Source organism: Budorcas taxicolor, chromosome 15 (assembly GCF_023091745.1).
Source record: "Budorcas taxicolor isolate Tak-1 chromosome 15, Takin1.1, whole genome shotgun sequence".
Taxonomy (NCBI): Eukaryota; Metazoa; Chordata; class Mammalia; order Artiodactyla; family Bovidae; genus Budorcas; species Budorcas taxicolor.
Window position 1 is genome coordinate 30,339,576 of NC_068924.1, and position 288,358 is coordinate 30,627,933.

The following is a 288,358-nucleotide window of genomic DNA, read 5'->3' on the forward strand; positions in this document are numbered from 1 at the left end:
TCTTTGTATATTTTGGATAACAGTCCTTTATCAGATGTGTCTTTTGCAAATATTTTCTCCCAGTCTGTGATTTCTCTTCTCATTCTCTTGCTCTTGTCTTTTGCAGAACAGAAGTCTTTCATTTTAGTGAAGTCCAGCTTGTTAATTATTTCTTTCATGGTCTGTCTCTGGTGTTATATCTAAAAAGGCAACACCATACCCAGCATTGTTTAGGGTTCCTCCTACATTATCTTCTAAAAGCAGTTCCCAACCTTCTCGGCACCAGGAACCAGTTTCATGGAAGACAATTTTCCACGGACCAGGGGGGAGCAAATGGTATGATTACCATCATGGTATATCAGGACGATTCAAGCACATTATATTTATCACACAGTTTAGTTCTATTATTATTATTACATCAGCTCCACCTCAGATCATCAGGCATTAGATCCTGGAGGTCGGGGACCTCTGTTCCAGGAGTTTTATAGCTTTGTGTTTTACATTTAGGCCTGTGATCATTTTGAGTTAACTTTTGTGATGGTGTAAGGTCTGAGTCTAGGTTCATTTTTTCACATGTGGATGTACAGTTGTCCCAGCTCCATCTGTTGAAGACACTATCATTATCCTCTTGTATTGCCTTTGCTCCTCTGTCAAAAATCAGTTGACTATATTTATGGGGGTCTATTTCTGGGCTATTTGACCATGCTTTTTATAAAAGAAATAAACAGAATTGTAGCCTACCTGCTCAGCCTCCAGTAGCTTCCATTAACTGTTGCCTTGGAATGTTGCTGAACAGACTCAAACCTAAAAGGGGGTACCAATTCACTTTTCATGTCTGCAAGATCCTGTAAAACTCATCATTCCAGTCAAGTTTAACTGAAGCCTGGTTAGCTTCTTCAGCATCTAATTAGGCACAAGAGAATCAAAGGGCAACAACCAGTCCTTGTCTAGGAGTAAAGTAAGGGAAAAAGAATTGTTGCTGCTGCTTTGTGAATTTTCAAACTTTGATCTTTAGTAGACTCAAGACTGATGGGTTCAGCTGTGGACTCCTAATACTAAGAGCTTTTGGTCCAACTGAGAGGTGAGAGGATGAGTTTAGTTGCAGACTCAAATTAAGAATCCTGTCCTGGAGCTCAACCTAATGTTCTGTGATAACCTAGAGTGGTGGGAAGGGGCAGGAGATGGGAGGGAGTTCAGGAGGGAGGGGATATATGTCACTGAGTCGTGTTGATGTGTGGCAGAGGCTAACACAATATTGAAGAGCAACTGTCCTCCAATAATTGTATTTTGCTCTATACCTCTCAATATCATACAATGATAATCTTTGATAATTAAAAAAAAATAGTAATAGATAAGCTAAAAAAACCAAAGAATCCTGTCCTGGGCCCCCAGACTGCTGGCTCGGTGCCCCTTCCCACTGTGTACTTTGCTTCCCCTGGCTACATTCATGGACTGTGTTTGCTGACTCTTCCGTTTTCCTGATGGACTGTGGGGAGCTCCTTGTAGCTGTCTGTCTTTTTCTCTGTATCCTCATGACTAGTACTGTGACAAGGACGCAATAGGCAATTCAGGTTTTCAAAACTTGAATTCTTTCTTTTAACCTCTAAACAACTTCTAATAGGAGCTGTGAATGAAGAACACATAGTACCATCTTGGAGGAGACTCTAGGGGAGTGGAGGCAGCCTACCTTTGTGGTTAAGAGTATGACATCCAATGCCATATTGCCTGGGTTCATTACCCAGATCTGCCTCCTACCAATCATGTCACTTTGGGCAATTTCCTTCAGTGCTCTGTGACTTAGTTTCTCACCTGCAAAAATGGGGATAACAACAATATCCATCTCCAAGAGTTGTTGTGAGAATTAATGACTTAATATGTATATATATGTAAAGTGCCTGGAACAATGCTTGATTAATAAGTGTTATCTGTTATTATTGTGATTATTATGGTTATGATTGTTATTGTTAGTAAAATAAATTGATGGAGAGCTTCCTGTTCCCTGAACAGGCCAGAACTTTCCTGGGGAACCCCACGGTTGACAACCCTGTGATTTGGTGGAACAAGGATTGTGGCCAAAGATACAAGAATTAATAAAACTTAATCCCAGGTAATGGAGTTTGAGCCTGGAATCCCAGCCACTCCAGGATAAAGGTCCAATATAGGCTCAACTGGAAGAACTAGCACTTTCCCTCACGCCCTCAGCCATTAGACTCCTGAAGCCTTTAATTCATATTCTGTTCTTTCCTGAGAAATGGTGGCAGCAAGAAGATAATTCCAGATTCAGATACTAGAAGAACTGTAACAAAAACAAATGGGAAAAAGTTGAGATATGCATACCATCTATTCATTTGGTGAAATGGATCTCTCCTCGTTTTCTTTCTTCAAGCTATTATTGTTACTTATCTGGTCCATTCCAATCCACTTGTGACAGGTTGTCTTCTCCAATTCATTTTATATTGATTCTCATTGCGTATCTATATAGCAGTGATTCTGAACTTTGCTTATACAGATAATGGAATTATCTGGGAAACTTAAAAAAAAATTGACACACAGATTCTGATTTACTTTGCCTGGGATGTGGCCCAGGGAAATGGGACTTTCAAAAACTCCTCAAGTGAGTCTGTTGTACTGTCATGGTTGAGATCCGCTGCCTGAATGTGCACACAGATCGCTGGGGACTTTGTTAAAAATGCAGATTTGATTCAGTAGATCCAGGGTTAGGGTCTGAGAATCTGTGTTTTTAACAAACTCTCAGGTAATGCAGATTGGAGTAGCAAGGACTTGAGAACATGAGAAAGTTATTCCCTTGCCAAAAATCATCATAGGTTTCCTGTTATCTGCATAATATAATGCCTCAGCCTGGCATCCTAGGCTAGCATCAGTAATGAAAGGTTCTCTAACATCAGTGCCTCCCAAATATGACTAATCATCTGAGTGATCTATGAGCAGGTTTTAATAGACATAGATTCCTGAACCTCATGCTAAGCCTATTAAAGCACAACCTTTAAGGTGCAGCCTGAACAAAGGGTGTTTTGAAAACACTTCCCAAGTGACCTAGAGGGGCATTCAGATTTAGGAGTGCCAGTATGCTTCCAATATACATTTGCAGGCTCACTTCTCATTCATTCAAGCAGCAAAAATTTATTGCACCTGCCTTTGTACCAGGTAGAGGTACCAGGGAAACGAAGATGAGAAGAGTGTGATCCTGATTCTTAAGGGGCCGGCAAAACAAATGACCCAAACTATTTACTATTCCCCAAACATGGCCTAAAGTCTCACCCTTCTGCTCAAGGTCTTGTCTTCTTAAGAATATCTGGGCCCCTCAGCATCCTATCATTGCCTGTCTTGATCAAGCATCCCAGATGCCCTCTTTCTAAAAATTAACTAATGAATTTAGCTGTACTGGGTCTTAGTTGTAACATTCATGATCTTTAGTTGTGGCATGTGGGATCTAGTTCCCTGACCAAGGATTGAACCAAGGCCCCTGCATTGAGAGCATGGAGTCTTCACCACTGGGCCAATAGGGAAGCCCCTTAGATGCCCTCTTTACCCCATTTGCATCTCCACACTTTCATTTAGCTATCTCTTCAAACTCACTTTTATTGGTATCAAAGCAGATTCAGAGAAGAGAGAGGATTAACCCAAAGTGAGGTAACAACAACAATAATTAACATTTATATGACAACTTCCATGCGCCAGCCATTCTATAAGCACTTTACACATGTCAAGTGTGTAAAATTCTTGCAATAACCCAATAAGACAACTATTATTATTACTATCCCCATTCTGTGGATGAGAAAACAGAGGCATGGAAAAGTTAAGCAACTTGTTCAAAGATACACAGTCAGTAACCAAGCGGGATTTACTCTTAAAGCCTTATTCTCCACTGCCAAGGTAGTGAGAGGGCTGACCTGAGAAGGAATAGGTAACTTCTGATTTTCAGGCCTGAGCACTTTCCTGGAAATTAGTTATTTCTGTGCCTGTTTAACTTAAACGCAAAAGTGAAATCCCCCACAGAGCCTAGTAGGGGGGTAAGCACTTAGTAGGTGCTCTCCAACTGGTTATGGGATGGGCCGTCACATCGTGGGGGCAGGGGATGGATAAGTGTTCTAACAAAGACAACAAACAAGTAAGCAAGGACAACAGTCCGCAGGTCTCACGTCACTATTAGGTCACCATCACCCCTCACACCCCCGCCCCTCGCCTCCCCAGGCCTGCGTGACGAAGAGGGGATCCTCCCGCCCACTGTCTGAACAGTCCCGGGTCCAGCTCTGGCTGTGCGCTCCGTCCTCCCAGCCAGCAGGTGCCCCCAGACCCCCGGCTCCTCCTCTGCCGCCGACAGAGCCTGGTCCTCCCTCCCTCTTTCCGCTGCTTCCTGCTCCCGGGGATCCCGGTCCTGAGCTCTGGGGCCGAGGCGCCCGAGGCTTTCCCGGGCGCTGGACCAGGTAACTGCGCGGGGCGAACCGCCCGGCTCCGGCGGCCAGCTTGGGCTCCGGACGTGGGTGGCCTGGCATGCCTGGCCCGCTGAGGGGGGCGAGGGTGGGAGAAGGAAGCCGGCAGATGGCCTGGCCTGGCCTCTGAGGGGAGAGGGCCTCCCTCTGCCTTTGGGCGCCGACGGGATACCGGCATAACGGTCCGGCTCAGGTGCGCCGCAGCCGGGTGTGGCCGCAGCGCAGGGGAGGCACGTCCAGGGGAGATGCGCTCGCCGTGCCTGCCAGGCGCCGAGGTTGCCGCTGGCTCCAGCCACGCCTGCTCCGAGGCCCGGAGCCAGGTGGGCCCGCCCAGCGCTCCTCCTCCCGAATCTGGCCCTGGACAGGGAGGAGCGAGGACTGGAGCCTTAGAATTCTGAGTTGAAACGGCCATCGGCCATCTAAATACCCTGCCATCCTTTCCCCCAAGAGTGAAAAGCCCAAACGCGGAGATGGAGTGACATTCTCAAGGTCACAGCGTTGTATCTGCCATTTACGAATGTCTATTCTTTTATTTGTTTGTAAATGGGCTACTGTTCCCTCTGTTCTGCCAGGGAATTAGGATTCAGGGAAGAAGACTCTAAAAATACTAATCGGCATAACCAAAAGAGCTGATCCGTATTACTCTGGCTGGTGACCCTGGCCTTTAAAAGGAAGTGAGAGAGGACGGTTCTTTTCACCCGGGGTCCTTTGTACTTCTGGCTCTTGCTCGGAAAACTGGCCTGGAAGTTTTACAAAATTCTCTCAGCACTCCTTGTCAGAACTGGGCTGGATTATAGAGTTTTATCGGTCATTTTTCCCTCTGCTTTCTCTCTCTTTTTAACTGAAGCTCCAGAGGTGAAAGTGATTGGTCCACACACTCACAGCTATTTAGGGGCAGAAATAGAATTGGAACTCAGGTCAGTGATTGACACCTGCTGTTTTCTTGAGTAGAAATCTGGTTTCAGATGAAAGCTGTACTGCATTTGACCTTCATAAAGCCCTCTTGGGATAGCATTCTTGGGAGTGGCTTGTGTACTGATGGGTATTGGTCCATAGATACTATTTCACTTGTCAGAATAGGGTTAAGCAGTGAGTGTAGCCATGCAGAAAATTCCTGCTGAGATGAGACAGATATCTGAAATTTTTTTTTAACTTTTTTATTTGTACTTTCAGTAGAGGGGCTAATGAATATTAATAAGGACATCTTGGTTATTTTCAGATTTTTGTCCTGTCTGACTCTATTGACTCCATTATTTTCATTCTTGTCCTGGTATATTTATCACTAGTAAGACTGTCAAAATGTAGCTTTCTGACTTTGTTTCATTTTTAACTAATTTCCTTAAAGATATTTTTATATATTAACAGAAACTCCCCACTTGTCCCTCAAAATCCTGCTTCCCACTTGGCCAGTTTTTGAGTTGAATTACAAAACTGAATAGAACTAGCTTCTTTTTCTTTCCTTTCAAAATATCTAAATCTTTGTTTAGTTCTGTCTTCAGGTTTACCTCATTTTGGTTTTGACTGGTAAACCCATAATTCAAACCCAAACTTCAGTTTAGTATCAGTTTAAAACCACATTAAACTCTCATGTGTCATATGACTTCTAGCAGAGAACACAAGTGGTGGCGGTATTTTTCCATGAGAGCTTCTTATTGGGATTTTTGAAGTATGAACACATCTAATACGTGCATTGTATTACTTGTGTCTCGTAGTCCAAGGTCAGTCATCGCTGGGAGGTTATTGACATTTACTCATCATTACGGCATGTTATGTTAGACTGTCTGCTAACTCAGAATGCAGTGCCTGCTTTTCGGTTTACTGTTTTGACCAGTTATCTCTAAGGAACACGCAATCAGAATTACAGCCACACTTCAGTGGAAGATTCTTGGCAATGTAGATAAGGAAAAAGTATTTCTGTGAAGGTAATATTTTTGTACTGTCTTACAGTAGAAATGAAGACATATACTCAATGTGACCCGATGCTGTTTTCTTAGGGTGCATTCTTTGTTTTTCTGGTTTTGGTCTTTTTGTCATAGGATGGCCTTAGCTCTGTGTCTGCAGGCACTGTGCAGCCTGGGGGGCTGGCTTTCGCTCTACGTTTCTTTCTGTCGCCTGAATAAGCACCGAAGCTATGAGTGGAACTGCCGGCTGGTTACGTTCGCCCACGGAATCCTCTCAATAGGGCTCTCAGCTTATATTGGCTTCATTGACGGCCCTTGGCCTTTTACCCACCCAGGTATGTGGGAGACATTAGAGAATTTTCCCTTAGGAATTTATGATTTGGAGGCAGTCCTAGAAGGATGGGAGTTTTCCACAGAATTTGTATAATGCTGAAGAATATTGAAGAATAATTACTATTATAATGTGCTTTGGGAGTCTTCATTCATCTTGTTAATTCTGATAGTATGCATCACCTTTTGTTCTACTTTTCATAACTCTATTTTTTAAAACACTTTTAATTGCTTTTTACAATTTAATTGATCAAAATGTATAAATTATAAAAGCAATATCAACATTTTCTACCACCACCCCCAGACAGACAGACAATAATGGACTGTATAATACAAACTTTTTGGTAACCTGCAACTTTTACTTGATTGTATATTCAAAGGACATCATCTTTCCACGTCTATGTATATAGATCTTCCTTATCCTTGTCAGTTATTATATAATATTGTGTTGTATGCATTTGCTATCCTTTATTTAACCAATGCCTCATTATTTGGGGTAGCTGCATTAATTTTTAAGCTGCCAGATGTGTTCCTAAATGTTCCTTATAATACAAAACCTGTCTCCCCTTGAATTAGTTTGCTGGGTCGCTTAAATGACAAAGATTGATTTTCTTGCAATTCTGGAGGCTAGAAGTCCAGGATCAAGTTGGCACGTTTGATTTCTTCTAAGGCTTCCCCTCCTTTGTGTGCAGACAGCTGCCTTCTTGCTGTCTCACATGGTCTTTTGTGACTAGTGTCCTCATTTCACAAGAACACCACCCTAATGACTCTATTTTAATTACCTCTTCAAAGGTCCTATCTCCAAATATAGTCATATTTTGAGGTACTGGGGTTCAGCCCTTCAACATATGAATTTTGTGGGGATGTAGTTCAATCTGTACATTCCCTAGAATATGATTTTTTAAAAAATTCCTTAGATTCTTTTTCTCATTTCTTTATATTCCCATATTGAGTTTCTGAATTTCCTCCTCAAACTATCAAACTGATAGGAAGCAATGCTTAAGCTTTATGTTTTACATGAAGGTTGTTAATGGATTCAAACATGTCAGGTCCTTGCACCCTATGTTCTTGCATATGGGAACATACTAACTTTGGGGGTTCTCTCCAGAGTCCACTTTCAAAACAAGTTAGGGCCACCAATGTCCAATAATCTAACCCATTAAGCTAAGAAATTAATGTGACATTTAGGACAGAGTAACATTTCCATTATGGTTTATTATAGGAAATTGAATATTGTCCCTTTGCTATATAGTAGGATCTTGTTCTTTGTCCATTCCCATATATGATAGTTTGCATTTGTTAGTGGGATAGAATAACTGAATCTGGAAGCAGACTTTTAGCTAGTTAAAAAAAAAAGGAAGAAAGAGACTGTGTAGTATTTTAATGGAAAGAACAAAATAACTCAATTTTATGCTGCTACACAGAGGACGCTGGATCATTGCTGGTGTTCGAATCACTCACTGAGATCTGATGCATCAGAACAGTATGTCCTGGGGCCTGTAACATTGGTTTGATAGAGACCAGAGTTTTAGATTTTAGTCTTTTTTTTTTTGGTTGCCTCTAAAAAGCATGTGCCTGCCATTGCTTTTGTTTTCAGTGATTCCAAAAGGTTTGAGAAAGAGCAACACAGGATCCCTGTGTAAGCCAGCACAATTCCTAGCCACTCAATTTGCTTCTGTCTTGGTTTATTTCAGGCTCACCCAATACACCTCTCCAAGTGCACGTTCTGTGTCTCACCCTGGGCTACTTCATCTTCGACTTGGGCTGGTGCATCTACTTCCGGTCTGAGGGGCCTCTGATGCTGGCTCACCACACACTGAGTATTTTGGGCATCATCGTGGCCCTGGTGCTTGGAGAGTCGGGCACAGAGGTCAATGCGGTCCTCTTCGGAAGCGAGATTACCAACCCCCTGCTACAGATGCGCTGGTTTCTTCGTGAAACAGGCCGTTACCATAGTTTCACTGGAGACGTGGTGGACTTCCTCTTTGTGGCCCTGTTTACTGGAGTGAGGATTGGTGTAGGAGCTTGCCTCCTCTTCTGTGAAATGGTCTCACCCGTGCCCAAGTGGTTTGTGAAGGTCGGGGGAGTGGCAATGTATGTGGTGTCTTGGTGTTTCATGTTTAGCATCTGGCGCTTTGCATGGAGGAAAAGCATCAAGAAGTACCACACCTGGAGAAGCAGGTGGAGTGAGGAGCGGCAGCTCAGACTTAATGGACATCTCAAGACACACTAGCCAAGGCTTGCTCTGGACAATGGATTAGGTTCAGTCAGCCACGGGAACCAGGTTGGATATATGGCTGCTACGGAATCATGCTTCTTACGAACTTAGATCACAACAAAGGGCTAAATTTACTGATTGGTTTGAAAGCCAGTCTTGGAGCAGAACGCATTCCAGTATTAAAACGCTGACTTCTGCAGCGGCCCAGCTGTGGAAAGTGCAACTACCAGCAGTAGTTGCGAGCAAGTCAGAGCTGTGAGATGAGTGTGCTGCATTCCTTGTAGGTTGTGGTGACCCTGGCTCTTCTGTCCCTGGGAGGCTTGATGACCAGACAGCTTAGAAAGGAACTCAAAAAACATTAGTGCAGTTTCTTCTGTATTCCTTTGAATAAACAAGTGTTTCTTCCTGGTTTCTGTGTAGCAGCTTAAAGAAATGCACCCCATTTACTATAAAGTGAGGGACTTTCAGGAAGTAACTGGGATCAGGAAATTGAGAGCAGGATGGGGGGTGAAAACATGGCAGTGGTGGGGGGCTACTTCCTGAGCCTCCCTATACCATATACTTGGTATATACCATATAGGGCTCCCTGTACTTGGGGGTCCCCAAGTACATACCTTTAGGCATGATGCTTCACTAGGAAGACTCACGGGACACAGCACTTTGTTTTACTTAGAGCTTTGATTTATTACAGCAAAAGGATACAATGAAAACTCAGCAAAAGGAAAAGGCACCCGGAGCAGAGTACAGGAGAAACCAGCCCAAGCTTCGAGAGCCCTCTCCCAGTGGGATCATGCAGGATGTGCTAATTCCTCTAGCAATGATCTGTTCAAAGTATGTATGAAATGTCTAGAAGAAAGCTGGTTAGAGACTCGGTATCCAAGGTTTCAGATGGGGGCTGGTGCCATAGGCAGTCTTTCCATGGTGCGAGAAAGTCCGCCTTTTCCTGACTCCCAGAGGGAAAGGAGGTTTTCGTCATGAACCACATTGTTTGTGCAGTTTAGAGTCAGTGAGCCAGTCTCATCAGTTCATGTGGGAACCTTCCTGACGAAATCTTAAGTCCCCGGATGCTGGCCAAGGGCCAACCTTGCAGACAGCCCTTTCCAGGCCTGCTCTATTAACTCCTTTCTGCACAAAAACCATAGAGCTAGAGCTTTGGATGAGAGATGAATGAGGTGTGGGCAGATTTACCGAGTCCTGTTGTACGGGTTCTGCCCTACCAGGAAAACTATGCCAGTTCTCAGGGCTTTTGTGCATTAATCTCCTAGGCATGAGAGGTTGTGACTGAATTCCATAGGGATTTACCATGTAGATTCCACTGGGCTTGAGATGCCAGTTCAGGTTTCAGCTCTGCTATACATACTACAAACCAGAACCAAAGACCAAATGTCCTGGCCTCAGGGTGATGAGACTGGTTTTTTTTTTTTCCATTTCAGATACATTCCCTGTTCATCTTGTTACTACTTTTTCTCTGGAAAAGGTGCCACTCTCTCTGGACAGTATATTATGCAAAAGCCAATGTTAGGAGGAAAAAAATATTTCTTAGTCAATAGTCTCTCATCTTACCTAGGAAAAGCAAGAACACAAGTGTAGTAAAAGGGCTTAGTAAAGTAAAGTCGCTCAGTCGTGTCCGACTCTTTGCGACCCCATGGACTGTAGCCTACCAGGCTCCTCCCTCCATGGGATTCTCCAGGCAAGAGTACTGGAGTGGGTTGCCATTTCCTTCTCCAAGTAAAAGGGCTTAGGAAGTGAGAATTCTTAGGTTCTTTGAACTAATTTGACTACTCACCTGCCAGATCCTTTGGGCAGGTCAGTTGTTTACTCTTTGCCTCTGTTTGAACCCTACTGTCAATAAACAAAATACTCCACTGCATATTTCATAGAGACATTAGGTGGCTTTTCATTAATGAAGGTCTTTAATGTAGGGTTTTTACGGGAAAAAAGGGAAGTTTTATTTATTTGTTTGTTTATTTATTTAGTCAATTGTGTTGTTGAGACCGCATAGTGGCGACCACGTAGCTCAGCTGATGAGCAAGAGTCTGGGGCTGTTGAAGTCAGGGCTGGAGGTCGGGAGGAAGTGTCAGCCCATTCGATGGGCACTCGTAATCCTAGCCTAATGAGTGGTTCTTGAAAATGGACATCATTGTCCAGGCATGAGTGGTTGGAACAGCATGAAGTCATCATTGCTCTGGGAAAAGACAGCTTTAAAGGCATGTTAACTATGGGTCTTTTAAAATGACTGTCATTTGGTTAAGGAGATTTGCTGGACATGAGAATAATCTGACAGTAGCATCCCCAACTCCTTTTTTTCTATGACCCACATCCCTGAAATGCTGGTTAGCTTCTTTCCAATAAGATTGTGGTCAAAGTAGGATGCTAGGGAATGCTGATTTTAGCAAAAGCCTAGTTAAAAAAGCATGGCTTGGCACCAAAAAAAAAAAAGGAAGAAAAAAGCCGTCTCTTGAATTTTGGCACAGTGCAACCTGTCCCATACCAGAAGAATGAATAGACTTAATCTGGTACCAATTCTTTTCTCCTTACGCCTCAGAAATGAAGGGATTGTAGACCTTGCTCTTTTAGGGGAATGTACTTAGATTTCTTGAATTTCAAGAAACCTAACTAATGATAAGAGGAGGAGAATCCCTCATATCAGCTTTTTCTTGATATTGTAGCTGATAACTCTGAAGGCAACTTGCTGAGACAAAACTGTGAAATGAAGGTGACTCAGCAGTTAAGATGCTGAGTTTGTCCATGACAGGTACTGAAGGGCTAATTAACATGTGGTATGGTCAGACACATGAAGTACTCATTTGCATTCAGATTACTATGTAATAATTATTAACACTGCTCAAGAAGAATTTATATTTCAATAAGATTTATACTAAATTTTATAAAAATAAACAACTTTTTATCAACCCAGGGTCTGCTTTATGTCTTTCTTGTGGTTCTGCCAAAGCTTTTTTTTAAAAAAGGCTTTGGCCGGCAGAAAGGTTGAACCATATTTATACTTACCGGTAAAATACTTCTTGGCCGCTCTTATCCACCATTCTTAATAGTGTTTATTTTTTGAGGCAACAATCTACATACAGAAAGCAGTTTGCCAAAAGGAGGAGGAAGAACTTAATTTCTTATTTTGCCACCTGTTTTAGTTGTTGTTCAGTCACTCAGTCGTGTCTGACTCTTTGCAACCCCATGAACTGCAGCATGCTAGGCTTCCTTGTCCTTTACCATCTCCTGGAGCTTGTTCAAACTCATGTCCATTGAGTCAGTGATGCCATCCAACCATCTCGTCCTCTATTGTCTCCTTCTCCTCCTACCTTCAATCTTCAAAAGCATCAGAATCTTTTCCAATGAGTCAGTTCTTCGAAGCAGGGGCCCAAAGTATCAGAGCTTCAGTTTCAGCATCAGTCCTTCCAGTGAATATTCAGAATTGATTTCCTTTATGATTGACTGGTTTGACCTCCTTGCAGTCCAAGGGACTCTCAAGAATCTTCTTGGACACCACAGTTCAAAAGCATCAAATCTTTGGTGCTCAGCCTTCTTTATGTTTGGCCTATTTGAGTAGTTGCCTTGAAAATGATGATGTCCAGTTGGGTCCATGAAGACAGGGCCTTCTGCTTTCTTCAGACTCTGCTTCCAAAGACTGGAACAGTGTTAGACACACAGTAGGTGCTCATTGTGTGCTTGGTCATGTCCAACTCTTTGCAGCCCCAGGGACTGTAGGCCACCAGGCTCCTCTGTCCACTGGATTACCTAGCTAAGAATACTGGAGTGCCATTTCCTCCTCTAGGGGGATCTTCCCAACCCAGGGATCAAACCCAAGTTTCTTACATCCCCTGCATTGGCAGGCGGTACTTTACCACTAGAGCCACTTGGGAAGCCAGGTGCTTAATAAGCAGCTTGAAAGAATGGATGAGGGCCTGGATAACCCCCCATTGGAAAACCTCAAAGAGCATGCACAGTGGATAGGTGTCATCGATGTCATTTTTCTAGGTAAAGGACTAATGTCCCTGTGGAGTGTGTTCTGCCTAAATTGGTGTAACTATTGTGAAGGTATTCTATATACAGACTCCAGAACAGCCTAGAGCTACCAACAGCTGTAAAGAGGCTTTCTGGCCTTTTTTTTTTTTTTTTTACCATGAGAGCTTTGTGCGTGAATATAGAGATTTTCATTATGGAAAAAAAAAAAAAAAGAGCCCTGGAGTGAATAATCACTGGCTTAATTAAATCCTTTGCTTACCATCTTCCGAAGCTTTCCCACAGCAAATGGCCTCTTTGCTCACAGCTAGAACTTTGGGTCTGTTTAAGTTTGGAAAGATCTTGAAAGCAGCCTGCCAAGAGGTTTTGTATGCAAGGAAGAGAAGGTGAATTAGGAAACTTTCCCAGTTTGTGTTATTCCTGAAGCTCGTGGAGTGAGGCTTTCTTGAAGGGAAGAAGGAAACTCATTTTCAAAATGCATGATTTGATGAGTCATTGGGTCCAATTAATTTGATACCTACGCTGTGAAATTGTTGGAATAGGGCAAAAAAAGATATTTAGCACGTCTAAAAGTTTGCAGATAAGGTTTGAATTTTGGTCATTGTATACAGACTGATGAAGCTCTTTCCAGTTATCTATGGAAAATGCGCAGTTTAATGAAGAGTTTTCAGGACAGAATTATCATGCTAGGGTACACCAGCAGGTGGCAATGTGTCCTGGTCTGATCATTAGGAAAGTGGCTTGGAACCCTATTCTGCTTCTATTCTTTCCCAAAATAAACATTACAAAATTAGTTGGCTGTGCCCTGGACTTTAAAAAAAAAAAAAAGTCGAGCAATAAAGAGTCATCTTTGGCCTCTGTTTATCTTTGTCTTTTTTTTTTTTAAACCCAGTTCTAACGTCAGCCTTAGCTCATGCATCTATTCAGGGATAATGATCCTTTCACGCACCGTTGCGGACTGACTTAGAAACAGCATTGTTAAGAGGTAATTGTTTCCTTTCTCCACATCCACTGTTTATTAGATTTGCTTTGCCACTTGATTTCCACAAAAAAAGGTTAAAGACCCTTACCCACCAATACAGGTTTGAACCCGAAAGTCTGATAATGGTTGTATGAAGAGACAGCCACTTCAGATGTTTGCAGGCGGAATGGAAGAAATATATTGTACATGGAACTTGAATAGCTTGAATCCTGAGTTACGCAACCATAAAACTGGATGGGTGTCTAAACCTACTACCTAGTAGGAAAAAAACATATATATTTGGGAACTCTTCAAAGAGAACTGTAATGTAACAGGATAAATAAACTGCCCCCCCTCCCCCCGCTCCCATTTCTTTCCACAGCAAGCTTGTTAAGCCGCTGTGGAAAGCACCATGCTTGCTCAATTTGGCAAATAACACATTTTATTTTGCCAAGGCAGAAGCAGCCTAAAAGCAACCTTATACGAAGAAATCCTGGCTCCAGTTCCCAAACTGTCTCCCCATTCCTATACACTTCCATCCTCCAACCCTCCGCCGGCAGCCAAGACTTTTTTGCGCGGCAGCCCCTGCCCTGGGCCGAGGCCAGCAGGTGCCCCAGGTGAGCGGCCAAGGCCGAAACCTCTCTCTGCTGGGGTCTGATTCACCAGAGAGCAGCGCGGTCCGGGCAGCCGGACCTGAGTTTGCTTCCATTCGCCAAAAACAGTCTGTGCGTGTTATCAGAAAAGAACAAGTATGCTCCCTTAAGGAATACAAGTTTCTAGGACAAGGGGGTGAGTAATTTCCAAAGAGCCTCCTCTCTCATCCGCATCCTCGGGACTGGGGGCGTTCTCTCTGGGGGAAAGCCGAGTTAGGGCAAGCTAGACCCCAAAGTAGCAACCTCCGGCATTCGTGGGCTCCCTGGGACAACCTTAGGTTGGCGCGTGGGACTCTCAGGGTCGCACGGTGCCCACCTCCTTCTGCCCCCGCAGAACTACTTTTTCGCTCTCCCCCCACAAGATTCCGGCGGAGGCGTCCGCGCGGGGGCGGCGCGCACCCGCGGCCGGTGAGCGGAGGCGGCGCGCGGGGTGGCGAGAGCTGGGGGCTGGGGCCTCCCCGCGCGCCGCGGAGGGATCCCGGGTGAGGCGGCTTCCCGAAGTCAGAGGGGAGGAGGCCAAAAAAAGTCGGCGGGGGAGGGGAAGGGCGAGCGCTCGCGCTGGATGCGGCAGGGGCCGGGAAGGCAGAACCGGAACCGGAACCCGCGCGCGCGCCTGCGGTTGTCGCGCTGCCCCCTCCACCGCCGGCGGCCTCCTCCGCCCGCCGCGCGCGCTCCCGCGAGAGCCCCAGGACCCGGCGAGCCGGTCCTGCGTTCCGAGTCGCCGCGGTCGCCGCCGGCCTCCCGGCCCAGTGCTTCCAGGCCGGGTCAGACGGGAACCTCCCGCCCCTCGCGGGAACCGCCGCCTACCGGCGCGTCGGGGAGGAGCCACCGCCGCCGCCGCCGCCTTCGCCGACCGCGGAAGAGCCCGGGCCTCCGAGGGATGGGGAGCAGCCCGCGGGGCTGAGAGACCAGGTTCCTGTCACCTCCGGCTGCGGGACCTCCTCCCCCGGCGCTCGTGCTCGTCCCGGCATCTGGAGCCTGGTGGGGGGCGGCGAGGACGACGAGAGGGGTCCCCCGGCCCGGGGCCATGGAGCCGCGCGCGGCTGACGCGGGGCGGCCCGAGACGCGGCCGAGACCGCGGCCACGAGCGGCCGGCAGCCCCAGATAGAAAGCAGAAGCCAGCGGGCCCCGGCTCGGCGGCGGGGATTTGCAGGCCCCCGAGACCCCGACGAGGAGCCCATCCTGCCCCGGACGGACTCCTGAGGTCCGTTCCCCGCGCGGCTCGCCGACTTCCCTCCGTGACGAAGTTTTCTCCGGCGCTTTCCCAAGGATCGCTCCCTAGTTTTAGACCTCGCCTTCTGGCGGACTTGCTCGGTTTGTTTGGGGAGATAACTTGCTTCGCTCCAACCCGCATCCCCTCTCCTTGACCCCTGCCAGTCGGAAGTTCTAGATGACTGAATGGAGTTTTGAGTTGGACTCTGGTGTCCCCTACGGAGTCGGGCCTGATCCCGGAGCGCTGGGGGTGGGGTGGAGGTGTTACTGTAAAATGCAAGTTGGATAAAAGGAGGACCTCTCGCCAAGGGCCCCAATGAGTGGCACACAGTCTACTATCACCGACAGGTTGGTATGAAGCTCCCCCCTGCGCTTAGCCTCCCTGGATGGGGCCCGACCTAACAGGAGAGTCAGGATTGCCGATTGCCTTTGCCCAGTGAAGTTGACAGGCATCCGACGGAGGGTTGTTTCCGAGCTCTGCAGTTAGTCTGGGGTTGCTGCCAAGTTACCCGGTTGATTGAATTTGGAAATGTATTTTTTTTTTTCTGGAGAGAAACTTTTCCAGAGTGTCAGAGGAAGGGTAGGTAAAGCCACGATTGTGTTTTTCTGTCCGTAGTGGGCATTAGGATTCATTACTGATCTTGGAAGCAGAGGAAGGTCATTTTGGGTGAAGGTCAGCGCCGGAGGTCGGCTGGGGTATTGGTCCCTCATAAGTTTAACTCCTGTCCTGTAGTTCCCTAGACCCTGTTCTGTTTGTGAACTTCATTCTGAGACTACTGCCTGATGATTTATGAAATTGATATCCTTGAAACATTGACTTGCACAGTGTTTATTGTCTAATAGTTTTCCAGAATGTTGGAATTACCAGTAAGTCCCAGTCTCCTGGTGGGGACAATATCAAGGAACTTAAAAAAAAAAAAAAGGGCAGGGGAACATCATGGGGCTTGATTTTAATTATTGCACTTTTAGGATTTCATTTTCCAGAAACGTTTGCATTTAAGGGGTGTAGGCCTAAGCGAATTATGTAGTAGAAGCTGGCAGGTGGATTTGTTGAGTTGGGTCAGTCTTTTACAGTACTTACCTATGTTGCTTGGTGAATTGAGGTAGACCATTTGTGGTTTGAGTGAGTTTCCTTACTCTTTAGAGTTATTCTTTGAAATATTTAAGTGATAAAAGCATATTCTTTACTACATAGTTTTCAGTGTTATTATAACGTATTCAGGTTTCCCTGATGGCTCAGAGGTTAAAGCGTCTGCCTCCAATGCGGGAGATCCGGGTTCGATCCCTGGGTTGGGAAGATCCCCTGGAGAAGGAAATGGCAACCCACTCCAGTATTCTTGCCTGGAGACTCCCATAGACTGAGGAGCCTGGTGGGCTGCAGTCCACGGGGTCACAAAGAGTCGGACACGACTGGTGACTTTACTTACTTATTCAAGTCCCAAGTTTCAGTTGTTGTTATTATTTTTTTTGGTCAGCCTTCAAACCATTACATCATTAAAAAGAAAAAAAAAAAGATCAAATAGCTGAAGTTAGGGAGCAAAGAAAGCATTTTGAGAAGTGCTTCTGCAAAAAGTAGTTGAATTCCCTAATAAGAGAATTTCACCCAATTGTAAGACTCATTTGTTGATTTTAAAAGGGCCAAATTCCATTATCTTACCCTAACAGCTACTCCAGAAACAGAATTTCCTGTTCCTGTTGATGCTTCCCAGTATCATGTGAATGTTCACCTAAAAGATTTTATTAAATATTTAAACTATTTATTCTTTGTTTGTGTATTTTTTTAATGCATTTAATTTTCAACTTCTCCTAGAGTACACTTAACATTATTAACAATGCTTATTTTGATTTTTTCTGGTTATTCCCATTCCTTTTCTTTCAGGGTGTTTTGTCTCTGAGAAGCCGCTTTCAAGGGTAATTGTTTTCCTGGTTCTCTCAATTCTTGCCTTCTCTGTTGACCCTGGAGACAAGTCTTATTAGAAACTAATATGTTGGTAGTTTTCATTGCAATAGTAAGGGTGTTTAATTCTGTAGAAACAGAACCTTGGATCACCAGCTCATTCCACATTAAAATCACCTAAAGGCCCCCAAGTAATGATCTTTCCTTCTTCTTTGTTTCTCAGAGATTTTCTTCCTATTTCCATTATGTTGGAAAGAAAACCTTGGTATTTGTGTTGCTTTTTATAACTTAGGTGAGATACAAATGTACAATAAACATGCAGTTAATGCTGCCTGTTTTTTTGCCAGGCACTGTGCTGGGCACAAAGGATTAAAAGATGAATATTCTAAGATGAATCTGCAAATTGGTTTGGGTTTAATATCTACTTGAATTAGTTCAGGTACTGCCTAATTTCACATACTTTTTAAAAGACAAAAGACTTTAAAAGCCACTTAATGTGCCTTGGTGAGACAATTATGGATTCGTATTTCTTAGGAATTTACTACTAGTTTCTTTTTTTCCACCACAAGATTTATTCTTATGTGACCATTACTTTTTCTTTGAACATATCTTGCCCCATAGATCTCAAGCATCCATTGACTCTTAGAGTTGTCCCTGATTTGAATATATGTTGGGGTGAAATCTGGAAGTACTGGTTTAGTGTTATTTCTGTGCCAGGCTGCCTTAATAAAGTTACTAGTATAGAACAGTTCCCATCTTCTTCTCAGCCTAACTACCTCAGCCTCTTCTCATGGTCTAACTCCAGTGCACTCTAGGTACATTTTGCTGATTCTAGAGCTATTGGCAAATTAACAGTGCCTTTTTAAAGATCCTTTCAAGTCTGAAGTGCTGTATGTGGTATGGCTTTGTTTTGTAGAGTGTGCAGACCCACCAGGCCAGCTGTGTGAGTTAGACTTCTTTCATTGTGATGCTTCTGACTACAGAGTCTGTCTGTCCTCAGTTGAAATCAGACTAGCTGGTTTTGGGCGTTGTTCTGTTTTGCAGTTTGTGGCAGGCGACACATGGCTGAACAAGATAAGGGTTTTATTCTTGTGTTAGGGACGTGCTGGGGCTGGGATGGAATTCAGCTATGTTTGGGCTCTGAATGGTCACTTTGGAGACTCAGAATTCTGTTATATCCTGTTGTTATTTTGCAGTTAAATTAACACATTCATTTATTCCCCTTTTCCCCTTTTCATTCTCTACTCCTCAGGCACTCCAGCCCCCTTTTTAAAAGTGTAGTTATCAACTTAAAACTCAAACTATATGTTCATGGTAGCTATTGTTTTTATGTAACATATTTGAATTGTTAAAAAAAAAAAACTATAAACAGCTTGTGAATACCATCCAGTGTCTTACTTTGTAACTTCTGTGAGACCTGAAGATTTTATTTTTCAGCTTTTAGAACCAGCACTTGAAAAGTGGTAGAAATATCTGATTGCTGTTCTCCAGTTTGCATTGATTGTTGCCCTTAGTCCCCAAATAATCCTAATTGTTTCTAATCCTCCTGGATGCTTGTCCTCTCCCTAAGAGTTTAGGGGTCCTGTGGAAGTTGGAATTTCTTTTGAGAGATAAGAGAATGCTTTTTCAGTGGACTGAGTAAATTGTTTCAGGCTGTATTCTAGAACAGTGAATTTTCAGGGACAGTACAGGTAGGATTTTGCTATAAAGGTCTTTGTTGAAAAGAACCTATGTCCTGTCTAGGACTCGTAGATTTCCTTGGTTTTGATTTATAGATAAAAGGTTTTTAATATATTGGCTTTTTTTTTAAGCGCTGTAAGTTCAACTTTAAGCTTGTTTAACTGAAGCAAGTCTTTTTGTTCTTTTTTTTTTAAAAGAAGCAGCTTTTTAAAGTGAGTCTGGAAGCCAGAGGCTTTATATGCATTTGCCCAGTAATTAACGTTTTCATTCATGATACTTTTTCTGCCAACAGTGCTGTATAATAATGCTTTTGATTAAAATACAAAACAAAAATTCTGTATGTGCACTGTTTTCAAGGCTGCCTAAGTCATCTGCAAGGTGAAATTATTTGTAGCATTCATTTGTAAAATGTCATTAGATAAATACTGAATTGAAAGTGGGGCCAGGATTACAGAGCTAGCTTTGTATTCACTTTAATGTTGTGTTTTCTTCTAGTTTTTCAGTTTTAAATCCTGATTCAGACAGGTATGCAGTAGTACATCCACTCGTACAGTTTTACATGAGTCAACATGTACAGTCCGAAGTAAGTTTTTTCAAAAGTACAGAGCTATAGTCTTCTAGATTAACGGCACATTTATATGATGTTCACGTGTATTTAGTGAGATGATGAGAGAAGCTTTATTTGAATCATAATAAAAATATGTTAACCTGGTAATACCGCTTAACACACTGGTGGTTTCATGAATTGAGTATGAATTGCCTGCCTAACTGATACGGGTTGTAAAAGCAGCAGGATTTTTTTTTTTAAAAATTTTAGTTTATTTTACTTTACAATACTGTATTGATTTTGCCATACATTGACATGAATGCTCCACGGGTGTACATGCGTTCCCAAACATGAACCCCCCTCCCACCTCCCTCCCTATAACATCTCTCTGGGTTATCCCCGTGTACCAGCCCCAAGCATCCTGTATCCTGCATCGGACATAGACTGGCGATTGATTTCTTACATGATAGTATACATGTTTCAATGCCATTCTCCCAAATCATCCCACCCTCTCCCTCTCCCTCTGAGTCCAAAAGTCCGCTCTATACATGTGTGTCTCTTTTGCTGTCTGGCATACAGGGTCATCATTGCCATCTTTCTAAATTCCATATATATGTGTTAGTATACTGTATTGGTGTTTTTCTTTCTGGCTTACTTCACTCTGTATAATCAGCTCCAGTTTCATCCATCTCATTAGAACTGATTCAAATGTATTCTTTTTAATGGCTGAGTAATACTCCATTGTGTATATGTACTACAGCTTTCTTATCCATTCATCTGCTGATGGACATCTAGGTTGTTTCCATGTCCTGGCTATTATAAACAGTGCTGCCATGAACATTGGGGTACACGTGTCTCTTTCAATTCCGGTTTCCTCGGTGTGTATGCCCAGCAGTGGGATTGCTGGGTCATAAGGCAGTTCTATTTGCAATTTTTTAAGGAATCTCCACACTGTTCTCCATAGTGGCTGTACTAGTTTGCATTCCCACCAACAGTGTAGAAGGGTTCCCTTTTCTCCACACTCTCTCCAGCATTTATTGCTTGCAGACTTTTGGATCGCAGACATTCTGACTGGTGTGAAGTGGTGCCTCACTGTGGTTTTGATTTGCATTTCTCTGATAATGAGTGATGTTGAGCATCTTTTCATGTGTTTGTTAGCCATCCATATGTCTTCTCTGGAGAAATGTCTGTTTAGTTCTTTGGCCCATTTTTTGATTGGGTTGTTTATTTTTCTGGAATTGAGCTGCAGGAGTTGCTTGTATATTTTTGAGATTAGTTGTTTGTCAGTTGCTTCATTTGCTATTATTTTCTCCCATTCAGAAGCAGCAGGATATTTTAACGGTTTTCCAGCAGTAATTGGAGAAGTGCTTTTACATCATGGTTGTCTAACAAAGTTACTAGAAATGCTACTTATCATTTAACTGCTTATCTCCTAGGGATTGACCATGCCACATTTTCAGAAACAGGGAGCATAATTAACTTCATTAAGTTTCATCCATTAAAACGTGGTGTTGATGTTTTAAAACTTCATTGGAAGGCATGGTCCTTTTCCTTTTAGTAGTTAAGAATCTTCAAAATAATGGCATTTGAACTGAAAATTTAAAATCAGCAAAATTATAAATGTTGTTGTTTCCTTTTGAAGAAAATACCCTGATATATGTAGTGATGTCCTATGGCAGTGTGGCTCTTTAACATTTACCGTGTCTTCAGTTCAATGTGAGGCAGATCATCATTTACACTTAGAGCAACTCATAGCATTTAAGTTAAGATTATAAAACTGGAAAGGATAGATTCAAGATATGACCTAGATTTTCTGGCTTTCAAGTCCTCCAGATGTCACTCTAAATTATTGTCTTTCCGTGTATATTTTTTCTGTCCTGCTTCCCTTGTAACTTTCCAAGCTAAGTCAGGGTTGGATTTTTCTCTTACCGGATGCTTTCTAGTACCTTATCCATTCTAATTTTAAGTATCTCTAGAGGATAAAGCTATCGTCACTTCCTCAGGAGACTGAACAACAATCTGATAGATCTTGTAGTCAGGAAGTTTTTCCTGATCTTTAGCACAGACTTTTCTTTTAAGTTGTCCTGTTACTTGTATACACTTGCTGTACTAGGCTAAATAATGATCTCCTCCCATTTTATGTTTATGTGACTGTAAAGGGTTCAGACAGTTGTCCACCACCCTTTCCTTCCCCCCACCCTTATTCTTCGCTAAGCCAAGTTGTATATTCTGTTGATTTGTGTCTAAAAGTCAGTCTGTTCCTCTTAATATTTTATTAGCTTTTCCTCAGTTGCTCATCTAGTGCAAAATGGTTTTTTTCTTTCAATGCTGTCCTACTACAAAATGATAGTCTATATTTTAACTTTATTCATATTCTAGAACAAGTTCCAGTTTGGTTTTGCCATAATACAGGGGTCTTCTGTTTTCTCCAGGCCTAACCCAAAATTATAAGTAAAGAAATTCTCAAGACCATTTTGACTCAGTTTTATTTTAGATAGTTTTTAGAATGGATATGGGAGATGTCACCATCAAACAAACAAACAAACAGATATATACAAATAGCATAATTAGCAAATCAGCTAATTAAGCAATTGCTCATGTTGTAAAAGCGTTGTTTACAAAGTGATTCTTTCTAATATCGCGCTCTAATGTAAGTTACAAGGATTATCAATTATGTGAAAAAAATGTAGCAAACAAATGATTAGCCATCCCAGTTGAAACTAAATCAGAAATGATGATGAACTATCTCTGAATTTAATAAAGAGATGTGGTTGTAGCTTTAAAGTAAGATATCACTGTATGGTGAGATATATCTGTAAGTTGTTATTCTTTTTTCTTTTCTTTGTTTTTTACAGTAGTTTTTCAGTCTAACCTTAAAATTGTATGTCATTTTTCCGTTTTGGTTTTTTTTGTGTGTGTGTGCTTGTGTTGTTTAACTTTGTTTTTTCCAGTTATTTCCACTTATTAGTGAAAAGAAATAGATTTGCAATGATAAGCAGGTTTTTCCAATAAGACATAGTTATTAATATTGAAATAATGTTTTATTTTCTTACCAGTGTATTAACAAGAATTGTTACTAATGATAAGTAACAGAAAGAAAACATGGATATTTAAATTATTATATATATATAAGATAGAGCTCTTGAATGTTGTATTAGTAGACCTTTATTGTTGATACTTAAAGTTATTTTAAATAGATGTCTTTATTCTTCCCTGTTTTGCTAGTGATTTTGTTACCTCAAATGTCAGAATTTTGGAAAGAGATGAGATTTAGGGTATTTTACTTTCTCTACTTAGAATATCTAGAGTACCAAGATAGCCGCAAAAGAAAGAAATTTGTAAGAGTTTCTAACACCAAGACAAACCTGTGAAGCTAGTACCTAGAATAATTCTCAGCTTTTTTATTTTGCAGAGATAATATGTGATGGTGTCACAGGTCAGAGACTTTGCCTACATTTTATAAACATATGTTACTGACTTTCAGTAAAAGGAGAAATATACTGTTTTCCTTACTAAATTAACATGCACCAGTGCAGCTGACCGTTTAGATTCATAGCAAAACAGGATCTCTTACTAATTCAAATGCTGAATCCTGGTTTTTTTAGGTCATAGACACATGATAGACCTGGGTGGCTTCCCAGTGTTGACAGATAAGCAAATCTAAAGGCCAGTAAAAAATTAGGTTTCCTGTCATGGGACTGTAAGGGACAGTTCATGAAGAAATTGGGAATATATAAGAAAACCTGGTTCAGTTAATGTTCACTCTTATCCACTTGTCACACTGTTTTTTCTTTTGATGCCTATTTTAGGCATTTAAAGATAACTGTTCTGAGAATACTGTTTTGGTTAAATATTACATTTAAATGCTGATGTTAGGTTCATACACTCGACCTTAAGGAGGATTTCATGTGGATTCAGAAAAATCTAGATATTTGTGGTGGTGAAAAAATCAGCATCTGAATAAATTATATATGAAATTCATTATGTAATGTAGAAGGTGACTGTATCTCGTCCAGAAGAGTAACAAGTCCCCCAAATACACTTATACACTGAAATACATATACGATACCTTGTGAAGGTGCTTGGACATAGCCTTCCATAGATTAGAGGTGTTATCTGCCTGTGTTCCGACACAAGCTGCTGTGTTGTGGTTGCCCTGTACAGTCTTTGTGGTTTACTCAGAGGAAGTGGTTCTTGTGGGTGAAGGTCTGATCTTTTTAGAGATTGTTGGTGGCATATGCACTGTCAGCTTATTTCCTGTCTTATTGGCTGTTTTGGCAATACCTCCTCAGGGCAAGTACTGCTGAAGGGATATTTAAACGTTTTGTAGGCAGAATAGATAGTTATAATGTTGTATAATACCTACCTCCAAAGGCGATATGAGGGCTAAATTAATGTTTGTAAAGTGCTTTGAGATCCTAAGATGAGAAGAGCAGACATGTCCTTAATCATATTTGCAGGTATTGCTCAAGTTTAAGTAAAAATTTATTCACGTAGTGAAGTGTTACTTTATTGGCCTTGAGACTTCTGTAACCATTCAAGTTTTGTTTAATCACTTCAAGAGCTGTGGTTGGAATGTTTTGCTTCTAATGCTTGAAAATATATTTACCCTGTATGGGTTAACTTAGAGGAGTAGATACCTTGTCTGTAGTTAAGGCTTGTCTATGGTTAAGGCTTATTCACCAAGTTTAACACCTAGAGTGCACTTCTTCACCAGTTTAATTGGCATACTAAAATAAAATTGAGAGAATTTCCTTTGAGATCGGTAGGTGTACTACCCAAGTACAAAACCCTATGTTTGCTTTACTGAAATCTTTAGATGAGCAAACTGAGAGTTGCATGTACTTACACTCCTAATTTTATTAAATTTTGTTTTCACATATCACCTTTACCACTTTAAAGAATTAACAATGTATGTCTTATTGGAAGAAGCTTTCTTTAAAGCTAAATTGCAACCAATTTTTAGATTCCTTAAGGATAGGAGGGTAGTTCTTACTCATTTTTAATTAGTTACTATCTGCTTCAATATATTTTTATTCTATTTTAGTACTAAAAAGCATAAGAAATAAAAAATAGCCCAAATTATCCAGATATCCAAATGATGTTGTTAAGCATACTCACAAAAATTCAAATAATATAGTAATATATAAAGTCTTCTGATCTTAACTGTACCCTGCACACCCTCTGGTTCTCAGACTCTCCTCAGAGGTAACTATAGTTAAGTTTTTGTGTGTGTGTCTACCTTACTTTACAGTCTCATAAATATACCACTCATAATTTTAATATTCTTGGTACCTAACTAACTGATAGTAAATGTATCTATCAGCTTTTGCTGGGTTGTATTGCCATAGCAACACCAACAAATATCTGTGGCTTACAACACTAGTTAATTTCTTGCTTACACTGCATCTTGTCAGCTGTGGATTGATTGCAGCGTTTTTGGAACCCTGTCTGAAGGAGCATCCCCCCAGCAGCCCCTGGAATATGCCATTTCTGTGGCAGAGGGAAAGAACAAGAAAACTGATGGAAACATACAGTGACTTCAAAAACTTCTGCTCTGTCGAGGTGTACATCACATCACTCACATGTCATTGGTCAAAGCAGTAATATGGTCACGCTCATTGTCACTGGGCCAGAGATGTGTACTCCTCCCACAGGTGGCATCACAGGTTGGGTGATAATAGGTCTGTATAATACTCTTAAGGAAAGAAAGGGCAGAGCAGTAAGACAGTCTGTCATCGGAGGCGATCGATAAATTCTTGTTAAATGGGTTTTGAATCTGTGCAAGTTTTTATTTTTATGGACTGTTTCAAACATACACAGAAGTACAGAGAATAATATGATAAACATCCATATTCCCATTGTTAGCGTCAAAAACTTTCTGTGCATAGACAGTCTTGGTTCATCTATTTCCTTTCCCTGCTTCTCCACTGGATTATTTTGAAGTAGTTGCTGGATATCATAATTTCAGCCATAAATATTTCACTGAGTATCTCTGAAAGATAAAATCTGAAGGTGTAACTTCTTTTAGTAAATTCTTACTGTCTGTTAGTAGTTGGAGATAATGATGCTATGGACTGAGCGGTGTTAAGTAGGAGAGGATGTTCATGGAGTTGTATTTAGAATTTGACAGCCAGAAAGTTGTTTTCATTTCGTTTTGAGTATTTCTGGAGGAGGCTTACAGCAGAATGTGATCTTTTTTTCCAGTACGTCCTTTCCTCCTGAGTGTGTAAGTAAGTGTGTGTGTGTGTAAGTGTGAAGCAGGTAATTAACCTCTGGAAAAAAATAACATTGCAACAGATTTGATTTGCAGGAGGTTTCATTTCACACTGAGCCTCTGTTGGAATGATGCCAACTGAAAGGAATCCCAGCCCTTAATGGCTCTAAGTCTTCTGGGAGTTCCCAGTTGCTGATGTTATATACTCTGGAGAAGAATATCAGAATCATTTCTAAAAATTCTGTATTCACTTATGCTGTGTGCTGTGCAGAGAAAGGTTCTGTCAGATCTCTAAGGAAATAGTCCTAAAACAATATAAAAATAAGAAAGTGAATCTAATTTTAGTTTAGAAATAATTTAACTCACTCTCAGCTGCTCAGGTTAGTTCATCTGAGGACCTTTTTAAAGCCTACATTTTGACTCACAAGTTCATAGATTTTACTAGCATATAGTGTGGGACAGTAAGTTTACGTATCATTTCTATGGTTATGGGAGTAATAGACATTATATTATGGATCTAGAATAGTCAGTTTCACAGGACATACTTGGGAGAGGGGTATTATGTAACAGTGGAAAGCAAGCTAAACAGATAACAATCCCTTCAGTTTGTAGGTTGGCAGGTGACAGTGAGTTGATCAGAGAGGATTTATACAGGCTAGTGAATAAATTATTGTATATAACATGAAAATAGTTTATTTTAGGATAGTACTATCTATGTTTTCTTATCTGATGTTTTTCACTGTTCATTGAAACTTAGTTAAAATGGTATTTCTAGGTGTCCAAGTAGTTTTAGTTTTCTTTAATTAAGTTATATTGTTAATCTCATTTCAGAATCCATGTAGTGACTGAAGCAGAAACTTGGTAATCATTGACTTGTACATAAAATTTTATTTAATTTTGAATTTTCCTCGGCATTGAATTGATTCTGGCTTTGGTTGCTTGGGGCAGTACATTCTGTTTTTAATAAATAAACAGTTTTTTCCCCCATGGAGAATTAACTCTTTGACCTGCCTTTTGTTCATGTTATATTTCTATTGTATCATGTTAGAAAAACATTCATTTTTAAAGATAATAATTTGTTGGTCCCTTTGTCAGAATAATGTACTTCCTAACACTTGGTTGCATTTTAGTTGCATTTGTCATTTGTGCAGTTTGGGGAAAGGTTTGTGGTTTCTTATTACTTAAGTATTTGTGTTTCTTGTGTATTTATCCAGAAGCCCTACATGGTCAGAATTCTTGAGACAGTGTTTGAAGGTAAATTGGGTGTATTAGTAAATAGATGTGAATAGTTTAAAAAAAAAAAGAGAGAGAAGGTTCTTACCATGCAGTTATTGCATAACAGGATACAAGATATAATTTGTTTCCAAAAAGGGAATTAAGTAAAATATGGATAAATATTAGTAATTATATTAATTTTGACTGCCCTGGCAGAATTTCTTTGAGATTACTCTCTTTTTAGAGATTAAAAGTAGCTTTTAAAGGAAAGATATTTTAGCTCTTAATTCTTTATATGTATTCTAATTTTAATTTTTTGCAGCCTTTGTAAGAAAGGAGTAATAAAGGGAACTAAATGAAGATAATGTAGAGAAAAGAGCCTGGGTTTTGGTGTCAAGACTTGTTCTGCTTACATGCTAGAAAACTTCAGGCAAATTTATGTCTCTGAGGAACAGTTTAGTTTTCTCATGTATAAAAATTGGAGTAATATCACTTACCTTTAATGTTGGCATGAAGATTAAATGAAAATGTATTTAAGTACATAAAGGAGGTCAGAAACTTAGAATAGAAATTTATTATTGTTTAAACTTAAGAAATTGGGTTTTCCTACAACGTTGATCTACACATTTTAAATAATTTCGAATTCATATGTATTTGCTGCTTCTACTGCTGTGACAGTGTTTTCCTTGCTGTGATAATATTCCCTTTCCATTAATTTCAAATTATAGGATGTTTTTAGAATTAAGGTGCATTTAGAGGTGAGGAATAGACCAAAGAGACAGTTATTTCAACTCAGACTGTGAAACAGTAACATCTCTAGGTATAGCGTCAATAAGATTTTTTTAGGATTGGGAGTCAACTTTTAAATCTGCCTTTGATCACTTAGATTTGTCCAGTTCTGTCTTGACAACATCAGTTCATTTGTTTCTTCGTTTGTTCAATAAGTATTGAATGCCAGCTCTGTGTAGGTCATTACGTTGTCAAAGTTATTTTGCATTCTTGCTGTCTGCTAATTTGTATTTAAAGAATTAAGAAATTTACCTGTGATATTCATTGACTAGTGTTGAGGATTAAGATGAGAAGTCACGTGTACTTTAGGGGTGGTGCTAGTGGTAAAGAACCCCCTGCCAGAGCAGGGGATGTAAGAGATGCATGTTTGATCCCAGGATCTGGAAGATCCCCTGGAGGAGGGCATAGCAACCTACTCCAGTATTCTTCCCTGAGAATCCCATGGACAGAGGAGCCTGGCAGTTTACAGTCCATCTAATACAAGTTTTATGGGATTTGGTTTCTTGTGTGTGTGTGTTATAGGCACACACAACAGTAAGAAATTACTCAAAAAATTGTTATACTGAGTATGTAAGAGGAGGAAAAGGTAGCAAATGAATGAATAGTGATTGGGCCTTTGTGAAACATAAACGATGTAAGCAAATTGAGTTTAAGTTTATTCTTAGCAAGAATCCATGTTTGGTTAAGTGGTAATGGAGATTATATTTTCTTTTTAAAGGTTTCTTCTTATAGTAGTAATCTCTTCTATATCATTTAGTTTGTAGTTTCTACCACTTAAAGAAATATCATCCCTTTTATCCTAGCTGTAGATTCATATTCTGTGCCATAAAACATTGTTAGTTTTTAGTCTTCATTTCCTCTCTGTAAATGATTTTTTTTGTTACTGAAAATTCTGTGGCATGAATCCTTTTACTTAGCCTCCCTTTGTGCTATAACATTGGAAAAGAAAACTTGCCTAAGAGATAGTTCAGTGTTATTTTTTAACCTCTTTTAAGCTATGAATTGTTTTCCTGCATTTTCTTAGTAACCCTGGAGAATCAAGAACAGATAGGCAGACAGCTGGTTTAAAAAAGAAGCCCACAAACCAAATCCTTTATTGAATACTGTTTCTGTGTAGAGAAAGGATGGAGAATTCTAATTTGAGAGTTTTACTAGGTTTAAAGCTTACAGAGAGGCTGCCTGCAAAAAAGCAATGCCCTTTGAAGCATTCGTATGGACATGGAGACCACATAGCCCTTAGGGAGATCTGCAGACATCCGCTCTGCCGAGTGCTGGGAAGCGGCTTTTTCCCATGCTTGCAGCATCCCTGTGGGGTAAAGTTCTGTTAATTTTGCATAAATATTTACCATATCTCATTTTAGCTAGCATTGCTTCCTTACACTGGTAGTAAGAAGGAAATCTTTGCTTACCCAGCTTGAAAAGTTTGTTACAGATATGACTTGTCTGGAGAATGTTGTTATCTTTGAGGGCTGATGTAATTAAAAGTCAGGTTGGAAAAAATAATGGGGTGAATTACAGATTCACAATCCATAAATAATCTATTTATTATAGAAATATTTGCCCATGTTTATTGTCCTATATTTAAAAATAAGAAGGTTATCATACAATCAGCTGATTGTATGAAGTGAATCAGCTGCTTCACTTCAGCTTTGTCCCATCTAACAAGTCAGATCATTGTCGCTTTCATATATTTTGTCAGTGTGATACTTGAGTAATTTAGTCTCATTTACTATACTTTTACAGTTATCTCCTCATTTAGTTATAAAAACTTCAATTTATTAAGTAGGTTTTTTGTAGGCATTGTGTTTAATACATATAACAGCACTATAAGGCAGATGTTATTCCTGTTTTACAGATGAGAAAAATCTTAGATTCAGAGACATTTGTTGATTAGCCTGTTATTTCCCAGCTTATACATACTTGGGACCAGGTTTAAAATCCAGGCCTTCTGACTCCTGGTGCATTGTGTTTGCTACTGCACACAGTTATGGGTAACTGTTTTTTCTGTGAAGGTAGAGTCCAAACACAGCTACAGAGCATGGAATTCAAATGAGAAGGTTCAGTCAAAGAAGGTTATTTATTTAGTCTCTTTATCTTTTAACGTGGACTTCCCTGGTGCAGGGGTAGAGAATCTGCCTGCCGATGCAGGAGACACAGGAGACTTGGATTTGATTCCTGGGTTGGGAAGATCCGCTGGAGAAGGAAATGGGAACCCACCTCAGTATTCTTGCCTAGGAAATCCCGTGGACAGAGGAGCCTGGTGGGCTACAGTCCACGGGGTCACAAAGAGTTGGCCACGACTTGAGCGACTAAACACTGCCGTCTTTTAATGTAAATTACAGTAGCAATTTTAAAATTGTGTTCCAGGGAACATCCGGAACACTTTAACAATGTAATTTTTTGTTTTGCATGATTTTCTTAGGAGCCCCACATTGTCTCAGGTACTCAAGGCAAAAGGTAGAATGTAGAATGAAATTAATTGAATTAATGTGTAATCCCCCCCAAATTTTATTATTTAAAAGAGGTCCAACGTATTATTTTAAAAATGGTCTAATCTGTTTTATTTTTTAAGTCAAAAATAGTGCAGTATTTGCAGTTTCGTGTGATTTATCCTAGGAAATATCTATATGACTACATTGTCGCTCTTGTCATTGCTCGGAAAGATCCTGCTTCCAAATTTTTGTGTTTTTCTACTTCTTACCTTCTATTTCTCAGTCTCCCCCATTCCTTTCTATATGCATTCTTTGCCTTCATTGTCACTACTGGGCTTTTGATCTCTCCTATCTGATCCCGTCTAGAACTTCTGCTCTTCTTCAACCTTTTAGTTTCCTCAGCCTTTTATTTATTTCTGGTTGAGTACTTTTGCCATTCTCTGTCATTTTCTCACCACATAGTAGATACCTAAGGGGGTTCCTGGATTACTTAATGTATTTTCTTTATAGAGTAGCCTAGCAGAAGTGACTTCAAAGATGGTAGCTTTTATTTTGATCTATCCCACCTTTCCTTTACCCACCCAGGAGGTGGTAACTCATTAGTCTCTCCATCCAAAATACGCTTATTGATTAAAAATCATATAGTAGGAGCTGTAACATTTTATACATAATAGTTTACTTATTCTTTACTGTGAAGTATAATGGGTTTTATTATATAATCTTCGTTTTGTAGGTGAAGAAACAGGAGCTCAGAAAGTTTTAAGTAGCATACCTGCTGCTGCTAAGTCACTTCAGTCGTGTCCAACTCTGTGCAACCCCATAGATGGCAGCCCACCAGGCTCCCCCATCCCTGGGATTCTCCAGGCAAGAACACTGGAGTGGGTTGCCATTTCCTTTTCCAATGCATGAAAGTGAAAAGTGAAAGTGAAGTCGCTCAGTTGTATCTGACTCTTTGCGACCCCATGGACCACAGCCTACCAGGCTCCTCTGTCCATGGGATTTTCCAGGCAAGAGTACTGGAGTGGGGTGCCATCACCTTCTCCGAGTAGCATACCTACTAAGTGGAAAAACTGGAATTGTAGTCTTCAGTTTGTCTAACTTCCCAGCCTACACTGTTAACACTATGCTGTCCTGTCAGAATCAGCATTGAATCGGGTACTCGTTCTGCCCTTTAGAAGCTTCTAGTCTAATAGAAGGAGATAGACATGTCGGCAGTGAGACTCAAGAAAAATCAGTACTTTCTGGATAGATCAGAAACAGGAGATAAATGCTTCCATTGAATCTTTAAAGATGGGTTGTAGTTATCAGACAGGTGAGGAATAAAAGATCATTTCAGCTAGAAGCAGTGATTATGAACAAGGGGTAAAATAGCTCATCTTTTCTAAGAACTCCATGCGTGTAGTTCATTGTGACAAGAACATGGAGGTTGACTATGGGTACAACATTTGGTAAAGTTACAGTGATAGGAGGTGTCAGATTATTTTTATACCATTCTGAGTTTGGCTTTTTTCCACTGGATTGTGGGAAGCCACTGAAGATCTTTAATTGCACGAGTAATATGGTCAGTAGTTATGGTATAGAAAGATCATTTGGGTGGCATTGTAAAGATTGGATTAGTCTTGAGAAGTTTTAGGGGCAGAGATGACCAATAAGGAGACATTTTTCAATAATGAAGAATGAAGTACTAAATTTGTAACTACATTTAAAAGTGAAGAGACAAATAGATCTATTAAGAAGATGTTAAGTATAAGAAAGGTAGGTGGTGAAAGTGAGGGCCTTTCTGGCTTGGGTTTTAGTGGATGTTAGGTATTCCATTCACCAAGATAATGCAATATAAAAGGGAGAAGGCATGGGGTTTTTTTGTGAGTGTGCGTGTGTTTGGTTGACTGATAAGATGAAAGATGGAGAGAGAACTGAGGTAGTAAGGGACAGATTCAATTTAAGGTTGGATTCATCTAATAGATTATCCCAAAACAGTAAATAAACTTGCACTCTAACATGGTAGTCACAAGGCACTTGTGGCCATTTACATTAGTTAAAATTAGATAAAATTTATAATTTAGGTCTTCAGTCACACTAACCACTTTCAAGTATACAATAGCCATGTGTAGCCAGTAGCTGCTGTTGTGGACATTGGACATAGACCATTTTAATCACTGCAACAAGTTCCCTTGGATAGTGCTCCTAAATGTTTGTTAGCTCACAGTTTCCCATGATAAGGAACCTGGAAGCAACCTAGCTGGGTGGTTCTGGTTCAGGCTCTCTAACGAGGTTGTAGTTGAGATGTCTGTTATGGAAGCAAAGCCGTGCTTGACTCCTCTGAGGGCTTGATTGGAGCTGGTGGATGGACTTCCAAGGTGATTCACTCACATGCTGGTTAAGTGAGTGCTGGTTGTTGGTAGGAGGCCTCAGTTGCTCACCAGGAAGACCTCTCATGGGAATGTTTGAGGCAGCTGACTTTATCTAAATCAAGTGATCATAGAGAACAAGATGGAAGCCATGAGTTTTATGAGCTAAGCTCAGAAGACAATGTCTTTCTTGAAATGTCTCAGATCAGCTGAGACATCAGCTCTATTCAGTGTGGGAGGGAACTATACAGGGCATGAATTCCAGGAGACAAAATTCACTGGGGTTTATTTTAGATGCTGCCCAGCATAGGTACCTGTGAAGCCTACAGGTGCAGACATCTAATTGGCGACTAGTTGCGAAGGCATGAGGGCATAGCTACCGCTATTGTGTTTGTGATGGTAGTTGAAGCACTTTGAGTAGATGAGTTCAATAAGAATGAGATTGTGCCAAAAGGATGGCCCAAATAGCATCTTGGGTCACATGTCTGGGGTAGTCCAGAAGGGCTCTCAAAGGCTGTTGAGAATCAGTACTGCAGAGAATCAAAGGAATGGTTGCAGAGGAGTAGGAGTACCAGGAGGGTGTTTTATAAAGGAGCTTTCATGAAGGGGTGAAAGTTGAAAGTAAAGTGTAAGTAACATTGCTAAATGATACAAACTGGTCAAGTAATAGTCATTCTTTCAAAAATTATTTATTGAATATTTTGGGAACCAGAGAAAGATATATAGATGAATAAGATAAAATCTCTAATGATGCAGTCTGAGGAGACAGGGTTATGGAGAATTTTTTGGAGGAAGATAAAACCTTAGTGTAGAACCTCTTTAAAAGGTGAGTTGAGTTGGGTGTTAGGTGTAGTGTGTGTGTGTGTGTGTGTGTGTGCGTGCGCGTGCGTGCATGTGCATACATGTCGTATGGTCTGTGAAGGTGGCAGTGGTGATAATATGGATAATAGAATAGACATTTTAGGCAGAAAGGATGGCTTGTTATGTGCAGGGTATTCCTAGAGCATGAAGTTTGTAATGAGGAAAAGAGGTGAGAAAAGAGACTACAAGGATAATTAGAATGGTCTTGAATGCGTGGAAAGGAACTTGCCTTTTTCTTGTAGGCTGTTGCTTCCCATACTTAAAATTATGACTTAGATAGTATCCAAATAATTTAATCCCTCATGTATCAGTTACTTAATCTTCTGTAACATTGCCTTTTAAATTGAAAATCCATTTCCAAAGGAAACTTTACTTCATTATTGTAAATAGAAAATCAGTATTTTTGCCACATAGAGTAGACACAACAGTAGAAAAATTGCAAGCTATTATTAGATTTAAAAAAATAAAAAATGAAATACAGCAGTGTATCCTTTATTTACAGAAATGTCTGCCTGAAAAATCAGTTCTTCAGTGAGAGACTGTTTTTAGTCAGCAAGAAAGGGAGACTTCTTTGGAAATGACCTGGTATAATTCAGATGAGATTTAAGGTTATTGGGATGTTTTCATTTTTAAGTTTTGATGTTGACAAGCACCAAGAATCCTAACTCTCAAATGTCTATGGTTTAAAAGATCAGAAAATAGTTAATGGTCAACTTTGTTTTACATTTAAATACTAATAAAAATTAGGCCCTTTATTCAAAGAAACTATCTAATCTTCAGAATCTGTTCTTCCAAATGTGTCAAGCTATTATTGATGTTGATGAAGTGGAAAAGGAGTTCTTCATCTACTCTTTGCTGCCATCCAGTTTGGGGAAATTATTGTGAAAAATTGTCAGATCTTCCATGCATCTTTGATGATATTCAGAATACTTTCAGTGGTTTTTCAGAGGAAACCTTAAGTGGTCTTTTCAGAGAGGAGCAAAAATCCAACTCACTTATGTATCTCATAGTTCTAGTTTTGCACTTTATCTTGTTCACTTTGTTTTGCACATGGGATGCTTACATTGTCAGGATAAATGTAAGTTGTTCACATGAACAGATATGTTTATCAAGATGTGCCTATTTGTAAAACTTGTCTGATTCATGCATGTTATCTCAAAAACTGAAGATTTCTTCCAGAAATATTTGAAATTCTTCCTACAACTCAAATGGATGTGCAAAGACTTTTTCATTATTTCTGCCAAACTCTGTAGTGTAGTTCCAGTTTTGAGGTTAAGATAGGGGATACTTTTATAAGATTTTTAATGAATATTTTTGAGCTGTACTGGCCGACAAAAAACATGAAAATAATAGTGTTAGAGATGCTGCAAAAGTGCCAAGAAAGAGTAACATTGTTGATGTTACGATAACAGTTGGAATGTCTCAAGGTGACCGATTACATTTAAGGAACTGTTGGAGGGAACATGTGGTAAAGATGAGTGGTCATTTAGGAATTCACAAAGTCCTATAATCAAGGGAAGCTAACATTATCCAGTTTTGAATGATGCGACCAATATATTTAAGAAGAGAGGGTAGAAGCAGTAGTTGAAATCTCTTAGTTAACCTCAATTTAATGGACGTACTCCATTTCCCCCATGGAGCATGACTTCTACTCACAGTTGGATTAAATTATTACATCTACAAGCTACTCTAGTATGTCTGAATACTTCCAGGTGAACTTTGTAATCCCAATCTGTTGTACTAGTATTGGAATTAGATAGCTAAATATTATGAAAACTGATGAAATACGAGCATAAAAGGAAAGTTATTTCTATGAAAGCTGAGTTGTATGTACTTTGGAAATACAAGTAGAGACTTGTCACTAAGGAAATTTCTGTCAAATTAAAGATGAAAAACCACTATTAGCTATTTGGGGAGAAAAAGAGTCCAGGGATCATCCTTAGTTTCTTTGTCCACTGTAAAGAAACTGAAACAGGATGTGAACATAGCAGATCTATTATAGCGTAATTTATAAAAGGATAATAAGGCAGCTCAACACATCCTTACTCAAAGAAAAAGCCTTGAGCCTACATTTAAAAATTGGCAAATAAATATGCACCTAAATATTTTAAATTGAAGTTTAAGGTGTATATGATTGGTTTGTTTAAACAGTTCTTTACTCTAACTGCTCTTTCCCGTTAAATGACCTATCACTGGTACCACTTAACTGAGTAGGACAGTTTTTTCTGGCTAAAGGCATGTCATAACTTGAGATTTGAGGAGAAGGAGACATGAAATGCTTTTTTTTTCAAGGCTTCTATAACGATCGTGTTGGTGGTGGTGGTTTAGTTGCTAAGTTGTGTCTGATTCTTAAGACCCCATGGAGCCCACCAGGCTCCTCTGTCGTGAGACTTCCCAGGCAGGAATGTGAGTTGCCATTGCTTCTCCAGTAATGATCATGTTACTGGTATACTGATTGTTAGTGTTTCTATTTCCAAGAGTGCTTTACTTGCATTTAAAAGTTATAAAAATTCAGTAGCAGTTTGTATATTTTATCTAGTCTTGCTTTCTATTTTTGTCAAATGATTGCTGTTGTTGTTTAGTCATTAAGTCCTGTGCAACTCCTCGCAACCCCATGTACCATAGCCTAGCAGGCTCCTTGTCCATGAGATTTCCCAGACAAGAAATCTCATTTCCTCCTCCAGGGGGTCCTCTCCATCCAGGGATTGAACCTGCGTCTCCTGCATTGGCAGGTAGATTCTTTACCACCGAGCCACCTGTGAAGCCCTGTCAAGTGATACTGGTTTTTAAATTTATAGCAGTGAAATAAAGTTTTATTTTTAAATGAAAATCATACTACTTAAAGAAAAACATTAATAATACTGAATTCAGGAGTTCTGTGACTATGGCAGGTCCTTAAGGCAGAGTTTAAGTATGGGAAACAGTAGCCCCCAGGTTAAAGGCAAGTTCCTCAGCGTTCATTTAAGACCACTCACTGCTTGGCCTTTGTCTGGCTTCTCCAGTCTCATGTCTTAGCACTCTCTGTTATCGCAGATGTCATGTTGATCAGCATAGGGACTGCCTCTTTTCAAGGACTGAGCCCAAACCCGGCCAGAAGGTAGTTAGAAGAGAGGGAATTTGACAGCTCTGAGGGCCATGCTTTGGAAGAAGAAACCATGGAATTAATTTTTTCAGCTTTAGTGAGCTTGTCTAACTCACTTTTGTGTTCCCAGTACCTGCAAGATAGTGAAATAAATATTTGAATTGATAAATAAATGAACAGATAAACCCAAATAAGAGTTACAGTGTTAATAGCATAAGGCATAATCTTGGATATTGAGCAAAAACCTTCTGAGACTATGCCTTGCTGTGTTGGGAACTTCATCTTTATTTAAAAAATTTTTCCTTTCCCTTTTTAAATTGTAATTTAAAAGAATACTGAATGGAGGATTGTGATAAGGCAGTGTTTTTTGTACTCTTCAGTTGAGGCTATAAATTGGTTTAAACTTTACAGAAAATAACTTTACAGTGTAACTCAAAAGCCTAAGAAATATTTAAACCTTTTGATCTGGTAGTGCCAGTTTTGGCATATATCTCAAGACATAAAGAAAGTAAAAATTTAGTTATCAGTTTTTATACAAAGATGTCAACCACACCATTATTTGTAGTAGGGGCAGAGAGGAAACCAGTCTAAAATTGGTGCCTCTGAAGAGTGATGGCAAGGAGCTCCTAGGAGACTGGTGTTAATAAATCACTTAGGAAATTTGTAGAGGTTTGCGCCAAAGAATTGATGCTTTTGAACTGTGGTGCTGGAGAAGACTCTTGCGAGTCTTTTGGACTGCTAGGAGATCCAACCAGTCCATTCTGAAGGAGATCAGCCCTGGGATTTCTTTGGAGGGAATGATGCTGAAGCTGAAACTCCAGTACTTCGGCCACCTCATGTGAAGAGTTGACTCATTGGAAAAGACTCTGATGCTAGGAGGGATTGGGGGCAGGAGGAGAAGGGGACGACAGAGGATGAGATGGCTGGATGGCATCACTGACTTGATGGACATGAGTCTGAGTGAATTCCGGGAGTTGGTGATGGACAGGGAGGCCTGGCGTGCTGCGATTCATGGGGTCGCAGAGTTGGACACGACTGAGCGACTGAACTGAACTGAATATAAGCACTAAAGACATTTTCAAGTAAAACTTAATAGAAGAGTGTCCATGGCGTGTGAAAAATAGAAGATAAAACTGTAAATATAATGCCAGTTATTTTTTTAAAACATGCTTTAAAAAAAAAACTTCAAAGGCATGTGCTAATTTTTTAAACACATCTGAGTTGTGAGATTGTGCATGGTTGTTTTACTTTTTACCTGTATTTTCCTGGCTTTCAGCCGTGAATATATATTGCTTTTGTAATGAGAGATACTTTGTTTTTAAGTGAAAGCTCTACTTAGTTTCATTTATTTGATTGATTTTTATTTTGGTGAAAAACTGATAGTAATTTGATAGAAGATCAGAGGTAATTCTTGAGATCAGGAGTGCAGGTGGGAGACTATAATGGAAGATGAGAGAAGTTCCTGCCCCAGGGGTGGGGTGATGGAGCTAGGGAGGACAACAGTGACAGTGAGTGAGACAGAGGAACAGAGGAAAATGAGTCTAGAACGACTCTCAAATTGCTGGGTGTTTAATTGAAAGATTTTGAGTGGCAAGTTTGGCTCTTAAAAAAAAAAGGTATTCTTATTTAGGGAATATTTAAATTTAATGAGGTTATTAACAGCTTCAGGTTCCTTTCTCCATATGCTTCAGTTCTTTAAATTTTATATGTTGTTGAAGATCTTATTTCTGATTTGTTGTTAAGAAGAACAAATAGGTGACATGATTATGAAGATAATGTGTTTCTGACATAGATCACCCTGTGGATTGCTAGTTAGTGAACCTGGTTATCTTGAGAAGTATTAGCTGACTTGCTCACTGGCTTATGTGCACCACTCCTGAAGTTATAATCTTAGTGGAAAATGGCATCTTCTAAGTAGAGAAGGATAATTTTTAGGTAAAATTGTAGATGGAAATTACATGTACCCTGGATAGCACCCCCAACAGCAAAACAGAAACAAAAAAAAAAATGCAGGAAAGAAAATCCTGCCGACTATTTCTCCATTGCAAGACTCTACAGAAAGGTCAGTTAAAAACATGGAAGCATAAACACTACCATATGTCCATATGTAAAATAGATAAGCAACGGGACTTTGCTGTATGACTCAGGAATCTCAAACCAGGGCTCTGTAACAATCTTCAGGGGTAGGAGGTGGAGGGAGATTAAAGAGGGAGGGAACGCAGGTCTGCCTATGGCTGACTCACGTTGATGTATGGCAGCGCCAACCCAATATTGTGAAGCAGTTTTCCTTCAATTAAAAATAAATAAGTTTGGAGGGAAAAACCCCAAAATGATACCAAAGGTAGCTTTTTTTGGTGAACTGAAGTTAAATTTAAATGTATCCACTTGGGGGTCTTACATTAAAATTTTTGAAAAATTTTTTGTGATGGCCTGGGTGATAAAACAATACAGTGAGTGCTCTGTTCTTGCATTTCAAATATAAGGTTCCTTATTTTTCCACAAAAGTGTTGGCTGATCTTTTTCTTTTTTCTGGTTGTGAGCAGCAGGTAAATTAATGTGACCACAGTGTGACCCCAACTTCTGACTCCAGTTTCCTAATTCTGAACTTACCCGTCTTTCATTCTTCAAGGTCACATGATATTGTGTATGCTATAGATGAATAGAAATCAGAAAGAAAAAATTTTTGTCTAGACAACCCTGTGGCAAAGGAGAGTTGGAACACTTAATTGCTGTCCAGCAGTCTTACTGGATCTGATTCTTTTGGTGATTACACAAGTAGAGATCACACAGTATGGGAAGGAAAAAGTAGATGACTGATTTGTAATTCTGCTACTCACATCTCAGAACTGTTGTTCACCAAAAAAAGCTAGATACTTCATGATTTTCACTGCTGTTTTGAATATTGATCTCGCCTTCCCTCCTCTCTCTTTCCCTTTCCTCCCTCCCTTTTTTTCTTCTTTCATGCACTGGAGAAGGAAATGGCAACCCACTCCAGTGTTCTTGCCTGGAGAATCCCAGGGACAGGGGAGCCTGGTGGGCTGCCGTCTATGGGGTCTCACAGAGTCGGACACGACTGAAGCAACTTAGCAGCAGCAGCGGCAGCTCCTAATCTACATAGGGAGAATAATGCTTTCATATTTTGTATATCACAGGATCAAATTAGCTTTGATTTTTTCTAACTAAAAAAATTCAAAAAATTGTTACTTTGAGGTAGAGGGAGATATATATTAAAATAAAAAATATTAAAGAAGAACGTATGAATACATATGCTTGTGCTTAGTTGCTCAGTCGTGTTCGACCCTTTGCGACCCCTGAACTGTAGCCCATCAGGCTCCTCTGTCCATGGGGGTTCTAGGGAAGAATACGGAATGGATTGCCATGCCCTCCTCATACATATACTTACATTGACTTAAAAATTGTTTGTAATGTTTATACCCCACTTGCCCAAAAGGACATGATTTGTAATAAAGAAAACACACACATATACATACATCCCAACTGAATACATTAAAAAAATTTTTTAAATCAAGTTATCACAATGAAGTAAATGCAAATATGATAATTATGATTGATATTACCATTGTGATTAATGCTGTATGCTTTTGGGATACTCTGGGGAAAAGATAAATATAATTTGATTATTAGTGGGTGTGTTTCCTCTTTTGTAACAAAGAAGGCAGATTTTTATTATTTGCCATTAAATTCATAAAAAATATTAGTCACATGGGTTTTGTGACAGTACTGCTTCTCCTATAAGTTAAAAGCAATTTTTAAAATGTCTTCTTTAGTCACCTTAAATAAAAAATATTAGGAGAGAACATAAAGCTTAATTCGCTGAAACTGATTCTTTGAGTGGACTAAGCTACTGTCACTTAGATATCTTGTAACCTAATTTATAAGGCACTGACTTGGATTATAATCTAGAAAAGTGATTCTCTGTATAAACATTTTTAAGCGTTTCCTTCATACTTTTGAATATTGGGATTTTTGGTAACACCCTTAAAGCCTTTAAAATTTTCAAGAGAACACTAGATAATTAATAGTAACTACAAGGTAACCCCTACTACAGTAAAAAATACCTTGTAAATTTCAAAAGAATCCACAGCTGTCTCATTATTTAGTCACCATTAGCACTGCAATCTAGGTTTCAGTAGAACTATTTATTGTTCTAATAATGTTTTCTTCTATGTTCATGAAGCAAAGTTCTTATATGTTCTAACTGATATACTGTCTTTAACGTTGACTTGATATTATTTAATGCCCCTGAATTATAGTTATTTGTACTTTACTACACTCTGTGTCGTGTGTTGGGCTAGTCCAGAGTTCTTTCTAGCAAACCTTTCTCCCAGTGAGTTATTAATCAGTTTGCTTTGCAGGATTGAAGCTGCTCTGAAACATATCTTGATTTTCTCTAGGCAAGTGCCATGGAGTTAATTCCTAGTATTTGAAAGACTTACTTATAGAAAATTGAAGTTTGTTGTTTAGGGATAACACAGGTGCTCATTTTTCTGGGATTTTTCCTACAGTGTTTTCCAACTTTTTGTATTAATAGAAGCAAGCAGGATTTGCAATCAGGTATGATTTCAGATTCGGTCTACCACTTGGTAGCTGAGTGACCTTGAGAAAATTACTTTTGTAATTTTGTAGCTTTTGTTTCTTTATCCGTGATATCTACCATAATATCTAATACTTTAAGGGATTTTTGAACAATAAGTTTTTTCAAAAATTTTAACTATAGTTTGATAATTTGTTGTTTAAGGCCAATTTAGCTGATATACCTACCTCTAGAATTAAAAACAAATGCAGACACACACAAAAAAACTATTCAGGATGAGTCTACTCTCAAACATAATTTTAGAAGTAGATTTTTAAAAAAGTATATGTAAAATACATGCTTGTGTAATTTTACTATGTAAAATTTAAGGCATACATTAAAATTAGAATAGCACAGTGAACCTTCCTATACATGCTACCAGCTTCAATTAAAAAAAGTATAATAAAGTAACAAGTTCCCTCCCTTCTCTCTTGCTTGATCTGATTTACCAAGGTAGCCACCAAGAAGTTTCCTCACACAATGAAATTACCTTATATGGACATTTTATTACTTGAAATTTTTACTTAGAAGTATACTTAAAATATATTTTATTACCATGTGATTGCCTATGTCTGTAGCTGTACTATATTCTGTTGTATAGCTGTCTAATAATTTACTTAACTAGTAGAATAATGGTGTGTGGTATGATGTTAGATAACTTTTTTCCTTTGTTTTTTTTTTCCCCATCCTTTTCTGTGAACAACTAGTTTTTGATAATGATGGAAAAAAACTTACTTTGAAAGCAAAATTAAAATATGAGAAGTATCTTTTGATGGCTACCCATAGTTAAATGTCTTTCCTTTGTTGTGCTTCCTTTAAATATAATCTAGTGACTCTCATTAATCAGCTCATCTCTGCACAGTGCCTCCTGTGTCCTCTTATGGTCATTTCAGAGTGTACCCATTCTTCAATGCTTCTGGATAGGCTTTCTCTCATAAAAATGAATTGCATAGTTAAAGCTTTTTTTTGCTTTTATGGCTCTGTAAGGGTTCAGCAAGTTAGGCATTGCTTGGATGTTTTATTTTCTGGAGGAAGAGAAACATTGACTCCTTTTGATTTAATTACCTTTTAAGAGTAGGGAGGTACTTCTGAAGATTAAGTTGGATTATTGTTATAGCTGAGTGTGTATATGAAAATTATGGTAGCTGATAAAAACAGCTTCACTGAGCTACTGAACATCTCTAGCTGATTTTTCTGCTCAGCTCCATCCAGAAGTTTACAAAGCTAAAAATCAATTTCTTGAATTGTTTCTTTTTTTATTAGAATTGAAGTTGACTTATAGTTGATTTACAGTGTTATATTAGTTTCTGGTGTACAGAAAAGTGATTCAGTTATACACACACACACACACACACACACACACACACACACACGTGTGTATATATTCTTTTTTGTGTTCTTTTCCATTATGGCTTATAGGATATTGAATATACTTTGTTGTGCTTAGACCTTGTTGTTTATTACATATTTAAGTTTGTATCTGCTAATCCTAAACTCCTCTGATTTATCCTTCTCCCATCCTCTTTCCCCATTGGTAACTATAAGTTTGTTTTCTATGTCGATGAGTCTGTTTTTATAAATAAGTTTATTTGTATCACATTTTAAACTCCACATATAAGTGATACCATATAGTTTATATCTTTCTCCTTCTGGCTTCACTTGGTGTGATAATTTCTGCAACTGTCCATGTTGTTGCAAATGGCATTATTTCGTTCTTTTTTATGGCTAAGTATTCTGTTGTGTGTATGTATATACCACGTATTCTTTATCCATTCATCTGTTGACAGACTTTTATTTTAGGTTGTTCCCATGTCTTGGCTATTGTGAATAGTGCTGCTATGAACATAAGGGTGCGTGTAGCTTCTGGATTATAGTTTTCTTCAAATATATGCCCAGGAGTGGGATTGCTGGAGCATATGGAAACTCTACTTTTATTTATTTATTTTTTTTGAAGAACCTCCATACTGTTTACCATAGTGACTGCACCAATTTATATTCTTACCAACAGTGTAGGAGGGTTTCCTTTTCTCTACACCCTCTCCAGCATTTATTATTTGTAGGCGTTTCAACAATGGTCATTCTGACTGGTGGGCTTCCCTGTTGGCTCAGCGGTAAAGAATCCACCTGCCAGTGCAGGAGCTGTGAGTTCAATCGCTGGATCAGGAAGATCCCCTTGAGAAGGAAATGGCACCCCACTCCAGTATTCTTGTCTGGGAAATCCCATGGCCAGAGGAGCCTGGCAGGCTGTAATCCATGGGGTGCAAAAGAATCAGATATGACTTAGTAACTAAACAACACAACAGTGATTCTGCCTCATGTGAGGTGGCACCTCATTGTGGTTTTGGTTTACATTTCTCTAATAACTAGCAGTGTTGAGTATCTCTTCATGTGCCTGTTGACCATCTGGGTGTCTTCTTTGGAGAAATGTCTTTTTAAGTCTTCTGCCCATTTTTTGATTGTTTTGTTGTTGTTGTTATTGAGCTGTATGAGCTGTTTATATATTTTGGAAACTAATTCATTTGCAGATATTTTCTTCCAGGCCCTAGGTTGTCTTTTCACTTTGTTATGGGTTCCTTTGCTGTGCAAAAACTTGTTAAGTTTGATTAGCTCCCATTTGTTTGTTTTTGCTTATATTTCTGTTGCCTTGTGAAACTGACCTAAATCTGTTTTATTTATTTAAATCTCTATTTTATTTATTTCCTCTCTGATCTTTAGTATTCCTTCCTTCTGCTGACTTTAGGTTTTGTTTTGTTCTTCTTTCTCTAATTCTTTTAGGGGATAGGTTAGATTGATTTTTTTCTAATTTTTTGAGGAAAGCCTGTATTACTATGAACTTCCCTCTATGAATTGCTTTTGGTGCACCCCATAGATTTTGTATAGTTGTATTTTCGTTGTCATTTGCCTCAGTATTTTTAAGTTTCCTCCTTGATTTCATTGTTGATCTTTTGATTTTTTAGTAGCATGTTGCTTAGTCTTCATGTAATCTTTTTCTTTTCCCCTTGTTTCTCTTTCTGTTGTTGATTTCTAGTTTCATGCTGTTGTCATCAGAAAAAAAATGTTTGAAATAATTTCTGTCCTCTTAAATTTGTTGAGGCTTATTTTGTGTCCTATTATGTGGGCAATCCTAGAGAATGTTCCATGTGTACTTGAAAGGAATGTGTATTCTGCTTTTTTTTCCTTGATGTAATGCCCTGAGAATAGCAAGTAAGTCTAACTACTCTATTGTATTGCTTAGGATCTCTGTTGCTTTACTGACTTCCTGTCTAGAAGGAAGATCTATCTATTGATGTGAATGAGGTGGTAAAATTTCTTAGTATAGTATTCGCATCAGTTTCTCCCTTTATGTCTATTAGTACTTGCTTTATGTATTTAGGTCCTCCTATATTGGGTGCATATGTTAAGTGTGGTATTGTCTTCTAGTATTGATTCTTTTATCAGTATATAATGTCTTTTATCTGGAGAAGGCAATGGCAACCCACTCCAGCATTCTTGCCTAGAGAATCCCGTGGACAGAGGAGCCTGGTGGGCTGCTGTCCATAGGGTCGCACAGAGTCGGACATGACTGAGGTGACTTAGCATGCATGCGTGCATTGGAGAAAGAAATGGCAACCCACTCCAGTATTCTTGCCTGGAGAATCCCAGGGACAGAGGAGCCTGGTGGGCTGCTGTCTGTGGGGTCACACAGAGTCAGACACAACTGAAGCGACTTAGCAGCAGCAGCAGTGTCCTTTATCTTTATGGCTTTTGTTTAAAGTCTATTTTGTTTGTTATAAGTATCGCTTCCCCCATTTTCTTGTCATTTCCACATGAAATACCTTTAGCCATCTCCTCACTTTCAGTCTGTGTGTCCTTCACTCTAAAATGGTCTCTTACAGATAGCATTTGTAAGTAAGGTTCTTGTTTTCTTTTTAGTCCAGTCTGCCAGTCTATGTCTTCTGATTGGAACATTTAGTCCATTGACATTTAACGTAATTATTGATGGAAGTAGTGAAAGTTGCTCAGTTGTGTCCGACTCTTTGTGACCGCATGGACTGTAGCCTGCCAGGCTCCTCTGTCCATGAAATTCTCTGGGCAAGAATACTGGAGTGGGTAGCCTTTCCCTTCTCCAGGGGATCTTCCCAACCCACAGAGCCAACCCAGGTCTCCCACATTGCAGGTGGATTATTTACCAGCTGAGCCACCAGGGAAGCCCAAGAATACTGGAACGGGTAGCCTATCCCTTCTCCAGGGGAACTTCCGGACTCAGGAATTGAACTGGGGTCTTCTGCATTGCAGGCAGATTCTTTACCAGCTGAGCTACCAGGGAAGCCCAATTATTGGTAGATATGTGTTTATTGCCATTTTAAACCTTGTTTTCCAGTTGATTTTGTATTTATTCTTTGTTCCTTTATCTTTTGTTTTTTCTTTTGTACTATGCTTTTGTTCTTTTTGATTTTTTTGAATGTATTGTGTGTTATTGATTTGTAGTTACTCTGTTTTTGAATTAAGTTTCTTAATTCAGTTGTGTAACATTACAGCATTGCAGAAATTATCTTTAGATATGCAGAATTAACCTTGTGAATTTTGTTATAACAATCTCAGTCCTCATAGTTACAGACTTAGAAAAAAATTTTTTTAAACAAATTTATCTTTGGATAGTGAAGAATTTCTGTGATGGCTTTAGCAAAGAATATGTTTTGATGAATAACTGATTACATAGAATTACGTAGATTAGCAATTGAAATCATCAACGTAGCTCTAATAAGTTAAATCTATGATACTGAATACAGATATGTCAGACTTTGAAGCTTCAAAAATGTTGGAATCCACCCTCAATTTTGAGGCGCGCACTAAACCCAACCGTATCTTTTTCTGACTTGTAAAAGAAATGAAAGACATTGGTATTTCACTCTAGTTTGCACATGAGGATTAAAAACGAGAAGTTAAATGACTAAGAGAGAAGACTTAATTTAAACTCAAATAAGCGTGCTCAGAATGACTCTCCATTTCTGCCCTTCTTCCTTCCATAGTTAGGCACTATATTTCTCAGATTTTAAGCAAAATTAGTCTTATCATCATGGAAACTGTTACCATTCATTAACAAGTAGTTTTACTTTGAAATCTGATCAGCAAACACTAAAGAGTGAATTGTTGCTATACACCATGGGAGTCTTGAGATTGACGTCAAAACAGCAGTACAGCTGTATAAGCAGTGGGAAGAGTATTTTTAACATCCTTATTAGATCATCTTTTGACCTTTCTTTTTGTTCTTTCTCTTCTTCCATTAAATAGTTTTTAAAAAGAGGCTTTATAATGTTATTTTCTACCAAAGCTGTAGCAGTGTTCTTTAAATTATTAGCACCTGTACCATCCTCCTCTAGATTCCCTTCGGCTTTTATCTTTCCCCTCTTTTCATGTAGTGTTCTAAGTTCTTCTGATGAGATGGACATTTTTATTTAATAAGAGGGAAGTGGTGAAGGGAGAGTTTTTTTAAAGAGTATTTTTTTAGAACAGGGTTAGATTTATAGAAAAATTGAAATCTAGTACAGAGAAGACTATGTACCCCATACTTGACCTCAGATTCCCGTTTTATTAACACATTGCATTAGACACATTACAATGTTAGCATTGTACAGTTGTTAAAGTTAATCAGTTTAAATACATTGCTTGTGCTCAGTCACATCTGACTTCTTTCCCCCATCTGAACCATAGCCCCCAGGCTCCTCTGTCCGTTGGATTTTTCAGGCAAAAATACTGGAGTGGGTTGCCCTCTCCTCTTCCAGGGGATCTTCCTGACCCAGGGATTGAACCCACATCTCCAGTCCTGCATTGCAGGCAGTTTCTTTACCTATTGAGCCATTTAATATATTGTAGTGTTAGTCACTCAGTCATGTTGGACTCTTTGCAACTACATGGACTGTAGCCCGTCACGCTCCTCTGTCCATGGGATTTCCCAAGCTAGAATACTGGAGTGGGTTGCCATTTCCTTCTCCAGGGGATCATCCCAACCCAGAGACTGAACCCAGGTCTCCTGCAGGCAGATTTTTTACTGCCGGATCCTCCTGGGAAGCTGCATTTAATACATCATTATTATTACCTAAAGTTGAAAGTTTATTTTCATTGCCCTAGTTTTTAAACTGCTCCCCCTTTTTAGATCCAGGGTCACACCCAAGATGCCATATTATGCTTAGTTTTCCTGTCTCCTTGGGCTCCTCTTGGCTGTGACGGTTCTCAGACTGTGACAGTGTCTTAGGCTTATCTTGTTTTTGATGACCTTGATAGTTTTGAGGAACACTGGTCGAGTATTTTGTAATATGCCCCTACTTTGGGATTTGGCTGTTGTTTTTGACACAGACTGTAGTTAGGGGTTATTGGAAGGAGGGATCACAGAGATACAGTGTCATTTTCAACACATCATATCAAGGATATATACCATCAACATAATTGATGACTGTTGACAGTGACCTTGATCACCAGGCTGAAGTAGTGTGTCAGGTTTCTTCATTATAGAGTGTTGGAGTGTTCTAGTAAGAATATCCTAGTTAGGGGAATTGCTCTGGTAATTACTTGGGCTTTAAGTATTAGAATAAGTCATTATATTGATACGATGCTCATTGAAATGTTAAATATTTTTACAAATATGTTCTGAGTTAAAAAGTTAAATGCTTTGAATGTTCAATCTTTCAAGGTTTACTTTTAAAATAAAAGATTTTTCTATGACATTCTTAAGATTTATGTTTATCTAAAGTAACAAGGTTTCAATATTTCATGTAGGAAGTTAGAGAAGTAATCATCTATTTAAATTCTGGACATTTTTTTTTCCTTATAAAAAATGAAATTACTTTGAAATGCAACGTAAGCATAATAAAGTTCACTCATATTAAGCGTGTATTTAGATGAGCTTTGACAGGTGTTTATAATTTTTAACTAACACTGTTACTAAGATACTGAACATTTCTGTCGCCCTCAAAAGTTCTCTCTTGCATCTTTTCATTTATTCCTCTGAAACTGTTGATCTGCTTTCTCTCAAGAGTTTTGTCTTTTCTGGAATTTCATGTAAGTGAAGTCAAACAACGTGTACCCTTTTTGTGTCTTGTCTTCTGTACTATTTTTTTTTTTGATTCATTCAAGGTGTTATATATTGTAGTAGTTTGCTTCTTTTCCATGCTTACAGTGTTCCATGTGTGAATAGTTTCTTTATCCAGGTACTTGCTGATAGACATTTGGATCATTCCCAGTTCTGGCTATTTCAGATAATTCTGAACACTTGCATATGAGTTTTTATTTGGTACACATTTTCATTTCTTTGTGGTGAAATCCCTGAATTAGGCTTACTAAATTGTTTGATAAGTGTATGTTTAACTTTTCAAGAAACTGCCAAACTCTTCCAGACTGACCAGCATTTCACATTCTTATGACAAGGTAGGAGAGTTTCACATCTTCCATATTCTTATCAATATTTGGTATTGTCATTGTTTTTGGTCATTTTTGTAGGTGTGAATGGCCATTTCGTTGTATTTTTAGTTTACATTTCTCTTAAGATTAATGATGTTGAGGACTATACATGTGTTTTTTGCCATAATGTTTTCTTTTGTGATATATCTGTTCAAAATCTTAAGAAAGTGGCTTATCTTGTTATTGAGATATAAGATACAAGCCTGTTATCAGATATGTTTTAGGTAAAATTTTTTCCTGGTTTGTGTCTTGTCCTTTTATTTCCTTAACAGTGTCTTTCAAATAACAAAAGTTTTAAATTTTGATGAAGTTCAGTTTATCAGCTCTTTTAACAAGTAAACATTTGTATATGGTGTGAAGTAAGGATTGAAGGGTGTGTGTGTGTTGGCATATATTCCAGTGCTGTTTGTAGAAAGGACTGTTCTCTCCTTATAGAACTGCCTTGGCATCTTTGTTAAAAACTTAAGCACCATCTTCACCAGGTCTGTTTATGCTCTCTGTTATATTCTTTTTGTCAATGTGCCTATCCTTATGTCTTGATTGTTTTAACTTGATCTTAAATCTTGAAATAAGATAATGTAAGTCTTCCATTGTTGTCTTCCTAAAAATTCGTTTGGCTTTTCTAGGTCCTTTGTATTTTCATATGAATTTTAGAATCAGTAAAGCCAGTTTCTATTTTAGAAAAGGTGCTGTGATTTGGGGTAAGAGTGCTGAACCTAGTTAAGATTGGGGAGAAACAGTATTTTAACAGTATGAGTTTTCTGGTTCATGAACATATTCTCACTCTCCATTTATTGAAGTCTTTAATTTCTCTCAAAAGAGTCTGCAGTTTTCAGTGTACAGATTTTACACATAGTTTAGCTTCATCTCTATATATTTCATGTATTTTGAGCTTAAGTGGTATTTAAAAGTTAATTTTTGATTTGTCGCTAGTAATTATAAATATAGTTGCTTTTAGTATCTGTTCAGTTCGGTTGCTCAGTCATGTCTGACTCTTTGCGACCCCATGGAGTGCAGCATGCCAGGCTTCCCTGTCCATCACCAACTCCCTGAGCTTACTCAAACTCACATGCTTCAAGTCAGTGATGCCATCCAGCCATCTCATCCTCTGTCGTCTCCTTCTCCTCCTGCCTTCAATCTTTCCCAGTATCAGGGTCTTTTCCAAGAGTCAGTTCTTTGCATCAGGTGGCTAGAGTATTGGAATTTCAGCTTCAGCATCAATCCTACCAATGAATATTCAAGACTGATTTCCTTTAGAATAGACTGGTTGGATCTCCTTGCAGTCCAAGAGTCTTCTCCAACACCACTCAAAAGCATCAACTCTTCAGCGCTCAGCTTTCTTTATATTCAACTCTCACATTCATACATGACTACTGGAAAAACCATAGCTTTGACTAGATGGACCTTTATTGGCAAAATAATGTCTCTGTTTTTTAATGTGCTGTCTAGGTTGGTCATAACTTTTCTTCCAAGGTGTAAGCATCTTTTAATTTCATGGCTGCACTTAACCATCTGCAGTGATTTTGGAGCCCCCAAAAATAAAGTCTCTCACTGTTTCCATTGTTTCCCCATCTATTTGCCGTGAAGTGATGGGACCAGATGTCATGATCTTAGTTTTGTGAATGTTGAGTTTTAAGCCAACTTTCTCACGTTCCTCTTTCACTTCATCAAGCTTTTTAGTGTATTGATCTGTATACTATTTTCTTGCTAGACTTAGTTGTACTAGTTTTTAAAAATAAACTACGTCGAGTTTTTATGTCAGTGGTCATCTTTCTATAAAGAAAATTGTACTTATTTCTTTTCAGTCTGTGAACCTTTTAGATATTTATTTTTATTGTGTTACTGCTTTGACTAAGCAGAGTAGAAATTGTGAGAGTAGACGTGTAGACATCCTTGCCACGTTTTTTTGTCTTAGGGAGAAGGCATTCAGTCTATCAAGTATGAAATTGTGTGTTTGTTTTTTATAGATGCCCATTATCAGCTTAGGTATCTTAGTTTGCAAAAAAAATTTTTTATCATTGATGAGTATTGGATTTTGTAAGGTGTAGTTTCTGTGTTTATTGAGATGATCAGATGGTTATTTATTTATTTATTTTTTACTCTGGTGATACGGTGAATTACACTGAATTTTGGATGTTGGGTGGACCTTGCATTCCTGGGATAAACCCCATGTCATCATTCTGTATTATTTGTATATATGTATGGTTTGCTAATATTTTTTAAATTTATTTTTTAATTGAAGAATAATTGCTTTATAGAATTTTGTTGTTTTCTGTCAACCTCAACATGAATCAGCCATAGGTATACATATCTCCCCTCCCTTTTGAACCTCCCTCCCGTCTCCCTCCCCATCCCACCCCTCTAGGTTGATACAGAGCCCCTGTTTGAGTTTTCTGAGACATACAGCAAATCCTCATTGGCTACCTATTTTACATATGGTAATGTAAGGTTCCGTGTTACACTCTCCATCCATCTCACCCTCTCCTCCCCTCTCCCCAGGTCCATAAGTCTGTTCTCTATGTCTGTTTCTCCATTGCTGTCCTGCAAGTAAATTCTTAAGTACCATTTTTCTAGATTCTGTATATATGCATTAGTATATGACCTTTCTCATTCTGACTTACTTCAATCTGTGTAATAGGCTCTAGGTTCATCCACCTCATTAGAACTGACTCAGATGCGTTCCTTTTTATGGCTGAGTAATATTCCATTATGTATATGTACCATATACATATCGTTTGTCCGTTCATCTGTGGATGAACACCTAGACTGCTTCCATGTTTTGGCTATTGTTAATAGTGCTGCAGTGAACAATGGGATACATGTATCTGTTTCAGTTTTTATTTCCTCAGGATATAGGATTGGAGTGGGATTGCTGGGTCATATGGTGGTTTTATTCCTAGCTTTTTAAGAAATCTCCATACCGTCTTCGATAGTGGCTGTTTCAGTTTACATTCCTACCAACAGTGCAAGAGTTCCCTTTTCTCCACACCCTGTCCAGCATTTATTGTTTGTAGACTTTTAGTGATGACCATTTTGACTGGTATGCGGTGATATCTCATTGTAGTTTTGATTTGCATTTCTCTAACAATGAGTGCTGTCAAGCATCTTTTCATGTGTTAGCCATTTGCTAGTATTTTGATGAAGATTTTTACATCCGTGTTCATAAAGGATATTGATTTTTCATTTTCTTGTAATGTCATTGCCTTGTTTTGATGTCAGGGTAATGTTGGGCTTAGAAAATGAATTGGGAATTATCATCTGTTTTCAGAAAGAGTCGGTGTAGGATTTTTCTCTTTCTTTACGTGGGTGTGATAATTCACCAGTGAGGTCATCTAAGCCTAAAATATTCTTTGTGGGAATATTTTAAACCAACAGTTGAAGTCACTACCTTAGAGTGCTTACTGTTACGACTTCTAGCATCATAGACTATTCAATAGCCTCCTTATTTTGGAATAAATATAGATTTAAGGAAAAGTTTTGGATAGTAGAAAGAGTTCCCATATACCTCATACCTAGTTTTCCTCATTGTTGACATCTGTGATACATTTGTCAGAACAAAGAAACTGACACTGGTATTAACTAAACTAACTACAGACTTTATTTCGGTCTCACCAGATTTTCCAGTAATGGTCTCAGACAGTTCCAGGACACCGCATTGCATTTAGTTTTCTTGTTTCCCCAGGCTCTTCTGGTTTGTGACAGTTCCTCAGGTTTGCCTTGTTTTTCAACCTTAACAGCCTTGAGGAGTGCTGGCTGGGTATGTTTTAGAATACTCTTCAGCCTGGGTGTGCTGCTGCTGTGTCCCATTAGGGTTATGCATTTGTGGAAAGAATACCCAGAGGCCAAGTCCGCTTTTCACTTCATCTTACACAAGGGTATGTGATGTCTACATGACATTCATAGAGCATCACCGATGGGATTGATCTGGACCACTTGGCTAAGGTAGTGTTTGCCAGGTTTGTCCAGTCTGTAAAGTGACTCTCTTCTCTTTCCGTTTACTGTTTTGAAGCAAGTCACTTGTCTCAGTCCACACTTGAGAGAGAAGTATCTGTAGCTTCGATTTGGAATTCTTCTGTAAGGAAAATTGACTTCAATCCAGTACCACAGGGTTCACTCTATTTTCCCTTCCTGTCTGACAATGAGAGACCTGGCTCTGACCATCCATTATCCATTTACTTATTTGTTCAACTCCAGTTTACATGAAAAGCTATTTCAGAACTGTTAATCCATATGCCCACGAGAAACGAATGTTCCATTTAGAGTACAGTGTTTCCAGTCGAAACATTGTTTTCCACAGTTAGTTAGGTCAGCTCTCCCCGCCCCCCCCCCCCATCCTTTTGGTGCAGGTATGTCATAATTTGTAATGCAGTTAGATTCATTTGTCACAGCCCACATTTCATCTTGGAATCTTCCAGCGGTGTGATTGATGGTTTTTGCTGTTGCATGGTCAGCGTTAAGTGAAGTTCATTCTTCCTAAGGTGCAATTCTGTGGGTTTTGACAGAGGAGTTGAGTCATGTGTCCGCCACCCTAGCATTATGCAGAACAGAGCCTGTGCTCTTGAAGTGTGCCCTTATGTGTCCCTTTTAGTCAGCCACTCCCCCCCCAACCCCAATCCGTAGTAACCATTAATCTGTTTCTTGACTTATTTATTTTTAATTTTTGCATTTTCCAGAGTTTCTTGTGAATGGAATGGTATTAAAATCTTTAGATTTTTCGTCTAACTTCTTGAACAGTTCTTGGTTCCTCTCTGTAGCTCAGATGGTAACGAATCTACCTGCAATGTGGGAGACCTGGGTTCGATCCCTGGGTTGGGAAAATCCCCTGGAGAAGGGAATGGCAACTCACTCCAGTATTCTTGCCTGGAAAATTCCATGGATAGAGGAGCCTGGTGGGCTACAGCCCATGGGATCGCGGAGAGTTGGAAACAACTGAACGACTAACACTTACACTTCTTGAACATAGAACATTAAGATTTATCCGTAGTTTTGTGAATTTATAGTTCATTCTTTTAAAATTATTAAACAGTATTCCATTGTATGGATGAATCATAAGTTTATTTAATCTTTCCCCCATGAAGATTATCCTGATTACTTCTACTTTTCAGCGATTATGAGTAAAGCTGCTATAAACATCCATGGACAGGTTTTTTTATGAACATAAATTTTCACATCGTCTAGGTAAACACCTGAGAGTGTGATCTCCGGGTTATATGGTTGTATGGTATATCATATCACTACTTCACTATTAAGTACTTAGAAACAATAAGTTTAGTAAATCCGTTGTTTAAGATTGTCCACAGAGAGTATTAATATCAGTCTCTAGAAAGTCTGTAAAATCTACTCGTTTATCCAGCCTTTAGTTCTTCTTTATTTTTTAGAAGTTACATTTGCCAAAGTGTGCTTTCTTAGAAGATGATTCTTCATAGATCACTGATTGTGGTTCTGAGGTTCTGTAAATTTGTCCATAAATTCACAGAACTCTGGTCTATAATTTATGTGAATGAACTGATTACTGGGTATTAGGAGGCCTGGCGTGCTGTGGTTCATGGGGTCGCAAAGAGTCGGACACGACTGAGCAGCTGAACTTGTAATTAGATATATCCAAATGTTTTACAGAAAGTGTTTTATAAAGCAAAGAGTGTGTTTTTTATTCTTTGCTAATGTTTTGATCCCAGAAATTATGTTTTCCAAATTGTCAAATTAGGTTGATATTTCAGAAAATGAAGTGAAAGTCGCTTAGTCGTGCCTGACTCTTTGCGACCCCATGGACTATACAGTCCATGGAATTCTCCAGTCCAGAATACTGGAGTGGGTAGCCTTTCCCTTCTCCAGGGAATCTTCCCAACCCATGGATCAAACTCAGGTCTCCTGCATTGCAGGAGGATTCTTTACCAGCTGAGCCACAAGAGAAGCTCACAGAAAAGGAAATTAGAGGGTAATGAGTCATCTTAGTGTGGCAATGTATTTGTTAGGGAGCAGTGTTTGGGAAAAATTAGTTACAGCAAAATTATGCAGGTTCTAGGGATTAGACTGAATGAGTGTGTCTCTTGTCTCTCCCTGCTTCTAGTGTAAATGGCAGGGGTGCTAGTTAACAGAGTGCCAGACATCACAGTGCCTGGGGCATGTTTAGAGACCAGGGCAGGTTTACAGTAATCAAACACAAATAGACAGAGTAGCATGAAGAAATTTCAGTCCTTTCAGCCTTGTTCACAAACTTAATTAGGCTTATTGGGTCAGAAAATGTTCTTCCTCCCATTTTATCTGCTCCTCGATCACCCTCCCACCCCCACCCTCAACCTCCTGTTCCGGATTACCTTTGAAGGGGATCATGCTTTCAACAAAAAGAGAGATTTTTTTGTTTAATCCTAACTTAGTTGGTTTAGTTAGCTTTCAGGAAAGGAGCAGTGGCAAAAGAAAATTTTAAGATATACAAGGACTTCCATTTTTGATAGAGACACTAGATGTTCTTCTAAAAATCATGTTATTCAGGAAATTCTGAAGAAAATTAATTTTTTTTTGTGGCGCTAGAATTGGATCTTTTGCAGGTATTTTTAATTTATGGGAGCTGCTTGGCCTACCCCCTTCACATACTGCCAACTGCATCTTTGCTTTTTAAATTTTGATTATTTATATAATTTCACAGTGTAATGTTTCGGAGCCGTATGTGTATGTGGATGCTGCTCTTTGCATTTCCATGGCAGCACAGTGCTGGGCTTCAGTTGATGATGGTGGATGATTGGGGGTGGAGAAGAGGTGGAGTTTCTTCATATCATCCCTCTTGTGGTCAATAAAATCATCCGACAAATGCCTTCCCAAGGATGTCAAGTGTGTATAAAGGAGAAGCCTAGGAATGCCAAGGGAGTGGTGTTTTACTGAGGATTTCATTCTCCTCTGCTCCATGGAAACGAGCCTTTTGAGCTTTTACTTGTCTGCTGATTTGTCCGGTGATCCAGGTAATCTAGTGCAGTCTTTTGTTTTCTCGGTGGTGTGTGAAATGTAGCAAAATGGTAGAAAACTAGCTTTAGTGAAAGGGATGTACTTATAACAGGAATGAAATTAGAAAGGAAAAGGACATATTACATTGTTCATTACTCTTTAAATAGCTTTGAAGGTTTTTTCATGTTTTAAAAAGACTAATTCGATCTAAAGGAAGAAAATTCCTAGTTTTAAAAACCTGTACTTTAATTGCTTAGCTTGAGAACAAAGGTTTTAGCATCCAGCATTGCAGGGATATTTTTATTCAGAAGGAGAGGAAGCAACATCCTTCTGTTACCTTTTTAGAACTGAATTGACTAAACTCTTCTTGAATCTTAGCTAGGGACTCTGATTTATTATTCTGTAAACTGTGATTTAATTATCTGAAGCTTCAGGTTGGTTGATTCCCTTTGATACCTAAGAGATCTTGAAAGGACGGTGAGAGGGGGCAGGGATTAAATCTATAGTGGGGGAGGGGAATGTTTTTACAGAATAATCTTCATGATTGTTTTTCCATGTGAAGCTAAATTGAAATATACAGTCATTTGGAAATGGTGATATCCATGACACCAAACACTCTTATCTGTTTGAATGATCTTATCCTTTGTTCAGTTTGTGGTATTTTTTGCTTTTGTCAGCTAAAATGTTGGTTATAAATATGAAGAAGCAGCCAGATTACTATGTGATGACATTGGAATTGCAATTCTGATTTTTTTTTTTTTTTTGCATTCGTTTCTGTAAATACATGAGCATGGGCATGAAGCAAAAGTGCTATAAAATGCTGCAGGCATTTTTGTTTTCTCCTGAAGGTGTTTTTCATGGTGGAAGTTGTTTTGTTGTAAATAGAAAGACCCAATTTATGATACTAAGACATGTTTAGTACTACAGACATCTCTGTTTAGAAAAGAAAGACCAAAAACATTTTTAAGCATAGTCTGAAGCTTTCAGTTAATTTGATTATCTTCCTCATAGTGGTATGAGTTATCATACTATTTGCCACATTTTGAAAGTTGCTTGATTCCTCAAAATACTGAAAAATTAATAAATGCTTATTGAGTGTTTACATAATTTTCAGTAGTTTAAATGTAAACATGATTTATAGCATAGTAGAGAGTATAAAAAACCTATGCATATGATGTACTATTTGTGTGTGTGTGTGTGTGTGTGTGTGCTAGAACACACCTATTGGTTATATACATATATGGGCTTTCTGGGTGGCGCTAGTGGTAAAGAATCCATCTGCCCATGAAGGAGACACAGAGATGTAGGTTCCATCCCCTGGAGGAGGGCATGCCAATCCGCTCCAGTATTCTTGCCTGGAAAATCCTATGGACAGAGGAGCCTGGCAGGCTAGAGTTCATAGGGTCGCAAAGAGTTGGACACAACTGAAGCAACTTAGCACATGTATACTTATATACTGACACGTGGGTATTTTACATAAGCTATTATATTTAAGGGATTCCCAGGTGGCTCAGTGGTAAAGAACCCGCCTGCCAATGCAGGAGACGCAGGAGACTTGTTTTCCATCCCTAGGTGAGGAAGGTCCTCTGGAGGAGGAAATGGCAACCCACTCCAGTATTCTTGCCTGGAAAATCTTACGGTCAGAGGAGCCTGACAGGCTACAGTCCATGGAGTCACAAAAGAGTCTTAACATCATTGAGCAGCCGAGCACGCATGAGCACTCACTGCATTTAATCCCAAAACAACCTTGTCACAAAATTAGCACTATCCCTCTTTCATGGATGAGGGAATTTACATTTTGAGAGGTTAAGTGATTCATCATAAGTAACAAACCATAAAGTGATGAAGCCCAGGTCAAGCTCAAAAACTCTTTCCATGGTTTTGATGTGAATGTATTAAAACATTATATCACAAATATTTGACATCATGAAGAGTGATGCTGGTAGAGTGAACAGGAGATAGGGATCCTAATCTCTCTCAGGAATTGAGTAATTGGATAAAAAGTTTAGCATCATATTTAATACAGAGTGAAGGTTGCACTAGGTCACTTAAAGTTCAGTTCTAACATTATATGATTGTATTCCATGTAAGAGATTTTCATATGTGGCTTATGGAAACAAATAGCATTACTTTCAAGTTTTTATTGTAACTGTGTTTCCATTCCTGATCCTTTATAACCTCCTTTACTTTTTCTCCAGGGGATATCCTTAATACATATCACCTTCTAATATATTACAGGGTACTTTTTTTCATTAAGTCATTGTTATTGTCTCCCTCCTTTGTTTCTGCCAAATACAATGCAAGGACCTAGACCAGTGCCTGACTATGGTAAATTCACTTATTGAATGAATGAATGATATACTTTTATAGTACGTAGATAAGATATAGAAGTAACTAAAAGTTTTTAATATCAACAGATTCCCTTGGGGTTAATATTATTCATTTTACTATTATAATGACCCTGTAAGGAGAATTTTGAAAAAAAAAAGAAAACCTGTAGCAGTTGTTTAGGGAAGTAAACTTATAGATGCTGGAATTTTCCCATGCAGAATTATTGATAGTGTAGAACTTCACAATCATAGTTTTACCCAGTGTTCTACTTTAAAATGCTAAAGTATTATTAGAAATTTTCATATACACAAAGAAAAACACAGTACCAAAGTTCCTTTTTGGTTTATTTGTTGACTTATGTATACTTTCAAATGTTACTAATTCATAATGGGTAGAAAATATTCAGACCACTGAGTCTTTTACTTCAAAAATTTTTCATGAAGTATGACATTATGTTTACTGGTAGTTTTGGTTCATTTGAATGTTAGGCTTTCTGAGAGTTCAGTAGCTTTATTGAGGTAAAATTGATGTATAATAGACTGTATATGATTAAAGTATAAAATTTGATAGGTTTTGATATATATATACACAACTGGAAACTGTCTACCACAGTGACGGTAATATACATATCCATCATCTCAGGTTTCTTTGTAGCTTTTGTAATTTTTCCCTCCTAGCCCTCCCCACACATCAGGTACCCACTGATAGTATCATTATAGATTAGTTTGTATTTTCTTACTTTTTGTCATTTAGATTAGCTTGCATTTTCCTGAATTTTATATAACTGAAATTTTACAGTGTGTGATTTTTTTCTTGTTTTTCTTGCATTCTGCATAATTACTTTAAAATTTGACCATGTGTATCAATAGTTCATACCATTTTATTCCTGAATAATATTCCAGTATATGGATATACCACAGTTTGTTTATCCATTTATCTGTTGATGACATTTGGGTTATTTTCAAGTTTGGGACTAGTAAGAATAGATTTGCTTTGGACATGTAAGTCTCTGTATGGACATATATTTTCATTTCACGTAGGAGTGGAATGGCTGAGTTATGAGGTAAGAGTGTAGTATTTAACTCTCTCAGAAACTGCTGAAATGTTTCCTAAAGTGATTTCATCGTGTTACATTCCTACCAGTAAAGTTCTAGTTGCTCCAAAGCCTCACCAGTGCCTGGTACTGTTAGTCTTTTTAATTTCAGCCATTTTAGTGGTATGTAATGGTGTCATTGTGGTTTTTATTTGCATTCCATCTCATGACCAGTGATGTTGAGCATCTTTTTATGTTATTTACCATCCATGTGTCTTCTTTCATGGATTATCCAGTCAAATCTTGTTTTTAATTATGTTCTCTTTTATTTTTTTTTACATTTTATTTTATTATTATTTTTTAAATTTAAATTTATTTATTTTAATTGGAGGCTAATTACTTTACAATATTGTATTGGTTTTGCCATACATCAACATGAATCCTCCATGGGTATACATGTATTCCCCATCCTGAACCCCCCTCCCACCTCCCTCCCTGTACCATCCCTCTGGGTCATCCCAGTGCACCAGCCCCAAGCATCCTGTATCCTGCTTCAAACCTGGACTGGCAATTCGTTTCTTATACGATATTATACATGTTTCAATGCCATTCTCCCAAATCATCCCACCCGCTCCCTCTCCCGCAGAGTCCAAAAGACTGTTCTATACATCTGTGTCTCTTTTGCTGTCTCACATACAGGGTTATTGTAACCATCTTTCTAAATTCCATATATATGTATTAGTATACTGTATTGGTGTTTTTCTTTCTGGCTTACTTCACTCTGTATAATGGGCTCCAGTTTCATCCATCTCATTAGAACTGATTCAAATGTATTCTTTTTAATGGCTGAGTAATACTCCATGGTGTATATGTACCACAGCTTTCTTATCTGTTCATCTGCTGATGGGCATCTAGGTTGCTTCCACGTCCTAGCTATTGTAAACAGTGCTGCCATGAACATTGGGTACACGTGTCTCTTTCAATTCTGGTTTCCTCGGTGTGTATGCCCAGCAGTGGGATTGCTGGGTCATAAGGCGGTTCTATTTCCAGTTTTTTAAGGAATCTCCACACTGTTCTCCATAGTGGCTGTACTAGTCTGCATTCCCACCAAGAGTGTAAGAGGGTTCCCTTTTCTCCACACCCTCTCCAGCATTTATTGCTTGTAGATTTTTGGATCGCAGCCATTCTAGCTGGCGTGAAATGGTACCTCATTGTGGTTTTGATTTGCATTTCTCTGCTAATGAGTGATGTTGAGCATCTTTTCATGTGTTTGTTAGCCATCCATATGTCTTCTCTGGAGAAATGTCTGTTTAGTTCTTTGGCCCATTTTTTGATTGGGTTGTTTATTTTTCTGGAATTGAGCTGCAGGAGTTGCTTGTATATTTTTGAGATTAGTTGTTTGTCAGTTGCTTCATTTGCTATTATTTTCTCCCATTCTGAAGGCTGTCTTTTCACCTTGCTTATAGTTTCCTTTGTTGTGCAGAAGCTTTTAATTTTAATTAGGTCCCATTTGTTTATTTTTGCTTTTATTTCCAGTATTCTGGGAGGTGGGTCATAGAGGATCCTGCTGTGATATATGTTGGAGAGTGTTTTGCCTATGTTCTCCTCTAGGAGTTTTATAGTTTCTGGTCTTACGTTTAGATTTTTTAATCCATTTTGAGTTTATTTTTATGTATGGTGTTAGAAAATGTTCTAGTTTCATTCTTTTACAAGTGTCTTTTAATACTGAGTTATAAGTGTCCCTTATTATATATGGTTTGGAAACATTTTGTCCCAGTCTGTGACTTGTCTTCATTTGCTCAGTTTTCTCTTTCTAAAAAGCTTAATTGAGATGTAGTTCACATTTCAAAGATCAGAAGTTTTTTAACCTTGAATCTCAGTCGGTCAGTATTTTCTTTTATGGGTTTTGCTTTTGGTATAGCTAAGAAATATTTGTGGCTCAGCTGGTAAAGAATCTGCCTGCAGTGTGGGAGACTTGGGTTCTATCGCTGGGTTGGGAAGATCCCCTGGAGAAAGAAGTACCCACTCCAGTATTCTGGCCTGGAGAATGCCATGGACTGTATAGTCCATGGGGTCGCAAAGAGTCCCACATGACTAAGCGACCTTCACTTCACTTCAAAGGAGGTAAATCCCTCTGCCAAGAAATATTTCCCTAACCGGTATTTTTCTGGAGTTTGATTTTAGAAGTTTTATAGTTTTAAGTTTAGTTTTAGGTCTGTGGTACATTTTTTTTTTTTCTTTTAATTTTTTATTTTTTTTAATTTTAAAATCTTTAATTCTTACATGTGTTCCCAAACATGAACCCCCCTCCCATGTGGTACATTTTGAATAATTTATAAATATGGCTTGAGGTATAAATTGAAGTATATATTTTGACATATGAATATCCAAATATTCCAGCACCATTTCTTTTTAAAAAGTGCTTTTCCTCCACTGAATTCCCTTTGAACCTTTGTTGGAAATCAGTTGTCCATAAATATGTGGGCTAAGTCACTTCAGTCATGTCCGACTCCTTGTGATCCCAGCCTGCCTGGCTCCTCTGTCCATGGAATTCTCCAAGCAAGGATATTGGAGTGGCTTACTATGCCCTTCTCCAGGGGATCTTCCCGACCCAGAGATCAAACCTGAGTCTCTTACATCTCCTGCACTGGCTGGCGGGTTCTTTACTACTAGTGCCACCTGGGAGTCTCTTCTGTTCTGTCAATTTCTTTGTCTATCTTGACCCCAGTATCACACTATCTTCACTACTGTAGCTTTATAATAAGTCTTGAAATCAAGTAGAGTTAATCCTTTAACTATGTTCTTCATCAGAGTTGTTGGCCTGTTTAGGTTCTTTGCATTTCTGTATGAACATTAGAGTCAGTTTGTCGATTACTGAAAAAAAAAAGTGTGTTGGGAATTTAATTGGTATTATGTTGAATCTGTAGATTTTGTTGAATCAGTGTTGCTACAATGACATCTTAACAACATTGAGTTTTCCAGTCCATGAATACAATATATCACTCTATTTCGGTCTTACTTTTTCTCAGCCATATTTTTCTAGTTTTCCATTTGCAGGTCTTATATATCTTTTGTGAGAGAGACAAAGGTGGTGCTCGTGGTAAAGAAAATGCCTGCCAGTGAGGGAGGTGCAAGAGATGGGGGTTCAGTCCCTGGGTCAGGAAGATCCCCTAGAGGAGGAAGTGGCAACCCACTCCAGTATTCTTGCCTGGAAAATCTCATGGACAGGGGAGCCTGCTGGGTTATAGTCCATGGGGTCACAAAGAGTTGGACATGACTTAGCCCACAGCACACACACTCTTTGATGCTATCGTAAATGGTATTGTCTTTTCAATATTAATTTCCATTGTTAGTACAATTTACAGTTATACAATTAATTATTGATTTTGAATTCTACAGCCTTGCTAAGCTTATTAATTAGTTCTGGTAGCTTTTTTGTTGATTTCATAGAGTTTTTTATACTGACCATCATGTAGTGTGAGTAGACAGTTTTGCTTCTTGCTTTCCAACCTGGATACTTTCATTCTTGCCGCACTGCACTGGCTAGACTAGTACAGTGCTGAGTAAAAGTGATCAGAGGAAGCATCCCTGTCCTGTTCCTAATCTTAGAGGGAAAGCGTTCCTTTTTTCACCTTAATCATGATGTTAGCTGTAGGATATTTTATAGATGCCATTTATCGGGTTAGACTTTCAATGAATGTGAGAAATGAAATTGATAACACTTGCACAAATAGAACTTTTTTTTTAAGTAGCAGAGGTCACATTTTTTAAGAAGAAAGGGTTTAGAGTATTTTTCAATACAACAGTCTTTTAAACAGGTGAATTCTATCACTGCCAATAATCTGGCATTGCAAGGGACATCATAACTAGACAGTTTTAGTATTTTTTCTGCTATGTAATTGTGACATAGATTTGAATTTAAAAATATAAGAATGTGTCTTTTAAAATTATTTCTTCACAAGTTTATGGATTTTTTGATTCCATAAAAATCAATAGTGACTAAAATCATATTAATGTAGCAGTTGTATTTTGACTTAGATTTCTCTAACCACTTTTACATTTTATAGATGATAAGTTAATTTCTTGGGGAGTCTCATCTACTTCCATGATATCTGCTCTCATGCTGATGTCATCCTGATCTGGAATGACCCCTGTACTTTTTAGACACGTATTCCCTGTGATATCCTGCAGGTACCTTGGCTAACATAAAACTGCTTACTTCCCAAACCTGCTCTTGCATTTCTTTCCATTGTGAGTGGCACAATTAAATGTTTTATCTAAGCCAGACTCCTTGGAGTTCCTTTCCCTCCTTTTTCCCTAAATTTGCTGGAACTTCCATGTTTATTTACATAGTATTATTTTTGGTGTTTAGCCCCTGTTCTTCATTGGCTTTGTTATTGCACTCTTCATCATTTTTTAATCTAGAAATGCTGTTATTTTCTAATTAGTTTTCCAGCCCCCAGTTTCATATCTTTGCTGCCCATTCATCGTGTTATTTGCAAGGGAGTATTTCTAAAGTGCATAGTGGATCATACTACTGCCTGGCTTATAGTCTGTTAGTGTTCCTGCATTGTCTTCAGTGGTTCTTTGGATGAAGAAGGTTGCAGACCTCTTTCGAAACCCTCTCCAGAGAGTCTCATAGTCTAAAATATTCAATACCTATAGAAGCTGAAATCGAAGTTTAAATTCCTTTGTATGATAAATAGATGCCCTTTGATCTGGCTACTGTTTATCTCCCCAGACATCTTTACTCTCTTCCTACCCAACCTCCATGCTCCAGCCATTCTGAGCTACTTAAATTTTCTCCAGACACATCAGCATATGCTTTTCCCTTGCTTAGAATTTCTCTTCTTGATTCTTTGGTTGAGTTATTAATTCATTCAGCAAATATTTACCGAACATTTTGAGGACCTAACCAGGTACTGGATTTACTTTGTACTTAGGGAGATGTCTAATTATATAGAATAACATTGAACACAAAATAAATAATTATAAAATGTGGTAAACTATTAAAAAAGAGAGAACAAGGTTAATTATGGGAGACAATATAACAGGAGGAGCTTAATTTAAATTGGAAAGTGAGGTCAGGAAAGGCCTTTCTGAGGTAGCAACCTTTAAGCAGAGACCTGAAGAATACTCAGGAGTTGGGTGGGTACGGAGAGTGGCTCAGAGCAGAATGCAAGATAATCCTTTTGGCAGGAAGCATGCATATGAAGCAATAAAGGTAGGCCACTGTGACTGGAGCATAGGGAATGAGCAGGAGAGGGTGGTAAAGTTGAGATTAGAAAGGTAACAAGAGCTATGTTTTATATTTAGGCCTTGTATGTCATGTTTGGTGTTTTTATTTCCCCCCTAGATGCAATGGGAAAGAATTTAAGCAAGGGAGGAGCATGCTAAGACTTGTGTTTTGAAATTATATGGCTGCTGTTTGGGAAAATGAAGGATGTGTGCGGGAGTAGAAGTGGCAAGGCCACTAGTGCAATAGTCTAGGTCTGAGATGAGATGGCTAGCCGTAAGCTAGCAATGGTGAAGGTCAGAAATAGACAAATTGGAAATATGTATCGAAGGTCAGATCGCTGGAATGTGATGGTGAATGTTAACTCCTTGAAGATAGTGACATTTGTTTTGTGTCTTCAGTCTCCAGAGCAGTGCCTGATACACAGGTAGTACTCAATGAGTATCACTGGATGGATGGAGAGTTGGTGTATTGGATGTTGGGCCCCGGGGAAGAAGGTTGTCATTAATGACTTCTAGATCTGACTGAATTAGCTAGGTGGATGGTGGTCTGTTTATTGAGATGGAGAAGCAGGTTTTGAGAGGCAGAGTAAGAATTCAGTTTTAGAGTTATTGAATTTGAGGTGCCAGAGAGATATCTAAATGGACATGTCCAGATGGCAGTTGGTTAGGGCCCAGAAGGTAGAGGAAGTCCATCTGACAATGTCTGCTGTCTTTCATTCAGTTCAGTTCACCTCAGTCGCTCAGCCGTGTCCGACTCTTTGCGACCCCATGAGTCGCAGCACGCCAGGCCTCCCTGTCCATCACCAACTCCCGGAGTTCACCCACACTCATGTCCATTGAGTCAGTGATGCCATCCAGCCATCTCATCCTCTGTCGTCCCCTTCTCCTCCTGCCCCCAATCCCTCCCAGCATCAGAGTCTTTTCCAGTGAGTCAACTCTTCGCATGAGGTGGCCAAAGTATTGGAGTTTCAGCTTTAGCATCATTCCTTCCAAAGAAATCCCAGGGCTGATCTCCTTCAGAATGGACTGGTTGGATCTCCTTGCAGTCCAAGGGACTCTCAAGAGTCTTCTCCAACACCGCAGTACAAAAGCATCAATTCTTTGGCGCTCAGCTTTCTTCACAGTCCAACTCTCACATCCATACATGACCACTGGAGAAACCATAGCCTTGACTAGATGGACCTTTGTTGGCAGAGTAATGTCTCTGCTTTTTAATATGCTGTCTAGGTTGGTCATAACTTTCCTTCGAAGGAGTAAGCGTCTTTTGATTTCATGGCTGCAGTCACCGTCTGCAGTGATTTTGGAGCCCAGAAAAATAAAGTCTGACACTGTTTCAGTTATTTATTGAGCACCTACTCTGTGCCTAGTACTGTCCCGAGATACAGAGGTGAACTGGAGATCCTTACGTCATAGAATTTATATTCTTGCAAGTTAGGGGTGGGGTGGGTGATAGATCAACAAATAAATGCTTTAAAAAAATGAGCCTGTGTTCCAAAGTACCTGAGAGCACGAGATTAAGACATTCTCCATTGAGGAGACTCGGTCTTCTGTTGGATAGCTGTGGGGTGGCTTTTGTTACAGGTATGTGTTAACTTCTGCATTTTAACTGATTTAGTGCTTACCCTCAATTCTTTTACCTTACCGTCTGCATTCCTGAGTTCTTTCTTCTTTCCTTCCTTCCTTTCTTTTTTTATTGGGTGGATTTTTTGTTTTAATTACTGTTTCTCCCCCTCTCCCAAGAAGAGCCGATAGGTGCTTTATTTCCTTATTTCTCTAGATATTTATTTCTATTTCCAGTATGTATAATACCTTTTAAAGGAAGGTTAGACATTGTATGCTTTCTCTTCTCACAGTGGAGTCGTAGCTTCTAGCACTGGGAGTCTTACTGTGGAGAAATCTTGAGGCTAGTAACTTAATCTTATACATTTACACAGAACGTAATTTTTTTTGTCTAGGTGCTCATGTAGCTCTTTGTTTAAAAATCTTAAATTTTCGTAACTGCCACCAGAACACAGCGCAGAGAACTCTGTGACTTGAAGAACTTGGCTGTGAGCCACACAGACCTTCTGAACACGAACAGAAAAAGAAGAATAGGTAACAGGAAGATGGAATAGTTAATAGCAGCTAACATTTACTGTGCATGTAATATATGCCAGTAATTGCTGCAACAAAAGAAGCTAAGTCACAGAAAGATTAAGGAACTTGCTTAAGATAAGATAGTACGCAGAGAAGCTGAGTTGCAAACCCAGTTGCAGTATATGTGTTAGGGTTGTTTATTTTAATTTGTCTGTTTTTATAGTGTGCATTGTATCCTTCCATCTTCAGATTAAAATTATTCTTTATTTTTCAGAATTTTAAAAAAATGTATTTTTGAATATTCTTTTTATACCTGTAAAGCATAGTAGTTAAGAACAAGGCTCTAGAACAGTAAGGTCTGGGTTTGCAACTGTGATCCCTAGGTTTAGGGAGATCTGTTTCCTGTTCAGGTCTACTAAAGACGTTCTTGGTGTGGATCAAGAATTTAATAGATACGGCAAGTATGTTTTGTAGTTAGTGGTTTAAGGTTATGCTCTTACACTCTTTCGTGGAGAAGATGGATTTTTGTCCCCTCTTATTTTGCTTTTAGTGTTGAGGAAGCCTAGTACAGTAAAACTGCTTTTCTTTTCCACCTTTACGCGGAGTTTAATGCATGTTTATTGAAGGAATGAGAGGTTTCTGAGAATATTCCAGTTTTAGGTGGAAACAGATTTTTCTTCAGATGTAACTCTGGCAAGTTGCCCTCTTGGCAAATAGATATTAACAAAATTCTCAACCAGACTTTGAGATTTGGGGACACAGATTCTGTATGAATGGGAATTCTTTTGTAACCACTTTATATTGGCTTATCTTTGCCTAAAAGGAATAAATGGTATAAATACCTTTCTAGCTAAATATTTTGTAGTTATACCAGATCTAGTTTTCTGCTCCTCCTTCATGTGAACACTTTTAGTTAACTGTAAAAAGAAAAACTGTACAAAAGAAAAATAATGTTTTGTTGGAAGATAGTAATCTAGAGGTTGAGAGCAGGGGCTCTAGTGAGACTACGAGGGTTTTCAGTCAAAAGTCCTCCATCTACTAGTTATATAACTTGTATAAATTATTTAGCTTCTTTGAATCTCACATTTTTCTACTATAAAATGAAGCTAAAAATAATATTTATCTCTTTGAATCTTTGTTAGAATACAGTTAACTAATATATATGTATAAAATACTTAATGCAGAGATTGGCATATGGTAAAAAGTACTCAAGTAAAACTACTACTCAAGTAAGTTTTAGCTAATATTATCATGGTTTCCATTGTTAGTGATTATTCTTATCATGGATAATGGAGGGCATATATTTGGAGCAGTCTGCCTAGCATAGTTTTTAACTACCAAGTGAACCTGAAGGTATTGAGTGTTCCTCAACTAATAAATATTCTTCCCAAATAAATACTTTTCAGGGAATCTGGCCTCAGGAAGTACAGACCAGCTTACTTTGTTGTTCTTTACCTCTTTAATTTATGCTTATTTCCAGCCAGTTTATCTCCTCTTTAACATACAACTTCAGCAAAACAATTTTTCTCATTCAGAAGTATTTGTTCTGATGTTGAGCATGTTTAAATTTGGGTTTGAGCACTGATGTAAAACTAAACTGGATTCCCTCCGTTCACTCTCCTTCACCCTCCCAGGGTAGAATTTTTTTCAGGAACTAAAATAGCTTTATCTAGCAGGGTCTTCCTGCCATTAGCAGTGGAACAGTACAAAGGCCACATTGAGCATAACTGCTGGGGAAACCCTTTTTCCTTCTCTGGCCTGTAAATGCTGTTCTGTCTCTGTGAAAAGCCCTGACATCAGCTCTTGGAAAAATCCAAATACTTGTGTTAGAACAGGGCTGAAACACTTGCCTGAGCAAAGACTAAATGACTGAACTATGGTTATAAGTTTACCAGATGCTTCTCAGTCATGTTATGCTTTAAAAAAAAAAATTAAATCTGTGAGTTTCAGATGTTATCTAGAGAATTTAGGATAGAAATGACAATGTAATAGGTATCTCTGTTTCTTTACTAGTTCCCTCATTTTATTCTTTTTCCTAAAGAAAATCTAATTTCAAGATAATGTGGAATTCATGCTTGGTGGGAGAGACTATATCAACATTATAAGCTTTGTGTAGTATTCTCCATATATTAAATGCTTCCTAAGTATTGATGTTTGGGGCGAAATACACTGTTACGTAAAATAGACTGAAGTTAACTTTCTTGTGTGTGTTAATTGCTCAGTCATGACTGACTCTTTGTGATCCCATGGTCTGTGACCCAGGGATTGAACCTGGGTCTCTCCTGCATTGCAGGCAAATTCTTTACCGTCTCTGCTACTAGGCAAGTAACTGTTTAGTATTCAAATATATGGAATGTGAAAGTTCATTCATCAGAAGGCTCCTTTAAAAGAAATCAGGTGATGACTCAAAACACCTATAGTGGTTTTCCATTGTACTTTGAGTAAAATCTAAATTTGTCGATACAGCTCTCATTCTTACATTATCTGGTTCCTGTCTACACCTGTTGATCTCTCCTGGCCATTCTGTGCGCTCAAGCAACAGTGAACCTCATATTTCTCAAAACACTAAACAACGTCTCCCTTGTGACCTTTGTACTGGCTGTTCCCTTTTCCCATGGCCCTCTAGCTCCAGATTTTCTCACAAGTGGCTTTTTACCTCATTTACATCTCAACTCAGATGCCTTAGATGTCTTCTTTGAGTAAACTAACTTAACCCATTTAGTCCCAGGTACATCTCTTTTATTTTTCTCTTAGGACTTAACACTGTCTGAAATTATATGGTACAGTTATCTGTTTGGACTGTTGTGTTCCTGTAGAATGTGAGCTTCTTGAGAGCAGAGGCCTTATCTGTTCACTGAGGTAGCCTCCAGTGTCTAGAACAGTGTGTGGCACAGTTTGCTGTTCATGTAACTTGGTATGCGTTTGGCTGCCTGTAGCAGGAAACGAAGTCAAACCGACTTAAGGTGTAAGGACGGTACAGACGTTTCCTGGCTCACACACAGAGTCTGTTGGTAGGTTGAGGGACTTTTGGCTTAGTGGCGAAACTCTGTGAGTGGCCCGGGTTCTTTCTGTTTTTCCTCTTTTGCTGTCATTGTCACCTGCATCTTAAAGTAGTCGGTAAGATTGGATGCTGACTAGCTGTCAGGCCTGCTTGCTTCCTCATTCACCTCTAGTGGAAGAGGGGAAATTTCATGTGTTTCTCTCAAGAGGAAGAGATGCATCCAGCAAACTTTGTTTCTATTCTTCAGTCTCTTTCTGAATTAATCACATAACCAAGAATGGAATTACCAATAGGCCGAGAAGGCTCATCTTTTTTGCTGTAGATGGAGTCATTTTTCTCTGAGCCAGCTGGGCTCTGAGGAAAGTAATAGATAAAATAGTAGTAAAATAAAATGGTAGTTTCTGGATTGGGAATCACTTATATCCTCTATAATCCTAAATAAAAAAATTTTAATGAGTAAATGCATTTAGTAAACATGTATTGTCAAGTATATGCTCAGCACTCTACTAGTTAATTGAAATACAAAGTCAGATAGAACATGTTCTTTACCTTTAGATAATTTAAGGTTTAGTGAGTTAGTCAGACAAGTTAACAGAATATTAAAATTGTTTTAAAAATCAGTCAGCTGTAACATTATGACTATAGCTAACACTGCTATATAACAAAGGAAAGTTGTTAAGAGTGTAAATTCTAAGAGTTCTCATCACAAGGAGAATTTTTTTTTCCTTTTTTCTTCTTTCCTTTTCATTATCTTTATGAGAAGATGTATGTTAGCTGAACCTATTGTGATAATCGTTTCACACTATGTGTAAATTAAGGCATCATACTGTGCACCTTAAACTTACACAGTGATGTGTGTCTATTATTTTTCAATGAAACTGGAAAAAAATCAGTCGATTAACTGATTAAAATAATTTAATCCAAAAGAAAGTGGAAAAAGCGAAAAGGGGAAACAAAGAACAAATGAGACAAGTGAAAAGCAAATAGCAATGATGGTAGACTATCCATATCAGTAATCACATTAAAGGAAAATGGCCTAAACACCTCACTTAAAAGGCCAAGATTATCAGGTTGGATAAAACAGCAAAGCCCAACTATATACTGCCTACAAAATACTTTAATAAATACACAAAATTTAAAAGTAAAAGGATGGGGTGAGGGGTTCAGGATGGGGAACACATGTACACCCATGGCTGATTCATGTCAGTGTATGGCAAACCATTACAATATTGTAATTAGCCTCCAGTTGAAATAAATAATTTTTTTTAAGTAAAAGGATAGGGAAAGATATACTGTGCTAACACCAATCAAAGTAGAGTTAGTGTGAATATGTTAATAGCAGATAAAGTAGACTTCAAGCAAAAATACTGTTAGGAATAAAGAAAGTCACTTCATAATGATAAAGTAGTCAATAAAAAAGAAAACAGCAGCTGTAAACTTCTGTGCCTCTAATAACAGAGCTTTAAAATTTATGAAACAAAACTGACATGTGAAAACGACAAGTGAACAAATCCACAGTCAACAACAGTGACTTCACATCTCCCAATAATTGAGAGCAGCAGACAGAACGTCAGCAGGGCTGTGAAACACTTAACACCGCTGACCAACTTGATCTGATTGCATTTATAGAGCATTCTAGCCAACAGCATAATAGGCTGCTATTGTCTGCAAGTGCACCCTGGAACATTCACCAAGATAGACCATATTCTGGACCACAAAGTAAGTTTGTGTAAATTAAAAAGATTTAAGTTATATTAAAGTATGTATTCAAAAGCAGAGATACTACTTTGCCAACTAAGGTCCGTCTAGTCAAGGCTATGGTTTTTCCAGTAGTCATGTATGGATGTGAGAGTTCGACTGTGAAGAAGGCTGAGCGCCAAAGAATTGATGCTTTTGTACTGTGGTGTTGGAGAAGACTCTTTGAGAGTCCCTTGGACTGCAAGGAGATCCTCTTCTGAAGGAGATCCTGGGATTTCTTTGGAAGGACTGATGCTAAAGCTGAAACTCCAGTACTTTGGCCACCTCATGTAAAGAGTTGAGTCATTGGAAAAGACTCTGATGCTGGGAGGGATTGGGGGCAGGAGGAGAAGGGGACGACCGAGGATGAGATGGCTGGATGGCATCACTGACTCGATGGACGTGAGTGTGGGTGAACTCCGGGAGTTGGTGATGGACAGGGAGGCCCGGAGTGCTGCGATTCATGGGGTCGCAAAGAGTCGGACACGACTGAGTGACTGAACTGAACTGAACTGAAAGTATGTTCTCTGACCACAGTGAAATTATTGGACATCAATACAAGATTTATGGAATATCTTCAAATACTGGAAATTAAACAGAAGAATTCTGAATAACCCATGAGTCAAAGAAGAAATCAGAAGGGAAATGGGAAATTATTTTGTGCTGAATGAAAATGAAAGCACAACATATCAGAATTTGTGGAATGCCACTAAAGCATTACTTTAAAAATTACATTATTAGAATTTAAGAACTATCAGAATGACTTCCTTGGTGGTACAGTGGTTAAGAATCCACCTTCCACGCAGGGGATGCAGGTTGAATCTCTGGTCGAGGAATAAAGATCCCACGTGCTGCAGAGCAACTAAGCCCACGTGCCGCAACTAGAGAGCTTGTGTGCTGCAACTACTGAAACCCTCTGAGGACCACAGCAAAAGATCCCACATGACCCAACGAAGACCCCGGTGTCACAACTAAGACTAATTGCAGCCAAATAAATTAATTTTTTAAAAAAGCCACCTATTAGGAAAGAGGAAAGGTCTAAGGTCAGTGACCTTTTAAGTTCCATTTTAAGAAACTAGGAAAAATAAGAGGAAATTTCAATCAAATTAAGCAGAAGAGAAGAAATGATAAAGATCAGAGTGGGAGTCAATTAAGTGGAAAAAAGTAGAGAAAATCAGTGAAAGCAAAACCTGGTTGTTTTGAGAATATCAGTAAAGTTGTTAAATCTCTAATTGGGCTAATCAGGAATGAAGATGAGACGACATTACCGATTTTGGGAATGAGAGAGGTGATATCAGTACAGATCTATAAGTACTAAATAGATAATAAAGGAATATTATGAATACCATGCCAGTAAGTTTAGCAGTTTAGGTAAATAGTGGTTTGGAATGTTATGAATCTCAGCAATATAATTATATATATAAATATATAAGTATATATACCGATGTATAATATACAAACAAGAACATATAAAATGTGTAAACATATAAGAGACATGTATATGTGTGTATATACATACATACATGAACTCACACATATACATAGATGGGAGCTGGATTTCTCACTGTCAGGGAAGTTAAGCCAAGGGGTGAGGTGAGCCCTTTGGTACTGGATTAGAATCAGAGACATTAGTGTGAACTCATCTTTAGCTTAATAAATATACGGTGGATAAATACAAAATCAATTATAGATGTGTGTATATGTACACATTAGTTTCTTAGCTTTGTCTGCTAATAGGGCCAAGAACTATTGACACCCCAGTAGCAGCAAGCACATTTAGCTCCCAGATCTTGGTTTCTAAGTACCAGTCCCATAAAAGACTCCTTAGAGAAATGATTGATTCCAAGGCTGGAGTAGGCAAAGATACAAGATGAGCCTAGAGCACCTTATAGTGCCAGAAACAAGGAAGTGCTAAAAAAAAGTAAAACAGTGGGAACACAGATGCCAACCTGAAAAAACTCTCAATGGCTTAAGCAGGAATCCCTTTTTTGAGCAATAAAATAATGTAGTATTGATTAGAACTCAAAAGTATAAAATAAATACACATGAATTCATGCTGATAGAAATGATTATGTAAATTAAGTATAGAAGATACAAATTTTCCTTATGGGAAGAGTTCCAAATGGTATTACGTGAATTCTGCCTCCTTCAGGAGATGGAGCATAAGCTTCCCAACCCCTAGTATGGGATTGGATTTAGTGACTTGATTCTAAAGAATAGAATATTGAAAGGGGAAAAAACCCCAGAAACTACAGGGCAAAATCTGGCAAATGCTGTCTTATCCAAATGACCAAGGGTAATATTACTAGTGATGTCAAGTTGATATAATATATCCTCCAATATGGGCTTCCCTGGTGGCTTAGACAGTAAAGAACCTGTCTGCAATGCAGGAGACCCAGGTTCGATCCCTGGATCAGAAGATCACCTGGAAAAGGGAACAGCTACCTATTCCAATATTCTTGCTTGGAGAAGCCCGTGGACGGAGGAACCTGGCAGGCCTGCAGTCCATGGGGTTGCAAAGAGTCTGACACGACTGAGCAGCTAACACTTTGACTTTTCATCCTCTGATATATGACAAGAAAGGCATTTCACCTCTGTGGTATTTCAGAAATAGGCCCACATATGTATGTACAACTGATTTTCAACAAAAGTGTAAAGGCAATTCAATAGAAAAAGGATAGTCTTTCCAACAAATGATGCTGTAACAACAGGATATCACTATGCAAAGAAATAAATTCCTCCCCATACTCATGCCCTGTTCAAATATTATTGTAAAATATGTCATAGACCTAAAAGTAAAGTTGAACATCATTAAACTTTTGGAAGAAAATGTAGGAGAAAAATGTAGGACTTTGTTGTGTTAGGGAAAGCTTTCTTAGATATGACACCAAAAATGTGTGATCACATTCACAAGCGCTAGGAGTTAGAACATCAACACATCTTTGTGGAGGACACAATTTAACCCGCAACAACTGTGGTGGTTCCCAGTTTAAAGATTGTTTTCATGTTTGATGCAGGGGAACCGAGAATTTCTGTGTGTACCAAGTACAATTCCCGTACTGTGTATATGAGTAAAGCATCTTCCATGTCTTTTGCTCTTCTTTCAAATGTAATGATGGTATTATAATTAATAAATACAGAATTATTTGAAAATATGAGTTTGGTGTAGCTTTTTGGCATTTATTCACTTTGTGGATAATATACCTCTAACTTTTGTTATGTATATCTCTGCTTTATCCATTTTTACTTTTAACAGTTTTTTTAACGGTAGGCTGCAGTCCATGGGGTTGCTAAGAGTCGGACACAACTGAGCAACTTCACTTTCACTTTTTACTTTCATACATTGGAGAAGGAAATGACAACTCACTCCATTATTCTTGCCTAGAGAATCCCAGGGATGGGGGAGCCTAGTGGGCTGCCGTCTATGGGGTCACAGAGTCGGACACGACTGAAGTGACTTAGCAGCAGCAGCAGCACCTGTTTTACACCACACTTTGGCACTTGGGCTGCAAAGTAATGCTACCTTGGACCTTTGTCTTACAAAGTCTGTTCCTAAAACAGCTCCTTCAGCTTCTTGCTTCTGTGTGTTTCCATAAGGGTTAGAAATGATTTCACAGGACTGGGCTAGGAGACTGCTGTGTCTTCTATGTTCTGTTTACCTTGTACACACAGAAACTCCTCTTGACTTCTAGCCAAACTCCCATGTGGATTCCTTACTATAGATAAGTTCATCTTAAGGAAGAAATCAACAGGGAGTGCATACCTTGAGTTACAAGGATATTTTGTTACAACATTGTTTATTATACTGTAAAACTGGAGCTAGCCTAAATATTTACAAAAGGGAATTGGTTAAGTTAATTAAATAGCAGTATCACAAAGCACATTGCAGTTATCAAGAATGATCTGGAGCCCTGTTTTTCAAATCTTTATCTCACTTGTAAGTTCAATATATAAAATAAGTAAAAGTTAAATAGCTCTGATGTATGGGAAACCCAGAGTCTCCATCTACCCATTTTTGTCCCCTGATGGTCCTAGAATTTTATGCAGCACAGTTTAAAACCATTGCTTTGGCTAAAAAAAAAAAAAAAAGTAATGATGTAAATTATGTTGATGTTTTATTAAGTTAAAAAAATTGCCAAATAATATGTCTGTTATGCTTTAAGTTTTATAAAAAGAATTTTTATACACTGTGTTTATGCTATATACAAATACAGTAGTCTACACCTTGAAAAAAGATAGGGGATGTACTCATAAAAATTCTAGATATTGAGATTATGGAAGAATTTTTGGTTTCTATTTTGTCTTTTTAAATTGTGTACATGTATTTCTTTGAGAGTAAAAGATATTTTTTCATATTAAGAAATAGAGAATCATTGCTTAATAGGAACCTTTACATTTTGGGAAAATAATTCCTCAGTTCTTTGTGAGAGAGGAGTTATCTTGAGAATATTATAAAATACTCTTAGTAGCATAGATTTATTTAGAAATTATTAACATCAGTAGTCTTTGGTGTTAAGTTTGTTAAAATAAGTCACATTTTTACCATCGAAGGGAGAAAGCAGAACTGAATGTCAGTGGATTCAAAATGAACTGAACTTTATAAAGCACTGATTCTCAGTTCTGAGATAATGTAAGAAGGTCAAAACAATTGAAATACTCTTTCCCTCCACCTTTTCAGATTAAGTATTGTTGTGAGCCATTGTTAATGAGTATACCTCTGCTCTAGTTCCTTGGTTTTAGGTCAAGAAGAACGTTTGTAGAAGAAAGGGTAAAAGGGCTTGCATATATCTGATTTTCTCAACTTTGCTCCACAAAATTGGAGTTGTTTTTTTTTGCAGTAGTTTGAAAGTTTGGAGTTTTCAGGTTTGACAGCAGAAAGTGTGGTTTTACAATAAACTTAAGTGGATAGCTAAGAGAAATTGAGTTGTTATTATTTGACTGCAAAACCAAAGCATTTATGAAGAGAACTCTCCCTAGTTTTAAAACCAAAATTTTCATCAGAGCATTCATTATATACATATCAAGTAAAGGTATTTTCAATGAAAATTAATTTCCTCAGAAGAAAATAAAACATTTTTATGGATGTGGAAGGTGTGTTATATAGGAAATTTAATTGTAATGAAACTGGCTGTCCATCAGTTTGTTTTGTAGTCTTATCTTTACCTATATTTTATATTCATATAGCCTCTAAATTTTCATTATTTATAGAAATATCTCACCGGCTAAGGAATATGACTTAAATATAAGGATAGGTAATCAAAATCCTTACCCATAATGCATTATTTACATAAATTTTTTAAATTGTAAGTGGAAAACATAGAATATGCTCAATGCTTATTCCCTTAAAGTTCTTCCCAGAAAGTGTATAAGATTTTAACTTCCTCAAAAGAAATAGACCTGTGTTGGTTTAGATCAAGGAAATTGTGAACATTTTTATCGTATGTGGGAACTAAATATATACTTTTCTTATTTGGTATATTTTCTTGTCCTGTGATTTGGGGGCATTACTTGGTTAATTATAACTATGGCAGTGATTAGGCTTCTTGTAGTCAAAGAATGAGTACACACGGTGTGCCAACAACACCTGAAGGTAAGCAGAGATCAAGAATAATATTCTGTGATTTGGGAGTTAATGTAGTTTTTCCTTCTCCCAAGATTTTAGAAGTGAAATCCTATTACTGTTGTGTTGACACTTGATAAGTATTTAAGAGCACTTAAGAGAAATCCATTATAATTTGTTTTCTTGTTTAATTGGTAGTCCTTGCTATATACAATGCTATTTTTAAGTGATATATAATAATTTAAATTTTTTATATAATAGAAAATAATTTTTTATATAATAGAAAAAATGTTGACATGCTATTTTATATTTTATTAAATTGTCAAAGTATCTCAATGGCAACTCAATGCAAAAGGTAAAAAGCTAACAACTAAGGATTTCTATTTTTTCAGAAGCACAGTTGTATCTTTTGCCAAATTTGAAGAAAGAAGCTTATTCCTACAAATTTTGCATAATTGTCACTGCAGCTTACAAAATTTGAGCATTTAATATTAGTATATGTTAATGTAAATTCTTGTTGGGAAACATCCACATCCCAGGTTAGGAGGCCTTTATCTCTCTCTCTCATTTTTATTGTCACAAGCAAATCCTGAAAGAGGGAATTGTGAAACAAGGTTAAGATTTAAATTTCTACCTATAATATAAGGGGAAAAATTGGAAGCAGTGACAGATTTTATTTTCTTGGGCTTCAAAATCACTGCGGATGGTGACTGCAGCCATGAAATTAAAAGACGCTTGCTCCTTGGGAGGAAAGCTATGACAAACCTAGACAGCATATTAAAAAGCAGAGACATCACTTTGCTGACAAAGGTCCATATAGTCAAAGCTATGGCTTTTCCAGTAGTCATGTGTGGATATGAGAGTTGGGCAGAAAGAAGGCAAAGAATTGATGCTTTTGAGTTGTGGTGCTGGAGAAGACTCTTGAGAGTCCCTTGGACAGCAAGGAGATCAAACCAGTCAATCCTAAAGGAAATCAACCCTGAATATTCATTGGAAGAACTGATGCTGAAGCTGAAGCTCCAATACTTTGGCCACTTGGTGCAAAGAGCCAATTCATTGGAAAAGACCCTGATGCTGGGAAAAATTGAAGGCAGAAGAAGGGGACGACAGAGGATGAGATGATTAGATAGCATCACCAACTCAATGGACATGAGTTTGGGCAAACTTCAGGAGACAGTGGACAGAGTAGCCTGGCATGCTGCAGTCCATGGGGTTGCAAAGAGTCAGGCACGACAACTTTGCAGTTGACCAACAACAACCCTGTCTAAAGAAAATCATGCATTGACCCTATAAGTCCTGAGATTATTCTGTAGAGTCCAGTTTCTTGCTGATTTTTGTTTAATGTGTTTGATGTTTTGATTGGTGTTGAATGGTATGAGAATACTTAAGTAGTTTGAAGGTCTCAGACTTTTTTCAGGTTTTTTTTAACCCCCCCCCCCTTTTTTTGAGTAATTTGAAGTCTTAAAAAGACACTGTAAGTTAATAGTGATACTCATGATCTCAAAGGAAATTTAGTTAGAAACCTTACAGGAAATACTCAGAAAAGTGATAAAGTTCCAGATGATCAATAAAGAGATGAAAGTTTAATAAGCTGTTATTTTCTGTTATGACTTACTTTTCCCAGTTCAGAAGCAACCAATATGAAATGTATAATATCTCTAACAGAGAATTAAAATAATTTAGAATTAACTATTTGATTTGTCAAAGTATGTCCACAAAAACAAGAGACATTTACCTAGCATCTGTCTTATATTTGAAATTCTTCAGTAAAAGTGGCAGTATACTAAGCTATGTTTAAAAAGTTAATTTGAGATCTTACATTACATTCTAGTGAATCATTTTTGGATCTACACCGAGCTGAGCTCCTTGTTCCTTGTCATGCTGTGGTTTGTATTGCAGGGTCCAGAAGTTTAAAACTAATAACACCATGAAAAATTCTCCATGACTCATCCTGTCAGCTGTAGCTTCTGCTTTAGAGTCTTTCTGATAGAACTAATTATTGTTTTATTGCCAGCTCTGCTAAACTTTTCATGCTTTGGATCTGTATGCTAACAAAAAAGCACAGTGGTAGATAATGTTCAGACTCTTTTTTTTGTCTAGAACCAAAATTTTTAGTTCTTTTAGCAACTCTGAGCTTGACCAGTTATAAATTATAGGTGGCAAAAGTATTTATGACTGGTATTTTGGTTTTTCCTTTTTTTTGGTGGGAGGGAAGTGGTGGTGGTTGTTTACTGCTCTTGGTTCTGTGTGTCTTGCTGTCCAGAGACGTAAAGATTCAGTTGACAGTCGGCTGACATCGGTACTGTGCTCGGAATCGCATGCTTTTCGGTACTGCGTATTGTAGGCAAACGTCCTTATAGCTTTGTTTATTATTTTGTGAAAAATGAGATAATAACTTGAGCTAACTTGTTCATATTCATGTTAGAGTACTTTCAAAATTAAGTGCTCTGCTTCAGGTTATTTAAATTAGTTTTTAGAAATAGATAAATGAAAAACTCAGTTTACGTCCAGGACACAGACTACCTTAATCATTCTTAATATTTTAAAGGAGATGAGGAAATGCTGGACTCTTTACTAAATGGCAAGTAAAGTCAATGTAATTTCACTTTGTTTAAAAAAAATCACTGATCTTACTTGCCAGAATTAAAAGTTTTGGTTATAATCTGATTTTTTATCTTACCCTGTAGCAACTAGGAAATTTGGTAACTTGAGTATTGACACTAATTTTATATAATATGTCTTGGCAAGTTAAGTTTATAGTTTCATCATAGGCTTTGAACTATGCATTTCTATGGATTTTACTGAGCTAAAAAGCTATTTGAATAATGTTAGTCTTTATTTTTCTTTTCTATTGAATTTGAAGTCATGCCACTAAAATTCAGAATTTATATTTGTTCTTCCTGATTATTGTTGTTCAGTCACTCAGTCGTGTCCAACTCTTTGCAACCCCATGGACTGCAGCACACAAGGCTTCCCTGTCCTTCACCATCTCATGTTCAAGCTCATGTCCATTGAGTCTGTGATGCCAGCCAGCCATCTCATCCTCTGTCATCCCGTTCTCCTCCTGCCTTCAATCATTCTCAGAATCCAATGGGTCCAATCCAAAGAGTCTTTTCCAATGAGTTGGTTCTTTGCATCAGTGGCTAAAGTATTGGAGGTTCAGCTTCAACATCAGTCCTTCCAGTGCATATTCAGGATTGATTTCCTTTAGAATTGACTGGTTTGATCTCCTTGCTGTCCAAAGGACTCTCAGAAGTCTTCTTCAGCACCACAGTTTGAAGGCATCAGTTTTGCAGTGCTCAGCCTTTTTTATTGTCCAGCTCTCATATCTGTACATGACTATTGGAAAAATAATAGCTTTGTCTATATGGATGTTTGTAGGCAAAGTAATGTCTGTTTTAAATATGCGGTCTAGGTTTGTCATTGCTTTTCTTCCAAGGAGCAAGTGTCTTTTAATTTCATGGCTGCAGTCACCATCCACAGTGATTTTGGAGCCCAAGAAAATAAAGTCTGTCACTGTTTCCAGTATTTCCCCATCTATTTGCCATGAAATGATGGGACCAGATGCCATGATCTTAGTTTTGTGTATGTTGAATTTTAAGCCAACTTTTTCATTCTCATCTGTCACCTTCATCAAGAGGCTTTTTAGTTCCTCTTCGCTTTCTGTCATTAGGATGGTATCATCTGCGTATCTGAGGTCATTGATATTTCTCCCCACAGTCTCGATTCCAGGTTGTGATTCATCTACCCCAGCATTTCAGGTGGTGTACTCTATATTCCCCAGTGGCTCAGACAGTAAAGGATTTGCCTGCAATTCAGGAGACCTAAGTTCGATCTCTGGGTCAGGAAGATCCCCTGGAGAAAGAAATGGTAACCCACTCCAGTATTCTTGCCTGGAACAATCGCATGGATGGAGGAGCCTAGCAGGCTACAGTCCATGGGGTTACAAAGAGTTGGACATGACTGAGCGACTAATATACTTCTGCATATAAGTTAAATATAAGTTAAATGAGGTTGACAATATACAACCTTGACATACTCCTTGCCCAATTTTGAACTAGTCCATTGTTCCATGTCCAGATCTAACTGTTGCTTCTTGACCTGAATACAGATTTTGCAGAAGGCAGATAAGATGGTCTGGTATTCTCATCTCTTTAAGAATTTTCTGTAGTTTGCTGTGATGTACATAGTCAAAGGCTTTAACATAGTCAATGAAGCAGAAGTAGATGTTTTTCTAGAATACTCTAGCTTTTTCTATGATCCAGTGGATGTTGGCAATTTGATCTCTGGTTCCTCTGCTTTTTCTAAATTCAGCTTTTACTTTTGCAAATACTTGATTCGCAGACTGTTGAAGTCTAGCTAGAAGGGTTTTAAGCATTACTTTGCTAGCATTTGAAATGAGTGCAATTGTATGGTAGTTTGAACATTCTTTGGCATTGCCCTTCTTGGGATTGGAATGAAAACTGACCTTTTTTGCAGTACTGTGGCCACTGCTGAAGTTTTCCTAATTTTCTGGCATATTGAGGGCCACACTTTCACAGCATCATCTTTTAGGATTTGAAATAGCTCAGCTGGAATTCCATCACCTCCACTAGCTTTGTTCATAGTGATGCTTCCTAAAGCCCACTTGATTTCACATTCCAGGGTGTCTGGTTCTAGGTGAGTGATCACACCATCATGGTTATCCGAGTCATTAAGATCTTTTTTGTATAATTCTTCTGTGTATTATTGCCACCTCTTCTTAATATCTTCTGCTTCTGTCAGGTCCTTTTTTGTGCCCATCTCTGCATGAAATGTTCCCTAGGTATCTCTAATTTTCTATGAGAGATCCCTAGTCTTTGCTATTCTATTGTTTTCCTCTGTTCCATTGCATTGTTCACTCAAAAAGGCTTTCTCATCTCTCCTTGCTCTTCTCTGGAACTCTGCATTCAGATGGTATATCTTTCCTTTTCTCCTTTGCCTTTGTCTTCTCTTTTCTTCTCAGCTATTTGTAAGGCCTCCTCAGACCACCATGTTGCCTTTTTGCATTTCCTTTTCTTGGGGGTGTTTTTGATCACTGCCTCCTGTATAGTGTGACAAACATCTGTCCATATTTCTGTTCATATTTCTTCACTCTATCAGATCTAATCCCTTGAATCTATTTGTCACCACCACTGTATAAGTGTAAGGGATTTGATATTGGTCATGCCTGAATGACACTTAGTAATGTCACTGCTGCTGCTGCTAAGTCGCTTCAGTCATGTCCGACTCTGTGCGACCCCACAGACGGCAGCCCACCAGGCTCCGCTGTCCCTGGGCAAGAACACTGGAGTGGGTTGCTATTTCCTTCTCCAGTGCATGAAAGTGAAAAGTGAAAGTGAGGTCACTGAGTCGTGTCCAACTCTCAGCGACCCCATGGACTGCAGCCCACCAGGCTCCTCCATCCATGGGATTTTCCAGGCAAGAGTACTGGAGTGGGGTGCCATCGCCTTCTGCGTCCTAATAGCTACTAGTAATTAAATGCTTAATATGCACAAGGCAGTGCTTCTTATTTAATGCTTTTCATTTTATGATTTACTCCTCAAAACGAAGTGGTGAGTTCGGTATTAGTATTATCACTGTTCTACAAATGATTCTTAGTGAGGTTAAGCAACTTGCCCAAGTTCAAATACCTTTTCATTGTAAAACCAAAATATGAACCTTGTGTTTTTTCTGAGGAGTCCTTGAACCTAAGATGTTGAGATCACATGTAATTCTCATTGACTGTACTATAAACAGTACTTTGGCCACCTGATGCGAAGAGCTGACTCATTGGAAAAGACCCTGATGCTGGGAAAGATTGAGGGCAGGAGGAGAAGGGGGCAGCCGAGGATGAGATGGTTAGGTAGCATCACCGACTCAATGGACATGAGTTTGAGCAGCTCCGGGAGGTAGTGAAGGACTGGGAACCTGGTGTGCTGCAGTCCATGGGGTTGCTAAGAGTTGGAGATGACATAGAGACTGAACAGTGACAGGACTGTAACAATACTGGAATAGTCTGTTTTTTGCACTGATGTTTATTATCATTTTATGAGGAGCTGAGCCTAAAAATTATCTTAATTGTTAACCTGTTTTGCAGAATTCTTTGTCTAGTAACTTTACTCACTGAAGTGATTTTTCTCTTGCATTTTAATATTACTGAAATCAGGATGTATGTTACAATGGAATTTTTGAGAATTCTAAATTTAGTAGCTAACATTGTTTGAATGTTAATAAAAGCTTGACCACTCTCCAGTGTAGGAGAAATTTTCTTAACTTCCTCCCCTTCATTTCGATCATCCATTATTAAGAATCAACCAGATCTCAAATTCCTCATCGTAACTAAACCCAGGGGAGAAAAATCTAATATCTTAGAGGAAACAGAATAGGAATTAAGCTTTGCCTGTGATATCCCCATTTCTTCTTTCAGAATGCTTCTCATTGGAGTGGTATCCAAAGGCTAGCTTTTGTCTCACCAAAATCAATAAAAGGAAAATATGATTTCTAGTAGGCTATTTATTACAAGCAAATATGTCGTAACACATCACTTCGGCACTTCCTTGCAGTTTTTTTTAATCCAGAAGAAATTCTCTGTAATGGTCTTAAAGCTTTTAGGTTTTACCATTTCTCTTTTTAAAAAAATTTATTTATTTTTGTCTGCACTGGGTCTTCGTTGATGCGTGCACATTTCTCTAGTTGCGGAGAGCAGGGACTACTCTTTGTTGAGGTGCACGGACTTCTCATCACTGTGGCTTCTCTTGTTGCAGAGGACGGGCTCAATACTTGTGGGACATGGGCTTAGTTGCTCCACAGCATGTGGGATCTTCTCAGACCAGGAATTGAACCCGTGTCCTCTGCACTGGCAGGCAGATTCTTTGCCACTGAGCCATCAGGGAAGCCCTGAGTTTTTAAATCTTAATAACAGTTATGACATCATGTATATGTATATATGTATCATAGAATCATTAAACCTGGCTAAGAAATGAAAGTCTTATTCCAATATATATATTAATTGCAGGTTAGGGTTGTTTAATTACCGAATAACATTTCCCTCTACACTATTTAACATATCGGGAGAAGTGTGAAAATAAAAAATTGAGGGAGGCCTCTGTACCTTGTAACCTAATGATTTAATACTAGAGCTCAGAACTAACAAAGAAAAGGCATCCTGAGTCAAGTGAGTCAATGTATTGTGACATTAAAGCCCTTGGTTAGGATTTTTGGCATGCAAATATGCTTAGATGACAGGGGATGAGATAGTTAGATGGCATCACCAACTCAATGGACACGAGTTTGAGCAAGCTCCGGGAGATGATGAAGGACAGGGAATCCTGGTGTGCTGCAGCCCATGCGTGCATGCATGCAAAATCACTTCAGTTGTATCCAACTCTGCAGCTCCATGGACTGTAACCCTCCAGATTCTCTGTCCATGGGATTCTTCAGGCAAGAATACTGGAGCGAATTGCCACGCCCTTCTCCAGGGGATCTTCCCAACCTGGAAATCAAACTCGTGTCTGCCTGTGTCTCCTGCATCGCAGGCGAATTCTTTTCCCACTAAGTCACCTGGGAATCTGCAGTCCATGGGGTCGGAAAAAGTCAGATACAACTTAGGGACTGAACAACAACCAAGGCACCTTATCCCAGTGGCTCAAACTCCTGGGAACCCTTTGGTTTATCTGTTACGATTCTTCATATTGGCACTTTGACTTTGTCATATATCTAGCAAAATACATCTAGACATATATAAATAAACATAAACATATTCATTGTTGGCTAAATGTCCAAGTCATCAACAGGATATTTTCAAAATCCAGACACATTTGATTAACTAGCCACATCTAATGTTATGTCAGCATTCACACATAGCTGTTTCTACTTAAATATCTAACCAGATGAGATTTTAACAGTTTTATGATTGGACTACACAATGGACAGGGACTTGGAAATACGGGATTTTTGTACACCAGAACTGTTTTATCAGCCTAGTGTTGGGACACTATGTTGCTTAGAATATGGCCATTTCTCAGCCTTTAGCCTCCCTTTCTGTAGCATTTAGTACTAGTATCTCTTCTTTGTTGGGCTCTAGGACAGCCCTTTCTCTATCGTGATTTATCTTCTTCATCAGCTCTCACATCCTTTCCCAGTTGTTCAGAAACTAGGTTTCTTTTCCCCAGGATTTGATCCTTGGTGTTTTCTCTTTATGTGCTGTTTTAAATTCAGTGACCATCAGTAGGTTGGTGACACAAATCTACAACTCTGGCCTCAAGTTTTTCTTTGGGGTTCTAGCTTTCTGCTTATAGCTGTCTCATTACATCTCCATGTCAAGATCCAGGAGGCAGTAGTGATTTTACAAAACTGTGGGTATTCTGTTGGTGATGTTCTTAGCTAGAGCTGGTGGAAGAAGGCCCTTGAGTTTGTTACTTACATGCATATATAACGTCACATGCGTATGTACATGTATATTTGTTTGTTTTACCACATATTTTAAAGTGGAATTTGGTGATTAGAGAAAAAGTATTGTGATGTAAATATTTTCTTGAAAATTTTCTTTGTATTTGGGGACTGTGGTAAGTCAATTGCAATAAGGAAGTTGTACTATGAGGTAGCCCTTCTTATTTCATTTTTGTCCTCTTTCCTTTCCTTTCCATTCCCTTGGAAGAGAAAATAGCTCAGGAAACTGGCTTACAATCAGTAGTCTGGGAACTTCCGGTTTCTTTACCAGAATCTCCCTGGATGATGCAGTTTCTGACGCAAGCGGCATTGTTCTGGGATAGGAGTTTTTAATATAATGGTTGTCAGGCCAAGTGGCTAAGGTTGCTAACTGCAGGTATTATCCTTTGCAGAAATTCAGTTGGGAATTCTTTACTGCCAACTTTTATGTTCATCTTTTTAAAAAAAATTATTTTAATTGGAGGATAATTACTTTACAATATTGTGATAGCTTTTGTGATTCTTTCAGTCTAAATCCCATTCCCTCCCACCTCCTCCAGCAAGTAAGGATGGACTACTTAGGAACTCTTACTTCTGAAGATTTTATAATCTTTTGTAATCAATATATTCTTTAGAGAAGTGTCCTCTCTCTTAGTCCAGAACCTCTATTTCTTGTCATGCCTACCTGGGTTGTAAGTTAATATTCTGTAACTTATTAGGGACGTTTTTAGAGTCTCTTTTTTTCTTTAGATCAATTTTAATTTATATGGGAATTAAAGGGAATTACAATTAAAGTTATATTTAGACTAAGTTTTCTTTTTAAGCTAAACTACCTCCATGCCAAATAAAATAGTCAAGTATCATTGTTTTATGTTTATTTCTTCCTGCCCTTAATAATGTGCTTCCCTGGTGGCTCAGTGGTACAGAATCTGCCTGCAATGCAGGAGACACGGGTTCTATCCCTGGGTGAGGAAGATCCCCTGGAGAAGGAAATGGCAATCCATTCCAGTGTTCTTGCCTGGGAAATCCCATGAACCGAGGAGCCTGGTGGGCTACAGTGCATGGAGTCACAAAAAGAGTCGGACACAACTTAGCGACTAAACAACAACCCTTACTAATAGTCTTAAAAAAAATTTACTGATATTCTTAATAAACCCTGTTCTTATTACCTAGACTAAATAATCTTTACATGAAATAGTATAGGTTGAGATAATTATAGAAATGACAAAGATGAGAAGAAGAATGGAAGTGTGAGAACATTCCTTTAGACTTAGGTTAGTGTTTATGTACAGCGTCAAATTCTTATCAGGAAGCCTCCAGAAATATTCTTTTAAAAAGACAACCAGGAGGAAAAGTTGTAGTTCTTCTTGCTTACAGAACTGAAAAAAATGTTAAAGTACCTTTTGTTTTCTACTTTTGGACCTTGTTTGTACTAACTGATAGTACTTCAGTTGTAGTTTTTTCGAGATATCTGTTATTACAGAAATAATTGAATGGGGAATATTTATGTTAAACATAAATAAATAAAGATCTTGATTTGATCATGATCAAAGGTTAGACACAGACCAGTAGAGCAGTAATCAGGACCCAGATATTTTGGATGGGGAAAGGTGAAGAAGGAACTTTCTTTCTAGGAAAAGTAAATATAGTATTTATATTATAATATTTATAATAGTGACATTTTTCTAGCTTCCATTTTTTAAGTCTGTAAAATAGAAATAATATCCTCATAGATATTTTTAGAATTAAAGAATAATATAAGTGAACAGTTTAGAATAGTGCTTAGCATCTGCTAAGCCCTCAATAAATGTAGCTATTGCTATTATTATTTGGATTTTTAAAAAGAGAACCCATACTCAGGGACAGCTGATGGTAAATGCACCTGCAATTTAAGATTTAACAAAGTAGTTGACATTAGAAAATGTATCCAGTTCCACTTGTTTGCTGAATTTTGCCTTGGAAAAGTTAGTACAAGATTTAAATCCCTTATTCTGGTTTTATAGAATTAATAAACTTAATAACAATCTTACAAGTGAAATAACTACATCTAATCTTTTTATTTTTTCTTTGTTTCAGGTTTCCCCTCAAAAAACCTATAAGGTAAGTTGTTCAGTTGCACTTCATATGTTTAGGTTCAATGTTACTTAGAAGTGTTCCTTTGAAATTATGGTGTATTTTCGTGGTTTTAGAAAATGTGGATTTAAGTAGTTTAAAATTTCAAAATGTTTTACAAGTTTGAAATATAACAGGTGTTGCATATTTTTTCTGGAAGATGGCATTATTTTTATAACATTTCTAATGTTTGTAATATAAGCATTTTAAAAGTTTGTTCAAATTGATACTTAAGATCACTCCCTATGAAGAGATTTAATTTCAAAATCTTTTGTGACTGTTTTAAGTTGTGAGTAGCTTGGGGAGTGTAAATGGATTGCCAGTTTTGATGTGTTTTATAACTTGGGTGACTGTAACTGCCTTTAGTTAATGAACTTTGGCAAACTGAATTAGTTAGTTACCCTAAGAAAGTAAAGGAAAAAAAAATCCAAAATGTCCAGATATTTCTGTGTCTATATCTGTATCTTCATATTTATTCATTTCCTGGGATTAAGTGCCTCTTCCTGAGTACTTGTTCTTCAGCATCTCTTTTCTCTCTGATCTTAATTGTCATAAATATTATTTAAAATGTAGATAGTGTATCATTCCTAATTATTATGATACTTTTATCATGTTTTAGTGATGGCATAGTCCAAGGTACCAATGCTCATCTTGGCCTTTCAGTTAATTAGTAATGTATGTGTTACAGTAGTGGTCTTATTTGCTGCCCAGTCATTATCTGATCAAGTGTAATATGGTAGGGCATAGAAAAAACAATCATTCTAATGTCATCTGGGGCTTGCAAAAAATATGTCTGTGGCACGAACTGTAGGCAGGCTTTAAAAGAGCCTTGCCTAAGATTTTTTTTTTAAACTGTTCTCATCTATGCTGTATTTACACAGTGTTTTTGAACCTGACCATAGTAAACACAGGTTTGGGGACTATGTTTAATTACTTTTCAGTACTGTTTTTTTATCTGTTAAATTTGAATAATAGTGATGAACCTGTGAAAACCACTAAGAGATTTTAAGCAGTTATTTCTCAGAATAAAATACACCTTATTACTAAATGCTGTGCTGTGCTTAGTCACACAGTCTTGTCCACCTCTTTGTGACCCCATGAACTGTTGCCTGCCAGGCTCCTCTGTCCATGGGATTCTCCAGGCAAAACTACTCTAGTAGTCTTCCTCCAGGGGATCTTCCCAACCCAGGGTCGAACCTAGGTCTCCCACATTGCAGGCGGATTCTTTACTGATTGAGCCACCAGGGAAGCTCAAGAATAATGGAATGGGTAGCCTATCCCTTCTCCAGGGAGTCTTCCCTACCCAGGAGTCGAACTGGGGTCTCCTGCATTGCAGGCGGATTATTTACCAGCTGAGCTACCAGGGAAGCCCTTATTGGTAAATACTGCTCATTATTTTAAAACACTTTTTGTAACCAGTTAAATAGACTGTGTATTAAACATAGCACAGACTGAATTTTAAAACATTTTGAAAAGTATGAATTAGGTTTATGAGACCTAAGGTAAACTCATTTATTGGTTTCTCTTTGTAAGACGCACTTGGGATTTTTAAATTGTTTTTGTTACAGTGATTTTTTTTTTGTAGTAAATATGTAATTGCTTTTATTTAACTTAGGCATGGAAGTATTTTGAACCGAGAGTCACCAACAGATAAGAAGCAGAAAGTTGAGCGCAGTACATCACATGATTTTGACCCCACAGGTAACACACTTTGTTCTGCCAAAGAATACTGAGGCTGGTGAAGTTTCGAATAATACACCTTCAGCTACATGACTGCCTGCGACACCCAGGAGTAGCTGTTCGATCTATTTAAGACTTTCCTTCCTCTTCAGCTACATAGTATGAAACCTTTGTACTCAGAAGGAATACAGGCATTTTTAACTTTCAACACTATGGATTCTACTATGGAAGCATCATTGCAGACTGTGTTATATTTTTAAATAATAATGATAATAGAAATAGTTATATCATAATTGGTCAGACCAAGGACTTAGTAGCAAGGTAAATCCTAGGAATGAACAGTAGTATGTTTATGAAACCAACATTATAATCAAGGCTATAACAACTACATATTCTGTAGTCAATTAAAAATTCAGATATGATCACAGTAAATTGGAGAATTAGATAAAATAATTCAAAGTTAATGATTGTCTCACTTTAGAGTAAGTAGATGAATAGAAATCCCTTTTTCTTCAAAAAGTATTCTAAACTCAAGCTGTCTTTCAACTTCAGTAGCGTTGGTATTTCCTAGAATTTTCATGCTAGCATACTTTTGACTATTTATATTCTTAATTTTGTATATAGGTTGAACCCTTCTTGTAATATATAGGCTTTGGTTTTCCCTTGTAAACTCACTCAGTATTTAATTTATAAAAATTACTTGATAAATTTGCTTTTGTCATTTGAAATTTATTCTCTGTGCATATACTGTTTTGTTCACTTAGACATTCCCATGACAAAAGATAAAGTAAGCAAATACTAAGATCTCAGATACATAAATATAATGTATCTATTTTTAGATATTTTCACTTAGAAATAACTTTTAATAGAGTGTTTTTTGTATCCAAGATGTTTCATAGTTTAGTATAAACCACTAGGGCACTTTGAAAAACATAAATATTACCTGGTAAGGGAAGAATGGGAAGTGAACAGCTACTGAACCTTGGGTGGTAGGTTAAAAATGAAATCCTGGTCATCAATTTAGGAGGCTTTGGTGGTGGGAGTATGTAATATGTAACTTCTGGATCTCTATTAAGAAATAATTCTTTGTTTTTGACACCTCATTTTGATGTCATAGGACTCCAAGGCTTTCATTTATTGATTAGTTTTGTCTTGATAACTAGGGTCACAAAGTTTCTGTCCTGTACTCATCGAAGCCATTAAAGTCTTATTAGATTGACTTACTCTGTATGTTCATCTGTGATGTGCCCATCTCCAAAGACAGATTAGCAAAGTGGAACCCAGTGTTTCACAATGAGATTATTACAGCTTTTAGTGCTTTTGTCATCTCTACAATTGTCAGATAATATATTTTGTAGAATTGTCATGTGTTGTTTTGTTTGAACATATTTTTATTGCACTGTCTTTTCTTCGACAAATCTAAAATGTCATTACCTGTGCTGTTCGTGACTATTCTAAGGGCTGTCACCTGTGATGTTCATACTTTGTGTTTGCACGATTTAACTTGATCATGACTCATTCTTTTTTTTTTTTTTCCCCCATGAATTTTCCCCCTTACATTTGGTCTCCATATTTTCTATATCTCTCTCCTTTTCTCCCACTCTTGTGCAGATAGCTCCTCCAAGAAGACAAAGTCTAGTTCAGAGGAGAGTAGATCCGAGATATATGGTAAGCTAATGTAGCCAATTCAGCCTTGCACCTTTGGAGCTTGCTTCATGCTGTTTCATTTTTCTTTTTTTAACTGCAGTCTTCCTGTGTCTGCTCTGCATGGCATGACCTCCTGCAGGGAAAGGGAGCCTGGGGTTTTAATGTGGCTGTGATGTGGAAGCTTAAGATTGCTAGAAACTAACATTATAGAGGAAGAACAGGTACACTGCCCATCTTCTCTCGCATCTTGTTTATGTCAGGAAGGTGATCTCTAAGGTGTTTGGGTCGAGTTTCTCCAAATAACATGAATGAGCTTTGAATTCTTGGCGTTTTCTTCTCGTGTCCCATTGGCAGAGTTTGGGTCATGTGGAATTACATCATTCCTACCCGTCTTCTCCTCTCAGTCTAGTACCAGTGTAGTCTAGATGTGTTAGCAGCTCTTCAGAATTTTTATTTTATTTTTTATTGTTTCTTTCTTTTTAATTGCCTCATCATCTGGAAGTGCTGTTCTTGTATAATTTATCTACAACAGCAAAAATAACTTAAATGTTTTATTTTTGTAGATGAAGAATGTCTCTGCCTTTCATAAGTCTCCCCAAAGCTTATTCTGAATGGGAAAATTTCAAAATGGCACCTCTAAAAAATAATCTCCACAAAGAGCAGGTTTAACCTGAATGGTCAAGTCTTGAAGCAGCTGCTTGAAACACTAATATTTCCAGGCTGTATTCTGTCTTCCAAAGATAACGTAAACCCTGTTTGTGTAGTTCAGACATATTTTTCTTTTTCCTTTGCATAATTTTACCTGCCCTCTTTTCTTGTTTTGGCATCTAATTAGTGTTTTGAGAAAAGTGAATAAGAGAAGCACTGCCTGGAACCTAGACTTTTAAAATAATCTTTGAAAGACTAATAAGTTTTTCTTTTTTAAGAAGATTCGAAATTTGGCCTCAAAGAAAAACCAGGTCTTCTTCAATAGAGCCAAAATCTATCAAGTATAAGGTTCTCCAGGTGCAGCTGTTTCCTAGCTTGATTAATACATGAAAGGAAAAAATATGTAAAAATGCCCCCTTTCTCTTTTAAGACACTTGAACACATACTGTCAGATACTGTTTAGTATTATGAGGCCTGTGTTTGGTTATAAATCAGTTAATGCTTCTGTGTTAGGTACATACCCATAGTTCTTTGCTTGGGTTTATGTGACTAGTACATTTTCTGTGCAGTTTAAACCTTTTACATTAGTTCAGCAGGAAATGTGTACCATGCCATATGGCATGTCAGATTCATGTTTTTTTCTTCCTTCCAAAGTATTTGGCTCCTCATAATTTCTTGAGACTCTGTCTTTCTGTTCTATATAAAGAGCTTCCTATGGTTTATTCTCTCTTTAGGAATGTGAACACTCTCTTTATAGCACCATTCTTTTCCAGTAACCTTTGCAATGTTGTAATTTCATCTCCCCCTCATTTTCCTAGATCTGTGGTATGTATGCTGTTTGCTTTGGATGAGACTAACAATTTAGGAATCCATGGCTGGAAATAGTATACTAATATTTTTCTTACCAGCGATAGGAATACTAACACTAGTTCAGACATGCCATTGGCTTGGTAGTAATAGAAACATTTTAAGTGGTAATGGGGAAGTAAGGTGTGGCTTCTCTGTGTTTGTTTCTTGAGAACCCTTGAAATACCTTTTTTGGAAGGAACTAAGCCATGAGTTCTCAAAAAGCACTTTCGAGAGGGATGACTTGATCAGAACAGAGTTAGCATGCTAACTTAAATCTCGTTGACATTACAAATATTTTATCACCAGTGTGAATAGACTTCTTCAGACTCTGTGCAATTAGCATGGGTGAAAAGGAGTATCTGGAGAGTTTTGGAAAGTTTAGAAATACTGGAGTATGACTTGAGTAGAATCATAGCAACCGATGACATTGCTTTAGTGTAGGGTCTCTTAAGCAAGGAGATCCAACTAGTCCATCCTAAAGGAAGTCAGTCCTGAATATTCATTGGAAGGACTGATGCTGAAGCTGAAACTTAATACTTTGGCCACCTGATGCAAAGAACTGACTCATTTGAAAAGATCCTGATGCTGGGAAAGATTGAAGGCAGGAGGAGAAGGGGACAACAGAGGATGGGATGGTTGGATGGCATCACTGACACAATGGACATGAGTTTGAGTAAACCCTGGGAGTTGGTAATGGAGAGGGAGCCCTGGCGTGCTGCACTCCTTGAGGTCAGAAAGAGTCGGACATGACTGAGCGACTGAACTGAACTGAGGATCTCTTAACAAGCCTACTTTTAACTTTTGAGATTATCTTCTCTTGGGGTAAAATTTGTTAGCTGGATACTTCACACAGATACTCGTCATTCACTTACAAATTATTTATTTTAAATTTTCCTAGCCATTTTTAGAGCCATTTTGTGAGATGGATTTACTTTGCTCATTTTAAGAGGAAATCAAATGTTTGTTTTGTATTCACTTCTTTGTTAAGCTTCTGCCCAGTGCAGTAGGTCAATATTTGTTCCTTTTCCCCTTATTTTCCTCTCAGAACATTTTGGAGTCTTTTGACCATATACAGATATATTTTCTGATCTGCAATTTTAATGATATTTAATTTTATGTTTTCCTTACTGTAATGGAGAAATTTTGTGCTGTTTGAGGAATGTGAGAAATTTAGCAAGGGAATTTTGAGTTAAACTACAGCTTCTCCCTGATTTCTGTCTTGGTATCCTAAAAGGATCTCAGCTGATGATATTATGTATAAGAAAATAAGCTATGTCTTTTTGAATCTGTGTTAGTTCACTGGGACTTCTATAGCAAAATACTAGAGACTTGACTTAAACAAGAGTTTTATTTTCTCAGTTTGGAGACTAAAAATGTGAGATCAGGCTGCCAGCAGCTGCCAGCATTAGTCAGGTTCTGATGAGAGCTCTTCTCCTGGTTTAAAGATGGTCACCATCTTGCTTCGTGCTTGTGTGGTGTTTACCTTGGTGCAAGCGTGTGTAGAGGGGGAAAGAGAGAACAAGCTCTTTGGTATCTCGTAAGGATACTAATCCCAGCATGAGAGCCTCACTCTTAATGATCTTGAAAGTGAAAGTGAAGTCGCTCAGTCGTGTCCGACTCTTTGGGACCCCGTGGACTGTAGCCAACCAGGCTCCTCCGTCCATGGGAGTGTCCAGGCAAGAATACTGGAGTGGATTGCCATTTCCTTCTCCAGTGGATCTTATTGACCCAGGGATCGAACTTAGATCTCCTGCATTGCAGGCAGACGCTTTAACCTCTGAGTCACTGGGGAACTTAACCCTAATTCCTCCTCAAAGGACTCATTCATCTCCAAATCCTGTCATGTTGAGGGTTAGGACTCAGCATATGAATTTTGTGGGGTTGACACAGACATTTAGTCCATAACAGAAGCAAATTGTTACTACTTGAAATATCCTGATTTAGATATTTAGAGTGTAATTTTTTAACTTCATATTTTTTTTCCTGACTTCTCATATCTATAAAATGAGAAGTTCTTGGTTTGATTTTTACTCCCACCAAGTTATCATTCTCTCTGTTTTTTCTTCAACTTTGTAAAGAGCATTCTACACCATGAGGACCGTCTGTGTCCTCATAAGTCACTCACTGATTAACTTCTTAAATTCTGACTGCTGAACACATACTCTCTGGGAGGTAAATCAAAACAATCTAACTTGAGAATTTGTAAACTTTTTCTCAGTTCTCACCTTCCCCTTGAGATATTAGGCAGTGATGATACCCTATCTTTGGTGTATATAATATTAGCCTACCCTTTCCTTTTCTCTTTATGTTGGTTTTGTCTTTTCTGTATTTATTTTTCCTTCTTCTAAATTTAGGCATAACCCAAGTTTGTCCCTGGTCTTTTTCTGTTTCCAGTCTCATATTTATAACAATTCACTGCATACTTCCACTCTATCCTCCGAATCCAAATGACCAGTCTGGGATTTATCCGTGGTAACTATGGCTGGAGATTGATTTCCCTGTTTCTTCTAGTAGCACAGTCACTTTTCTGTTCGCTTAGTTTCTTAAATCTCCCTTGACTTCTCCCTTTCTCTTTTCCTCTGCTGTCAGCTGCTTGCCACATTTCATTGGTTCTCCCATCACATTATTTTTCACCCCTTACTGCATGGTTCCATCTTGGCAGCTTTGTTCAGTTTTTCATTATGTCATTAGACTTATTTAATAGGCTAGACTCATAAGTTTCTTTCATGTTGATTTCACATTGATTCACTTCCTCTTCATTTTTCTGTATTCAATCAGATTGGTATCACTGAAGTAAGGATTTAGTCATTCACTTTTTAGGAAAGTGCAAATAGTTATTACGATATGCCGTGATTTGTTTCCAACTCATCATTCTCCATTAATCTACTACTTTTCACCTAAAGGAACCAGACTGTCCCCCAAATTTTCATTTCTTCATATATGACTTGGTACTTTTTCTTTGCTCATGCCATCTCCATTGTTTTGAATGGTTTATCTCCTATAACTCCTTGTTAGAATCCTCCCTACCCTTCAAGGCCTGTGTTCAAATACTGCCTCTTCCATATGACTTTCCTAAGTTTGCTGAGTTTTTAAACAATTGCTTTTGTTGTCTGACATCCTGTTAACATCCTGCTTTATGTTAAGTTGTTCATATTTATATTCATCTTTACATCTTCCATAATGCCTGACACACTGGAATCACTCATTGAGTGAATGGTTGTTGAGATTGGTATGCATTGTTTTAGTAAAGAGGATTAATGGAATAAAATTGTTGATTCATTTAAATTGGATTCTTCCTTTCTCTGAAAAATTTTAAGGTAGAAGAAAATGTAACTTTGAAGAGAGACTAACTGTTGGTTATAAAAGAAAGAAATTGATATATTTGGAACTTAAGGCCCTTCTTGCTGGCAGCATTGTGCATTTAGAATCAAGAAACTTCTTAATCAAAGGATTATCTAAGGTCTAACTCATAAAACATGTATGTCTGGCAGCAGTTTAAAAATGAGCTGTTTTTATGGGGTTGCACATGGTCTTTCTCCACACCCTTCCCTGAAGCTAATTCTTAAGAGGTGAGACTTAGAGAAGTTTGGTCATGTAAAAAAATCAAAGATGAAGAAAGACTAATGTGCTTTCCCTGAAGTAAATGCAGTTTGAAAGGTTTAGCATGTTGCTTTGCATATTTACACTACGTTTTCATTAATTTTCTATTTGGCAATATAGTTGCCAAGTTTTTCAAGGAATATATTGTAGTGAAACCTCAGAGTACTTTTTCACCTTTTTTAGAATACCTGAAAGACTTCTTCCCCTCCCTATGGTAAACCATTATAAAGACTTAATTTTTTTTCACTTTCAATCCTTGGTATTTAACTTTTGAGTAAGAAACAGTTTTTTATGTTGGTTTCAAATGTTGCATTGGAAAGGGGGATTAAGCAGGTGGAGTAAAAGGATGTGAAGTTCACCTACCCCTAAAAGCACATGAAAAATACACCTACATGTAGAAAAATTCTCACTGAAAACAAACTGGAAACTGGCAGAACAACTGTACAACCAGGGCTGCAAGAAAGATTCTCACGTAATTGGGTAGGATGGGAAGAAACACTGAGCTGAGACCTCTGCCCCTAGGAAGGACCTAAGAGGAAGAGGGAAGGAGTGTGGGTGGACACTCACCCTGGGAAGTAAGCAGTTGGAGCCACGGGTTGGGAATCATAGTTCTGGGGTCCTCTGTAGAGGAGGCAAGGCCCCTTGGCTGCTTGGTGAACCAGTGGGACAAAGAGAAAGGCTGGAAAAGCCTGGACTCCCCTGTGAGGAGTACGTGGGTACTGGCTTGCTAACAAGAAACACACTTAAAAAGGAACAGAGCCATTTCAAGCCTGACTACCAGGGATTCTGCTCTAGCAACCTGGGAGTGGACCCCACCCCGACAAGGCAACACTGTCTACCACTGAGAAGAGAGGAAATCCCACCTTAAGTCCTGTGCAGGCCAGGACTAATACCAACCACTAACACCAGCGTGTGCATCCGCTATCAAGGTGATCATGGCTAGCACATCCTGAGGAAAAATGTGTCTGGCATCTACATCAAGTTCAGCCCTCACACCAGAGACAATAGGCATAAACAGTCTACATGGGGATGCTGCTATGTAAAAACATCCTTCAAGACCACAGTGGATAACTTAACACCTAAATTCAGAGACAGAGTTAAGTAAAATGGGAAGGCAGAGGAACTACCCTCAAAAGAGCAAGGAACTACCCTGAAATAATAAATAATGAAACAGAAGTAATCAGTCTACTGGTAAATGAATTCAAAAATTTTATAATAAAAATGTTAACTGAACTAAGAAAGAGAATTGATCTAAGCACAGATAATTTCTAGAACCAATAAAGATCCAATAAAAAATAGATAATTCAGATTTCCACTTGGAACTCTGGTCTGAAGTGTCTAGTGCAAGGCCTCCACATGTGATTCCCTATGAGCACGTGAAACTAGACAAAGCACGAAGGAAAAAAGAACACAGGCACGAGTCATCCCTAAAAAGAAATCAACACGAACCACTCAATCAGCCTTTCCCTCCAAGGACAAAATCCAAAAGGAAGAAGGAATAAAGCCTGACCTCAAGTGGAGCAAGTTAGAAAAAATGATGAAAAGACAGAAATACAGTACAAATGAGAGAGCAAGGTAGAAACTCAAAGACCAAATAAACAGAGAGGAAATAAGCAATCTACCTGAAAGAGAATTCAGAATAATGATAGTAAAGATGCTCTGAAGACTTGAAAATAGGGAAAATGCAAGAAACATTTGACACCGTTAATATAATCACCAAGGACATAGAAAAAATAAGAAGCAAACAGAGATGGGGAACACATTTACTGAAATGAAAAATACTCTAGAAGGAACCAGTAGCAGAGTAACTGAGGCAGAGGAATGGATAAGTGAGCTGGAAGATGGAATGGTAGAAATAAGTGCTGAGGAGCAGAATAGAGGGAAAAGAATGAAAAGAATTGAGGATAGCCTCAGAGACCTTTGGGACAATATTAAACTCACTGGCATTCAAGTTATAGGGGTCACAACTTAGCAGCAGCAGCAGAGGAAGAGGAAAAACAGAAAGGCACTGAAAACAGTTTTTAAGAAATTAGATCAAGACCAAGAAGCACAGAGAGTCCCTTACAGGAGAAACATGTTGAGACACACATTAATCAAGCTGACAGAGATTAAGCACAAAGAAAGAATATTAAAAGCAGCAAAGGAAAAGCAACAAGTAACATACAAGGAAAAACTCGTATGTTTAACAGCAGATCTTTTAGCAGAAACCCTGCAGGCCAGAAGGGAATGGCAAGATATATTTAAAGTACTGAAAGAGAAAAATCTACAACCAAGATTACTATGCTTGGCAAAGATCTCATCCAAAATTGATGGAGAAATCAAAAGTTTTACAGACAAGCAGAGGCTAAGAGAATTGAGCACCACCAAACTAATCCTGCAACAAATACTGAAGGGACTTATATAGCCAGTAAACACACAAGAAAGACCTACAAAAACAAACCCAAAACAATCAAGAAAATGCCAGTAGGAACATACATATCACTAATCACCTTGAATATAAATGGATTAATGCACCAACCAAAAGATACAGACTGAGTGGATACAAAAATAAGACCCTACAAGAGACCCACTGCTGCCTAGAGAGACCCACTTCAGACCTAGAGACACATACAGACTGAAAGCAAAAGGATGGAAAAAGATATTCCATGTGAATGGAAACCAAAAGAAATTCGAAGTGGCAGTCCTTATTTCAGACAAAAATAGACTTTAAAGAATATTATAAGAGACAAAGGAGGATACTACATAATGATCAAGGGATTACTCCAAGAAGACATAACAATTGTAAATATTTATGCACCCAACATAGGAGCACCTTGGTACATAAGGCAAACACTAACAGGCATAAGAGGGGAAATCGACAGTAATACTATAATAGTAGGGGACTTTGACATTGCATTTACACCAATGGACAGATCATCAAGATAGAGAATCTGTAAGGAAGCACAAACCTTAAATGAAACATTAGACCAAATGGACATAATTGATATCTTCAGGACTTTCCATCCAAATGCAGAAGAATACACTTTCTTCTCAAGTGCACATGGGACATTCTCTAGGATAGACCACATCTTGGGTCACAAATCAAGCCTCAGTAAATTTATGAAAATTGAAATCATATCAGGTATCTTCTCTGACCACAACACTAGGAGACTAGATATTAACTAGGAAAAAAAAAAAACAGCAGAAAACAGAAATTCATGGAGATTTAATGATACATTACTAAATAACAAAGAGGTTACTGAAGAAATAAGGGAAATCAAAAGATTCCTAGAAACAAATGACAGTGAAAACACGATGAATGACCTAAAACCTATGGGCTCAGCAAAAGCAGTTCTAAGAGGGAAGTTCATAGCAACACAACCGTACCTTAGGAAACAAGAAAAGCATCGAAGAGACAACTTAATTCTGCACCTAAAGAAGCTAGAAAAAGAAAACGGAGAAAAGCCCCAAAGTCAGCAGAAGGAAAGAAATCCTAAATATCAGAGCAGAAATAAATGAAAAAGAAATGAAATGTTACCAAAGATTAATAAAACTAAAACCTGGTTCTTTGAGAAGATAAACAAAATTGACAAAACATTAGCCAGACACATCAAGAAAAAAAGGGAGAAAAGTCAGATCAACAGAATTAGAAATGAAAAAGAAGTTACAACAGATAATACAGAAACACAAAGGATCATAAGAGAATATTGTAAGCAACTATATGCTAATAAAATTGACAACCTAGAGGAAATGGACAGATTCTTAGAAAAGTTCAATCTCCCAAGACTGAACCAGGAAGAAATAGAAATTATGAACAACCCAGTTACAAACATTGAAATTGAAACTGTGATTTTAAAAAACTCCCCCCAAAACAAAACCCCAGGGCCAGATGGCTTCACAGGCGAATTCTATCAAACATTTAGAGAAGACCTAATGCCTATTTTTCTGAAACTTTTTCAAAAATTGCAGATGAAAGAACACTTCCAAACTCATTCTGCGAGGCCAAAATCACCCTGATACCAAAACCAGGCAAAGTAAAAGATGCTCAGTCGCGGCTGACTCTTTGTGACCCCATGGACAGTCCATGGAATTCTCCAGGCCAGAATACTGGAGTGGGTAGTCGTTTCCTTCTCCAGGGGATCTTCCCAACCCAGGGATTGAACCCAAGTCTCCCACATTACAGGTGGATTCTTTATCAGCTAAGCCGCCAGAGAAGCCACGAAACCAGACAAATACAACACACAAAAAGTTAAATTACAGGCCTATATCATTGATGAACATAGATGCAAAAATCCTCAACAAAATTCTAGCAAACAGAATTCAGCAACACATTAAAAAGCTCATACACCATGATCAAGTCAGATTTATTCCAGGGAGGCAAGGATTCTTCAGTATGTGCAGATCAATCAATGTGATACACCATATTAACAAATTGAAAGATAAAAACCATGTGATCATCTCAATAGATGCAGAAAAAGAAAAGCCTTTGACAAAATTCAGCACCCGTTTATGATAAAAATGCTTCAAAAAAGGGGCATGGAAGGAACCTACTTCAGCATAGTAAAGACCATATGTGATAAGCCCACAGCAAACATTATTTTCAGTGGTGAGAAACTAAAAGCATTCCTGCTAAGATCAGGAACACGACAGTGGTGTCCACTTTCACCACTGTTATTCAATATAGTTTCGGAAGTCCTAGCTACCACAATTAGAGAAGGAAAAAAATTAAAAGTAATCCAGATTGGAAATGAAGTAAAACTTTCACTGTTTGCAGATGACGTGATACTATACATAGAAAACCCTAAAGAAACTATCAGAAAATTACTAGAGCTAATCATTGAATTCAGCAAAATCACAGAATACAAGGTCAGTACACAGAGATCACTTGCATTCCTATATACTGACAATGAAAAATCAGAAAGAGAAATTAAGGAATCAATCCCATTCACCATTGTAACAAAAAGAATAAAATATCTAGGAATAAACCTACCTAGGGAGACAAAAGACCTGTATATGGAAAATTATAAGACACTGATGAATCAAAAACGATGTTAACAGAGAGATAGTCCATGTTCCTGGGTAGGAAGAATCAATATTGTGAAAATGACTGTACTACCTGATGCAATCTACAGATTGAATGCAATCCCTATCAAACTGTCAGTGGCGTTTTTCACAGAATTTGAACAAAAAGTTTCACAATTCATATGGAAACACAAAAGACCTCAAATAGCCAAAGCAGTCTTGAGAAAGAACAATGGAGCTGGAGGAATCAACCTTCCTGACTTCAGACTATACTACAAAGCTACAGTCATCAAGACAGTATGGTACTGGAACAAAAGCAGAAACATAGACCAGTGGAACAAGATAGAGAGTTAAACCCATGCACCTATGGGTACCTTAGTTTTGACAAAGGAGGTGAGAATATACAACAGGGAAAGATAGCCTCTTCAGTAGGTGGTGCTGGGAAAACTGGACAGTTCAGTTCAGTCGCTCAGTCGTGTCTAACTCTTTGCGACCCTATGAACGGCGGCACCCCAGGCCTCCCTATCCATCACTAACTCCCGGAGTTTACCCAAACTCATGTCCGTTGAGGTGGTGATGCCATCCAACCGTCTCATCCTCTGTCATCCCCTTCTCCTCCTGCCCTCAGTCTTTCCCAGCATTCGGGGTCTTTTCAGATGAGTCAGCTCTTTGCATCAGGTAGCCAAAGTACTGGAGTTTCAACTTCAACATCAGTCCTTCCAGTGAAAACCCAGGACTGATCTCCTTTAGAATGGACTGGTTGGATCTCCCTGCAGTCCAAGGGATTCTCAAGAGTCTTCTCCAACACCACAGTTCAAAAGCATCAATTCTTCAGTGCTCAGCTTTCTTTATAGTCCAACACTCATATCCATACATGACTACTGGAAAAACCATAGCCTTGACTAGACGGACTTTTTACTATGCTTTTTACTATGCTTTCTTGGCTGGTCATAACTTTCCTCCCAAGGAGTAAGTGTCTTTTAATTTCATGGCTGCAGTCACCATCTGCAGTGATTCTGAAGCCCTGAAAAATAAAGACAGCCACTGTTTCCACTGTTTCCCCATCTATTTTCCATGAAGTGATGGGACCAGATTCCATGATCTTTGTTTTCTGAATGTTGAACTTTAAGCCAACTTTTTCACTCTCCTCTTTCACTTTCATCAAGAGGCTCTTTAGTTCTTCTTCACTTTCTGCCATAAGGGTGGTGTCATCTGCATATCTGAGGTTATTGATATTTCTCCTGGCACTCTTGATTCCAGATTGTGCTTCCTCCACCCAGCATCTCTCATGATGTACTCTGCATGTAAGTTAGATAAGCAGGGTGACAATCTGCAGCCTTGACGTACTCCTTTTCCTATTTGGAACCAGTCTGTTGTTCCATGTCCAGTTCTACTGTTGCTTCCTGACCTGCATACAGGTTTCTCAAGCTGCAGGTCAGGTGGTCTTGGATTCCCATTTCCTTCATTACCCTGATACAAAAACCAAAGACACTATAAAAAATTACAGGCCAACATCTTTGATTAATATGGATATAAAATGAATGTAAATACAAAATATTAACAAATTAAAGCTTAAACAATACACAAACAGGATCATATGTTATGATCAAGGCGTATTTATTCTAAGGTCACAGGAATGGTTCAGTGTACACAAATCCATGTGATACACCACAATAACAAAAGAAGAGACAAAAATTACATGATCATCGCAATAGATGCAGAGAAGGCATTTGCCAAAATCAAGATCCATTCATGATAAAAACTCCTATCAAAGTGAGTATAGTGGAAATATGTCTCAACATAGTAAAGGCCACTTAAGAGAAACACACAATAATACTCAATGGTGAGAAATTGAAAGCCTTCCTGCTAAATTCAAAATCAAGGCAAGGATGCTCACTCTCACTGCTTCTGTTTAACATTCTGTTGGAAGTCCCAGCCACAGCAGTCCGACAAAAAATTTTTGAAAAAGAAAAGATATACAAAATAATAGGGAAGAGGGGAAACTGTCACTCTTTGCATATGACATGATACTTTATATAGAGAACCCTAAATTCTGCACCAGAATACTGCTAGAACCAATCAACAAATTGAGGAAGATTGCAGGATACAAGGTTAACATACTGAAATCTGTTGCATTTCTACTATACACTAATAATGAAATATCAGAGAAAGTAAAAAAGACAGTTCCATTTAAGATCATGTCAAAATAATAAAATAGGAATAAACCTAAGCAAGGAAGTGAAAGACCTATATTCTAAAAAACTGTAAAACATTGATGAAGGAAATTGAAGATGATTCAAAGAAGTAGAAAGATATTCCAGACTCTTAGATTGAAAGAATTAATATTATTAAAATAGCCATATTACTCAAAGCAATCTACAGATTTAAGTGCAATCAGAATACACAAGATATTTTCTGCAGAACTAGAACAAATAATCCTAAAGTTTATATGGAATAACCAATGACCTCAAATTGCCAAACCAATTCTGAGACAAAAGAACAAACTGGAGGTATAATCCTCTCAAACTTCAAACTATACTCCAAAGCTGTAGTAGTCAGGACAGCATGGTATTGGCATAAAAACAAATGCATAGATCAATGGCAAAGAATAGAGAGCCCAGAAATAAATCTACACATCTACAGTCAATTAATCTATAACAAAGTGGGCAAGATAAACAATAGAGAAAAGATAATCTCTTCAAGTGATCCTGGGAAAGCTGGATGACCATATGTAAAACAATGAAACGATAACATTCCTTCATACCATATACAAAAATAAAGTCAAAATGGTTTAAAGACCTAAATCTAAGACCTAAAACCATAAAATTGCTAGAAGAGAGCATTGAATACTCTTTGACATAAATTGTAGCAAAATTTTCTTGGATAAGTCTCCTAAGGCAAAAGAAATAAGAGCAGAAATAAACAAATGAGACCTAAATAAACTCAAAAGCTTTTGTACAGCGAAGGAAAACATCAACAAAACAAAAAGACAACCTGTGGAATGGGAAAAAATACTTGCAAATGATGTGACAACAAGGGGTTAATATCCAAAATATACAAAGAACTCATTACAATTTAATATCAAGGAAAAAACAATCCAGTCAAAAAATGTGCAGAAGACTTGAATAGCCATTTTTCAAAGAAAATATGTCGATGGCTAACAGGCACGTGAAACAGTGCTCATCACTGCTGCTTATTAAGAAATGCTAATCAAAACCACAATGAGGTATTACCTTATACCTGTCAGAATGACAACCAATAAAAAGTCAACAAATAACAGATGTTAGAGAAGCTGTGGAGAAAAGGGAACCCTTGTACACCGTTGAGGGAAATGTCACTTGGTACAGGCACTGTGGAAGACAGTTTGAGTTCCTTAAAAAACTAAAACTAGAACTACCGTATGATTCAGCAGTTCCACTCCTGGGTATATAGCTGGAAAAACAGAAATGCTAATTGGAAAAGACAGTGCACCACAGTGTTCATAGCAGCACTGTTTATAATAGCCAAGATGTGGAACCAGCTCAAGTGCTTGCCAACAAATGATTGGATTAAGAAGATGCACCAATACAGGAACTACATTCAATATGTTGTAATAACCTATAATGGAAAATAATATGAAGAATAAATATGTATATAACTGAATCACTTAGTTGTACACCTGAAACTAACACAATATTTTGAGCCAACTTTTATAAATCATGCTCGTGCTCATTTGCTAAGCCATGTCTGACTCTTTGGGACCCCCATGGAGCCCATGGGACCCCCTGGAGCCCACCAGGCCCTGTCTGTAGGGTTTCTCAGGCAAGAATACTGGAGTCAGTTGCTATTTCCTTCTCCAGGGAATCTTCCCGACCCAGGCATTGTCAGGCAGGTTCTTTATCACTGAGCCATCAACTACAATTTTTAAAAAAGAATTTTCTTATGTATGTATACAGAGAGGAATATCATAACACACATCAAGGAATATTACTCAGCCATGAAAAATGAAATAATGCCATTTGCAGCCACATGGATAGACCTAGAAAGCATTATGCATAGTGAAATAAGTCAGAGAAGGGCAAAGACTACATGATATAACATATGTGGAATCTAAAAACAATACAGATGAATGTATATACAAAACAGAGTCACAGATACAGAAAACAAACTTTTGGTTACGAAAGGAAAGAGGGAAGGGAGGAAGTACAGATTTGAGGTATGGAATTAATAGATACAAACTACTGTATATAAAATAGATAAACAAGGATATACTCTATAGCATAGGGAAGTATACTGAGAATCTTGTAATAACCTGTAATGGAATATAATCTGCAAAAACACTGTTTAACTATGCTGTATGCCTGAAATTAACAGAATTTGTAAATTAATAGTACTTCAGTAAAAAAGCATTAAAAAAAAGCCGCAATATTTTAACAGGAAAACATCTCCTTTGTTTATAAAGGGGAAAATATTAGGAGACAAATTTACATAAATTTGATAGACTGTCTACTTTTACTTCATTGATAACATGAAGCATGACATTTATTATCAGCTTCCAGGTGAAATACCATATTCCTTAAAAGACCAGAAATAAAGAAAAACTTACTTGTAACTAGAGTTATTTTAGGGTAGATAGAGAATCAAGTTAGTTAGAATTCAGGGCAGAAGGTTAGTGTCTGTATAGGAGTATTTCCTCACTTCACATAGTTTTCAGGGATATGATTTTACTTTTTCTTGAAAAATGACTTGAGTATGATATATTTATAAAATAGGTTCAAATTAGTAAATATTCATTGAGCACCGATTATACGCCAGGTACTATGGTAAGGGATAGATTAAAAGGTAAGAGGAGACTGTTCCTGCTTTCTGGAAGTTCACAGTCGGGCACAGAAGAAACCCTTTTTTGTAAGTATGATAATAGAGATGTGCCCTTGATTACCAGTGCTCCATATGCAGTTATTAATAGTTGTGAGAAAAGAAATCTTCATATGGCACTAAGGATAGTAAGAGTAAAGAAATATTCCTGTGACTGAATCTCAGATTTAGGTTATCATTACCTTACTTGTTGAACACTCTCTCTGCCTGTCTTCATACAAAGTACGTGGTTACAGTTCATGTTAAAGTCATTTTGTGACCTTATAAAAACTTGTATTCAGAGATAAACACGTTTGTATGGTGATTATAGTTAATAATCTTTATACCAGAGAATAAGGGAATTAGAAAAATAAACCAGCAAACAGCAAACAAACCATGGACAATATGTGTTGTAAGAACCAGAAAAAGTTAACATGCTCAAAGTTTTTTTTTTTTAGTTAATAAAATTTGGAAATAGACATTCTATAATTAGGAGTCCATTTTTTAATCATCCTTCTTTAATAACATATTGGGCCTGTTGTTTTATCATATTCTTGGAGAAGGCAGTGACAACCCACTCCAGTACTCTTGCCTAGAGGATTCCATGGGCAGAGGAGCCTGGTACGCTGAAGTCCATGGGGTCACGAAGAGTCAGATATGACTGAGCGACTTCACTTTCACTTTTCACTTTGATGCATTGGAGAAGGAAATGGCAACCCACTCCAGTGTTCTTGCCTGGAGAATCCCAGGGACGGGGGAGCCTGGTGGGCTGCTGTCTATGGGCCCTATCTGTTTCTTTATTATCCTTTCCCACCAAGATTTTAAGTTCTTTGAGAGCAAAGACTTCCAGTAGTTTTGTGTTGCTCATAACACCTGCAGATTACAGTGTTAAATAACTAGTAGATGCTTAATACAAATTTTCCCAAAAAAGTAAATGCTGTTTGTCAAAAAAGACATTTCAAAAATACGACTAGTTAGTACTGGTGATGTCAGTACTATGGCTTCCTATTTTGTAAGAGTGGTGAATTTGTGAATTTAAATACTGTTTAGTACTTAGTGGAATTTATCCTCTGTGGTGGGTTAAAGCACCTTCTGGTCTACAATAAGTAGAACATTTCAATAATTTGAATTCTATAGATCCTGAATTGGCTACGTATGTATGTTTTCTTTTTGTATCGGTGGCCTAGTAATTCTTAGATGTTCAAATATGTCAGACTCTCAGACTGGTAGATGGACTTAAAATAATAATAAGTGGACAGTATAATGGTGTTAAGGAGAAGAAAGAGATGGATATGATGTGCACATTGCTGTTTCTTCTTTGCTCTTTATCTTTTCCTTTCAACGTAGCATCAAAGGGGAAAGTTATCACATGGAATAAATTTGAATTTGAGAATACAGGTGTTCAGTATTCTGAAGTAACCCTAATATTTTTTCAATACTTAGCAGTCTGTTAGGACCCTAAGCATATTTGCTAAAATTAACTGTGTGTTGGTATTTTTTTTTTTTTATCTCTGATCACCTCCCGTTCTAAGTTTCCATCCATCTCTAGACTCCTGTTGGAGAAGGAAATAGCAACCCACTCCAGTATTCTTGCCTAGAGAATCCTGTGGACAGAGGAGCCTGGTGGACTGCTGACCATAGGGTCACACAGAGTCAGACACAACTGAAAAGACTTAGCAGCAACAGCAACCAGACTCCTGTGTATTTCTGATATTCATTAATTCATTAGCAATTTAAAAAATTTCCTTTTATTCCAGAACATTTACCAGGTCCTGAGATAAGCTGGTAAACAAGGCAGTGCCCCTGAATCCTTAAAAGTATGTAATCTAATAAGAGGATAAATACAAATCACTTGTGACTGGTAAAGATGCTCTGAAAGTAAACAGAGCGTGCAGTGGTAGTTAGGATGGGACACCTAACCCAGTCTTGATATTTAGGAAAAATTTTATAAGAAAAGATGATTTGTTTCTTGAGGCCTTCTTACTTTCTTTCATCTTCTAAAGTTATTATAAGAAGCTCTGTAAAATGTCCGTATTCCGTAACCAATCTCAAAGTAATTTGCTGGTCGATTAAAACAAAATTCAGACAAAGACATAAATGAGGACTGACTCTACTAAGCATTATTTACATTAATGATATGAGTTCATTGACACAAAAGTATTTTTAAATGATTTTTAATTGATGGCATAGATAATATATTTCTGAGTAGGAAAATCCAAGGGCAACTCACCCCTAATCATAATAAAGTAATAACTCACATTTATTAGCCCTTAGTATTTGTCAGACATTAAGCTAGAAACTTTAGGTTCATTATATTCAAGTGAAATACACAAATAGAGCAAACTCTTAACGTCCATTACTCCTCTCATTGTGTACAAACACTCGATTTTCTACAGGAACCTGAAAGAGAGTCTGCTTAAGATCAGTGGTTTAGCAAGCAAACGTCAATATTAGAATCCTCTAACTCACTGATTTTCAGCCCTTTGGAACTGAGGGGGATGGTTATAGCATGAAAAAATACATATTCAGTGTTGCAGCTCTCTTGACTTCTGATATTCAAAAATTCAAAATATCTAATTTATTTTGATATTTCAAATGACTGTAAAGAAGCTCATCAGATATTTTATGTTTCTAAAGCTAGGTTTGCATTTTAAAAACTTCCTGTATAACATCATTTTCTGATACTTACATTTATTGTATTATGTACTAGAAATTATAATAAAGAATGTCTTTTTCCATGATTTTATGCATTCATACTCGTTTCTGTTTAGAATTTTTCCTAATTACTTGAAGGAAGCAACATTAAACAAAAATGATTAAATTCTGATCTTTACTCTGCCCACATTACAGTTTCCTATTTTGGAAGCGTGGTGAATTTGTGAATTCAAATACTGTTTAGTACTTGGTAGACTCTAGAATTGAGGTCTCATTTTTTGGAAGTTGAAAGTTAACTTTTTTGAGATCCAATTTACATAAAATACGATGCACTCATATTAAGTATACAGTTCAATAAGTCTTGACAGATACATATTCATACAGCCATTACCTTAATTAAGATACAGAACATTTCCATCAACCCAAAAAGTTGTTTCATATATCTCATGCAGTCATTCTTACCTCTCCATCCGTCTTGTCCCTAGGCAACCACTAATCTGCTTTTTGTTACTATAGTTGACTTTTTCACTTGTTCTACATTGGAATCATGTAATATTTATAGTCTTTGTATCTTCCGTCTTTTGCTTAGTGTGATGTTTTTGTGATCCATATTTGTTGCATGTGTGAGTAGTTCCTTACTTTTTTTTCTTGCTAAGTAGTGTTTTATTATAATGGATATATGACTATTTTTTAAAGAATCTGTTTGTCTGTTAGTGGACAGTTGACAGAGCATGGTCCGCTGGAGAAGGGAATGGCAAACCACTTCAGTATTCTTGCCTTGAGAACCCCATGAACAGTATGAATAGGCAAAAAGATAGGACACTGAAAGATGAACTTCCCAGGTCGGTAGTTGCCCAGTATGCTACTGGAGATCAATGGAGAAATAACTCCAGAAAGAATGAAGGGATGGAGCTAAAGGAAAAACAACACCCAGTTGTGGATGTGACTGGTGATAGAAGCAAGGTCCGATGCTGTAAAGAGCAGTATCGCATAGGAACCTGGAATGTCACGTCCATGAATCAAGGCAAATTGGAAGTGATCAAACAGGAGATGGCAAGAGTGAACATCGACATTCTAGGAATTAGCAAACTTAAGATGGACTGGAATGGGTGAATTTAATTCAGATGACCATTATATCTACTACTGTGGGCAGGAATCCCTTAGAAGAAATGGAGTAGCCATCATAGTCAACAAGAGTCTGAAATGCAGTACTTGGATGCAGTCTCAAAAATGACAGAATGATCTCTGTTCGTTTCCAAGGCAAACCATTCAATATCACGGTAATCCAAGTCTATGCCCCAACCAGTAACACTGAAGAAGCTGAAGTTGAACAGTTCTATGAAGACCTACAAGACCTTCTAGAACTAACACCCAAAAAAGATGTCCTTTTCATTATAGGGGAGTAAACGCGAAAGTAGGAAGTCAAGAAACACCTGGAGTAACAGGCAAATTAGGCCTTGGAGTACGGAATGAAGCAGGGCAAAGGCTAATAGAGTTCTGCCAAGAGAACACACTGGTCATAGCAAACACCCTCTTCCAACAACACAAGAGAAGACTCTACACATGGACATCACCAGATGGTCAACACCAAAATCAGCTTGATTATATTCTTTGTAGCCAGAGATGGAGAAGCACTATATAGTCAGCAAAAACAAGACTGGGAGCTGACTGTGGCTCAGATCATGAACTCCTTATTGCCAAATTCAGACTTCAATTGAAGACAGTGGGGAAACCACTAGACCATTCAGGTATGACCTATATCAAATCCCTTATGACTAACAGTGGAAGTGAGAAATCGATTTAAGGGTCTAGATCTGATAGACAGAGTGCCTGATGAACTATGGATGGAGGTTTGTGACATTGTACAGGAGACAGGAATCAAGACCATCCCGAAGAAAAAGAAATGCAAAAAAGCAAAATGGCTATCTGGGGAGGCCTTACAAATAGCTGTGAAACGAAGAGAAGTGAAAAGCAAAGGAGAAAAAGGAAAGATATACCCATTTGAATGCAGAGTTCCAAAGAATAGCAAGGAGAGATAAGAAAGCCTTCCTCAGCGATCAATTCAAAGAAATACAGGAAAACAACAGAATGGGAAAGACTACAGATCTCCTCAAGAAGATTAGAGATACCAAGGGAACATTTCATGCAAAGATGGGCTCAGTAAAGGACAGAAATGGTATGGACCTCACAGAAGCAGAAGATATTAAGAAGAGGTGGCAAGAATACAGAAAAACTTTATAAAAAAGATCTTCACGACCCAGATAATGACGATGGTGTGATCACTCACCTAGAGCCAGACATCTGGAATGTGAAGTCATGTGGTCCTTAGGAAGCATCACTATGAACGAAGCTAGTGGAGGTGATGGAATTCCAGTTGAGCTTTTGGCAAATCCTAAAAGGTGATGCTGTGAAAGTGCTGCACTCAATATGCCAGCAAATTTGGAAAACTCAGCAGTGGCCACAGGACTGGAAAAGGTCAGTTTTCATTCCAATCCCAAAGAACGGCAATGCCAAAGAATGCTCAAACTACCACACAATTGCACTCATCTCACATGCTAGTAAAGCAATGCTCAAAATTCTCCAAGCGAGGCTTCAGCAATACGTGAACCGTGAACTTCCAGATGTTCAAGGTGATTTTAGAAAAGGCAGAGGAACAAGAGATCAAATTGCCAACATCCACTGGATCATCGAAAAAGCAAGAGTTCCAGGAAAACATCTATTTCTGCTTTATTGACTATGCCAAAGCCTTTGACTGTGTGGATCACAATAAACTGTGGAAAAGCCTGAAAGAGATGGGAATACCAGACCACCTGACCTGCAGCTTGAGAAGCCTGTATCCAAGTCGGGAGGCAGCAGTAAGAACTGGACATGGAACAACAGACTGGTTCCAAATAGGAAAAGGAGTATGTCAAGCTGTATACTGTCACCCTGCTTATTTAACTTATATGCAGAGTACATCATGAGAAATGCTGGGCTGGAGGAAGCACAAGCTGGAATCAAGATTGCCGGGAGAAATATCAATAACCTCAGATATGCAGATGACACCACCCTTATGGCAGAAAATGAATTAAAGAGCCTCTTGATGAAGGTGAAAGTGGAGAGTGAAAAAGTTGGCTTGAAGCTAAATTCAGAAAACTAAGATCATGGCATCCAGTCCCATCACTCCGTGGGAAATAGATGGGGAAACAGTGGAAACAGTGACTGACTTTATTTTGGGGGGCTCCAAAATCACTGCAGATAGTGATTGCAGCCATGAAATTAAAAGACACTTACTCCTTGGAAAGAAAGTTATGACCAGCCAAGACAGCATATTGAAAAGCAGAGACATTACTTTGTCAACAAAGGTCTGTCTAGTCAGGGTTACAGTTTTTCCAGTAGTCATGTATGGATGTGAGAGTTGGACTATAAAGAAAGCTGAGTACCGAAGAATTGATGCTTTTGAACTGTGGTGTTGGAGAAGACTCTTGAGAGTCCCTTGGACTGCAAGGAGATCCAACCAGTCCGTCCTTAAGGAAATCAGTATTGAATACTCATTGGAAGGACTGATGCTAAAGCTGAAACTCCTGTACTCTGGGCCACCTGATGCGAAGAACTGACACACTGGAAAAGACCCTGATGCTGGGCAAGATTGAAGGCCATTCTGAAGGAGATCAGCCCTGGGTGTTCATTGGAAGGAGTGATGTTGAAGCTGAAACTCCAGTACTTTGGCCACCTGATGCAAAGAGCTGACTCATCGGAAAAGACCCTGATGCTGGGAAAGATTGAGGGCAGGAGGAGAAGGGGGACAACAGAGGATGAGATGGTTGGATGGCATCATTGACTCAGTGGACATGGGTTTGGGTAGACTGTGGGAGTTGGAGATGGACAGGGAGGCCTGGGGTGCTGCACAGTTCATGGGGTCGCAAAGAGTCGGACACGACTGAGCAACTGAACTTAACTGAGTTGTTTCTAGTTTTTCACTAGAAAATGAGGAAAATTGCTGAGAACATTTTTTTTTTTTTTACCAGCCTTTATGTGGACATGAGCTTTCATTCCTCTTAGGAGTGAAGATGTTGGGGCATATGTAATTATATACTTTAAGAAATTTCTACCATCTAACATTCCCACCAGCATTGTATGAGAGTTCCAGTTGTTCCGCACCCTTTCTGGTACCTGGTATTATCTGTCTTTTCAGTTTTAGCCATTGGTTAGTATATAGTGGTGTCTCTTTGTGTTTTAACTTGCATTTTCCTGAAGACAGCAGATGTTGAGTACCTTTGCATGTGCTTATTGGCCACTGATGCATCTTTGTGTGTGATGTATTTTTTCAAACCTTTTGTCCCTTTAAAATATGTCTTCCATTATTGGATTGTAGAGTTGTTTTTTTAAAAAAATAAGAATATGGATACAAGTGCTCTATCAGTAATTTGTATTACAGATGTTTTCTCCCAGTCTGTGGCTTGCTTTTTCATTTTCTTATTACTGTCGTTAGAAAAGCAATTACTTAAAATTTTGAATCCAATATCCTGGGTTTTTCTTTTATGATTGGTGCGTTTTGCATCCTGAAAGATCCCTGCCCATCCTAAGGTCTTGAAGATTTGTTCCTATGTGTTCTTATGAAAAGTTTTAGCTTTTATCTTAAGGTTCATGGTTTGTTGTGAGTTAATAAATTCAGGTCTAAGATTCCTCTTTTCCATTTAGGGATCCAGTTATTCTAGTTTGTCGTCTGTAGTAGGCTCATGTGTGCTGTGCTTAGTCACTCAGTTGTGTCCGACTCTGCAACCCCATAGACTGTAGCCTGCCAGGCTTCTCTGTCCAAGGGGATTCTCTAGGCTAGAACACTGGAGTGGGTTGCCATGCCCTCCTCCAGGGGATTTTCCCAACCCAGTGCTCGAACCCAGGTCTGCCTCATCACAGGCAGTTTCTTTACCGTGTGAGCCACCAAGGAAGCTCATACTTGTGTCATTTCATAGCAAGAACTATGCATGTATATTCATTAACATGCAGTCTTTAGCACTTCCTTTGTTTTGTACATCAAACTTATTTAAAAGATCATGCCTCTGTATAAAAATATTAATTTTGAAGTAGTTTTTATTTGCTAGTCATCATTACACTTGTGTTATTTTTGTATATTGTTTTTATATATTCATTTTTGGTGAAGCATTTGGATTCTGTAAAGCTGGAAGTATATATTAAACCTTTGGCTAACACAGAGTTCAGGATCTCCCGATCTTGCTCTATGATAAAACCAGCCCTGGGCACTAATCAGGGTTCTGTTTTATCCCTGTTCCTTTGGTTGTGGTCTTCTTTCTCTCATCTTACCTTGACAATTTTTGTTTGCTGTTTAACTGGAAGGAAAACAAATTCTCTGTAGCAATCAGGTAAGTATATGAAAGAAATAAAAGAGCTGGTTAAGCTCACAAGTTCTTTTATCTTTTCTACTGTATTTTCTTTTTATTATTTCTGAAGGCCAAAGTGTTTCTTTCCTTTGGACTTTTCAGAAGAGCCACGGGTACTCTCTAAGCATTCCTTTCTTTTTAAAGGTCTGTTTTTCTGAATAGGTGTTTTTGAGAGTAATACTGAACTTCTCTAGAGTTTACCATGGGCTGCTTCTAGCCTAATGTCCCAGAAAGTTCGATTGTCTTGGGTTTAAATACCATTTAGAGCACTGAGGAACACAATGAAGTGGGGGTAGAATTTTATATTACAGATAAATTGCATAGACTTGAATGGGCTTCCGTCTGTCTCCTCTCTAATACTTTACCTTTTCCAGTTCACCTTAGCTATTTTTAATCCTGGAGCAGTTCTACTCTACCTTTCCTTTGAGAAACCGATACATATGACTCTGTGATATTCTTGTGTTTGTTTTGCTTATGGGGTTAGTGCTCTTTATTTTTGACATGGGTTTCATGTGCTACTTTGTGTTTCTCCAGGTTCATTACTAATAATGTGATTATTGACTTATTTTTCCCTCTGTTTTCTCTTTCCTTCTCTCCCTATCCTGTGGTTCTTGTGCAGGTCTTGTTCAGCGTTGTGTGATCATCCAGAAGGATGACAATGGATTTGGGCTGACGGTCAGTGGAGACAACCCAGTGTTCGTACAGTCTGTCAAAGAAGGCAAGGCATTTTTAAAAAACAGTCTTGTCACTGGGAGCAAACAGAGTAAGAATAGAGAAGCTTAAATAATGTCCATTGCTTAGAATAAAACAATCACATAATTATAGGTCATATGGCCTTACTGTACTAGATTTGTTTTCAGTGTTAGTTATAGGCACGAATTTATCCCGGTTGACTTCCTTTTGCATTTTATGGAAAGAAAAAAGTTCTTGTATGTTTTAGAAAAATCACATGACTCTTCAGTCATGATATTTTAAGCATCATTACTTATAGAAGTTTGTATAATTTTTTTTCTTCATGGCACCGGAGATATTTAGGTAGTGACAGATTAAAGAAATGGTCGTAGGCTCAAAAAATATCTGTCTTTTCCCCTCAAATGACTATGATATCTTATACTACTGCAATATTACCATATATTGAATACTTTCTTTATGTTAGTTGCTGTAATTTGAGTGAGATATTTTGGTACTTTTTAATCTCCATTTTACAGGGGATATTGAGTCTTAGAGTGAGAAAAAAACAAACAAACAAACATAAAATCTGACCATGGTCACCCAGCTAGTGAGTGGCAGAAGCAGAATTGGGACCTTGTCTGTCTGACTTTACAATCCATGTTTTTAACTATTTTGTTACATGCTTCTCTTTTGAGAAGATTGTCAGTGAATGTAAATGAATTACATTTTAAGAATTAATTTCTATTACAGATGGAGCAGCCATGCGGGCTGGAGTACAGACAGGTGATCGAATCATCAAGGTAAGGAAAAGACTGCTAGGAAATTTATGATAGAAATATAAAGCAGCATATATTAGCCATATTTTAATTTTTTAGCTTGAATTTTTATTAAAAGCTACACATTATAGATGATGGATTTATTGACTATAAAACATTATTTCATTTATCTTAATATTAATGTTACCCTTTACTGTAAAGCATAATAAAAGTTTTGAATAAATAGAGTCACGTGTGTTCTTGGGCAGGAGAGTAGCTCGCTGTTATAAAGATCTTATTTCTCCAAGGTAATCTCTTAGCAAGAAGTTCTTATCATAATATATTAATAAATTTGGGAGGTGTGCTGTTCCTTGTCAAACTTCCAAATGACTATTTCTTCTAAACAAATTTTGCAAAGGTATTATGGGAAGAGGTAAGCGGGAGGTGAGATGGTGTAGATTAATTTGAAGCAAGTGACTGTAGTATAAATATGGATCTATCTGTGGAACACAATAGAGGGTCCAGAAACAGGCCTTGAGTTTTGATCAGTAGAGTAAGTATGGATTAGTCACTAATTATTAGGCAACTGACTAATGTGATTACTTAAAATCAAATTACTGTATAGGAAAAGACATAACATATTTACAAAGAACTATCTGGAAATACATATTTGAAACGTATTATAGAATATAATATAAAGAACACTTTTAAATTACTAACAAAAGAATAAATAGTCTAATAGAAAGATGGGCAAAGAATTTTATCAGGCAATTCCCCAGAGTAATTGAAATAAGTAATATATCAATGAGGATATGTCCAGTCTCACTGATAGCAAAGAAGTAGAAATATATTTGGTAAAATAGGTAAAAATATATTTGCTTGTCAGGAATTTTAAAGACTGCCAGTTACTCCTTGGAAGAAAAGTTATGACCAACCTAGATAGCATATTCAAAAGCAGAGACATTACTTTGCCAACAAAGGTCCATCTAGTCAAGGCTGTGGTTTTTCCAGTGGTCATGTATGGATGTGAGAGTTGGACTGTGAAGAAAGCTGAGCGCTGAAGAATTGATGCTTTTGACCTGTGGTGTTGGAGAAGACTCTTGAGAGTCCCTTGGACTGCAAGGAGGTCCAACCAGTCCATTCTAAAGGAGATCAGCCCTGGATGTTCTTTGGAAGGAATGATGCTAAAGCTGAAACTCCAATACTTTGGCCACCTCATGTGAAGAGTTGAGTAAAGACTTTTCATTGGAAAAGACTGATGCTGGGAGAGACTGGGGGCAAGAGGAAAAGGGGACGACCGAGGATGAGATGGCTGGATGGCATCGCTGACTCGATGGATGTGAGTCTGAGTGAACTCAGGGAGTTGGTGATGGACAGGGAGGCCTGGCATGCTGCCGTTCATGGGGTCGCAGAGAGTTGGACATGACTGAGCAACTGAACTGAACTGAACTGAACTGAATATATATTTGATATAGTTTGGGAATGGTACCATGGCTACTCTTATAAACTTGTGAATATAAATTAGGTAAAACGTATTTGGATGGAAATTTGTGAATATATATCAAAAGTTACATATTTTTAGAAAGTATATAAACTTTGACCACAGTTTTGCTTTAGGAACTTAGGTCTAAGGAAATGGTGTTCAAATGTGAAGTGATATGTGTATAGGAAAATTTACTTAAGCTTTATCACTTTGAAAACTTGTAAGCAATCTAAATATGCATAAACTGAGGGCTAGAGAAATAAATTGAAGAGGAAGATGGCAACCCACTCCAGTATTTTGCCTGGAGAGTCCCAGGGACGGAGGAGCCTGGTGGGCTGCTGTCTATGGGGTTGCACAGGGTCGGACATGACTGAAGCGACTTAGCAGCAGCAGAGAAATAAATTGCATTACATCTCCAGCTCTTAAAAAGAGTAGATTAGGTCTGTTTGTACCTATATTGAAAGACATCCATAATACAATAAAACAGTATTTTTTTTATTTGCAGAAAAAGACAGTTATAATGTGTGTGTATGCTTGTCTGTATATCTGGTGTGTGTATACTAGAATAGCATCTCAAATATTAAGCATCATGCTTAATAGTGATTGTCTCTGGTGGGCATGACAAGTGTACTTTTGCTTCGATTTTATACCCTGATAAATTTGAACTTGTAAAAATTAGTATTACTTGCCTCAGAAAAAATAATGTTAATATTAGATCCATGTTTGATATTTTTACTTTAATTTCTCTGGCTTAGTGGAAATTCTGGAGAACGCTTCCTACATTTAGCCTGTCTGAAAATTTAATTTTCTCTGTAAAGACTAGGATATGATCAGAAAACAAAAAGTAAATTGAATATTATTGTAGAATATTGGTTATTCATCTTTTGAAAAATGTATTATGCTTTTGGAAACCAATGAATTTGCAATTAAAAGCATAGCGAGCTTTTCTATTTGCAAGGGTTCTTCACTGTGAAGGATTTGTGTATCTGTTGCGTAGTATATTTCATCATTTTTCATGGTGAATAAGCTATAATGTCCTTTAAATCAAGGCCTTTTTTGGTGCTCAGGTTCATTTTGTTGCTGAGTATACCTTATAGAGGGCTTCGCTGGTGGTGCTAGTGGTGAAGATACTGCCTGCCAATGCAGAAGACATAAGAGGCAGGGATTTGATCGCTGGGTCGGGAAGATCCCCTGGAGGGGGACATGGCAACCCACCCCAGTCTTGCTGCCTGAAGGATCCCGTGGATAGAGTAGTCTGGCGGGCTGCAGTCCATAGGGTCACACAGAGTCAGATACAACTGAAGTGACTTTGCATGCATGCACACACATATACCTTGTAGAATAGTGGTAAAAGTGAATATTGAAGCAGATATATACACGTTTTAATATAGGCCTGTTTCAGTTCAGTTCAGTCGGTCAGTTGTGTCCGACCCTTTGTGACCCCATGAACTGCAGCATGCCAGGCCTCCCTGTCCATCACCATTTCCCGGAGTTCACCCAAACCCACGTCCATCGAGTCGGTGATGCCATCCAGCCATCTCATCCTCTGTCGTCCCCTTCTCCTCCTGCCCCCAATCCCTCCCAGCATCAGAGTCTTTTCCAGTGAGTCAACTCTTCGCATGAGGTGGCCAAAGTATTGGAGTTTCAGCTTTAGCATCATTCCTTCCAAAGAAATCCCAGGGCTGATCTCCTTCAGAATGGACTGGTTGGATCTCCTTGCAGTCCAAGGGACTCTCAAGAGTCTTCTCCAACACCACAGTTCAAAAGCATCAATTCTTCGGCATTCAGCTTTCTTTATAGTCCAACTCTCACATCCATACATGACCACAGGAAAAACCATAGCCTTGACTAGATGGACCTTTGTTGGCCTGTTTACTATATTATAATTGGTTGTATTGTGTATAACAATTCCTAAAGTCAGTTTATCCATTGTCTCAATTAGAATGTATTTGACACACTGTTTTCATTTTTTTATAGGTGAATGGAACTCTGGTGACTCATTCAAACCATTTGGAAGTGGTGAAGCTAATCAAATGTAGGTGAATGTTATTCTCAGTTTTGTTTTCTGAAACCCTTAAAGCAAAGATCAGCAAACATTTTCTGCAACAGGCCAGATAGTAATTTTTTTAGGCTTTGTGGGCCAGATAGTTTGCCACTTGACTCTCATTATAGTGTAAAAGCAGGCATAGACAATACATCAGTGAATGGACATGGCTGTGTTTCAGTAAAACTTTATTCGCCAGAATAATCTGTGGGTTGAATTTAGTCCTTTGGCTGGAGTTTACTGACCCCTATGTTAAAGTCTGAGGTGAAAATTCTTAACTTACTAATAACTATCTTTAGTCCCTGGTGGCTCAGACAGAAAAGAATCCACCTGCTATACAGGAGACCCAGGTTTGGTCCCTCAGTTGGAAAGCTGTCCTGGAGAAGGAAATAGCCACCCACTCCAGTCTTCTTGCCTGGAGAATTGCTGTGGACAGAAAAGACTGGCGGGCTACAGTCCATGGGGTCACAAAGAGTTGGACACAGCTGAGTGACTAACACTTTGGCTTTTTTTCACTTCATCTTTAGTCCACTTCATATATACGGTTGATTATAATGTCCCTGTCATTCTTGGTTGTATTGAAAACATTTGAAAGAAATGGATGAGTTGACCTGAAAGAGAATAGGTTAAAAAATCAGACACAATGGCTGGATGAACTGAAATGGAACTTCAAGTAACATAATCATATTCTCTCAGATAAGTAAATGATTAAATAATCCAGAGGAGTGATCTTCTCTTGGAAATCCCCAGGGTTAAGAATTTATAATCTTCTGTATCAGACCATTCCACGGGATGGTAGGCTACAGTTAAGAGACAGGTGTTTGTGGCCAAGCAGAAACACTACTTCTTTATTTAATATTACTTCTTTTCAGTAAGTGGACATCTTTAAAACAAATTTAATACACTGGAATCTTTCTTGGCCTTATTATTGCTTAGATAAATTACCCGTGAATTCCTTTACGTTTTCATCAGAGTACTAGTGCTCTAAATCTGTCACTTTGTTCTTAGTGTTTAACTTTAGTACATTTTAAAAAGAAATGGGAAGATCAGAATTAGATCCTCATACTTGAATAAATTTGGTTACTTAGTTAATGAGACTGTGACTTTTTTAATGTACAATATAAATATGCACTAAATAGTGCATATTTGTATATAGTATTATTTAGTACATATTTATATACTAAATAAAATATATAAATATAAATTTACTATATAGTAAATTTTTATGTACTGTATAAATATGGTTTATGATAATAAATATATGCCTGTTAACTGTGTTCCAATATCAGTTTTACTTAAATCCTTGGACTATAGCAGTAGATTACTTATCCAATAACAAGAGCCTACCTGAAAACTCAAAATAAGAATAAAACAGTCTAAGTATTGAAAACAGATATAAATTTGAAATGCCTAAACCCTGTGTACTATACTTGTAGCAGAGTTCCCTCATGTCCTACTTTTCAGTGCAGAAAAAGTAGGACATGATAAAGGTGATTTCAAATCAAACTTATTTAAAAATATCTAAAGAAGGAAAGGGAAGAACCAGGAAGCTTTGAGAGACAAACATGGATAAGTCAACAAGATACATCAGATGACTTGTGACAATCACAAAGTGTTTTTGATTGAAAAACTTTAAAAGTGTATATATTTAAAAGTCTCCCCAGTATCACAGCATTAATGACTTAAGTGTAAAAAAAATTTTTTTTAGAACCAGAAACACTGAAATAATTGCCATTGAGTTTCATGGAAGAGTAAGTGGAAAGAAACACTATGAAATACAATTTAAAGTATAAGAGAAAGGTTTTGTCATTAAAGATCAGTTATCTAGAAAAGTTATTTATTTGGAAAGTATTATTTTTGATTCTAGATAAATAATGAATATCTGTGGTTGAGTCTCTGGTTATGGGTAACTTTGCTTTCTATAGTTTTTTCCCATGTAAAATACCTACTCAATTTGTCTTTTCCTCCAAATTTTTAAAATTAAAACTTACTGCTTACTTTTTGTGGCTTTTTTTTTTCTCTTTTTTTTTTGGTCACACTCATTTTTTAAAGTTAATTTAAAATTTCATCATTACAGAGTTAGTTAAGCCTTGCCTAATTAGTGTCATCTTAATATGGTGATTTTTTAAATTTCCATTTGAGAAATTAAACATAGCCATTAGTAGATGGTTGATAACTCATTCATATCTAAATTTTAAAAAATTATTGGGGTTATAAATCTTATTTGCTTTTAAGTAATGTCCCATCTTACGAGTAATAATTTGTTATCTGAATTTTGCGTTGTTCTTTTAGATTTGCAGGGGAGTCATAAAAGAGATATGGCAGATTGGATTCTTTTTCTGTCGAGAAATGATTAACCAGCAGATGATGAAACTTTCTCACATAACTAGATCTTTTAGAACTATCAAAGATTAAGTAGTAAAATGCTGTAAAATTTTTTTGACAATGTTACTCCCCCTTTCCTCCCCTTTCTACCTTCTCTCTCCCTGAAGCTGGTTCCTATGTAGCTCTCACTGTTCAGGGACGCCCACCTGGGTCGCCCCAGATTCCACTTGCTGATTCTGAAGTAGAGCCATCAGTCACTGGACATATGTCTCCCATCATGACATCCCCTCATTCACCTGGAGCATCTGGGAATATGGAGAGAATTACTAGTCCTGTGCTCATGGGGGTAAGAGTGGGAGAATGTCTCTGTAAATGTCCAGTTATATAATGAATGACGCCTTTGCTTTATGTTAAGAGTTTCAAAGTGTTGAATTGCTAAATAAAGTTTAAGATTCCAGAAAATAATTTGCTGATGACAAAAAAATTATATAATGATTGGAATGATTGCAGAATATTGGGATGGCAGATTTAATTCAAGTATTTAACACTAACCGTCTACAACACAGTGTACCTCCCACAAAAATATAATTAAGATATCTGTGGTCAAGGTCCTTTGTCTTCTTAGAATATATATTCTAAGAGGAAAGGGGTTTTTTGTTTATTGTGTTTCCCCAGAGTCTGCAATATTGCTTGGCATATAGTGCTAGATGCTTAATAAACCTTTGTTGTTTGAGATTGAATCAAGGGTATGCAGGTAATGATACTGCACAGGCAGAATGTTGACATTATTAGAAGGAAAATACTAAGTTCTGTGAGGTTTCAAAGAAGGGAGAAAGCACATCCAGTTGTGATAAGGAAGGACTTTATGGAAAGCTGTTATTTGAAATGAGCTTTGAAGAGCAGTTAACATTCAAGTGGTGGCAGTGAAGGTCAGGGGGAGGAAGTCAACCCAGGTAGAGAGAGTAGGATAAACAAAGGTAAAGAGCCAAGAAAGCATCAAGTATTGGGGAAAAATAGCCAGGATTTTTGTTTGGCTGGTGCTTGTTAAAGATTTATATGGTAGGAGACAAGCTTGGAAAAGTAAGACTATTTATTTTGAAGAGTCTCAACAATGAAGCTAATTTACATGTAACTGGATCATTAAGGATATAGTACATATTTTTTGACTGATGTGATTATAGCAAGATTTTAGGAAGACTAATTTGATAAAATATTATAGGGTTATAAAACTGGGGAAAATGGCAGGAGATGAGTTAGGGAGTGGTCTTAATACTTCAGGTAGGAAATACTGGGAATTTGAGCCATGCAAGGAATTTGATAGTAAAGATCCAAAGGAGGGCAAAGTATAAGATAACTATTCTTATATTTAAGTCAACCTCATTTCTCCAACTGATATTAACATTTAGTGTTTTTTGAACCTGATATTAACATTTTAGTGTTTTTTATCAAAAGTGAGATAGAAAGGTTGAAATTTCCCTGTAACCTTTTATCTTCAGTGTCATATCTGAAAGCTTGGTGTCATAACCACTGGAAATAAAGAAAATCCTGATAGGTATTGAAAATTGGATCTGAAATGTAACATTGTATGAGTCATTTTCAATACATATTTTAGCTTCACTTTCCTTGTATTGATTCTTTGTTTTTTGTTTGTTTGTTTGTTTTATCTTTTTCTAGGAAGAAAACAATGTGGTTCATAACCAGAAAGTAGAAATTCTGAGAAAAATGTTACGGAAAGAACAGGAACGGCTTCAGGTACTAAGTTAGAAATGGGGCTGTTTACAGGCCAGTAAAAACATGAGTGGGCGTAGTTGAGTTGGTACTTATCCTAATCAGACACTATTGGTAATCAGTGCCATCAGCTGTTTTATTGATTGAGAATGGACTTTTCAGATACTTCCTTGACATAAGTAGTTAATTCCTGAAACATTTTTCTAACTTCTCAGCTTCTGCAGGAAGACTACAACCGAACACCTGCTCAGAGATTGCTGAAAGAGATCCAGGAGGCCAAGAAACACATTCCTCAGCTGCAAGAGCAGTTGTCCAAAGCCACGGGCTCCGCTCAGGTGACATCACTGTTAACAGTGCTGCGCGCCATTTTGCAGGAGAGTTTTCTTCTGGGAATGAGTCAGACGGTGTTACAGTTGCCCTTTTAAAAAGTTTTTTTTTCTAGTATAGGCCAACAGGATGTCCTGTGTAGGATGTTACAGAAATAATGGTCAACTAAAAAAAAAGTGGAAAAAAAAAAAAGAAAAGAAATGTGGGCCTCTGATTGTTTGGTCATGATATCATGCTTCTTTGTTCCACAGTAATTTTAGAATGAATTGAGTGTTTTTGCTTTGATAACGACAAATTACTGAAATGTATTTAGATACATTTTGAGGTTTATTCTGCCATTTGGAAACAGACCGGCAATTATATTTGAAGTGGGGATATATAATTTTTCTTACTTAATCTGCAAAACAACCCTCTGAGATTAGATATTACTGTTGTTTCCCCTCATTTTACATAAACACTTAAAGAAACTTGGATAAGTTAAATAACTTGTCTGTGGTCATGTAGCTAAATGGAACTTGGAACTGGAATTTAAACTCAGTCTGACAAATTTAAAGCACATTCATGTTCTTAATGACTATATTTTTATTTTAATTTAAAAATGGATTTGCTATATAGGTGTAAGTTATGAAGATGATGGTCTCATTAGAAGAATAACTCAGCATTATATGTCAACCAGATTTATATTCTGTAATGTTTAGATTTGGTATATGGAGAAATGAGCTGCTTATTTGTTATTCTTCATGAGTTAGATCTGTAGGTGCACACAGAAATCATCTATCCTAATCTGCTCATTTTAAAGTTAAAAAAAATCATGCCATGGTTGAGAAAACTAGGGCCTAAATTGGTTAAATGACTCATACAAGATCACACATTTTTAAGGCCTCTTGACTTCCGGGTTCAGTGTACTTTTCATTACACATTTTTTGTTTGTTTCTTTTAGTCCCATTAGCTATATGAAGTTTTGAGTATTCTGCCTTAGTAATAATTGACATAAGTAATGTTTTATGTTGTTGTTACTACTGAGCAAAGACAATCTTACTCAGTTCCAAGAGTAAAACTGTGATTCATAATTTAAAAACTTAGAATAATTTGCAGTATAGCATTGCATCCCAGAATTGGCAGTTTATTGAAGTTGTAGAGTGTTGGAAGGCAATTAACCACAAGTTATAGTGTCATAATCTTTACTAACAGGCAGGGAATATAAATTATGTAAGTTAAACTATTTTATCTTTTTGCTTTTATTTGGAAGTTTGAATATTTATTCTCTTTATTGAAATACCCCTGTCTTCAAGGTCATGCCATTTTAGAACCACAGAATTAGTAGTTATTTATGCCTTTGACTTTTAGAACTTTTAGAGCATTCTTGATCACATCAAACTGGCCAACTTTTTAGTCTCCATTGAGGTTGCAGTGTGACTGTTTCTTTATGTGGTCAATAATGAAAGAGGTTTTTTTTTTGTTGTTTGTTTTTAATGTATGTGTGCCTAATCTGTTTTAGGATGGAGCTGTAGTTACATCCTCCAAGCCGTTAGGTGACGGGCTAGCAGTTGAAGGAGAAACAGATGCTGGTGATGGGCCAGGCAGGCTTGACTATGGCAGCGGAGACGCTTCTCGGCCTAGGAGTGACAGTGCCGATGTAAGTGTTCTGCACTTTTATTTTGTTGTATTTTTCTCTACAGCCCCACTTCCAGATATGATTGTAAGTTATAGGAACTACAGGTGTTCTTTTTACTTTCTTTTTATCACCATCATCTTTTTAATTAATTAATTTAATTGGAGGCTAATTACTTTACAGTATTGTAGTGGTTTTTGCCATACACTGACGTGAATCAGCCATGGGTGTACATGTGCCCCCCATCCTGAAACCCACCTCCCACCTCCCTCCCCATCCCATCCCTCAGGGTCGCCATCATCTTTAATATAGCAATTTGATGAGCAGAAATTCTGGACCCTGTTGTACATGAGCTTTTAATTCCAGAGTTCACTTTTTCCCTTGGACACCATTGCCAAATGTTTCTTTTAAGGAGATGGAATTTCCCAGCAGGCGTCTTGTTTGTGGGTAGAGAAGTTAATAATGCCGGTGCTTTCTTACTGAACCGAGAGGCCAACTGTTGATATCTTTAAGAGCATGTTAATATTCCATTTGTGGTCAGAGTGACTCAGTCTTGAATCATGGGGCACTTTGCCATTTCAAAGAGGAAAAGCCTTAGTCCTCTTAGACTTCAGTTAATAGCCCATGTTTAGTAATGCTTTCTTGATTAACCCAAAAATTGCCAGATGAACATGGATAATTGTTAAGATGATGAAGTATTTTAAGCTGAATATGATGTAGTGTCACAGTTATATGGATACTTAAAAGCTAAGTTCAGTGTTACATACTCAGCAATACTTTGTGAGTAGTATGCAGTAATAGGAATAATTACTTCAAAATAGATCACCCTTCTTAAAGTGATGAAGAAAATAATCTGTTGTAAGTCAGTGTTTTTTTTCAATGTGGGTCATAAAATCAGTTTAGTGGGTTGGGGCCAGTATTTTTTTTTTTTTTTAAATAGAATAGGAAATAAGAGTGCTTTGCATGTAGAGGAGGTAAGTGTTACTTTTTGTGACTTTTGTTGTATACACACATGCACATGTTGTGTGCATTTGTACACATGAATAGCTGTGTGTGTGTGTGTGTGTGTGCACACGTTGGTTAATAATGTAAAATATCTCTCAGTGGAGGTTGTAAAAAAAAATTGAAAGCCACTGGTCTAAACCACCGTCATTTAGGGTATCTTCATGCTTAGGCCCAGTGACTCAGTTCCTCATGCAAGGAACATTTGAGGATATTTTTATTTTGAAAGATATTAATAGGAGTTTTATGATTAGATAGGCTAACTGTCTTGATGAAAGATTTCAATTTTGCCTCAAGAGAAGAATTATAGTAGCTTACATTTATTGAGCATATGTATTAATACCATCAGCTATAATAGGTGTTATATATTTTTTATCTTAGTTAATTCTCAGAACAGCCTGATGAAGTAGTACTATTGTTATTACTTAAACAAAAGAAAAAACTGAGGCCAAAGCGAGTTAGCTAACTTGCCAAACTTACTCAGCTAGTAAGTGATTGCCTCTACCTAATTTCAAAAGACCAGCACTCGAAGGCTCCAAGGTCTGAAAATGCATTACATTTTGGGAGAGCAGTCAAAATTTTGCAGGTGTACTAGGATTATATTAATAGATAAAATGACTGGAGCTGATCTTAGAGGCAGAGTCTTGAGTTCAAGTTATAACTTGCTCTAGCAGTGCTGCTTCTGGGAATCCTCACATCGCTTCTGTTGGATTCAGTGCTGCATCTCCTCTCTATTTTCATGGCTTATCTCTCCCATTAGATGTTTCTAGTGGTAGGTGTTTCTAAGTTTAGATGTCTCTAAACTTGCTCTCAAAGCAACACACCCATCATATTTTACTTTATATCTACGAAGACAGTGAGATTGTAGGAATTCAGAACAAGTGATGCAAATGAAAAACTTGAATTTTATCTTATTTACAGAAATGTTAACCATAAAATCTGTGGCTTAGAAATATCACTTTATGAAATACAGAGTGAACTGGCAAGTGTAGAAACAGGCATTCCAGTGAATTCAGACTGTTCGACATGTGTCTGGTGTTGAATTGGTCTTTGAACAAGAGTGAATGAATAGAGTTTGGGCTGTATCTTGCATGCAGAAGAGAGGCACAGCCAGAAACATGTCCGTGTCAAAAATGAATTGAAGTGAATAGACAGGGAGATCAGTAAGAAAAGAAGACTGCTTGGCCTAAGAGGAACTTGACAAATGTGTGTTAAATGGCTGATAAATTGTCACCATTTATTGAATGTCTACTTTGTGACAGTAGATGTACCTAATGCTTTACAGTTACTGTTTTTAACTCTCATAGTAATCTTAAAAAAGCAAATGTCATCATTTTATAGATGAGGCAATTGAGGCCAAACAAGTGGATGTCGTGGAAATCCACAAGAGACAAAACAGTGAAGGCTATTCACTGAACACATAACAAACTCATGTCATTCCTGCAGGTGTCTTTTTGAAGCTAGAGATTTGCTGCTTTTAGCTTACAGATTTCAATGTTTGTCTCAGTTGTACTGTATTAAGATTGTAGGAACCAATCAGTGCCTTACATTTTTTCCATTTTCTGCTCCTTCTTATAGAATAATCTCCTTATTGTGTTTGTGATATCATTAGCATTGTGAAATTCCCTGCTCTTGCTCACCTCAGAGAAGGCTTTAAAGAATACTCACATGCCCATGGATGTACTTCTCATAAGAGAAGCTCAGTTCAGTTCAGTCATGTCTGACTCTGCGACCCCATGGACTGCAGCATGTCAGGCTCCCCTGTCCATCATCACCTCCCAGAGTTTGCTCAAACTCCTGTCCATCAAGTTGGTCATGCCATCCAGCCATCTCATCCTCTGTCATCCTCTTATCCTCCTGCCTTCAATCTTTCCCAGCATCAGGTCCTTTTCTAATGAGTCAGTTCTTCATACCAGGTGGCCAAAGTATTGGAGCTTGAGCTTCAGCATCAGTCCTTCCAGTGAATATTCAGGACTGATTTCCTTTGATCGCAAATTATCATCTAAAACTTAGAGCATTTGCCTCTTTGATTTTCATTTTGCAGCTGACGTTTAATTTAAAAGTTAACTTTGAGGAATTTCTCTGGTGATCCAGTGGTTAGGAATCCACCTGCCAATGCAAGGGACAGAGGTTTCATCTCTGGTCCAGGAACTGAGATCCCACATGCTGCAAGGCAGTTAAACCCATGTGCCACAGCTACTGAGCCCATACTCTAGAGCCCGTGTGCCAGAGCTACTGAGCCCACATACCACAACTGCTGACGCCTGTGTGCCTAGAGCCCAAGCTTCACAACAGGAGAAGCCACCGCAATGAGAAGCCTGCTCACCTCAATTAGAGAGAAGCCCCCACACACAACTAAAGAAAGCCCACGAGCGGCAACAGAGACCTAGTGCAGCCAAAAGTAAATAAATAATTTAAAAATAAGTTATTTTGAAAAATTCCAAACTTACTCAAAAATAGACTAAGATAATAAACCCCCGCATGTACCTAATCACCCAGCTCAGAGTCATCAACAAGTGCTTAAACTTACTTTTGTGTGTATTCCTTCATTCCTCGTTCTCTCCATATATTGGATATTTTAAAGTAAATCCAAGATGTTATTTCGTTAACATGCATCTTTGGGAGGAAGAAAAGACTTAAAAAGTTAGAGCCATAGTGAAGTGAAGTGAAGTCGCTCAGTCGTGTCCGACTCTTTGCGACCCCATGGACTGTAGCTTACCAGGCTCCTCTGTCCATGAGATTTTCCAGGCAATAGTCCTGGAGTGGATTGCCATTTCCTTCTCCAGGGGATCTTCCCAACCCAGGGATCGAACCCAGGTCTCCCGCATTGTAGACAGACGCTTTACCATCTGAGCCACCAGGGAAGTTATCAAATCTTCATTAATATTTTCTTAATATGCAATGTGATTAGCCTAATAGTCTTATAATAATCTTTTTACAGTAGGTTTATTTGAGTCAGGATCCAGTCAACAGCTTCAGTCTTTGGTTGATAAATCTCTTAATTTATGATTGTTCCTTCCTCTTTTTTTCTTTTCTTATTATTTTTTTTGTTAAACTGGGTCATATGTCCAATAGAACTATCCACATTCTAATTGTATTTTCATGGAGGTGTTTAGCATGTTCCTCTGGTATATATTTCCTGAAAATTGATAGTAAGATCTAGAGTCTTGAAAAGATTAAGGATTGAGGGTTGTTGTTTGGCAAGAACAATTCATGGGTGGTACTGTGTATATCCTGTTACATCACATTAGGAGGAGAATGTCTGGTTGTCTTTTTACAATTGTTAAGTTTGTAAAAGGTATGCAGATTAAATCAGCATAATTCCTTCCTTATAAATTTCTCCACTAAGTTTTTACCTGACGTTTTTACTTCCATTGTTAGCAAAAATACCTGCATCCATTATTTAATAAGGGATTTCAAAATGATATAATTTTGTCATTCTTCCTGTATTCATTAAATGGAATTATTTTATAAAGAATTTTCCCTTCTAGCTTTTAAGTTGCTGTAAAATATAGCTTATATGGGAAATTCAGAATAAATATTTGATTATTTTCCCTTATGTATCTGTTTTCAAAAGAATTGGTGCCCTGACATACTCTGAAGGTCACTAAATATGGGGCTCTTTGCACACGTGTGTAGATGTGTAATATTTTGAATTCATAGATTTTTAACCTGTTTCTTACTGTATTTCAGTCCATTACAGTCATTTTTCTTTTTGATACTTACTAAATTGTCCCTTTTGAGGGGACTAGTGCACTCCTTCTCAAGTTGTCTTCTGTGTTCTTTAGACATGACTCCCCAGTAACATAGGTTTCTTTCTTTTTGGTGTGATAAGATTATTCTAGCTTGATCTGTCCTACCTGTTAACCTAGAGTCATCCATTTCTCCCAGGTGGGGCTTATATTTGAAATTACTGTTCTCTCTCTCTTATACGCATTATATATACAGATAGCATATATCTTCTGTATAGGCATTCACACAAAAATCTCTTGCATCGCATATTCACCTGCTCTGAAGAATGGCTCCCATGGCTTGGAGTGTTCCTCATCTGCCAGAATTGAAGCTCTGTGTATCATATAGTGTGTATTTTACATTAGGTCATCCCAAACATACCATGTAAATTTTATAAGAATCCATAAATCAGTTTACATAAGGTGGTAACATAAAAATAGAAGCTCATTTTCCTTCATATAAATAGGCTAAAATGCTTTTAACTTGAATAGAAAGAATAGTTTGGGACAGAGGGATTTAGAGGAAGTAGAGTTTGATTTTGACTCAATGAGCTTGAAATATGTAATATATCTGATTAGAATTACTTGATAGAAATTAACCCTCAAGCCTGAAGATGAAATTATTTTATAAACATAAGACTTAAAAGCCTAATGAATAAGTGACTTGCCAAAGTCAGGTAAAAAGTAGCAGAGCCAAGTATTGTATGAAAGATATTTAATAGTTTCAAACACAGATGTGACATTCAGAACATTATTCTTTCTTTCTTTTTTTTTTTTTTTTAGAACATTATTCTTTCACGTTGCTCTTTCTTATCTCCTTTGGTGGGCCTGTTGAAATGAACACGTCATTTTTTGGTTTTTTAATTTTCATTAGAGTCCCAAGAGTGGCTTGAAAGAGAAGATTTATCTAGAGGAAAACCCAGAGAAAAGTGAAGCAGTTCAGGACACTGTGAGTATAAAATCAATGAAATGATAGTGACTTTCCTTATACTTAAATGACAGACATAACTGATATGTGTGTGTGTATGTTTTTTTTTTTTTAATTTGGAGAAAAAGCTTAAACTTATTAAAGGAATTTAATAAAGATTGGAAAATAGCCTCTCCATAGTTAGTATTATGTGGTTAAATTTTTTTATAGTAAAATACAAATAACATAAAATATACAATTTAACCATTTTTAAGTTCATTTTGTCATTAGGTTAGATTCACATCATTATGCAACCATCAGCACCTCTATCTCTCAAACCTTTTCACCTTCCCCAACTGAAACTTGGTGTCTACTAAACACTAACTTCCATTATCTTCTCTCTCCAGCCCTGGCAAACCCATTCTACTTTCTGTCCCTTCGAATCTGACTGGGAACCGCATAATAAGTAGAATATATAATATTTGTCCTTCTGTGGCCAGCTTATTTCACTGAGCATAATGTCTTCAAGTTTGATCAGTGAGTTAGCATGTAGCAGAATCTCCTTCCTTTTTAAGGTTGAATAATAATCCATTGTGTGTATATACCACATTTGGTTTATCCAGTCATTCATCAGTGAACACTTGGGTTGTTTCCACCTTCTGGCTATCATGAATAATGCTACTCTGAACATGGATGTATAAATAAATACCCATTTAACTTTTTCCTTCAGTTCTTTTGAGTATATAATCAGAAATGGAGTTGCTAGATCTTACAAATCCCTAATTGAATATTTTTAGCATTCTGATTTTATTTTTTAAGATTAGGACTTGTATAAAGTTTTCTAGTAAAAGATTTAATAGCATATGATGATTCATCTGTTAGTAGCAACATAAGGACTGTTGAAAAATCAGAAACCTCAAGTCTGCTGTAAAATGAAAAGTTGTCTCACTAATACTCTAAACAAATAAAATTTCTGCTTCACCTGATTTTTTAAAAAAAATATTAAAGCCTTGTGGTTTTAAAAGCAAGAGTACAGAAAGGCAGAATCAAGTTTAGGCAATGCAAATACTTAGAGTTGCAACACACTTAATGAAGAAAAACTGCAGCTATGTGTTTATTAGTCACTTAATTTGTAGCTTGTGGGTCCATGTACATAGTTTCAGCTGTAACTGCTGTGCAGATAACTCCCATGTCACCATAGCCTCACTCCCTTTGCTCAACCCCAGATCCTGCAGCATTCAACCACTGTCAGGTTTGAGCCAAACTCATTTTTTTCATATTTGCTCCAAATTTACTGTTTCTCCTAGTACTGTATGTTCTTTCATTTCTGTATTTGTGGTATTCAAATATCCCATACTTTTTGCATTATACACTAATGTTCCAACACTCCCCTTTTCATGCTAAATCCAAATGTGTAAGTGAATTGACACATGGATGATCTATTGCATAGGAATGAGGGCTGCCAGCCTACAATTTACTTTTACAATCTTGTTACCATCGTTTCTATAGCAGTGTTTGTGTGATTACTTGAACATTTTATTGCATTATGCCAATGATTTTCAACCAGGAATGATTTTGTCCCTCGGGGCACATTTGGCAAGGTCTGGAAACATTTTTGATTGTCATGACTGGGAGGCTGCTCCTGGCATCTAGTGGGTGGGCAGTGGCCAAGTATGCTGCTCCGTACCCTACAGTGCATAGGACAGCCCCCACAATGAAGAATCATCTGGCCCAAAATGTCAACAGTGCCATTTTTCCTTTGTCCTGTTGCCTTCATTCACTGTTAAAAATTGTAACTGTTTGTGTAAGCCAGTTTAATTTCTTTCTGTACCAAGGTCTAAATATATATGAAACAATAAATGAAGCCTACAGAGAGGGATTAGAACCAGATAAACAAGGGTGTATAAACAGAGGATGTTTATTATTTCTAGGGGAAGTGTTTTCTCCCCCTCTCCCTGACCAAGAAACAATCAATACTGGTAAATTTGAGAACCACTTGGAAAATAAAATACCTAAAGAAAAGGAAAAGAAACCCAGTCAGTTTAGTGAACCATGTCTTTTTCTGTCTCTGAAATTGACCACCAGATAATTTTTCTGTCCCTTCTCTATGAATGTTTCCAGGACACTCAGTCACTTGTTGGGAGTCCCTCTACCCGTGTGGCCCCTCATATTATTGGAGCAGAGGACGATGACTTTGGTAGTGAACATGAACAGGTGATGACTTTTTCTTTCTAAAAAACAAATTATTAATTTTCTAAGATGTTTGATTTATTGCAAAAATGAACAGTTTCTGGAGATTGAAATTATATTTATAAGGATTTGAAGATCAAGTCTTAGAACTAAGATTAATTGTTTAATTGCTTGGGTTAATTGCTTATTTTAGCTTTGACCAATAGAAATGGCCTTGCTCTTGAAGCTGATAAGAAGTCATTGATTTTTACCTAAGTATTTTATCTTTGGAGAAGGGGGATGTTCTTACAAATTAAAAAAAAAATTTTCAAATTCTTGTTGTTGATTGATGGTATATAGGAATGTGATTGGCTTTATTCTTGTCCTTGTTAGTAAGCTCACGTGATCTTTTAGTAAACCTACTTCAAAGAGGTTTTTAAAATAACTTCTTAAGATTTTTCTATGTAAATAACTGTGACAGTTTTTGTTTCCTTGTTTCCCAGAGTTTATCTTTTATTTCTTGTTATTACCTTTACTGCGCTAGTTAGGATATCCAGTATAAGGCTGAATCACTATGGTGAGACAGGGCATCCTGGCCTTCTTGGCCTTATTCTCAATCTTAGGAAGAATGCATTCAGTCATTTATTATTAATATGATGTTAGCCATAGGTTTTTGTAGATACTTCTTTTTAATTGAGGAAGTTTCCTTCTATTTTTAGTTTGATAGGAGTTTTATCATGAATAGAGGTTGAATTTTGTTGAATGACTGAGATCATCATATGTTGTTATTAAATTTATATTAATGTAGTTTACGTGTAACTAAATATAATGGTAAATTACATTAATTGATGTCATTAGCGTTTTGAAACAGCTATTCCTGTTTCATTCCTGAGAGAAACCCCAATTGGTCATAATTTATTTTCCTTTTTCCAGTATTGCTGGATTCAATCCTGTTATTTTGCTGAGGACTTTCGTGTGTGTTTATTGGGGATAGTAGTCTGTAGTTTTCTTTTTTTATAATATCTTTGCTTTTGATAGTTGGTTGATGCTGAGCTCTTAGATCTGAGTTGAGAAGTCTTAGTCCTCTTATATTTTCTGAAAGAGATTGTGCAGAATGGGTGTTACTTGTTTAGATTAACTTACATGATTCTAGGTTAAGGTCAACTCTTGCTGCTTTCTGTGTTCATTGCAGTTTGGAAACATACAAGTATTCTAGGAGTTGTCTTATTTAAAATCACACAACTCCATTTCCTACCACCATCTCTGTGATGAGCCTAAAAGGCAGACACCTATTTTGTTATTAGGCAAAAAGCCTCCCTTTACATTTTTAGAAGTGTTATTAACCTGTTTTTTTTGTGTACTGATTTGTGTGAGCTCTTTGATAATTATGTTCTGGACTTGCATTCTCCCAGGATGGTCTTTCTTCCAACCTGTTCCCAAGAGATTATTTTCAGAGGAAGAGATTCTATAGCCTGTGTTGCTTATAATAAATTCTAGTGAAGTTTTTTTAAACCTTGAATTTTTTAGGAAAGGTCAAAGTGAAATTGGGATAGTCATATTTAACTGAGCTGACATGACATTTTGCATTTATGTGTTGGTGTTACTGATGTCTATTTATTTATTTTTCTAGATCAATGGGCAGTGCAGCTGTTTTCAGAGCATTGAACTGCTAAAATCTCGCCCTGCTCACTTGGCTGTCTTCTTACACCATGTAGTTTCCCAGTTTGACCCTGCAACATTGGTAATGTATTTCATGATTTAGCCAGTTTAGAGTTCTTAATTGATTCAAATACCATGAAAGTTTTCAGTTTTAGCAAGATGGGTAGATAGACTTCTGTCAGTTTTCTAAATTAGATATCAAAGATGATTAAAATGTTACTAATTTATTTTTTAAAGGCTTGGTTATATGGTAATAACTACGTTGTTCATGGTGACCTGCTTGTTTCAGACATTTCTACTCAACGAGGATCTAGCAGAGGACATTTTTCATGATTTCTTCCCCGTTTCTTTCTCTACTACAGCTCTGTTATCTCTATTCAGACCTATATAAACAGACCAATTCCAAGGAGACCCGTCGTGTCTTCCTTGAGTTCCATCAGTTCTTCCTGGATCGATCTGCTGTAAGTTACCAAGTTAATATTACAACCTTTGCTTCAGTACACTGAATTATTGGCCTCTTACTTCCGGTCTTCCCTCCCATGTTTTTGGACTTTATTGTGCTTTCTGACATCTGTATTATATATCAATTATTGATTACTCATGACCGTTATTTTTTTATCATTTCTAAGTTAGTTATAGGCATATAAATTCTCAAAATAGGTTTTAAGGGATATATATATAGGCTTATATATATGCATATTTAGGATAATGGAATGAAAAAGAATACAATATATATGTGTATACATAAATATACATATATATTAAGATCCAAAGGTTCGTACTTGTATAATTGGACTCTGGTTGGCCTCTTTGAAGTTTGGAGGCCCAGTTTAACTAAAAAGGGATGGAAAAGATCTTACTCATATAAATGATGGTAGATAATAGTAGTGTTTTATTTTACCAATAGAAATCTTAATAAGGTTTTTAAACTAATGTGTTTTATTATTAGCCTTGCTCTAGGATAAATAACAGCCCTTAATATGTCTCTGATAACCATGCTGCATGTCTCTAGTCCTTTCATATTTGCAGTTCTCTTAGTTGACTGTTCCACACTTTCTCTCTTTTAAACTCTCCATCAATTCCTCTCCTGTTCTTTTCTCAACTGATGATCTTGCTGTTTTTTTGAGAAATTTAAAGCATACAGAAGATAACTTCTACCAGAGGTATCACCCTACCTCTGTCATACCTTATGCTTGACCCTCTCTCCTGATGATATGTAGGAATTTTTCTACTTTTAGTTCAAGACTGCCTGTTCCCCTATTTATCCAGATCGTGTTTTCTTATTCCTACTCAAAGCCGCTACTCTAGCAAACGTACCCCTTCTCTCCTGCATCATCAGTTCTTCTGTTTTCTACTGAATCAGTCCTATTAGTGTGCAGACATGGTTATTTCTCCCATCTTAAACAAACTTACACAGAAACATTTTGGCTCCTTCTCTTCCTCCAGCACTTGCCCTGTATTCTTTGTATTTTATTACAGAGCTGCCTCTACGTCTCAGTTCATTTTAGTTTAGTCCCTCAGTCGTGTCCGACTCTTTGCGACCCCATGAATCACAGCACCCCAGGCCTCCCTGTCCATCACCAACTCCCGGAGTTCACTCAAACTCATGTCTGTCGAGTCGGTGATGCCATCCAGCCATCTCATCCTCTGTCGTCCCCTTCTCCTCCTGCCCCCAATCCCTCCCAGCATCAGAGTCTTTTCCAGTGAGTCAACTCTTCGCATGAGGTGGCCAAAGTATTGGAGTTTCAACATTAGCAGCAGTCCTTCCAATGAACACCCAGGACTGATTTCTTTTAAGATGGACTGGTTGGATCTCCTTGCAGTCCAAGGGACTCTCAAGAGTCTTCTCCAACACCACAGTTCAAAAGCATCAATTCTTCGGTGCTCAGCTTTCTTCACAGTCCAACTCTCACATCCATACATGACCACTGGAAAAACCATAGCCTTGACTAGACAGACCTTTGTTGGCAAACTAATGTCTCTGCTTTTCAATATGCTATCTAGGTTGGTCATAACTTTTCTTCCAGGGTGTAAGCATCTTTTAATTTCATGGCTGCAGTCACCATCTGCAGTGATTTTGAAGCCCCCCAAAATAGTCTGACACTGTTTCCCCATCTATTTCCCATGGAGTGATGGGACCGGATGCCATGTTCTTTGTTTTCTGAATGTTGAGCTTTAAGCCAACTTTTTCACTCTCCTCTTTCACTTTCATCAAGAGGCTTTTTAGTTCCTCTTCACTTTCTGCCATAAGGGTGGTGTCATCTGCATATCTGAGGTTATTGATGTTTCTCCTGGCAATCTTGATTCCAGCTTGTGTTTCTTCCAGCCCAGCGTTTCTCATGATGTACTTTGCATATAAGTTAAATAAGCAGGGTGACAGTATACAGCCTTGACGTACCCCTTTTCCTATTTGGAACCAGTCTGTTGTTCCATGTCCAGTTCTAACTGTTGCTTCCTGACCTGCATACAGGTTTCTCAAAAGGCAGGTCAGGTGGTCTCGTATTCCCATCTCTCTCAGAATTTTCCACAGTTTATTGTGATCCACACAGTCAAAGGCTTTGGCATAGTCAGTAAAGCAGAAATAGATGTTTTTCTGGAACTCTCTTCCTTTTTCTATGATCCAGCAGATGTTGGCAATTTGATCTCTGGTTCCTCTGCCTTTTCTAACAGCAGCTTGAACATCTGGAAGTTCACGGTTCACGTATTGCTGAAGCCTCGCTTGGAGAATTTTGAGCATTGCTTTACTAGCATGTGAGATGAGTGCAGTTGTGCGGTAGTTTGAGCATTCTTTGGCATTGCCTTTCTTTGGGATTGGAATGAAAACTGACCTTTTCCAGTCCTGTGGCCACTGCTGAGTTTTCCAAATTTGCTGGCATATCGAGTGCAGCACTTTCACAGCATCATCTTTCAGGATTTGAAATAGCTCAACTGGAATTCCATCACCTCCACTAGCTTTGTTCATAGTGATGCTTTCTAAGGTCCACTGGCAGGCAAGCTGGCCCCTGAGTACCCCGAGTGGTCAGGATGTCAGTCTCAGCCAAGAAAAGTCCCATCTGGGTCGCCATTTCTTGCAGGAAGGAGGACCTCTTCCAGGGCCCGAAACTGGGCTCTTGTCTAACACTTGGAAATGAATTGTCTGAGGAGACACATGTGCTGACAAAGCAAGAGATTTTATTGGGAAAGGGTACCCGGGTGGAGAGCAGTAGGGTAAGGGAACCCAGGAGAACAGCTCTGCCACGTGGCTCTTTTATGCCACAGGTGATATTATTTCATATAAATACCCACATACAGAAATGAACATATATATACTTTCTTACATTTGTGCTAGAAGTATTTCTGGAAAGTTGGCTTGAGCTACTTTATGGCAACCTCAGATAAAGAGAAAGCTTTGAAATCCATTTTAACTGCTCTTCAAATAAATATTAGAGCTCTCAATTTTTAGCAGTAACTTATTTTCAGATGTAAAACTTCAGATCTTACATTAATTTTTTTTTTAGATTCCAGAAGGATATGACTTAAGTGGGTGTATAATACAGAGTAAACTTGAAGAAGATAATATACTTTCTCCAAATGCAAAATAATTTTTTCTGAGACATTTCCCAAATTAACAGGAGAAAATTATCTGGTAATGGGCTCACAGACTGCAGTTGTCATGTGAAAAAACATAGCTAAGAAGAAGTTAATTATGACATGGTCATCTTATTTCAGTAGTAAAAACTGCAGATGTAAGAACTAGAGATTTGAGACTCCAGAGCTTCAACATTGATATCCAGCACTTTCTCGTTGGGAACATGACTTCTTATGAGGGTTCTTTAGCTTTATATACCAATATGATTGGGAATATCATGGTCTTCAGTGTGAGTGTCTCAAATACAGTGAATAAAATTGTTATACATGAGTAAATTTTTCATATGGTAATCTACATATAGTTTAGGTTTTTACCTATATTGATTCAAACAGTGTGTGACTGATTATCTTAACCAGTGATTCTCGAAAGCCCAACCAATATTCATTCATTCTAGAAAGCCAAAGCCAACAGGAATAAATAAGGCACAAAAGCATTCAGTCATCTAGTAAAACGGATTTTAGGTATTTCCTTTATAACATGATCCTTGGGGAATGGGCTTATTTTCAAGTTCAAACCATAGAATATTCCAAAGCTGGGAAATTTAGATGGGTGGTACCCCAAAAATGAGCTTATACATGAATATACTTATAGGTATTCAAGTTTTTTCTGTTTATTTTGTGTAAGTACTGATATGGATCCTGAAAGACCCTTAGTGCTATTTCACTTTTTGTTTGCATTTTTGTTTTAGCACCTGAAGGTTTCTGTTCCTGATGAAATATCAGTAGATCTAGGTAAGTCTGGAGCACCAATGTGCTAGAGGATTACATCTCTGTAGATAGGTAGCTCAGCTCTTCTCTAGAGGTTTTATCTGTTACACAGTGACTAGTAGGTCATATGAATCACAACAGTAAAAGAGCCTATAATACATGTAAGAGTAAACGAAACATGAGTTCTAAGATTAAAATACTTAAAATATATTATCTCTTTATCTTACTTCAAGTTAAGTTCACACCAAGTAGTGCCAGTTACAATGCACAAAATGTGCCTTTAGATCAGGTGATTTCTTGTATTTATGCAGAAAAAAGACGGCCAGAGCTTATTCCTGAGGATCTACATCGCCACTATATCCAAACTATGCAAGAAAGAGTCCACCCAGAAGTTCAGAGGCACTTGGAAGATTTTCGGTAAGCATTGTGGTCAACAGAAGCTCATATGGTTGTCCTGAATTAATTTTCTTTTTAGGTAGGAACAGGTTATACATTCCTTGGCATAACATATGGTCTCTGTCATTGTTACTAAAACCTAATGAACTTCCGGCATTGAAAGGTTGGCATGGTACTGAGAGTGCATGGTCCCCTTTCCTTATGGCTGGCAGGAATTGAGCTTAGTAGCTGTCTGTGCCAAGTGTGTCCTTCAAGATATGTGTTCTGTTGAGTGACTTCCTCTAGAATTTTCTTCCTCCAGTGTCCCAGGTGACATGGGCCCCCACACAGAAAACTGTGACATTTTACCTGTTGCTAGAAATTCATAACTATGGAAACTCCGATGAAGCATCTCCAGAGGGAGATAGTACCCTCTAGGTAACTCAGGAAATTACCCTCGAGGCTACCTCAGGAAATTTCTCCTATACCCTTTAGGCAGAAGCGCAGCATGGGGCTGACCTTGGCTGAAAGCGAACTGACTAAACTTGATGTAGAGCGAGACAAGGACCGGTTAACTTTGGAGAAAGAACGGGCATGTGCAGAACAGATTGTTGCCAAAATTGAAGAAGTGTTGTAAGTAATAGAAATACATGTAGAAACGCCCTCTCTACTGAGATGATAATCATGTGTAAAGTACATTTGAACAAATTTAGAAGGTGTGTCAGGTTGTTTATGTAGAGCTGTTTGCCTTGTGATAATACTAAAGCTTGTGCTGATATCGTAGATGACATTCTTGTATTTCTTTTTCTGGGTATTGCTAAAATGAGTAACTGTAGAATTTCTAACTGATCAAAAACAGGTCGAATACTTACACTGGCTTTAATTCACAGGCTTTGGAAGTATTTCTTGCTATAAAACATTTATAGCATGTTGATGATGAAAAAGTGGTCCTTCAGGGATCACTCTTTTTCTGAGACGTCATTCCAGGCGGCAGAGACTTAGAGTGGGTCCTGAAACATTGCGCCGCAGGGGCTTCCCTGGGGGCCCAGATGGCAGAGAGTCTGCCTGCAGTGTGGGGGACCTGGGTTTGATCCCTGGGTCAGCAAGATCCCCTGGAGAAGGGAATGGCTATCCACTGCAGCATTCTTGCCTGGAGAATTCCATGGACTTGACTCTGTTTTGTTGATCAGTTGTCTGAGTTTAGTAACAACTCTTTTATTAAACTGTAATATTTCATTTTAAATGCTTTTATTTTTAGGATGACCGCTCAGGCTGTAGAAGAAGAAAAGAGGTAATGAAACTATTTTTTCCTAGAATTTTAAGGGCCAAAAAAAAAGAAACTGTCTTTTCTCCTGTCCTAAATTTAGATTTATTTCTTTTAACTTAAAAATACAGACTGTTTCTAGTGGCTTGTATTTTATGTGGCTAATATTCTAGTATCTGAGTAGAATCTTTACTGGTCACAGTAAATGGATAGCTCTTTATTTTTCACTTGATAAATTCTAAGACTTTCAGCATGGGGGTTTTGGAAGTCATTTGATATCTTTATTTACCCACTGTCCCTTCCCAGAAGTCTTATTTTACTTAATCCTTTCTCCCCAAGTTCGACAATGCAATATGTTATTCTCATGTACATGAAACATTTGGGAGTAAAAGTGAAAGAACCTCGAAATTTGGAGCACAAGCGAGGTCGCATTGGATTCCTTCCAAAAATCAAGGTAAAACTGGAATAATAATAGTGTGTTCAGGTCGCCATGCTTCTTATATCTGACTGCAGGGCTTTCCTTCTTCTTAGTGTTTATTTTTTCAGCAAGTTAGTGCTAAGCATGCCAGCAGGAATGAGATACGGTCCCTGTTCTCAAGAAACTCAAAATCCAGTGAGAAATCCAGACGTACGAACTGTTAGATGATATGAAAAGTGAAAACAAGAGTTTACACAGAGAGCTATCCTCAGCTTTGTTTCGACCCCGTGCTTTACTTTTACGGTTCCTCTCAGTGTTTATAATTGTTTATGTTGGTAGATTGTAGAGCTGGATGAAGATAAGGGCCTCCTTCGTTGTACCCCATCTTTTAGCATAGCGCCTTCAGACATTATTAGTTTAGCAAATATTATTCAGGAGATGAATGAGTTACTTAAAACAAGCTCCCAGTAAATGTGTTATAAAAATACCTTTTACTTTCCAAAATTGTCAGCTCTGGAGGGTTTGAAAAGGCGTCTTGAGTTTGATGTGTACATAGTGCTGTGTGCCAGCTTCCAACGAGTGCCCTTTGTGTGTCTTTCATTTACATGTGGCCAGTTTCTTTCAACTTGACCATTAGAATTATGTGTCTCTTATCTCTTTGATTGTACCTTGATTCCAGCAAAGTATGAAGAAAGATAGAGAAGGCGAAGAAAAGGGGAAGCGAAGAGGATTCACCAGCATCTTGGGACCCCCTAGGAGACCAAGCCGCCACGACAACAGTGCAAGTATGTTGAAGTCTGCAATGCCGCATTCCCACCATTCCGTGCCGTCTTCTTATCAGAGGCTCATTCAGCTAGGCGGGGTTGCTGGAGAAGGATGTTCTAGAAATGTTTCCACTGAACCTCCACTGTTTCTATTCAGTGTCATTTCTAATGGAACCCCCGGCGTTCAGTTAGACTTCACAGTTGTCATAAATGTTTAATGGCAGTAGAACATCCCATCAGCTGTTCATAACATAATTTACTCACCTCTTCTGATTTCGTTGCATTCACTTTCTGATTGTTAAATTTATAAAACAAAATGTACATGAATTTCACCTTCATACTTTGTCTTTTTGTACATGTATGACTCATTTTCTCCATACTTAAACTGGTCTCCACCTCTCCACTGTGCTTTATTTCCTGCTGTCCCTCCACGCTCAGGCCTAATGGAGAGTTGCTCTCCTGGAGAGGGCTACAGGAGAAGTAGAGGTGGTGCTGTGGGAGAGAAATTCGGTCCTGCAGTGGTCCTCACACTGGGCAGCACCACATTTGAAGATACTGGCACAGCTGGAGTTGGGGGTGGCTGTTGTGATCCAGCAAACCTGAGTGTCCCACCCTGTGAAGAATCGTCATTCAAATGTCAGTGGTGCCCCTTGTTGAGAAACACCGAGAAGAAGAAGGAAATCTTTAGAGAAGAGGTTGAGGAGAATGGAAAATTTAACCATCTGTTAAAGGGATTCAGAGGAAGAATTGTAGGAGTTCGGGAAGGAAGACTTTTAGGATTAGAGATGTATACAGCTATGTGAAGATGTGCACGGCTATGGGGTGCTTCTCATGGTAACTGATGTACACACTGGTAACAGGCAGGATGGGGATTATTCTGCATGGTCTCTGAGGCAGGTCATGATGGAGAAATTGTGAGTGTTAGGGAGGAGTGGCGTAGGGGCTTGCTAAGAGTTCACAGAGCCAGCGGGCTTCATCTTCACTCTGACAGAGGAATACAGCTTTGTGGTGTGTCCGTCTCCGTCTGTCGGTATCCCCTCCCCACCGCACCCCCCCCCCCCCCCGGCCACCCATTGCTGGTCTTCTCAGCTCCTTTTCTCATGACCCTTCTTCCTCTGCCTCTTCTCTCTCCCCCTTATCTTCTACCATCTCCCACCCTTTACTCATCCTCCTCTTTTCAACCTCCCCTGCCTTTCTCTCTCTCTCTCTCTCCCTCTCTACCTCCCACCTCCTTCCTTCTCTTTCTTTCTTCCTTACTTTTTTTTCTCCCTTCCTTCCTATCTTTATCTATCTCTCCCTCTCTTCCTCACTCTATGTAATTCATGTTATATGTTTCTAAGGCCCACCATGTTCTTTCTAAGCTCTTTTCATCATCTATTTTAAAGCTGTTTTGCCACGTGATTTATTAACCATTGCTTTCTGTTCAGTTGGCAGAGCCATGGAACTACAGAAGCAGCGCCACCCTAAGCACTTGTCCACGCCCTCATCTGTGAGTCCTGAACCTCAGGATTCTGCGAAGTTGCGCCAGGGTGGATTAGCAAGCGAAGGAGCAGACATTGGCTACCTGCCAGCCAATTCCACGTCCTCCATGGTTTCAGGGGCCACTCTTTCCCAGGAAGGAGGGAAAGAGAATGATATGGGTGAGCTAATGCTGTCATTCAACTTAGCTAAGCATCAGGATTTTAAAACAACTATACTAAGAAATAGAAGGGCAGATTATTTGAATCAGGACTGAGTCACAGTTTAAAGATTTTAGTATTCTATAACCAGTGACAAATCTACTCTGAATGGTAATTTTGAGTTATTATCCATTCAGAAAATATTTATGGAGTTTTCTGTCAGGCATTATCTCTGTAGCAAATGGTATCATGTGATTATTATACATAGATTTTTGCCGCATGCAGCTTAGCCTTCTGGGGAAGTAGTCATAAATATCATAAATAAAATATTCAAGTTGTGGGAAGTGTTGAGAAACTGATCAGAAGTTAGAAGCATATACGGTAGGTCCTTGTTGTTGTTTATCTATTTTATATATGCTGCTAAGTTGCTTCAATAGTGTCCGACTCTGTCCAACCCCGTGGACTGCAGCCTGCCAGGCTCCTCTGTCCATGGGATTTTCCAGGCAAGAGTACTGGAGTGGGGTGCCATTGCCTTCTCCTGTAACTGCATAGGGATACACCAATTCAACTTACTGCTGTGGGGGAAAAACACCATTTAAGGAGACATGAAGACGAAGCACAAACCCGACTAAGGGCACACATGCTGTGGACCACAGCACGGCTATGACCAGAGCAAGTGGCGGGGGGACCGGGGAGGGAAGATGGATGGGTAAACTACAGCCTCGGGGGCAGGGGTGGGGGGTCTGGATTGATGACGACTAAGCAGACGACAGGATGAGACAGGAAATCAAAACCAATGGTGAAAGCAGACACACCGCCAGAGCACTCCAACAGCAAGGAAAACATACAGAACTGTTCTTTCACAAATACTCGGACAGAAATCAAGCAAGAAACCACAGAGAAATCGTCAAAGAATTTTAAACATCAGCTAATTAGCCAGTGATGCAAATTATAAAAACAGTGTGTCAAAAGACCACAAAATGGACTAGTTACTTCACAGGCCGCTAAAATGATTCACGGTTAATTTAATTATAAGCTGACTAACCATGCAGCTAATATGAAATGGGTGGTAACAGAAAAAAGAGATAATACAGGTCCAGTAACAAAGCAGAGTATTGTACACGTGATTTCATGGGGTAAATAGCAATGCACTCACAGAACCTAAGCTAAACACACAAGAAAGCTGGAACATGTGCTTTAGAGCTGCACACTGTGTCACCAAAAGCCCTATTTTATATATGGTAGTATGTATATCAGTAAAAATTATTCTGTATTTAAGAATGTTATCAATATAAAATTGATAGAATAAAAACAACAAAAAATAAGAAAAGTAAAAGTAAGTTAGAGGCAGATATGTTTATATAGGGTGCATCTAAAGAAGACTTTTAAAAAATCTGAGATACTGGGTTTTTTTTTTTTTTAATACTAAGGGGAAGCCAATTGAGAGAAAGAGGTTAAAAATGTGGGAAATGGACTGTATGACCAATAGAAAAAAGTTTTGAGAAGGAGAGAAGCAATGCTATGCAGAGTATATGTGAAGGGCAAGGTTATTAGCTGAGAGTGAGGATTTAGTGAGAAGGGCAAGAGGATTTAAAGAGTAAAGAAAGATAGGAAGTAATTGTAGGTAATTGAGAAAAGAGCTTATTACCGTATTTCTTCATACTTGTTATAATTGGTTTCTTAAGCAAGTGAGCTGGGAGAATTAGGTCCTTGTATTTGGAGAGGGAAATACCCGTTTGTATTGGTGATTTTGGAAGCAGTTCAATTTCTGGTATGACAAAACCAAGAGTGGATCTGTGGGAGTGATCACTGGGGTGGCATAGAGCGGGTTACTAGTGATGAAGCAGGGGAGGCGCCAAGGGGCCAAAGGTTTAGACATGTTTATAGACTTAGATTTTGTGGTGGCCGCGTTTGATAATAGCATGGAGAGGAAAATTGTGAGCCAGCAGCCAAAGGTTCATTGTTGCTAGATGGCTCTTGGTAATGACAACATGACATTATTCAGAGAGTGAGCGCCTCAGTGGAGCAAGGGATTTTTATAAGAAAGTAGGATAATAGTCTAAAAGTAGTCCTTAGGAAAAAGAAGAGTCGCTGTCTCATCACCCTGCAGTACATAGTGTATGACAGAAACATCAGTCTCTATTTGAGGGACCTGAAGCAGAAGACAAAGAAGTAGCGGTGATATTTGTAGAAAACCCTGGAGGTTCAGTCTTACATGGAATTCTGAAGATGTTGGACTGAGTAATGCCTTAATTCATGGCTGTCGTGTCTCACTGAAATAAAAGAACGGTAGATAATGAATAAACAACAAGCAAAAAGAGAAAAGAAGCCGAGGAAGAGAAGGTATTCTTATTCATAAGAGATTTCCACAAATTTGGGGGAGATTAATGGGCACGAGTGGTTTGATGGATGAAAGGACATAAAGGAAGTAGGAGCCCATAGTTTGTGTAAGAAGTCCAACGTGGGAGCCAGTCTGTCCATTGGAACCCAAAAGAGAGTTGTCATATGAGTCACAGAGTGCATGAGGAAAAAGTAAAACTGAAAATGATGAATTCACAGAAGATCTGTAATCAGAACAGTTCTTTCAGCAACTTCTGATTCTTATATTACAGAATATAAGCAGTCGTTCTTATATCAGAAGAAAATGAATATGTTCTTCGTTCAGTTCAGTCGCTCAGTCGTGTCCGACTCTTTGCGACCCCGTGAATCGCAGCACGCCAGGCCTCCCTGTCCATCACCATCTCCCGGAGTTCACTGACTCATGACCATCGAGTCAGTGATTCCATCCAGCCATCTCATCCTCTGTCGTCCCCGTCTCCTGCCCCCAGTCTCTCCCAGCATCAGAGTCTTTTCCAATGAGTCAACTCTTCGCATGACGTGGCCAGAGTACTGGAGTTTCAGCTTTAGCATCATTCCTTCCAAAGAAATCCCAGGGTTGATCTCCTTCAGAATGGACTGGTTGGATCTCCTTGCAGTCCAAGAGACCCTCAAGAGTCTTCTCCAACACCACAGTTCAAACACATCAATTCTTCGGCGCTCAGCCTTCTTCACAGTCCAACTCTCACATCCATATGTGACCACAGGAAAAACCATAGCCTTGACTAGACGGACCTTAGTCCTTTGTTACAGAAGTTGAAATCAGACTGATTATATTCTTTACAGCCGGAGATGGAGAAGATTATACAGTCTGCAAAAACAAGACCTGAAGCGGGCTGTGGCTCAGATCATGAGCTTCTCATTGCAAAATTCAGGCTTAAATTAAAGAAAGTAGGGAAAACCACTAGGTCCTTCATGTATGACCTAAGTCAAATCCCTTATGGTTTTACAGTGGAGGTGATGAACAGTTCAAGGGATGAGATCTGGTAGACAGAGTGCCTGAAGAAATATGGACAGAGGTTTGTAGCATTGTACAGGAGGTGATGACCAAAACCATCCCAAAGAAAAAGAAATACAAGAAGGCGAAGTGATTGTCTGAGGAGGCCTTACAAATAGCTGAGCAAAGAAGAGAAGTGAAAGGCAAAGTAGAAAGGAAAAGATTTACCCAACTGAATGCAGAGTTCCAGAGAATAGCAAGGAGAGATAAGAAAGCCTTCTTAAATGAACAGTGCAGACCAATAGAGGGAAAACAATAGAATGAGAAAGTCTAGAGAGCTCTTCAAGAAAATTGATGATACCAGGGGAACATTTCATGTAAAGATGGGCACAATAAAGGACAGAAACAGCAGGGACCTAACAGAAGCAAAAGCTATTAAGAAGTGGCAAGAATACACAGAAGAACTATATTAAAAAGTTATTAATAACCCAGATAACTGTGATGGTGTGATCACTCACCCAGAGCCAGACATCCTGGAATGTGAAGCCAAGTGGGCCTTAGGAAGCATTACTGTGAACAAAGCTAGTGGAGGTGATGGAATTCCAGTTGAAATCTTTCAAATCCTAAAAGATGATGCTGTGAAAGCGCTGCCCTCAGTATGCCAACAAATTTGGAAAACTCAGCAGTGGCCACAGGTCTGGAAAAGGTCAGTCTTCATTCCAATCCCAAAGAAGGGCAATGCCAAAGAAAAGTTCAAACTACCATACAGTTGTGCTCATTTCATATGATAGTAAGGTAATGCTCAAAATCCTTCAAGCTAGGCTTCAACAGTATTTGAATCAAGAACTTCCAGATACACAAGCTGAATTTAGAAAAGACAGAGGAACCAGAGATCAAATTGCCAACATCCATTGGATCATAGAAAAAGCAAGGGAATTCCAGAAAAACATCTGCTTTATTGACTATGCTAAAGCCTTTGACTGTGTAGATCACAACAAACTGTGGAGAATTCTTACAGAGATGGGAATATCAGACCACCTTACCAGAAAAAGCTGTATGCAGGTCAAGAAGCAACAGTTAGAACCAGACATGAAACAACAGACTGGCTCAAATTTGGGAAGGGAGTACATCAAGGCTGTGTATTGTCACGCTGCTTATTTAACTTATATGCAGAGTACCTTATGCAAAATGCTGGACTGGATGACTCAAGCTAGAATCAAGATTGCTGGGAGAAATATCAGCATTGTCATATATGCAGATGGTAACTACCCTGATGGCAGATAGTGAAGAGGAACTAAAGAGCATCTTCATGAGGAGGAAAGGAGCGTGAAAAAGCTGGCTTCAAACTCAGCATTCAAAAAACTAAGATCATGGGATCTGGTCCCATCACTTCATGGCAAATAGATGGGGAAAAAGTGAAAACAGTGGCAGATTTTATATTCTTTGGCTCCAAAATCAATGTGGATAGTGACTGCAGCCATGAAATGAAAAGATGTTTGCTCCTTGAAAGCAAAATTGTGCCAAACCTAGGCAGTGTATTAAAAAAAAGCAGACACATCACTTTGCCGACAAAGATCCATAGAGTTAAAGGTATGGTTTTTACAATAGTCATCTACGGATGTGAGAATTGGACCATAAAGAAGACTGAGTGCTGAAGAAAGACCGATGCTTTCAAATTGTGGTGCTGGAGAAGACTTGAGAGTCCCTCGGACAGCAAGGACATCAAACCAGTCAATCCTAAAGGAAATCAACCCTGAATATTTACTGGAAGAACTGATGCTGAAGCTGAAGTTCCAATACTTGGCCACCTGATGCGAAGAGCTGACTCATTGGAAAAGACACCGATGATGGGAAAGATTGAGGGCAGGGGGAGAAAGGAGAGACAGAGGATGAGATGGTTGGATGGCATCACCAACTCAGTGGAAAAGAGTTTGAGCGAATGCGAGAATACAGTGAAGGATGGAGAAGCCTGGCATGCTGCAGTCCATGGGGTCACAAAGAGTTGGACATGACTTGGCACAAGCTAAGTGAATTGTGTAGGGCCATGGTACACAGTTTTCAAGTCCTCCATGGTATTAGTGCCCTGAAGCTCACCTTAGGGGACCTAAAGCCTGGCAGTAAGCATGCCAGGGGCTTATGCCACTCAGAGGAGCATCTAGCTGAAAGGACCCTTCTTCTACATAGCAGAACAGGAAAGTCAAGTCAGCTGCTAAGTCTTGCATTCTTACAAATGTTCAGCATTACTCACTTTTGGCAGAAGTTATTAGAGTCAAGACCTAAGATAATACATACCACCAAATCTATTCAGGCATAAAGAAGAAAATACAAAAGAAACAGAAAAACTGCCACTAGCAGAAAACAATTTAGGGAATAAGTAAGAACTTATAAAAATATCTCCAAATTAGATAGTATTCTTGAAGAAATTAAAGAGGTTATTATATCTAAAGCAAGAATTGCATGTTATGAAAAAGGAGCAGAGACCAAGACATCTTAATATAACTGTTACATATAATAACTGTTTTATTAGTTATCAATTGCTTGGTGACAAATTATCCCAAAACTGAATGGCGTAACACAAAAAAAATATTTACTACTTCACATTTTTGGTGCGTGAGGAGCTCAGGAGCAGCTTAGCTAGGCAGTTTTGGGTTGGACTCTCATAAAGTTGTAGTCAGGATGTCAGCCAGCCATCTAAAAGCTTAACAGGGCCAAGAGACCTGCTTCTGTGCTTCCACAGGTGGCTGGTGACAGGAAGACTTCATGATTGAAACATGAAGCAAACAGTGGTATAATCTGAAAGTGACTGGTGGAGTGTATGACTTTAATGTAATAAACGTTCAATTTCAAGTGACCTAGGAGTTGTATCATTGGACCAGTAGAAAAGAAAACATGATCGTAACCTAAGATGCCTCTTAATCTGGCAAGAATAATATGTATAGGGTATGTTATATTACAATATGTGTAAGGTCACAATAATGTAAGTACACTATTTTTTTTTCAGACTCTTAGAATCAAACTGTTAGGCGAAGCATAGAATATTTTTAGTTGTGGCTGCAGATCAGAATGGAAATGTAAAAAATCCTCTTAAGGATACAAGTAAAAATGTAACTGAAAGACATGAAAGGTAAAAGGAAAGAAATACAATTAAAGAGAAGGAAACGGACACAAATACCTAATGTGACATAGAGGAAAGTTAAGACACTTGACGCCTTGTTGGAACAAATATATATATTATATATATGTAATTCCATCATTTAAACCTAGGGAATAACAGATAACCGGCCTGGAGAATCCCAAGGACTGGGGAGCCTGGTGGGCTGCCGTCTGTAGGGTCGCACAAAGTCGGGCACAACTGAAGTGACTTAGCAGCAGCAGGAATAATACTAAGAGTGGGAAGAAAAAAAGCAAGGGAAGTGAAAATGGGACGAATAAGTGAGCAAACTCTTCAGAGATGAGAAATATGAAGTTATTTGGAGGTAGACCATCATGATAACTAAAATTTGAATGAAGAAGATTGGTACTTGGAGTAAAAGAGGATATAGAGAGTGTTTCTCCATATCATGTGCTCTTCCTAGTGGTTGCCATGTCTTACGTTGATTTTTTTAAAGCTGCGTAAAAATGATGGACAGGAAAGCCTGGCATGCTGCAGTCATTGGGGTCACAAAGAGTCAGACATGACTGAGCGACTGAATTGAACTGAACTGAAAAATGATATTCCAGTTTATTTTTTAGTGCATGTTAAAATTTTATGTTAGAATTTTATTTCTAGCTAACCTGCAGTTGTTTAAGTAAGAATATGACCATGGGTGAGGCTGAAGCTTTCTGGGGGACTGATTTTTTTTTTTAATCATTGTTCTTATTAACAGCATCTGAATGTCTGACTTTTGTCTTTTCAGGATCAAAACAAGCTGGAGAAATGCCAGCATCTGGAGACTCCTTGGATGGCACTCCTCGTACTCCCAACACCATCTTTGATTTCCCACCTCCTCCATTAGACCAGGTGCAGGAGGAGGAATGGGAAGTGGAAAGGTAATTCAGTGGTGTCTTACGGGTGTTTAGGACATTGCTTAAAAGTTTCTCACTGTATAGTATGCCTATACTTAGTAATGTTTTTTTCTACCTGCTTTTTTGGGGAAAGAAATAGAATTTATTGGTAGTAAATATTAGAAAGGTACTAAAATATTTTTTAATTTATTTGATATTAAGTCATTGCAATATCCAGAAGAATTATTTATCAGTCACTGTGGTTTAACACAATTTTGAATATCTTTGTCATCAATTTTTTCATCACAATTTTATTTGTATGTTGACTGTCTATTCTCCATTGTTTTAGAGTGACTGAACATGGGACACCAAAGCCTTTTCGAAAGTAAGTAAGCCTAAAGTAGCTTTCAGTGGGGTATATTTTAAGAAATATATCTTTTTTCCCTAAAGTCCTAGTTTTAAAGGAAAAAAAGCCCCATGCACAAATCTGTTAGATAGTATAAAAGAAATTTCTTAATAAACACAACTATTTAAAAATTATTAGAGGTTTTTATAACACATGTAAGCTATTTTGTAAGGGAGGATGATGTTTCAGGCTCTGCTAAGTAATACTTCAGAAATCTGACTGATTGACTGTAACATAAAGACTTGTGCTGTCTCCCATTGTCCATGTGGTGTCCTGAAATAGAAATCATTATTTGTTCTTCATTAGGTTTGACAGCATAGCTTTTGGAGAAAGTCAGAGTGAGGATGAACAGTTTGAAAATGACTTAGAGACGGACCCACCCAACTGGCAACAGCTCGTCAGTCGAGAAGTGTTATTGGGACTAAAGCCTTGTGAGATCAAAAGACAGGAAGTAATTAATGGTGAGTTTAATTCATTTTTGTTATTCACGTATATTGAGTTTTATTAGAGTTAAACCAACCCCAAACCTTGGAGTTTGCTTCAGAGTTTATGCTCACTGTTTGTTTTGAACAGAGAGGAAATTAATAGATGATCCCTGTACTTTCCAACTTAAAAATGCAAGTGATTGTATGATTCTTACTGATAATTTAAAAGGAAAATATGTTTAGCATTCAAGTTATTTAAAATTCATATCATCATAGATCTTAAACGTGAAGAATCATTGAGACAACACTTGTGCCCTGACTTTACTTTCAGGCTCTGTTATTTTTTTGTGCATAGATTGTAGATGAGAAAGCCAAGGCTCAGACTAATTGTAGTCAAGATCATGCAGCTGGTAAGTGATGGGAAGAAAACTAAAATCTAGGTCTTCCTCTATCCTTGTGTAATGTGCTTTATTTTACCCTGGCGTATATGACACAGAAGCTGTGCCTATTACTATCTTTTAAGTTGTGATTTGAATAAATATACTTCCTGTCTCTAGCAACATTGAGACATGGTGAAATTAAAAAGTTTGGCCTCAGAAATGAGAGTCTATAGGTAGGACTTCCCTGGTAGTCCAGTGGTTAAGAATCCACCTGCTAATGCAAGGGACATGAGTTCAGTCCCTGGTCCCAGAAGATCCCACACGCTGTGGGGCAACTAAGCCTGTGTGCCACAACTACTGAAGCCTGCGCTCTAGAGTCTGGGTTCTGCAACAGAAGAAGCCACCACAGTGAGAAGCCGATGCACCGCAACCAGAGAGTAGCCCCTGCTTGCTGCAGCTAGAGAAGGCCCATGGGCAGCAGCAGACACCCAGTGCAGCCTGCTTAATTACTTAAAGAGAGTTAATAGGCAAGTTAGATAACATAGAATGCTGTTACTTCTGAAGAGGGTTCAGTTCAAAGACTATGTGATATTTGGACTTACAGTTTTCTAACATTGTTGTTCTGATTGGTTGGTGCTGGCAACCAATGGATTTCGGAGTACATTGTTATCTTGTAAGTAGAAAACAGTTTTAAATGATACTTTTCATTTAACAGTATTCAACTCTTAGAGCTAGTATATAGTAGAGTTTCATGGAATTAAGTGACTTTAGAGATACCATATCCTATCAAAACTATAAATAATGATTATATTACTCATTTGGTTCTTAATTTCAGCCAAAGCCTATGTCTGATCTCATTCTAAGTAAGGTAACATTTTATGTTTCCCATTTTTCTACTTAGAATTGTTCTGCACTGAAAGAGCTCATGTTCGAACATTGAAGGTTCTAGATCAAGTGTTTTATCAGCGAGTGTCTAGAGAAGGAATTTTGTCACCTTCAGAACTACGGAAAATTTTTTCAAACTTAGAAGATATTCTTCAACTTCACAGTAAGATAAATTGACTCTGATCTTTGTTCCTAACATTTCCAATAGATAAAAGATGTTGGTATAAAAAGGCACCATAACAGTAAAATCTTATAAATAAATGTATCCATGTTGACATTCCTGAAAATTCCATAATTATATATGAGCATAAGATGAAGAAATAATTGGATCTTTGAATTTCTCCCCAATTCCTTACTTCCACCACATCAACTTTTTTTTTTCAGAGTATTAACACAGAACTTAGGGCCTAAAGTCAATGCCTAAGACAAAAAACATAAATAGTTAAAATTACCCTTGGAAATTCCTGATTGCTTACATTATATGTGTTTTTTAAAATATATACTCTGTATAATATATGTGTAAATATATTTTGTGGGAGTGATATATAACATAGAATCCAGAACATTCAGGAATTAAATTATTTTATGGTTTTGTGCTTGGAATGCTTGAATGAATACATTAAAAATCTGTCCCTGGTTGTAGTTGTCTTGGGCTTTGGAGACAGTAGTATCAGTTCCTGTCTTTTTAAGTCACTGTTTCTCCAGGACCCTTACTTTTAGTCTTTCTTTCATTAAGGATGTCATCACCGCCTAGCAGCACCCACCCACCGAATAGTTGCCTTTTGCTCCTGTGTGGGTGATGCTGAGTCTCACCAGTGTGCGTGACACATTCGAGCATGCTGATGTCCATTGCCTGGGAACACACGTTTTTAGAGGAAGAGTGGGCAGAGTCACTTGTACAGTTGAAGTTTGTTTTCTTACAAGCATGGCTGGTTACAGATGGAATCTTGAGGTTAAATGCATATTTGATGCCCCCGTACCGTATATAATGTGCTAGTTTCCACATTATTTTATGCTTTGGCAACTGGTTTTCATATAGAACTAAAAATATGTAGATGTGTAGATGTATAGGAATTATGTCCAGATTTATATTTAAGGCAATTAGAAGCTATGTGGCTTAAATCGTGTCCGACTCTTGCAACCCCATGGACTGTAGCCTGCCAGGTTCCTCTGTCCATGGGATTTTCTAGGCAAGAATACTGGAGTGGGTTGCCATTTTCTTCTCCAGGGGATCTTCTGGACCCAGAAATTGAACCCGGATCTCCTGCATTGCAGGCAGATTCCTGCATTGCAGGCAGATTCTTTACTGACTAAACTATGACGGAAGAAGCTATACTACTCTGAAAATCCTTTTGTTTTTAAATTTAGATTCATGATACTACCAGTATCTCAGCCTGAAATGAATGTATGCTTAATTTTTTTTCATTGTTTTTTTCCCCACCTTAGTTGGATTGAATGAGCAAATGAAGGCTATTCGGAAGAGGAATGAGACCTCTGTTATTGATCAGATTGGGGAAGATTTGCTGATCTGGGTAAGGACATTGGCGATTTCATTTAAAGATTTTCATAGGCATTTGATCAGATTTAAGGTTAAACTGCTAACCTTCCCAAGTATGCAAATTCATTCTTTAATGTAAAGATAAAAAGGGTCCAATTAAGTATTCTTAATTAGTCTTGTCATAAGTGCCCATTCAACTGCATGCTCTTTTCCCATCAAATTAAAGATAGTAGTTCTTTGTGTTTTAAAGAATGTAGAGTAAAATGGACCTTGATAAAAATAATTTAACTGATGTGAAATTTTAACTGTCTTTTGTTGTCAAAGTCTCAGAAATGCACTGTAAAACACTGGACAATTACAGATTGAGAGCTACCATCACAAAAGCAGAAAAGTAAAAATTACTTAACCTTATTTACAGTATAAGGAAAGAGAGTTCAGAGACAATAGTAGCTGCTTGGCAAATTGCATTTATCTTTCTGGTGACTCTTTGTCAGCATATACTCACTCTTCTAGGTGCTGGGGATACAGTGGCAGTCAGAACAGATAAGGCTCCTGCCCTTGTGGAACTTATAATCAGTAGGGGGAAAAGAATAGTCATTATTTCAAGTGTGATTAGTGTTACAAAAAGGGGCGAATACAGATTATTTTGGAAATAGATAGCAGGGACACCTAAACTGGAGCATACAGAAAATCTTCCTACAGGAAAGTGGGTTTGATCTAGATGCTTAAAGAAAGTCCTATAGTTAAGCCTATGAGTGCTTTACATGAGTAAAACATGTGACGTGGTTCCCAAAATTTTAACACTGGTTGAACAGGAACTGTTTAGATATGCCAACAGATACTAATTTCAGTATGTAGACTGCTTGAGGAAATGCCAAAAGATTTTGGTAATTTTACAATGATAACTTTTAAAAAGATTAAATATTGGAAAGTTGACCAAAACAATCTTCATCTTACTCTCTTCACTGATGGTGAGAACACGACTCAGAATCTACTAATCTATTAATAGATCTCTTCTTAATAATTAGCCACTTGACATGTAAAACAGGATCAGGGAATCCTAGTCCAGTCTCCTTGCGTGTACTGAACTTTCCAGAGCATTTTCTCCTTAGACCCATGCTGGCATTATTGTTGTTAAAGAGACGTAACTTCCTTGAAAATTCAGCTTATTCTGTGGCTACTCTGTGATCGTGTGACTCATTTTGTTTCTTGATCTCTGAGTTCTGTGGGCTTGGCAGCACACTACCAAACTTGAAATAGAAAATTTGTAGTATGACATAGCGTAGCATCAATTTTCTTCTCCATTTGGATTAAAAAGTTGTGAGTCATATGGACTTCAGATATCAATCTTGATTCTGAAGCAGTTTAATTTACATCTCATATAAATAATGTTTAACACCAAGTGTCAAGTGAGATTCATCATTAATAAAGTACAAAAGTACAGTTGGTCCTCTTATAATAGTCCTTTGGACTATATAAATATTACATGTGAAATGAAGATACCTCTTAAAAGTGGGACAGAAAATTTATTTTAGAGCATGTAAAAAGAATTGTATTCTTGACCAATGTGTTTTGCCTATAAGAGATTGAGGAAAAGCAAAATGGACTAACCAGTTTGGTTAGTTGCTGCTAGGTACAAATGGTTAATTTAGGGCAAAGCATTGGCCAGAAAGATTAAAAGCAGAAATCGTAAATAGGTGTCTAGATTTATTTTATCTTTTAAAAGTAGTTTTGGAGAGTATTTTTCCAGTATTGGCCCCATGAGATCACCTTATATGTACTTTTGCTACTAGTAAAACCACTGTAAGACTGCTTGAGGCTGGGGCGTTATTTTCTTGTGTAAACCCAGCTGCTGTTAGTAATTGCCTGGTACCTAGATTGACTAAAATACCAAAAATTCTGCCAGTCTCATCTCTAAATATGATGAATGTCTTATTTAAAATAAAAATACAGCATTGGAGCAAGCTGTTAAAACATCACTTTGTATGCGTCATAGTTGAAGAGGAAAGTACTGAGCGTTTACCTACAAATGCCCTGTGCTGTGCTGTGCTTAGTCACTCAGTCATGTCCGACTCTGCGACCCCATGGACTGTAGCCCACTAGGCTCCTCTGTCCGTGGGGATTCTCCAGGCCAGAACACTGGAGTGGGTTGCTATCCTCTTCTCCAGGGGGAATCTTCCTAACTCAGGGGGTCAAACCTGTATCTCTTAACATCTCCTGCATTGGCAGGTGGGTTCTTTACCAGTAGCACCACCCGGAAAGCCAGTAAGAAGTATAATTTTTAGTAAAAGAGGTTCATAGGCTCATGAATCTTCCCTAAGAGAAATTTAAGGGATGGAGCTCCACCTTCTGCGTAGGTGAAGCAGAGTTGATTAATTTTATTGTGACCCAGAGAAGTTATGACCTGCCCTGGATTTCATAAGTAAGAAAGTAAGCTTGAATCCCAAGGATTTTCTTTCTACGGCAGTAAGACAGTAATTTTTGTGAAGGTGTCAGATTCTAAGAAAGTCAAATTTTAATCTCAGTCTTTAAGCATTTTGTGTCTCATATTCCCTAGGTGTCAACCTTTCTGTCAGATTTAGAAGTGGGATAGACTGAAAAGGTAGTAAGTTGTGGTAAGCTATGAACAAGAAAATACTAGACAATGATCAAAAAAGGTCTGGATACATCAGAGTCAGAAGTTTTTTAGTGGAGAATCCTTGATAATCCACATTAAATATGTAGATTTCTGCTGCTTCTGACTGGGATATTGGAAGGATTGTGGCTGTCTCTCATTTTGCCTAGCCTTGTATAAGCTCAGTATCCCGTTCTCTATTGTGTTCTTGGCACAGTTCAGTGGACCCGGGGAGGAAAAGTTGAAACATGCTGCTGCCACCTTTTGCAGTAACCAACCCTTTGCCCTGGAAATGATCAAGTCTCGCCAGAAAAAGGATTCTCGATTCCAGACTTTTGTGCAAGTGAGTTGAGTGAGTCATATAACCAAAAAAAAAAAAAGGCAGTTTTTTTGGGGATCAATTATGGAATGAACCAGGGGGATTCTAAGACTAAAATTTTGCATAAGGGTTATATCTATGTTTACATTTTTAAAGCCATACATAATCTCTTAAATTACTGGAGGATATAAAGGTGATACTGTAATGGTGAATTATAAAGAATACATGATGGGATTAAAATATTTGACATAGAAGTTCACATTGCCTTGGAGATATTGGCAGGAAACGGCCATGCACACTATTGAAATAATACTGTCAAAACATGAGAAGGGCCTTATAGCCAGCCCAGAGAAGAGTCAAACAGCAGTCATGCTTACTGGGCTTTATATTGGTATAGATTACCATCAGTAAACTAGAGCCCACGGGCCATATCCAGCCTCTTCCCTGTTTTTATAAAGTTTTATTGGAACACAGTTTATTTTGTATTGCTGTAGACAAATCACCACGAATGTTGCAACTTGATGCAGATGTATCACGTCACAGTTTTGTAGTTTAAGAGTACAAATACTGTTTATCTGTGTCCTTTCTTCATGCCTTCCTCAGGCTGAAGTCAGTGTATCACTTGCAGCTGCAGTTCTCATGTGGGACTCTTTTAAGCTCACTAGTTGTCAGCAGAATTCATTTCCTTGTAAATGCATAATCGAGAACCCTGTCTTCTTGCTGTTGTTGGCTAGCAACTGCTCTGGGCTCCTAGCAAGTGCCCAAATCTCTTTGCTACATAGCCCCTGTAGGCAGTTTATAAGATGTGTTCTTCTCTTCCAGGCCAGTAGGAACGTGTCTCTCTGACAGAGCTTGCTTTTAAAGACTCCTCTGATTAAGTCAGCCTCGCCTAGAACAATCTCCTTTTTGATTGACTTAGAGTTAACTGATAGTCACCTAATCACAGAAGCCATCATATTGATAGGTTCTGTCCACACTCAAGGGCAGGGCGTGGGTTATACAGATTGTACACCAGAAAATTGGAATCTTGGAGGCCTTCTTAGAACTCTCCTGCACAGAGCCAAGTTCATTCCTTTAGGTATTGTCTCTGGCTGCTTTTGTGTTAAAACAGCGGAATGGAATAGTTGTGACAGAGACTGATGACATTCAAAGCCATGTTGGCATATTATTGAGAAGTTTGCAGACCTCTGTTACAGCTGAGCTGATATATCTATATTTATGATCTACTGTACCTACTTGGAGTGGCAGATAGCAGATTAACTGATTGATTAGCTTTTGGTAGGAAAGCCAATCATTGGAAAACATAACTAGATTTTCTTAGTATGTAAAGATAAAACTTCTTTCACAAGAAAGCATTCTTAGAGATGATTATGGTGTTCTCAATCCTTGCTTAAACAGATAGCACAGAGCCATGTGCTGAGTGATAAAGGCTACATTATATGATTAAAGGAGAAAACAGAAGTGGAGTGTGCCAGTGACATGTCCTGGCAGGTTTTAAGTCTTGATTTAATAACCAGAACTGTGATGCTGAAGACATTGGTATGATGAATATATGGTGCGTATTAGGTAATTATAGTCCTAATAAGAATTACAGATTCACTTATTTGCCTTTAATTTTAGGATGCTGAGAGTAATCCACTGTGTCGTCGTCTGCAGCTTAAGGATATCATTCCCACTCAAATGCAGAGGCTTACTAAGTACCCTCTTCTCTTGGACAATATTGCCAAATACACAGGTACAATAATTCTCACTGAAATTAAAGAGCTTAAGAACAGCAACAACAAAAACACATTTTGCTGAATAATCTCTCACAGCATCCTGGTGTCTGGCACTTTGAATTTCCAAGTAGTATGGCAAAATATTCTAGCAAGATTCCAGTTGTCTTCAGGCTATTTGATTTAATGTGCTCCATTAGTAGCTCAAGCACAGGGTTTAAGCAATCTATGGATCATGCTTAAATCTGGCTCACACATATTTTTGTAAGTAAAGTTTTATTGGAACATAAATCAGCAAGTCATGGTCACTTGTTAAAATATTATCTCTTGACTACTTTTGCTGTACAACAACAGGGTTAAATAGTTGTGGCAAAGACCATTTGGCCTATAAAATATACAGAAAAAGTTTACCAATACTTCCTCTAGCATGGATCATATTTCCTTTGGTGAAGGCCTATACCAGGTTGAAGAGATGTTTTGTATCTATGGACATGTACTTTCATTAAGTCCAATCAGTGTATTATCACTCCAACTCTCTTGTTTTAAAATATGAAGTGAATCTGAGTTTCTCAATTGAGCTTTAGGTTCTTATACTTACTTAGTTCTCAGTACTTCCGTGCAATTTAAATGCCTATTTGTTATGCCTGGGAATTTGAAAATATTCATACACATTAATTTTTGTACTTTAATATATTTATTCAGTATAATTGAACTATTGTTTAGAGGATTATAATTTCAAGTATTCTGATTTGGTGTTCTTTACCAAAACATAACTTCAACACAATCTCAATACATTTTGGTGAATTTCATCTTCTTTTAATGATAACAAGTATTGTAAGTTATTTTCTTTCTTTAATCCCAAATTTAAAGAAACTTATTTTGGAGCTATTTTTAATTATTTTATCACTCAAAAATGTTGCCTAACTAGTCAGCTGTACATAATCTTGTAGGCTGTGCACTTTGAAATTGCAAGGAGAAAGGAGTCTCGTTTATATAAGCTTACAATGTGAATGAAACCCGCTTCTTGGGGTGGGCTTGATACTTGATATAAAGCATTACTCCTCACATTTGATTTCGTTTTAAAAATTAGTGTTTATGCTTAAAGACTGTGATAAGAAGTCTTACCTGTCCCAAGACTACCTAAATTGAGATTCTGCTGTAGGTTTTTTATCCTGGTATAAAAATATTCAGGGTCTTAGTATGCTTTCATACTGTTGAAATAAAGTGGTATCTCCTATATATATATATATATATATATATATATATATATGCTTATATTCTTTTCTGATTTCCTCCATTTTACATTTTGGATTTTTTCACCATATTTAGAGTGGCCACCAGAAAGGGAGAAGGTGAAGAAAGCTGCAGATCACTGTCGTCAGATCTTAAATTATGTGAACCAGGCTGTTAAGGAGGCAGAGAACAAGCAGGTAAGAAGGAAAAAGCAAGAAGACACAGGTTGACAGTGAGAATAAGAATGTTAAATTAGTGTTACCCAGAGCCTGTTCAGTAACCCTTGTAGCTGTTATTACATAATTGAAGGGCGGAACCCGGGTTACCTATTCATGTAGTAGGTGGGTCCAGAGCAGTTTGTGGTTGGACGTCAGAGTTGTATTTGGCTCTTGAGCATCTCTAGCTGCTTGTTTGCTCATTCATTCAGTCTGTTGGTAAAACTTTGGAAAAATAGGAACTTTGTTGTTTGTAATGTAAACTGTTGTAACCCTAGAGGGAAAATTAGAAATTTATATCTAAATTTACAGAACACATAGTCACATGTTCATTTTTTGATCCAGCATTCTCTTCTTAGTGATCTACCCAAGAGAAATGAAGATATATGCCCATAGACTTCTACCGGAATGTTTGTAGCATAAACCAAAAGTAGTATAGTCATAAGCTAAAGTGATACCAGCAATAATGGGTGAATCTCACAAACATTATTCTGAGTGAAAGAAACTGGACACAGAAGAGTACACATACATATATTCTGTTTAGTGAACTTATAAGACCTAGCTAAACTAATTTACAGTGGGAAAAAATCAGGGAAGTGGTTTGTCACTGAAGATGTGGGGACAGATCTTAGCTAGGAAGAAGTATGAGAGGGCCTTCTGAAGTGATGGCCATATTTCATATCTTGATAGGAGTTTGATTGCATAAGTATATGCACTGGTAAAAGCTCATGGAAAGGTACACTTAAAATGTGTACATTTCGCTGTATGTAAATTTTACTTGGAAAAAAACAACTGTAAACAAATATTGAACTCCCGTTAATGATATTGAGCTCTTGTTAGCTCTGTTAATGATAAAATGTTTAAAGTGTGCTTATATCTGTAACTTATTTTGAAATACATCCAAAATATCAAATGGATTGATGAACAGATAGAGGGGTGAGTAGATGGACAGATATGTGATAAAACAGATAGAGCAGATGTTAATTGTGGAATGTAGATGAGTTAATGGGCATTTACTATATACATGCTGACCTTTCTATTCAGAAATATCTTATAATCTTGGGAAAAATGCATGTACCCTTTAATCCAACCATTCTTCCTCTGAAAGTGGATCCTAATATACATGTCCATTAGTAAGATGTAATTCAACTACAGTTTTTTCACAAAGTTGAATACCACACAGCCACTGAAAAAATGAGCCCACTCTCAATTTGCTAATGGAACCATCACCAAGATATATTGATATGATGCACACACAGAAATGTGTATATGACTATATTGTTATTTTTGAATAAGTGATACACATATGAAAATATTATGTTACCATATATTTCTTTTAAGAAGGGTATACTACACACAGCATGCAGAGAGGCAAGCTAACTTATATCCATATGTGTTATTTTTTGCTTAGAATTTTCCTCATAGGCTACCCAAGAAATGGGTGATTACTTCTTAAGAGAAAACCTGGGGTGGGGAAAGTGTGGACAAGCATAGAGGGAGACTTCCTGTTTTTTGTGTGCCTTATATTACTTTCGGAATTTTCTACCACGTACGTGATTTGCTATTTAGAAAGTAAATACAAGCTAGTTAGAGGCCAGAGAGTTTGAAAAAAAGATTGGAAGCGCTGAAGAGGTGGAAGGAAAACCAGGAGAGGGTAGTGTCACCACAGCCGAAAGAAGGGAGTGTTTTAAGAAAGAGTGAGCTCTGACGCTGCAGAGCGCTCAGTAAGTGCAGGGGGAGTGTCTGCTCAGTAAGTGCAGGGGGAGTGTCTGCATTCCCATAAGAAAAGGGAGGTCATTGATCTCCAAAGGAGTAACCTTAGCTCCGTCCTCTCTGATTTTCAGCGCTTGGAAGATTATCAGCGTCGCCTTGATACCTCTAATCTGAAGTTGTCAGAATACCCAAATGTTGAAGAGCTCAGGGTAAGAGATGGTCTAATCATTGCTTAAAAAATAAAATTTACTGAAGACCTGGCAGATGATTAACATCTCAGTGGGAACATACATGATCTGAAGGAGTTCTTACATCATAGATTGTCTATACTAAGGATTGTTTTCTTCCTTTTAAATGTCTTGGTCTGTGTGTAAAGACTGCTTTAGTCTTTCATCAGAGGAGTATTTTGTGTGAAACTAACTTTTTGTGACAAGAATTTGTAGGAGACTAAGGAACATTCCTTATTGTTAAATTTAATTTTATTGTACTCTATAGTTTGAGTAAGAGTAGGGCTGTTTACTGTTGGAACTTTCCAGATTTTTTAGTTAAGTAATACAATTATTTTTCTATGAAGCTCTTCCAAAGCATTAAAGTTGAAACCGTTACTGGAATGATAGTAAAATACTTATGAATTGCTATTTCTAGTAAATGGAGTTTTTGTATTAATTAACTTCTGTGGATTTTAAGTCTTTCTTGTACTGTTTCACTGGTTCTTTTGGCAGATTTATTTGGTGACTATTAAAATAGACTTTTATGTCCTACATAACAGCTTATCAAAACACATGCTGATATGCTGAGCTTCCTTCCAGAAGACTTCCAGAGACTTAAGATTTTTCTAGAGCTGCTTATACTAAAAGATAATTCTCTCAAGTTATTGATATTTAGAGCAAGCTGAGTACTTCCTAGACTTCTATGAATGCTGTCCTTAGAGCTTTTTTTGGAACGAGAGCCTAGAACTCGGAGACTTCATATGCATAAGCCATGATCTAGTTAGTTATGCATAGAAAAAAATAAGGAAAGGGGTTGAGACTCTAGGGACTGAATGTTTGCTTCATTTTTATTAGCTGTTGTCATCTGTTTAGAGTGAGATTGGGAAGATTTTACTCTTGGGTGTTTTTCTACAAGATGCATTTTCCTTTTTAGAATATTTTATGTAGCTTACTTTAACTGGATTTTTATTCTATTCTCAATAGCTTACAGATATCAATAATAGTGAATGTAAGTGATGCCTTTTATATTAGGAATTTCTTGAAAGGAGACACTATGGAATATCATCTAAGTGCTTGGAAATAATTTGTATATAATTCTCCTATTTTGGCAGAATTTGGATTTAACAAAAAGGAAGATGATTCATGAAGGCCCATTGGTTTGGAAGGTGAATAGAGATAAAACTATTGGTAGGTGTACTGTCTGCCAATTTGGGGGAGAGCAGAGAAAGAAAAAGAATAGGAAAGTTTCCTTATGCCAAAGAGAAAAGACATCCACTCACATTTTTCAGTTACAGCAGTTAGCAGTGGTACTTTGTGTTATTTATACATTTACAGAAAATCTGCTTATATTATTTTTTTACATGTGAAATGTGTTACATATTTACTTAGGAATGAAGCAGAAAATTTTGTCATTATCCAGTCCTGTCTCCATCTTTGTATGCTGATCAGGCAAAGCTTCTTTTAAACTTCTCTATCTCAAACTATCTGTGGTGAAGAACCATTGTTTTTTTATTTGTTGTGATACTTTAAAATGAATTATTAAAAAGGAAATTAAAAAACACAATAGCAAGTCCATTTTTAAAATTTACAAGATTCACCAGAAATCAGTTTTCTATGTCAGATTGTTATAAAATTTATAAAACACGTCTCAGTTTCTATACTAATCACCTTTTCCTACATTTTTATTTTTAGATCTATATACATTGCTGCTGGAAGATATTCTTGTATTGTTACAAAAGCAGGATGATAGACTGGTGTTAAGGTGTCACAGTAAGATTCTGGCATCTACAGCTGACAGCAAACACACATTTAGCCCTGTCATCAAGTTGAATACGGTGTTGGTTCGACAAGTGGCAACAGGCGAGTATGTCCGCTGAATGACACTCATCTCCAGGTGCATCATGACATTGCATAAAACACTCAGTGTTGTCTAAGCTGCACAGCTGACGTGGAGTTCTGCTCCTTTTATATTCTTATACAGATCAAGTGAAATGCATTTACTGCTTAGAATGTGAATTACGAGTTTATATCCCAAAATTATTTAGGATGTTTCGATTCTCTGAATAATTTTTCTCATTTAAAATTTTTCTGCATATTACTCTGATCTTTATTTCATGTTCAAATCCGTGAAGATGGTGAATTGTTGCTAATGCCATTGAAAAGGCTTTCATTGTTTTGTTAGTTTCTTTAAAAACCTCAAGAGTTTATTTGGGCAAAAATTTATTTGGATTGGGCAGCATCTAATATAGCAGACAGACTTATTTTTTTAGATTATTTTTATTTATTTTTTTTTGAGAAGATAAAATATTCATTTATTTATTTTAAATTATGAAAGTATGATAACACCTTTACCAGAGACTTGGAAAACACAAAACAAAGTTACATATGGTTCCACCATATATTATGATTATTTTTTTAATAGATAAGGGTTTTAGTTGGAGTTTCAATATCAAACTCTGAAAAATTAAAAGAATGAACAGACAGAAAAGTAGAAGGATACAGTAGACTGGAAAAGCACTATGACCCAATTCAACATAATTAAGATTTATATAATTTGCACACAACAACAGGATAGAAATTCAATTCAAGTTCCCACAGACTATAAACCAGGAAATACTGGAACATATCCAAAGACATATAACTGGGTGTAAAATATATGGTCTAAAGATATTGAATCATATAGAGCCTGTTTTCTTATCACTGTGGCATTATGTTAGAAATCAATATCAGAAGATATTTGAAAATAATGCTCATATTCTCAAGTGCACTGTGACATTTACCAAAAGAAATATTGAATTTAGCCATTGACAGGGCTTTCCTCTTCTGATATGGTGGGGAAAAAGCAAAAACAGGAGAAGTGGGTGTGGTTTAGGTTTTTAAAAAATCAGTTTAAGTTAGAAAGTTACACATTAACAGTGCTAATAATGAAGATCCCTTTTTAAAATTTTTAATTCCATGGTGGTAAGATACATTTATGACCTCATTTCATCAACACCTACTGAATATTATCAACTAGCCATTTAGCAAAAGGGCAATGTGGAATAAATGCAAAAATAATGTTTAGTTCAATAATTTAGATAATAGACACTTTTTTGTTTTTAATAAATTACTGTGGAATTAGTGTTAGCTTTTATAATCTTTATCTTATTAAAGTATAATATATATATATAGTATAAGATAAAATAATTTGCAGAATTTTTAAGTTGTATTTGATGAGTTTTTACTAAGTGAATGAGTGTCTACAGAGTGATCATGTGTAACCTTTACTTAGATTAAGATGCACAATAGTACCAGCACACTAGAAACATCTTTCGCAGCCTCTGTGGGTCATATCATTAGAGTAAATTTGTCTTGTTTTTTTTCAGATAACAAAGCTTTATTCGTCATCTCCATGTCTGATAATGGAGCCCAGATTTATGAATTGGTGGCACAGACAGTTTCTGAAAAGACTGTGTATGTACTGGACATAGCTACCTTGCTCTATTGTGTCTTATTATTCTGAATATAATATTCCACAATCTTAACCTTGCTTTTGTAATAGGACTTTGAAAACCAAAAACTGAAGGGAAACAGATACTTCCTCTGTATTCTCTGAGAGGTGTTCTTTCAAGAACTTGTTCTTCTAGATAGCTTCTAGATAGCTGTCTCTTACTTGGGCTTCCCAGGTGGTAAAGAACCCACCTGCCAATGCAGGAGTTGTAAGAGATAAAGGTTTGATCCCTGCGTGAGGAAGATCCCCTGGAGAAGGGCATGGCAGCCCACTCCAGTATTCTTGTCTCTTACTTGGAAAAGTATCTTTTCTAAAGAAAAAATTCTACAAGTGTCAAGTGAAGTTTTTTTAATGGGTAGTGTATCCGTAATGTTGTTAGGTTTTTCTTTAAAGTATAGAGTTTTTATTATCTCTGCTTAACAGTATGTCTCCAAAATAAAGATAACCTCTGGCAGAAATAGGGTTTTTTGTTGGTTGGGTTGGTTTGGTTTCTGGTATAGTTTGTTGTTTTTATTTCTGCTGTCTGAGTATATTTAAAATGTGTTTCGTTTTCCTTTCCCTTCTGTGTGTATTTTGTGCTGTTTTCAAACGTGCAGCTGGCAGGACCTAATATGTCGGATGGCCACATCCGTGAAGGAGCAGTCCACAAAGCCGATCCCACTGCCCCAGCCGCCGCCGTGCGAGTGAGTGTGCCTCTGCTCCTGAGTGGCATCCGAAAAACGATGGATGAGTCTTAACATTTTGTTGCAGTGATCTTTAGGCACCTTGTGAGGCTAAAAGATTATTTATTTATTTTCTCTTCTGTAGAGGAGACAATGATGAAGAAGAACCTCCAAAATTAAAAGTGGAGCATCATGACATTTCAGTCACTGGTCTGCAGAGTCCAGGTAAGCTGTTTTGCAAAGTTAACCTGGAAGAAAGTAGTCTACATGTTAGTTAATAAAATGTGAAGAGACTCTTAACTGCTTTGGTTTATGCAGGTTCTGGCATCTGCTGTTCACTTTAACAGACTTTGCTCATGCACCTTCTGTGTGCCATCATAATGCCACACTAAGTGCATGCATTTTACTTCTTGGACAATCTCTATAGCTCATGTGGTTATTTTTTTCCAAATATTTTTCTGGGTGCTTCACATTAAAAGTTTTGCTAAGATGTATTCTACTTTCTCTGTTCCATTGAACAGACAGAGATTTGGGATTGGAGTCTCCTTTAATGTCATCAAAACCTCAGTCTCATTCGCTGGGTACCTCTGGGAAGTCGGAAGTAGATGACCTCTTTGTGGCTGAGAGACAGTTTGCAAAGGAACAGCATGCAGACGGGACACTAAAGGAAGTTGGAGTGAATTATCAAATCATAATCCCAGATCCACACTTGCCTGTCTCAGAAGAACGGTGGGCACTGGATGCACTAAGGAATTGTAAGTTCTGTTCATACATTAACACAGATAGACTTATTAAGCACCAGAGTTATATAATGTACTATGCAACCATTTAGGGAGAGTCAAGAAAGTATAAACTATGAATTTTCCATTCAAGAATCTTACAGTCTAGTTTGGAAGATGACAGAAAACTTTCCCCTACCTTCTTAAGTAGATAAGCTTTATAGGTATGTCAAAATTGATCTGGTTTGAGTGACCAGAGAAGGGAGGCATTAGAAAACAAGAGGGCTGTGATTACTGCCTTGAAGAATGGGCAAGACTCAAAATAGGTATTTATTAATAGGAGAATAAATAGAAGTCATTCAGATAAGACGAATGGTAGGACCAACAGCAAAAAGGCTAAACCTCTGAGGGTGTTCAGAGCGCAGTGGGTAGGGCAGCTGGCCTGTGTGGGAGACCACACAAGCTAAAGGAGCTGTGGGGCAAGGTTAGAAAGCTGGAGGACACTTTGTGGAGCCCAGCTGTTGTGGACCCTGAAGACTAGATTGAAGGGCAGCACCCCACAGGGTTCTGAGGACTGTTTCAAGCTACAGATATTCTTCTGTTTTTCTTGTGGATACTGTAGTGTTCTTCACCACAGCCCATTCTTCTCACACACACACACACACACAGGTGCACGACTGGGTGCCCCTTGCCACTCTCTTAGCTATCCCCCCACCTTTCCAGCCTGGTTGAGAACCACTGGTACAGACAGGAGTGCATCACATGTCTCAGGTGTACTGGAGGAAGGGAAAAAGGCTGCTGCAGAGAAAGAACCATTTGAAGTTTTTAAGCTGGAGTATATGTATTAGTAATGAAAAAGAATACTCTGGCCGAGAGCTGCAGAGGGATTTGAATAGAAAGAGGGTTGGTGTGGTCTGGGCTTGAGGCTAAATGGGTTTGGACTAGAATGGTGGAATGGTGTTAGAGAAATAAAAATGAAGTGAGGAACCAACAAATATTTAAAACAATTGACTTCTTTGGATGTGAGGACAAAGGAAAGGGAATATTTAGAGATAATTTTCATTTTCTTGTCAGAAATAAAAATTAGAAAGGACTTCCACTGCCCACTGCTACACTTTATTTTCTCCTTTCCTTTGCCATAGATTGTGGGCTCAATTTTAAAACATGTTGAGATGTAAGTAATGAATGGCAAGCCATTTAAGAGGAAGGATGAGCAGGAGGTTGGAATTTTAAGACGGGAATTTTGGAGGAGGTTGGGGAGAAAGATGGCTCTGAGTGTCAAAGCCATATGAATTCATAGCATCTCTCAGGGAGTGACTGCAGAACAGAGAGACAGAGGTTCAAAGACCCAAACCCGTGTGGAGACTTTATTTAAAGGGAAGACAGAAATCAAGGTAGTTGAAAGTAGGGAATTGGTCCAGTCATTTAAGACTTACTTTATTCTAGACTCATTGAGTTAACAGTGGTAATGATTTCTGATGGTTTCACTAACATTGCTCCACTGACCCTCTCATTGAGTGGCCTCACATCATACACTGGCCCATTTAAAATTAAATTGGTTCTGTTTTTAGCAACCTAAGGAAGCTGTGTTACTTAGGTCATTTTTAAAAACTAATAAATATTTCCTTATCCTTTGAAATTATGCATGGTACCAAACATTGGAATTAAATTTACAGGCCAGCTTTGTTTTCTTTGTCACCATTTAAGGAGATTCTTTGGGTTATTATAGATGATAAAATAAATGTTCTGTGTCTCTAATAAAATTAGAAAAAATAATGCCTATGTAAATAGTGTGGGCTTCTGGAAAAAGCAGAACTTTTAGATTCTTTTGTTCAGGTTAATACAGCTTTTCTACATCCCTTTAAGAAGTACCTTGAGGGTATTATTCCAGTTATATGGAAGAAAAAGTGGAGGCAGGCATGGTATTGGTTATTTAACAGTTTTAAATAGGAGAATAATAGGAAAATCTCCATTGAGAATTCTTCAGGTTTTTTTTTTTTTTTGTCTAATTTAATGTTAAATTTTCTCTAGATGGTTTAATTTCATTTTTCAAACCAAACAAAAAATGATTGTGTGAAATTAATGTTTTCTATTGTATGTTAGTAAAAAGGTACTGGCTTTAAGAGAGAAATTATAATTCCTCTAATTTAATTCTGTCTGTCTGAGGTTATGTGAATGCATGTGTTCTCCCCACTTCCTAAATCTTCTAGTGGGTTTGTTGAAGCAGCTGCTGGTACACCAGCTGGGCTTGACTGAGAAGAGCACTCAGGAAGACTGGCCACATTTTCCAAGATGCAGGACAGCCTCTCTGGGGGTGCAGGCAGACAGTGGAACCCAGAACCCTGAAAATATTAAGGCCTGTCATCCTGTTGAAGCACAGATGCCCTTTAGAACTGGAACTGGTGACATTTCAACTTGTTACAGTCCACGGACTTCAACTGAATCTTCTGCCCGACGGGATTCAGTAGTACTGGCATTCCAAGAGAGCCAGGCAAGTGACATTTTAGTAATGGACCACATGATTATGACCCCAGAGATGCCTCCCTCAGAGCCAGAAGGGGGTCTTGATGAGAGTGGAGAGCACTTTTTTGATGCCCGTGAAGCACATAGTGATGATAATCCATCAGAAGGTGATGGAGCAGTTAAAAAGGAAGAGAAGGATGTTAATTTGCGCATCTCAGGCAAGTTCCTTTCACATTTAAACTTTGATTTCGATCGTCGTTATTTGTCCTGTGTGCTGAAATCGATGTTGCTTGGATATCCAAGCGTTATCTTATGTATGTGTCTGTGTGTCTGTGTATAGTGTCTGTTCTTTCATGCAGTAAATACTGTCTCTACTCTATGCTGGACCCCATCCTAGGTCCTGGGAGATGTAACAGTGAATAAAACACAGAAAAATCCACTTTTCTCATGAAGCTTCACCACCACTTGGGGAAAGAGTAACAGTAAATAAGTTACCAAATAAATAGATGTCAGATAGTAAGGATGATACAGAAAAATAAGTCATACTGAGGGGCGCAGACAGTAAGGATAACGGACAGGGTGGTCAGGGAAGAAGGCCTCTCATGAGGTAGCACTTGAGCAGAGACCCAGGGGAAGGGAAGGGAAGGAAGACGCTGTGTGGGTGTCCAGGAGTAGAGTGTTCCAGCAGAGGAGGTGAGCACACAGTCTGCAAGGCCAGAGCAGGCATTCTGTGGTTAAAGAGCACAGGCTGTGGGAGAAAATGGTGAGAGATGAGGCCAGGTAGGTATTTGACAGGGAAAGTGGTCGTAAGATCATATAGGGACTTAGTAGTTTTCAGCTTTTAACTTGTAAAATGCTAGCAAACATGAAGTTATTCCGGAATTACCAGGAATGTTTGCTAAGTGTAGCTTTAATCTGAAGTAAGAAAATTCTGATGTCCTGAAAATGTAACTTGGAATTTGGAACTTAATGGCCTTTCCGCCTCTTTAATAGCTTTGAAGCTATTTCAGATGTTAAATAATCCTCTGGCAATGCAGGAGATCCCAGTTTGATTCCTGAGTCAGAAAGCTCTGCTAGAGAAGGGATAGGCTACCCACTCCAGTATTCTTGGGCTTCTCTAGTGGCTCAGCTGGTAAAGAATTTGCCTGCAATTCGGGCCACCTAGGTTCGATCCCTGGGTTTGGAAGACTCCCTGGAGAAGGAAAAGGCTACCCACTCCAGTATTCTGACCTGGAGAATTCTATGGACTGTATAGTTCATGGGGTTGCAATGAGTCAGACACGACTGAGCACTTTCACTTTCACTTTTCAATAGCTTTTAAAGGTGTCAGCACATCACCCCACGTTATTTTCCGATGTGTTGGAGGTGGTACTAACCTCTTTAACCTGTCCTGTCTCTGTCTGTAGGAACCTATCTGATCCTTGATGGCTATGACCCGGTGCAGGAGAGCTCCACAGACGACGAGGTTGCTTCCTCGTTCCCCCTTCAGCCCGGGGCAGGCATCCCCTCTCTGGACTCTGGACACCAGCAGCAGCCTTCTCCCCAGAATGCTCATTCTGACGGGGCTGTTTCACCATTCACCCCAGAATTCCTGGTCCAGCAGCGCTGGGGAACTATGGAGGATTCCTGTTTTGAGATCCAGAGTCCCTCTGCTTGTGCTGATTCACAAAGCCAGATCATGGAGTACATTCGTAAAATAGAGGCTGACCTTGAACACTTAAAGGTACCTCGGACTTCATCCTTAGGAGTCGGATATAAGAAACACATTTAACAGAGAGGAAGTGTAGAATGCTGATGTCAGTAACCTCGCTGAGGGTCTAGGTTTGTGTGTTGTCTCTGACCATTGTCTGTGAGTAGACCTGAATGAAAAACTAAGGTCAGCATTGTTTTATCTGGTTACACATCACAAGAACAGAAAAAGTTGTACTCTATAAACTGTGTGTGTATGGCTCTCAAAGTTTAAGGACCTGAATACATTTGGGATGATTGGCTGACCTCCATGAGAAAATGTGAGCAATAAGCTGAGATAGGTGGAGTTTGTGTAGTTAGGAATCTAGGCTGGGAAATGCCTTAACTTGCCATCACCTATTAATTATCTGTGAATTGTAGCGTGATGTTGATAGTTTCCCACATGCTGTGACAGAGAGAAATGGTCTCCAGTGGCTCCAGTGGTAATCTAAAGACCTGCCTATGACTAGGGGTTCTGTAAATGGGCAATTGAAGATGTCACTGTGTGAGCCATCACTGCAGAACTGACCTGTGTGGTCCTTTCTGACAACAGGACTCTGTAAGTTTGCCATCCGTAGGCATAGGTACCAGAGCCCAGATGTTTTGTCATGACATTACTTAGTAGAGGTTTTGGGGGCAGAGTTCAAAGTGTTCTTAGTCTCTTAGCTAAAGATTGGTCCCCCTTAGATTTTCTTTCACCTTCATGTGATAGGTTTTCCTTTCTTTGTAGGGTTACATATAGAGATGTCCTGTGGCTGGTAAGATTCTCAGAGGCCATCAAGGGCACATTGGCTCTAACTTAGTTCATGCCACATATGGGATCATTTTCAGGGTGACTCCAGGGCAGGAGGGAATTATCACTACTAATAGTTGCTCTCTCCTCTACTTTCTTCTGCATGGGAACATTTTAAGTTATTCACTCAAGGGAGAAGCAGGTAAAAGGAAATGAAAGTTACTTCTTTTTTTCCTATTAACAAAAATTTTAATGATGTTAATGTTAAATTTGACAGCTTAAACCTGTAATATACAAAAGCCTTCGTTGCTATTTTCAAAATAAAGGTTTTTTTTAATGATGTTTGAATGAAAAATCTGTGGGTTTTATTTTACAGAAGGTGGAGGAAAGTTACACCATTCTTTGCCAAAGGCTGGCTGGATCAGCCCTCACAGACAAGCACTCAGGTGTGTGAATGCTGTGGGTTTCTGACTCAAGAATCACCCTGCCTGAACAGTCCATTGAATTAAATGATTTATGAAAGTGAAAACCTTGTGAGATTCTATTTCATCTCTTGTCTTTAAAAAAAAAAAAAAAAGACACCTGTTTCCGAACATCATGCATCAAGCAGAGGCCACCGTCTGCTGACTCGGCTCTTCCTCTCGAAGAAGAGCTGCAGTTGTCAGTCCCCAAGGCACCCGCATTCTGTCTTTCTTCCCATTTGCAAAAGCAAAAGGCAGAGCTGCAGCGAGGGGAGTAAACCGAGGCCGCGTAGCGGTGGAAGCAGGCCCTGCTCGGGTCCTGCTGTGCTTTCCTGTCTCCCGGGGACCACAGATGGTTCCCGTGTTCAGTGCAGCAGTCTGTACTCACTTGCCTTCATTCTTTTGAATGAGGCTATTCCGATCCAGAAACAAAGATGTTAACAAGGTCCACAGGTTTCACCTGGTAGCTCAGAGGTTAAAGCGTCTGCCTGTAATGCGGGAGACCCGGGTTTGATCCCTGGGTTGGGAAGATTCCCCTGGAGAAGGAAATGGCAACCCACTCCAATATTCTTGCCTGGAGAATCCCATGGATGGAGGAGCCTGGTGGGCTACAGTCCACGGGGTCGCAGAGTCGGACATGACTGAGCGACTTCACTTCACTTCACTTCACTTCACAGATTTCAAATGTACTCTCTGTGTTAATTGTATTTTTATTTAAATTCATGTGTGTATTTTTGGCTGCGCTGGGTCTTCATTGCTGCGAGGGCTTTTCTGTAGTTGCTGTGAATGGAGGCCACTCTCCAGTTGCAGCGCATGGGCTTCTCACTGTGGTGCCTTCTCGAGTTGTAGAGCATGGCCGTTGGGGTGTGTGGGCTCAGTAGATGCCGCGCGCAGGTCTAGAGCACAGGCTCAGTGGCTGTGGCGCACAGGCTTAGTTGCTCCTCGGCATGTGGGATCTTCCCAGATCAGGGATTGAACCCGAGTCTCCTGCATTGGCAGGCGATTTCTTTACCACTGAGCCACCAGGGAGGCCCTCTCTGTATTAATTTGAACGCATTCTTTCTCCTTAATTTGACCTCTACACCTCTTTGTTCTTCCCAGATAAAAGTTAGAGCCGCGTGTCCTGGAGGTGACTGCAGGTTGTTGGATTTGAGCACCAGCCTTGTCTCACCATGTCCTGGCTCCAGTGTGGACGCTGAGAGAGAGTGTGACGTGTGACAGAGAATCTGCCTGCAAATACCCTGGGGGAGCCATGCCCCCTGGGGCCCAGAGCAGGACTGGGTCTTCACAGCCTGGCAGCTGCACAAGTCTGTCCGCGAGGGGACATCCGTGCTCTCGCCCTGCTCTTCTCACTCTCAGAAATCCATTTTGATTCAGAACAGAAACCAAATGTATAGAGCTTTGGGTGTAGAATATGAAATTTTACTTAGACTTAAGAAAAAGAGAAAATCAGATGTATTTATTTGACTTCATTCCGTATTTGAAAGCACATTTTAATTTTTATTTTGCCATGTTTTGTTTTAATTGAGTAGTGAGAGTTTTAGCCCTTTGTATTTAGTACACCCAAGGATTGAGTGCTCCTGAAGCAGAGTTCAGGATGGGGTATCAGGAGGTGGCTGGAGAGGTGAAGAGGGGGACGGAGTGGGCAGAGGAGGGAGGAGCATGAGGGCTCTACTGGATGATGTCCCGTGCCCTCTGCTGTCCCATAGGCTGCTTGTCTGAGGGTCCCCTCAAAAGTGTACCCCAGAGTCCTCTGCCGCGACTCCTACGAGCAGAGGACTTGAGCTGTGTGCTCCCAGGTGGGGGGCTCCTCCCACCCGAGGCCAGCACCTCTTCTCTGTAGCTGGGATCCGCTCCCGATGAACAGGAATCCTCAATGTACTAAATAGCAGGCACTTGAAAATGGGTGTGTTTTCTTCTATCGTCTCCTTTTCTGTTGAGGGTTGGGATTTGGGAGGGAGAGGAAAGCAAATTTTATTTTCTTGACTATAAATTTGTTATCCTTGGTATTGTTTCATTTTTATAATTACACATTAGACCTTGGCACTTGTGTAAAATAATCCCTGCCAGCTGAGCAGGAAGCGAAAACAAACAGAGATGCTTCAGGTGGTGGCAGGGGTGGGGGCTGCTGAGGAAGGGTGGGATGGGAGCGGGTGAGAGTGTGGGAAGGTTATGTAACTGAATCACTACTGAGTTGAACAATGGCTTTCATGAGCCACGGGTACTGCTGATTATAAGGCCAGTAAAATTTTAGTACCTGGAGGTTTGACTCTGATTTTTGCACTGATGGTGCCAAAGGGCTCTTAGAGTTTGAAAAGAGAGCCAAGGGTCGAGTGGAGAAGGATGCAGTGGAGAAGGCAGAGCTGCTCCAGCCAGTTCCAGAAGCACATCCTCAGACTTCACTGCTGGAGCTTTTTCCACACTGGTGCATGACTGACCTTAAAAATTGCAGACCAGAACATACACTGGATACTGCAGGCAAGGCGTTGGGAACTGCCTGCTCTAGAATGAATGGTAGCCCTGGCAGCACCCTCCAGAGGATAAATGTTTCAGAACTGTAACTTGAGAACTCCCTTCAGTTCTGTTGGCTTTCTGTGGTTTTCTTTGTGCATCAGGTATATATTAATGTGTTTTGAAGTATTTTTGCCAATCAAAAACAAAATCATTTGTCAAATATTACAATTCTGTTAATACACAAGGAGTTGATCCACTGCTCATGTCTTTCAGTAGTACCCTCTGAACTCTGTGGGTAGTTAGGATGTAATTTTACTCTCCCCTGCATCCCCTCACCATCTGCCCAAATATATATATATATATATATATATATATAATATATATATAAATTTTCCCCCCATCATAAGTGGTAAGGATTTCCAACTGCATTTATAAACACCACTACAACTTAGCAAAGCTCATCTGTGTCCAAATTCTTGTTTCTGTCTTTCCAAAAGTGATCTGTGTTTTTAAATAGACCAGCTTGGATCGTTGGACCTCATCTATAAATTAGAATTTTATTTTGATTTATAGCCCAAGTATAAATTAAAATGGGATTAAAAGTTTTAGAAGCAGAAGCTAATATATAAGTAAAGCTTGGGACTTGAACTTTCTGTATCTCTTAAGAGAAACAAGTAGAAACCAAATGGTTACATTATGCTGCTGGAAATAATGTAGTCACTCCCAACTAAAAGGGGTACCTGTAGTTACTTGACACTAATACCATCAGTGGGCAGTTCATCAGAACAAAGGTAAAAACAAACAGAACTTTCATCTTAACTTCAGATAGTACAAGGTCATTGAATAATTCCCTAGCACTCATTTATTTAAGAAGGTTTGTGCGTTAGCAGAGTTTTAGTTTCTCTTCTGGTTCAGCCAACCCCCTGTCCTTAGCAGCTATTTGCTTTTCTTTTTCCTGAAGTTTAACCTCTCCTTGAAACAAAAACAGGGCTAACTGGAAAAATATTTTGACCGTTGCTCTAGTACCTCCAAATAAATTCGTATCTAGATCTTCAAATGAAGCCCCCAAATGAAATCCAATTCTGATAAGATTCCACGATTTTGAGTTTTCTTTTTTATCTCACCAGCCTCATGTCTTCCCCCTCCTCCCCATCCTGGCCTCCCATGCTCTCCTTTTATTTTTTTTTCCTTTCTGTCCATTATAATCACATCCATCCTACTTTGATACTATTCCTGCCTTTCAGGACAATGGAATTAGGTAATCTCTGTTTTGGGGTGAGACTGATGACTGTCAAAGGCGTTTTCTTGAAGTTGGTGACTGGAAGTTGGAATCAACTTCCATGTGGAAAGATCCAAGGGCGGTGGACAGAGCCACCTTCCCAGAGCAGGAGAGCTGGTTTTAGCTATCGTGACCTGCCGTGACCCTGTGCTCTTTCCAGTGGCCCTAAGGGCTCCCTTGCTATTAAGTGGCAGATTACATTTGAGGTGTCTTTCGTTTTCAGAGAACAAAGTTCAGCAAGCCAAATCAATAAACCCCAAAGTGCTGTAATTTAAAATCATGGTCACTGCCCTAGAAGTCATATATTTTGTGTACTTTAAAGCCAGCTATGAATAACTCTGACTGCTTGGGTTCTCTTTGGCTATTAGGACCTAAACTGTAACTATTTATTATAATACGCTACAAAAAAAAGGTGCTTTTTTGCTTTCTTTTCCCTGAAACAACTTTGATCGACCGTTAGAAAGCATGAGTCCCTCTCAAAAATTTTTTTTGTTAATTTTGCCCTTGGAGGAGGGTGGGGAGCTAGTGTGATAGTAGAGGAGAAAAGCCCACTGTTTCCTTATTTTTGAAGCTAAAGAAAATACGCCTACTGTGAGTTGTCTTTCGCTCGCATACTTTTTTCTTTCTGATACCATTAAATTCAGTGTATTATGTGGAGCTTCTGTATTTCAAACTGGAAGCTGTCTTCTTTGAAGGTGGTATATGATGTAATTTTGAGCTACAAGAGCTTTGATCAGTCTTTCCTTCCCTATATATCACAGGGGGCAAGGTTCAAAACTGTACAGAGGACCTCAAGATAGAAAATTAAGCAGGACCTTCCAGTCATCCTTCTGCTGGCTAACTTTTTATTCGCTAGAATTACAGTTCCTGTTTTGTAAATCATGGTTTGTTTTTTTTTTCCCTCTGACTCCTCCACCACTTTTCAAAGTGATCTGCACAATTATTCTTTCCTCAAGAAAAGAGTTCCTTTGCCTTGTTCTTCTCCACTGGTACTGATGGTTTTGAAAAAAAACTGGTAGGAAAAAAAAGTGTACCTCCTAGAAGGGAGCCCTGCCCGCCATTTCCAGGTGCCAATGGCTAAGCAGGTGTGCCTCAAACATAACTGTAACTTGTGCACACTGTGGGTCACTCTTAATCAGCCTCTTCCTACTAGAGCGTTTTATTTTCCTTGTTCACCGTACAATCATGTACTACTCTTTAACAGAAATTACTTTTAAAGAAATCTGGAACTATCTTTAAAAAAAAACTTTATTAATAATCATGTATTTTTACTGATCACATTTTGAAATGCCTAAAAGACTTTATTGTTCTAATTATCCAGATGTACCTTTGTAAAATAGCTCTTTTATGAATTAGCTGATAAGGCTGTATGTTTCTGGAACAAAATATTGGTCATCTAAAAACTGTTTTCTGGGGTCTGGGAAAATAGAAGAATGAGAATTCAAATATTAAATATGCTTAAAGGAACCAAGTATGTGACTTTTTATTTACATTCCTGTTGATTTGTCTTACTCAAGTTATCTTAGAGAAGTTTTGACACCAAGGAGGCCATAATTAATCTCACTGGCGGTGACTGTCAAACATCTTCCTGCTGGTCAGAGCATCTTTACTAGTGAGACCAGCCAGTTGATCTCTGTAACATGTAAACTTCCATAGGGACACTCAGAGCTGGAATTGCCCCAGCATCTGGGGCAGCATTGTTTTTTGTTTTTAACAATTTTATTGGGATATAATTCACTTACTGTACAATTTATTCATTGTACAATGATTTGGGGCCTATTATTTTTTAATGGTAGTACAATATATATAACGTAAAAACTTTAAATGTACATTAGTGGCGTAAATGGAGCAGTTTTTATGGCTTACTTAAAGGTAACTTTGGTTTAATGCTACGCTAAATGAAGTAAGATGTGTTTATTACCATTCTTATCCCCGGTGTTGGACTTCCTAAACTACCAACCATTTCTATGCTTTTATGGATCCCATTTCAACTCTTCCATTTCAAAACCTTAAGTTTTAGGCTTTGGGTATGTTGGTTTTGACATAGAGGTGTAATTTGACTTGTTCTTGAGATATTTTAGTTTCCAGTCATTTTAGTGTGTGTTTGATAGATCTAATAAGCATAATAATAATTAAAAAATGCTTCAGTGGAGTTCTTGGTGGCATAGTGGTTAGGATTCTGGCTCTCACTGCAGTGTCCTGGGTTCTGGTTCAGTACCTGGTTGGGAAACTGTGATTGTGCAAGTCGTGTGATGCTGCCAAAAAATAAATAAATAAAAATGCCTAGTGTTTCGTAGATCCTTTACTTAAACCTTAAAAAAAAATTAAGTCAGATGTAATTTGCAGAAATTAACCTGTCTGTACTCTTAGCTCTGTTTATAAACATAACTGATAGAAGAACTAGATACCCATACCATCTTACAGGAATGGAGAAGGTCAGATTCTTGTCTTTGCATGTGAGCATTTACTTCCACTTTTTGACTCGGACTTCCCTGGTGGCTCAGAGGTTAAAGTGTCTGCCTGGAATGCAGGAGACCCGGGTTCAATTCCTGGGTTGGGAAGATCCCCTGGAGAAGGAAATGGCAACCTACTCAGGTACTCTTGCCTGGAGAATCCCATGGAGGGAGGAGCCTCGTAGGCTACAGTCCATGGGGTTGCAAAGAGTCGGACGCGACTGAGTGACTACACTTTGGACTGGTTCACCAAAGTTTTAATGCCAGCTTGAAACATAAGAGGATCTGTCCTCTTAAAAAATTTACTTTTCAATTAAAACTTTATATCTTCCCGCTATGACAAAAGTCATGAAACATTACAGAGAATTAGCTAGATGTAGGTGTTTTCCTTTTTTTTTTTTTTTTTATGTAATGTCAAGTATAATTCTAGAGGCTAATTAAAAACACTTCCTTGATTTTAGCTGTCAGGGAATATGATTGTTTTGCCACCTATTATTACTACTGAGACATCATCATTCTCTGGCCATCAGCCAAGGTCTTGGTTTGAAATTACTTAAGGTAGGTAGAGCTCTTTCTGTTCCAATCTTTCCCTCTCATTTGATTAGGGTGCTATTGGAACTATAAGACTTCCTTTACAGAATTTTATTTTAGAGGATCCCTGTTTTTGTATATGTGACCACAGGGATGGGGCTTCCTGAATACATTCTGATCAATAGTGATAATTAGGGTACATATTGGTGATCTTTTTTCTCTCTGTATATTTTGAAATTTATTTTAATTGAAGGATAATTACAGTATTATGATGGTTTTTACCACACATCAACATGAATCAGCCATAGGTATACATGTGTCCCTTCCATTCTGAGCCCCCTTCTCACCTCCCTCCCCACCCTATCCCTCCAGGTTTTAAGAACACCAGCTTTGGGTGCCCTGCATTATACATCAAACTCCCACTTGGTGATCTTTTTAAGTATTTCGGAGAAATATCAATACAGAGAAATTTTTCTGCTGTCTTATAATTTTAAATATTAAAGGCAGCAGGATATAATGTGGCAGTTCGCAATCTTTTTGATCTCAGAACCACTTCATATGCTTAAAAATTACTGAGGACCTTACGGAGGAACTTAGGTTCAGGTAGATTATTATAGCTGTCAATATTTACTTTATTAGCAATTAAAATGAGAAAATGTATAAGAAGTGAGAAAAGTAGGAACAATTCATTTTAAAATAATGATAAACCCATCACGTTTTTATGAAGAATTCCTATATTTTCCATAATAAAATTGTAAGAGCATTTAATCTCTAAGATCTGCCATAATAGAAGGTAACTGAATCCTAGTATCTAGATCTCTGTGCAGTCTAGTGTAATACATTGTTTTCACTGAAGTAGATGAAGAAAATCTAGCCCCACCCAGACATATAAAAGGGAAAAAGAATAGCTTTTTCAGATAATTTTAGATATTCTTTTTTGATAATACACTAAAATTTGATAAGTAGTGATCTTTTTTAAATAGCTGCAGTGTGGAGTCTGAAGTCCTATCAATGAAATTGTTATACTTTGTTATGCTCAAATCCATCAATCCATATAATACTTTAAATGTGTAAAGAATGGAATGTTTTCCCATGCATCATTTTGTAATAGCCTGTATTGATCATTTGGAAACTACTGGTTTACCGCATTATTCAGGTCTTCATATGTTAACACATTTTCTTTCTATATGTCAATTACATTTGTTAACAGCCAGTCTCGTCAGAAAAGTCTCAGTTTCCAAAGTTTTATTTTTGCTTGAAAGCTCACATTTATCATTGGCAACAAATACAGTTGTTTTCCTCCCAATAACAGGCTCACATTTGCATTTTTGAGAAAATATCTGCCAAATACACAAATCTAAATAGCCAACCTGTCATTTTTTCAAGTTCAAATAGTCTTCCATTTGGGGAAAAAAAAAAAAAGTGGCTTATCTAGCATCCAACTCAAACGGTTGCACAAATCCTAATACTCCTCCAGGCACAGTTGTGGTGCTTTTGTGTGTGACAGAGGTGCTTTGTGCGTTTTTCTCATTTGTCAGAGTTTTCACAAGGTTTTCTCAAGGATTGTGATTTCATAAAGTTTTAAAATTGTTAACTGCTTCATCAAGGGCATTCCAAAGAGAAACTGGCAGTGTTAGTACTGTACATGAGTGGCAGGAATGCAGTGATTCTTAGTAAAATCAAGTGTCACTGCCTGGATTTAGGCTGAGACCACCAGCAGATTCATGCTCCATTGCTTTTGCACCATGAGTGCAAAGTTAACATAGTGAAAAGGCAAATGGTGTCTTAGTAGTTTCATGAAAACAATTTTGATTCCCTGGACCCTGTGAAAGGGTCTTGGAAACCCCTAAGGGCTTGCAGACCATACATGCAGAATTGTTGATGCAGTAGAAAGGGCCTGGACATAGATGATCTGGGTTCATTTCCAGCTCTTCTCCTTACTTGCGGTACGATCAGATTACTCTTTCAGTTTCCACTTTGTAAATTGGGGTGGGTAAAACTTATCCTGGGCTGCTTTCGTGGCTCAGACGGTAAAGAATCTTGCCTGCTATGCAGGAGACCCAGGTAGGATCCCTGGATCAGGAAGATCCACTGGAGAAGGGAATGGCTGCCCACTCCAGTATTCTTGCCTGGAGAATTCCATGGACAGAGCGGCCTAGTGGGCTACAGTCCATGGGATCGCAGAGTCGGACACAACTGAGCAACTAACATGCAACACTGACCCTCAAAGAGTTGTTAGAGGAGTTGGTAAGTGAGAAATGATCAAATATGTGATTGGTCTCTCTCCAATTTTTTTTTCATTGTAGAATTTAGTTCTTAAAGCTGGAAAGGTAAAAAATGATAAATTTAGAAAATGTAAATATATTTTACCAATATAACCATATTTCATGTTTTATAATGGTTTTGTGTGTCTAAACCCTAGGTTCATAAGGTGTGTGGTATGTGTGTTTATTTTTAAAGAATTGGTTGCCGACCTCTATAATAATATACTTATTTAATCTAATTGTTCTAAATGTAAAGAAAGAAAAACTGCAGTTTTAGAGAAACCTATTTATTGGAAGCCTGTATATTATGCTGTTTTGATGCTCCTATTATAATGGGGTGGATTGTGGTGGTATTCCACAAACTTCAGTAATCATATGGGATTAGTGGTTTTCATCTTATCTGTTATATGCAATGTGCTAGGATTGGGGTTAGGGTTACTACTTGGGTTTATCTTCCAGTTAAAGCTAGATCTTGGTGGTTTTGAAACATGTTTAGTCTCTTAAAAATATATGAGCTGCTTTCATTCTTTTTAATTAATGAGAGACTGAGTTGTATTGTGGTTATTGAATTAGAGTCTTATGTTTGTCAAAAAATGCACTGATGGCCATGTCTAAAAACCACGGATGATTTTCACATGAAAATCATGATAGTACTTTGAGACGAACTTTCTGGAGAACCCAGATCCTATACCCAGACATCAGGGCCACAAGTCCATGGTGTGGCAAGGTTTTTGAGATGTCTCTCTACCTTTCGTCCTATCCTTAAGGAGAGGGCCATACATACGGCCAGGAAGCAGGACTACGGCAAACTTGAGTTCTCTCCACTCCCTGCTCTATTAGCTGTTAGTCTAAGCTAGAATAAGTCCTTACCTTATCTGGGCCTCTGTTTCCTCAGCTTGCGCTGAACAAGTCTGTGAAATGGATTACACTGAAACATAGAGACAGCTTACCTCTTGCTTACTAGCTATTCTCAGGGAAGCGCTATCCTTTCCCCGCTGCATGTTGTTCCAAATAGGAGTGTAATTTTAGTATCATTCACTGAAGTCTGTCCCTGGACGTTACTTTTTCTTCTGTTCTTTGGAGTATTTATCTTGTTATTTTGATAGCTTCCTCTCGTTCAGTGTTACCTACAGTCTGATGAAGTGTTATCATTTTTATTTTGTCCAGATCTCGCTACCAGTTTATGATAAATTAGGGGCTTTTCTCTGAAAGAAGATCTGACATTCCCAGTTCAGAGGAGACTTTCTGAGCAGGCTGAGGGGAGACTGATAAATCTTATCTCCATCTCAGCTCGTGTCCTGCTGCTGCTGCTGCTGCTGCTAGGTCGCTTCAGTCGTGTCCGACTCCGTGCGACCCCATAGACGGCAGCCCACCAGGTTCCCCGTCCCTGGGATTCTCCAGGCAAGAACGCTGGAGTGGGTTGCCATTTCCTTCTCCAATGCATGAAAGTGAAAAGTGAAAGTGAAGTTGCTCAGTAGTGTCGAACTCTTAGCAAACCCATGGACTGCAGCCTACCAGGCTCCTCTGTCCATGGGATTTTCCAGGCAAGAGTACTGGAGTGGGGTGCCATTATGACTTATTCTGGGAGGCTCATGAAACTTAACAGAATTTTTAAAAGTTGAGTGCCCATAACATGAGCTAGCTGGATTGATAATTCAGCAAGCAAATGTACTATCAGAAAAACTGGTCCAGCCAGCAATGATGAGTCCCAGAGAACTTGGAAGCTTTCATGCAATCTAATATTTATAAACTAACAAGGATGAAACTGTTCCTACGCCATGCCACCTACTGAAACTAAAAGAGTCAAATATTCTTGACTCTTTTTTTTACCTTTTAGAAATTGTATACTTTGGGATACATTCTAATCTGCTTGGCAGTCAGTGACATTTAGCTGCAATACATATAGAGCCTGATGTTTGCTTGTGGGAGCAGGGGGAGGGGGACAAGTATCTGCATTCTAGGAGGAGTGTGTGTGGAAGGCTCTGAATCTTCAAACATGAGTTGTGATTGATTAACTGCCGGGGTCCAGCCCCGGTGGATCCAGGGAATTCGAAGGGTGGACGGCGTTGGCGTGGAAAGACTCGTTTATTTATTAATATAAGATTAGATAAAGAAACTATAGTGTAGTAGGAAGATTAAGTGGAGGAAGAGGGCTGAATAGCTTGGGTTACGCGGAAGACCAATAAAATTCCAGACAAGGAATTTGCACCATCTACGTTGGGCCACCGGCGCCCACTTGAATATCTAAGGGTGCCTCGCCTTAAGCTCCCTTTCGCGCGGGTCTTTACAGCCAGGGCAAATAAGTAGACCTGGCGAGCCTCTGCGCCCCAGATGGAAATTCAGCCTGAAATTAAAGTAAAGAGCAGAGAGAGGGAAAGGGAGAGAAAATGAGAGAGAAAGAGAGACGCGGGGAGCCAGATTCCCCAGAAACCAGGCCGAGAGACTAGTTCGAGAAACTGGTCCGGAAAGCTGGTCCGGTCCTTTATTGTTCAGAAGGCCTTTTATACTTTTGATAAAACATGGAGATCAATGGGTAACACAAAATTATGTAGCGTTCGCAGCCCAGACTTTCTATACATCATTTTGTATACAAAAGGTCTCAGGTGATTTACATTATCTTCTGGCCAAGAGGCTTGTTAACACTTTTTGGCTCTCTTAATGAATGTTAATTTTGTTTCCCCGGAAGTGTTTTTCTTTAATCTGCATCTCCTTAAAAGCGCTAAAGTTACATCTCTATAGAACAAAGGCGCAGTGGGTTATAACAAAGAAGGTACTTAACTCAAAGATCTAATGTTGCTAATACAAGGTCTACTACTTGTTTTTCTATATACCAACTATATCTAAAAATAAAGGATATGAAAATTCAGCAGCAAGCATTGACTCAACAAATGAAACTTTTAATCAGTCCTATTCTAAAGATTTTGACTCTTCGGAAGCCCCTACATTCCTAGGATGTTTTAAGCTTCCTGTGCCTCCTGTGGTCAGGAGGCTTCAAACAATCACATGCGCAGCTGTACGAGTCCTGCAGGCAGGCTAGAAAGCCATCAGGGGGGTTTTTGGATTGAAACGCTCTTTCAAATGCAGAAGACTAAAGCCCTGAATTGACTTTTTCCAGAGAATGTCAGAAGAGTGGAAAAGCAGAGCACAAAAGCCGGCAGATTTTTGTTGGGGTACATGCTTAGGAATTTCCAGAGGGGTCCCTGAAGTCTGAGCACGCCTTGCGTATGTCAGCTTCCTTCCTCATGACCTTGTCACGGGCGGGATTCCTCACACTGGCTCCCAGCAAACTGATAGTCCCAACTTTCTTCTTCCTCTTTCGGGAAGATCTGAGCAGGAATCTTTCTACCCTGAGCCAGAATAGCTGAAGAGTTGATTGATTAATTGGTGAACTTAGTTCCAGCTTTGTTTCAGAAAACAAAGACTTGGAGGAGCAGAATGTTTGACATGGCTTCAGGAAAAAAAGCTAGGCCTTAGGGGAGGGAGGTTAGGGATCAAGCTCATTTATGGTATTTGTTATGAGGGGCTGTGATTTTTTTCCTTTCAAAATATCTTTTTTTTCCCAAGATTTATTTGGCTGCATTGGGTCTTAGTTGTGGCACACAGGATATTTGTTACATTGTATGGGATCCTCCACTGTGAACATGCTCTTTAGTTGTGGCATATGGGCTCCAGAGCCCATGGGTTCAGTTGCTCCATAGCATGTGGGATACTAGTTCCCCCATTCCCCCACCAGGGATGGAGCCCATGTTCCCTGCAGTGCAAGATGGATTCTTAATCACTGGACCACCGAGGAAGTCTCTCAGAATGTCTTTTTGATTTAGCCCTTGCTCTTCTCCCGTTGTGGCCAGCTCACTTTGCCATGCGTTTGAGTGTCTAAAAACACTGTGAGAACCACCTTCTCATGCCCTCCCATCTGCCACATGCAGCTACCCATGTGGTTTTCCAACACCACTACCCTCATCGCAACATTTAACCTGCCCAAGAGACTACGATGGCTTTACCATTACTGCTGTACCGAGATTAAACTGCTTAGTGTCTGAGATGTCCATGGTTTATCCAGCTAACCTTATTCCCCTCTACTGCCCGCAATAAACCTGCTTCTCCAGGAAGGTTGGCGTCCTCCCTGTCTTCCTCATCTGGCATCCAGGTCCTGCCTTCGCTTCATCGTCTGAAATGCACCTGGTCCTCCTCTCAGTCTGTATCTTCAGCTCCCTCTTTTCAGTTCCTGAAACTGCTAGTTACCGTCCCCTTCCCCTAACTCTTCCCGAGGTTGTGGTTTTTCCCTTGTATCCACCTGCCCCCCACCCCCATTTCCAGTTAGAGGGTGTGTATTTTCAGGAGCCAGATGTACAAACATAAGGGTTCCACCATGAGTGTGAAAGGAGTAGCTACAGTTTATTAGTACAAACTATGGGATCAGGCGGGCTTCCCAGGTAGCACTAGTGATAAAGAATCCACCTGCCAATGCAGGAGATGCCAGAGACACAGGTTCAATCCCTGGTTCGGGAAGATCCTCTGGACAGAGGAGCCTGCTGGGCTACAGTTCACAGAGCTGCAGAGAGTGGAACACAGCTGAGCAATTAAGCACATGCATGTGCTCACAGGATCAGGTGCCGCATGCTTTATGTATGTTACCCCTAATCTTAACAGGCACCCCAAGAGCTAGAGGTTTCTCTCTTGTTTTAATAGGTGAGACAACTGAAGCTAGGTGATTGTGATGTTCCCAGAGGAACAGCCAGAATTCAAGGCAAGATCTGCCTTCCACCAAACCTTGTCTTTATCACCCCCCGCCCCGTGGAAATAACTTTTGTCCTTGAAAGTATTTACAAGAAAACACTGAAAAGACAAATACATGAATATCACTTTTCTATCTTTCTCCCTTACTAAATTGTGGTTACTTAAATTGGACTAACAGGTAGCATTTTGCATGCCATTTAAGGTTTTTGATCTTGGCAGTGGTTTGGACGTAGTTGAACATAAAGATGAATTCAGCAACTGAATTACAGAGTAATACCGAGTAGAAAGGGAGAGTTAGGAGTCAGACTAGAGGAAGGCTACTGCAATATCAACAGAGACTTCAAGTTGGTTAACTGAAAGAATGGGGAGAAAATGGTATAATTAAGGTAGAATTTATAGCTGTTGGTATGTAAATTAATAAGAAACATACAGGAGAGGGAGAAGCTTTTTTTTAAAAAAAAAAAAAACAAAACAGTTTTGAAAACTTATGGTTACCAAAGGGGGAAGGGAGAAGGATAAGTTAGAAGGCTTGGATTAACATATATGCACTACTATATATAAAATAGGTAAGCGACAAGGCACAATGGTAAAGAATCTGCCTGCCAATGCAGAAGACACAGCAGACATGCGTTCGATCCCTGGGTCAGGAAGATCCCCTGGAGCAGGAAATGGCAACCCACTCCAGTATTCTTGCCTGGGAAATTCCATGGACAGAGGAGCCTGGTGGGCTACAGTCCTTGGGGTCACAAAGAGTCACACTTCTGAGCAACTAAGCATGCAACCAGCAAGGACCTACTACTGTCTAATAAAGGAAAATCTACTCAATATTTTGTAATAACCTAAAAGGGCCAAGAATCTAACTGAATCATTGTGCTGCTCACCTGAAACTAACACAATATTGTAAATCAACTATGCCTCAATTTTGAAAGAAAGAAAAAAGGGACTTCTCTGGTGATCCACTGGGTTAAGACCACGATTCCACTGCAGGGGGCGCAGTTTCAATCCCTAGTCACAGAACTAAGATCCAGCGTGCCCTGTAGTATAGCCAAAATAAAATTTAAATACACACATTAGAAAAAGGTTGTTTGGGGACTTCCCTGGTGGTCCAGCGGCTGATTCTCTGCTTCCAATGCAGGGGGCCCAAGTTTGATCCCTGGTCTGGGAACATGCCACAACTAAGACCTGGTGTAGCCAAATAAATAAGTAAAAGTAAATAGTTTTTTCAAAAGACTGTTTCATGGACCTACGAGCTTGGTATTGCCCTCAACAGAAGTCAGGACTCATGGAGGAGAGGTTGGCTTTGTGGGGAAAATTTGTTTAACTTGGTTGCACTGAGTTTTAGGCAGGAATATGTCCACCAAGAAGCTGCAAATACAGTCCCAGAGCTGAATTGAGTTATCCGTGTGAGTTGTCCCAGCTGGATTAAGGGCAGGAGCCTTGTGTTCATAAATTCTCAGAGTGGAAAATACTGAGTCCGTCAACTGATGAATGGATAAACAAAATCCCGTATCCATACGATGGAATGTTCTTTAGCCACAAGAAGAAATGAAGTATTGATACATGCTACAACATGACAGACTTGAAAACACTATGCTAAGTGAAGAAATCAGTTACAAAGGACCATATATTGTAGGATTCATTTATATGAAATGTCTAGAATAGGTAAGTCCCTAGAGATCGAAAGTAGATAACTGATTGCCAGAGGCTGAGGGGTCGGTATAATGCTAAGGGTATGAAGTGGTTAAAATATTCTACATTTCTGGTGATGAAAATGTTCTGGGAGTAAATAGTGGTGATAGTTACACACCCTGCAAATATATGAAAAACCATTGAATTTTACACTTTTTTTAAAAATTTTTATTGGAGTAGAGTTGCTTTACAGTGTTGTATTAGTTTCTACTGTACAGCAAAGTGAATCAGCTCTATGTATATATATATGTGTGCGTGTGTGTGTGTGTATCTCCCCTCCCTTTTGGATTTGCTTCCCATTCAGGTCACCGCAGAGCACTGAGCACAGTTCCCTTTGCTATACAGAGGTCCTCACTAGTTATCTATTTGATGCATAACAGTGTATACATGTCAATCCCAGCCTCTCAGTTCATCCCACCCCTCTTTCTCCTCCTCGGTGTCCATACATTTGTTCTCTACTTCCGTGTCTCTATTTCTGCTTTGCAAATGGGTTTGCCTGTACCATTTTTCTAGATTCCACATACATGTGTTAGTACACGATATGTTTTTCCTCTTTCTGACTTATTTTACTCCATATAACAGTCTCTAGGTCCATCCGTGTCTCTGCCAACGGCACAGTTTTGTTCCTTTTTACTGGCTGAGTAATGTTCCATTGTACATATACACCACATCTTCTTTATCCAGTTCTCTGTGGATGGGCATTTAGGTTGCTTCCGTGTCCTGGCTATGAATTGTACACTTTTAGAGGGTGAATTTTATGGCATGTGAATTACTTCTTTTAGAAAATGGAAGGAAAAAAGTGTCTTGGAGGTCATGTACCCTGTCTCCACACTGAGTGATTCAGTGTCTTCATCCACCCTCTACTTACACTGGAGATGATTAACCATCTCCTGTCATAGGAAACTTTCTCACAAAGTAGCTCAGTCCGTGTTTTTGGAGAAACAGTGTCAGACTTTATGTTTGGGGGCTCCAAAATCACTGCAGATGATGACTGCAGCCATGAAATTAAAAGACGCTTATGCCTTGGAAGAAAAGTTATGATCAACCTAGATAGCATATTCAAAAGCAGAGACATTACTTTGCTGACTAAGGTCCATCTAGCCAAGGCTATGGTTTTTCCAGTAGTCGTGTATGGATGTGAGAGTTGGACTGTGAAGAAAGCTGAGTGCCAAAGAATTGATGCTTTTGAACTATGGTGTTGGAGAAGACTCTTGAGAGTCCCTTGGACTGCAAGGAGATCCAACCAGTCCATTCTGAAGGAGATCAGCCCTGGGATTTCTTTGGAAGGAATGATGCTAAAGCTGAAACTCCAGTACTTTGGCCACCTCATGCGAAGAGTTGACTCATTGGAAAAGACTCTGATGCTGGGAGGGATTGGGGGCAGGAGGAGAAGGGGACGACAGAGGATGAGATGGCTGGATGGCATCACTGACTCGATGGACGTGAATCTGAGTGAACTCCAGGAGATGGTGATGGACAGGGAGGCCTGGCGTGCTGCGATTCATGGGGTCGCAAAGAGTCGGACACGACTGAGCGACTGAACTGAACTGGTGTATGTGACACAGTGACTAAGGAACACAGACTCTGGACATTGGACAGTCCTGGTTCTGCCACTTACTAACTTGCGTGGCACTGGGCAAGTTAGCTAACTTCACTGAGGCTCAGTGTCATCATCTGCAAGATAAGGAAAATGATAGTGCCTGCCTCGCAGGGTTACGCGGAAGCAGTAACCCAATGCACGGACAGTGTAGGACACCGGTGCAGAGTCAGCCCTCGCTGACTGGTAACACAGCTTTTTGTTATTTCTCACCTGCCCTTCATTACAGCACTGAACACCTAGCAAGAACTCAATGACTACACTTAAAGACTTGGTGGTCCCATAGCCCCAAAGTCTAGAGCCCGAGAGGCCGTGACACTGTGGGAATAAGCTGTGAAAATGGCTTACTGGTAGTTTTGTTTTTTAAGACTTGAAAGGCTCTTCTAACGCCTTTACTGTCAGTGAGTCAGTTTGCCAGGAGTTTTGTTTTTCCCTCATGAAGCACGTGCACAAGGTGGCCAGAGATCTCAGGGGTCTGGGGATCTAAACAACCGCTTGGTGACCCAACAAGGTGCCGGGGGAGCTTGCATTTAATTCTCCCCCAAAGACCCAATAACACTAAGGAGCTGACAGCAGTGCTCTTTAACGTAAAGCAGCTGACCCAGACCTTCCCAATATCCCTACGCTCTTTGGCAACTAAAAGACATACACAGAAAGACAGTTGGTTAAGCGTGTGAAAGCAACGAGGAATTGTCTCCTGGATCCTGGTCCTAACCTCAACCTTCTTATCCTTGTTTTGGCGAAGGTTAGACAAGTGCTCTGAAATGATGGGACACCAAAAGTCAAGACAGGAGAAAATTTATGCTGGTTCCATCCTCTAGAAGATTTGGTAACCTTTTACAAGTGGTTATACTACGTGTCTAGGGTGCTAGCTGAAGCTGTCTGGGTAATCTCCTATATTGCTTCATAAAATACTGTAATAAACCCAATAGTAGCTGCTGCAATAGCTTTGCACGAAGGGAGCATGACTTCCTGCCTCTCCTCTCTGCTTCCTACTCCCCAACCCCTTTTACACTCCCCCAACCAGGCAGCTGGAATAGCCAATTGCCAGTGTTACTTTCAGACAAATAAATCTTCCCCACACGATTTTTTTTTAAGATTTCTAAAAAAAATTTATTAGAGTATAGTTGATTTAAATTGTGTTAATTTTCACTGTATAGCACAGTGAATCAGTTGTCTATATACATATATCCACTCATTTTAAGAGTCTTTTCTCATATAGGTCATTACAGGGTATTAAGAGTTCTCTGTACTGTACAGTAGGTCCTTCTTAGTCGTCTGTTGTACATAATGGAGTGTCCCTGCCTGGTGTGTTTTTTACTGGTTTGTTTGTTTCCAGATGTCAGGAGTGTGAAGCACTGTCCCAATCAATGTTTTAACCTTCTTGTTGATATTTATTCAGCTCTGTTGAATATCCTCTATTAAACTGAACTCCATGGATGGGAAAGTAAATTTGAATCTTTCTCTGTTCTCTGGAGACATCATAATATTTTCTATTATCTGAGGTTATTGTTTTGCTGGGATATTAATGAGCAGTTCCCCTGCTGGAGTTATCACTGCTTCTTCCTGCCTTCAGCCCTCAAACAAACAGTTTTGAATTAACATGGAAACCAAGCTTAATTTCTTGACTCATCTCCTCTATTTTGAATCTCTTTCTCCGTTTCATGCCGCTGTGGATAATTTGACGCTCCCATCTGTCCATTTCCTCTGACCCTGGTACTGATAATGTGATTAAACCCTCTACTCTGTTGCTTTTCATTTACTTCTCAATTATTTCTGATCATGTGTGCTGTATTTTCTTTATTTGGATCCAAGGTATAATTAGGAAAGAGAGCTGAACGGAAGATGCCTGTTTTTTTCTTTCTCTCACTGTGGAAATGGGTGGAAAATGCTGTCCAGCACGTCCGGTGGAACACCAACTGCTGTGTGTCTTTGGTAGCACTCCAGGGATGTGTGCAAGTCCAGATGTGTGACGGCAGCTTATTTACCTTACTTGGTGCTTAATGAGATGTTCAGATACTGTTACTTTGAAGCACTGCATCTATTTTTATTATCTAACATTTATTAAATGTCAACCATATGGTTTGTTAAACACAAAGAAGAGCATAGTTCTTCTGCCTGGATGAGGAATCTAGAGTGCATGTGAGTTTAGTTTTAGCCCTAATGGCCAAAAAATTTTTTAAAAAAATGTGTAGTGGGCAATCTATGTCCTCTTAGGGGAGGTTTTCCAAGTATTTCCTGTTAAATTAATAAGCATTAACCCCTGCCCCCCTGGGGATGACATACAGAAATCAAGGTATGAAATAAGAAAGAGAAATAAAATACACTGGGAACTTGCTTTAAAAGTAAGATTGATTTAAAAGAAAGATTTTACTTTTGCTCTTATTTCAAGTGATGGGTTGCATTTTCCAGCTATTTTGGTTTCACCTACTTTTTTCATTCCACAAAGAGTGTTTTGATCTTTTCATCTGGCCCAAGGCAAAATTGGTGGCTTGCACTGTTAACAAGGGAAAAACCTGGAACTTGAAGGAGAAGGAGTTTGGATTGTAGCTCACTTAACCAAGAAGTGGCTCAGCTTTGTCATTTACACTGTATACCCCAGGTTCAGGTGTATTACACAATGAGGGCAGAATGAATTTAAAACTACAGTAAGAAGGAAATTTTTCTGCTTTAAAATCAGAAAATACAACTTGGGGGCTCATGATTTGCTACCAAGCGGGTTCCTTTCCTGTCTTTGAAATGGAGATAACATCATCACAGGGCTGAGATGAGGAACCCAAGTCACAGCGGCCATGAAAACAACTTGTAAACAGGAAAGTGCCGTACAAACGTTAGTTGGTATGAAGAGTGATGGTGAGAGGGACTAGGTACCTAGATGATGACAGAATTGGAAAGTATTCATCCTCAGAACTCCTACTGTCTATTTGTATATGCTTATGTGCAAGAAATGTATCCAAACACACTTACTCTTGCATTCAGATTTATTTTGCTTTTAATGAGGAAGGTGCCAGGGCAGCAGTGTTGAGCAGAGGACCAAAATGAGTGGGTCGACCCTCTGAACTCAGGGCTGAGGGAGCTCCTGGAAGGCGGGACTTGTGTGTCCCCAGCCTCTGGGATGGGCCTGGCACCTAGTAACCACTGAGTGATAGTCCACCAAACCCAGCTGAAGATTGAAAACACATCCTCAGCAGTAATCTGTTACTTAATAAATTTTCTTCTGCCTGCTTCACCTACTGCTTTATCCAACACTACCATAAACCAGATCCTTATAGCACTGGAAAAGTAAAGATATTATCCCTGGGGGTTGGGAGAGGGAAGACCTACTCTCTGCTTTGGGAAGACTTGCTCTCTTGCTTTGGTTATTGAATGTCCAAGTATTTCTGTGTAAGCATTTCTGCTTGGGCCTACTTTTTTTTTTTTGGTCTATTTACTTTCTCTATTCCTCTTACCCTATCAAAATTTTTTAATTAATTAATTAATTTGGCTGCATCGGGTTTTAGTTGCATCATGCAGGTTCTTTCACTGGGGCACATAGACCGTCTTGTGGCACACCAGCTAAGTTGTTCCGTGGCATAGTTCCCGGAACTTATAGTTCCGTGGTCTTAGTTCCCCAACCAGAGATCAAACCTGAGTCCCCTGCATTGCAGGGAGGATCCTTAACCAGTAGACCACCAGGGAAGTCTCATTCCCATCCAAATTTTAAGTCAACTGTATCACCTCCACGGTGGGCCTAATTAATTAGCATTTGAAAAGCAGTGCAGCCATCAGACTGGGGGAAGGGTGACTTGGAGTCAATTTGTATTCAGTAGAACAAGGTAGAACAAGGTATTACTGTGTATGCTGAGCTTCACCCAAGTGCTTCATGCTTGAAAATGCATGAAGAAAACCATCCTTCCTCTAGCAGGAGCTAGTCTGGCTTGGAGGCTGAAAAGCAGTTGATATATTGAGATACTTCTTCACTTTCACTCCACAGTTTGCATTCCTGAACGTGTATGCCTATGTGTGTATGTTATAAGGAGTCATTTAAAAACCAAGCACAGTGTTCATCTATTCAGATTGGTCTTATTTTGGAACCATCTTCTTTTCGTGTAAATAGATTCCCTTTTCTTAACAAGGCCATTAGTGCTATTTACCTAGTAACACTTGAGTGTGTCAATAATATTACTTTTGTCAAGAGAGCATTTAAGTAATTACTGCATTTTCTAGTATTAAGTGTCTTCACTGCATTGAAAGAAAAGTGCCCATGCATCTAAAGAGAAAGGCTCAAACACATGCAGCGTGCTTTTACTTCCAACAATAAGTGTTACATGTCTTCAAAGACTGAAACTTCCTTTTAGCCTTGGGCCAAGGAGACAGACTGAGAACCGAGAATTTAGAGATGGAAGGTAGCTCATTCAACCTTCTAATCCAACTCTGGAATACCTTCTATGCAACCCTGGCAGATGGCCATCCATCTGCTTGTATACTTTCAATGCTGGGGAGCTCATTATCGCCTGAGGCAACTCATAAATTCTTTCTTATTTGAGCTAACATCAGCCCGTAACTTCTATCCATTGGTCCTGGTTATGGAGCAACATAGGAAAGCTCTTAAGTATTTGAAGACAGCTGCCACAGCTTCCTTTAGTCTTTTCAAATTAAGATGACTAGAGTCTTCTAAATTAAGACTTTTTCTGAAATGTGGAAGAGCAAGAATGAAATGATTGTTACCTCAGGCAATACCCATCACAATACTTCGGTTGTAATTGCAGCTAGCAGGTAGGCATGTCTTTTAGTATTTCAAGCTTGGGCTGAGCGTACTCTGCAGTAGTTTCTGAATGTAACCCATGCCTTGTTTAGCTAGGAACAGTAAGAAATTCTGTCCCTGGTGAATAGAAAACCTGCTATCTTCTTCCTGTTGCTATTCGGAATTCCTTGAGAGAGCACAAGCTGCGAAAAATTGCTCTGAGATAAAATTTAAAGGTTTTCCTTTAGAAGGGAAAATTAAATGCACCCAAATATAAACTTTTTGAAAGTAGAAACTCTGTTCAATTTTTCTTTCTGTCCCCTATAGTACGTAATATCCTACCTGGCAGAAAGAAGCTGCTGGATGAATTGCTATTCTGTTGAGCTGAAAAAAGAAAACTGCTCAATCTTATGTTGAAATATGTATGTATCAGGGAAATGTATATATATACACATACACACATATATATATACTATATGTGAAATACATATATATTCATATATGTACAGAGAGACACATATACACATACATATGCACACACACACATCCTTTTCTTTAAAACCTTCAATTACCTTTATAATATCCTGAAGTCACTTTATAATAATTCATAGGAAGACTTAATGCCACTGTTCAGACAAAACTGTTCTCTGGATAAACTATAAATCCCAAACACCTGGGGGAATATGAAAAGTGTCATCTTATTTTTACATCCCGAGGCTGCTGCATGGAGAAGGCAGAGCTCTTTTTCCCCTATTTTCCATTGCTAAAGTGATTCTGCTTTGCTCCCGGGTAGAATATGCCACCCCCCTCCTCATCTTCCCGCCTCTTCCTCCTGTTCAATCGTTTTGCTTCTTCAGCTGCCCTAGGTACTGGAGACTGAGAAGGAGAATAATGAGACGGTGAAAAAAATGCAACTGCCTTGGCCCTTGCTGAACAGTTTACCCAATTTGGCTTAAATGTTTAACATCTTCTCACAGTGACTTTTGACCAGCATCGTTCATGCAGCATGCTGCTTTCCTGATGCCTGAAGTCCCAAGTTTAAAAAAATTTTTTTTAAATTACTGATTTATGTAAATGGCTGCACTGGGTGTTAGTTGCGGTATGTGGAACCTTCAGTCTCTGTTGAGGCATGCGGGGTCTTTAGTTGCTGCTCGTGAGATCTTTAGTTGGCGGATGTGAACTGTTAGTTGCTGCATGTGGGATTTAGTTCCCTCACTGGGGGTAGAACCTGGGCCCCCTCCATTGAGAGCACGGAGTCTTAGCTGCTGCACCACCAGGGGAGTCCCCAGAAGTACCAAGTTTTAACCTATCTTTGCTACTTCCTCGCTGAGTGATTTCTGTCTATCACATGGCATGATGGAAGCTGGGAGTCGTGAGGAGAGGTGGACATGGAAAATCCATCCCAAGCAAAATGCTGCTTTTAGACGTAAGTATAGTAGCCGGACACGACTGGAGCGACTTGGCAGCAGCAGCAGCAGCAGCAGCAGCAGCAGCAGCATAGTAGCCTTACTACCTTGGGACTGGTTACGAGCCTTTACCTGTGCTATAGATTGCCGGTCCCCGCTTCCCACCGAGCCACAGCCTCCAGCTACAGCACAGATCTGTAGGAGGCCCAGGCTGGGAATTCTGGGTGTGGACACAGCCAGTGTGTGCTGGGGGCCCTCAGTCCCACCTCTGGAGTTGCCATAAGTCACATGCCCCTGCAGTCTGCTCCCTACCCCCATCCAGTCAGCCAACCTAGTCCATGGCCATGTAACCGAGTCAACTGTATGTGAAAAATCATACAGAAAATGCCTGACAACAGAGCGGACCTCAACTGTTAGAAGTAGAGCCTTCTTCCTATACCAGATCTTTCACTTGACTGTGAACTGCCAGAGGTCAAGCCCTGGATTGCTCTTTTGCCTTATTTCCTATTTTGTCTCCAGTCTCTATGCATAATAGGCACCGATGATTTTTTTAAGAACTAATTGCCACGCAGTTTATCTCCTCTGCTGGGTGGTAAATGGAAGCTAAGACACGTGGTGGGATGTGTTAGGGTCTCCCATTAGGAAGAGAGCGTGGCTCAGGATGAGAGGCACGTTGCATTCTGATCAGGGATGACCCAAGTTTTCATTTTAATTTCAGTGTGAGTGGTATTCTGCGGGCACGACTGAGCGACTTTACTTTCACTTTTCACTTTCATGCATTGGAGAAGGAAATGGCAATCCACTCTTGCCTGGAGAATCCCAGGGACAGGGGAGCCTAGTGGGCTGCCGTCTATGGGGTTGCACAGAGTCAGACACGACTGAAGCGACTTGGCAGTAGCAGACTTAAAAAATTGAGATAAGAGGCATTGGGGGAAGGGAGATGTGTGAGCATGCAGTTGTCAAGAGAAGGGGAAAAAAATTTATTTGTTTTCCTCCATATTCCAACTCATTTAGGTTTATTTATTTATGCATGTATTTGGCTGAGCTGGGTCTTAGTTTCGGCATGCGGGATCTTTACTTATAGCATGAAGGATCTAGTTCCCTGACCACTAATTGAACCTGGGCCCCCTGCATTGGAAGCACAGAGTCTTAGCCATTGGACCACCAGGGAAATCCTGAGGAGGGGAGGTGGCTTTTTAACATTAGATGTAGCCTTTGCAGCCAGGTAGGCTGAACAACATGCTGCAAGGAGGCCAGGAGGCTATGTATATCTAAACACACATGCGTGTGTGTTTGTTCTCTGCCAGCGCTTGGCCATAATGTTATGGGTGGAAGCACTACTTGCTGTATCCGTCGAGGCATGAGTGAAAATATCTACATCAAGTCCAAGAACAGTCCTCTTTCTAATTTCAATTTTGCTCTTAAACTGGTCCTGTTAGATCATCCTTTATCCCCAAATAGGTGGCAAGAAGACACAGAGGGTCACTTTCATTTAATCCTGAGTTCGAGTGCAGTACTCTGATGGGATGGCTGCATTTTACTACTGTGTGGCAAGAAGGTTATTCAATCAGGCTGTTGCTTCCTTCAACTTCATTCCCCCAAATGTGAACCCCTAATTTAGATTAGGTTTATAAAAGCTTCAACTTACCAGGGACCAAGGCTTCATATTGCCAGTTAGGTCATTTTATCTGACTCATTTGGACTGACCACAGAAGGCAATTTGATTTGCCTGAACTGCAGACCCACTAACTCTTACTCCATGTCTGTGCATTCATTGAACACATTTACTTGCAGCTACCGTCCCAGGCATTGTGCTGTTAAGACAGCTCGGTTTTACCAGAAACTGGTGATGAGCTTTCAAAGGATCTTAGAAAAGAGATGGCAGGTAAACTTAAGATCAAATATTCTTTGTGGATATACCTGAAGCAACTACAAAAAAGGAAGAAGCTAAAACTAAATCCAGGGGGTGAAATTTGTAGCCTCTTAGTGAAGGCAGACATGAAACAAGGGAGTAGCCATAAGCTCCAATAAGCGCAAGCGAAGTCCAAAAAAGGGAGTGATTAATTCTTTGAGAAGGGACTGGACTGCGGGTCAGGAAAAACCTCTAGCAGAAGGAGATTCCTGAACCGAATTTGAACTTGTCTAGCTGTGCGTGGGGTTGAGGGGAGGGAATGTGGGAATGGGTTTTGGGCAAAAGTCAATGTGTTAAAGGCAAAGAGGCGTAGCATGGGAGGACCGAGGACCGAGGACGTCCCTGGTGGTCAAGGGGCTAGGACTCTGTGCTCTCAATGCAAGGGGCCCAGGTTCGATCCCTGGTTGAGGAACTGGACTGTGCCACAATTAAGACCCGGGCGAAGCCAAATAAACATATAATTTTTTCCTTTTTTTAAATGAGAGGACCAGAGAACTAACTACAGGCATTTGGTACTGATGAAGTCTGAGAAGGGCGGTGGTGGAAACTGGGCGGTGGGACAGAAGTGAGCTGAGAGCTTTTATGTTGTGCTAAGAAGCTTGGGACTCAGTTTTACCTTAGAGGTCATCTCGAGTCACGAAAGGATTTTAAGCTAGGGATGAAGTAGCTGAAATGACAGCCATTTGTGGATGTGTTGGAGGGAGCCAGGGAGGTCAGTTAGATGACTGTTGCAATAGTTTCTAAAAGACAGTGATAGAAGATGGCATGTACCCCTAAGCAAGTGACAAGTCGCACAGTCATTGTGTGCCCGAGTTGGCCCCACTTATGCAATGGGTTCATTATGAACTTGGGATGAACCTTCAAAGGGACCTCTGGAAAAGACAGGTTAGTAAATTTAAGATCAGGAATTCTTTGGAGATATACCTGAAGCAAATACAAAGAAAGAAGGTGCTAACATATCTAGGAGAACAAATTCCTTTCCATAGGCTTTAGTCACCAAAGCGCTTGAATCCACTGGGTTTAACCATGAGGCCCTAGCACACGGAACGCTGTCTGTCTAGCACAGCCCAGCAGCTGGCTGTCTGGGATGCTTCAGATGAGAGGTTCCAGGGGAGGGACCACCATTTCCAACCCTTCTCCTATCTCATTCAAGGCTGCAGCCTTGGAGATAGTTCAGCTGAGCCAGCCTCATTCCCCTCCGACATAGCCCTGCTGTGGGATCCAAGATTATCTGGACCAGCCTCTCCACCCCATTCCCACCCACACTCAGGCCTGGGAACTTAGCTTGCCTGGAATTAAACTTTGATTGACAAGTGACACTGATTTTCAGGAGTAAAGAAAGTAGACACGATCTTCCCTGGTCGTCTAGTGGTTAGGACTCCACGCTTCCACTTCAGGGGGCTTGGGTTCAATCCCTGGTCAAAGAACTAGGATTCTGCATACTGCTGCAAAAAGAGGACAGCAAGCAGCGATCACTCAGAACTCTGAGGTTAGCAGCAGAAGGAAGAGACAGCAGGTGGGTGGGGGACAGCCAGGGTGAGTCTGTAGACAGGCTTCTCTGGCATCACTGTTCACCTCTGACTGCTAGCGGCCCTTGTGCTTTAGGAGACAGAGGCCTTAAGGAAGGGAAAGAAGGTCAGAATCATCTTTTCAAGAAGGGGAGAAACTGGGGTCCTCATTAGACCACAGTCAAGACCCATCGGCAATTCCGTTGCTCTCGCCAACAACTTCTCCCCCTCCCCGCCTCCAGTTATCAGGAGACAAAGGAATAAGATGAGACATTTCACACAGATGGTACTTTTCCTCCCAAACACTTAAGCCTCTATGGTCTTGCTCATCTCACATCTCTCCAAGAAAAGGCCCAGGATCCAGAATCAGCCTTTCAGAGTTTGAAGTACCTTTAGAGATTATTCAGTCTGCTTCCCTCATGTCTAGGGATGTGAACACTGAAGGGGAGGGATGTGAAGTCCCCTGCCCGGAGTGGATCCCAGGAATGCCCCTTGCGCCTCCAGTGTGCTGTCTGCTTGGTCCATGCAGCCATGTGTCCACTTGGCAAATGAGGCCCTGCGTGAGAAGACGGAGGAGCTGGAATTAGATGGTTCTGTGTGGCCGATTCATCCCGGGGTGTGGCTGATTCTCCCCTGGGTGTGGCTGGTTTACTGGGGGTATCTTAAGCTTTAGCAGCTTTCTTATGTGAAATGGGATTAGGGTCATCTTCACACATACCTTGCAGAGTTGATGCAAAGGTTCCTGAAAACCACACCTGTTGAGCCAGCACCCAGTAGCAGTACTGGTGTTTTCCCTAGAGAGCATTCGCCATGCCCAGGTAGCGGAGGTGGGCATGGGAAGCCAGCACTCTTGTGACCCCTGTTCATCCCTGCAGCCCTGGGTGGCCGAGAAGTGGTAAGAGTCGGGTGGTGAGCCTGGGGAATGCAGCATCATCGTCCAGGTTTCAGCCTTTTATGCCCAAGACCCAACCCAGGACATCTGGGAACAAACCCTTCTCTGAGAACTGACTACCTTGTGGGTGGGCAGAGCGTTGAGTGTGGGCGGCTCAAGCCGTTGACGATGGCAGGACTCTGGGATGAGTACCTTGTTTGTCCCAGATAGAGATCGTGTGGGTGGGAAAGGAGGAAGTCCCCCTCTGAGGCGGTCACATGTCCTCGGATCTCCCTCCTCAGGATCCCCAATTCCCCAGCTCCTCCGGAGGACAGCGGTGATGTAGTACAATGAGCCATGGCGGCATGTCAGAAAGCTTTATTGCCCCCCTGGTCCTGATGCTCACTACCTCGTTTACCTGGAGCCCAAGGCTCCTGGGCTGGGATCCTCATCCGTGGCATGAGGATGACGGCTCCTCCAAGAATGTTTGTATTCAGAAAATAGTGCCCTGGAACTACTAAGTGCAAGCCGTCTCTCTCCAGCCTCCTGGAACAAATTGTTCTTTTCTCTTCGCGGACTTCACACTCCTCTCCAGCCTAGCCACCACCGAGGCCACAGTCTCCAGAAACCAGCACGCTCTTCCCTTGCGCTGTTCCCCGAGAGCCCCACCAGGAGGCGCCCTTTGCCCGCCGAAGCGGGCCGGGCTCGAACTCCTCCGGGCCGGGGTGGGCACCCCTTTGCGCAGGGCGGTGCTGGGTGCGGGTTGCGCCCGGGGTCCCCCGGAGGTCGATCCAGCGCAGCGCCCCCACCGCGTCCTGCGGCCGCTTGGTCGCGCTCGTCCCCCGCGACCCTGCCCGCAGCTGCGGCCCCGGCCCCGCGCCTCTCGTTCGGCCTCGGTCCCCGGGGCGGCGGCAAGTTTGCTCACGGTCGCTCGGGCCCCTCGCCGCCGCTCTCCTCCGGCGCCTGGGCCCCGAGCGCGCCGGGCTAGAGGGCTACGAGGGCGGGCGGGCGGGCGGCTCGGCGCTCGGGCCCCGAAGGGGCGCCCCCCCCCGGCCGGCGTGCGCGGGCCGCCGTAGTTCCCGCGCTGCCCGCCGGGCGGCGCCGCGCACCTCGGCCGCGCTCCTCCCGCGCTGCCGGCTCCACGCTCGCTCGCAGCCGGACACAGACTCTGCCTTCAGCTGCCGGCGGATCGCGCTGGAGCCGCCGCGGCGGCTGCGGAAGAAGGAAAAAAAAAAAAAAAAAAAGGAAAACAACAGCCCGGCGGCCGGCGGAGCAGCGCCCGGCCCGAGCTCAGCCCCCGGAGTGCGGAGCCGCCCAGGTAAGGGCAGGGCCCGCCGCGGCGCCCCCGGCCCGCACCTGCGCTGCCCCCGCGCCCCCCGCGTCCTATCCGCGCGGAGCCCCGCGCGCGCCCCCTCCCGCGCCCGGATTCCCTACTTCTGACGTCTCTGCCTCTCCTGCCCTCCGGGGCCGCGGCCCCGCACCCCGCCCCCGCCCCCACCCCCTTCCCGGCGCCCTTCCCTCCGTCTCCCGCCTTCAGCCAGCCTGTCCCCTGCACTCCGGTCTCTGCGTCTCCCGATCGGGCTCCGAACCCCCATCGCTCTGCGCCCGTAGTTCCTCCGGTCTCCATCCCCATTTCCCTCCCTCCGCATCCCTTCCCGGGCTCACCGTCTTCCCGGTCGGGTCCTCCTCTGCCCCCGTGCAACTCCCAGCCCTGCCTCTGCCCCCTGCAGGGATGACGGCCCCTTCCCCACCCCGGCACTTCTCCCCCGCACCTCGTCACCCTCCGCTTCTCTGGTCGTCTCGGTCCCCGGCTACAGTGCCCCATCCCAGCCCGGAGCCCACGAAGCCCCCTCCTCCAGTCCTCGCTGCCATCTGCCTCGACTGCCCCCGGCCCCTGCCCAGGACTCCGGCCAACCCCCCCCCCCCCCCCAATCCTTCGCGCCGTCTCGCTTCGGGGAGAATAGCGTCGTATCAGAAACGACCCTCTTTTCCCTGGACTACTGAGGTTCCCACCCATCCCACCCTAGTTCACCCGAGTGGGAAGTGAGGGAGAAACTCTAGAGACCTGCATTTGGGCGTGTGATGGGGGAGGGGGCTGGGGCGGAGCGGGGGGGGGAGGGGAGCTGAAAGCGAGCTCCTCTCTAGTGAGGACTGGCGAGCGGTGAGCGGCTCAGACCTGGCCGGAGGAGAGGGCCAGCTTGCGACAGCTGGGACAGGGGTTTCTAGGCTCCGGAAGCACCTGTGTCTCTTTCGCTGGCTCCCTTGAGCTGAGGAAAGTGATGGGGGAGGAGTTGGAGCCCAGGGAGAGTTGGCGAGGGCCTTTGGGCTGGGAAGGCCCGCAGCCCGGAGGACCTTGGCCCTCTGGGCTGCCGGGCTGGCAGTGGCCGGGCAAGGCGGCCAGCGTCTCCCCCTCCGGACCTCGGGCTGCACAGCTCTTGGCACCTCTACTTCATGCTGCCATCTTCCTCCTGGTGCTGTTGTCTGGTGATGCCACGAGGTGCCACCTCCCTGCCTCCCTCCAGTGGCTCTCCTGGGCATGTTCTCCCAAGGGCCTGGGTTGTCTGGAAAGCAGAGGGACCCCTGGGCTTGGCTGGGCCCCGGAGTCAGGCAGTGGACGCCAGTAAGGACCAGACAGAGACATCTCGGGACTGGCCAAGTGCCCGGAGCCTTGCCAGGGACAACGAGAACTGCCTTCATCTAAGCTCCCTGTGGGTCACCGTGGTGATGGGGTGCTTCCAGGAGCACCTACCAGTGGTGGGCGTGGTATCCCCTGGGAGAGAGGCTGTCTGGGTTGACAGTGGGCCGCCAGAGAGAGGACTCTGGTCCTGTTTGCTCCCAGAGTGTCTGTGCTCATGTGATGGGCGAGGGCTGGGGAGAGGTCCTCTGCGCTCTGGTCCCACTCCGGGAGGAACCCCGGGAACTCCGCTGGGCGTCGTCAGGCTCTATTTGCTGAAGCTGCAGCTCGTGCCTCTTCATTAATCAGGTTTATTATTTTCCTCACCGGCTGGATGTGTTCCTCAAGGTCACGACCCTTTGGAGAGTTAATCTAATATGCACACATTACAGTGTCTGGGTTTGTTTAATTTTCCGTATTTTGTTCATTTCTCATGGAGCGAGCCGTCCATGGAGCTGCGGCCCGGACTTGCCCATCAGCCTCCAGCCTGCCTCTCCAGCTCCATCCCTATCCTCCTCTGGACCTGCCAGCTGAGACCAAAGATGAATCTGGCTCCTGGAGTTCTTGGGAGAGCCTGGTGGAGGAGGGCAGGGGTTAGGGGAGGGGGGTTGAGAGGAGGTTCTGATTTTCTGTGTTTCCCCATTTCCCCCCCACCCCCCACCCTCCTAGGCATCTTGATCATTGGCTAGCATTTTCCCCAGCACCTAAAGTTCTTCCTAGAGACTGGCTCTGCTGCTTGGTCTGGCTTCCCAGTGTGGTTTTCCCTGTGGATGGAGAGGGAACTTTGCCTGGTGGCAGAGAAGTAGAGACTCTGAGGAGAAGGTCCCAGCTTCTGGAGCATAGGATCTCCTGGACAGTGGGCCTCAGCTGTGCCTGGTGTGAGTCTCAGCCCGACTGAGAGGCAAGAAAGGAAGGAAGAGGGCAGGATGACCTGTCCTGGGAGATGAGGAAAAACTACTCAGAAAACAAGAGGAACATCGAATGTGAAGCTGGTTGCCGTGCGGCTGGTGCGGGTGGGCAGCAGGCAGAGAATGCGTGTGGGAAGCAAACGTCTCTTGCTGCTTCTGCACAGTACAAGGTGAATCCCTTACGTGGTGATTGAGTTCTGCAGTTTTCCAAATGCTTTTTAGAAAAATTACTCGATCTGAACCAGACAAGCATTTTGTTTATACCAGTGCCCTTCGGGGAGGTGTTATTGATTCCCTGAAAACAGGCTCGAAGAGGTTAAATGCCTCGTCTGAGGCTCTGCAGCCACACCTGAAGCCTCCGGGCTCGCCGCCCACCTCGTGCTATTGTACGGGTGCTCAGTGACTGCAGCTGTGTCCGACTCTGCGCGACCCTATGGGCTGTAGCCTGCCTCTTTCCTCTGGCCGTGGTATCTCTCAGGCAGGAACACTGGAGTGGGTTGCCGTGACACCTTCCCGACCCAGGGATCGAACCTGAGTCCCTTTTGTCTTCTAGTGTTGGTAGGTGGGGTCTGTACCACTGGTGCCACCTGGGAAACCACTTGTTGCTTTCTAAGTTCTTGCTGCTGTTCAGCCCTCCTTCTCCACATCTCAGGCTTCAGCCCTCACATTCGCTGGTGTCAGCTCAGCACCCCTTCTTGCTGGGGGCGCTGGCTCCCCACCCCTGCCCTGGTCTGCAGCCTGGCTGGTCCGGGGTTCTGCGTTCTCCCTGCCCCTAGACTGGCTGCACTGGCGCCCTGGCTGTCCTTCCCCCACCTCCCCAGCCCGTGGCTTCCTGTGGACCCCCGCCTGCAGAGTTCCCAGTTCTCCCAGGCACACGTCCTGGGGGCCTTGCATTCCTCAGCTCCCCCATCCCACCCTCCTGCACCTTGTCTCTCGAGCCTTGGTCCTCTGGGACACTGCTGGTGCCCAGCCTGACCTTTTCCCCTGGCTACTATCCCACGTGGGGCTTTAGCGGCCCAGCCTTGGGTTATGGTAACATAGCCTCCTCTCTGGGCAGGCTGCAGGCACCTGGCCTCCACACCTGCCTTCCGGCAAAGGATGGTGTTTGGAACATGTGATCGGGTCTTCAGAGCATCAGTGGTCCCCTTGGGTTCCTGGATGGAGTTCCCAGACTGTGGCCTGGAGTTTATGGCATCGACACGCTGGTCCCAACTCTGTGCCTCTGGACCTGACCCTCTGCCCTCTATCTGCCTACCCTCCCCCGAGGCACTCTGTGCTTTGCCTTGTCCTTTCCTCCTCCTTTCTGCCCACCCACACCCTCCCCAGCCTTCAGGGTGCCTCTGGAGCCACACAAGGTATAGCCTGGGAAGGAATTCCCTGCTCCCACCCTGGCCTTCCATCCCCAAAGTGTGACAGCTTCAGCAGCTCATGTCGGGCAGACCTGGGGTTCATATTCTGGTGTCACTCCCTGGGTGTGAACAAATTGCTTAACATCTCTGAGCCTCACTTGCCTCACCTGTAAAATGGGAACAGTCTTTTCTGCCTGAAAGGCTTGTTGTTGGCATGAATGTGAGCAGAAGGGACTGTGGTTTGTCAGCTTAGGAGGTGCCTGGGGAGTGTCCCCAGGTGGCTCCTCCCACACAGCCTCTGTGGTTTAGCTCCCAGCAGCTGCCTGCTGTCCCTGCTTGTCTCCCACCTGGATGGCCAGTCCTCTAGGGAACAAGGCCTTTGGTGCCTTGGCACATCCTCAACTCCAAAGGAGCAAGCCCTGTCCTTCAACATCCCAGAAACTGGCCCCTGCCCCAGCAGGAATGTGAGAAATAGTTGTTTCTTGATTATAATATATGGTTACATAAAATAGAGTGTGCCTTACCTGTAGCAAATCCAATAGGAAAAAACCATTTTAAGCCACAGTACCAGCTGAGAGAAATGGTGGGGAGGAAGTAGAGGCTCAATTTAATGTATTGCCTGCAAAGTTGGTTCATTTCTCTCGGTCACCCCGGAGACCCCGTGAATTAGATCTGATCATCTCTTACAGATGAGGAAGGGGGCCCGCAGAGGGCCCTGAGAGGTAGCCTACAGCTCAGGAAGCGCTCCAGAACCCCACTTCCTTCCCCTCGACTGAGGCCAGAAAAGGGGAAGAAGAGGCTGTTTATGAAAAGATACATCGCAGGTTTTCTTTCAGCAACTGAGCATCTCTGTCACCTCTGTGCAGCCCAGCAGGGATTGGGGGGTTACCAGCACCTCGGGGAGGCAGGACCCCTTCCAGCAGGGTTATGAGCAGGTGGAGAGCACAGGCGGGCACATGGCGTGGTTGGTGCGGTTGGCATGTGCAGCATGGGCATGAACCTGCAGTGGCCGCTGGCCGAGCCAAGTGTTCACCCAGGGCTGGAGTGCAGGGATGCACAGGCCGAGTGGGGACGGGGGTGCCCTGGCACCTGGGTGATGGGCAAAAGAGATGGGACAGGTGAGGCTGGGTCCTCTCGGTGGGGAGGAAGGGGGGCAGGGCTGGGGCAGAACTAACTGGAGTCTGCAGAACCCTGAGAGCCAAAGAGAAAAGGTTCAGCATCCTTGGGCAGAGGCAACTGGGTGCCCAGAAGGGGTGAGGGACCGGGATGAGGGTGACGGCAGAAAGGGGGTGCACTTGAGTGACATTTCCAAGGAGCGGCAGACGTGCTGACAGCTTGAGTACACAGATGAGGGAGCAGGAAGTGTCGGAGGGAACTTCGAGATTTCCAGCCTGGTTTTCTTTCAGGAACAAGGGAGCCAGGAAGGTAGGCAGGTCTGAAGGAGGCTGGGGAGTGTGTGCCCAGAAATGCTGGGAGGAGAGCGATGGGGCGTTTAGGGGTCCTCCCGGGTGGCTCTGGGGTCCTAGCTTGCAGCTGAGCAGTCTTTTGCAAAGATGCATGCCTTGGGGCACCTGATGCCCTGGTGGCTGCTTCTAGGCATTTCTGATGCCTGAATTTCACCCCCCAGCCTGCTGGGCACCCTCTCGGTCCTCCTCCCCTGAAAGTGGGACCCTTGTGCCCAGCTCCCCCTCTGCCTGTCACCTCCAGGGGACCATGCCTCGTGCAGAGAAGCTCTGAAATAAATATTAATATTTGTCTTATTTAAGTGGCCTCAACTCGTGTTTAACAAATGTCTGTCACGGAGACATGTTTGTGGAATATGGTGGGTGAGGAGGGCAAAGGAAGGCTGGGCGGGCCTTCAGCCTCCGGGAGCTGGGGCTCCTCCGCCACTTGGGGCCTCGAGCTCTGTGACTCTTCCCACCCTTTCTTGGCCCCTACTTGGTCCTGGACCTGCCTTTTCCCAGGATACGGGCATGGAACAGGGGTCTGGAGGACAGTAGGCCACCCTTTGTTGCTCAGTCCCGGGGTTGACACTGGCCTGCCCCTCCCCGGAGAGGTCCTGCTTACCCCCTCCTGCCTTCTCCTGCGTTTCTCAGGGGGGCAGTTTTCAGAGGAAGCAGGGAAAGCCAGGTGGCGGTGGAGTTTCTGCCAGGGTGCACCGGGGGTATTTTGGCCAAGGAAAGGCTGGCTGTGCACAGACTGGCGGGGACATCTTTGTGCGTGGGGGGGGGGGGCGTATGCTGTGGACCCGCGGGACAGAGCCAGCTTGGAAACGGGAAAACCAGGCTACTGATTGCCTCAGTTTCCTTTCTGTAATCTGGGCCGTATGATAAGGTCGACCTCACGGCTCCCAATTCAGTGAGATAATCATGTGAAGGCTCCTTGGGGGAGGGAGTCGAGAAGGGTGTGACCCCCTCAGGACAGAAGAATGATTGTGAAGTAAACACATATTTAGAATTGGAGTTTAAGGGCCAGAGTTAAAACAGAGGATTTAATAAAATGAGAAATCAATAGCCCAGAGGATGTTAAGTATAAGTGAGAGGCTGGTTACAAGGCACACTTAATAAAAAAAGAAAAGCTTGAGACGCCGAGGAGAAGGGACGCTGGGGTGGCGTCTGCCCTCAGCCTGGCGGGGCTCCCGAGTGGGCAGGCTGGGTTGAGGGAAGAAGGGCTGCTGCCACCTCTTGGGGTCTGCTGTCTGTTCCTCTCTGCCTGAGCAGGGCACCCTGTCTCCCTTCCAGAGGCTGTGGGGGGCGGCAGGGTCTGCTCCTGGATCAGACTGCATGGGATTCCAACCCCAGCTCTTCCAGTCCCATGCGGAACATGATACCCACCTGTGACAGTCTCAGCAGGTGCACCAAGCGCTTGCTAAATGGTCACAGTTGTTCTTGTTAGAAGTATGATTACATTTTCCTCTTTACAGAGTCTCTCCAGCCCTGTTCAGTTCCGAAGATGTTACAGAATACCATCCCTAGTCAGGTTGGTGAGAAATGGGGAAGCCTTATTGGGAGGCAGCACGGGTGTTTCTTAAGTCATCAGAGAAGTCTAGAGGGAGTTTAGTCCCAGCCCAAGGCAGAGGAGGGCCCTGAGGTCCAGGGAGCTTAGGTTAGTTGTCCAAGTTATAAGGCAGGAATCCACCGAGCTGAGGCATCCTTTTGTGGCCTCCACGAGGGAGGGAAAAGGGTGGGAGAGAGAGACTCATAGTCATTTGGTCCCATCTGGGCATCCCAACAAAATCAGATTAGAACTAAAAAGGAGAAAGGTCTTGATTTAAAAAAAATTTTTTTTTTTCTTGGCTGCACCACGAGGCATGCAAGCTCTGAGTTCCCTGACCAGGGATCAAACCCACGTCCCCTACTTTGGAAGCATGGAGTCTCAACCACTAACCTCCAGGGATGCACCTGATCTTAATTCGTTAAGGCAACTGTCTGTGAACTCCTTGAAGGCGGGGATACGGCCTTAGATTTTTGACTCTAGCACTCAGCTGACACATAGTAAGTACTCAATAAATACTTGTTAAATGGGCAGATGACTTCACGACAATGACGATGCCAATAATAACAGCTAATGCTCCTTGAGTACTTATTATGTGCCAGGCATGATGCAAAGTGTTTTCCATATAGGATCTTAGTTCATTCTCTTAATAACTTTAAGGTACTATTATACCCATTTTACAGATGAGAAGGCTGAGATTCAGATCAGGTGATGAATTAGCCCAAAGTTTCATAGTAAGAGGTAGAGTTGGAATTTATACCCAAGCAGTCTGATTTCACACCCTGGGGGTAAAGTTTCTGTGTGTGCCTGTGTGGGTGCATACACATGTACACACACAGGCACACGTATGTGAAATATGCGCTGACTCTCCCCTGATTTCCTAGACTCCCCTCCGGCTCCCTCACTCCCCTGTGGGCAAGGCCAGGCTCGGAGGAGGTGGCAAACTCTTGATGTACTCCAGTGCTTGTCTTTCCTTAGCCTGATTTCTCTGACCCCTGAGTGAAAGGCCACTGGCAGCACTGGGGAAGCAAAGACCACCCCCAACAGAGCTCCTGCAGGGGTAGCTGATTGTGTGCCAGTCTTACCCAACACAGAGGCTGTCCAAGTGAGGACCTGGCCTGGGTGCTGGAGGAGGGAGCCACATGAAGCCTTAGCCAGACTCTCTTGTGAACCCAGAATTTTTGAGCTCAGATGAGACGGGGCCCCACAAGGTCCTGGATCCCACTTGGCCCAGACCAGCAAGGGTCTGTGTGTTCACCATCCCCCCAGGGCCCGGTGTCAAGCTGCCATGCATGGCTGCAGGGTATGGGGAGCGGGTCTAACTGGGGTATATTGTACTCTCAGAGGCATGACGGGACATCTCTGGAGGAAATCTGAGGTGCCCTGCTCTTACAGTGTGGTTGTTAGGAATCTTTACAGCACCTCCCTGATCTAGTACTGTTTGTAAGGTTGCTGAGAAATGTTCCCAGCAAGGCTGGTGACAGGATTTCTCTCTGGAGGTAACATAGACTTTTTCAAAGGTAGAGAGGACTAAAGTGGATTTAGGGAGGGCCAGAAGACCCTCATGGAGTCATTTCCTAGGGGAGTTATGGGTGAAGCTTGTCACCGAGCCCACCCCACCCCCAAGCTTCCATCAGTCAGCACAACCAGCCCATCGCTGAGGCTGCCCATGCCAGTTCCTGGTGTGTATCACATATTCAGAGGCTTGTGATGTCTTGGAGATTTCTTCTCTCCCAGGTATCTCACATGGCCTCAAACCTGAAAGGTAGACGCGACAGGTAGGAATTATCATCCCGCACTTTCAGAATTTCAGTAACTAGTCAAAAACAAGAGTTTATGGGTTGAGAGGTTGGATCAGGATCCAGGCCTGCTGCCCCTTGCCTGGGGCTCTGTCCTATGCCTCAGACCTATTGAAGGCCACCGCAGCCTTTGCAGATGGTGGAAGCAGTGCTCTTCCCCAGGCTAAGAATATTGCACTGAATAAAGCAGCATTTGTCCAAGAATGATGATGCCTATTTTATTGCTGGGAAAACTGAAACACAGGGAGGTTAAATGAATCACAGAATCTTATTCCTGGAAGGAACTTGAGATCATTCAGTCAGCATCCTACCTGTGGACATCCCATTTTGTGGACGGAATCTCTGCTGGCTATTTCCCAGCCTCAGCTCACCCTCTTGCTTCCCTCTTCTCCTCCTCTTCCTCCTCCCCACCTTCTGAAATCTAGCTTTACTAAGCACGTACTGTGTTACAGATACTTTTATGTATGTTTACTATTGTTTATTATAAGGTAGTGACTGTCATTCCCTGTCATCGTGGCTTCCCTGCTGGCTCAGTTGGTGAAGAATCCACCTGCAATGCAGGAGACCTCGGTTTGATCCCTGGGTGGGGAAGGTCCCCTGGAGAAGGAAATGGCAACTCACTCCAGTATGCTTGCCTGGAGAGTCCCATGGACAGAGGATAGACAATAGTCCTTAGACAATAGTCCTTAGTCCAATAGATAAACAACAGTCCTTGTTGCTTATCTATTTTATATCTAGTAGTGTGTATCTATTCATTTCCTGTTCTCAACTTAACCCTCTTCTTCCCCTTTCTCAACCATACATTTGTTTTCTGTGTCTATGACTCTGTTATGTAAATAAGTTCATTTGTACAATTTTTTAGGTTCTGTATATAAGTGACATGATATTTATCTTTGTCTGACTTATTTCACTTAGTGTGATAATTTCTAAGTCCATCAATATTGCTGCAAATGGCATTATTTCATTCTTTTTTATGGTGAAGTGATATTCCATTGTATCCTCTTTATCCATTCATCTATCGATGGACATTTAGGTTGCTTCCATATCTTGGCTATTGTAAATAATGCTGCTGTGAACACTGAAGTGCATGTATCTTTTCAAATTAGAGCTTCCATCTTTTCCATATGTATGCCCAGAAGTAGGGTTGCTGGCTCATATGGTACTTCTGTTTTTAGTGCTTTAAGGAACCTCCATAGTGTTTTCCTTAGTGACTTTTCCAATTCCCATTCACACCAGCAGTGTGGGAGAGTTCCGTAGATGCTCTCGAAGTATTACTTTGATCTTCCAACAACCCTCAGAGGTAGGGACTGTCGTCTCATTTTACCAGTGAGTAACCTGAGGCTCAAAGAGGTTGCATAGCTTATCCAAGGTATAAACTTGGCAGTCTCACCCATGCTCTTGACCTCTCATGAGGCAGGCTGCTCCTTGCCAGGTAGCTGTAAACGAGGGAGCGTGTGGGAGCACCCAGCACACTGCCTGGCATGCAGAAGGTGCTCAGGAAATGCTAGTGATTCTCTCCTGAAAAATATCAGAACGCTTTGCCTTATACTGAGTCAAATCTACTCCTCACAAATCCTTGTTCTGCACCCCTCCTTGGAGCCCTGTAAGGTACTCTACCCTTCTTCTCCTTCCAGTCCTCGGGGTATGAAGAGCCCTTATGAGCAAAAGGCAAAGCCTCCTCCTACCTGGGTTTCTGCTCAAGACTCTTTCCTACGGAGACTTCCCTGGCAGTCCAGTGGTTAAGACTCTGAGTTTCTGCTGCAGGAGGGCACGGCTTTGATCACTGGTCGGGGAACTAAGATCCTACATGCTGTGTGGCGTGGCCAAAAAAAAAAAAAAAGGCTCTTCCTCAAACTAGAGTAGCCTAGCAGGAAGATGATGGCCTGGAGCGGAGGGGGCGGGGTGCTCTGAGAAGCCTACAAGGCTGGCACTGGCCTGGAGGGCAGGTAGGCGCCCGATCCTTGGTCACGTCCGTTCCTAGCACACACTTCTCAGGCGCCTCTTGGGTGCCAGGTCTGGCCATAGGGTGGGCTTCCCTGCCCCCGGGGCTGGGAGCACAGATATCTTCTGAATCTGTCAGAGTCTTGGGTCCTGGGGACCGGGGCCTGAGGACTGAGGTGACAGCCTGCTCCCGTGAACTTCTGTGAGGCCACGTGAGGCTGCAGACACCCCGGGAAGGCCAGAAAGTTCAGGTGACCCAAGTCTCAGGGTAAGCAGCTGGGTGGAGAAAGCTCACCCAGGTGATCTGAATGAAAACAGCACCATACCACTCTCCTTTGAAAAGTAGGTGTCTTGCCAGAGTCCGGAGTAAATAGTCTGGAACGTGAGATGTGCCAGGTAGGGTGCAGACCGGAAGCAAACAAGGCGATTGCACCAGGTGAGCCGTGGAAAGTCAGCTGAGGATGTGCGTTTCCATCAGCACGAGGCTGGCTCTCCCCCTCAGCCTCTCCCCAGGGGAGGTGGTAAGCGGAGGGGGATGCTCGGGGCTTGACCTTGGGCCTCAGAAGCTGGAGTGGACCTTTGTCCCGTGTTGCTGGGTCAGGAATGTTGCCCCTCTTGTCACGTCTCCAGTGTCCATCCTCAAATGTTCCGGCAAATCCTCTTTGCAACTTACACCATAGGGCTCACTGGTTCCATTTGACCCAGGAGATTACAGATACTCCTGGGTAACCTGCAGCCACACAGCTGGACCATGGCATTGCCCCTTTTCTCTGTATCTGTGTCTTCTCATGGTGGCCAGTGCCTCTCCAAGGACCCAGTAGGTGTCTCTGCTTGAGCCTCCAGCCCTGGCAGGGGAGGAACTTAAACAGCCCACCAGTTGCAGAGGGTCCAGGGCAGGAGACTGTGTGGCCAGATGCTTCAGGAAGATCAGCAGAGGTCATCATCTGTCTCCCCAAGAGATGAGCTCTGTTGGCACAGGGGCTGGGTCTGTGTCTCAGCATTGCCTCCCCAACAGCTTGGATGGTACCAGCTTCTAATAGACATATTTTTGAAAGAATAGCTTCTTCTGGGAGCCCCTTATGTGCAGAGCCCCTGGATGGTGGAGTCTGGGGCTAGCAATGAGCCTCGGCTCTGGAAAGATGGGATTGGCAGCTTCAGCTCACAGCGTTTGGATCCAAGGTCCACCTGGACCTTATCCCTAGGCGCCTCACTCCCTCCTGGCGTCAAGGGCCGAGGGGGACTGGTCGAGGGTGTCTGGTGAGAGTGGGAGTGGCATGTGCGGTGAGAGCTCTGACTTCACTCCCGTGAGTCAGGAGGGGACTGGGGAGCAGAGGCCCGAGCCCCAGGGGTGCTAACCTACACACACGCAGTATGAGCCGGGGATGGTGTGCCCCCAGAATTTCATTTCTTCCTGGTAGAATTTTTGTGGGAGGGTGCCAGGCAGGTGGGTGTAAGGACTGTGGGGGCAGAAAACCTGGGAGAAGACTGCCTTTTGTGGGGATGGAAGCCCCAGGATTCGGGGCATGAGCTGTGGCCCTGTCTGCCCTTTCAGCCCCTGGATCTCAGGGCACAGTCTGGCACTGAACGTGGATACAGAGTCCCAGTGACGCCTGTTGCTTGGTGCCAGTGTGTTCAGCAGTGTCTGCTGGGTCTGCTCCTTGGCCCACTTCTGTTGATGGGCGGTGGTGCCTGCAGGGTAGGGTTGAGAGGGGTCTGGGGCCAAGGGTGGGCTCCCTGGGACAGAACTTGGGTTGACTTGGGATGTCTGCCAGGGGCCCAGGGTACAGTAAATTTGTCCAGTTGGATTTAGTCCAATCAGCTCGTTGTTTTTTCCTAGACTTTACCTTATCTTTAAAAATTACTTCTTCGTTTATTTTTGGCTGTGCGGGTCTTCGTTGCTGTGCGGGCTCTCTCCAGTTGTGGTGAGTGGGGGCTCTCTCTAGTTGCGATGCTCGGGCTTCTCCCTGCGGTGGCTTCTCTTCTTACGGAGCTCGGGCGCTAGGCCCATGAACTCAGTTGCTCCATGGTGTGTGGGATCCTCCCAGACCAGGGTTTGAACCCATGTCCCCTAACCACTAGACCACTGGGGAAGTCCCCAGTCAGCTCATTTTACAAGCGAGGAAAGCAAGACCCAGAGAGAGGAAGAAGCTGGCCTGAGGTCACATGACTTGCAGCATCAGGATTTGAACTGGGGGCCCCTGGTTCTTCCTTGTCTCCCAGCTCTCACTAAACTGGCTCTCCGGGAGCCTCCTCTCACAGCAGGGGAGCAAGCGCCCTGCTCCAGTGACCCCTCCTGGCTGGCCCGATTCATGGCTACTCCCACCTTCCCAGCTGCTAGCCCACCCTGTGTGTCCTGGGCAGGGCAGGGAATGAGCCCTGGAGCAGGCCTTGCCCTGTGGGACTTGTTACCCCAAGAGGTGTGTGGAGAAGAGAAGGCAAAGATTTTGTGCAAACCCACAGGAGTGAGTAAACACACTCCCCCCCCCAACCCCCAACCAGGGACAGGGATATGTTCAGTCAGCAGTATGGTAAGACCCCCAGTGTCCAGGTTGCAATGGGCAGCAGGGGGCAGGCAATCCCAGGAGGCTTCCTGGAGGAAGGGGTTCACCCCCCCCCCCACACACACATTGTTAGGGGGTGTGGTCTAGTGTGATGTGTGGGATGTAGCCTGGTGTGGTGGAATAGTGACAGGAGAGGGCCTTGGCCAGCCTGGAGTTGGCAACCCCACCTCTTCACTTCCTGTGTGTGCGTGTGTGCTAAGTTGCTTCAGTCAGGTCTGACTCTGTGTGACCCCATAGGCTATAGCTGGCCAGGGTCCTTTGTCCATAGGATTCTCCAGGCAAGAATACTAGAGTGAGTCACCAAGCTCTCCTCCAGGGGATCTACAGCCTTGGACAAGTTTGTTACCATGTCTGACGCCTCTGTTTGCTCAGCAATAAAATGGGGGTAATAAAAGAGCTAACCTCCTCAGCCTTGGGGAAGAGCAAATTGGATAACATCTATGGAAGGGCTTCTTAAGTAAGGTGCTTTCAGTACGTACTATACTACTTTATATATAAGATTCGAGAACAGGAAAATAAATCTCTGGTAACAAGTCAGGATAACAGTACCCTCGCAGGAGGCATGGGGGTGCAGGGGGCTCTATGATACTGATAATGCTGTCTCTTGATCTGAGAGCTGATACCTTGGGAAATTCATGGAGCTCTACACTTAATGTGCACTTTTCTGTATAAACATTACACTTTGATTTTAAAACTCTTTCTTAGAAAAAAATTTGGGGGGCTCCAAGGCTTATAGGGGACTTCCCCAGCAGGACAGTGGTTAAGATTCTGCCTTCCAATGCAGAGGGCATGAGTTTAATCCCTGGTTGGGGAACTAAGACTCATATGTGTGGTGCAACCAAACATTTAAAAAAGAAGAGGGAAAAAAAAAAAAAGTGGTTAGAATGGCCAGACACTTGGCAGAGTGTCCTTGAGGAGGCCTGGAATGCTGTTGGCAGAAACGGCTGGTTTCTGTGGAATGTTCCAGGCAGTGTGTTACTGGTTTCACATGCACTTCCTCCCCTAATCCTTCCAACAGCCGTGTTTTACAAGGAGGGAAAGGGAGCCTCAGAGAGGTTCTGTAAGTTGCCCAAAGTCACACAGCCAACTTGGGGCAGAGAGGGGCACAGGCCAGGTGTGACTCCAGAGCTGCCCTCTTGGTGAAGCATGAAGGACCTAAGTGTTGCCCTGACCCTTCCTCAGCTAGCTGGAGGGTGGCTCCTGGGTTTGTGTTGTCTTTTTTGACTCTGATGATGCCAGGGTTCTGCTGGCTTGCAGCTTGTGGTGGAAGATGCAGAAGGGCGCTGCTCCCAAGCTGGTCCCAATCTGGAGATGCCCTCAGAATGGGAGTAAGGGGGCAGCCGGAACCAGATGGAAGCACTTGTCTGGAGAGCTGCAAGATCACGCAGGCAGGGTGGGGTGGGTGGCCTCTGAGGGTCCTGGTGGGGAGGGTGCTGTACAGGGCAAATGATGCCTAGCTCAGTTTGAAACCTCCAGGGCAGATCCCTGCCAGGTGAGAGGGGAATGGCTGGAGAATTTCTCCTCCCAGCAGCCAGGGGAAGTGGGGAGCTTTTCTGCATAATGCGAACCCCCTTAGCACCTCTCGAGCCCCAGATGGGGGATTTGCATCTTCGCTGGGCCTTACTGCTCTCCTGAGGAGCCTGGGGCATGAGTGCAGGCACTTTATTTGTTGCCTTTATTCTTAGCCCAACTCAGACTAAATGGCCCTGCCGTGCAGCCTTGTCTAGAGGGAGACAGATTCCATTGTGTTTGCCTTTATATGCAACTGGCAAAGTAGATAAAGCCTTATTGTTGTCCAAAATTTCCAATCAGATGGGAAAATGAGGGCTCCTGGCATCATTCAGGTGTGCCGGAGGAGAGCAGACAGCAGAACCCCTCACCTCCTCTGGGAGGCCTGCCCTGATTAACCCTTTCAGCTCTTGATGGTTACAGCCCAGCCCTTAGCAAGAAGGCACATACTCTGATTAGAGTAAGCACAGTAGCGAGTTCTGGTTCTTTGTGATGGTTTATGTCTAAAGTCTGTCTCCAGTTCATTGATCCTGTTACTACCATTTGACTGGAGGTTGGCTGAGGGCAGGACTGTGAGGACCCTTCCCCTGGGCCTCCCTTAGAGATTCCATCCACGTAACCAGTGCCAGTCTGCAGTGCTGGCTGCAGTTTCCTAGTGCAGAGTTGACTCTCTGCCTCAGGACCTTTGCACGTGCTGTTTAGCTGCCTGGAACCCCTTCCGCCACCTCCTCTCCTTTTGCTTCTTCATCCTCTTCCGGGAAGCTCTTTGCTGTAACCTGAATGGGGCGCCTCTTGCTGCTCTGGCTCCTCCCATGCTCCTTCCCACTGGAGCACTCCCCAGCTGGCACTGTAACTGCCTGTTCACGGTGGGCACTGAGCTCTGGGAAGCCAGGGATGGGATTGGGCTGTCACATCCACTTCTGTGCCATAGCCCATAACTCAGAGGATCTTGCTGAATGTTTACTGAAAGAAGTGAGGCCGCTGAGCACTGAAGAGAGGAGTCAGTCCAGAGCTGCTCTCTGGGCGCCCAGCTGCCCTGGAAGGAATGCCCGTGGCTGTGACTCCCTCTAGCGGAGTCTGAGACCTCAGACAGCTATAGAGCAGGAGCCTGGAGCCCAGTGTGGGTACCAGTGGCTGCATCTGTCTTGCTCAGTGCTGAGCGTCTGACATCTGCCTACAGGTGCTGCATCCGAGTGTCCCATGGATTTGCCTGGAAATTCAAATGTGTCAGCCCCCTGTGGGGATTGGGGGTGACCAGGAAAGGAGATGCCCATCCTTCATCCTTCTAGGGAACTGGGTGGAGGTGGTTTCAGAAGGCCTGGCCTCAGCCACTGTCCCCATTGTGTGCAAATGGCTTATAGGAGTTTCGCATCCAGTTTCTCATTTATTCCCTCCAGCAACCCTGGGAGAAGCGTATTATTGGCCCATTTTACAGATAAGGAAAAGAAAGTTCAAAGTGGTTAAGTGGGCACAGCCCAGGTGACGTAGCTGGTAAGCAGCGGAGCTGGGATTCAATTTGTCTCTTTCAGCATACAGCACCTCTCCCCACCCTACCCCCTGCCCCTCAGCTCTCCTTCCTCTTAGGTGGCTCAGTGCCTGCTCAGGAGCCAGGGAGCCCCAAAGTGTGAGTCCTCAGAGCACCCCCATCCTTGCTTGGGACCTGAGAGTCCATGACCTTGGAAGGTCCGTGTCCTGATCACAGTGGGGAGGAAGTCTGGCTTTGACAAATAGCCCTGTGGTCCCAGGACAGGCAGGGCTAATTCAAGTGCAAACAGTGTATTAGTATTTATTCCTTATGCTCCACTGCTAATAAAATTTGAGTTTTAAAAATAATGGTGAGCAAATGAATTGGTCGATGGCCTGTGGGAAGAAGATGCAGAAAGGATATTTCATGGAGACATGTGACAGGGGGACTAAGCCACGGCGGGTTCCTTACTGGGGTGGGGGTGGGAGGGCTTATTCTGGGGAACAGCTCTCCACTCCTGGTCCAGTTTGAGAAGTTGTTAATCTGCATGTTAAAATTTGTTGAAAGTACATTTGCCAACTGCGGCAGTGTCTCCAGGCTGAGGAGGTGGCTGTTGGCTAGGGAAATAGCTCTCCAATGTCTATTTCAGTTATCTGTGCTTAAAATCTGTAATTTGGAAAGCTGCTTCCTACAAGGTCCCATGACTGCCATCCAGCGCGTGCCTCCGTTTCTGACACCTGAGTTATAGAGCTGGTCAGGTTCTGCCAGGCAGGGCAGAGACCTAAGAAGGTTCTAAGAAAAATGTAGGGATGTATCATAGGTTCCATGATGCCTGGGAATTAGGAAGAGAGAGAGGGGGCCCCGGAATGGGAGAGGGGATTCAGACCCACCCCCCTCCCCTACAATAGATAGCACCTCTGTCCCTGTGATTCATTGGTTCTGCTGTGCCTCAGGAGCATCACGTGCTATAAAAAGCATAGTTTAAGAAAGATAGGACCTGCTACTGTGTGACTTTGAGCAAGTCATTTATCCTTTTGGTAATTTAGTTTCCTCATCCATACAAAGCGGGTGATGAGAACTGCGGGGCTGGCTTCATAGGATCCAGAAGGAAAACAGGACTGTGTAAGCAGGGGGATATGACAGTCCTTCAGGTATTAGCAGACAGGCTCCTGCTTCCCGCAAGAAATTGCTTTGCTTAAAGCTGGGCTTTGGAGGGCTTAGAGAATGTGAGGGGATTTGGGATTTGCGTGTCTAGGTAGTACCTGCAACACCTTTCAGATTTCATCCATCAGCCGTGATGGACAAGGAGAGGCATGGCCCTCCCTGCCCCGCCCCCTTCTCCCTCCCTGTCCCCACATGGGTGTCAGCTCTGCGGCACTGCCCGAAGGATCGCTGAGACGTCAAGAGTGCCCGCGCTGTGGACTCAGCACTCGGCACACTGCTCCCCAGTTCTCAGCCGACCTTGAGGTGGGCACCAGTATTAACCCACTTTACTGGAGCAGGAAGAAACTGAGGCCCAGAGCAGTGAGGGGGCCGCCCAAGGTCACGGTTAGATCTGAGCTTGGCCTGCTCCTTCAGTATCCTGCCGCCTCGAGGTTCTGGCCCACGCTGCCTCGCCAAGGTGGGGTCAGTGACCTCGGGGTGTCCCCGTGGAGTGGCTGCCATCCCCACTTCCTCTCTTTTACCCCCAAGTGGAGACTCTCCTCCTGCCCCAACATCCAGCATCTCAGGATACCCTGAGCATGAAGAAAGACTTCGGTGTCCCTGGCAGGTATTTTACCTTCCGAGTACCGTGAACTCCAGGGAGCAAGACTTCCAAAGGGCAGGCTGGGGTCATGGCCGCTTGGACCCTGGGCTGCAGATGCAGAGATGGTTGCCTGATTCTGATTCTGACCTCTGGGAGTCCTTTGAGGCTCCTCTCAGTTCCAGAAGTGGCCTGGCCCTGCTGCTCTCAACCTCCTTTCCCCCGCCCTGAGGCCAGACTCTGAGTGTCCACGCAGGCCCACCCTTCACCCCCCGCATCTTTTGATCTGGCTGATCCCATCCATGGAGTCTGCCCCAGGCATCGACTCTGTGGCCTGGTGGCCCTGTGATGTTAGCAGGGGAAGTCCAAACAGCTGGGAGGCCTTGAATCCGAGACCTTGGCAGTGGGGGGAGTGGGTATTGTTTAGACATTTTGTGTAAATTAGTATTATTGTAGCTGTTAATTGAATGTCCATTGACTGCCTGTCAGAGGTTTGATTTAATCTGTCCTTCCCCCCTGAGCCTCGGCCCACTGCTTAAACAGTTTGCTTGATTTGTGCTCATTTTTCTTTCTCTAATGTGGTCTCCTTCCCTGCATCACAACCTGAGTTTCATCTCATTGGCTTCATAATGAGCATCTTCCGTTTTCTGGCACTGACTTTGGCCTCCGTGTGGCCCCTAGTCCCTCCCAAGTGGATTCCCAAGACTCATTCCTTAATTGGAGACTCAAGACAGACATGGAGTCAGCCTGTTTCTTTGGGGGCTTTAAGTGCTTTGAGATGTTTTCTGGAAGGGAGTAGAAAGGGCAGTAGCCGGGAGACTTAGGGGACAAGCCCTGGTTTTGCCTCATTCATTCATTCAGTGAGACACCAGCTCTCTGCCAGGCTCTGTGATCGGCACTCAGGGGACGAGTTCCTGCGTTTAGCCCTCTGTAGGAGAGACGTGAACAGCTGACCCAGTGCAGCATGATGGTCAAGGCAGGGGGCCGTGGGGACACTGAGAGGACGTTGAAATCAGATGTGGGCAACAGGAAAGGCTTCGTGGAAGAGGAACAGTGCCTGCAAAGCAGCTTGAGCTCTTCATTCAGAAGACAAGGAGGAGTTAGCCTGGCAAAGGGCACCCCAGGCTGAGGAAGCGGTGGGTAACAGCGGGGTTCCCAAAGAGGTAGCTGAGAGGGACTGATAATCGTTACAGTGATGATAATATATTGAGACTCACTGAGCATCAGGCAGTGTCCAGGGGCTTTCCTTGGATTATCTAGTTTAGTCCTGATAACAACCCTACACGCAGATGCCATTGGCATCTCCTTTAATGACTAAGGTGTGGAGCCCGGATCTTACCTGTGCTAGTGAAGGAACTCGAGCTGTGGACTCAGGTATCTGATTCAGGGCTGCTGGCTCCTTCAGCATCTTGCTGCCTCTGTGTCTGTCCCAGGGATGTCACACCAAGGGTTGGGTCAGTAACCTTGGGGTGTGCTTGCTGAACCAGATTGTGGAGGGTCTTATGTGAGTACATGGAAAAGTTCTACCTTTATCCTGAAAGCTACAGAGAGCCACTGAGAAATTTTAAACTGAGGAATAGCTGGATTGGGTTTGTTTTTAGAATTTATCACTCTGGCTGCTGTGTGGAGGATGGATGGGGCTTGATCCAGAGTGCAGGCATGGAGAGCAGTTGCTGAGTGGGGCCGTGACCCTGCGAGGAGGGCTGAGGGCTGGCTCAGGGGAGGGAATCGGGGAGCACAGATGAGCATGGGCTCCAGAAGCACAAGGAGGCCGAATCTGCAGGACGCCTAGGGGTTGCTTGGATGAGGGCGAGGGATGGTGGGTGAAGGCAGGGTTTAGATGATTCTGAGATTCCTTTTTTTTTTTTAACCAAAGGTTGCAGAATTTTATTTTTGTAAAATCTCACCGAAAGTTAAATTATTGGGACTCCGCTGGTGATCCAGTGGTTAAGACTCTACGCTTCCAGTGCAGAGGGTATGAGTCCAATCCCTGGTCGGTGAACTAGATCCCACATGCCGCATGGCATGGCCAAAAAATAGGAAAGTCAAATTATTACCTATTACAGTTCCTCTTTTGGTGTTCCGAGGCCAATTGCCAATGTGTGCAGGAGGGGTTTTCCCTCATAGCACCAGGCAATTCTCAGACATCAAAAGGGTATTCAAGAATTCAGCTCAATCCTGACACCATCAACCATGGTCTAGAATCAGATTCCCCAGGTGAAGGGCTCAATCCCCGAAGAGCATCCTCCACTTCAGATGCCGGCATCACACGCAGGTAATGACCTGTGCTTCTGACCCACTGGCTAAAGGATGGAGGGTCCTACCACTGCCTCTGACTCAGGATGGCTGATGGTCTATAAATCAGAGGTTCCCACCACCTCCTCCTTGGGGTCGATGATTTTGCTAGAGTGGCTCACAGAACTCAGGAAACATTTTTCTTACCAGATTACCCGGTAAAGAATATAACTCGGGAACAGCCAGATGGAAGAGACGGGGAGGACGAGGTCCCGGGGAAGGGTGGGGCGTTCCCATGCCCTCTAGGGGGGTGCTGCTCTCCACAAGTCTCCTCGTGTTCACCAACCCGGCAGCTCTCTGAATCCCGTCCTTTCAGGTTTTATGGAGATTATATTGCATAGTCATGATTGATTGATTAAATCCTTGGCTATTGGCAATTGATTCAGCTGCCAGTCTCTCTCCTCTCCCAGAACCATCTAATCATGTGGTTGGATCTCCTGGCAACCAGCCCTCATCCCCAGGGGAGGTCCAGAAGTCACGTCATTAACGAAACAATAGACACTTTATCACTCTCATCACTTAGGCGATTCCAGGGGTTTTAGGAGCTCTGTGCCAGAAATGGAGACGAAAACCAAATACATATTTCTTATTATAAATTGCAATATCACAGTTCCCAAATTAAAAAAAAAATCTTTATCATAGAATGACTCATATTCCCTGAAACGAGATAGGAATCCCTTCTAGCTGCAGCAAGTTGATTCTGCTGATGAGAAGACTCAAATGTGGCAGGAATCTTGAAGATTGTCAGTTGATAGACCATTGGCTCACTAGCATTAATTTTCTGATAGCAAAATTTCCAAAACACAGAAGAAGATGTGTGTTGAAACTCACTAAACTCACTAAAACTAAACTCACTAAAAGGTACTTCATACCTTCTAAATGTAACTGTAAGTTTTATTGGGTACAGAATTCTTAATAGTTATTTCAATAAGACAAGAGGTTTTTTTTAATCAGTTTTATTGAGATACAATTGATATATATCACTGTGTTCATTTAAGGAGTACAGCATAACAGTTTAATCTGCATATATTCAGTTCAGTTCAGTTGCTTAGTCATGTCCGACTCTTTGCAACCCCATGGACTGCAGCACGCCAGGCTTCCCTGTCCATCACCAACTCCTGGAGTTCACTCAAACTCATGTTCATTGAGTCGGTGATGCCATCCACCATCTCATCCTCTGTCGTCCCCTTCTCCTGCCTTCAGTTTTTCCCAGCATCAGGGTCCTTTCCAATGAGTCAGTTCTTTGCATCAGGTGGCCAAGGTATTGGAATTTCAGCTTGAGCATCCGTCCTTCCAATGAATATTCAGGACTGATTTCCTTTAGGATTGACTGGTTGGATCTCCTTGCTGTCCAAGGGACTCTCAAGAGTCTTCTCCAACACCACAGTTCAAAAGCATCAATTCTTTGGCACTCAGCTTTCTTTATAGTCCAACTCTCACATCCATACATGACCACTGGAGAAACCATAGCTTTAACTAGATGGACCTTTGTTGGCGAAGTAGTGTCTCTGCTTTTTAATATGGTACCTAGGTTGGTCATAACTTTTTTTCCAAGGATATAGGATGCATATATTATGAGATGATTACTGCAGCAAGTTTAGTTAGCATCCATAGTCTCGTACAGATACAATAAAAAGAAAAAGGAAAAATGGAGAAAAATTTTTTTCCTTAAATCCAGAACTTTTAAACTTAAATCCAGAGGGTATGCTCTTACCAACTTGCCTGTATCTCATTCAGTGGTGTTAGCTAGTCATCATGCTGTACATCACATCCCCGCTACTGGTTTATCTTATAACTGGAAGTTTGTACCTTGTGACCATTTTTTTCTAACACTTCTCCGCCCTGCCCCACACCTCTGGTAACCACAAGTCTGACTTCTTTTTCTCTAAATTCGGTTTGTTTGTTGTTTAGATTCCACGTATAGGGGAGATCATACAGTTTTTGTTTTTTTCTCTCTGACTCAGTTCACTTGGTAAAATGCTCTCAGGGTCCATCCGCATGGTCACAAGTGGCAGGATTCCTCCGTTTTTTTTGTTATGGCTGAATAATATTCCACTGTCTGCACATGCTGCCTCTTTTTTTGAAATATAGCCGATTTATGATGTTGCGTTAGTTTCGGGTACACAGCAGAGTGATTCAGTCATGCATTATACATGCCATATCCATATGCTTCATCTATTTATCCACTGATGAACACTTAAGATTGTTTCCATGTCTTGGCTCTTGTGAATAATGCCACTGTGGACGTGGGGGTACAGATAATCGCTTTGACATAGTGTTTTCATTTCCTTTGGATGTATTCCCAGAAGTGAATTTGCTGGATCAGATGGTCATTCTATATTTAATTTTTTGAGGAACCTCCATACTGTTTTCCACAGTGGCTGCACCAATTTATAATTCCACCAACAGTGCACAAGGGTTCCCTTTTCTCCGCATCCTCGCCAGCATTTGTCATCTCGGAGTCTTCGTGCAGGGCGGCTGGGAGTCATTCACGAGATGGGGTGAACAGGGGAGGACTAGATTGCAGTTCAAGCGATGGAATCAGTTCTGTTTTAGACTCGCTGATTTGAAGTGACTGAGGGATACCCACATAATGTCCAGTGAGTGGGTGAATGTAACCCAGAGCCCAGGAGAGAGGCAAGGGCCGGAGATGCAGATTTTGGAACTGGAGCACATAGACGGTGCATGGATTTGGATGAGCTCTCCTTGAACATTTAATGTCAGAAGAGGGGAGGGCTGGTGACGGGGTTCTGAAGCCTGCCCACACTGAGGGCCTGAGTCCGTAATAAGGACCAGAGGAAGGAGCCAGAGTTAGAAGGACAGCCTGGAGAGAGAGAGAAAGGGGTCGCAGAAACCTCGGTAGAAGGGGAGGAATGATCCAGGGTGGAGTGCGACAGAAAAGTACAGTAAGCAAGGCAAGGGCAGGCTGTGCTTAGCAATTTGGCAACTTGGGGCTCCCTGGGGACCTTGCAGGGAGAAGTCTTGGTGGGGCACAGGGTGGAGGTGATCAGCTGTGGAGGAATGTTGGGCAGGATGAGAGAGGACCTGTAACAGGTGGTTTTGGTAGCTTTGTTAGGGAGGGGAGGAGAGACCAGGAGAGCCCTGGGCAGGGGCAGAGATCCCTGGGAAGCCTCTCCAGCCTTCGGGAGACCTGAGCACGGTTTATAGTGAAGAGGGGAGGGGAGGGTGACCAACCGTCCTGTATGCCTAGAACTCAGGATCTCCCCAGGCTCAGGACTAAACCCAGGATGCTCCCAGGCAAACTGGGATGATAGGTCGCTCTGGGAGAGCTAAAGTCCCGTGGTGAGCTGGCTGGTGCTGGACAAGGGGTCGTGTGGGGGAAGCCTGCTGTGCAGTTTGCCAGTTCCCATGGTGTGAATACTCTCGCTGTGGTCCATGGAAGCTACCAACATGATGTCACTGAACAGAATTGGGAAGAGGGGTCACAGCCTAGTCTGTGAGCCATCTGGGCTAGTTCCAGCTCCCAGGGTGGGGTGTGCGGTGGGGAGAGAGCCCAGGGAGGGTTCCTGGAGGCAGGAGCGGCTTCCCATCCATGGGGACCAGTGGGAAGAGGCAAGGGTGGACTAGATGCAGGGAGGAGGCATTGGGGCCTTGCCACTCCGTGGCCTTGATGGTTTCCGGGAAGGACAGGCAGACTCACTTTTGGAATGTGAAGGGGTAGGTGCTAGGAGCAGAGGCTTAGGGAGTTTGGAAAAGCCTGTGAAAAGAAGAGGGAGGGAGCGGACCGGGGCTCCAAGGATCACAGAGCAGCACAGGTCGGGGTTGAAGCTAGTGTGGAGGCGAGAGGGAAGAACCTGGCCAGTTGGGGTTTGGTAGGACAGGGGTGATCCAAGGCCGGGGGAATAGGAGGGCTCAGGGTCACGGTTAGTGCAGTTATTAGCCATGGGTTTCAGGCCAGTCAGGGCAGAGAGGGAACCACTGCTTTCAGAGGTTCAGAAATTGAGGGAGTGATGGACATTAGTAGGCAGGCGAGGAGGGTGGAGGTGCACGTCCTGGAGTTGGTACTGGTTTGGGAAAAGTTGAAACAATGATCAGGAGCTGTGTGGCCCTGTGGAGCCAGGTGTGACTTGAGGGAGGGGCCACAGGTGGGCAGCCAAACCTACACTTGGGTAAATACACCTGTGCTGTAACCTGGCTGTACCACGAGGGACGTGGAAAACCCCTCTTCCCCAGCAGGGAAGGCTGAGGCATGCTCACAGAGGTCTGGAGGGAAGCCCAGGAGGGAAGCATCCAGTCAGGTCCGGTTCTGGAGCCCCTGCCCTCCATCACGCCCCTCATTCTAGCCGCAGAACTGAATATCTGGTCCAGGAGCCCAGCTGTCATGCAGGACCAGCCAGGCCCATCTTTGGAGCAGGGCTCGGCTTTGAGAGTCTTCCTCTGCTTTGTCACCCTTCTCAGGCATATTTTGGGGACAGAGAACAGAACTCTTGGCTGCTGCAGCTCAAGACTAATGACTTGTGGGGTTTAGTGGCTCTGAAGTCAGACAGACGTGTGTTTGAGTCCCCATCCTGGCATGTGGACTCCACGGGTTGTTGATCAGGATGCTTAACCTCTCCAGCCTCAGTGGTCTCATCAGCACAAGGGGGATGATAATAGCCCTCACCTTATAAACCTGGGAGGACTCGGTGGGCTGCTCTGCGTGGTGTGTCGAGTGGCGTACCTGTGTGTGTAGTCAGTGTTAGCTGTGACCGCTGCGGCTGTGTGTCCTCTCCAGTGGTTCCATTGGCTGGTCCTTCTCATCTGTGTCAGCCTCCTCAGATCAATAGGATAGTCTTGGCTCCTATTGGCTCCTTGGCTCCTTATCACCACTGCTGGAGGTAAGAGTGAGGCAGCTGAGGGGCCTGCTTTTCCTCTGAAGCACTAGCCAAGTTCCGTGGGTAAAGGAACACTGTCTATGCCGTTCTCGTTGGTACTGTCTAGTTGCAACCAAGCGTTAAGTCTCAGAGATGAGGATTTCCCATTCCTGTCCTTCCCCTGTACTCTCTGCCCCTGCCCCTCTTTTTTCCTTACTACCTCTTTCTTACTACCTTCTAATATGTTTGGGGGCTTCCCTGGTGGCTCAGATGGTAAAGAATCTGCCTGCAATGCATAAGACCTAGGTTTGATCCCTGGGTGGGGAATATCCCCTGGAGAAAGGAATGGCAACCTACTCCAGTATTCCTGGAGAACCCCATGGCCGCAGGAGCCTGGCGAGCTACAGCTCATGGGATCGCAAAGAGTCAGACACGACTGAGTGAGTAACACAACGCTTCTAATATGTTTACTTATTTGTGTTATTTTTCGGCTCCCCTAGAATGTGAGCTCCATGAGGACAGGGATTTCTGTGTTTTGTTCACTGCTCAATCCCCAGTATCTGAAGTAGTGCCTGGTATACAGTTAGCATTAAATAAGTATCTATTGAATGAATGACTAAGCCCCAGATAACCTGCAAGCTTTTTTCTTGCTGGTTTTTTTGTCAGCTGCCTGGCCCCTACATCCCTGTTTCAGAATCTTGCACTATTTATAAAGCCTGATCTAGCCAGTTAAGACATTGTGTAGTACAAACAACTTGCCATAGGATCGGAAGGGAGGGAATAAATCATTCTATCCAGGATGGGAATAGGACATGCTTCACTGAACAGATGACACTGAACTGGGCTTTGAGGGATGAATAGGAGTTTTCTCGGTGGGGAAGAGGAGAAAGGAGATTCCAGGCAGAGCCAATAGCATGAACAGAGGCACGAGTGCTGTGAAGGCACGTGGAACCTGCAGGGAATGATGAGGAGTACCCAGATGTGAGGACTGTGAGGAGTGCTGGTAGACCGAAGGGAATGAAGTGGAAATCTGGGGATGACATCTTACTGATGTGAGCAAACATGCCTGAGAAGAGAGAACGGTAGTTGAGAGCCCAAACTCGGGGGCCAGGCTGCTTGGATTCCGATCCCTGCTGTAGCACTTGCAGCTGTGTGCTTCTGTTTGCTGTAAAGAGGAGATAATGAGAGTATTCACCTCACAGGGCTGAACCAAGGATTAAATGAGTAAAATATACGAAGCACTTAGTACCTGAGCATAGTAAGTGACATGAACATTAACTATTATTATTATAGCAGGAACCCAATGAATGCTGAATGCTTTGGGTACACATATCCATGCACATTTGCACTGCCACACATAATGAGCAGTCCTCAAGTTATGAAACTGATGCTATAACCTACCTCCAATCAGCGGGCATCATTTTTATTTCTCGGCGGCAGGCATGAATGCACTTGAATGCAGTATTAGCAAGCTTGACTGGCTGCTCCTGACCAAGGGCTGCATTTATACCTTCTTGGGCCAAAGCTAGGGATCAATCTGAGATGATGACAAACAAAGGTAACCACAAAGTCATTCTTAGGGGAGCTGCAGACGATTATCAACACGATTCTCAGAAGCATTATGCCGAGAAATTGCCTGGAGAGCCACAGAGGTGCCAGAAGTCTGAAGACAGGCAGACGTTTTCACAAAGAAGAAAAAGGTAGATTAAAGAATATTATGAAGCAATAAGTGTTAGGCCATTTTCCTCCAATATTTTGGAAGAGCATGTGGAGCAGATGGTTTTTGAGCTCTGGGAAAACAGAGGTGTTCACTGGGGCTGGCAGCGCTCGTGAAGAGCAAGCCAAGTCAACCTCATCTTTTCTTTTCTTTTTTTTTTTTTTTTTTGTTCCAAAAACTTAACTGTGTCTAAGTATCTTAGACATGGTGTCTTAACTTCAGGGAGCTTTGAGCCAAGTCTTGACTGTGTTTTAGAAATACGACTCTTGTTCAGTCACTAAGTCCTGTCTGACTCTTTGTGACCCCATGGACTGCAGCACGCCAGGCTCCTCTGTCCTTCGTTATCTCCCAGACTTGGCTCAGATTCATGTCCATTGAGTTGGTGATGCTGTCTAGCCATCTCATCCTCTGTCACCCCCTTATCCTCCTGCCTTCAGTCTTTCCCTGCATCAGTGTCTTTTCCTGTGAGTCAGCTCTTTGCATCAGGTGGCCAAAGTATTGGAGCTTCAGCTTCAGCATCAGTCCTTCCAGTGAATACTCAGGGTTGATTTCCTTTAGGATCGACTGGTTTGATCTCCTTACTGTTCAGGGGACTCTCAAGAGTCTTCTCCAGCACTATAGTTTGAAAGCATCGTTTCTTTGGCAAATAAGATGAAATGCTGTTATAGGCCTGATGTACAGATAGGTAGATTCATAGCGGGTTAAATAATTGAATCCAGAGCATTGATCAAGAATTAAGGTGGAGCCAGAGAAAACTCACCTTTGTCTGGGCTTCCATTCAGTTCCCCACATGTTTTCATGACGAAGAGTAACTGAGCCCTTCCTGTAGGTCTCTAGTGCCAAGGGTGTCATCCTTGGTCCTGTCCTGGGTGGCATGTCTCTGGATGTCCTGGATGAAGAGAAAGAAGGCAGATTATCAGATGCACACCTGCTACCAGGCTGGGAGGGAGAAGAGCCACTCCACTAGGTGACATAATCGCTATGTGGGATGACTGATGGGCAGAACAATGGGCCAAAGCCAAGCCCATGGAATTAACTACTCGAAGTCTCACATCCAGATTTTTAAAAAAATCAATTACATGAACACAGAATGAGGAGACCTGAGTTGGCCTTGTGAGGGGCAAAGGACTTGGAGATGGGGCTGACACGAGCTCCTTGTAGCCCCAGTGCAATTTGAGGAAAAGAACCGTGTGTTCAGGCAAAGGGAATGTGCCCAAACCCTGCGCCCTAAGTAGATCATGCTCGAGCCGGGTAGGGGGGCACCCTGTGCTCATTACTGAGTGCCTCACTCCAAGATAGGTTGATTAAAACCGCAGTACCTTTGGGAGCCAGCTGGTGAGATGGCCAGGGGACTGCAGGAAGGTGGGCGAGAAGATTCAGGGTGAATGCTTCAGACCCTGGAACATCTGCAGTGTGGTTCGAGGAGAAAGATCCTTACTTAACTGCGTCACTATTCCGTATTCTTTGCCCCATCCCCAGACAGCGGGGATCCTTCCTTTTCCTTTCTGCGGTTTCAGCATCCCCTCTTTACGTGGCCAGCAGTGTCTTTAGAAACAAGAGACTGTGAGGCAGGAGGACGTTTGGGTTGTGATCAGGCAGGGCACTCCTAGGTGGAGATATCCAGATGCTTCATGAGTCCCGGCCACACAGCAAGCCTCTAAATAAACTGTCACCGTCCTGACTAGCACTGCTGCCTTGCTCTTTATCAGACACGGAGAGAAGGCAGCTGAGTATGTACAAATGTGATGACTGAGATCTCAGCAGAGAAGCTTCTGTACTGCCTGGGGGAGTCCTGCCTGGAAACGCACAGTGCAGGAAGCAAATGCAAATGCCTTCTGCCAAAGCCCGAGGCAGAGTTAACACTGCTTCTTCTCTGGTCTCCAAGTCCGTGGAACCTGCTTCCATCTGCGCGCCGCTGCTCCGGCTGCACCCTGGATGGGCGTTCGTCCCCCGTCCCCCAGCACACCGTGGCTCTGCCTGCACTCCTTTATAGCCTCAGTCCTGGCCCCGTGCCACACACAAAGTAGCTGCTCAATAATGAATGAGTGAATCTGCTGTAGAATAAATATGTGCTCTTCTGCGTATGGGCTGGAACGCATACTCACTTGTTCTTTACCAAAAACAAACCTTTGAGTGAGTTTTCCTTGTTAAGGGGAAGGACCCAGGGTGGAGGGCAGGGATCTGTATCTATGCATCATCCAGTGAGGAGAACCACAGAGGGAGCTCGTGATTTATGGCCAAGGCCAACATTTAGATAGAAAAGTGGTCTTAATTATTTAGCCTTAATAAACAAAAGTGTGTTTTGAGGTCATAGCCACAGACGTTCATATATCACATAGCTCTAAGGAGAGCAGAAGGATTTCTTTTTTTAAATTAAAAAAATTATTTTTCAGCGTGCTGGATCTTTGTTGCTGCAGATGGACTTTCTCTAGTTGTGGCTGGGGCTTCTCCTGTTGTGGAGCACGGATTCTAGGGCATGCAGGCTCAGTAGCTGTGGCATGCCGCCTTAGTTGCCTGGCAGGCATGTGGGATCTTCCCAGACCAGAGATCAAACCTGTGTCCCCTGCACTGGCAGGACTCTCAACCCCTGGACCACTGGGGACATCCCAAGGATTTGAAGAAGCCTGGGTATCGATCCCACTCATGGTCTCAGAAGCTTCAACACATCCCTTCAGACACGTGCCTGTCTCTAAGCACCTTTGCTTCTCCAGACAGGTTTGGTACCAGGCCAGTGGGAGGGGGTGTGTTTCTGGAGATTTGTTTCCTCTTGATAAGAAGGGGTGGGGCACAGGAGTTACTTAAAGTGGGTGCTTATTCTGAGAAGTAGAAAATGTTCAGGTGACACCCCCTATCTCCAACACCACCTGACTGGTCCACCAGATAACTGTCTGTCTGATTCCCTTCCCATGAAGTCTATGTTATAAAGGCCCACTCTCTCAGGACAGGCCCATCCAACCTCTCCAGATCCTTGGGACTTTGCGTTCCAAGCAGGTTTCCCTTTTCTTTCTCCCTGAGTTGGCATCAATTTTCACATTAGTAATGAGATTGCATGTACTGCAATAGCCATCACTGTTGGCTTCCTTGCCGCTTAGAGCTGTCTGAGCTGACTGCCTAGGGTCTTTTCTCTTCAAGTGAAGAGGTGGGCCAGGTGCTGGAGTATGCTGCTTATCTGAGACTTTTAAACTGGCAAGCCCTCCTGCTCAACCACCTAGATCACCCCAGAGGAGAAGGAAGTCAGAAGGAAAAAGAGATTGCGTTTCTCCAATTGTGAGTCAAGGCAATCCCAGGAAGTCTGCAGGACAATTCTGACGATACCAGCCAGAGCTTGGGGCTCTGAGTACATCCCAGGATGGGCTGGGGTCCTCCCAAGGGAGGCATCTGAGAGGAGGCCAGCGTCCTTAGCGGTCCACGAGTCAGATGAGGCTTCTTCTGTCCTTACTCCCCAGACTGGGGAATTCTGTTCAAGGGCAGGCAAGCAGCACTGGGATCATCTAGACCAGAGCCATGTCCAGAGCAGGTGAGAGGCACTCAGCCAGGCTTCTCCATGGAGGTGGACTCCCTGAGGTCAGAGGTAGTGCCCGGGACACTCTGCTTAGGGGATAGCGCCCTGAGGAAGCTGTCCCTGTGGAAGGAGAGTCCAGCCCCTTTACCAGTGCCAGGGTGGCATCCAGGGGCCCATGGGACAGGCCTGGGCCTGTGTTCTGGCTATCTTTCTTTTTTGGTTTGTTTCCTCCCCCCTCTTTTTTTCTTTTTCTTTTATTTATTTATTTTTAGGCTGTGTTGCTAATTTTGGCTAAGATCCTAACATCAGGATCTCAGTTTCCCAACTAGGGGTGGAACCCGAACCTCCTGCATCAGGAGCGCGGAGTGTTAACCAGACCGCCAGGGAAGTCCCTCTTCCCACTGTCTTAAAGAGGTACCAGGTGAGAGGCGTGGCATATCACAGGGTGGAACCTTCGGATGAGTAGGGAGCATCTTAAATTCTCAGTGATAGTCATCCCTTGTGTTTATCTCCACTGAATAATAGGTCACCAAAAGAAGCGTTTTTGCAAACATGATCTCATGCTTTTCACAACAGCGCAGTGGGAAGGAGTGCTATCTGCCCCTCTTTGCAGGTGGACTCCAAGTCCAGTGCTCTGTCTGAGATACACAGCTGTCCCTCGTGGTTCTCAACTGTGAGGGAAGCTGGCCAGAGATTGAATTGGAAGTACTTTGGCTTCAACAGATCTTATTTGATCTGGAGCTTAAGTCAAGCTGCCATCGGTGAAGTTATTATCATTACCACATATTTAAAGTGGTTAAATATTTAAAGCCATGTCAGCTTTTCTCCGCTGAACAGGGTCACCAGACACATCAACCAGATGCCTCCACTGGGAGCCCGACATTGGGTCTCTGCATCAGGAGGGTGAGTGGGTTCCCTGATGGGAAAGGAGGCAGCCAGGTAAAGAGGAACCTGCAGCTCCAACCTGCTTGGCTTCTGAACTCCTTCTCAAGGTTGCCTGCCAAAGCAGTTTGTAAATAATCAAGTTACTGTGGGGCTGTGACTCTGACTCTCACTGGTGGGGAAGCTGGCAGCAGAAAGGTGTGGGATGGACAGGCAAGGAATGGAGTGTTTCCTGGGCGGGGAGTACCTTTGGGAATGATGGTAACCCCGGGCTTGTTGGAGGCTCTTCCTGACCTCTGGGCACAGATCACTGAAGGTCTTGCCCACCTATTCAGGTGGCCAGGAAAGAGCAGGGTGGCTTTAACGCAAGTTAAGTGTGTCAGGATGCTTCTAGGGTAGAATAACCCACACCTTGGAGTGCAGGGGCTGAGTGCCTATTACCAGGTTTCTTCTTGAGGGTGCTCACCCAGGGTTCAATACCTGGATGTCATAAATGTGCAGGCCTCATGGGTAGAGTCCAAAGCTGGGAAGACTCTGGAGTTGGATGCAAGTTTGTGAAACTATGCCTTTAATTTAATTTTATTTTTTTGGCCACATCTTGTGGTACTCAGTGGGATATAGCGCTTCCCGGGTGGCGCTAGTGGTAAAGAACCCACCTGCCAATGCAGGAGACTTAAGACATGGGTTCAGTCCCTGGGTCAGGAAGATCCCCTGGAGGAAGGCATGGCAGCCCACTCTGGTATTCTTGCCTGGAGAATCCCATGGACAGAGGAGCCCGATGGGTTACGGTTCACAGGGCTGCAGAGAGTAGGACACAACTGAAGTGATTTAGAACGCACACACATGGCATCAGGATTTTAATTCCCTGACCAGGGACTGAACCCATGCCCGCTGCAGTGGAAGCACAGAGTCTTAACCACTGGACCACTGGGCAAGTCCCAAGTGAATCTGTCCCTTTGAGGTACAAAGTTGATAGTGTCCATAAGATTCTCAAAGAGGGCTGCGGTTTCAGAAATACAAAGCACCACTTGTTCGTGTGCTGTGAGACCCTTGCCAGCGTGTTGCATCACCTCCCCCCAAACCTGGGGACCAGGCACCAGATTCAGGTGCAGCTTCTCTGAATGCTGTGGTAGTTCATGGTTCAGGGCCTTTGCTGGGGCTGTTCTGTCTGTCTTTGCCCCCTTGCCCATCTGCCAAACTCCTATTCATCCTTCAACAGCCAGTTCAAGCTTTTGCTGATCCCCTCTCCACGGACAGAGCCAGTTGTCCCCTCTTTTGTGTACAGGCATGCTCAGTCTCTCATTCGTGTCCAACCCTTTGTGACCTCATGGACTGCAGCCCACCAGGCTTCTCTGTCCATGGGATTTTCCATGCAAGAATACTAGAATGGGTTGCCGTTTCCTTCTCCAGGGAATCTTGCCAAGCCAGGAATCGAATGTGCATCTCTTGTGTCTCCTGCATTGGCAGGCGGATGGATTCTTTGTCACTGTGCCCCCTGTTTTGAGCCAGCATCAAATTTTAAACAGGTTTACTGGAGCTCCTACCACTCAGTGTTTTCAAACCATTTATTCCTGTGTTTATTTCACCAGGACGAGGTATTTCTCTTAAAAAGAAGAAACATACAAACTTATTATATTTACTGTTGGTTTATCTGTCAGCTCCAGGTCTTAGCTGTGGCATGCTGGATCTTTAGTTGAGGCATGTGGGATCTAGTTCCCTGACCAGGGATGGAACCTGGGCCCCTGGAATTGGGAGCGTGGAGTCTTAGCCTCTGGTCCAGGAAAGTCCCAAGCCTAAGTATTTCTTGACAGCAGGTGAGCTCCTCTTCATTTCTGAATGGACCTTTTGAGTAAACCTTTAATAAACTGTGTTAAATTGATTTGGTGAGGCCCTTCCAACCCAAATGGCCGCAACCGGGTAGGTATGGAGAAAAATGCCCTTTAAGTGTGAAGATTGGAACAGTTGCAGTACAGCTGTTATGAGGAAGCTGTGTCCCTCCTTGCCAATATTTCCTTGGGTTTGGAACAGGCTGAGTTTGATGTACGAGGGCAAACAAGGAAGGAGGTCGTCCTGTGGGTCATCAGAGCTCTGGTCCTAGAGGAGGAGAGGGGTCAGGGCTGGACATGGAGACTTAGGATGTCATGGAGGAACCACGTGTGGCCCATTTCACAGATGGACTAAGGAGAGGACACCAGGCAGCACTCGGGAGAGGGGACTTGCGATGGTGAGCACATCCCGGGCTCCCTCCCGGTGCCAGGCAGGGTGCCCGTGTGCCGCACTGGAGCTGCACAGCAGCCCTCTGCCGGAGGGTCCTGTTTTCTCTAGTGTGTAGATGGGGATCTGGGCCAGGGAGGTGGCACTGTTGGCCCGAGGCCACATGGCATGTCTGCGGCGGGGTCAGAACTCGCAGCTGCAGGCGTCCAGCTGCGAGTCTGGGCACCGCTGGAGGATGCACCTCCGAGCCAGAGGGGCGTGAACGAACCAGAGAGGGTCTGAGCCTGGCCGGAGGCCGGGGTGGGGCCAAGCGGCCCATGCTTCACCTCCGGGTGGAATTCTTCAGCCGGGGTCATGAGGAGACTTGGGAGTCATTTTGAAAAAGGGGCCAAGAGCACGTCTGTGCGTTACGTAGTCACACCAGAAATGGAGCTTTGCTCACTCCAAATCACCTTATCTCTAGTCTTTAGAATGTTCTTTTGGCTGAAACTATATTGAATTAATTTAATTGAAGTTTTTTTCCTGAGATAATTTTTTTCGTATTATAAAATGATATATGTTCATTGAAGAGAGTTTAAAATATAGTGAGGCAAATGTAAAAGAGTGGGAATCACCCATAATTCTACTATGTATAATAATGTTAGTAACCATAACTGATGTGTTGAATGCTATGTATTAAGGACTATACTAAGGGCTTTGAGGTACTGTTATCATTAACCCTTTTTTTAGTGTGTGAGGAAAACAGACTCAGAGAGGTTAAGTAACTTGACAAAGGTCACACAGCCAGGAATTGATGGGATTTTAATATGCACAGAGTGGCTCCAGGGTTCTTAAATTTCTCTTTCTTGTGTGAAATAGCAACAGCAATGAATTGGAAAGGGAGGTGCTGAAGTTGTTTACTGGATTTTGCCTACTTGGGACTGGGGAAGTTGTGATTATAGTGGTCAGGTGGGGACCACCAGTTTCAGGAATCTTTCGGTAACAACATCTCGTGGTTCTTTAACTCAGGCTTTATGAAGATAGAGAAGGAGTTACTGAAAGCCAGAGGCATGCTCCATCCTGAGCTTTCCACTCGGTTGAGGCTGTGCGCACACGGGGGCACCAGGGACAGTCTCCCTCCATCGAGGGCGGTGGCTCTGTGGTCTGGTGCCTGCTTCACGGCCTGGGCGCCCTCCTGTTCTCTCCTCAGTGCCCCTGTAGCCAGTGACTAAGAGTCTTCAGTCCTCGAGGGTTGGTCCAGGAGTTGACCCCGAGGCATGGCGGACCTGTCCTGTGCTTCTAACAGGGTCCCTTGGGGTGTCATCCTCCCAGGGGAGCCAGTGTGTGGAGGAGAAGGCAGGTGTCTGCGGGCGGTACCCCTCTGAAAACCACACCTTATGGCATCCCCACAACCGTTCCTGTTCAGCGGCTTCATCCCCTGTGGACGTGGGTTTGCTCATGCATTTCTCAGGACTGCAGCTGGCCCGGAGAAATGATCAGGGCTATTTTCAAGGAGGGTGAAGGAGTAGGGAGAGGGTGAGCCATGTGAGAACAGACCAAGTGGTCTGGAGTGGTTCTTTCTGGGATGGCAGAGGACTTCCTGGGGGCTGTGTCTGCTTCCTGCCAGGCTGTGGGTGCGTAGCTTTCACACCTGCCGGTCCAATAACCATTAACCCTGAGTGCCTGACCCAGTGTGTCGCTCCCCTTTCTGAGTCACAGGTGCCAACTCTCCCAGTCTCCTCCCCACTCTGTGGTTATTATGAATAAGGATGGGATTGGGGCAGTGCTTCAGGCTTCCATGAACTGGGTATGAAACAGAAATACCAGAAGATGATTCAGAATCTTGCTAGAGGAACCAAATATGACCTCAACCCCTAATAGCACTAGGTTCCGGGCCTGAACACACCTTTGGAACAATGAGGGATGACTGGCATTGCCTGACCAGCCATCCAGCTTAAGCCTCTTCTTGCATGCAGAGCCCTGCGTCCTTCCCCTGGCAGCCTGCCCCCTGGGCTCTGCGCCATTCCCTCAGAGCTCCTGCGTGGCTTGCCGCATCCCTTTGCATGGGCATGCCATCTACTTGAAGTACCTGTCCCCTTCGCCCCTCTCCTGCCCCCATCCTCAGGAGCCAGCTCAGTGTCCATGTCCCCCATGAAGCCTCATCTGGAAGCCTTTACTAGAAAGGGTCCCCTCTTCTTGTCCCTAGGACACCGCAGGCTTGCGTCCACTGTGGCCTTTAGCATCTGAGCCCGTTTGTCTTGACATCTCTCTTTGCACTTAGACTGTGAGCTCCAGAGGTCAGTGACCTTGCCTCAGGCGTGTCTGACTCCTAGCAGCAGTGACCTCAGCAGGTGGCCGGATGGCTGGAGGGACAGAGAGGGATGAATACTGTGGCGACGTGGGGGCGTGGCACAGGCAGCATCATTGGAGGTGGTCAGATGCCTAAACAGGCATGCAGTCTCACACACACTTTCAAGGCAGTGATCACGTAGGTGGAGAAGACGGTTGCAGTTGGTGAGACCGAGTGGGGAAGCATTAGCCTCATTTCCAGCCACTCAGGTGTGGGTTTTGTTCCAGCGTAAACACATGGTTTTTCCATCAAAGTATCTTGCATGGGAAATCAGAAAATCTTTCTTAGGGAGAGACCAAAAATTACAAGAGCTCATCATTATTATTTTTTAATTAAAAGACAGCAACTGCCTGATATTCGGTAAATTCAGGCCCCTCCCATGGGTCCACTAATGTGCTGAAATCTGAGTTTAATGTACTGAATTTATTTTTTATAAGAATCTGTTGCTGAATCTGCTCGATGAAGAGAGCCTGGTTAGAGCTTTAAGAAACTTCTCATTAGTGGGATAAATGTGCTGGGTGCTTAGGGAATCTGCAGCCTACCTCTGCTGGGCGTCTGCCAGGGCGAGTGGGGCTGCTTGGCCTTATGCTGGGGTAAATCCAGAGGGTCCCCGTGGGAGGGCACTCGTGGGGGCCAGACCCTGGGGCAGTGCACGCACAGGTGTCCTGATCAAAGCCATTGCATGAGTCATTGCCTGTTACCTGGTGCTGGAAGCGTGATGATGGCTCAGGCTGCCAGACTCCCAGGCCCTGCCTGGCACCCAGGAGTTCTCCCTGTTGTGTGAGAATACGCCTCATGTTGTGAGTGCTGGTCTGTAGAAGGCAGGTGTGTAGAAGGGGACCCAGTATATGGATGCCCAAGTGATCCTAGTTCTTATTGGCGGGGGATGAGCAGATATGTGGAGGACATTGGAGGTGAGGATTGCACAAGGTGGAGACATGCGGTGTAAAAACAAGGGGACTCCAGGCAGAGACAGTGAAGGTGGGCGGCATGGATAAGGGAAGGTGGTCGGAGACAGCATGTCTCGCTTGGGTGGATGGCAGGCTTACAGGAGAGGAGCTGGGAGCAAGCTGGTTCCTTGATCGCCTTACTAGGGGATTCAGACTTTCTCTTCTCAGCTGCTGGGTTCTAGGAGAAAGAACAGTGTGATCCCGTTGGCGTTCTGGGACGAGCTGATGGCAGTGTGGAGGATGCACAGCTGTGGGTTAGAGGGAGTCTTGCCACCTGGGTGCGGCCCTGGAGCAGAGGCACGTCCCTGGGCATCAGCCCCCCAGCCCCAGGGCCCTCTGAGTCGCAGCACCAAGCTTTTTCTTTTGAGGCCAGGCCTTCTGAGTGGAAGCACAACTCCAAACCAATATTCTAGGCCACAGAACCTGGGGCCACACGATACTGGTCGGAAAAGCAAGGGTGAGTGCTCGGCCTAGACAGCTGTTGGACCCTGCTGTGGGGAGGGGGGACGTTCCGAAGGATGCTCTCTTTCTTGGCTGCTTCTTATTAGAAGACGCATGCCCCCTACCTCCACCCATGAGATATTGTTAGATGGTAGCAGTGGACAGACACAAAGTTGAACCAAGAAAGAGGGAGCTTCACGGGAGCTGCAGCAGCCCATGTTTTAAAGCTCTCTTTCTGGGACTTCCACGGTGGTCCAGTGGTTAAGACTGTGGTTCCAATGCAGGGCTCACAGGTTCGATCCCTGTTCTGGGGACTAGGATCCCACATGCTGTGTGGTGCAGCCAAAAAATAAAAATTAAAAAATAAAATAATCTTTAAAAAATGAAAAAGGTCTCTTTAAAAAGGACCTGCGGTGAGAGAGAGGATGGGAGAGGCACAGGGACCACCACCCTAAGGCTGGAAAGGTTGCGCACGCTGTCAATGCAGTCGTGACTCTTGTGACCCCATGGACTGCAGCCCTCCAGGGCCCTCTGTTCATGGGATTCTCCAGGCAAGAATACTGGAAAGGGTTGCCATGCCCTCTTCCAGGGGATCTTCACGACTCAGGGATGGAACCGCACCTCTTCTGTCTCCAGAATTGCCAGGCGGGTTCTTTACCACTAGCGCCACCTGGGAAAGGTTATTTGCCGCAAGATGCTGGTGGGCTCAGAGCAGAAGCCTGGGACTGGAATGTGCAGAGGCTGAGGAGAGTGGCTGTGGGCAGCCGGTGGAGCTGGGGTGCAGAGGAGGACCTGGGACAAGCAGCTGCCGTGAAATGAGGGAAGACCAGGGAAACCTGTACGGGAAGAGATGCCCAGGGTCTGAGAACTCCAGTCGGATGTCAGGGCCGCTTCTGGCCTCCGGGGCCCTTCGTGGTCTTTAGAAAACGCTCCCTTGGATATTGAGGTGCGAAGATATGAGGTCTGCAACAGCTTCAGACATTTTGCTGTCAATAATTTAGTCTTTATCATTTAAGCCAGTTTGAGTTGGGTTTTCTGTCACTCGCAATGGATTTGGCTCCAAGTGCAATGAAAAGCTATTAAAGGATTTTGAGCTGAGGAGCACATGATCTCATTTACGTGTTGAAAAGATGCCTCTGGCTGCCGGTGGAGAATGGGCTCTAGAGTGGCATGAGTGGAAGCAGGGGGCTCCTCGAGAGGCCGTCGTAGCCGTTCAGGTAGGGAAGGAGTGGCTTAAACTCGGGCGGTCATGGTAGAGTGGGCAGATAATGCCAGCAGAGTCCTGGGGTAGCTGGTGCAGGATTAGCAAGACTGCTGTGGGTGGACTGGAAGGACCGGAGTGACTGGAGGAAGACGGAGCTGTTAGTGATGCCGGTGAGGAGCGGGGCTGCAGAAGTGTTGGGTTGGTGGGCGGGACGGGTTGGAACTTCTCTTTTGAGCAGATTCTGTCGAAGATGCTCATCAGACAACTAAGCAGCCAAAACAAGTCAACAGTTGGATATCAGGCTCTTGCCCAAGCCAAGGGTCAGGGTTAATTTGGGCATCATCAGTGGCTAAGAAAAAAGTCATGTAGGGAGAAAATACAGAGATCGAGGAGAAGAGGGCTGAGGGCAGAGCCCTGGAGTTTGCCAATCTTAGAGCCTGGTAGAGACGGAGAAGCCAGTGATGGAGAGAGAGTGACGGAAATGGAGAGAGAGTGGCCAGACGGAGAGGAGCCCAGGCAGCGTGGAGCCGCGGCACCCAGGAGGGAGAGGTCAGCTGTATCCAGGGGTGCTGGGGGTGTCACGCCGAAGAAGAACACAGAAGCATCTGCGGGATTTGGCAACATGGCAGTCATCGGTGACCTCGATAAGCCAGACTGGGGTGACTGAAGAGTGAGCAGGAAGAGAGGGGTAGGGGTGTGATCACTGAAGCTTCTTTGAGGTGAGCTGTGACCAGGAGCAGGTGATGGAGCTGTGGTTGGAGGGGGATGTGGGTTCAAGGAGGGCATTTTATATTTAAAGACAGGAGATGGCGGAGTGTGTGGATAGTGATGGAAATGATCTAGTGTATGGGGGGATACATTGATAATACAAGAGAGAGGGGAAATCCCTTCCTGAATGAAAGGGAGGGCTTCAAATCAACTGATTTGGCCTCTCTTGGAGGATAAGTGGAGGGATGACAGAGAATTTGAGAACAGGAGGTAAGGCTGTCAAGTTGGTGGTGAGAAATTAAGGGGTTTCCTCTTTCCCTGTTTTCTCGGTGGGTTACAGGGTAAGGCAAAGAGCTGAGCATCCCAGGGGCTGTTGAGGAAGGAGGAAGGGCAGAAGATAGCAGTCTGAGAGCAGGGGGTAGGGTAACCTTACCTGGGAGGAGGAGGAGTACAGGGTGATGCTGAGTGCCTATCTGAAGCTTGTGGTTATAAAATTAAAGTGCAAGCAGTCAGCCTGGCTCTGTGGTCGCCTCCTGAAACGTTCGGTGCCTGAGGTGCAGACGTGGAGAAGGCGGAGAGCTGGATTCAGGTGGACCGGGGACTCAGCCCAGGGAATGGAAGGAGGGTGGAAGGGGAAAAGAGTCTGAGGTCATCTGCAAGGGAGAGATTATACGGAACCATAATTATGCGTGTCCAAGAACGTCCGAGATAGAAAAGATGTTGGAGATAAACATTTAGGATCATCAGCTAATGGGCAGCAGGTGAAGGGTTTAGATGAGATTGCCCAGAAGAGGGTGTGACGTGAGAGAGAAGAGGGCCAGCGATCAGACCGGGGGAGTCAGCGTTCCAGGGGGGAGTGAGGGAGCCTTGGGGGTGACTGAAAGGGAGGAATGCAGGAGAGGTGGTGCCGTGGAAACCAAAGGAGGGAAGAGCAGGAGTGACCAACCGTCCCGGGAGGCTGGAATTGTTACTTTAGATGTCACTGGTTACGTGGGGTGAAGATGGAAGGGGAGGGAGTGGAGGTGGTGAGTGGGGTCAGAGGGATGAACAGCATTAGAAGCGAGGCAACTTGACCCAGATCTGGAGAAATGAGAAGTGGGTTGATTTTCCAAGAGGCGACAGAGAAAAGAAGTGAGGACCTGAACTCGGGGGTTCTGTTTGGAACCAGAAAACAGCACTTGGCTCCCTCAGGGCCTGGAGCTGTGAGAGAGAGGACCCTTTGTGCCCGGAGAAGGAAGGAGGTGTGAAAAGGGGTCAGGGACCAGATGTAGGGGACATGTCATGAGGATTGTGTCCTGTGGAATCTGAACAAGCAAGTGAGTGTAGATTGCTTGCCCACGTGTCTCTTGTGCCCGGATATTTCTCTCTTCATACTGGAGCAGACCATGTTTTCCCAAAGCTGGCAGAGTTGGGGGTGGAGTGGGAGGGACAGGGCTGAGGAAGGTCCAGGCCGCAGTGTCCAGGCCAGGCTTTCACACAGAGAAACCAGCTTGGAGGGGGCACAGACGTGACAGGGCTGGGTGCATGCGGACAGTGACACTGGGGAGAATGTTAGGGGTCAAACACACACACACACACAGTCCCTGGAATAGCCTTGAACTAAGGCAATGGCACCCCACTCCAGTACTCTTGCCTGGAAAATCCCATGGACGGAGGAGCCTGGAAGGCTGCAGTCCATGGGGTCACTGAGGGTCGGACATGACTGAGCGACTTCACTTTCACTTTTCACTTTCTTCCATTGGAGAAGGAAATGGCGACCCACTCCAGTGTTCTTGCCTGGAGAATCCCAGGGACGGGGGAGCCTGGTGGGCTGCCATCCATGGGGTCACACAGAGTCGGACACGACTGACGTGACTTAGCAGCATAGGCATCTGTAGGCGCCATGAACAAAAGGAAAATGAATGAATATCTAACATTAAAATCCTAGGGTCAGGCCCCAGTGGGACTAGCAGAAGGCTCTGTCGACTGTGTGAGGTTTGGAGACCAGGATATCTTGGCAGAAACAATTTATGCTCTGAAAGAGCCCTGGCTCATCAGAGGGGCAGTTCCTTCATTATTCTTGCCATGAAGGCCTTTGCGGTCTCACAGCATGTCCTGCTGTCTCTTTCAGTGTTGGGGTTGCGGTCGGGTGTCAGGGCTGGCCCACAGCATCTCCCCCTGTGGCCCCTACAAGAAATCCTGTCTCCACTTTGGTTTTGTTTTCCTTCCAGGTTCACTTCTCCACTCCCCAAACTGCTGAGTGGCATGGGGAGGCCTGGCTTCCTTCTCCTTTCCAGTCTCCTGCGAGTGAGCTCAGATGGCCCCATGCCCCTTTCGCCCTCCTTTCAGATGAGGAATATCTGCTGGGTTTGAGGGTGCGGCAGGGAGACTGCAGCCACATTGCTACCCAGTGTCGTGGAAGGAAGGGGGGTGTCCACGGAGGTCTGCTGGAAGAGGTGCTCGCTTCAGCTGCCTGGGGGGCCCGAGAAGGTTCTCTGCAGCCCACGTGTCCTCCAGTCCATGCACACTTGTGTCAAAGTGCAGGTAGCCAATGACCGTGCGCTATCTCCCAATCTTTCCCATGACTCCACGCTTAACTCCTGCAAATGGAGACATTTCCAGCCTCAGAAAGCCTGAGTTTCTGGTGGTTTTCACTGGCAGGGATTCTGAATGCAGAGCCCGTTGTGCGGCTTCCTGCTTATTCATTAGGTCTGGGCGCTCTCATTACCGGGTGGTGAACCAGAAGCCACAGCAAGGTGCCGGGCCAGATGAGGGTTGGAAAGGCTTTCTCTCTGGAGCTGACACAGCAGTCATGGGTCTGGCTTGTGTTTCTCCAATTCTGATTTGCATCGAGGTTGCTAAGAAAGCTTTCCACCCAGGTCTGCTCACGTCCTCCGTACGCCCAGCCAAGGCTCCAAGACCTTCTTCTTTGCCATCAGTGGAATTCACGTTGGGGCTGAGGTTGCTCCGAGAGGCACACAGCAGTCATCCTTCTCACTCACAGTCCACCTGCCTTTCCCTTCTGGGTAGCTTTTTATTTGACAAATAGAATTGAGCAGCACCCAGCATCTAGGTGGTGGGGTGGGCAGGGCACAGGGGATGCAGAGAGAAGATCTGCCCTTTATTCCTGGCTCTTTGTACCTCTCAGGAAAGCTGTGAGTGGCATCAAGTCTGCAAGTCCCTTTTACCTCTGTCCCCAGAGGCTCATCATGAGAGGCCTTGGGGCCTTCTTCCCACATTTGTCACTATCAAACCAATCCTAAAAGAAATCAACCCTGAATGTTCATTAGAAGGATTGATGCTGAAGCTGAAGCTCCAATACTTTGGCCACCTGATGCAAAGAGCTGACTCATTGGAAAAGACCCTGATGCTGGGAAAGATTGAAGGCAGGAGGAGAAGGGGACGACAGAGGATGAGATGGTTGGATGGTATCACTGACTCAGTAGACACAATTTGAGCAAACTCTGGGAGACAGTGAAGGACAGAGGAGCCTGGCGTGCTGTAGTCCATGGAGTTGCAGAGAGTCGAACATGTCCTAGTGAACAGCAACAACAACTGGCCCCACCCACCGAGAATCCCAGTCTCACAGCCTGGCTGGGCTCGTTAATCTCGGAGGCAACAGAAATTGCTTTCCCTTGAATTTGACGGTTAAGGCAATGACAACATTTATACAGGCACTTCCCACTTACGTACAGGTCATATTTCTGGCAGTTTATTTATAAATTGGCTGTTGGCTACTTGAAAACAGTTTTTCTCATAGAAATACATTTTCAGGTGATGGTTAAGTTTCTCTGCCAGCACACAAAGGGCTATTTAACTTGGATTAAAATAAATTATCAGCTAGTTGAAAGGGGTGGGTCTAGGTCAAGATTTAAATTGAAGGGGAGATTGCTGGGGAGTCAGGGTCAGCCCGGAGAATGAAAGGTCATTCCATTTGGTGTACATAACAGTACAGCCAATCTGAGCTATACATTCATTGATGGCTCTTTATCTCGCAGTCCATATGCATCAACAGTCCTGTTTGTTCTACCCGAAAAACAGACCCCAAATCGAATCACCTTTCACCTTCTGCTAGCCACCATCACCCTAGATGGAACTACCACCCTCTCTTCAACTCCCTGTTCCTGTTTACCCCGCCCCCTCCCCACAGCCCGTCCTTCACATCGCTGGCAGAGTAAACCTTTAAAATGGGAGTCAGATCAGGTCAGTTCACAAGGTTAAGGCAGAGTGCATCCAGGAGGTAGCACCTCCCTCTCCTCCGCCCCCAACCCCAATAGATTCCACTTACCTCCTGCCAGCTCCCATGGACAGAGGAGCCTGGTGGGCTACAGTCCACAGGGTCGCAAAGAGTCAGACACGACTGAGCGACTTCACTTCACTTCACTTCACCTGCCAGCTCCACAAAGAGGTGGGGATCCGGTGCCTGCTCTTTTTGGGGAGCTTCCTGGTTTCCTTTTGGTTCACTCACACTTTTAAAGTCCCTAGGTTTCTGCGTATATCCTCGGTATCTGGGGCTTAAACCCCTATCCTTTGCTTTAGGAGGAAAACCCACCCCCATCACCTAGTGTGTACATACATAAAAGGACACTTAAAAAAAAAAAAAACTGTGCTCCATAGGTTCATAATTACAGTAATTCATCTTCTCTGCGCTCCTCCGTTAATGGTGACCGGCAGTCACGTTCCCAGCCCTGTGTGAATTTCTCTCCGCTCTGCACTGGGCCGCTGATTTCTGCTCATTCATCACTCTCCATCCCCTCTGGTGGCACAGGGACCCTGTCCTGGGGACCTCGCCTCCCAGTGGACCTTTTCTTCCTGGTGTGAGCTGACTCCATCATTGGAGCCGACCCGGTGCAGACAGCAGCCTGCTCTCAGGAGGCCCCGACCTCCAACTACTGCTGTGCCAAGGTGGCCTGTCTGAGGCGTAAATCAACCCCGACTGCAAGGCCATCGGCCGTGTTCTTGGAGCTGCCTGCTGACAGCATTCAGGAGTCCGGGCTGACTCTTTCTTTCCTGGCTGTAGCAGTGTGGGCCATGTGTTATGACCACAGAGGATTCAGGGATGGGAAGGAGCCCTCCGGGGTCATTTTCCCTCCCTGGCCTCTGCCCTCGGCTAACACCTTCTGACCATCCCCATGGGAGAAAGAACCCTCTTCCCATGGAGACTCTTCCGTTCAGCACGGCGCCCCTCCCAGCTGCCTGCCCTCTGCCCCCGCGGGCTCGGTTGCGTTGGTGGAAAGAAAACGGTACCTCCTGCTGTTGAAGTCACCTGCCCCTGGCGCTGCACTCCCACCATCACCAGCTTCTTCTCTTGGGCACTTGTTTACAGTTTCCCAGCCTCTCTGCCGTCTGGGCGACAGGAGCACCCAGCCAAGACAATCTGAATTAATTTTGCAAGTAAAATTTAATCAGACGACCCATCAAGCGCCCCACTAAATCAAGACATATTACATTTCGTGTGAGCCCTGAGCCCATTCATCATGTAAGGCAGCCCCTGAAATGCCAGCCAGGGTTAGGGCAAAAGGGAAGAGCGTTCTTGTCTGAAGTCAGAAGCAGTTTTCCGTGTCCCCGGATTAGCTCTTTTGCGGGTGATAGCATCAAGAAGATGGTATTGGTATTGGTGGCATCAGAGTCAGGGTCAAATGCTCCTGAAACAGATCTCTGCTTCGACACTTGCTAGCTGTGCAATTTTGCACAGCTTACGTAACCTCTCTGAGCCTCAGTTTTCTTATATGTAAAATGGGAATGATAGCCCTCTTAGAGGGCTGTTACGAGGTGAAATGAGGGAGACCTATGTGAAGTGTCTGTATTATACTAAATGTTCTATAAATGGTAGTTCCTCCCTGCCTCTGCCCCCGCCCCCCATAAGAAGTAAGTTAAAAACCTCATGGATGTTTTTGGTTTCGCTATGCCAATGTAGCGGCATTTACACACAACATAAATACTAGGAAATTAACAGGCAAGTACATTATATACAAGGAACAGTTGGATGAATTCAGCTGACTGAGGGCGATGGATTCAGGGGACATTTTAGGTTCACATAGAAAAGAAATGCGCAGAAGTTTTCTCCATCAGATGTGGAGCGGGTTTCATAGGTTGGTCTCTCTTTGTGTCGTACTTTCTGTCTTGTTCTGACTCACAGTCTGTGAGCGTCTGGTTTTACAGAGATTTCTGAGATCCTTAGTAAAGCCTAACCATGGTGGTGGTGATGGAGCCTCATCTCTTTGCTTCGTTTACTGTTGCTGTTACCTTTCCACTGAGGACCAGGCATAGGGAGATAGGGGGCTTTTCAGGGGGTGCAGTGGTAAAGAATCCACATAACAATGCAGGAGACTTGGGTGTGATCCCTGGGTCAGGAAGATCTCCTGGAGGAGGAGATGTCACTTTACTCCAGTTTTCTTGTCTGGAGAACTGCATGGACAGAGGAGTCTGGCGGGCTAAGTCCACGGGTTGCAAAGGATCAGACCCTACTGAGTACACATGTTTAAGAAGATAGAGAACCCTCGCACATTATCTGCTGACAGCTTTGATTAGGATTCCTTCTAGAGAAGTCTGGGAGTGGTGGCCCTCAGGGGACAGCAAAGCTCCCCTTGGGTTAGGTGGTGGTAGTTCTGCTCTCAGCGTGGCCTCCAGGGAGCTGGGGAGTGAGGTCTCGAGCTCCTCAGGACTGGCTTTGGGGGAGAGGGGCTCCCTATCTTCCCCTAGTTTCTCAGCCATGTGTGGAGGAAGTCCCAGCAGCCATGGGACTCTCATCTCTGATTGAGGGCTTACCTGAGCCCTGAGCAGAGAGGGCCAGACAGAATCTTCATCTTTGTTTTTTAATTAAATTTTGTATTGGCGTATAGCCGATTAACAATGTTGTGATTGTTTCAGGGGGACAGCAAAGGGACTCAGACATACATATACATGTATGCATTCTCCTCCCAAACTGACCTCCCCTCCAGGCAGAGTCTTATTGTCCAACAGGAGCTCCCAGTCCTGACTGACTGTGGTTCTTACAGAACCAGTGACAGAACGTAACTTACTTCTTTAAGAACCAAAACTTAAAACGATATTTTGGCCGCTTTAATGAAATCTTCCCATCTGAATGGACTTAAGAAAAGTAGGACTAATATGCATGCTTTTTTTTTTTTTTAAAGGTTTCATTCTGAGCTTTTTAAAAAAAATTATTTATTTTTAATTGAAGGATAATTGCTTTACAGTATTGTGTTGGTTTCTATCAAACGTCAACCTGAATCAGCCACAGGCATGCTGTCTTAACCAACGTACTCAGAATACAGTTGGATTGCTTTTTCATTTCTCAGGGTTGTGATCATAAATGTTAGCTACTCCCCGGGTGCTATGGGCTTCCCAGGTGGCTCAGTGGTAAAGAATCCTCCTGCCAATGCAGAAGATATGCATTCTATCCCTGGGTGGGGAGGATCCCTTGGAGGAGGACATAGCAGCCCACTCCAGTGTTCTTGCCTGGGAAATCCCATGGACGAAGCAGCCCAGCAGGCTGCAGTCCAGGGGGTTGCAGAGTCAGACGCGACTTAGCGACTAAACAGCAAAGCCTGGTGGGATAGTTTTTTTCCCCCCACAGTGGACCTTCTTGGGTTCCTTGACTTTTCTCTTTTCTCCGGCTTCATCGGCTGCCTCTTCTTACCCTTGCCCAGTTGCCTGCTTCCCTTTTCCTCTTCCCTCTTCTGCACTTACTGTGAATAAACTCTCTCAGCATTAGCTTAGAGTGGGGCCAGGAGGGGTCTCTCTTGTTTGCTCTGAGTCCTTTTGGTTTCCTCCTTTATCTCAGTAGAGTTGGGGCCCCTGGCTGGGTGGTATTATGGTCCTGCCAGTGTGGAAGTTGCATTCTTTGCACGTGCCCAGCTTTCCTGATAGATTTTCAGATTGTGGTCCACGAGGGACCTGACTACATTTGTTTCCCTGCAGCAGTGCTCCATGGATAGCAGGGTCCCTTCACAAATGTACACATTGACTTTATCAATGAATCTATTGGGTTGGCCAAAAAGTTCATTAAGATTTTCCAAAAGATGTTATTAAAACACCCAAACAAATATTTTGGCCAATCCAGTACTTAATGAGATAGAGAACTAAGTGGAACAGTTAGTTCCATTGGAAATAGAAATAGTTACACCACTAGAAAGAAGGAGAGCATTTCCATCATGTATACAGAAGAAGCAGTCCGATAGTAGCTAGGAGTCAGTGAGATGGGGTTCTAGTTGGGTGATCTTGATTACTCCATGCCTCACTTTCCTCACCTGAAAAATAGGATAATTATATTGGCTGCGTCATAGGGTTGTAAAGATAAATGGGGTCCTGGCTGTTAAAATTGCTTAGTACCGGACTTCTCTGGTGGTCGAGTGGCTGAGACTGCCAATGCAGGGTGGCCCTGGGTTTGATCCCAGGTTAGGGAAGTGGATACCACATGCTGCAACTAAGACCTGGCACAGCCAAATAAATATATAAATAAAAATAAATATTAAAAAAAATAAAATTACTTAGCTCAATACCTGGCATGTAATAAAGCATTTGCTGATGTTAGTAATGATAATAAAAAAGCTTTGATGTGTGATTTGGTGCATCTGGTGGGGACGGTGTGTGCTTCCTGGGGGTCTGTCTAGGGGCCCTTTCTTTCTGCCCTGGATTGAACCCTCCTCGTTTCCCTGCTTCCATGCCTCTGGGAAGATCTTTATTTGGCCTCGGTGTGAGATGGATGTTAATGCAGAAATGTTAGGTCTGGAGATTTCCACAGCCTTTGAATAATAGACATTTGGAAAATTAAATATTTCTGTCAAGTGTGCCATAAATCTTGGCTGTTTAGGAAGGTGAGAAATTAAAATTGCAAACCAGCCAGGGAGGGAGCCAGCCGGTCCAGTTCCCTGGTGTGTGGTCTCAGGGTGAGGGTGGGTGGAGCAGGGGCTCCCAGAGGCAGCAGCTTTGGACCAGGACAGACCTTGGGCTGAGGGCAGTCGGGAGAGGGCTGGTCACTGCAGGCCGTCAGCTCGGCGCACTTTGAAGTTCAGGAGGTTTTGATGGAGGCTTCCCCCTCTGTGTTCTAGATCTGCCCCTACCGGGCTTCAAGCATTTCTCTCTCTTCTTTCCGTCTGTTTTGGCTTTCCTGCCTATCCACCCACACACCTGCTGGGCACCCAACCTCCCTCCTCCTGCTTCAGAGGAAGCATCAGTCCCAGTAATTCCTGGCACTGCTGGAGAGCCATTTGGGGAGCCGGGGAGCCCGTGAGAGGGTCTCACGGATAGAAATGGTATCCCAGACTACACAGAGCAGGCAGTAGATAGGCTGCCAGGCCCCTCTGTCCATGGATTTCTTTAAGAATATTGGAGTGGGTTGCCGTTCCTTTCTCTGGGGGATCTTTCCGACCCAGGGATTGAACCCAGCCCTCCCGCATTGCAGGCATCTGAGCCACCGGGGAAGCCCATATGTATCTCTAGGGCTCAGAAAACATCAGAGGAGGAGATTTGGGTGAAGTGTATATAGATTATGAACAACTCCCTGTCTCCTCCCTCAAGCCCCAAGATGACCCAAAGATAGGCACCCACCTTCAGCCCTGTCTGTGTGTCTCTCTCCTGCCTTCTTACCCACTCATATATCCAGATTGGACTCTTGGATGACTACACTATATATTATGTTGGCAGAAAGACTCACTCGGATTTTTCCATCACATCGTACGGGAAGACATAAACAAATTTTTGGGCCAACCCATTAAATCTGATGAGGGCATGTCAACTGGTCATCAGTTCTTTGTGACCCGCTTGAAAAGGGCTACAAAGAAACGAAAGCCTATCTAAGGAAGTTTGGCCAGGTGGTGAGGAGACTCAGAACCATGTCATGTCCTTCCTTTCAGGCATTTCTTTCATTCAGCCATTGTGAGTAGGTGGCTAGAATGTTCCAGAAGCACTGGTTGCTGAGGAGAAACAAGTAATAAAGAGACGAGTCCATCTTCTCTGTGTCAAACATTGTGCTAAATTCCGTAAACACAATAATTCATTTAACACTAAGAACCTTAAGATGTTACTATTATTCATTTAAGCGAGAGAACTGTGATTCAGAGAAATTAAGCAACCTTCACAGATGGAAGAGCTGAGAATCAAACCCTCAACTGACTTTCAGTCACTTTGAATCACTTGCTAATAAGGCCTTGCTGAAAAGTTGAGGGAGCCAAGCCTTGCCCCTGAGGAGCTTGGGGTGTAGTTGGAGAGCAGGTGAATACATTTGAGTGGGGAGCTCAGCCTTGGATGGATGACAAAGAACCAGGGAGGGCTTCCTGGAGGAGGTGATGCAACAGCTGAATCTAGCAGGATGTAGAGGAGCCAGCTGGGGAAAAATGGGAGGTAGGCTATCATGAGATTGGGGAAGAGTTTCAACACATGCACAGAAGTGAGGACTTGTGTTTAGGTCATAGCAAGCAGCGGGAGCCAGGGTACAAGGGGAGAAGCCAGGGAGTTGGCAGGGGTCAGATTGTGAAGAGCCTTGTATGTCAGACTAAAGGAAGCAGGAGGCCGCTGCGGGGATTTGTACAAAAGTGGACAGGTTGAGATCCACTCAGCAGGTGGACAAGAGGCAGAGAAACCATGGGGCCACTGTGGGCATTAGTGTGAAATGTGTGTGTCTTAAACTAAGGTCTGGAAATACACAAATCTGAAGGACCTAGAAAGGAGAATTGATAGGACTCTGTCCTGGTTAGTCATTTGTGGAGAAGGGAGGAGCCAGGTCTAGGGAAACAGAATGGGTAGCCAAGTCCCCAAATTTGTGTGGCCTGCCTGCTTGGTGGCAGTGGGGATCCTCACTGTGGACCCAGGCCTGTTCATGTGGATGAAGTAGATGTATTATGATCACTGGGCTAGGGGATCCTTGTGACTATTGAGATGTCAGTCATGCAGGCAGGGACCCAGCTGGCCCTGCTCCCAGGAACTGAGCTAGGCAAGTGTGCCTCCCCACCCCATCCTCCCCCTAGGCACAACCTCTTCTTTGTCAGTTACAAAGGAAGTCGACTCTGTGTGTATTGGACATATGGACGGTGTCTATTATTGTCTTCTTGTCCTGTGTGGCCTGAGGATTGCTTGGCCAGTAAGCTTGCTTTTGGCCATCCTTTCCTCTAGGATACTAGCACATGGCTGTTTGGAAGGCAGCTGCCCTGAAACCCTTAGCCTAGCTTTGGGACGGCAGCTGTGAGATCATGGGGTGGAGGGGAGGTCATGTTTCCAGGTGCCAGCTTCTCTGGGCTCTAGGGAACAACTTCTGGGTCCTGGGTGTACTCTGTGCCCAAGGTCGTTTAGTTGCTAAGTCGCGTCCTACTCTTTTGCGACCCTGTGGACTGTAGCCTGCTAGGCTCCTCTGTCCATGGGATTTCCCAGGCAAGAATACTGGAGTGGGCTGCTATTCCCTTCTCCAGGGGATCCTTCCTGACTCAGGGATTAAACCTGGATCTCCTGCATCGCAGGCAGATTCTGAGCCACCAGGAAAGGACTCGGTGCCCAAGGAGAAGCTTACAAGAGGAAATAAGACAATCCTTATATTTTTAGGACCCTAGAAGGGAAGTAGGATGGATGGATGGCAACCTTGACTTTCTGGAGTAAAATGTGAACTTCTGAAAATTGAGGACCAAAAGCTAGGTCCAGTCTTGGCCATGCATAGGCCAGGGGCTGGGGGGCAGAGCAGCAGCAGCCCTCTTGTAGTTATGAGGGGGATGGGCAGAGTTGGTCGCCATCCAACTGGCCTCCTCCCTCAGCTCAGCAGACCCCAGCACTTCCGGAACTCTATCCTTTGATCCAAGTGCGCCATCATGGGCGTCTGCGTTCTCCAGTGCCGAATTCCTCTCCACCCTTCAGAGAGGCCTACCTGTTGTTCATAGAGTTGAATCCCCATCTGCTTTCTCTCTGGCTGTTTGAGCCAGTTCTGGCTCCTGCCGCACCTGGGGTCCTGTTCTGTCGCCGGGCCCACCATGAGCATAGCTACAGTCCAGTTTGACTCTAGGCTGACTCCCTGGGCCTGGCATATTATCCGTCTCGGACTAGATGCTCCAGATGTGTCTCCTGAATGTAATACAAGCTCTCAGAGAACCTGTAAAAGGCTGGCGGTGTGGGGAGGGGGCAGGATCCTGAGAGCGCCTACAGAGTGGAAAGATGGGGACGCGGAGGCAGTGCTCCCGAGGAAGGGCTGCGGGTCCTGGAAGGCGGCGGCGAGCCCTGGAGCCCCCGCCCGCTCCCTCTCCCCACGTGTGCGCTAGGCTTTCGTTACTCTGGCAACTGGCCCCGCTCGGACGGCAGCAGGCAGCTGAATCCAGCCCCTTGTTGCGGGGGAAAATGCTCTCATTGAAGCGCCCGAGCGGAGCTTCTGCCTTTTATTGCAACCGGCGCCACCGGCTTCCATTTGTAAACTTATTAGTGTGCGCGCGCGGGGAGAGGGCCGGGGAATCCGGGCCGCCGCGCCGGGGGACGGCAGGGGCGACGGCAGCCGCATGCTAATCAGCCGGGCGGGCTGAGCCGAGGGGCGGGCGGGGCCGCCTGGCCCCAAGCGCCCCCGCCCCAGCGTTGACCTTGGCCTGGCCTGCTTTGATTCCCCGACTTGGCACTAGAAGGGGGATCGTTGCGCACGGATGGAAAGGGCCTTAGGATTCAGAGAGAAGACAGGTGTCTCCTGGGGGGAAGGACCCCTGTCCCGCATAGGGACCGGGCCGGTCCCCGCCCTGCCCTGAGGTTGCCCTAGCCTGGGTCCCGAGGCTTCCTGCAGCCACAGTCAGCCGGAGCCTGCCCAGCCGGCCGAGGCAGACCGCCTGCGCCCGGAATGATAATGCGCCCGCTCGCCCGCGCCTCATTTGTAAAGGGCAGCGTCCTGGCTGCCGTAGCAGGTAATTAGCTGGACAGATGGGGACCGGCGCGGAGGTAGATGTTCGCAGTGAAGCCCGGCACCCTCTCCCTGTCTCGCTCCCCGAAGGCTCGGGAGTGGGATGACGAACAAAGCGTGGGCCTTCCGGAAGCGGGCGGCTTTGGACCCATCTCAGGACTTCACACAAGAGCAGCTCTTTGTTTACAGCTCCTCTTTCCCTTCCCATTTCCTTTTCTTCCACCTCCTCCCCTTTTCCGGTTGTCTGCTCCACCCCGGGGGCGGGGATGGGACGAAAAGCCGGGAGTGGGGAGGGCGGGAGAGGGGGGAATGGTTCCTGTCAAACCGACCCCCTTCCCTATCGCGGTTACTCTGGTGGGTTCTCTATGCCAGGGAGACTGTCACACACACATCAGAGGCAGTGACGCTGGGGCGGCGTGGGAGGATGGACTGCGAAACCCACGTCATCCAGCCCCGGAGGAGTGCTGGGCTCCTCTCCTGCCTGCGGGCACCCGGGCAACCACCAAGCAGGGCTTTGCCTGCCGCGTTGACCAGCAGCTGCTGACCTCATTAGGGCTCCGATCATGGAGGCGCAGGCCATTAAAGGTCCATAAGAACCAGAGCTAAGTGGCTGCAAAGATATTGACAGCCTCCCTGGAAACTCACTTTCCAATAAGCGGGCTGCATCCCCTCCTCCTTTAATTAGCAGGAGGGAGCTGGACAAGTTGTTACAACTGCAGGGAAAAACGATAAAAGATGGCTTTGTATTAGTGTGGCAAATTTTATTAAACCGAGAGAAAGGGTAACTGGAACATGACAGCCGTGTGTGTAGTGCCTCCTGAATTTGTAATAACCCAGTCTTGCTCTGAATCATCCCTGCGTTGGCAAACCGAATATAAAGCATTGAACAGATCCAATATTGTAAGAGGAACAACAGAGAACAGCCCAATGCCCAGGGACAAGCAGGGGAAGAGGGTCTCCAGCCCAGGGCAGCAGTCACGGGTTAATGAGCAGAAATATAGGGTCTGGCCTAAGGCTTTGTCTCCTGAATGACTCCCCCCACCCCTTTTTTCCTGTGTCCCTGTCTTTTCACTTATAATTCAGAGGTAATATCTGGCCACAAGAGAAAATTTATCTAATAGCACATTAGTTGGCAGGGAATGGACAAAGCCATGTTTTCCTAAAGGGAGGAAAGGGTGAGACAGGAAATCTAAGAGAAAGAACTGAGCCACATGGCGAATCTGGGCTTGGAGAGCTCTTTGGTGCCCAAGCAGGAAGGGGGTGATCTTATGTTTACCCTGCATTGACTGTGATGCAGGTAGCTGTCATTGTTTTAATGATAGAGATCTGAGCCAGGCTTGGAGAGGTTAAGTCCTGGATCTCCTGAATGATAGCCTGGATCTGTACTTTGATCTCTCCACCTCCAAAGCCCCTGCTTTGCCTTTTACCCTAGGCCTTCGATTTTAGTTGACAAATGAGAAGGGAAAAATATTCTTCATTTGTAGAGGCTGTTTTGTGAGGAATTGTAGCCCTTGAGCTCTAAGGGGTTTAGAGAGATTTTCTGATGAAGGTGAGATATTGTCTCCTCTGTTTTTCAGAGGAAGTCACTGGGGCCCAGAGATGTTAAGCAGGGTGATCCAGCCAAGAAGTGACTGAGAGAGGAGACCAGACCTCACATCCCTTCCAACTAACGTTTGGATGTCAGATAAATCCATGCTGTCTTAAAACAGAGTCTACTTGGGATAATCACAAGCTAATTTGTGGACTGGTCAGGCCAGCATATGATGTGGTTTTAGACCTTCTAGAGTTGGAATAAAGAAGGTACTTGGAACGGACGTGGGTGTCCCAGGTGGCTCGGTGGTAAAGAATCCACCTGCCGATGCAGGAGACATGGGTTTGATCCCTGGGTTGGGAAGATCTCTTAAAGTAGGAAATGGCAATCCATTCCAGTGTTCTTGCCTGAGAAATCCCATGGACAGAGGACCATGGCAGGCCTTTGTCCAGGGCGTTGCAAGGAGTCAGACATGACTGAGCGCGCATGTATGCCCTTGGAGTGTGTAGAACAAACTGTTCCAACAACATGCCAACTATTTTTTGACTTTAGGTTCAGTTTTTTTTTTTTTTTAAGATTTTTAAGATTTATTTTTTACAATAAACTAGAAGGGGAGGTACAGAGATTTCCCACAAAGCCCCTGTTCCCAAACATGTATAGTGTCCCCCATTATCAGCATCACTACCATCAGCATCACTGGAATGGTGCACTTGTTACCAAACATGCACCTACGCTGACACTATAATTACCCACGGGTGCGTGGTTTCCCTAAGGGTTGCCTCTTGGTGTGTACGTTAATGGGTTTGGGCAAATGTATAATGACATATATCCATCACTACAGTATCAAGCAGAGTACTTTAACTGCCCTGAGCATCCTCTGTGCTCTGCCTACTCACCTCTCCCCTCATCAGCACCCCTAGAAACTGAGCTTTTCATCATCTCCATACTTCTGCTTTTTTAGGTTCAATTTTCTGAATGGGGAGATGGTAGAGTGGAGCAGTTACTGGGTTGGTGTCACCTAGAAGGGAGTTCCTGGGAGCATGTATCAGGACTTTGTCCTTCTTCTTTCCCACTTCAGTGTTTGTGATGTGTGATGTTGGAATTAAGACTCAGAAAGCTCTCAGTAGGATGGGAGAGGGGCTCGAGAGGGCATTTCTGTGGAAGTCTGCAGAGCTATGGGTGTGGAACGGACTCGTGGACGCTTGATTGAAAGCCTTGCCTGCCAGGCCTGCGTGAGAGGCTGTGGAGTGGCCGGCCATCCCTTCTTTAGCAGAGGAAGAGACTGATGATGTGAGGGTCTCCAGGACAGAGAGAGAAGCCCGCATTCTCTTCCAAGACCCTCGTGCCTGGTACCAGATAGTCACCTGATGTCACAGGAGGAGTTTTCTAGTATGCCACACTGTTGGGCTTTTCATGGGTCATCTATCCCTGCATCTGCCACAAGGCAGATATGAACCCAAAACACGCCATACAAATGGTTGTCCAGCCCCATAAACTCTCTAGGAGATGTGATCAGATGTTGCTCACTTCCGGGCCGTGAGACTGGTCCTCCTGGGGTTCAGCCTGACTTCTCGCTGCTGCTTCTCCCTTCTCTTCTGTCCTCAGAAGAGATAGATGTGCACCTCCATCTTCCCCATCACTCTTCCTAGATGTGAAGGCTGGCGTTGCAGTCTCACCTCTCCTCTCACTTAAGTTCTTGCCACCGAAGACGAACTGGACCCTCGGAAGGGTTCACACCTGACTTAGGAGTGATTGACGTGTCCGCCTCCTCAGTGTGCAGTGGAAATGAGCAGAGCACTTCTGTTCAAAAACAGGAGACAAAAATATGTAATACAACCCCAGGCTCCAGTTTGGGTTTGCAAAGTGGAAAACAAAACAGAACCATTTTCCAGGTACTTTTATGTTATTGCCTCTATAATGTGCCCAAAAATATTTTCTGAGTGATTCATCTACAATCCAATAAGAACAACGGCTGTTGCCATTTGTATGAGAGGAACAGAAGCGCATTCGTGAGCGGTTTTATTTTACGGAGGGGAAATGGCACAGGTGTTTGGAACCATTTGCCCGAGGCATGGAGATCTGTGCCCAGGGCATCGGCAGCTCCAGGTGGGACAACCCACACCACTGCAGGGAGGAGGAGAGACCTACCAGGCAACTCCCCATGGTTACCATGGGAAAGGGCTACCCAAAGTTGAGGCTTTTAACTTCATGCACTCATCTCCTGCCACCCTCTTTAAAGATCTCTGTATCGTCTGCTAATTTTTAAAAAAATCGTATGGAGGGAGTGTGAAGGAAGTTCAGGAGCAAGAGGATATATGATACATATAGCTGATTCCCCTGGAGAGGACATGGTAACCCACTTCAGTATTTTTGCCTGGAGAATCCCCATGAACAGAGGAATGATGGGCTACAGTCTGTGGGGTTGCAAAGAGACACAACTGGGCGACTGAGCACAGGAGCCGATTCACTTCACTGTACAGCAGAAAGTAACACAACACTGTAAAGCAATTATACGCCAATTAAAAAAGACAAAAAAAAATTAGTATTTAATCATTCACATTTCTAAGTTTTTGCAACGCTGCCTTCTATTCATCTCTGTCTTGATCCTTATAAGCACCCTGGGATTGGAACAGACACTGCAGTCCCCATTTTACAGATGAGGGAACTGAGGCTTTGGGATGTTTACTGCTTTGTTCAATATTAAGAGACTCCCCATCTCTTGTTCTCCTATTCTTCAAGTAGGGTGCCCCCTTGTAAATGTCAGGGGTTTTGTGGTGCGTTCTGATTTGGGGGAAGGGGTGTGAGCTTCCCCAAAGGGTCGTGCTACGGAGTGTCAGTCACTGAGAGAAGAGGAGGGTCATTAGCCAGGAGACAGGAGTGGCTGGGAGGACCCCAGGGTACCAGGGGAGAAGCTCTAGGCCCTACTCTTGTGAGTATACATTCGGGGGAGGAGTCTGGGCATAGGGAAAGGTGCTGTTTCCCCGTGGGCAGGCAGGGTCTAGGTAGGAAGAGTGAACTGGGGAACCCCAGAGAGAGTCGACCATACCCGTAAAACCCAGGTTCCTTGTTCCTTTGCCCTTTGTATTTCCAGGCTGTTAGAAAAGTCTTATTTAATAATTACAGTCTCATTAGTTGTGTTTCTTGAGAGGAAGGCAGAGGACCTGTGTCTACAGCAAAGCATTATTTGACCACCTTTTGGTGTGAGCATCATGAGTGAGTCAGTCCTTCCCCTCCGGACAAGATGAAGCTTGGGTGACAATGGTCAGGGTAGAAGGTGCCTGCTGCCTTGCCTCACTGGAGAGCATCGCTGCACGGCCAGCACTGGAGGGTCAGGGTTTGAGGATTTTAAAAACTAATTGTACACGACAGTGTGAGTTTACTTAACACTACCGGACTGTGTGCTTATAAACACTTAAGATGGTAAAGTTGATGTTTTGTGTATTTTACCATAATAAAAAAATAAAAAATAACTGATTATAATCACTGTTCATAGTTTATAGCTCAAATAATATTAAAAGGCTTATGATAATAGATATTACTTCTTTGCCCTTAATCTCCCTTATCCCATAGCTTCCCTTCTGAGCAGTAATGGCTCTCAACTTTTCACTTGTTTCTTCTGACGTTTATGTATCTTCATGGTTCTAAATAATATATGTGTATTGTTAAAGTTTAATGCATTGATTGTATTATCGATTGACTATTTGTGGTAATGAGGATTTAGCTCTCTCACACTGCCTTCCCCTCTGATTCTTAACCCTTATATAGTGTATTCGAATTTTAGTTAAATCAGTATTGGGGATTTATTGATACACTGTTTAGTTCAGTCACTCAGTCGTGTCCGACTCTTTGCAACCCCATGAATCGCAGCACGCCAGGCCTCCCTGTCCATCACCCACGCCCGGAGTTCACTCAAACTCATGTCCATCGAGTTGGTGATGCCATCCAGCCGTCTCATCCTCTGTTGTCCCCTTCTCCTCCTGCCCCCAATCCCTCCCAGCATCAGTCTTTTCCAATGAGTCAACTCTTCACATGAAGTGGCCAAAGTATTGGAGTTTCAGCTTTATTATCAGTCCTTGCAAAGAGCACCCAGGACTGATCTCCTTTAGAATGGACTGGTTGGACCTCCTTGCAGTCCAAGGGCCTCTCAAGAGTCTTCTCCAACACCACAGTTCAAAAGCATCAATTCTTTGGCTCTCAGCTTTCTTCATAGTCCAACTCTCACATCCATACATGACCACTGGAAAAACCACAGCCTTGACTAGACGGACCTTTGTTGGCAAAGTAATGTCTCTGCTTTTGAATATGCTATCTAGGTTGGTCATAACTTTCCTTCCAAGGAGTAAGCATCTTTTAATTTCATGGCTGCAGTCACCATCTGCAGTGATTTTGGAGCCCCCAAAAATAAAGTCTGACACTGTTTCCACTGTTTCCCCATCTATTTCCCATGAAGTGATGGGACCAGATGCCATGATCTTAGTTTTCTTATTGGAAAAGACTTTGATGCTGGGAAGGATTGGGGGAAGAAGAAGAAGGGGACGACCGAGGATGAGATGACTGGATGGCATGATGGACTCGATGGACGCGAGTCTGAGTGAACTCTGGGAGTTGGTGATGGACAGAGAGGCCTGGCATGCTGCGATTCATGGGGTCGCAAAGAGTCGGACATGACTGAGCGACTGAACTGAACTGAATTGAGCTTTAAGCCAACTTTTTCACTCTCCTCTTTCACTTTCATCAAGAGGCTTTTTAGTTCCTCTTCACTTTCTGCCATAAGGGTGGTGTCATCTGCATATCTGAGGTTATTGATATTTCTCCCTGCAATCTTGATTCCAGCTTGTGCTTCTTCCAGCCCAGCGTTTCTCATGATGTACTCTGCATATAAGTTAGATAAGCAGGGTGACAATATATAGCCTTGACGTACTCCTTTTCCTATTTGGAGTCTGTTGTTCCATGTCCAGTTCTAACTGTTGCTTCCTGATCTGCATATAGGTTTCTCAAGAGGCAGGTCAGGTGGTCTGGTATTCCCATCTCTTTCAGACTTTTCCACAGTTTATTGTGATCCACACAGTCAAAGGCTTTGGCATAGTCAATAAAGCAGAAATAGATGTTTTTCTGGAACTCTCTTCCTTTTTCTGTGATCCAGCAGATGTTGGCAATTTGATCTCAGGTTCCTCTGCCTTTTCTATAACCAGTTTGAACATCTGGAAGTTCATGGTTGACGTATTGCTGAAGCCTGGCTTGGAGAATTTTGAGCATTACTTTACTAGCGTGTGAGATGAGTGCAATTGTGTGGTAGTTTGAGCATTCTTTGGCATTGCCTTTCTTTGGAATTGGAATGAAAACTGACCTTTTCCAGTCCTGTGGCCACTGCTGAGTTTTCCAAATTTGCTGGCATATTGAGTGCAGCACTTTCACAGCATCGTCTTTAGGATTTGAAACAGCTCAACTGGAATTCCATCACCTCCGCTAGCGTTGTTTGTAGTGATGCTTTCTAAGGCCCACTTGACTTCACATTCCAGGATGTCTGGCTCTAATCACACCTTCGTGATTATCTTGGTCATGAAGATCTTTTTTGTACAGTTCTTCTGTGTATTCTTGCCACCTCTTCTTAATATCTTCTACTTTTGTTAGGTCCATACCATTTCTGTCCTTTATCGAGCCCAAATTTGCATGAAATGTTCCCTTGGTATCTCTAATTTTCTTGAGATCTCTAGTCTTTCCCATTCTGTTGTTTTCCTCTATTTCTTTGCATTGATCGCTGAAGAAGGCTCTCTTATCTCTCCTTGCTGTTCTTTGGAACCCTGCATTCAGATGCTTATATCTTTCCTTTACTCCTTTGCTTTTCGCTTCTCTTCTTTTCACAGCTATTTGTAAGGCCTCCCCAGACAGCCATTTTGATTTTTTGCATTTCTTTTCCATGGGGATGGTCTTGATCCCTGTCTCCTGTACAATGTCAGGAACCTCCGTCCATAGTTCATCAGACACTCTATCAGATCCAGTCCCTTAAATCTATTTCTCACTTCCACTGTACACCTATTTGGATAATATTTACAATGGACTGCTTTATTATGGTTATGCTTCATTTTTCCACCTGAAGTTAGTAACTGCCTTGTTTTGCTTAACTTTTTCTTTGTATCTACTAATAGCCTCTCAGAATGATTTTCCTCAAGATTACTGTCATCAGGCAATGCATCCATTTCAGCAGGTTTCTCAGAAACTTTGCTCCTGGACACCTCTGTTCTGTCAGGACAGCTTGTTCCCAGGCCTGCAGCTGTGTTATCCCGGGACCTCCCTCTGCTCTGGTCCTGAGAATTCCCTTTGCCCTTCTGTGATTTGTATTCTCTGTTTCTAGAATCCTGCATCTTCTTCTTTTTTGGTTTGCTCTGTTGGTTTTTTTTTTTTTTTTCCATTGTTTTGATGGAGCACATTCTCCAGGAGTTTTCTCAGGTTTGAAACGTGCAGTGTCCAAGGGCGTGGTGATGACAGTCTGCTGGGTGGCACCGTGCCCCCTGGACCGGGGCCTTCTGCTCCTGGTGCTTGGCAGTCCCCTCTTCCTCCTGTTTTCTGTACTCCTCCTTCATCTTGCTGGAGGATTTTGAATTTAGGCAGGCAGTTGGTGGTGGGGCCCTTGTGTATGCCACACTAGCAGGTGGCAGCACTGTGACTTGGACCCGAATCTGCTGGTTCGAATCCGGTGCCCTTCCTCTGAGCACAGATCCTCACTCCTCCCACCGTGGCCAGAACCGTGCTCCCTGGCCTCAGCTGGCCTCACTCGCGGCCTCGCCTCTCCTCCTCGTCCTCCCTAGCCAGCCCCATTGTTGGTGTCTGTCTCTGGAACACCTTTGCTTAGACTCTGTCAAGGATCTGGTCTCCTAGAGGACCCCAGGGTCTGTGTGGTGACCTGGACATTTTATACCTTTCTGGGTAACAAGGCTACTTGGAGGCAGGGAACATGGTTTGTAAAGATCGCTGCCCCCTTGCTTTGCCTATTGCACACTCACTCTGCTCATACCCCACCCCCCTTTAAAAAAAATTAGCTATAGTTGATCCAAAATGTTGTATTACTGTCAAGGTACACAGCTTCAGATTATTTTTCATTATAGGCTATTACAAGATACTGGATGTAGCTCCTTGTGCTATACAGCAAATCCTTGTTTATCTATTTTATATATAGTGATGTGTATCTGTTAATTCCAGACTCCTAATTTATCCCTCCCCCTTGCTTGTGCCCCTTTGAATTGGCAGGAAGTCAGCGAAGTCTCTACAACATGTCTACTAGCCTTTACCTGGAAGAATTCAGGCCTGAATCCTGCAGGTCTAGGAGCAGAGATCATGGGAGAGAGTCAGGCTCTTCTGAAGTGCATTGTAACTCTGTAGGTAAGAGCGTGTTGAGATGGCGAACAGGGCAGGAGGGCCTTCTGCTTTGCAGGCTGTCTCTGGGAGGACTTGCCAGGCTTGCTTTAAGATAGTGGCTTCCTCCTTCCCCAGTCCCTTCTGTCCCTCTTTCAATCCCCACCTATTGCAGTGCCTCTCTTGGGATATTTCCCAGGCTAAGTGGAAGCAAGATGGCAGTTCATGGCAGGAGTCTTGCATAAATAAAAATCCACAGAGAACTCCCAAGAAGCCTGGCTGTAGCCATCAGTTTCAATCTTTCTTACCCACCAAACCTTTCCCAGAGCTCCTGCATGGAGCAAGACTGAATGATCCGTGTCTTTCTTCTTTTCATCCCCTCTGCTCCCTCCTTCTGCTCCTGAATGAGGTACAAATTAGCAATGAAATGACCCAAGTAAGGCCATTAAATATTGTGGGAGAAGATGGAAAAGCAAGAGGCTTCAGTCATCCATAATTAAATAATCAGACTCACAGCCCATGGAAGGTGACTGTTTACTCATTCATTAATTTACTCAGTATCTTTTATTCATCTAATAAAGCTCTACACTCTGGCATTATAAAAGCCCAGTGTCTTTCAATTTGAGGTATTGAAAGTGTATTTAAAGCAAACTGACCTTTGGTGAGTTGTAATTATCCTGCGGTCGTGAATCTTTGATTGGTTTTGCCGATTCCATATGGGGTCCCCTGGGTTCACGGTTTGGGCCGAGGGACAGGCAGCTGCTGGGAGCCATAGCCCCATAAATGTTTGTTGTTGACGACACTGGTGCTTGATCGATAAAGCTAATACTGCCATTGTCATCAGGGAATAAATCTGTACTCATGAGTGTGAGAGTTCCCCTTGAATGTGCTTCTGAGGGTGCTCAATCAGATTTTTTATGGTTTGCAAGAGCTGGGCCTGATGAAAAAGGCCTTGGCAATTTATTGCTGGGGAGAAGTTGAGCAGAAAACAAGAAGTCACTGAGCTAGTCCAGTGTCCTACCCCCCAATATCCCGAAGTTGCTGGGAACCCTGGACCCCAGCTCAGGGCTCCTCAGCTGTGCCTCGTGGGTCTTTGGTGCCCTGCTCAAATCTTCTCTCTCTGGGTGGAGGAGGAGGTGCACGTGGGGATGGAAAGTTGGAATTGGAGCCTGTGGGACTCCAAGAATGGTCATGAGCAAGTATGTAAGAGGACAAAGCAGGAAAGGATAGAGGCGTGGGGTGAGGCTGCATGGGGAGTCAATAGGCCCTGGTCCTGCCTCCATACACGGTGTGTGGATGGATCTGAACTGTGAGCCAGGCACCCACTGAGGCCTGGGGCCTGGAGCTCAGGACCCTCTCCCAGAGCCTTATATCTGGAGATGGCTAAACCTGTACTCCCACTCTGGCTCCTCTGTGGGGCCCAGACAGAAGGTGGCTGAGGGCCAGGCCTTGGGACTCCTGCTGACTCTGTTGGCTCATGGACTGGGAGCTGCTGCTCTGGGGGGGCCTTACAGCCCTGAGAACATCTCTTAACAAATCCTATCACCTCCAGGGCAGCACCGGTGCCTCTGGGACCAACTGGGGAATGTGAGGTATCGTCTCTCCAGCTTATCACAAGCTTTTCATGAACATGAACATGCCCCAAGTCTACAACATGCCCCAGCATGTACCCAGTGTGCACTAGGGGCTCGATAAATGCTGTATGAATTGAGCAGTAGCCGCACTGTGCGACTGTCCCTGAATGGGCAGGGGACAGTGCTGGGAACAGCATCCAAGACTAAGCTGCTCAGAAGGATGGACCTCTGTGGCAGAGGCCTTCTCCCAAAGAGGGAATGATAGAGGGATGATAATAATAGTAGTAGTAGGGACTTCCCTGGTGGTCCAGCGGTTGAGAATCCTTCTGCCAAGGCAGAGGACACTGGTTCGATCCCTGGTCTGGGAAGATTCCATGTGTGTAAGCCCATGCAGTGGGCTTCAGAGCAGTGCCCCGAGAGCCCATGCTCCACAGCAGGAGAAGCCAGTGCAAAGGGAAGCCCGCATACAGCAAGGAAGATACAAAAGAAATAGACATTTTTTAAAAAACAACAAAAATAATAGTAGTAATAGTTGTTGTTCAGTTGCTCAGTCACGTCTAGCTCTTTGCCATCCCATAGACTCAGCACACCAGGCTTCCCTGTCCTTCACAGAAGCAGCAGTTAGAACCAGACATGGAACAATGGACTGGTTCAAAAGTGGGAATGGAGTATTTTCAAGGCTGTATGTTGTCACCCTGGTTATTTAACGTATATGCAGAGTACATCATGCAGAATACTGGCTGGGCTGGATGACTCACAAGCTGGAATCCAGACTGCTAGAAGAAATAGCAGTAACCACAGATATGCAGATGATACCACTTTAAGGGCAGAAAGCAAAGAAGAACTAAAGTAGTAATGGTAATGATGGCAAACACTTCTAACCGGGCACTGGACCAGGTAGAACATCTTTGTACATTATTTACTTAATTCTCACAACAACCCTATGAGGCAGGCATTCTTTTTTTTCACTTAAAAAAAATCTAATAGTTTTGACTGCACTGGGTCGTCTGTGCTGCGTGAAGACTTTCTGTATGTGTGGTGAGTGGGCTTCTCACTGCAGTAGCATCTCTTGTTGTGGAGCAGGGGCTCCAGACCCACGGCTTCAGTAGCTGTGGCCTGTGGGCTCTAGAGCGTGGGTTTTAGTAGCTGTGGCACATGGGCTTACGTGCATGTGGAATCTTCCCGGAACAGGGATCGAACCTGTGTCCCCTGCATTGGCAGGTGATTCTTAGCCACTGGACCACCAGGGAAGACTGAGGCAGGCATTCTTATTATCCCCATTTTACCGATGAGGACGTGGAGGCACCTGGCTTCCTGCTGTGCTTTCCTCAGGTCCCAGTTTGATTCTCTTCCTCTGGGGGAGGCTGTAGCACTTTACCTCCCTCTCACGGCATATCTCACTCCTCTTGGCTGTTTGCTTCCCTAGGACAGTGAACTCCGTCACATCAGAGCTATGCCTGCCTTCCTCATAGGGAACCCCTGGTACTTGGCACAAAGGTGGAATGGAGTAGACACTCAAGGAATGTTTTTGAATGAATGAATGGATACATTCTGAGAGCATCACTTGCTCTCCATGAAGAAGTCCATCAATCAGTCTGCAGAGAGGGGAGCTGTATCCTCTGGGTCTCCCTGCAATGCCCACTGAGCAGAGGGGTGTCCCAGAAACCATCCCCTCTATTTAACATGTGTTTATTGTTGTGCTAAGTCATGTCTGACTCTTTGTGACCCCACGAACTGCAGCATGCCAGACTTTCCTGTCCTTCACTATCTCCCTGAGTTTGCTCAAATTCATGTCCATTGAGTCAGTGATGCCATCCAACCATCTCGTCTTCTGTCACCCCCTTCTCCTCTTGCCCTCAGTCTTTCCCAGCATCAGGGTCTTTTCCAGTGAGTTGGCTCTTTGCATCAAGTGGCCAAAGTATTGGAACTTCAGCTTCAGCAGCAGTCCTTCCAATGAATATTCAGGGTTGATTTATTTTAAGATTGACTGGTTTGATCGTCTTGCTGTCCAAAGGACTCTCAAGAGTCTTCTCCAGCACCACAATTCGAAAGTATACATTCTTTGGTGCTCAGCCTTCTTTATGGTCCAAATCTCATATCCATACATGACTACTGGGGAAACCATAGCTTTGACTATATGGACCTTTGTTGGCAAAGTGATATCTCTGTTTTTTAATACACTATCTAGATTTAAAAGGAGCAAGCATCTTTTAATTTCATCACTGTAGTCACCATCTGCAGTGATTTTGTAGCCCAAGAAAATAAAATCTGCCACTGTTTACACTTTTCCCCATCTATTGTGTTTGTTGAGCACCTACTATGTGTCCTATACTAAGTGGCAGAGAAGAGGCCCATGACCTCAAGGAGTTTCCAGTTTCTCTTGCCAGGAAATCCCTTCATTTGAATTTCTCCTAAAGCTGTCCTGTGTTTTTGCTCAGTGACTCCTGCTTTGCCCTCTAGAAGTTCTGGGAAGGGGGAAATAGGTATCTTGCTCAGCAGCCTTTTCCATTTCAGAGAGCCCTGCATCAGCCACACCCAGCATCCCTCAGACAGACTAACCGAGATAATTCAATTATGCATGTTAATGCTGGGATCTATCATTCCCTCCGTTTGTGGACGTGTGCGTTTTTGCTAATTCTGAAGAGTACCAGCTTTCTGCTCAGCCTGGGGTGGGCTGAGGGTGCTGCCCTGCTGCTGGTATCTTTTCCATGTATTGTCTCACAGTTCTCCTGCCCCTCCCTGCCGTTTACCTGATTTAATTTTCACTCCTTTTTCAGTGGCTCCTTGAGAAACTCTTCTACACCTCTTCCCTCTGACCTATGGGTCTTTCCACCATCTTCCAAGCTCTTCTCCCTTCTGGGGCATTTTTGCAGGAAATACAAAGGATTTTCTGAAGGGCTTGTGCTGTTGAGAGCCTGAGCATGTGTTTGGGGCCTGTGTATCACTCGCCCACCCGGGTTCAACAGTGTGTACGACTCCTATTCTCGCCTCCACTATTCTCCCTTCAGATACCTCCAGCCACTCTGACCTCCCGCTGACACCCTAGGATGCTGGCAGATCCAGGCGTGGGCATCCAGCTCCCTCTACCCTTCTGGCGCTTCTGAACCGAGCAGCAGAAAGCTGTCGAGTGGGACCCTGAGGAGCAGCTCAGAGGCGGTCCAGACAGCATTCTGCTGCAGCTGGAAGATGCAACCCCTTTTTCATTTTCTGGGTGACGACCATAGGAAAACAGAGTATGAATGGCCATAATTTACTGGGCTCCTGGGTAAATTTGTATTTCATTCTGATTATTGAATGTGTCTCCTAATTGCAGCTATAAAAAGGAATAGTCCATCTTCCCCCTTGAAAGCCTGGTGCTGGCTGATTGTTGTTTAATTAGTTGATGCCAGTGGTCGAGGGGTGAGTTTGGAATTACAATTACAACTCCTATTATTTCAGGGAGATGGCTGAATTAATTAGTGGGACAATAGGATTCCTCATTGTTGACATCTTAAGAATCCACAATAATAACTTTAAAATGGGCTGCGATAATGGGGGTTTGTAATGGATTTGTCTTCTCTGCTGGGAGAAGCTGGACTTCAGGAGGACAGAGGCCTCCGTTCTCTGCCCAGCTCCCAGGGAGAGGTGGGAGTGTGGAGAAGCAGGTGCTCCTGACCTGGGGAGAGTTTTGAGTGGCTGGATTGGTGAAGCAGGGAGGGCTCACACGCTTGTCGTTAGCTTTCTCATGACCTGGCCAGGTGGAGACCAAAGGTTATATTGTTGTTTCATTGCCAAGTCGTATCCCACTCTTTTGCAAACCCCATGGACTGTAGCCTGCCAAACTCCTCTGTCCAGGGCATTTCCCAAGCAAGAATACTGGAGTGGGTTGCCATTTCCTTCTTCAGGGGATCTTCCTGACCCAGGGATCAAACCAGTGTCTCCTGCATTGCAGGCAGATTCTTTACCACTGAGCCACCAGGGAAGTTCAAAGGTTTCATTCATCAGACAAGAGAATAACGAGAGACAAGAAAGGGTCCAGCCAAGAGCATGAAGTGTTTAGTTCAAGAAGGTACCTTGCTTATAGCTCTGAGGGTCATGGACAGCCCCTCTGGCCAGGGCCCAGGGGTGGTGCCTCCTGAGGCAGGCCCAAGTGGTGACAAGGTCAAGTTCATGCAGGGAGCTCTTAGAGGTGGGTGGATGGAGTCTGGTGAGCCTGTGTTCCCAAGACCCCTCTGGGACCACCAGTCTGTACTGGGTTAGGGACGAGGCTGACTGTTGTTTGGAGTGGGTGACCTTCAGCCTTCCGCTCAAGGTCTCCCCTGAGTTCCTGCTGGGCGTCCTGACGGCCCATGTTGGGGGTGGGGGGAGCTGGAGCGATCCTGCTCTCTCTCCCCATGCTTGCCCGCTCCTTCTCTTTCTTGTCATCCTTCCTGTCTCCCCAGGAGCCACCAGAAACATCTTTGCTCTGGATATAAAAGAGAAATATTGCACTTTAGCTTCAGCAAGAGAGGTGATAATGAGAATATAGGAGAAACTGTTTATCCAGGTAGTTAATATTTGAATAATCCTGAAGGTCATGTGGCATCTTTCTTTCAAAGAGAGATTTCTACCCTGGCCTGGGCTGTGTGCATGGAAAGTGGGGCAGGGCGCACCTCTATCCCACATTTATGCTAGTTGATTTCTGTAGCCTAGAGACAGAAGTGGGCACCTGGGCTGGAGGGGGCCAAGTGGGCTTCAGAGTGGGTGTGTAGGCTGCAGTCTGAGCAGAGAGGAGGGTTGGGTCCTGAGAAACACAGAATGGGAAGACAGAGAGCTCTTGGTTTAGAAAGACCTGCTTGGTTCCGGTTCTGAAGACGAATGCCCAATGAAAGATGTTGGGTGGGAACCCTTACCAGACACCGTCTCTTGGGTGTTCATCTCCCCCTTTCTCCAGCCAGCACCCCACCCTATTTTTCCAGGGCTTGGTGTCCTCCAGGGGACAGAAGGCCTGGGGAGTTTCTTGGAAGGCAGATCATTAAGATTTAATGGGATGTTTCCCACCAGACAGGGGGATCATAAAATACAACTAATTTAGAGAGCTAAGGGATCACAGAGTCATTTTGCCTGTCGGTTAGGAAAGGCCAGACATGAAATTATGCCAGTCCCTGCCCTCCTCTCTCTAGCCTTCCCCAACTGCACCGCTGGGCTGCAGATGAGCTGGCCCAGAGCACCTGCTGGACAGAGCCCCTCCCCGCTGGCAATGAGGTGTGCAGCCACAGTCGAGTGGTGGACTGGTGTGCACTTAGCAAGGCTGAGAGCTTTGTGAGGAGGGGTGATGCTGGAGCAGGGTCCAGGAAGCCATGAGCCCCTGTGCACTACACAGACATCTCAGCTGCAGCCCAGGGGACCATAACTATGGCCCGGACATCCTTCTGATCCTTTGGATCCCTTGAAGCAGGTTATCCACCGCCTTAATCTGTCATGGTCCTGTCCTCCAGTCAGAGTGAATTCAAGAGCTGAAGGGAGTGAGTTGGAAAAGGGGTGTTGACAGTATGCAAGTGTGTTTGTGTGTGTATGTGTGTGCACGCTTGTGTGAGTTCGCATGGATGGGGCAAAGATATAGGGACAGAGAGACAAAGGGAGAAAGATGGGCTAGACGGAGATGAGGGCGGGAGAAGGGGAACCACAGGCTGGGGGCAGGGAGATTGAAGGGCAACAGTTGCCTTCCCAGGGGCAGGGACATTTGGTCCCTTAGCTGTGAGTCTACACCCACCAGAGATGGGCAATGAGATCCTGAAGGGACAGAGGTGGGCACAGCCCAGGGGCAGCAAGGGGGAGGCCTGATATTACAGCAGCGGCAGGATCCTCTGGGCTCTCTGTCTGCTCCCTGACTCTTAGACTGAGAATGTGCTGTGTTGATGCTCCCCAAGAATCTGGAGAGAGGATGGATGTAGGGTTGACCCTAGGCATGTAATGGAACCAGCTCTAGACAAGGACTCTATTTATCTAAAATTATTAGAACAGGGGATTCCTTGGCAGTCCAGTGGTATTAAGACTCTGAGCTTACACTGCAGGGGGCAGGGGTTTGATTCCTGGCCAGGAAACTAAGACCCTGTATGCTGTGTGGCAAAAAAAAAAAAAAGCAAGTTATTTTATTAGTACCAGCAAAATGAGTTTATTTGGCAACAGCAAAGAATTGCAGTTCAGAATTGCAACCTTTGGGGAACCACAGGCATGTCCAGATAATAAAGGAGGGCATCTTACTTTTATAGGGAAAGTAGGGGCATGGGAAGTGCTGTTCTAAATGAAACTTCATTGGTTGGAAGTAGGAGACACACAAAGACAGATATCATATGATACCACTTACATGTGGAATCTAAAAACAGTGGTACAAATGAACTTATTTACAAAGCAGAAATAGTCTCAGAAAACAGACATAGAGAAGAAAGTTAGGGGAAAGAGAGGAGGGCAGGGCAAGAGCAGACGAAAGCTTGGACGGAGTGGTCCTGGCGATAGCGGGTGCCTGCTAGGCAGATTTCAGATATGTGTGCTGCTGTTTTTCTGAAGGTACACTTTACATGCAATGAAACTCACCCTGTCTAGTGTAAAGTTCTATGCGTTTTGATGGCTGAATGTCTGTGTGAGCACCCCCACAGTCAGGGTACGGTGACTATGGTTACCCCCGACTCCCCTGTGCCCCTTGGGTCATCCTCTCCCCTGTTTTCCATCCCTGGCTGCCTCTGATCTGCTTTTTTTTTGTCCTGTAGGTTTGCCATTTCTACAGAGTCACATAAATGAAATCGTATGGTATATAGCAGAGGGAGTCAGTATAATACCCTCTTGCTTAGCATCGTGTGTTCAAGAATCTTCCATGTTGCTTCATATATTAGGAGTTCACTCCTTTTTCCTGCTGGGTTTTCCATTCTATGGAAATACCAGTTTCAATATTCGTTCACCACTTGAAGGACATTTGGGTTGTTTTCAATTTGGGGCAGTTTCAAATAAAGTTCAATTTCAATAAAGCTCATTGGCATGCACGTGTTTATGTGAATGTTTGACTTTATAGGAAACAGCCAACCTGTGTTCCAGAATGGCTGTACCATGTTGCATTCTCATTGGCAGTGTATGGGAGTTCCAGTTCCTCTGAATGCTCACCGGCATTTAATATTGTCCTTTACATTTTTCTTCCTCCACTCTGATAGGTATATAGTGGTATCTCATTGTGGTTTTTATTTTCATTTGTCTAATGATTAATGACATAAGTGTCTTTTCATCTACTTGTTTGTAATCCCCTTATCTTTTTGGCTCACATATCTTTTTTAAGTATTTTGTACATTTCTGTATTCTTGTTGGTTTTTTTTTTTTTTTTGAGAGTTCTTGTATATTCTGGATACATCCTTTTTCAGATATGCAATTTGCAAGGATTTTCTCCCAGTCTGTGATTCTCCCCATCTTTTCCTCGCTCCCTCTCTCACACTCACTTTCTCTTTTAAGTCACAAGACTAAGTACATTTATGAAAACAGAACCAAGACTAAATATATAATTAAAAAAATCAGAGACCACCAATCTGTTGTCATTCAAAGAATGGTTCCAGAAGACTGCTTCTTCTTAAGATTTGTTGGGAATCTTATCTTGATGGCCTAAGTTTCATAGTTTCTTTTTTTTTAAGTTGTAGTAAAATATGTAATTTTTACCATCTTAGTCTTTGTAAAGTGTGCGGTACAGTAGCATTAAGTACATTCACATTATTGTGCAACCGATCTCTAGAACCCTTTCCATCTTTCAAAACTGAAATTCTGTGTCCATTGAATGAAGCTCCCCAGTGCCTGTCAACCACCATTCTACATTCTCTCCTTATGAATTTGACTGCTCATTAAGTAGAATTGTACAGTATTTATCCTTTGGTAACTGGCTTATTTCACTTAGCATAAGGCTCCCAAGTTTCATCTATGTTGTAGAATGTAGCAGACTTTCCTTCCTTTTCAAGGCTGAGTAATATTCCATGTACATGCAAAGACCACATTTTATTTATCCTTTCTTCTGGGCATGGACCTGTGCACTGCTTCCACCTTTTGTGTATTGTAAATAATGCTACTGTAAAATTGGGTTTAAAACTATTTCTTTGGGACCCTGCTTTCAGTTCTTTTGGGTTCTTTTCATTCTGTTGACAGTGCTTTTTGAGGGACAGGAGTTCTTAATTTTGATTTAAAAATTTATCAGTTTTTATATTTTGGTATCTTGTTGCTTGTCTTTTTGATGTTAAGTTGTAGGAGCTGTTTGTATATTTTGAATATCAGCTCCTTATCAGTCATATCATTTGCAAATATTTTTTCCCATCCAGTATGTTGTTTTCATTTTGTTGATACATTCCTTTGCTGTGCAAAAGCTTTTAAGTTTAATTAGGTCCCATTTGTTTATTTTTATTTTTGTTTCATTTGCCTTAGAAGACAGATCCAAAACAAGATTGCTACGATTTATATCAGAGTGTTCTGACTGTGCTTTCTTCTAGGAATTTTACGGTTTCTAGTCTTACATTTAGGTCTTTAATCCATTTTGAGTTAATTTTTTATATAGTGTGAGAAAATGTTCTAATTTCATTGTTTTATATGTCCCTGTCCAGTTTTCTCAGCATCATTTATTGGAGAGACTATCTTTTCTCTGTTGTATATTCTCACCTCCTTTGCTGTAGATTAATGACCATAAGTATGTGGCTTTATTTCAGAGCTCTCTATTTTATTCCATTGATCTATGTGTTTTTGTGCCAGTACCAAATACTATTTTGATTAATTAACTTTGTAGTATAGTCTGAAGTCAGGAAGCTGATACTTTCAGCTCTGTTTTTCTTTCTCAAGATTGTTTTGACTATTTGGATTTGTGTTTATGTACAAATGGACAGGGAGGCCTGGCGTGCTGCGATTCATGGGGTCGCAAAGAGTTGGACACGACTGAGCGACTGAACTGAACTGAACAAATTTAAAAATTATTTCTTCTAGTTCTGTGACAAATGGCATTGGTATTTTGATAGGGATTGCACTGAATCTGTAGATTGCCTTGGGTAGCATGGCCATTTTAACAATATTAATTTTTCCAATCCATGAACACTCTATATTTTTCCATCTGTTTGTGTCTTCATCAGGTTTTCTGAGTACAGGTCTTATACCTCTTTAGGTAGGTTTATTTCTAGGTATTTTATTCTTTTTGATACAATTGTTCTCTTCATTTCTCTTTCTCATAGTTCATTGCATTAGAAATGTTTTGAGATAGGATTGACAGGACATATCTTTGGATGTGGAACTTAGAGGAGAAGGAGGAATTAGGGGTGACTGCTCTTGATGAAAGTGAAAGAGGAGAGCGAAAAAGTTGGCCTAAAGCTCAACATTCAGAAAACGAAGATCATGGCATCCGGTCCCATCACTTCATGGGAAATAGATGGGGAAACAGCGTCAGACTTTATTTTTTTTGGCTCCAGGATCACTGCAGATGGTGACTGCAGCCATGAAATTAAAAGACGCTTACTCCTTGGAAGAAAAGCTATGACCAACCTAGATAGCATATTGAAAAGCAGAGACATTACTTTGCCGACTAAGGTCCGTCTAGTCAAGGCTATGGTTTTTCCTGTGGTCATGTATGGATGTGAGAGTTGGACTGTGAAGAAGGCTGAGCGCCGAAGAATTGATGCTTTTGAACTGTGGTGTTGGAGAAGACTGTTGAGAGTCCCTTGAACTGCAAGGAGATCCAACCAGTCCATTCTGAAGGAGATCAGCCCTGGGATTTCTTTGGAAGGAATGATGCTGAAGCTGAAACTCCAGTACTTTGGCCACCTCATGTGAAGAGTTGACTCATTGGAAAAGACTCTGATGCTGGGAGGGATTGGGGGCAGGAGGAGAAGGGGACGACAGAGGATGAGATGGCTGGATGGCATCACTGACTCGATGGATGTGAGTCTGAGTGAACTCCAGGAGTTGGTGATGGACAGGGAGGCCTGGTGTGCTGCGATTCATGGGGTCGTAAAGAGTCAGACACGACTGAATGACTGAACTGAACTGAACTGAACTGAACTGTGAATTTTGGCTCAGGTGACTGGTTGGATCAGGGTGCTGCCTTCTTAGATGGGGTACCCTTAGAGAGAACAACTTGGGGACTTGGAATTTTTGAGTTATGTTTTGGAAGTCCTCTAAGATCATTTGGCAAGGGGAGAGCTAGACATATGTGTCTGAAGTTCAGAGCAGACGTGAGGGCTAGAGACACACATTTTACAAGTCACTGGTACTAGAAACAGACAGGTAAGCTGGTGCTTGGAATGCTGTGCGCCGCATGCAGAGGTAGGCGTGTGTGTTCAGTGTGTCGGAGCCCTGCGGCGGGAGTACAGGGAGGAGCAGAGAAAGGCTCCAGAGGAGGTCAAGTCAGGGGGTCTTAACAGATGAGTAGGAGTTTGCCGAGAGAGGATCCTGGGAGTGGAATTTCAGGGGAAGGATCAGGTTGTGCACAGGCTTTGGAACATGAAGTGGAGGGTGTTCAGGAAAATTCAGAGTTTGAAGCAGTCAGAGAGACGGTGCCTGGATAGGAATGTGGGTGGGGAGTCTGGAAGAAGGGAAGGCCAGTGCAGGAAAGAACTTTACATAGAGAGAGCAATTTGGCTCTTCTTGTGTAGATATCGGGTAAATGAACCACAAACTTTCTGTGTGTGGTGGGGAGGGGATCATCCCATCCTCCCTCAGATGTTTGTTCTATGTAAAGGACCAGGGCCACGGTGTGAATTAGAGGCCATGAGACAGGAAGCAGGGAGGTCAGTGAGGAGGCGCGTGTTCACTGTGAGATGCTGAGTGTCTGAAGTTGGCAACGGCTAGAGGGATGGAGAGTCAGGGGTCATGGTGTGACCTTCAGGATGAGACCCCTCTACTCCTGGTCTCCCCTCCCTCGGTCCCACCAGCGAGGCTGCCCTTCCTGTGACCTGTTGAGTGTGCTTGTCCCCAGGGATCCCTTGATTAGATCAAGCCCCACAGTTGAGGTGAGTGAGTCTCTTTGTGCTTCAGCCTTCCCCAGACCTGACATGCAGTTGGTATCAAGACACCTGCCCAGGTTTGGAGGTGAGTGGGGTCCAGACACTTCAGGGGACTGGCATCAGGTCTGAGCCTTCATCCGTCTGCCTAATCAGACCCTGTCTGTCCTGACAGGAATATAGATTCGATGCTCCTTTTTCACTCTGTCTGAAATAGCTCCGTAATAACGGCAGGAGTTAGAGAGGCATTTTTATTGATTAAACAATCGAAGCGATTTGTCTTTACAAAACTGAAAATATAGAGGTGTCTCTTTCTCCCTCTGTATACATTACGCATGCTTATTTATTGGAGGCAACAGTCTCTGCTTGTAATCAAGCTGATGTTTATGATGGCACTGCTTTATAATGCCAGGCTGAGATGATATAATGGGAATTGGACTGAAAAGAAGCCTAATGTAACGACACTGGCAATCAGAGGTGAGAGGCCCTGGGGGACGGCGGCAGGCCGGGAGTGGGTAGCTGGAGGGAGCCAACTGTGCAGCCATTTTGATATGGAAAAAGGATTCTTAGAATGCCACTTATAATTCTGATCATGTAGGGAGAAGAGCCGGGGCTGTGCATGGCTCAAGGTTTGAATCCTCACTTTCTTCCATTTATTGCCTGTGTCACCAGGGAGAAGTTACTTCAAGTCTCTGACACCCAAAAAAGGGATAATGATGTCTACTGAGAAGGCAAATGTGAATTGCCTAGGGCAGGATCAGACATACATAGTTATTATTATCTTGATCGTTCCAGCACGAGGTTCTAGGGACTCCCCTAGTGGTCCAGTGGCTAAGACTACGCTCCCAATGAAGGGAGCCTGGGTTCGAACTGTGTTCAGGGAGCTAGATCCCACATGCCACAACTTAAAAGTTCACATGGTGCAGCTTAAGAGTTTGCTTGCCAAAACTAAAGATGCTGCATGCTGTGACTAGACCTGGCATAGCCAAAGAAATGAATACTAAAAAAAAGAAAAAAAAAAGGTGTTCTAGGTAGGAATGGGTGTACTAAGGAGCTTGGACTGGGAACTAGTGAAGGGAGCAAGTCAAGAGCTCTTCAGGACTTACTCTCAGGCTGTACCCATTCATCCCAGACACTGTTTGCAAGTGTCAGGGAGCAGATTTGGCACCCCTGATTGTCTCTTTGGCACGCAGACTCATTTAGGCCGAATGTTTCTAAGGCCCCAGAGACTGAGGCGAAACCTCTGATCTTTCCCCAACTGCCTAAAAGATTTCTTCCAGGACAGGCGCCATCAGCATAGCTCACTGTAGTCTGAGCTGGAGTGGAGACAGACGGGAACCCAGCACAGTCTGTGGGTTAAAATTCCTCTCTGTGTCCTACGGTCTCTGCCAAACATTTCCCGAACACTGACTCTTCCAAGTCTCAGAGAATTACTTTCCTCCCCTTTGCAGTCCCAAACCCCTACCCCCAACACCCTCTTTTATCTTTATCTATTTATTACTTATTTATTTAACAGAGTAGTTTTTTTAAAGGTATTTATTATTTAATTTATTTACCTGATTGCACGTGTGGGGTCTAGTTCTCCAGCCAGGGATGGAACATGGGCCCCCTGCACTGGGATGTGACGAGTTAGCTACGTGACCACTAGAGGAGTCCTGTCTTTTGTTTTTAGCTGGAGACAGCATTTAAAGTGATGGTTTCAGCCATTTTGATGAGTCTTTCAGTTTTTCTGGGTCCCTCCTACGTTTATATGTTATTAAACTTTTGTTAGATTTTCTCCTATTAATCTGTCACAAGTCCGTTTAATTCTTAGACCAACCAGATAAAAGCTAGGAGGGAAGAAGAAAACATCTTCTCCCGAGGCTGACTGGGCTGAGGCTCAGATGGGCAGGTATCCTAGTGTTTCAGTGTCTCAGGCCTGCTGGATTACCTGGCCAGGTACCTGGAAGTCTTCACCGGGAGGGAGCAGGCACAGTAGTCATGTGTGGATGTGAGAACTGGACCATAAAGAAGGCTGAGTCCCGAAGAATTGATGCTTTCAAACTGTGGTGCTGGAGAAGACTCTTGAGAGTCCCTTGAACAGCAAGGAGATCCAACCAGTCCATCCTAAAGGAAATCAACCCTGAATATTCATTGGAAGGACTGATGCTGAAGCTGAAACTCCAATACTTTGGCTACCTGATGTGAAAAACTGACTCATTGGAAAAGACCCTGATGCTGGGAAAGATTGAGGGCAGGAGGAGAAGGGGACGACAGAGGATGAGATGGTTGGATGGCATCATTGACTCAATGGGCGTGACTTTGAACAAACTCCAGGAGATACTGAAGGACAGGGAAGCCTGGTGTGTTGCATCCATGGAGTCACAAAGAGTCAGACACGACTGGGCAACTGAACAACAACAGGGCACCAGAAGACTGCTGAGCTGCCTTTTGAATCAAGAGGAGGAGCTCAGCCTTGTGGGACAAGGTTGCCTCTCAGAGCTACTTGCTGCGTTATTGAGATCTTTCTAATTCCAAACTGATAACGGTGTAATTGTTCCAGCCCTGCAGGGCTCAATGTGAAAACCTACCTCAGTCTCTGAGGGGATTTGCCAGACTGTATCCGTGTTTTTAATATTATGGGCCTGGATTGTGAGCTGTGGTGGACTCAGGAGGGTGGGCAGTCTGCGGTGAGCCAAACACAGAAGTCCAGAGCTCCTGTCTCTGCTGATGTGTGACTGGACTCGGCCTGCTCTGGAGGATACCAGAGACTGGAGGGAGGTGAAATAGCTTAAGGTGGGGGTGCTGGGCATGCCTCTGGTTGTCAGCTTTCTCAGCGCCTGGATTTGGGGTCAGTTGGGGCAGAAGCTCCTTGGAGTATAGTGTTCTTGGTGTTGGAGTATTAGGGTGAGGTGATCACCCTGCCAGTCAACTCCCTTTCTTACTGCCTGGCAACTAATGAACACACACACATCTGGTCCTTACTGTGTGCAAGCACAGGATTTCTGGGAGGTGGAGGCAGGAGATTATGTAACATAAAGTCTTTACTGGCTGATCTAGGTTTTCAGAGGGCAGGAGAACTACTGTGAACGAGACTGGTTGAGAAAGCCTCACTGCAGAAGTGGGGTTTGCAGGAGGATTCAGCTGGGCCCGGGGGCCCGGGAGGCACTCTGGGAGGTGAAGTGATGTAAGCTAAGGGCAAAGCGTTTGGAATAATGAGTGCAAGAGTTTGATGTCAGGAAATAGTATAGGACTGTTATTGTTCAGTTGCTCAGTCGTCTCTGAGTCTTTGCGACCCCATGGACTGCAGCATCCCAGGCTTCCCTGTCCTTCACTGTCTCCCCGAGTTTGCTCAGACTCACGTCCATTGACTCAGTGATGCCTTCCAACCATCTCATCTTCTGTCACCCCCTTCTTCTCCTGCCTTCAGTCTTTCCCAGCATCAGAGTCTTTTCCAATGAGTCAATTCGCATCAGGTGGCCAAAGTATTGGAGCTTCAGCATCAGTCCTTCCAATGAATATTCAGGGTTAATTTCCTTTAGGATGGACTGGTTTGATCTCCTTGCTCTTCAAGGGACTCTCAAGAGTCTTCTGCAGAACCACAGTTCGAAAGCATCAGTTCTTCAGCACTCAGTCTTCGTTATGGTCCAACTCTCACATTCGTACATGACTACAGGAAAGACCATAGCTTTGGCTGTACGGACCTTTGTTCAGGAAGTGTAGGATAGGGTTCTTAACATTTCAAGTCAGATAATTCTTTGCTGTGGTGGCTGTGGTGGCATTGTAGGATCTTTAGCAGTAACCCTGGTCTCTACCCACTGGACACAAGCAGTATCCCCTCCAGTCCCTGAGTTGTGACAACCAAACATGCCTCTAGACTCACCAAACAACTGGAAGCAAAGTCACTCCCACTGAGAACCACTGGCTGGCGTAGGGGGTGGTCAGAGATTATGGTGGAAAGATTGGCTGGGCCAAGTTTGGAAGGGCTATGGGTTTTATGTTAAGAAAATTGGGACTACAACTCAACAACAAAAAATCAAATTACCCGACTAAGAAATGGGCAATAGACATTCCTCCAAATATGTACAAAGTGCCGATAAGCATATGAAAAGATGCTTGATGTCATTAATCATAGACAAATGCAAATCAAAGCCACCATGAGATGCCACCTCACACCCATTAGGATGGCTGCTGTCATAAAATAGAAACAACAAGTGTTGGCAGGGATACGAAGTTGGAATCCTTGTGCACTGGTGGTGGGGATGTAAAATGGTACAGCCGCCGTGGAAAACTGTATGGCAGTTCTTCAAAAAATTAAAAATAGAACTACCATATGATCCAGAAATCCCACTTCTGGGTATATATCCAGAAAGAATTGCAAGCAGGGTCTGAAGAGATATTCACACACCCATGTTCACAGCAGCATTGTTCACAATAGCCACGAGGTGGAGGCAATCCAAATGTCTCTTGATGGATGACTGGATAAACAAAATACGGTATATAGTGTATATGATGGAGTACCATTCAGCTTTAGAAAAGAAGGAAATGTTGTCATATGCTACAACATAAATGAACCTTGAGGACATTAAGCCAAGTGAAATATCGAAGAGTAAGTTTTACTTGTAAACTTCCAAGTAAACACTGTAAGTTTATTGAAAAGTAAACATTGTATGATTCCACTTATATAAGGTATACAGTCAAGTTCATAGATACAGCAAGTAGAATGATGTTGTCAGGGCCTGGGGAGAGGTGGGGCAAAAGAGAATTCTTTAAGGAGTATAGAGTTTCTGCTTTGCAAGATGAAAAAGAGGACTTCATTCTGGAAATAAGGAGGCGCCTTCTATAAACGGATGATTCAGAGAAGCGATGGTATCAGCAAACTCTCACAAGGAGCTTTGCAGTAAACTATACATAACTTAAAATTTAGCATTTTCCAGTGTAACCATGTTTAAGTATGCTGTTTAATAGCATTAAGAAAATTCACATTGCTATGCAGCCGTCACCAGGGGAGGATGGGGAATCAGTATTTCATGAATACAGACTTTCCATTTGGGAAGCTGCTTTCCATTTGGGAAAGCTTTACTTTCTGTAAAGCTGTTTCTACTTTCTCTCTCTGTGAATTTGATTACTCTAGCTACCTCATGCAAGTGTAATCATACAGTATTTGTCTATTTGTGTCTAACTTACTTCACTTAGCATAATGTCTTAAGTTCTGTCTTCATTTTAAACTTAATTTTATTTTAAAATGTTATTTATTTTTTACCTACCCCATATTGTTTATTTTTTATTTAAGTATAGTTAATTTACATTGTTATGTTAGTTTCTGGTGTACAGCAAAGTGATTCACTTATATATATAATTATATGTATTTATACATAAATTTACTCTTTTCAGATTATTTTCTATTATAGTTTGTTATAGGAGATTGAATATATTAATAGTTCAGTGTGCTATACAGTAGGTCCTTGTTGTTTATTTTATATATAGTAGTTTGTATCTGCTAAAACCAAACTCCTAATCTATCTTTCTCCTCTTTCCCCTTTGGTAACAAATAAGTTTTTTTCCTATCTGAGAGTGTTTGTTTTGTAAATAAGCTAGTTTGTATCATTTTTTAGATTCTACATACAAGTGATATCATAGGTTTGTCTTTGACTTTACTTGTGTGATAATCTCTAGGTCCATCCATAATGCTGCAGATGGCATTATTTCATCTTTTTTATGGTTTTATTCCTCTGTGTGTGTGTGTGTGTGTGTGTGTGTGCGTATGGCGCACATTCTTTATCCATTCATCTGTCGATGGACATTCACGTTGCTTTCATGTCTTGGCTATTGTAAATAGTGCTGCTATGAACATTGGGGTATATGTATTTTTTCAAATTATTGTTTTCTCTGGATGTATTCCCAGGGGTAGGATTGCTGACTCATATGGTAACTCCATTTTTAGTTTTTTGAGGAACCTCCATACTGTTCTCCAGAGTAGCTGTACCAATTTATATTCCCATCAACAGTGTAGAAGGGTTCCCTTTTCTCCACACGCTCTCCAGCATTTATTATTTGTAGACTTTATGATGGCCCTCTGACCAGTGTGAAGTGATGCCTCATTGTAGTTTTGATTTGCATTTATCTAATAATTAAAAGTTATGACCAACCTAGATAGCATATTGAAAAGCAGACACATTACTTTGCCAGCCAAGGTCCATCTAGTCAAGGCTATGGTTTTTCCAGTGGTCATGTATGGATGTGAGAGTTGGACTGTGAAGAAAGCTGAGCACCGGAGAATTGATGCTTTTGAAGTGTGGTGTTGGAGAAGACTCTTGAGAGGCCCTTGACTGCAAGGAGATCCAACCAGTCCATTCTAAAAGAGATCAGCCCTGGGATTTCTTTGGAGGGAATGATGCTGAAGCTGAAACTCCGATACTTTGGCCACCTCATGCGAAGAGTTGACTCATTGGAAAAGACTGATGCTGGGAGGGATTGGGGGCAGGAGGAGAAGGGGATGACAGAGGATGAGATGGCTGGATGGCATCACTGACTCGATGGACATGAGTCTGAGTGAACTCCGGGAGTGGGTGATGGACAGGGAGGCCTGGCATGCTGCGATTCATGGGGTCGCAAAGAGTCAGACGCGACTGAGCGACTGAACTGAACTGAACTGACCGAATAGTTAACAATGTTGACCATCGTTTCATGTGCTTATTGGCCAGCTAGATATCTTCTTTGGAAAATTTTCTGTTTAGGTCTTCTGCTTTTTTTTGATAGAGTCATTTGTTTTGTTGTTGTTATTAAGCTGTGTGAACTGTTTTTATTTTCTGGAAATTAATCCCTTGTTGGTTGCATTATTTGCAAATATTTTCCCCACACTGTAGGTTGTCTTTTCATTTTGTTTATGTTTCTTTTGCTGTGCAAAAGTTTGTAAGGTTAATTATGTCCCATTTGTTTATTTTTGCTTTTATTTCTGTTGCCTTGGGAGAATGACCTAAGAAAATATTGATATGATTTATGTCAGAGAATGTTTTGTCTGTGTTCTCTTCCAGGAATTTTATGCAATCATATCTTATATTTAAATCTTTAAGTCAGTTTGAGTTTGTTTTTGTATGGTGTGGGGTATGTGTCCTAAATTCACTGATTTACACGTGGCTGTCCAGCTTTCCCAGCACTACTTGCTGAAGAGACTGTTTTTTCTCCATTGTATAGTCTTGTCTCCTTTGTGAAAGGTTAATTGGCCACAGTTGTGTGGATTTATTTCTGGACTTTGTCTTCTGTTCTGTTGATCCATATATCCGTTTTTGTACCAGGCTGTTTTGTTTACTATAGCCTTGTAGTATTGCCTGAAGTCTGGGAGGGTTATGCCTTCAGCTTTGTTTTTCCTAAATATTGCTTGGGCAATTCTGGATCTTTTGTGGTCCCGTATAAATGTTAGGGTTTTTTGTTGTTCTTTTTAAAGCTAAATAATACATCACTGTAAATGTGTGTGTGTGTGTGTATGTGTGTGTGCATGTGTCTATGCGTGCACACATACTCATTTACTAAGTCATGTCTGACTCTTTGTGACCCCCATGGACTATAGCCTCGCTCCTCTGTTCATGGCATTTTCCATACAAGAATATTGGAGTGGGTTGCCATTTTCTCCTCCAGGGGATCCTCCTGTCCCAGAGATTAAACCTGTGTCTCCTGCATTTTCAGGCAGATTCTTTACTACTCAGCCACTGGGAAGCCCCCATATATATAGATCATATTTCATTTATTCCTTCATCTGTCAGTGACCGTTGGTGATCAGGAACTTTTGCTTGGAGTGGAACTGTCTTCTCTGCCAAGGATCATAAAGTCGGATGCAGTGTGGAGCCCAGCTGGCTGGTGACATAAAGGCACCAAGTTGAAGACAGTAGTTTTTAAAACAGTTTGTGTTGGGCCCAAGGATGACCCCTACCTGTTATATTATCTCAGTGGTTCTCAAACTTTACCAGGCACCCATATCATCTGGAGGAGTTTTGTGAAAACAGATTGCTGGGTGCCACTCCCCAGAGTTTCTGATTCAGTAGAGGCTTAAGAATTTGCATTTCTTGATTGAGAAACACTGCCCTAATTGTAACTCATTGCCCAGACAGGATGTGGGTTGTAGTGCCTGGCTTCTTCCTAGAAGAGGTCAAAATCCTACCTAGGCCACCATCTAAATAGTAAAGATGGTGTAAAGTCCACGTTTCTAGGGTGGACTCAGTACCCTGGCTTTTGTCCCAGGGTAAGGTCTCAGGAACTCCGCTTGGCTCAGCCCCAGAAACTTCCTCGGTGCTGGCTGCCTGTGTCTCATGCTGCCGGTCAAGTTTTAGAATTAGATGCGGCTGCTGCAGGACAGGGCTCAGGAGGTGTGAAAAATGCACAGAGACATTGAGCCTGATACCCTTTGCTTTGGGAGCACTCCCTGTTTGCACTCCCTGGCTCACAGGGGGACCTCAGAAAACAAAACATGACCTTCCCTGCAGAGGCTCCCCCAGGGCCCCTCACTAGCCTCCCCCACATCCAGCCCTGCCCCTCATCCGCAATAACAACCATTCTCACCAGGGCAGAGTGTTTCTTTTAATATATATTTAAAAGGTATTGATGGCCAAAAAGGCCGGAGGGAGGCGCACACAACCTGCTTGGTGGTTGGCATTTCCATCACTCCAAGAGACCAGAGCAGGAAGGGGCCTCAAAGGACATTCTGCCCAAACCCCTGAGGCCTGAGAGGGAGGTAAGGGTTGTAGGGTTGTGGCAAAGGAGGGGCAGAGTCAGCTCTGGACTCTGCTGTTTCTAACTGATGTCTCCTGCCCATTCAAGGACATAACCTATCTCGAAGGTCAAGGTCTGGGTCTGGGAGGTCGCAATGCTTTTTTTTTTTTTTTTAATCCATAAAGCATTAATTCCCATTGGTTTTTTCTTCTTTCTCCTCAGTGATTCAGCCCCTCCCCAGCACTGCCATTTACCCCCTTCCTCTGCTTCCTTTCAGCTTGGCCCTCCCTGTACCCCAATTTCTCAGTTCATTGTGCCTGGGCAGCACATTTCCTCATAGCCTCAGGCTTTGTCTTCCCCAGAGAAATAGAATGAAATCAGCAGACTTCTGCTGTGCTACCCAGAACAAGCCTTTGGCCACGCATATCAGCCTGGTGGCCTGATGTGGGCGGCTCCAGATGAATCTTTAGTGATGAGTCCTTGCTCCCTGATGCCCAGGTGTCCCTTTCTCCTGGCCCGCCGCCTCCCTCATGCTGTATTTCTAGGCTGCATACAGTGCCTGGCATGTAATTGGCATTTAGTTCGATTGTGCACTGAGTCAGGGGAATGCGTGAATACAGTTTACTCACTTCCTGATCTGGACTCGGGCCACTTCTTAGGAACCCCAAGGCTGACGCAAGGGAGGCTCAGTGACTCATGTTAGTGGGATCTGATGGCCTTTTGGTAGCAGCCTCTGCAACAGGGTCCCCTCACCCCAGACCCCACATAGCCTTTGTGGAGTACTTACTTACTGAAGCCAGCAGCGTGCTGAGTGATTTACCCATGGTGTTGGTTCTCCCAGCAATCCCTGGGTTTGGTCCCACTATCTCTCTCTTTTAAAGGTAGGTTAAATGAAGATGTCATGAAGTTAAAGATGATGTAACGTAATTAATCCTCAGCTCCCTCCCTTTCCTGGATTTCTATAGGCTGACCCTAATTTAAGGCCAAGAGACACAGTTGTGATGGATGTTGTTCAGTGGTTAACTCACAGGAGATCTGCCTTCTTAACGTGCCTCCTTCTTGACTGGAGGGGTGAAACTGCGGCCAGTCACCATACTGGGAGATCGGCCTCATCTGTCTCTCTTCCTCCCAAGCCTGCAGCTGAGCTTTGACTCTGGCAGATGGTCCTGAGTCTGGCAATGCCACTAGTCAGTAGGGGAGCTACTGCTTTGGGAGGCACCATCCATCCACAGTCACTTTCTCTGTATATAACTTGATCACCTTCTCTCACCCTACCTCTTGTTATCTGCTCATTGTAGCCATAGTGCTAATCACGTCAGGAGTTTAGCTCAGAAGTGTGTTGGTGGGGTTCCCTGTGGATGCGCTCAGTGTATGCCCCGGCCCCCTCTTCCTCCTCCCCTTTCCTGCCTCTTTTCTCCTCCTCCTTCTTGGGGGTTCTGCTGCTCAGGACCGTCACAACAGCTTTCTTCTCTCCCTGTCTCTGTCCCAGGTGGCTCTGGTATTCGTTTGCCTCTGGATGGATGCTCATAACCATTTCGAGTGTAAGTCAATCGCTGTTGCTTCCATTGTGATAAGCTGCAGACTGTATGTTGCAGGCCTGCTCTGTCAGCATCCCCACCTCCCCTCTGTATTCGCATCGGCCTGGAGCTCTTGTTTCCATCAAATGAGTCAGGGGAGAGATCTTGGAAGAGTAATTAATTTGAGCAGATGTGTGTCAATGTCCTAGGAAATAAAAGATGTCAGTACAAACCACCTGTGCTTGCTGTGGCCACAAAGCTGCAGAACGCAGGTGGGCCACTCCTTAGGAAAATCTCCAGGTCCAGGCTATTTGCATTTCAAAAGTCACTTGACAGAAGGATTTGCTGCTAGATCCCTTAAAACTGGAGCTCCTTTGGTTTATTTAAGTCATTTACAGGCCATTAAGTACTTGACAGGGGGACTTTAGGGACGGGAAAACTTTATGTTCAAGTTTAAGAACCAGTGCCAATTACATATGGCTCAGAAATGAAGATTAAGCATCCCAGAAATTGTATATAAAGCCAGTGGGGAAGTGCAGGCTGACTCATCAAAAACAGGACCCCACATACCCCTTCAGAGATGCTTGCCAGGGACCCGTATAGGAAGGTACCTGTTTTTCTATAGTGACGAGCCCTGACATAGAAACTACGCTTTCTGCACTGTTTTCCTGATTGATCCCTGTTCTGCTCAGCCCCGTGTTCCCTTAGGCTGGGTGGAGATTGCCTAACTGAAAATCAGAGTCCCAGTCAATGGCCTTTTAAGGCTTTTTATTGTCTGATGTTTCTCTAGTAGACTCCCTTTTCACTCCCCAGGGCTCCTGTTCCTTCCCTTCTCAGACTTCAGTTCTCCACCTCACCTCCCACACTGTACTCTGAGCTCTGCATCTCACTTCAGACCTCCCGGAAGTGACAGAGGAGACGGAGATGGAGGCATCTGTGTGGGGCCGCCTCATCTCCGTCCTGCCCCCAGGTCTGTGAGCCCGTCACAGCGGGGCTTGGCTTCATCCCCCCTGAAACTCCGAGGCACAGTCCTTCCACCTGTGCTCCGGCTCTCAGCCTCTCACCTTCTCAAGGACCTCACCTGGGATCTTTCCCAGCAGTGTCCGACCTGCTCTCTTATCTGTCATCTTTGACAAAGCTGCAAGCTGCCTACAATTGTACCTTCTCTTTCAGCTCCTGCACCATCTCTGTGCTCTTTCACTGCCGAACAGCTCAGAAGGATTGTCGGTGCACTCCGCCTCCACTTCTCCAACCCCCCGTCACCCTTCTGCCCACTTCAATCTGCCATCCTTCCCCGCTAGGCCACTTTCCAACTCGGGGAGGTTACCGGTAGCTTCCGTATAGCCTCCTCCTGCCCTGCTGATGCTTTACTGTCTTCATCTTAGCTTCTCAACAGGATTCCACACCCTCTCCTTCTCAAGACACTTTTTTCTGGGCTCCCGACGCTGGGCTCCTCTGGCCCTACTCCCTCCCTTTCTGTTTGCTCCTCCTTTTCTCTCATCTAAATATCAAACGTCCTGACTCTTGGTCCTCAGCTTGCATCTCCATCTACACACCCTTGCTAGGTGTTAGCAAGCTTAAGTGCCGTCTCTGTAGTGATAACTTCCAGATTCCTCTCTTGAGGTCTGGTCTTGGGATTCTGTCTCCTTGAAGTTTTCGTTTGAATGTGCTGCAGATACCCCAAACATGTGAAAGGAAACTCGACTCTTTGTCTCATTCATCTGTGGCTGTCTTCGTTGTTGTGGCGGCTTCTCTTGTTGCAGAGCGTGGGCTTGGCACTCAGGCTCAGGTACAGCTCACGGGCTCTAGAGTGCGGGCTCTCTGACTGTGGCCCACGGGCTTAGTTGTCCCGTGGCATGTGGGACCTTCCTGGACCAGGGATCAAACCCGTGTTCCTTGCATTCTTTACCACTGGACCACCCGAGAAGTCCCCAGAAATCAACCTCTTAACGTCTCTTCTCATGTCTTTTTCTCCCTAAATCTTCTCCCATTTCAGTAAATGGCACCCACGTCCACCAGTTTGCAAGGCCAGAGACATGGGAGTCCTCCCTGTTTCCTTCTCTTACCCTCTTACCCTCTTCTCTCCACCTCACTTCCCACCAGATCCTTCCAGTTTACCTCCAACGTGTATCTCCAGTGTACACTTTTCTCTCCGTCTGCCCTGCCTACCCTCCCATCCACACCACCATCATGTCCTTCCTGACCTAGGACCATAGCTTCCTAATTGGTCTCTTTACTGCTATTCTTGATCCCTATTCTTCACACAGCACAGCATTTCAAAACATAAATTGTTTCGTCTTATTCCTCTGCTTAGACCCTGCAGTGGTAATTCATTATCCTTAGAATAAGGACCCTCCTTGCTATGTCTTATAAGGCTCTGTGTGATCCAGCCCAGCCTTCTAATTCCCCAGCTTCATCTTGCTTCCTCTCCTTGACCGGTCGCCCTCCTAACATCTGTTTCCTCCCAACTTCCATTGTGATAGAACCCCACTTTTGTTCAGAAAAGTGATTTTTCATGAAAAAGGTGGTGACATTTTTGGGAAAGGTGAGTCCTTCTGTCTTCCACAGGAGATGACCATGATTTGTTAATCCAAGCTAATTGTGGTAATGCCATGACTCTATGTCCAGTGATTGGTTTAAGGGCAGGTACGTGATTGGTTCTGCAACATGGGACTTAAGAATGTCTCCTGGCGATGTCTAGGAAAGATGCACTGCCCTCCTGGGAAAATTAGACATGAGGGGGAGATGCCTCCAATACCCGCGTCCCACTTTTCCGATGTTGGTGGATGAGGATGCGGTGCCTGGGTGCCATGATGGTAGACACAGCCGCACACTGAGGATGGTAGATGGTGGGGGGAGCAGGTCCTGATAGACTTGGCTGAGCGGCTGAATCTACCCTGTAATTGACAGCATCTCCTTCAGGGGATAATACATATCTTAATGGTTCCAGTTCCCCTGAAGAACGTTTTCTGTTGCTTGCAACCAAACGCATCCTAACTGAAACCCTTTCTCTCACTCCACCCTCACTGGCCTTTCAACCTGTGGCCATGCGGAGCTCTTTCCTGCCCCAGGAGGTCTGCATGTTCTCTTTCCTCTGTTTGGAGCACATCTACCTGCTGTTCACCTGGCCGATGTTGTGCACCCTTAAGGCTCAGGCGGCTCTCACATGAAGGCTTTCTTGCATCTATTATTTCCTGGTGTCTACTTCTTATTAGTTTCATTCATAGCCCTTAGCACCTTTTGAAATAATTTCTTACATTCACTTTTTCCTTCCTTTCTGTTAACTCCATAAGGGCAGATATTGTATATCTTGTTCACTACCGTGGCCTGACTGTGCATCACAGAATACAATGCATTGCAGAGAGAAGGGGCTCACTTCCTGTTTGCGGACTGATTGCATGAATGGAGGACCAGTCTGATCATGCTCTTCCTTCCCTTGTTCTCTTCTACTTGGTGACACTTACACTTTGTACTCCAGCCATTCTGACCTGTGAATGGTATTATATAAACTATATATCTATAATATAGTTTATAATGGTATTATTATAAACTATAATACCTATTATGGTATTATAGTTTCTTGAACATTGCTTCATCTCCCTGACCTCTGGACCTTTGCGTGTGTGGCTCTGTCTGCCTGGAAGAGCTCTTTCTTCTCACCCAGGCACCTCCTGTGCTTCCTTGGGTCTTGGCTGGGCTGCTGCGTGTCTTCCTGGACCTCCCCTCCCTGGATCAGGCCCTTTGGTCCCCGTTCACCCACCACAGCACTGACCAGTCTGTACTGTAGGTCCCACTTGTCTGACTCCCTTAGACTCTGAGCTCCTTGAGAGAATGGCTTCTTTATCACATTTTAAAATCCTTGTATCCCTAATACTCACAGTAAGTGATAAAAAATTCCCGCTCTGACGATGGCTTCCCTTGTCGGGCTCTCAGGAGGACTCAGGGGTTGGGGGAGCATGTAGGCACAGCTCCTCTCCCAGGTCCTGCCTCCCCAGGAGCTCGAGACCTTCCTGTTCCCCTTCCTTACTCTTCCGCTTTTTGGCTGCTCTTGCCAACAGGTGTTGACCTGCCCCTGCTCCCTGCCTGAGCCTAGGCTCTTCAGCTGAGCCCAGCAGTGGGCTGCGAAGTCTCACTGTACCATAAAGGCGGTTTCTGTAGCTGCTTCTTTTTAAACAACAAAAATAAAATTGCCTCTCCGTCTTACTTGGCTGCCTGAGCCGAGCGCCTTGCCAGCGTGTTTACATTAAGGCATCTGCGGGGGTCCTCCAGGTTGTGGGCTGTGTGTGTTTTGCCTGCTTAGTGCGGCTCCCACTCTGTCTAATTTCCTAATACAGCTCAGCCTTCTAATTTTTTCTCCGAGGCTGTGGATGGGAAAGGGAAATTGAGACTCCAGATGAGCCCTTCTTCAGACTCTGAGATCCCCCCAAAGTCAGCCTCCAGCCCAATTAGAAACCTGCCTGGCTTTTTAGGAGCCAGAGTGCCTGCCGACGGAAGATTCCTGTTCCGAGCCCTAATTGCCGCTTGATGGAATGAATAAAGACATTGTGTTTTCTACATTTTACTTACAGAGCTGCTGATGCGGTGAATGTTGGATGAAGCGTCTCTTTCTCAGAGA

General features: G+C 42.2%; 2 protein-coding genes and 1 non-coding gene across 6 annotated transcripts; all 3 read left to right on the plus strand.

Moving 5' to 3' along the window:
- Window positions 1-6,452: 6,452 nt before the first annotated feature.
- Window positions 6,453-9,204, plus strand: TLCD5 (TLC domain containing 5). The gene is made up of 2 exons (XM_052653191.1): window positions 6,453-6,666; window positions 8,356-9,204. Exons 1-2 carry the CDS (start codon window positions 6,468-6,470, stop codon window positions 8,892-8,894), a joined length of 738 nt encoding a protein of 245 aa, XP_052509151.1. The 5' UTR covers window positions 6,453-6,467; the 3' UTR covers window positions 8,895-9,204.
- Window positions 9,205-15,586: 6,382 nt separating this feature from the next.
- Window positions 15,587-173,762, plus strand: ARHGEF12 (Rho guanine nucleotide exchange factor 12). Of its 4 annotated transcripts, XM_052652358.1 has the most exons (41): window positions 15,587-16,028; window positions 87,192-87,215; window positions 88,843-88,928; window positions 90,519-90,575; window positions 114,138-114,236; window positions 114,941-114,990; window positions 118,406-118,463; window positions 120,965-121,143; window positions 122,472-122,549; window positions 122,741-122,860; window positions 124,351-124,488; window positions 130,072-130,146; window positions 132,226-132,318; window positions 133,904-134,014; window positions 134,295-134,393; window positions 138,249-138,291; window positions 138,579-138,684; window positions 139,138-139,275; window positions 139,901-139,933; window positions 140,246-140,360; window positions 141,004-141,109; window positions 142,516-142,728; window positions 149,917-150,049; window positions 150,354-150,389; window positions 150,717-150,871; window positions 152,117-152,263; window positions 153,547-153,632; window positions 156,430-156,555; window positions 158,152-158,266; window positions 159,576-159,676; window positions 161,539-161,616; window positions 162,729-162,804; window positions 163,309-163,476; window positions 164,982-165,069; window positions 165,703-165,789; window positions 165,914-165,993; window positions 166,290-166,523; window positions 168,698-169,168; window positions 170,357-170,673; window positions 171,788-171,857; window positions 172,974-173,103. In XM_052652358.1, exons 1-41 carry the CDS (start codon window positions 15,997-15,999, stop codon window positions 172,982-172,984), a joined length of 4,632 nt encoding a protein of 1,543 aa, XP_052508318.1. In that variant the 5' UTR covers window positions 15,587-15,996; the 3' UTR covers window positions 172,985-173,103. The 4 variants fall into 4 exon arrangements, with proteins under 4 accessions (XP_052508318.1, XP_052508317.1, XP_052508320.1 ...); XM_052652357.1 differs by lacking the exon at window positions 171,788-171,857 and having other exon boundaries at window positions 172,974-173,762; XM_052652360.1 differs by lacking the exon at window positions 90,519-90,575.
- A 4,332-nt stretch (window positions 173,763-178,094) lies between these two features.
- TRNAS-GGA (transfer RNA serine (anticodon GGA)) lies at window positions 178,095-178,166 on the plus strand. The gene has a single exon. It is a non-coding gene; the product is annotated as a tRNA-Ser (tRNA).
- The last annotated feature ends 110,192 nt before the right edge of the window (window positions 178,167-288,358 follow it).

Bases quoted from the DNA above. Each gene is read 5' to 3' on its own strand.
- TLCD5 (XM_052653191.1), top strand. From the start codon at position 6,468: ATGGCCTTAGCTCTGTGTCTGCAGGCACTGTGCAGCCTGGGGGGCTGG. The intron at 6,667-8,355 runs GTATGTGGGAGA...GGTTTATTTCAG, and splicing joins TTGGCCTTTTACCCACCCAG to GCTCACCCAATACACCTCTC.
- ARHGEF12 (XM_052652357.1), top strand. From the start codon at position 15,997: ATGAGTGGCACACAGTCTACTATCACCGACAG. The intron at 88,929-90,518 runs GTAACACACTTT...ACTCTTGTGCAG, and splicing joins ACATGATTTTGACCCCACAG to ATAGCTCCTCCAAGAAGACA. The intron at 130,147-132,225 runs GTGAGTATAAAA...GAATGTTTCCAG, and splicing joins GTGAAGCAGTTCAGGACACT to GACACTCAGTCACTTGTTGG.